Consider the following 288,358-nt stretch of genomic DNA (forward strand, 5'->3'; position numbering starts at 1 on the left):
CACATCAAATCATTAGATGGTGCATTGAGTTTGAGTAAGGTAAAATAATAGAGAAATTAGATTTAAAAGAGTAGAACAATTATAACGGAAGAAATGAATGGATCCACAGGGAGCAGCCTGCAGTGAATCGCCATGATCTGGCATCACCTTGGAGCTGAAGCTCCTTCCACTAGCCTAAATACTCATTGTCTATCATCTACAAATGCACTGCCAGTGTAGGTCTACATATCCCGTATCCACAACACTTCCCACCAAGAAATAAGAGGGCAGCAGATGCATCAGAATACTTCAACCTGCAGATTCCCCTCCAAGTCTGCAATTAGATTTGAAAGGATATTACCACTGGACCTTAATCCCAGAACTCGCTGCCCAAGAGGGGGTATCTTCACCGGAATGACAACAGTGGTTAGTTCACCAGAACTTTCTAAAGAACTATTAGTCTTAGCCATTGCCACTGATGCCTAGTTACCAATAAGTGGATGGATAGATAGATAGATAATAGATTCTTTGACAAAGATTGGCCCTATGGCCTGCATTGGCTAGTGGCAAAGTGCTGAACTGAACTAAACTAAATACTACTAGTTTGATGTTGTTCACTTGCTTTTTGCTATTTGTGCAGTTTGCTCTTTTCTCATGCATTGGGTGTATGTTTCCTTGAATGAGTTTCATGGTGTTTCATTGTTTCGTGGCTGCCTGTGGGAGGGTGAATCTCAGATCTATATTCTGTATACATACTTTGATAATAAATGTAGTTTGATTCTCTGAATCTCTGACTTGAAAACATGACCGTTCCCTGGGCCTAAATTCTGGAGCTAACTCCCCTGCGGCATTCAGCAGCACAATGGCTTTACGTGAAGGTGGCTGAACCTTCCAGATGGGCAAAAGAGTTATGTGAGACTGCAGGTGCTGTAATCTAGAGGAAGAAACAAAGGAACTCAGTGAACTGAGCAGCCACTGAAGGCAGTAAGGAATTGTTGATGTTTCGGGCCGTAGTCCTGCTTCAGGACCGGGAGTAGAGAGAGAAAATTGCTGGCATGAAAAAGAGAGAGAGAGAGGAGTGAAATAGGGGATGGTAGGTAATGGCTGGACTAAGGAGAGATGAGGGATGTGGGCCAAAGGAACAGTTTGGATGAAGGGATGGGTGAAGGTGGAAACAAAGTCTAGCAATTAACAAAACAAATGTAATATATATTAATGATCTGGATGATGGGGTGATAAATTGGATTAGGTAGTATGCAGAAGATACTAAGGTAGGTGGTGTTGTGGATGATGAAGTAGGTTTTCAAAACTTGCAGAGATTTAGGCCAGTTAGAAGAGTGGGCTGAAAGATGGCAGATGGAGTTTAATGCTGAAAAATGTGAGGTGCTACATTTTGGTAGAACTAATCAAAATAGGACATACATGGTAAATGGTAGGGCATTAAAGAATGCTTTAGAACAGAGGGATCTAGGAATAATGAGGAATAATGGTGCATTATGGTGCCCTGAAGATGGAATCTCATGTGGATAGGGTGGTAAAGAAAGCTTTTGGTTTGCTGGCCTTTATTAATCAGAGCATTGGGTATAGGAGTTGGGATGTAATGTTTAATTTGTATAAGGCATTGATAAGGCCAAATCTGGAGTATTGTGTACAGTTCTGGTCACCAAATTATAGGAAAGATGTCAATAAAATTGAGAGAGTACAGAGGAGGTTTACTAAAATGTTGCCTGGGTTTCATCTCCTAAGTTACAGAGAAAGGTTAAACAAGTTAGGTCTTTATTCTTTGGAGCGTAGCAGGTTGAGGGGGGACTTGATAGAGGTGTTTAAAATTATGAGGGGGATTGATAGAGTTGACGTGGTTAGACTTTTTCCATTGAGAGTGGGGAAGATTCAAACAAGAGACATAGGTTGAGAATTAGAGGACAGAAGTTTAGGAGTAACATGAGGGGGAACTTCTTTACTCACAGAGTGGTAGTCATAGTCATAGTCATACTTTATTGATCCCAGGGGAAAGGACTAGGACTATGACTATGACTGTGACTATGACTACCACTCTCTGTGTGGAATGTGTGTAGCTGTGTGGAATGAGCTTCCAGTAGAAGTGGTTGAGGCAGGGTCTATGTTGTCGTTTAAAGTTAAATTGGATAGATATATGGATAGGAAAGGAATGGAGGGTTATGGGCTGAATGCAGGTCGGTGGGACTAGGATAGGGTAAGAGTTTGGCACGGACTAGAAGGGCTGAGATGGCCTGTTTCCATGCTGTAATTGTTATCTGGTTATAAAACATGCTATCTTTCAATAAAGAGCTGCTTCTTGAAATGTCAATGTAAAGCACTCTCCTTAATTACAGTTCATGTTAGGTAAAGAGTTTTACATAAAGAGTGTAAGAGAACTAACACAGTAACAGGACAATGACAACCCTTTCTGATTTTCAGATTTTTTTAAAGCAAGTTCTGGAATATTTCTCTGAAACCTTGTAAAAGAACCATTTGTTAAAACACTTGGCTCACCTCCCACCCACCATTCCATTGCTGATGCTCCTGCAAACCTCCAGTCACAAAGATAAGCTGAAATAGGCATCATTAGCTCTCAGCAAATATTCCTGCAGACCTCATTTATCATGGTGAATATCTGAGGGAATAACTTTTAATGAAGTATTGATACTGAGAATGGAAGAGGTCTCATTTGTTATGCTCAAGCTCCTTCCTCACTTCAGTGGAATCAAAGGCAATACACACTAAATGATGGAGGAACTCGGTGGGTCGGGCAGCATCTATGGAAAAGAGTTAACAGTCGTTGTTTCGGGCTGAAACCCTTCATCGGTGGAATCATTACATTTTTTCCTGTGTCAAGTACCAAAATGGTATCTGTTTTTGTTCAGTTGCATTAAAGACTTGCTGCAGCAGTCACGTTCCAAGTTGCAATTCCACAACTGTCTAAAAAAGGTATGTCAAATTTAAATTTAGTTATATGTAAGACACTCATGTATAAAACTAAAAGGTGGCTACAGTGCATAAAAAACACAATCAGCTCCTCACATCATTTCCACTTCGATCTTGGGACAATTCAACTAGTCTCACTCCCTCTTATCATGCCCACCAAGCACTGCAGTAGCAGAGTGGTAACTTTTAATTTAGACAGTGATTTTACTTTCAATTACAGGCCAGAAATTTAATAATCAAGCTATGCTTCTGAGAATCCTCTTTGAAAATACAGTAGGTCAACAGACTGTCAATTATAGAAGGTAAGAAAGCATGCAAAAAATAAGGAAACTGGTTAACATCATAATTTAGCAAGAATAACCTAGATTAAAATGTTCAGCACTCAAGGATTTCTGAATTTGCCAAAATGGCCAGATTATGATTTGATGACAGCAACCCATTTGAACCGAGTAACAATCTTTTAACATTGAATATGAAAGAACAAGCTGCAGTTTAAAGTTGTTGAAACTTTTAAAAAGAAGAGAAATATTATGTAATTCAAAGCCAAATGAAGATGAGCAGGGTGTGATTTGGTTTAAAAATGGAAGGAAATTCTTAAAACTACTCTCTAAATCCTGACAAGACCATTCTCTTTAGATAGATCCATTCTTTTGAGCCTGATTTGCCACAGTGAACGCTAGAAATTCAGAAATGCCAATCAGCAAGATACAGCTTTATGCTTTGTTTAACTTATCAAAATATTTAACTGCAGTAGCATAATAGGCTGCTACTGATTCCTTCTGAAACCTCGTTTAATGAAACATAGACACACATATCTCACTCTAGCATCTTGGGAAATCATTTAGTTAATTAACTACATGAGGAAGTCTGCAAATGCTGGAAATCCAAGCAACACACACAAAATGCTGGAGGAACTCAGCAGGCCAGGCAGCATCTATGGAAACCGGTAAACAGTCGACATTTTGGGCCAAGTCCCTTCATCTGGTTCCTGGACCTTGCTACTTTCTCACTGAAACCAATATCTCTAGAGTTTCACCTGTCCATTCTTGATGACATGACAAAGAAATTGCCATAGAAAACACAAACTCATTATATCACTAGCCATATATAAGAAACTTGATCTGAGGTAGCAATGCAAATGCAAAGAATGATCAATTTCTTATGACTCTGGCATTAACTCAATGTATTATCTACATAAGAATAGTCTTTATTGTAGCTTTAACTTAACTCTTGGTCTAAGCCACAAATAATTGCAGATCCTTCTCCCACGATTATATGTTGGAGCAGAAGAACTGAAACCGCATCACTAGCAAGATGGGATAGTAGAAAAAAGCAAGAATTTAGGCTCTGGGACAAATTGAAGGTATAGTCACGGTGCTGAATAGATTGGTCACAGGAGATTTATCATCAGATCCAAAACTGCCACACCTGACAGATTTGTCTTGGCCCTTGAGGGTTGAGAGAAAACAAATTTCTCACACTGAATTTTAATATGCATTAACTTAACAAGGAAATAACTGATAAAATGATTAATATTCATCTGGTAAACAAACAGTAATTATAACAAAAGAGTATGTCACTTTGGAAGTCAAATGTAATCTTTCAGTTTCTACACTGAAGATTTTATATTCATATGTCTGGATGATATTGGTTATGGGAAACCAGAGAATAGCAGAATCATCAAAGGGTGATTTATTGCCCTTTAAAGTCAGTGCATGACAATCACTTTCATGAACAATGCTGTGAGTCTGTCACTGCTTTCTGTCCCAGTGTTTCTTCTCATCTGTATGTCTTAGCCCACTAACCTTATATCATGGTTCAAGAGAGTCTGTGTGAAGGACATATCATTGACACATATTTGTGATTCCTAGCTTTCTGAATCATATTCTGAGTTTAACTTTATATGTAATAATTTGCTTGCTGCTTGTGCATGTATATACTGTATGCATATGTAAATACAAACACTGCAGATGGTGGAAATCTGGAGTGAATCTGAATACTCTGAAATACTCAGCAGGTCAGAAAACACTGGTGAAAGAGAAAGAGAACCATATCCTTTATCAGAATGGGGAAGGAGGGAAATCAAGTTGGATTAAGTAGTAGAGGAACTGGGGGGAGGGGGGTGGATCGAATAAAGGGACTATCTCTGTTAGGGTAAGACCAAAAATATTTAGTATAACAGTAGCAGTTATGATCAGATTATGCTTCTTTGTCCATGTAATGTGTTGCTAAAAGCAAGCCTGTGGGACAGGCACAGCAGTCCTGACAATAGAAACAGAAAAACGAGCTGGTGAGTCCTGATGAAGGGTCTCTGCCCAAAACATTAAGCCATTGCCTGACGGCTGAGTTCCACCAGCATTTTGCAAGTGTTACTCTGAACTTCCAGCATCTGCAGAATCTCTTGTGTTTGTGGAGGAACAACAGCACATCAAGTTCAAGTTCAGGTTTATTGTCTTTCGACTGTATACATGTATGCTGCAAGAAATGAAGCAACATTCCTCCAGACCAAGGTACAGAACACACTACATATGACTCACACACAACACATAAAGTAATATTACAGTGAATAAATTAACAGATTATAACATATATTTCAGAATATTGATATTTACCATAATGTGTATTTATAACACAAATTAAAAAGTAAAAGGCATAACGCTACTTAAGCTTTCATATGTAATGAGATCTGGGTGGTGGCAGGGTATTCAAGGGAGGTCAGGAACTGGTATGTCGGAATGGGAGTGGGAATTGGAATTAAGATGTTTGGCCTCCAGGAATTTCTGTTTATGGTGGATTGAGCAGAGGTTCTCGACAAAGCAGTCCCCCAATACAGAGGATGTCACGTTGGGAGCACTGGACACAATAGATCACCCCAGCAGATTTGCAGGGAAAGTGTTGCCTCATCTGGAAGGACAGTTGGGGGCCCTGAAAGGAGGTGAGGGAGGTGGCGTATGGGCAGGTGTGGCACTTTGGCCACTTGCAGGGAGAAGTGTCAGGAGGGAGACTAGTGGGAAGGGATGAATGGACAAGGAAATCAAGGAGGAAGCAATCCCTGCGGAAAGCAGAGTCTGAGGAGCTGGGGATGGAGATAAAGATATATTTGGTGGTAGGATCCCTTTGGAAATAGCGAAAGTTGCGGAGAAAGATGTGTTGGGTGCAGAGGCTCATGAAGTGGTAGGTAAGGACAAGAGGAACTCTATCACTGATAAGACAGTAAGAAGATGGGGTGAGTATGGATATTTGGGAAATTGAGGAGATGCAGGTGAGGGCAGCATCAATAGTGGAGGAAGGGAAACCCCATTCTTTGAGGAAGGAGGACATCCCTGATGTCCTGTAAAGGAAAGTCGTATCCTGGGAACAGGTACGACAGAGGCAAAGGAAATGAGAAAAGGGAATAGCATTTTTACAGGAGACAGGATGGGAAAAGGTAAAGTCAAGGTAACTGTGGGAATCGGTAGGATTATAAAAGATGTCAATCTCCAGAGATGGAGACAGAGAAACGGAGAAAGCGGAGGAAGGTATCAGAAATGGACTAAGTGAATTTAAGGATAGGGTGGAAGTTAGATGAAAAGTTAATGAAATTGATGAGCTCAGCATGGGTACATGAAGCAACACCAATGAAGTTGTCAATGTCGTGGAGGAAGAGTTGGGGAGCATTACCAGGGAAGGCCTGGACATGGACTGTTCTACAAACGTTTGTATGTAGCCAATGAAAAGGTGGGCATAGCTGGGCACCATGCAGGTGCCCATGGCTATCCCGTGAGTCTGAAGAAAGTGTGAGAAGCCGAAGGGGAAATTGTTGAGGGTGAGGACCAGTTCTGTTGGATGAAGGAGTGTGGTGGTGCAGGGGGAGCTAGTTTTTTTATTGAGAACATAAGCAGAGAGCTTTATGGTCTTCTTGATGGGTGACAGAAGTGTATAGGGATGATATCCATGGTGAAGATGAGACAATCAGGGCCAGGGAATGGAAAATACTGAAGAGATCAAGCACGTGAGAAATGTTGTGGATGTAGGGAAAGGAACTGAACCAAAGGAGATAGAATGGAGTCAAGGTATGAGGACTTGAGTTGTGGCACAGGAGTAGGCAGAGGTATAATGGGCCTACCTGAACAAGTCAGAGTTTGTGGATCTTGGGTTGGAGGTAGAAACGAGCAGTGTGGGATAATGGAACTATGAGTTTGGTGGCAATGGATGAGAGTTCTCCAGAGTAAGTGAGGTCAGTGATGATGTCAAAGACTATCTACTGATAATGTGGAGTGGAGTCCTCTTCAATGGGTGGGTGTGACGAGGTATCTGCCTGGCCTCAGCGAGGTAGAGGTCAATGTGCGACACTACAACAGCATTCCTTTTGTCTGTGGGCTTGATGGGGGAAGGTTGGGATTGGTGTGGAGAGAGTGGAGGGACGTGTGTTCAGAAGGGGTAAGGTTCGAGAAGTTGGGAGGAGTGCTGAAGTAGAGACGGCTGATGTCTCATCAGCAATTTGAGATGAAAAGGTCCAGAGCAGGCAGAGAACCAGAGCGGAGATGTCCGAGAAGAGCAGAGGGTTAGAGACGGGAGAAGGAGCCATTAGTGAAGGGTGTGGAATCCTTGTCAAAGAAGTGGGCTCAAAGACGGTGGAAATGGATGGAAATCTCAGCGCCAATGTGGGTGCAGAACTTACTGAGGTGCGGGCATAGAAGGACAAAGGTAAGGTCTTGGTTGAGGACAGAATGTTCTGCCTCAGAGAGAGGATGGTCAGAGTGAATGGTGAAGACACTGCAAGGATTAAAGGGGGAAGGGAGGTGGGTTGGGTGTACAGGGAAGGTGGGTTGGGGGTAAACTGGAGGTTCCAAGGACCCCAGAGGTGACAGTGGCGCCTGAGAGACATGGGGTTGTAAAATGATGGTGAGGAAACGGGAGCCCGCGGGCTCAGCAGCAGCAAGTAAAGCCTCAGCCTGGAGGTGCTTACTGCAGAGCACAGATTTCTTTATACCTTTATTAATAAGAAATCTGGGGAAAATATTTTAGGCTCAAGCAATCCAAATGTTTATTTTAACTGATTGGGGTTTTGCAAACAGAACAGTATCAAATCACATCACAAAATACAGTCAGGAATTCAAACATCAATCCAATTATCAAAATATGGCAAAATACCAACTCCTTTGCAATTAAAGAATATATCAAATATGTTTTCAATGCTACTACATTTGCAGATTTAAAATCTATACAGGGAATTACGATACAGTTAATTCTATAACCAAATAGAAGGCCAACTCAAGAGTAACAGCAGGAGAAGAGCAAACACATCCTTTATGTCAATAAAACCACACTTGATAACCTCTAGCTTCTTCCCACTTCTTCTCTCGTCCTGATGAACGGTCTCATCTGTTTATTCCTCTCCATCAATGCTGACCTGCTGAGTTTCTCCAGCACCTTATGTTTGTCGTGCTGGATTCCTAGCATCTGCAGATTCTCTTGTGTGTTTGGTTTCCTTTGTTTCAGTTGTAAATGTTGAAGCAGACCTCGGTGAAGTACGAGTCTACTATAGGGAGGTGAGTATTACCGGGTGTGGGACAAATAATGGTACCACCCTGCCATCAGTTCATTCAGAGTCGTCAGCTCATGGACTACACATGCTGTTACCCCGGTTAGGTGACTAACAGGATATATGTCTTTGTAGCCCCTATCTGGCTTGTTGCAGATTTGCTAGTTTCTAGTAAATCTTTCACATCTTTCAGTATTTTCTATATTACTGACAGGATCTCAGGCTATAGGTGCTTATATGTCCAAACCTTCCGTCTGACCTCCCAGCAACCCCTCTCCTATCCACCTTCCACTGAATCCCAAACTGAGCCAGAAGTCCTGTTCTTCCCAGATTTAACGCAATCAGTGGCCAATCAGGGGCCTGACGGAATATTCCGCAGGCTACTCTACAAGGCGAGGGAAGAGATTGCTGAGCCTCTGGCTAGGATCTTTATGTCCTTGTTGTCCACGGGAATGGTACCGGAGGATTGGAGGGAGGCAAATGTTGTCCCCTTGTTTAAAAAAGGTAGTAGGGATAGTCCGGGTAATTATAGAACAGTGAGCCGTACGTCTGTGGTAGGAAAGCTGTTGGAAAAGATTCTTAGAGATAAGATCTATGGGCATTTAGAGAATCATGGTCTGATCAGGGACAGGCAGCATGGCATTGTGAAGGGCAGATCGTGTCTAATGAGCCTGATAGAGTTCTTTGAGGAGGTGACCAGGCATATAGATGAGGGTAGTGTAGTGAATGTGATCTATATGGATTTTGGTAAGGCATTTGACAAGGTTCCACACGGTAGGCTTATTCAGAAAGTCAGAAGGCATGGGATCCAGGGCAGTTTGGCCAGGTGGATTCAGAATTGGCTTGCCTGCAGAAGGCAGAAGGTCGTGGTGGAGGGAGTACATTCATATTGGAGGATTGTGACTAGTGGTGTCCCACAAGGATCTGTTCTGGGACCTCTACTTTTTGTGATTTTTATTAACGACCTGGATGTGGGGTAGAAGGGTGGGTTGCAAGTTTGCAGATGACACAAAGGTTGGTGGTGTTTTAGATAGTGTAGAGGATTGTCAAAGATTGCAAAGAGACATTGATAGGATGCAGAAGTGGGCTGAGAAGTGGCAGATGGAGTTCAACCTGGAGAAGTGTGAGGTGGTACACTTTGGAAGGACAAACTCCAAGGCAGAGTACAAAATAAATGGCAGGTTACTTGGTAGTGTGGAGGAGCAGAGGGATCTGGGGGTACATGTCCACAGATCCCTGAAAGTTGCCTCACAGGTAGATAGGGTAGTTAAGAAAGCTTATGGGGTGTTAGCTTTCATAAGTCGAGGGATAGAGTTTAAGAGTCGCGATGTAATGATGCAGCTCTGTAAAACTCTGGTTAGGCCACACTTGGAGTTCTGTGTCCAGTTCTGGTTGCCTCACTATAGGAAGGATGTGGAAGCATTGGAAAGGGTACAGAGGAGATTTACCAGGATGCTGCCTGGTTTAGAGAGTATGGATTATGATCAGAGATTAAGGGAGCTAGGGCTTTACTCTTTGGAGAGAAGGAGGATGAGAGGAGACATGATAGAGGTGTACAAGATAATAAGAGGAATAGATAGAGTGGATAGCCAGCGCCTCTTCCCCAGGGCACCACTGCTCAATACAAGAGGACATGGCTTTAAAGTAAGGGGTGGAAAGTTCAAGGGGGATATTAGAGGAAGGTTTTTTACTCAGAGAGTGGTTGGTGCGTGGAATGCACTGCCTGAGTCAGTGGTGGAGGCAGATACACTAGTGAAGTTTAAGAGACTACTAGACAGGTATATGGAGGAATTTAAGGCGGGGTGTTATATGGGAAGCAGGGTTTGAGGGTCGGCACAATATTGTGGGCCGAAGGGCCTGTACTGTGCTGTACTACTCTATGTTCTATGTTCTAATTGATTTATCATCCAATCATTAGCCAGAACTGTCTGACTGCTCACTTATCATGTGCCCAACCACCTAATCCCTTCTGAAACCTTCTCCCCTCCAGAATCCTCTCTGTGATCTATTTCCCACCTTCTGCACCTGAACAACATACAAAGCATGTCTCCCATTGTAAGGTGTACGGTAATTAGGATAACATTCATGCTACATGGAGGCCATGCACTATATTCTATTATTCCTGCATATATCTGCTGGATTTCTGTGTGAATGAGTTTAATTATCCCATCCAACCTTAGCTCCACTCAAACATATTGGAACTGAAAGAAAGTACCTTAATATTATTTGGTTCTTCCTCTGTGCTTTCTATGTAGAGGCCATAGAGTGGGCCTCCCCTTCTTCTCCCTTTGGAGAGGTGCTATAATTAGTTCCATACTGAGGTCACATGGGTGTTTCGTTTAGGGAAAATTAATCTGCACTTTAGAGCCAACATGAAATGAATCCTTTCATCAGCTTGGGAAGTTATCAGTGTCAATAGGGAAAACAGTTCCTTTAATTTCTTAACATTTATTTTTTTAAGATATGCTATTTATTGTTAAGTTTCCTGTCTTGTAATGTAATTCCAGCCCTGCAATATATCTCTGCTACAACCTACCCACCACCCCACTTCCTCTCTCCATATACCCACCTCAAAGAGCCCATTCCTTCCTGAAGTCCCACTCATCTAGACTCTCTCACCACTCAGCGGTCCAGGTCTGGTAAGAAGTCTTGGAACATCCAGGAATGGAGCCATTGAAGGTCAACTGCCGTTGTAGAGCTAAGGAATGTCCCCACTGTCGATGACACAGCCCTGGAATGGCTCCATAGCAACAGACTGATAAAAGGTCATTGGCAAAGGAAATAGTTGACATGTTGATGATTTGTCAGGTCACTTCCAAATGGGAAGAATGTAACTGCCGACTGCTGTATCTGTAAATACCATTTAGGATGTTAGAAGTTCTGGCCCATTGAGGTTTATTGTCAGAATATTAATCTTTTCCTTTAAAAGATCCATAGAATCCGAACAATCATAACTTCCTTCTGAAAAATAAATAATGCACAAGATCTGCAATAGTTTTGCAAGGCATGGGAAGTTGAGAACTGGCTCTCGTCTTTATTGGTTTTACAAAGGACTGACAATAATCATCCCTCTGTATGTGATATCTTATACAGTAGTTGCTGGAAATGTTTTCATTAATACTGAACATCACTGAAGATTTGTCAAAAAATTCAGTGTCAATAATTCATTTATAACAAGTAAATATTTAAATAGCAGAGAAAGGAATTTCACACAATTAGGTTAAGACCTCACAGTGACATTTCAGATGCCAAAGCACAACTGACATTAAAGTATCCATTATTCATTTTGTTGACAGCATAAAGGAATCTCTAGAGTGTCTGTTTTCAGCTGTCTAGTTTGTAGAGGCTCAATGAATAACGGCAGGATGGTGTTTCCAATTGCAACTTATAATGTTTCGTAAATATTTTCATATATACACATATAGACTTAGTTTAGTAGGACAAAGTAGTTTGTAATTGGCTACTAAAAATAGACTCAATGATGAATGTTAGATTTATCTCATCAGCTATCATTAGGAAAGGCAAAGTACTAAATGTGTTTCTTTCCCAGACAACAGAAAGTTAGAAACTAATACTGCTACAGATGACGAAGTTCAAGCTGGCCATTTTACAGAAAAAGTATGGAATGAATGAAGTGCATCTTGGGCGTCAGTGTATGAAGTCCACGATTTCATGTTTTCATTGCAAAATATTTATATCACCTTTTAGAACTCAAGAATTAATGAACGTACAAGTCTCTATCCTTGAAATGCAATACATACTCACAGAATGAAAATGAAAGATGATGAATATTACATGACAACTGAACTTGTGCTGCTTGAACTCATTAGATGCAATCCTGGTGACTATACAATCCATAACCTTTGTTTTTAACAATGCTGCTATAGGACAATGCATACAATAGCCACTTTATTAGGAACCTCCTTTATCTAATGAAGTGGCTGTTGAGTGTATAGAACATAGAACATAGAATAGTACAGCACAGTACAGGCCGCCCTTCGGCCCACAATGTTGTGCCGACCCTCAAATCCTGCCTCCCATATAAGCCCCCACTTTAAATTTCTCCATATACCTGTCTAATACTCTCTTAAACTTCACTAGTGTATCTGCCTCCACCACTGACTCAGGCAGAGCATTCCACGCACCAACCACTCTCTTGAGTAAAAAACCTTCCTCTAATATCCCCCTTGAACTTCCCACCCCTTACCTTAAAGCCATGTCCTCTTGTATTGAGCAGTGGTGCCCTGGGGAAGAGGCGCTGGCTATCCACTCTATCTATTCCTCTTATTGTACACCCCTATCATGTCTCCTCTCATCCTCATTCTCTCCAAAGAGTAAAGCCCTAGCTCCCTTAAGCTCTGATCATAATGTCTACTCTCTAAACCAGGCAGCATCCTGGTAAATCTCCTCTGTACCCTTTCCAATGCTTATGCTCTTCTGCTGCTGGAGCCCATCAGCTTCAAGGTTCAAAGTGTTGTGTATTCAGAGATACTCCTGCACACCACTGTTGTAACATGTGGTTAGTTGGGTTACTGCTGCCTTCCTGTCAGCTTGAACATGCCTGGCCATTCTTCCCAGACCTCCCTCATTAGCACAGGATTTTTGCCCACAGAACTCTAGTGACTGTTGTGTGTGAAAATCCCAGGGGATCGGCAGTTTCTGAGATACTCAAACCAAGCTGTCTAGCACCAACAATCCTTCCATGGTCAAAGTCACTTATCATATTTCTTCCCTGTTCTGATGTTTGGCCTGAACAACAACTGAACCTCTTGACCAGATGCATGAGCAGGATTTTGTCAATGTAAGACGCAAGTTAATTCAGACCAGAGGAGTACAAAAGGAGAGCTTGGCATGCCTCCCTGAAATACACCCTGGAGCATATAGGAATTCTGGACATTGGAAATAACATGCTAATTAAATGATCCCAAATTAAAGAAAAATGATAAATACAAATAGTTTAACAATCTCCCCATGATCCTAAATGAGACAGCTGCAAAACAATGTGAAACCCAGAGCTGATGCAAAGACAAATAATTAGACATAAAAGGTAAACAATCCAAGGACAAAGAATACACATGAGGTGACACCGAGATAAAAAACAGTCCACATACCAACTGACAAGAAAAATCTCTTACTCTGACTGCTTAGTGGTTGCAAAATTGAAATTGATACAAATAAGTAAAATGGTCAATATAACTTAAAAAATACCTGTTAGCAAACATATATTAGTTGGTACTTTGGTCAACCTATTATATAGTATTGAAGATCTATTGGTTTTGAGTTTTAATCTACCATGGTGGTTTGTGCACTTGAATTCATTGAATAAAATAATTACAATTAATTTCATCAAAAGCCTGAACGATGCATCTTTCCCCATTTGTTCCCTCAGGTGACCCGTAGCACCAAGAAATATTAGAAACTTAGGGCTGAAAGGAAGCAGTTCAACTGATATTCACCAGGATAATTTCCAAGATGAGAGCTTTGTCCCATCAGGGGAAGCTAAAGAGTTTATGTCTACATTCTTTGGAGTTTATAAGGATGAAGTGTGACCCTGTTCAAACATATGAAGTCTTAAGAGGATAGATGTTGAAATGTTTTCATTATATGGAGAGTCAGAATCAAGAGGACATAGTTACAAGATAAGGGACTGATCACTTCAAACTGAGGTACATGGAAATATTTTTCTCTCAGAAGTTAATGACTCTCTGAAATTATCTAGATTGTAGGGTTTTGTACAGCAGTTGACTAGATGTATTTAAGGTGAAGATTGGTAAATATTTGAAAGATTGAGAAATTGAGGGCTTGAGAGAATTTGGATGAAAGGTCAATAGAAGACAGCTGACGTCAGCCTTTGTCACACTGAATGGCAGTGTAGGCTTGAAAGGCCAAGTGACCTGCTGCTGCTCCTACTTTCCAATGTTTTTCTGCATTTCTTTATCAACATCCTTTATTGGTTCAACTGCTTTTCAGAAATTCCTATGGGAGCAGAGGCAACTGTCTCTCAGGAAATTTATTCCCAATGTTAACAGAGCTTTGAAGATTTTTTTCCATCTTTCCCCTTCTGTTTCTTTACTAATTACTAAAATTATGTAACCAACTTGCCAAAAGAAACTCCTCACAAAATTGAATATCTAAACTGGGTCACTTTGTCTTCCCTAAGAAGAATAATTTCAATTTCTCTAATCTCTTCACTGACATCATCCTGACAAACCTCCTCTAGATTGCATGGAGCCCAAGTCATCCTTCCAGTGTGGAATGCTGGGATTGTACATGGTGCCCCTGCTGGCACACTGGCAATAATTTGTAAAGGGATGGCTTAACATAGTCTTGCTCTTCAACTTTCCTCTCAACTAAGCATTCTTCAATTTTTCTTGCTCCTTCTAAGGTTTTAAGATCTATACCCTCAGACTTACTGGTCTTGCCGTTAGCTATACTGCATATTCAAAATTCATACATTTTTAAGTGCTTCTCTCTCTGTTTTTTTCCACTGATAGTTCTATTCCATGCATCTACATTAAATTACATCTAAATATTTCATCAGTCCATGCTCTCTCCTAAAGTCAGTTATCGCCCTAAATACCTACTCCATTACAAATGTTTCAATGTCTCCAAACTTTGAAATTTAAGTATAACAAGAAAACTGTTACTATTAGTTTGATTTCAGGATGATCCATTGCATATTTCCATCCCAGAGAAAAAAAATCTTATCAACATCGAGTTCCCAACTCATCACAGTCCCTTTAATCCAATATGTATCCAAGTGCAGAGAGACAGAGGGGTGTAAAGTGAGGGTAGAAGCAAAAAGTACTAAGGAGAAAAGTAAAAGTGGCAGGCCGACAAATCCAGGGCAAGCATTAAAAAGGGCCACTTTTCAACATAATTGTATAAGGGCTAAGAGAGTTGTAAAGGAGCGCCTGAAGGTTTTGTGTGTCAATGCAAGGAGCATTCGTAATAAGGTGGATGAATTGAAAGTGCAGATTGTTATTAATGATTATGATATAGTTGGGATCACAGAGACATGGCTCCAGGGTGACCAGGGATGGGAGCTCAACGTTCAGGGATATTCAATATCCAGGAGGGATAGACATGAAGGAAGGGGAGGTGGGGTGGCGTTGCTGGTTAAAGAAGAGATTAGCGCAATAGAAAGGAAGGACATAAGCCGGGAAGATGTGGAATCGATATGGGTAGAGCTGCATAACACTAAGGGGCAGAAGACGCTGGTGGGAGTTGTGGACAGGCCACCTAACAGTAGTAGTGAGGTCAGAGATGGTATTAAACAGGAAATTAGAAATGTGTGCAATAAAAGAACAGCAGTTATAATGGGTGACTTCAATCTACATGTAGATTGGGTGAACCAAATTGGTAAAGGTGCTGAGGAAGAGGATTTCTTGGAATGTATGCGGGATGGTTTTTTAAACCAACATGTCGAGGAACCAACTAGAGAGCAGGCTATTCTGGACTGGGTTTTGAGCAATGAGGAAGGGTTAATTAGCGATCTTGTCGTGAGAGGACCCTTGGGTAAAAGTGACCATAATATGGTGGAATTCTTCATTAAGATGGAGAGTGACATAGTTAATTCAGAAACAAAGGTTCTGAACTTAAAGAGGGGTAACTTTGAAGGTATGAGACGTGAATTAGCTAAGATAGACTGGCAAATGACACTTAAAGGATTGACGGTGGATATGCAATGGCAAGCATTTAAAGGTTACATGGATGAACTACAACAATTGTTCATCCCAGTTTGGCAAAAGAATAAATCAAAGAAGCTAGTGCACCCGTGGCTGACAAGAGAAATTAGGGATAGTATCAATTCCAAAGAAGAAGCATACAAATTAGCCAGAGAAAGTGGCTCACCTGAGGACTGGGAGAAATTCAGAGTTCAGCAGAGGAGGACAAAGGGCTTAATTAGGAAGGGGAAAAAAGATTATGAGAGAAAACTGGCGGGGAACATAAAAACGGACTGTAAAAGCTTTTATAGATATGTAAAAAGGAAAAGACTGGTAAAGACAAATGTAGGTCCCCTGCAGACAGAAACAGGTGAATTGATTATAGGGAGCAAGGACATGGCAGACCAATTGAATAATTACTTTGGTTCTGTCTTCACTAAGGAGGACATAAATAATCTTCCAGAAATAGTAGGGGACAGAGGGTCCAGTGAGATGGAGGAACTGAGTGAAATACATGTTAGTAGGGAAGTGGTGTTAGGTAAATTGAAGGGATTGAAGGCAGATAAATCTCCAGGGCCAGATGGTCTGCATCCTAGAGTGCTTAAGGAAGTAGCCCAAGAAATAGTGGATGCATTAGTGATAATTTTTCAAAACTCGTTAGATTCTGGACTAGTTCCTGAGGATTGGAGGGTGGCTAATGTAACCCCACTTTTTAAAAAAGGAGGGAGAGAGAAACCGGGGAATTATAGACCGGTTAGCCTAACGTCGGTGGTGGGGAAACTGCTGGAGTCAGTTATCAAGGATGTGATAACAGCACATTTGGAAAGCGGTGAAATCATTGGACAAAGTCAGCATGGATTTGTGAAAGGAAAATCATGTCTGACGAATCTCATAGAATTTTTTGAGGATGTAACTAGTAGAGTGGATAGGGGAGAACCAGTGGATGTGGTATATTTGGATTTTCAAAAGGCTTTTGACAAGGTCCCACACAGGAGATTAGTGTGCAAACTTAAAGCACACGGTATTGGGGGTAAGGTATTGGTGTGGGTGGAGAATTGGTTGGCAGACAGGAAGCAAAGAGTGGGAATAAACGGGACCTTTTCAGAATGGCAGGCAGGGACTAGTGGGGTACCGCAAGGCTCAGTGCTGGGATCCCAGTTGTTTACAATATATATTAATGACTTGGATGAGGGAATTGAATGCAGCATCTCCAAGTTTGCGGATGACACGAAGCTGGGTGGCAGTGTTAGCTGTGAGGAGGATGCTAAGAGGATGCAGGGTGACTTGGATAGGTTGGGTGAGTGGGCAAATTCATGGCAGATGCAATTTAATGTGCATAAATGTGAAGTTATCCACTTTGGTGGCAAAAATAGGAAAACAGATTATTATCTGAATGGTGGCCGATTAGGAAAAGGGGAGGTGCAACGAGACCTGGGTGTCATTATACACCAGTCATTGAAAGTGGGCATGCAGGTACAGCAGGCGGTGAAAAAGGCGAATGGTATGCTGGCATTTATAGCGAGAGGATTCGAGTACAGGAGCAGGGAGGTACTACTGCAGTTGTACAGGGCCTTGGTGAGACCACACCTGGAGTATTGTGTGCAATTTTGGTCCCCTAATCTGAGGAAAGACATCCTTGCCATAGAGGGAGTACAAAGAAGGTTCACCAAATTGATTCCCGGGATGGCAGGACTTTCATATGAAGAAAGACTGGATGAACTGGGCTTGTACTCGTTGGAATTTAGAAGATTGAGGGGGGATCTGATTGAAACGTATAAAATCCTAAAGGGATTGGACAGGCTAGATGCAGGAAAATTGTTCCCGATGTTGGGGAAGTCCAGAACAAGGGGCCACAGTTTGAGGATAGAGGGGAAGCCTTTTAGGACCGAGATTAAGAAAAACTTCTTCACACAGAGAGGGGTGAATCTGTGGAATTCTCTGCCACAGGAAACAGTTGAGGCCAGTTCATTGGCTATATTTAAGAGGGAGTTAGATATGGCCCTTGTGGCTACGGGGGTCAGGGGGTATGGAGGGAAGGCTGGGGTGGGGTTCTGAGTTGGATAATCAGCCATGATCTTAATAAATGGCGGTGCAGGCTCGAAGGGCCGAATGGCCTACTCCTGCACCTATTTTCTATGTTTCTATGTTTCTAATTTAGTGATAAGATGTTTCACCAAGTACTTTTTAAAAGTTCATAAGCTTAACATTTATTACCGTAAATTCCGGTGTATAAACCGAGAATTTGGTGCTAAATGTTGGTCCTAAAATTAGGGGGTCGGCTTATACAGAGGGTGCCAACTTTGGAAAAACTAATACATGGAAGACAGGTCATATTTATTGGCTCTTTTTGAGTCAAATACAAAAGAAAATACAAATGCTTATGAAATCTACACAAAAGAAAAGATCTACAAAGCACATCTGTTTCTCAATTTACTTGTACACACTGTTGTCGACAAATGTTCAGAGCTTAAAACTCTCACACTTTTCATTATCTGACTCTCAAAAAAATCGCGTCCCATTCTTTGGCAGTCACCATATCATTGTAAGGATTGTCAATTTCTGCTTTGACATCGTCATTTGCAGCTTTACTGTCCGCCAAACCTCCATCGGCTTCTTCCCAAGGCAAATGATCTTCAGTGCCATCCAAAGCATTGCTGATGTTGCACTTCTTGAAGGCCTTCACAAAGCACTCGGCCTTCATTTCCTCCCACGATTGCACTACCCACTCGCAAACTGTAGCTAGAGATGCGGCCCTCATATTCCCCGCTGGAGTGAATGACTGACTTCCAGACATCATCCATTCGTTCCACTGTCAACGCATGAATTCTTTGAATGGTTTGTTTAAACTCACATCTAGTGGCTGGAGCACGGACGTCAAACCACCGGGGATGACTGTAATGTCTGTATTTTCAGCTTTCAATGCTGCTTTTGTCCCACCTGACAAGTGCGCTTTGAACACGTCCCAGACAAGTAGCAACTTTTCCTTCCTGAAACCTTCGGGACATCGACGCCACACCTCTTTAACCCACTTCAAGCAACCCGCTTCGCCCATTCAACTGCGTTCTTGAACGTAAACAACAACACCCCACGGGAATTTTTCTTTCTTTGGGAATGTTCTCTTCTTAAAAATCACCATCGGTGGTAGTTGGGTCCTATCAGCCATACACATTAACACGACAGTAAAATATTGCTTCTCGTGTCCAATTGTTTTGACAAGGACAGTTCTGATTGACAGTGCGGTTGCCAGCAAAATCAAAGAACATTGGTGTCTCGTCCATGTTACCAATCAGTGAGAGTGGGAATATGCCTTTCGATGCTTGATTACAAACGTTTGGAAGGCCGTAATCTTATTCTCAAGGTCGATCGGCAACTCCTGAGCAATCTTTGTTTTTTGTCTCAACACAAGATCATGTCTATTCATAAATCAGGTGCACCAACTTCACATAGCTTTGAAATTTTCGCGACCTCACGATGTTTTTCGGCCCCTTTCAACACTTGAACTCGAATCATTTCTCTGATAACAATGCATCCGGATGATCACTGGTGATTCACCCACTCTAAATCCTTTTCTCCCAGTTCTGGCCACTGGCATGTTTTCCTACGGTTTGCACATTTCGCCTTTGGCATTTCCCTCAGCGTGTCCTCTGCCTTTCTCCACTCTCTCACTTGTTTCTCGTTTACACGAAACTTCTTAGCAGCTGCAGAATTATTCGTTCCTTTAGCAAAATCAACAACATTCAGCTTGAAGCCAGCATCATATCACATTCGTCTTAACCTTCTGTACATGGTGGTCACAAACTCAATACTGAGTACGCGTACTGATCCCGCCACCCTGTGTTATGTTTTAATGAGATTATGATGGGCGCTAAATGGTTTCACAGGGGTTACATTTCAGAGGATTCTTTATCATTGGGAACCTAATCCAAAACTTCCCTCCCTGGTTTATTTATTAAGAATTCGCTTATAACACTCTATAATGTGTAGGCCTATTTTCTTAGCAGGTACTGGTTCACAAAATTTCCAGGTTCCAGATCTGGCAAAGCTGAGTACTGACATGTGAGACCTTGTAATCTTTTCTGGTTAAATCAAAAACCTCTACAAAAGAGGTCAGCTTATACAAAGGTAACACGAAAAAGTCCCTTTTTTAACCTTGAAAATGGGGGTGTCGGCATATGCTCCGGGTCAGCTTATACACCGGAATGTATGGTACCTTGTCTTCGTTATCTATCTTTGCCACTTCTTTAAAAACTTTCAGTCAGACTCAACAGCTATTTCTCTTTAATAAACCTGTTTCGAATAGCCTTTGTTAATCCACATTTGATAAAGAAGGAGTTTACTTTGGGCTCAAATGATATCCCAAATACTGATGTGAGAGTGGTCAACTTTTAGCAGGCTTTTTTGTTTCCTGTCAGTTATCTAATTTTCTTTCCATGATGCTCAAGTAGTCTATATAATTTACATAATAAGATATAATTGAATACAAGTTATTCTCCTCCAAGCCAGTAAAAGTCGTAGTGCTTCTGGGACTTGTGTCACTGTTTTGATACTTGGCAGATGCCTTTTTAATTTGCTTTCCTATAGAATGAAATGCATCCTCCATTTATTTCATGGACTTCAATTGTGATAGCAAGCTTATTATGTGGCATCTTAGCCAACACCGTTTGGAAGACCATAATTACAATAGTATTAACAATTCCCTCTTCATCTACCTCTGCTACTTCATCAAAAAGAAACTCTATTGAGTTAATTAGACACAACTTACCTTTAATGAATCAATCTAATCAATCCATACTTGTCCAAGTAACTGTTCATTCCATTCACGATCTTTGCTTCTCAACCCTCTCTACCCACTTTTGTCTCCCTATCAGGGATAACTTAATTGCTCTGTAGCTACTACGTTTATCCTCTTCACCTTTTTCTGAACAATAGTGTAAAATTTGCAATTTTCCACTGAACTTCATAAAATTCTTCAAACCGCCTGAAGTAACCATGCAAGTCATTCAGATGTAGAACGTCTGTCACCAAACACATAAAGGGAAATATCAAATAGACTGGTCAGCAATTCCCAAGATGTCAAATGAGGTCAAGGCTCAGGCAATCCCAGGTAGTATTCCCATTTCAGCCAAATCTAGGTGGATGTCAATCAAAGACATAGAAACATAGAAAATAGGTGCAGGCGTAGGCCATTCGGCCCTTCAAGCCTGCACCGCCATTTATTATGATCATGGCTGATCATCCAACTCAGAACCCCGCCCCAGCCTTCCCTCCATACCCCCTGACCCCCATAGCCACAAGGGCCATATCTAACTCCCTCTTAAATATAGCCAATGAACTGGCCTCAACAGTTTCCTGTGGCAGAGAATTCCACAGATTCATCACTCTCTGTGTGAAGAAGTTTTTCCTAATCTCGGTCCTAAAAGGCTTCCCCTCTATCCTCAAACTGTGACCCCTCGTTCTGGACTTCCCCAACATCGGGAACAATCTTCCTGCATCTAGCCTGTCCAATCCCTTTAGGATCTTATACGTTTCAATCAGATCCCCCCTCAATCTTCTAAATTCCAACGAGTACAAGCCCAATTCATCCAGTCTTTCTTCATATGAAAGTCCTGCCATCCCAGGAATCAATCTGGTGAACCTTCTTTGTACTCCCTCTATGGCAAAGATGTCTTTCCTCAGATTAGGGGACCAAAACTGCACACAATACTCCAGATGTGGTCTCACCAAGGCCCTGTACAACTGCAGTAGTACCTCCCTGCTCCTGTACTCGAATCCTCTCGCTATAAATGCCAGCATACCATTCGCCTTTTTCACCGCCTGCTGTACCTGCATGCCCACTTTCAATGACTGGTGTATAATGACACCCAGGTCTCGTTGCACCTCCCCTTTTCCTAATCGGCCACCATTCAGATTTTCAGATCTGTTTTCCTATTTTTGCCACCAAAGTGGATAACTTCACATTTATCCACATTAAATTGCATCTGCCATGAATTTGCCCACTCACCCAACCTATCCAAGTCACCCTGCATCCTCTTAGCATCCTCCTCACAGCTAACGCTGCCACCCAGCTTCGTGTCATCCGCAAACTTGGAGACGCTGCATTTAATTCCCTCATCCAAGTCATTAATATATATTGTAAACAACTGGGGTCCCAGCACCAAGCCTTGCGGTACCCCACTAGTCACCGCCTGCCATTCTGAAAAGGTCCCGTTTATTCCCACTCTTTGCTTCCTGTCTGCTAACCAATTCTCCACCCACACCAATACCTTACCCCCAATACAGTGTGTTTTAAGTTTGCACACTAATCTCCTGTGTGGGACCTTGTCAAAAGCCTTTTGAAAATCCAAATATACCACATCCACTGGTTCTCCCCTATCCACTCTACTAGTTACATCCTCAAAAAGTTCTATGAGATTCGTCAGACATGATTTTCCTTTCACAAATCCATGCTGACTTTGTCCGATCATTTCACCGCTTTCCAAATGTGCTGTTATCACATCCTTGATAACTGACTCCAGCAGTTTCCCCACCACCGACGTTAGGCTAACTGGTCTATAATTCCCCGGTTTCTCTCTCCCTCCTTTTTTAAAAAGTGGGGTTACATTAGCCACCCTCCAATCCTCAGGAACTAGTCCAGAATCTAACGAGTTTTGAAAAATTATCACTAATGCATCCACTATTTCTTGGGCTACTTCCTTAAGCACTCTAGGATGCAGACCATCTGGCCCTGGGGATTTATCTGCCTTCAATCCCTTCAATTTACCTAACACCACTTCCCTACTAACATGTATTTCGCTCAGTTCCTCCATCTCACTGGACCCTCTGTCCCTTACTATTTCTGGAAGATTATTTATGTCCTCCTTAATGAAGACAGAACCAAAGTAATTATTCAATTGGTCTGCCATGTCCTTGCTCCCCATAATCAATTCACCTGTTTCTGTCTCTTCTCAATCAGAAACTGTTCAACAGGTAGGATACACCAATCCTAGCTGGAAGTACATCAATTGGATTGTTTCGCCAATATTGATTCCATGAAGACATAGTTTAGGCTAAAACACACCAGAAACTTCCTGATCTATCTGGCATTGCTTCTTATAAATAATAGTTTATTTTCATTTATTCTTCACCCATCTCTACCATGGCCTACCAAATGTTGAATCTGTGCTCTTTCATGTTGAGCACCATTTGGGAAAAGAACTAAGAGAGGTAAAGATAAAAATGTGTTCCCATCAAGTTAGAAAAATGTGTATGTGCACATGACACCTCCAATTCCCGTTAACTGAGGAGCAAAGTTAACAAGCTGGTCCTGTGGATGAATGACTTGGTCAAAATTCACCTTAGATCGAACAGAAAACAGAAACATAAAGGTGAGTTTTCATCATTCGAGAATGTTATCCATCAAAAACATGGACACTTTGATTTTCTTAACGTTTTTTTTGTCTCCAAGTTACTTGCCTGAGGAAAAAAGTAGTTGTTGATATGTTGCCTAAGTAGACCCATATTAAGAGCTTATTTGAAACATCTCCAAACCTGGATATTTTTTGTCACTTCCACCATATTAAAGCTTTCACATTGTCAAACCATGGCTGTCTTCTACAGCACCATTGCTTTGGAAGTGAGAAAGTCCAGCAGGGTGTATTCCAATACTCACTTCATGTATTCTAACTTCTGACATGTCAGTAATGGAAGCCTTGCCCTTCAGTGTGGTTAAGTAGGGCTTCCCTGCAACAGTCAATACACAGAATATCTATGCCCCTGATTTTATCCAAGTAATTATGGTGGGAGTCAGTCAGAACAGCGAGAATGTTCACTCACACAGTTTATAACTATAAAGCAAAACAGCTTCAAAATAGTAATAGTTAAAGCAGAGCAGGATTTTCCATGAAAAAAGACTATATTTTAAGACCAATTTTATGAGTCTGATCTGGCAGTAGCTTCACCCATTCTGAGTACATTGAACATTTGGACTCTGTTCTGCACAATTTTCCAATAATTATTTCTGTATGAGCATTGACTTGTAAAATTGCCCTTGATCTTTGCAGAAAATGTTCTAATAAATAAAGGCTTCTATTTTATTTGAAACAGAATGATTTCAGGCTATAATGGAGATTGTGGCAATTATTATTAGGAGCATTTGGTAAACTGTGTTAATTGAATGTCAAGTCTTTGTGTGTGTCAAGTAAAGGAAAATCTGACATCTTATACTGTGCAGAATGCCAATACACATTGACTGTAATGTTTTATAAATCCACTCATTTAAATGTCATTAGTACTTTTTTGGCACAGATCAATTTGTGTAGAAAAATAGTTTTTGATTTTTTTTTTAATAATGGAAAGGAAGTGTGTAAAAGTTGCTTATTGGGAATTGCAGCATATACAATAATAGGATTTGTCATGGAATCCTCCCAGACATTACTTAGTGAAGCCTAAATTGTTGGTGGGAACTTTAAAAATTAACTTTATCAGTAAAGCCCTTAACAATGATGTTCCTACTGTCAGGATAAAGTGAGAAACTTTATAACTCCACAAGAAATTGATGGAACTGGATGAAGATGAAGACAATATGAGTGAGGTTGATGTTCTGGAGCATGTTGATATTCAGGGAGAGGAGGTGTTGGAGTTACTAAAATACATTAGGATGGATAAGCCCCCGGGGCCTGACAGAATACTCTCCAGGCTGCTCCACGAGGCGAGGGAAGAGATTGCCTTCTCAAGATATCCTTGTCTAAAACCCCCTGCAGTCTCTTGCAATCCCCTGCACTGGGGGCTCTATACCATCTTTGATGCAACCAGTCAGAATGCTCTCCAAAGTATATCTATAGAAATTTGTGAGAGCGTTTGGTGACATACCAAATTTCCTCAAATTCCTAACGGAGTAGAGTGGTTGGTGTGCCTTCTCTGTGGTTGCATTAATGTGTTGGGCCCAGGATGGCTCCTCTGAGACGTTGACACCCAGGAACTTGAAGCTCCTCATCCTTTCTCTGCTGACCCCTCAGTGAGCACTGGTGTGTGTTCTTTTGACCTTATCTTCCAAAGCACCAAGCATAAGATGCTAAATGAACTCAGCAGGTCTGACACCATCTATATAAAGGAATATCAGTCCACGTTTCGACCTAAGACCTTTCAGTATCGTTCCCCTTCCAGAAGTCTACAATCAGTTCCTTAGACTTGCTGACATTTAACACCATTTAACCAGCTGATCTATCTCAATTCTGTCAGCCTCCTCATTACCATCTGAGATACTTCTAACGACGGTAGTGTTATTGGCAAATTTATAGATGGGGTTTGATCTGTGCTTAGCCACACAGGATTATTCCTATCCTTTTAATTAACACATCCCAAAAAAGATCTTGCTTTCCCAATTTAGGTCCCGAACTGGAATGAGTGGCAGATTATCAGAAATTGTTTTCTTCCTGCAAACTGAAGCTGCAGGTGAAAATTTAGAAGGACAATGTTCTTTACAGGAGTTAAATAGACAATGACTTTATATTTCTGATTTAACTTAGCAAATTAACCCTCATCTAATTTCCTCTATCTCCAGAACTACTTATGCCTCTCCACCACATACTAACAAGTTTACCAACTAGCATCATGCAAATCGTCTCTTGACAACGTATGGTACTGTTTATATCTAAACCATGTTAGATTTCGACTCCCCTTTTGTGTAAGCAAAAATAGTGTTAGAATTAAATGGAAGCTGATGGTTAAGTGAGAGAGAATAGCTACTAGGGAATAGAAGAAGGGCCCTGCAATAACTGACACAGAAATATGAGCCAAATGGCCTCCTTCAATAGAGATGAAGTAACTATTGCTGGAGTGTTGTCAGTTCTTAAGACATTTTTGTAAGTTTGCCATTCAATTAAAACTCGATGCTCTGCCCAATTGGCATCATCTTTTTACTAGAATAAATAGGAAGAGTATCCTTGATAAATGTGGTGCCAATCACTTTGTTTATATGGATAGAAACTACAGACTGGCCTACACAATGGAATGTCTGTTGAGTGATCAAGTTGCCTAGATATTTGAATTCATCCCTCACAATTGGGATTAAAGTATTCTTTCTCTGTCAGCTTTGAGATTCTACATGTACCCAACTTTCAGACTCATTCCATTAGATATAAACGCACAACTTGTTTTTGTAGAAATTTACAGTTGTGTTGACCTAACATGGAGATTTCCCAATTGCAGCTATTAAAGGAAGTTGAAAGGCCATGGAAGAGAAGCTTTTTTTTTGTAATTTCGGCAATTTGTATTCAGGTGGCTCCTCTGTCTTTCAAAAGTAAATGGCTCATCTAATTTTATATGTCCCAAGACCCTCTCATATGAAATGGACCAATACCAATCCCAGCATGGTTGCCCACTACAAATATGCAAATAATCTACTGCCAACTCCAGTGAGGTAGTGTTAATGCATTAAACTATATTAGTTTGAAAGATTAATTGTGCATAAAATTAACCTATGTGCCACTTTGGATCAAGGATATATAACTTAGTAACTCTATTGTAGAAGACATTAAAACTCTTTGGTGAAGCTAGGGAGGGAGAACCATGGAGGCTTAGAGCTATACAGCAAGGAAGGAGGCACATGGCTTTATTACTCCATGCTGACCAAATTGCCTAACTAAGTCATCTCAAGGCACTTTACTACCACAGTGTAATTGTGCACAACATAACCTGTTTGGATAAAATGCAAGACAAACTTTTCTCTAATACTTAGTATGTGTGACCAGCATAAACTATTAATATAGCTGGTCCCATTTGAATGTATTCGACCCATAATACTAAGCCTTTCTTATCTATATAACAGTCTAAATGCCTTTTAGATATTATAATTGTATGCTAGAATAAGCAGCTTGATCCATATACTCACCACTCGCTGTTGTGAAAAAGTTGTTCCTCAAGTTCCTTTTAAATCTTTCTCCTCTCATGTTAAGCTAATGCTCTCTAAATTTCAATGTTCCTATTCTGGGGAAAAGACTTTGGCTGTTAACCTTATCTATGCTCCCCATGAATTTATAAACCTCTTTAATGTTACACCTCAGGTTCCTATGTTCCTGGGAAAGAAGTCCTTATCTAACCAGACTCTCCTTAGAAAGCAAGCTCTCCAGTTCCAGTAATATCGTAAATTTCTTTCTACCCTCACCAGCTTATGATAGCCTTCCTATAGTAGGGCAACCTGAACTATATGCAGTATTGCACGTGTAGCCTTACTAATGTCTTGTACAGTTGTAATATGATGTGCCAGTACCGGTACTTAATATTCTGGCTGATGAAAGCAAACTTACCAAATGCCTGCTTCACCACTCAGTCTACATCTATTGTCACTTTCAAGGGACTATGCACCTGCATCCCAGGTGTCTCCTAAACACCCCCCAGAGCCCCAACATTTAAGGTGAAAATCCTGCCCTAGTTTATCTTATTAAAATTAACACCTCATGTTTATCTGAATTAAACTCCAATTGCTATTTTTGGCCCAGTTCCGGTTGATTATGATCCCTTTGCAATCTTAGATAACCTTCTTCACTGTCCACTTCACCACCAGTTTTGATGTCATCCACAAACTCTTTCATCATGTCTTCTACATGATCATCCAAATAAGGACAACAATGGACACAGCACTAATTCCTGTGGCATACCACAGGTCACAGGCTTGCATTTTGGAAAAAAGTACACAGTACTCTGTCTCATATTGTCAAACAAATTTTGCATCCGGTTAGCCAGCTTGTCCTGGAAGCCACGTGATCTAACTTTCTGGAATAGCTACCATACAATACCTTGTCAAATGTCTTGTTACAATCCACGTAGACAAAATCTACTACACTTCTCTCATCTCCCTTCTTTAAAACTCAACCATATACACGAGACAAAATTTCTTACACACCAAAACCATGCTGATTATCCCTAGTTAGTCCTTTAGTCATAGAATCATACAACACAGAAATGGTACCTTATGGTCCAACTCATCCATGCTGATATTTTGACCGGGGGGTAGCTCCATTTGCCTACATTCGGCCCACATATGTCTCAATACTTCCTATCTATGTACCTGTCAAAATATCTTTAAAAAATATAACTCTATCTGCATCTACTCTGGCAGTTGATTCCAAATTACCACCATCATTTGCATGAAAAACTTACCCTTCAGATCTTTTCTAAGTTTTTCCACTCTCATTGCAAACCTGTGCCCTCTAGTTTTAGACTGCCCTGCTCTAGAATTAACATTCCAACTATTTATCTGTTCCATGCCTCCAATAACTTTATAAAGCTCTATAAGGTCACCCATCAGGTTCCCAGGTTCTAGTGAGGATAAACACAGTTCATCCTATCTCTCCTTATAACTGCAGCCCTCCATTCCAAGCAGTAACATCATGAATCTTTTCTGCATTCTCTCTGTTGCTACCATATCCTTCCTGTATTATAGTGACCAGAACAGCACACAACACACCAAATACAGTCTAACCAATATTTTATGCAGCAGCAACATGGCTTGCTCACTCTTATATTCAGTGACTCAGCCAATGAAGGCAAGAATATCAAATGTGTCTTCACTCCCCTATTCATGTCTTGCTCTTGCACCAGACTTGTACCAGAGTTTCTCATTGTACACCACTGCCAAACGTTCCTGCCATTTATTCTATCAGATTTGACTTCCTTAATTGCATTACATCATTCCTGGCTGGATTAAATTTCATCTGCTAACAATTTGCCCAACTTTCCAGATTACCTCTGGTGCTCAATGTCAGTGGTTCTCAACTTGGGCTCCATAGAACCCTCAGTAATGGTAGGGGTCCATGGCATAAAACAGGTTGTGAGCCCCTACTCTATATCCTGAAACAAACTTCTTCAGATTTCACTAGTTTTTGTATTGTCAGAAAACTGACTAATCCGACCATTTGTGTTCTCATCCAGGTCATCTAGAGATTACAAACAACAAAGGTCCCAGCACTGATCCCTGCGCTATGCTAGTGGTTGTAGATTTCCAATCAAGAAAAGACATCCACAACAACCCTCTGCCTATTATCACCAAGCCAATTTTGGATGCAATTTGCCAGCACACCTCATATCTCTTGTGCACTAACCTTCTAGATCACAATTATGCAGGATTTGTCAAAAGAGATGAAGTCCATTTAAGCTGTCTATGGGCCAACCGCCCAGGAACTTCTGTGGGAAGCTTTGCCACTATCAACAACATAGCCTTATATACACCCTTCTAGTTCTTCTTCACTTGAAAATAATTGCCTGCCTGGCAGCAAGTACATTAGACTAAATCAACAGAAGTCCGTAAGACATAGGAGCAGAATTAAGCCATTCAGCCCATTGATTCTGCTCCTCCATTCCATCATGGCCGATCCTGAATCCCACTCGACCCCACACACCTGCTTTCTTGCCACATCCTTTGATACTCCGACCGACCAGGCAACAATCAACTTCCGGCTTAAATATACCCACAGGCTTGGCCTCCACACAGTCTGTGGCAGAGAAATCCACAGATTTACTACTCTCTGGCTAAAAAAATTCCTCCTTACCTCCTTTCAAAAAGGTCGCCCCTCAATTCTAAGGCTGTGCTCTCAAGTTCTGGATACCCCCTCCATAGGAAGCTTCGTCTTCACATTCATCCTATCTAGTCCTTTCAACATTCAGTAGATTTCAATGAGATTCCCACACATTCTTCTAAAGTCCAGTGAGTACAGGCCCAAAGCTGCCAAATGCTCCTCATATATTAGCCTCTTCACTCTTGGAATCATCTTTGTGAACCGCCTCTAGACCCGCTCCAATGACAACATATCCTTTCAGAGATATGGGGCCCAAAACAGTTGACAATACCTTAAGTGTGGCTTGACTCGTGTCTTATAAAGGCTCAGCATTATCTCTTTGCTTTTATATTCTATTCCCCTTGAAATGAAAAGCAACATTCGATTTCCCTTCTTTACTACAGACTCAACGTGTAAATTAACCTTCTGGGAGTCCTGCACAAGGACTTCTAAGTCCCTCTGCACCTCTGATTTTTGGAGCCTTCTCCCTATTTAGATATTAGAATGCACTACTGTTCCTTTTACCAAAATGTATTATCATACGTTTCCCAACACTATATTCCATCTGCCACTTTTTTGCCCATTCTTCCAATTTGTCAAAGTCCTGCCTCCTCAGTACTACCCACCCCTCCACCTATCTTTGTATCATCCGCAAACTTTGCCACAATGCCATCAATTCCATTATCCAACTCCTTGACAACCAATGGGAAAAAGCAGCAGTCCCAATACTAACCCCTGAGGAACACCACTAGTTATTAGTAGCCAACCAGAAACTCTTTTATTCTCACTGGGGGGTATGGGGTGTCAGGGAGGGGTAGCACCTCTGGTGGGGGAACATGTCGCATCCTTTTCAGGGCAGTTAGTCCACCTTTGGTCCCCACCTGGCACTCAACTCTCACCTGTGGCTCCCCGTAGCTGCTTGCATGCGACAGCGGCCACACCCCGGGCAACGGCTTTGACAAGCCAGCTAAACCAGGTGAGGGTAGCCGATGGGTCTCAAACCCTCGGTGTGATAGGGAGTTGTCTATTCCAGCATGTGAAGACAGACTCCGGCGGATTGAACGGACGTGACCTATGGAAGGTCCAACGGTCAAGAAGGCGGTCTCTGCAATCGTCGTGGAATGTGTAGAGCAGGACAAGACACAGAAGACGTCCTGGTCATCCACTGCGCCTAGTCCCATCTCCAGCCATCTAGACTCTGTCCTGCCACTGGATCCAGATGGGAATTGGGAAGAGAGAGTGAGGCTGATGCTGCGCAACTCTCCCTCACTTAAATCCAAATCACGCGCTAGTCTTGACACCATCATAATGGTGTCGAGGTCCTCATCGACGTCAACGATGGACGAACAACCGACTATTCTCAGTCACTGCCTCCAGCCAGTTAGCCATTCCTCTCTCCATGCCAGTATCTTTCCTGTAACACCACAGGATTTTATCTTGTTGAGCAGCCTCATGTGTGGCATCTTATCAAATGCCTTCTGAAAATATAAGTAAATGACATCAATTGCATCTCCTCCCTGCTTGTTACTTCCTCGAAGATAACAGATTTGTCAGGCAAGATTTCCCTTTACAGAAACCATGCTGACCTTGACTTATTTTATCATTAGTCTCCAAGTACACTGAAACCTCATCCTTAATAATAGACTCCAACACTTTCCCAAGCATTGAGGTTAGGCTAACTGGCCTATAATTTCCTTTCTTTTGCCTTCCTTCCTTCTTAAAGAGTGGAGTGACATTTACAAACTTCCAGTCCTCTGGGACCATACCAGAATCAAGTGATTCTTGAAAGATCATGACCAATGCATCCATAACCTCTTCTGCAACCACTCTCAGGACTATGGAATGTAGTCCATCTGGTCCAGGTAACTTATCCACCTTTGAGGGTGCCGAGCACTTTTTCCTCTATAATAAGAATGGCACTCACTCTCACTCCCTGACACTCACTGATCTCTGGCACACTGCTTATAGGTAACATGGTTATCTACTCTCAAACATATAAGTTGCGAAGTATCTCTCATTTGGATACGCAGGGCAGCACTGTCAGGATCATGTTTTTTTGATTTTTTAAGTGCCTTCAATACCATACAGCCCTCACTGTTGGGAAAAAGCTCCATTCAGTACAGGTTGGCACTTCCATTGTATCCTGGATAATGAACTACCTGACAGTTGTGTGGCTTCAGAGCTGTGTGTCAGACATGGTTATAGGGAGCAACGGGCCCCACAGGGGATTGTGTTGGCTCTCTTCCTGTTGACATTATATACAGTACCTCGGACTTTAGATACAACACCGAGTCGTGTCATCTGCAGACATGTATAAAAGGAATATAAAGGGAGGATGGGAGGATGAATACTTTGTCAAATGGTGCAAGCTGAATCATCTGCAGCTCAGCTTCAGTAAGACAAAAGAGATGGTGATGGACTTTAGGAAGACTAAGCCTACACTGCTCCCTGTTACTATTGATGGTGAGGATGTGGGTGTGGTGAGGACCTACAAGTACCTGGGGGTGCACCTGGATGACAAACTTGAGTGAAGCACCAACACAGAAGCTGTGTACAAGAAGGGCCAGAGTTCTCCCTACTTCCTGAGGAGACTGAGGTCCTTTGGAATATATAGGCCTCTCCTTCACATATTCTACCAGTCTGTTGTCACCAGTACAATCTTCTATGTGGTGATGTGCTGGGGCAATGGCATCAATACGGGTGATGCCAACAGGCTCAATAAACTGATTAGAAAGGCTTGCTCTGTTACAGGAGCCAAACTGGACACGCTGGAGACTGCAGTAAAACAAAGGACCTTAAAGAGAATACTGGCAATTCTGGACAATGTTTCCCACCCTCTGCGTGCCACTTTGGCAGAACAGAGGAGCACTTTTAGTAATATTCTAAGAGATCTGCGCTGCTCCAAAGAGCACTCTATGAGGTATAAAAAAACAGTAAAATTACCAGCGGCCATTAGGCTCTATAATGAGTCAAACTTTAGCTGGAGAAGTGATGACCCCCTCCTGTTAGACTGTTTGAGGTAACTCATGTATAAGTTCAAACACTTCCTGCTCCTCACTCTGCATTCCACTCAAAATAGCCACATTAGCTGATATAATGACAGTATTTCCAACAACAAAGATATACCATGATGTCAAATGATTCAGCAAAGATTCTCTGATGTGTAGGCATAGAATCCCCCAGAGCAGGATCACAGATTTCCATTGTCTGTGATAACCAATTAATCTGCATCTACTTGATGACCTGACATTTCAGCTTCTAACATTGAATGATCCATTTCAAAATCCACTAAAATGCAAACGTAGCTTTCACCTGAATCAGGCAGGCACCTCAAATGCCTGGAATATGCATCTCAGATGTTGCCTTGCAACATGATAGGGCAGGAATAGAATGAAGATTAGAAGCAAATGATTTGAACTCTTTTCTGGTTTACACTGGACAGGATTTAGACTTTACCCTCATGTAATGTGTGCTTTTGTAGCAAAGCTAACTGTGGCATAATTGGGTATACGCTCTTCTCTGGGCCAGAGAGTTGTGCAATCATTCTAATTTAGAAATACCAGACAAAACCTAGCTTCACACTCCAGTATAAAGCCGAATATTAAATATGGTAAATACTTTCCTCTCAATGGTGTTCTCAAAATGGAAAACCTGTCACCATATCATTGTCTGTGGAGCTTTGCAGAGGGCAAATTGGCTACAGAATTTCTTACTTTACTGAATTGAAAAGCAGTAAAATACTTTGGAATGTCCCTATAAAAATTGATGTTTATGTATTTTTGTTTGCTTTCCTCCTCCTTGAGAGATCGTAAGGAACAGATGCATGTATTTGCACATTTTCACAACCTTGCATCTCCTCCTGGATGGAAGAGATGCCAAGACAACAAGTAGTATGAGTATACCAAGCATACCATTTTAAAGTTGTATCTGCTAAATATAGCATGTTGACTAATCTCATTGTGGTCCCCTCTGCAATTAGGCAATGAAAAGTAGATTGGGAGATTCTTTATAAAACACTTTCATACAGTACACAAGTTTGACCCTGTGCTTCCAAGTGATTTGTCAAAAAACTTTTCCATCCATCCCTTCACACCACTTTGATTTCAGTATCCTTCACTGTTGGACTATTGCCCTCATACGAGGGGCACAGCCTCAGAATAGAAGGACGTCCCTTTAGAATACAGATGAGGAGGAATTTCTTTAGTCAGAGGGTGAAACAGGCAGCTGTGGAGAACAAGTCATTCGGTATATCTAAAGTGGAAGTTGGGATTTTATTGATTAGTAAGGGTTACAGGGAGAAGGCAGGAGAATGGGGTTGAGAGGGATAGTATGGTGGAGCAGAGTCAAAGGACCGACTGGTCTAATTCTACTCCTATGTCTTATTGTCTGATGGTCTCTTATGGAATTCAATTCTATGTAATCTCACTGAGCAACAACAATTTCTGACTTGCACCATTGAGTCATACAACATTGAAACAGGCCCTATGGACAACTGGAACATACCGAACAAGATCAAAGCTAGCACACAAGCATGAGGAAATCTGCAGGTGCTGGAATTTCAAGCAACACACATAAAAGTTGCTGGTGAACGCAGCAGGCCAGGCAGCACCTCTAGGAAGAGGTTCAGTCGACCTTTCGGGCCGAGACCCTTTGTCAGGACTAACTGAAAGAAGAGCTAGTAAGAGATTTGAAAGTGGGAGGGGGAGCGGGAGATCCAAAATGATAGGAGAAGACAGGAGGGGGAGGGATGGAGCCAAGAGCTGGACAGTTGATTGGCAAAAGGGATATGAGAGGACATGTTCCAAGAAAGGATATATGGCTGTGATAGCGAGTCTGAGTCAAAATGTGATCGAAAAGTTGAAGAGCCGAAGAAATTACAGATGGGGAGCAGTAAGAGATGGTTCACTGAACTCCTGTCGAAGAGAAGATTTAAACTTCTTCAAAGTAGGCATCACCAGAAGAGGCTTCGCAGTAGTGAATTTAATTGCAGCATTTGACTCGTATCTATCCAAATCTTTCAAATCCACACTTAATATAATATTCAAATGTTTCAGGTAATCTGAATTACCAATATTTACAGGACCTACAGGATTTTTTTTCTGGGAACCGAATAATTACCGTGCTCTTTCATTATGAATTTTCATTCTATCAGTAATCACATTACTAGTTCTTTCAAACTTGCCTTTTCATTCCTTACATAATTTAATCATTCCTGTCTTCCACCCAATCACGGATCTCCTTTCCCACTCTCTCTCTTCTCCTTTCCTCTTCTCTCTGCATATCTATCTTTATCTCGTTCCGTAGGAAGGTCATTGATCTGAGAATTTCAACAATTACTCTTTCTCTGACTGAACTGCGGAACATTTCCAGTATTTTACATTTTTGTTTCAGATTTGCTGCATTTACAGTATTTTGCTTGTGTGTGAAGCTCTCAAATTTTTCTGTAGATTAGATTATGAGAACACACACTCCTCTTTTATTGTCATTTAGAAATGCATACATGCATTAAGAAATGATACAATGTTTCCCCGGTATGATATCACAGAAAACAAGACAGACCAAAGACTAATACTGACAAAATCACATAATTCTACCATATAGTTACAGCAGTGCAAAGCAATACCATAATTTGATGAAGAACAGTCCATAGGCACAGTAAAAAAATAGTCTCAACGTCCCCGAGTCGATCGACTCCCGAGTCCCCGATAGCGGCGGCAAAAAGGGAGAAACTCCCTGCCATAAACCTCCAGGCACCGTCAACTTGCCGATACCTTGGAAGCAGCCAACCACAGCCGACCCTGAGTCCATCCGTCCGAAAACTTTGAGCTTCCGAGCAGCCTCTCTGATACAGCCTCCCGAGCGCCATTCTCTGCCGAGCGCCTTCGACCTCTCCCTGGCTGCTGAAACAAGCAAAGCCAAGGATTTCAAGGCCTTCAGCTCCAGAGATTCTGGTTACCACACAGTTGCAGTGGTGGCAAAGCAGACATTTCAGAAGTTTTCCGGATGTTCTGCTATGCACTCACGTCTGTCTCCATCAAATGAGAATTGTGCACGGTCCCCTACTTGACAGATAACAGGTATTCATCACCGGAGAGGCTGCGTGCACTGTCGTCGTGCTGCCATCTTCTCCCGATCCAGTGGCTATTCAGCTGGCGACTTCCCCTAATACATTCTCTGTTTATCCCACAGATATTGATCTTATTCCAACTTCTGGAAGCCTATGGAACATGAACGGCTTCTTGACACCAAGGGACTGCATATAGCCTGAATGCTAACAAACTATTTATGTGCTCTGGCTTGCAACCTAATTGGAGGTCAAATTCTCACTTCTAAATTGCACTTGTAATTCAAATACACCTCAACTGCATTATTATGTGTTCCAATTCTTAAATCTACTTTGCCACTCTTCAATAATTTCTTTTTGTATTATGATTAATGTGCTTAGATCTAATATTGGGAATACTGAAGCAAATTCAACTGATTTCTGAAACTTATTTTAGTTAGACATAAGTAGTTACTTACCAAGCTATATGTAGTCAAATCTATTATCATTTTCTACATTCACAATTATTCTCATGTCTCCTTTTTTGATGGGAGCAAGACTGAGAATTCTGTTGGAAATTAACTATTTTTGTCAGTTCCCCTTACATTTGATCTTATTCAGGTTCACATTTATCTGCTCTTTACACCCAGAAGCTAAAATTACTTCTAAGTGTGGCATTTACCCATAATTTAATTGCGGCAATGAAACAGATACACAATTACCTTTGATAACCTGATACAATATATAAACATAAGCAGTTACAGAATGACATATTATCTCACTCAATCTGACAATCGATACTGACTGCACATTTTTGCTCAGGACTAAAGATGTACAATAAGTTCAAAACATTACAGTGATATGACTCTTATCTTTAATTATTAACATGTGTTAAACTTACTGGGCACCTTTAAGATTTTGTTAATTTCTAAGAAAATAAAGGTACAGTACCTTGGTAGGGATACACTTCTTCGACATTTTCACTCATAGAGCGATGCAGCACAGAAGCAGGCCATTCAACCCATCACATTCATGCTGACCATCTTCACTCATCCTGATCCTGTACTAATTCCATTTTATTGTGCCCACATTCCCATCAGCTTGCCCCAGGCTCCTACCACTCACCTACACATTAAAGGGGACTTTACAGTGGTCAGTTAACTCACCAACCTGCACTTGGAGGAAGAGGCAACACTGGAGGTTAGAACTGAACTCAAATCACCAGAGCTGTGAGACAGTATCTTTACAAGTAATACCACTATGCCACCTACTCCTTTTACAAAGCTGTTAAGTGGCTGAATAACTAATTAATAAGGCACCTTCTTATATCATACATATTCAACTTTCTTTAGCTCTGTACAAGTTCAAACAACAAACAGCACTTCTTTTTCCCCCCGTTACAAAAAGAAATGACTGGTGTTATTGTTGGTTGGGAAATACTGTAAAAGTTTCTAAGATTTGTGAAAGATTTGAAATAAATGTATGTCCTTTCATTCATTCTTTCTCTTAGTGTTAAACTTATTACATCAGCCACTTCCTTACTGGCTGTACCAGCTTATTGCAGCATTGAACCCTGACCACCAATGACAAATGTCTCAGGATATATTTTCACTAACACACCTACTTTTCATAATGTGATATCACCTCATTTCTAGAGGTATCCAACTCCTTTTTGTATGTTTGCAGCACCCATTACAGCAGCAAATGACTTACTTTTGTGAAAGGAAATCTATCCTGATGTGCAGCCTCACCCACCTTCAATTGTGTATTGGCCTCCTCTTCTTGGTAATTGATCTGAAAAAGAAGATATCTGAGCATAGCTAATCAAATCCCTCCACAATTTAAGCAAAAACTTCCTGAAGTCCACAATTTTCTAGAGTAAGGTGGCTTGGTTCTCCAAGCCAATCATAATTTAGGGGATTTTAATGGAAACTAAATGGACCTAATCTGTACTTTCCTGTACCTCCAACCATTGCTTACAGAAACTTGTAAGTAAAGAGCTCCTATGCTGGCGTTGGAGTGGGTCGAGAGGAAGGTTCACAAGAATGATCCTGGGAATGAAAGGGTTAACATACAAAGAGTGTTTAATTGCTCTGAGCCTGTTCTTGCTGGAGTGTAAAGAATGGGGGGTGGCGGGGAACATCTCATTGAAACCTATTGAATAATAGGTTGGATGTGGAGAGGATTTTTTCTATAATGAAGAAGTCTGGAACGAAAGGCCACAGGCTCAGTATGGAAGAACAGAGAAGAGGAGGAATTTCTGTAGCCAGAGGGTGACAAATCTGTGGAATTCGCTGCTACAGATGTTATATTTAAAGCGGAGGTTGATAGGTTCTTGATTAGTAAGGTCATCAAAGGTTATGGAGAGACTGGGAAATGGGGATGAGAGAGGTAATAAATAAGGGGAATGGGGATGAGAGACGTAATGAATCAGCCGTAATGGAACAGCAGAGTAAACTGATGGGCCAAATGGCCTAATTCTGTTCCTATGTCCCATGCTCTCATGGTCCTCTTTCCACTTTTCATTCAACTTACAGCTATCAAGAACTCAGCCCTGAAACATTACGATTTGCTGTCACGTAACTGGTTAAATAGCCTTGGATTTTATGAGTGAGGAAATAATTGGCACTCGTGGTAAGATAAGAAAAAATTACCGTGGATCTGTCCTTGGTAGATTTGACGTGGGAGCGGTTGCTGCTGATACAAATATGGAAAATGTGAAAACGTTTTTACATCCAGAATAGAATTTTTGGCTTTGGAAGTGTGAAGACAAAAATTGTCTTTTATATATTCTAAATACTTTCTCAAAAGTCATAAGATCAAGAGAATGCAGGGGCAACTTTCACCTTCTTCCTTTCATGGTAAGTGAGTGTCCCAATTCATTGTAAGTGGCAGGTCAGGTCAAATTGGGCAGACATTGGTCTTTGTAAGAAAGAGTGCGAAACAGCCTTCTATTTGGGACTGACTAAAAGTCTGGACAGGGCAACAGCACCATCAGGATAAAGATGCCTCTGAATGGTTCTTTCCATTTATGGTCTCCTCTTTGCCCCATTATAGCTCCTTGAATATTCTGATACATTCCAGTGATTGGCTTTCTTTGATCATCTGTAAGCCCTGATATCCTTCAATCCTTTTGAGTCTAAAGTATAAAATTAGTGCTTCACTCTAGGATAGTTTTAGAAGGGAATATCTGAAGTTGTGCTAATACTGTTTCCTGACAGTACCGTGGAATACTGTACACTACAACAACACTACTCCTGATGACAATACCTATGGTGATGTGCTGAGGGGAAAAAAATTGCCCCGATTTAACATTGTAAACTAGCTCTTGGCTTCATTGTGGTGCCTTTTGAAACCAAATCTTAAGGAAAGGATCAGTGGGCTGAAATTCTGAAGTTAGGGTAGTAAATGGTGCATTGTAATTTCAAACTATTGCCTCAGCAATGCCAGGTTAAGAAGACTAAAATCAATAGTCAAGACCATTTCATCATTGAATGCAAGATCAACTGTGTAACAAGGGTGCTGTGGTTTCTTGTAAACAAATGCCAACTCCAATCCAGAGTAAGTGATGTTTGATTTCACAGCCTTTTGGCAAATTCCAAAACTACTTATTCTCCCTCAAAACCCGTGCAATGGTACGGGACTTAGCTAATACATATGTGACAGTCCTATCATTATGAAACAACATTTTTATTATTATACAACCAAATGTAATTATATTTTTCAGTATGAAGTGCTCTAAGTGTTAAAAAGGGCAATTGTTCTGCTTCATTAGCTGATAAAAGATAGCTGAAGTAATTAGTAGTTGTAATTGTTTAAATATAAGTTTCTGGCAATGCAAAGCGAAGTAACAACTTTCAAGACAAGTTCTGATGAAGGGTCTCGGCCCGAAACTTCAACTCTTTAGTCCTCCCCATAGATCATGGATTCCCAACCTTTAATATGACGTGGACCCCTATAATTAACTGAGGGGTCCATGGGCCCCATATTGCCTGACCTGCCGCGTTCCCCCAGCATTTTGTCTGTGTTGCTCTGGATTTCCTGCATCTGCAGAATTTCTTGTGCTTACAATTTTGAGATGATTAGAGCAAAGTAAAGGAGGGATGCCAGAGGTCGATTTTCTTTTACACAGAGTGGTGGGTGTGTAGAATGCATTGCCGGGGCGGTGGTAAAGGCAGATACATTATGGACATTTAAGAAACTGAGTTGCTCCAGGACTTGTGTGTGTTATTCTGGATTTCCAGCATTTGCAGAATCTCTGGTGTTTAACATTCAAACAATACATTTTGATATTGTTACTTCAATCAGTGTTTTGGTATTATTAGAAAAAATAAAATCAGCTACTTCCAATTTTTTCCAGTTTTCGAGGGTATTCAAATTTGAAGTTGCTCTCAGCATACTTCCAGCCTCCTGTTCTGTAAACAGTTGTAAAATAAAGTAATCTGGAACAAGTGCTGTTGCAAAGGAATTTTGGCCTTTGCTCTGCTGCTCAGACATTGTCTCTGATAGATGAGTATTAGTTGAGAGTTTATTTAAAGCAGCAAACAATAAACTTACAAATTAAGACCCCACAGTGCATCCAGTCCCATGCCATTTTACAACACTGAGAACTTCTCTTTGAAAAGCTGACTTAATGCACCATTAGTTCTTTTACAGCTGGATATGTTTACTGCAGGTTGTATCAACTTCAAGAGTTAAGGAGAGTTTTGAGTAAGAATTTTAAAGATGACACAGCTGTGTTTAAACAATATTTTAGTTCTGGTTATGGTTGTTTCACTGTTAATTTGTTAACATTAAACATGTCAGACTGTCAGTTTGCATTTACCAGTTTATTCTGCCTCACAATGGCTTACAATGTTTTGCCTCATCTGAAATTTTGTTACTAATCCATTCTGCTGCAACACTTTTCTTTCTCCCTAATATTCAAAGCTAGACTATCCTAGGTGAGCCCTTCAAGCGACATTTTATCAACAATCACCTTCGTACTTGTTATATCAATGCTTATTAAATGGAAAGCTGGAGGTTTATGGCACACTCAAAATGTTTTTCTTATTATTACTTGGGGAAAATACATGCTTACTCCCAATAAAACATTGAATTTATAGCATTAACATTTTGAAGTATGTTTAAAATGTTCCATTTACTTGTAGCCTCCAGTGTGGGCCTGGAAACTCTTAGCCAAAATAGATGGTAAATTTCTGTAGACTTAAGTTACACACACAACATAAAGAGATATAAAGTTCAAAATTCAATTTAAATTTATTATCAAAGTTCATACTGTATATGTCACCATATGCAACACAGAGATTCAGTTTTTTGTGGGCAATCACAGTAAATCCAAGAAACATACGGAGGGAGGAGAAGATGGCAGCGCGACGCAGAGCGCGCAGCCGTTCTGAATGAATATCGTATGTGTAACTAGAGGGGCCGTGCACAATCTGGATTCGATGGAGACAGCTGTGAGAGTATGGAGGAACACCTGGAATAACTTCTGAAATGCCTGCTTCGCTGCCGCTGCTACTGTTCAATCGAGAATCTCCGGAAATGAAGGCCCCAAATCCTCGGCTTTGCCTATTGCTTGTTGCCGGGGCCGGGGTCGAAGTGCTCGGCAGAGATGGTGCTCGGTACTCGGTGTCAGAGAGGTGGTCGGAGGCTCGGAGTTATTCGGACAGACTCGGAGTCGGACTGTGGTCGGATGCTTCCAGGATGCTGCATCGGCAAGCTGGCGGCGCTGGAGGTTCACCGTCTGCGTGAGATGATGGGACTTTCAAGAGACTTTGAGACTTTACCGAGCCATGGTCTGTTCTTATCAAATTACGGTATTGCTTTGCACTGTTGTAACTATATGTTATAATTATGTGGTTTTTGCCCGTCTTTAAGTCGGTTTGTCATGTGTTTTCGTGATATCATTCTGGAAAAACATTGTATCATTTCTTAATGCATGCATTACTAAATGACAATAAAAGGGGACTACGTGTCCTCATAATCTAAATAATCTGAAAAAAACCACAATAGAATCAATGAAAGACCACACTCAACAGAGTGGACAACAACCAATGTGCAAAAAAAAGACTATGCAAGTACAAACTAAAGACAAAAAAAAATAATAAATAAGCCATAAATATCAAGAACTCGAGATGAAGAATCCTTGAAAGTGAGTCCAGTTCAGTGTTGGGGTGAGTGAAGTTGTGAAATTATCCCCTCTGGTTCAAGAGCCTGATGGTTGAGAGGTAATGACTGTGCCTGAACCTATTCTCAAGGCTCCTGTACCTTCTTCCCTGATGGCAGCAGTGAGAAGAGAGCATGGCCTGGATGGTGGGGGTCCTTGATGATAAATGCTGCTTTCCTGCAACAGTGCTCCATGTAGATGTGCTCACTGGTGGGGAGGGCTTTACATGTAATGCATTGGGGTATATCCAATACTTTCTGTATACCTTTCCATACAAGGGCATTGGTGTTTCCATAACTGCACTATGATACAACCAGTCAATATACTCTCCACCACATATATATGTAGAAGTTTGTCAATGTTTTAGATGGCGTGCTGAATCTACAGAAGCTTTTAAGAAAGTAGAGGCATTGCCGTGCTTTCTTTATAATAGCACTTACATGCTGGACCCAGGACAGATCCTTTGAAATGATAACACCGAGGAATTTAAAGTTGCTGATCCCCTCCACTTGTGATCTGCCGATGAGTGTTGGCTCATGTGCCCCTGGTTTTCTCCTTCTGAAGTCAGCAATCATCTCCTATATGTTCAGTCTCCCTCCTATATCATCACCACCTTTGATCTGGCCAGTGACAACAGTGTGATGGGCAAACTTAAATATGGTATTGAAGCAACACTTGACCTCACAGTCATGAGTATAAAATAAACAGAAAAGAGGGCTGAACACACAGCCCTGTGGTGCAATCCTGTGCTGATGGAGACCGTGGAGAGATGTTGTTGCCAATCCTAACTGACTGTGGTCTGCAAGTGAGGAAATTGAGGATCCAATTGCACAAGGAGGAATTGAGGCCTAGGACTTGATGTTTATTGATATGTTTTGAGGGGATGGTAGCATTGAATGCCGGGCTGTAGTCAGTGAAGAGCATCCTGATGTATGCACCTTTGCTGTCCAAATATTTCAGGATTGAGTGAAGAGCCTATGAAATGACATCTGCTGTTGATGTGTTGTGATGGTAGGCAAATTGGAACAGATCCAAGTTACTTCTCAGGCAGGAGTTGATATGTTACATCTCTGACCTCTCCAAGCACTTCAAAACAGTGCTATTGGATGATAGTCACTGAGGCAGATTGCCATGTTCTTCTTAGGCTCCAGAATAATTGAAGCAGGTGGGTACCTCAGAGTGCTAAAGCAAGAGGTTAAAGATATCGGTGAACACTCCAGCCAGTTGATCAGCACAGATCTATGGTACTCAGCCAGGAACCCTGTCTGCACCCGATGCTCTCCATGGGATAACCCTCCTGAGAATACTCACACATTGGCCTCAGAGACTGAAATCACAAGGTCATCAGGGGCTGTGGAAGTTCATGAAGGTGTCTCCATATTCTTACCCTTGGCTATTAAGATCTATAATGAGTCAACCTATAGCCAGGGAAGTGATGACCCCCTTGTGTTAGACTGTTATTCACCTCTGTTTAAGCTCTGTTTAGCTCTGGTTTTCACACCCTGTGCAATACTGTGCAATACTCCTCTCACTTCTTATCTGGACGGTGTGAATATGCACCTATTACTGTATAATATTATTGTAATTTATCCACTACCATCTTATCAATGTGAACTGGAAACTTATACATTTTGTAATCTTTGACTTGTAAATGTTGTACATTTTATTTTTAAGGTAACTTTTTAAAATTCTTTTTTACTTCTGTTCTAATATTTGTATATCTGTGTACATGTAGTGCTTCTATGACACTGTAATTTCCTTTGGGATCAAGAAAGTATCTATCTATCTAAAAATAGTTTTTATTATTATGACTGCAAAGTACTGCTGTGACAAAACAGCAAATGTCACGACATATGCCAGTGATATTAATCCTGATTTTGATTCTGGTTCTGATCTAGAGATCTGGCTAAATCAGAAGGACATGCTTTTTGTGTTACAGTTGGGATCTTAGAGTGATAATTCAGAATCAGTCAGCAGAGAAACAGGTCCTCCATGCTGATCGTTTTGCCAATCCCATTCATCCAAATTGCAAGAAAACACAAGAAAATATGCAAAGGAGTAGGTCACCAGGTCTCTCAAGCCTGTCGTGACATTCAATATAATCATAGCTGCTCCATTTTGTCCTCAACACCTCTTCTGTGCCAGTTCCCTTTAACACTCAGCTCCTCAATCTTTCAAATGTTTGTCTTCCTCCACCTTAAATATATCTAATAACCTCTCCTCTACAACACTTGCGGGTTGCAAATTTCAGAGCTTCACTACGCTCTGAGAGAAGAATTTCTATGCCTCTCAGTTTTAAAGGGCTAGCCTCTTACTTAGCAGCTCTTCATCCTTGTCTGTGATTCAGAATCAGAATCCAGTTTAATATCACAGGGATATATCGTGAAATTTATAGTTTTGCAGCAGCAGTACGTTACAATACATGAAAAAAACTAAGTTACAATAAGAAATATATATGTATAAATTTAATTAAATAATTAGTGCAAAAAAAGTGAGGTAGTGTTCATGGGTTGGTTTACTGTATTGTCCCTTCAGGAATCGTATCTTTCCTTCACTGGAGTGACCAAAACTACACTCAATATTCCAGCTGCAGTCTATTCAATGTTTTGTAATAATGCAACATGACATCCCAACTCTAATATTCTGTGCCTCATCCTACAAAGGGAAGGATACAATGTGCCTTCTTCACTACCCTGTCTATCTGTGTTGCCACTTTCAGGGAACTATGGACTTATACTCCAAAGTTTCTTTATTCATCAACATTCCTTAGCACTCTACCAATTACTAGTTTATCCTTATTTGACTTCTCAAGATGCATCACCTCACACTTGCTGGAATTAAATCTGCCGGTACTCAGCCCGAATTTCCATTTGATCCATTTCTTGCTGTAGCCTGAGACAACACCGCTAATTCTTGTGTCTTCGATAAAGTTACTGATCTTTCCTCCTATATTCACATCTACATTGTTAATATATATCACAAATGACAAAGTCCCCAGTAAATTACCACCGCTTTACAGCACTGGTCAGAGGCTTTCAATCAGAAAAGCATTCCTCCACCATTATCCGCTGCTTTCCATGGTCCAAAAATTTTAGGTCCAATTATCCCATTTGCCTTTGATCCTTTATGCCTGAATATTTTAGACTGACTAAGTGCAGGACCTGATCAAATGTTGTAATAAAGTCCATATACTGTAGATAACGTCTAATCTCATGACCTTTATAAATCTTCTTTGCAAGCTTCGTAAAAGTTGTAATCTAATTAGCGAAGTCTTGTCAGGAATCATTGCCTTTGCAGAAGTTTCGGCAACTTATTGATGTTAGACAAAATGAATAGATTTGCATGAACACCTTCTTCAGCAACGGGGGTGGGCTGTGGAAGTCAGGAAGTGAATGATCTTCAATGACCTGTGTCTCTTTGGAAACACAGGGAAAGTTGCTCAAAATACTTTGCTGAAGCTTTCAGTCTTCCCTAACCAGAAGCCCTGGATGAACTCTGAGACCAGCAATCTGCTGAGGGCCAGATCAGTGGCATTTAGATCTGGTGACCAAGTTAGATCCTGTGGGTCCAGGTACGATCTCCAGAAAGCCATCTCATGTACAAAGTTGCAATTCTGGACCAAATTTGAATCATGGAAGGATGCTCAACAGCTGCAGCAGGGCTTGAAAGCTATCACTTCCTACAAAGTGAAACAAGTGACATCAGAGACAACAAAGCTTCACTCCCTGATGAGCTTAATGCCTTTTATACTTGATGTATTTAATTTACTAAATTAACTCAATAGTGCAGAAAGAGAAGGGAAGAGTACTCATGTAGTGTTCATGGATTCATTGTCCATTCAGAAATCTGATGGCAGAGAGGAGGAAGTTGTTCTTGAAAGGTTGAGTGTGTGCTCCTGTACCTCCTCCTTGATGGCAAGAATGAGAAGAGGGGGTGTCTTGGCTAATGGAGATCCTTAATGACGGATGCTGCATTTTTGAATCATTGCCTTTTGAAGATGTCCAGGATGGTGGGGAGGCTAGTGGCCATGATGGAGCTGGATAAGTTTACAACTTGCTGCAACTTTTTCCAATTCTGTGTATATCTATAGAAATTTGCAAGTGTCTTTGGTGAGGTGCCATTCACCTCAAAATCCTAATGAAATATAGCCACTGTCATGCCTTGTTATTGCATTAAAAAGGAGCCTTTTTTTGGTTGTCAGTAGGTGACTAGTGGTGTTCCACAGAGGTCTATTTTGGGACCAATTTTTTTCATGTTATATGTCAATGATTTGGATGATGGAATTGATGGCTCTGTTGCAAAGTTTGCAGACAATACGAAGATTGTTGGAGGGAGAGATAGTTCTGACGAAGTAGAAAGAGACAGATTAGGAGAATGGGCAAAGAAGTGGCAGATGGAATACAGTGTTGGGAACTGTATGGTTGTGCACTTTGGTAAAATAAATGAAGGGCTGACTATTTTCTAAATGGACAAAAATTTAAAAAACTAAGGTGTAAAGGGATTTGGGAGTCCTTGTGCAGGATTCCTTAAAGATTAGTTTGCAGGTTGAGTCTGTGGTGAGGAAGGCAAATGTAATGTTAGCATTCATTTCAAGAGGAATAGAATTTAAATGCAAGGATGTAATGTTGAGACTTTATAAAGTGCTGGCGAGGCTTCACCTAGAGTATTGTGAGCAGTTTTGGGCCCCTTATCTTAGAAAGAATGCGCTGACACTGGAGATGGTTCAAAGGAGGCTCACAAAAATAATTCCAGGATTGAATGGTTTGTCATTTGAAAAGCGTTTGATGGCTCTGGGCCTGTATTCACTAGAATTCAGAAGAGTGAGGGGTGACCTCATTGAAACTTATCGAATGGTGAAAGGTATTGATGGAGTGGGTGAGGAGGGATGTTTTAGGAAAAACTTCTTCACACAGAGAGTGGTGAATCTGTGGAATTCTCTGCCACAGGAAACAGTTGAGGCCAGTTCATTGGCTATATTTAAGAGGGAGTTAGTTATGGCCCTTGTGGCTACGGGGATCAGGGGGTATGGAGGGAAGGCTGGGGCAGGGTTCTGAGTTGGATGATCAGCCATGATCATAATAAATGGTGGTGCAGGCTCGAAGGGCCAAATGGCCTACTCCTGCACCTATTTTCTATGTTTCTATGTTTCTATGGTGGGAGAGTCTAAGACCAGAGGACACAGCCTCAGAATAGAGGGGCATCTATTCTCTATTCCTCCTCCTCCCTCAACATACATTCTTTGTCCTCACCACTGAAACTGTGGTCTTTAGTCTCTGCCTATACAACCAAGGAAATCAGTCTTTCCCAAGTATGGGCATGGGACGGCATGGCAAGTTTTCTTGATGGTGGTATAACTATAGTTAAGTGTGTTTGCTCTTCCTGTGTCATAGGTGATATATTGCCAGTAGTTGTCCACAGACTTATGCAAGCTGGCCTGGTTTAAATCTCCTGCAATGGTAGGGAAGGCATCAGGCCTGTTAGTCATGGTGCTCAGCTCCTCCAGAACCTGCCTGACGTTGGCCTGAGGTGGAATGTACACCATTACCAGGATAATGGCAGGAAACTCCCTTGGCAAATAAAAATGGATGACATTAGACTGTTAGATGATTAAGGTTGGGTGAGCAGGACTGAGACAGGAGCTGTGATGAGAAATACAGCTACAACACTGACATACTCACAAGTGGACAATTGGCAACACATACAAAATGCTGGAGGAACTCCGCAGGCCAGGCAGCATCTATGGGAATGAGTACGTTTCAGGCCGAGACTCTTCATCAGGACTGGAAAAAAAGATGAGGAGTCAGAGTAAGAAAGTGGGGGGAAGGGGAGTAAGAAACACAAGGAGGGGGAGGGGTGAAGTAAAGATCTGGGAAGTTGATTGGAGAAAAGGTCAGAGAGGGAAATTGAATTGAATTGACTTTATTTCTTATATCCTTCACATACATGAGGAATAAAAAAAATTATGTTACGTCTCTGTCTAAGCGTGCAATATGCAATCATAGTAATTTACAATAACTTATAATAAATAGAACAGTCAATGTAGCATAGAAATACACTCAAATCAGCATGAGTTAATCAGTCTGATGGCCTGGTGGAAGAAGCTGTCTCAGAGCCTGTTGGTCCTGACTTTTATGCTGCGGTACCATTTCCCGGATGGTAGCAGCTGGAGTAGGTGGTGATTGGGGTGACTGGCGTCACCTATGATTCTACGGGCCCTTTTTACACACTTGTCTTTGTAAATGTCCTGAATCATGGGAAGTTCACAACTACAGATGCGCTGGGCTGTCCGCACCACTCTCTGCAGAATCCTGCGATTAAGGGAGGTACAGTTCCCATATCAGGCAGTGCTGCAGCCAGTCAGAATGCTTTCAATTGTGCCCCTGTAGAAAGTTCTTGGGATTTGGGGGCCCATACCAAACTTCCTCAACCGTCTGAGGTGAAGGAAGCACGGTTGTGTCTTTCTCACCATACAGCTGGTGTGTGCAGACCACGTGAGGTCCTTGATGATGTGGATGCTGAGGAACTTGAAGCTGTTTACCCGCTCAACACCCGATCCATTGATGTACTGATGTCAATAGGGGTTAGCCCGTCTCCATTCCTCCTGTAATCCACAACCAGCATGGGAATGGGGAAAGATGGAAGAAGTGGGGGGGGGGGGCGGGGGGGTTTCATTACTGGAAGCTCAAGAAAATGTCATATCATCAGATTGGAGGCTACCCTGACAGAATATGAGGTTTTGCTCCTCCAACCTAAGTATGCCCTCATCACAACAGTAGTGGAAGCCAAAGACTCACGTGTTGGAATGAGAATGGGAAGTGGAATTAAAATGGGTGGCCACTGGGAGATCCTGCTTTTTCTGGTGGATTTATTGTTTTGAATTTGTTGGTCTTTTATTACGTACTTTTAATCATTTTTTATGTTAACCATTTGATCCAATATTGCCGCAAAGAACTCCTGTTTCTGGGAAGAGGTCTAACTCTGGGCCAGGCATTAGATGCTTCCTTGTCGACATCTAGTCTGCTCAGATCATAGGGGTGTCTTCCATGGAGGGTCATGCTCTTCCATTGCTTAACTTTCTCTTCTATGATGATAATTTCTTCATTTTTCTGGGTTGTATTCTCATTTAAGTTTAGTGATATGTACTTAATCAGAATTGCATATGTTTGTGTGGAGTATTGAATCCTGTTTCATTGATTAAAATATATTGCTAGAAGTTTTATCTGTCTGCTGTGTAATTCTTTTATGTCTGTTATTCCTCTTCCTCCCTCTGTCCCAGGTAGTGTTAATCTAGGTGTCTTTAAGTGAACATAGTGTTTTCTAAAATTTGTCATTTGAGATCTTATTTTTCCTTGTAAAATTTCCAGATCAGTTTCAGACCAAGATAGTATCCCTAAAGAATATATTGATACTGGGATAACAAAAGTGTTTACAGCCCTTGTTATATTTTTACTATTAGCTCTGTTTGGCAGATTTTCTTAAGCTTTGAAGTAAATTCTGTCCAAAGTTTTCCCTTTATTGCACTATGATCTATTTTTTTTGTTTGTTTGTATCCCAGATACTTAACTGTTTCATATTTATCCATCAGCTGTTTTGTATCCTGCTCCTCTGTTTTATATTCTGCTAGCTCTATTACACCTTTCTTTATGTTTAATGTCCTGCACCAAGGATCTTGGTGATTGTAGTGCTGACTTGCAGCAGACTGAAAAGCTCGAGCATGTAGATATTAAGAAAGAGGATATGCTGGAGCTTTTGGAAAGCATCAAGTTGGATAAGTCACCGGGACTGGATGAGATATACCCCAGGCTACTGTGGGAGGTGAGGGAAGAGATTGCTGAGCCTCTGGCGATGAGCTTTGAATCATCAATGGGGTTGGGAAAGGTTCCGGAAGATTGGAGGGTTGCGGATGTTGTTCCTTTATTCAAGAAAGGGAGTAGAGATAGCCCAGGAAATTATAGACCAGTGAGTCTTACCTCAGTGGTTGGTAAGTTGATGGAGAAGATCCTGAGAGGCAGGATTTATGAACATTCAGAGAGGTATAATATGATTAGGAATAGGCAGCATGGCTTTGTTAAGGGCAGGTCGTGCCTTACGAGCCCGATTTAATTTTTTGAGGATGTGACTAAATGCATTGATGAAGGAAGAGCAGTAGATGTAGTGTATATGGATTTCAGCAAGGCATTTCATAAGGTACCCCCTATTGAGAAAGTAAGGAGGCATGAGATCCAAGGGGTCATTGCTTTGTGGATCCAGAACTGACTTGCCCACAGAAGGCAAAGAGTGGTTGTAGATATTCTACATGGAGGTCGGTGTCCAGTGGTGTGCCTCATGGATCTGATCTGAGACCCATACTCTTCGTGATTTTTATAAATGACCTGGATGAGGAAGTGGAGGGATGGGTTAGTAAGTTTGCTGATAACACAAAGGTGAGAGGTGTTGTGGATAGTGTGGAGGGCTGTCAGAGGTTACAGCAGGACATTGATAGGATGCAAACCTGGGCTGAGAAGTGGCAGATGGAGTTCAACCCAGATAAGTGTGAAGTGGTTCATTTTCGTAGGTCAAATATGATGGCAGAATATAGTATTAATGGTAAGACTCTTGGCAGTGTGGTGGATCCCTTTGTTCTTGGGGACGGAGTCCATAGGACACTCAAAGCAGCTGCGCAGGTTGACGCTGTGGTTAAGAAGGCATATGGTGTATTGGCCTTCATTAATCGTGGAATTGAATTTAGGAGCTGAGAGGTAATGTTGCAGCTATATAGGACCCTGGTCAGACCCCACTTGGAGTACTGTGCTCAGTTCTGGTCACCTCGCTACGGGAAGGACATGGAAGCCATGGAAAGGGTGCAGAGGAGATTTACAAGGTTGTCGCCTGGATTGGGGAGCGTGCTCTATGAGAATAAGTTGAGTGAACTTAGCCTTTTCTCCTTGGAACGACGGAGGATGAGAGGTGACCCGATACAGGTGTACAAGATGATGAGAGGCATTGATCATGTGGATAGTCAGAGGCTTTTTCCCAGGGCTGAGATGGTTGCCACAAGAGGACACAGGTTTAATGTGCTGGGGTGTAGGTACAGAGGAAATGTCAGGGGTAAGTTTTTTACTCAGAGAGCGGTGAGTGCGTGGAATGGGCTGCCGGCAACGGTGGTAGAGGCGGATACGATAGGGTCTTTTAAGAGACTTTTGGATAGGTACATGGAGCTCAGAAAAATAGAAGGCTATGGGAAAGTCTAGTAATTTCTAAGGTAGGGACATGTTTAGCACAACATTGTGGGCCGAAGGGCCTGTATTGTGCTGTAGGTTTTCTATGTTTCTTATCTAATCCATAGTTCATGTTAAATCTTTTGAAAATAGTTCTACCATTTGAATTAATTGTTTTAACTTTACTGATGAAGGAGCTTATAATTTCAAATCCAGCATGTATAGTAGGTGTGTTAAGGTATAATTCAATCGGTTGTCTCTAATTTGATACCCTATTTTCATCCAATTCAGTATTTAAGAGAGCAGGTTTAAAGCAAGACAAAACTATAGTGGACTTAGAGAATTGCCCTGGAAAATACCTGTTTATTTTGGTAATGATGGCTGTTCTATTTTGGTTGTTAATAGATAGGGTGATTATGGTATGCCAATGTTTCATCAGGAATTTCACAAGTATTTGGTATATATTGTATTAAGAGCTTCTATTAGCCATGAGTATAGAAACATAGAAACGTAGAAACATAGAAAACATACAGCACAATACAGGCCCTTCGGCCCACAAAGCTGTGCCGAACACGTCCCTACCTTAGAACTACCTAGTCTTTACCCACAGCCCTCTATTTTTCTAAGCTCCATGTAGCCATCCAGGAGCCTCTTAAAAGACCCCATCGTTTACACCTCCATCACCGCCACCGGCAGCCCATTCCACGCACTCACCACTCTTGAGTAAAAAACTTAGCCCTGACATCTCCTCTGTACCTACTTCCAAGCACCTTAAAACTGTGCTCTCTCGTGCTAGCCATTTCAGCCCTGTCCGGTCCTGATGACTTATCCAATTTGATGCTTTCCAAAAGCTCCAGCACACCCTTTACCTTAATATCTACATTCCCAAGCTTTTCAGTCTGTTGCAAGTCATTCCTACAATCGCCAAGGTCCTTTCTGTAGTGAATACTGAAGCAAAGTATTCATTAAGTACCTCTGCTACCTCCTCCAGTTCCATACACACTTTTCCACTGTCACACTTGATTGGTCCTATTCTCTCACATCTCATCCTCCCATAACAACTTAATATAACAACTTGAACAATTTCTGCAATTCCACTGAGCTTGATTTTAGAACCACAGAATCTATTAACAACCGTTCTTTACGTCCTTTCATACCCGTATGGTATCCTTTCTGCTGTTCTGTAAGTATGTTGTGGTTATCTAAATGAGTGGTTGTTAATTGTGAGATACATGATGCTACAATTTTATGTATATATAGTTTATACACAAGAAATAGGATGATATCTTGATGGGTCATTTGTGATTTCTCCTTTAGGTAAGAAATATGTTTGACCTTCTGTCGAAATATCAGGCATTTTTTTCAGAATTTTTCAGAAAATTGTTACAATGTAGCAATAGCTATGGATGAACACAAGTAAATTTTTTATACCAATAACTATGAGTATTATCAGAGCAGTACATTTCCAGTTGTGGATATTTTTATAACCACTTTGAGCATATCCATTTTAACTTCAGAATGCATTTTTTTCCTTCCGAATCCAGCTTGCTTCTTGATTGTCCATCACCTTGTTTAACCAGATATTAGTCCAAAAGTTCATGTTCTGTGTTTGTTGGTAATTCTGTACTAAGGCTGGTGACATTTTGATGCATCAAATTTAGTTTCAGCATCCTGAACTGATAATTTTGTTTTTATCTTCTGACGCATTTTATGTATCTATTTTCTCTGGCTTTGTATGCACTAAGCTTTTCATAGTCATAGAGTCATTGTCATACTTTATTGATCCCGGGGGAAATTGGTTTTCGTTACAGTTGCACCATAAATAATGAATAGTAATAGAACCATAAATAGTTAAATAGTAATCTGTGAATTATGCCAGTAAATTATGAAATAAGTCAGGACCAGCCTATCGGCTCAGGGTGCCTGACCCTCCAAGGGAGGAGTTGTAAAGTTTGATGGCCACAGGCAGGAATGACTTCCTATGATGCATCTCGGAGGAATGAGTCTCTGGCTGAATGTACTCCTGTGCCCACTCAGTACATTATGTAGTGGATGGGAGACATTGACCAAGATGGCATGCAACTTAGACAGCATCCTCTTTTCAGACACCACCATCAGAGAGTCCAGTTCCATCCCCACAACATCACTGGCCTTACGAATGAGTTTGTTGATTCTATTGGTGTCTGCTACTCTCAGCCTGCTGCCCCAGCACACAACAGCAAACATGAGCGCACTGGCCACCACAGACTCGTAGAACATCCTCAGCATCGTCCGGCAGATGTTAAAGGACCTCAGTCTCCTCAGGAAATAGAGACGGCTCTGATCCTTCTTGTAGACAACCTCAGTGTTCTTTGACCAGTCCAGTTTATTGTCAATTCGTATCTCCAGGTATTTATAATCCTTCACTATGTCCACACTGACCCCCTGGATGGAAACAGGAGTCACCGGTACCTTAGCTCTCCTCAGGTCTACCACCAGCTCCTTAGCCTTTTTCACATTAAACTGCAGATAATTCTGCTCACACCATGTGACAAAGTTTCCTACCGTAGTCCTGTACTCAGCCTCATCTCCCTTGCTGATGCATCCAATTATGGCAGAGTCATCCGAAAACTTTGTTTTAATATATCTTTAAATTCTACAATGCTTTTGTTAGGTTGATCATATCTTGTATGGACCTTATACTTCCCTAGTATTTCCTTAGCTTTTCTCTTAATTTTCTTGCTTGGCTTATCCATTTTATACTCTATTAGGTGGGCTATTTCCGCTCTTAAGGTTTCAAATTTGTTTCTTAATCTCATCTGCTATTTTGGCGTTCTCATTTCATTACTCAGTTTTGGGTTTCTATTAATGAGTGCCTCTATTTTGGAGTCATCGCACTGCATCACCGTTAATGTTGCGCAGTATGTTACTGTGTGTAACTCGTCAAATGTTTCAAATTTTAATATTAATAATAATTATTATTTTTATGCTTTTTGTATTTGTACAGTCAGTTGTCTTTTACACATTGGATGGGCGGTCATTCTTTGATTCAATGTGTATCTTGTATTTACTGTGAATGCTCACAAGAAAATTAATCTCAGGGATGTATATGGTGATACATTATGTATGTGTTTTGATAATAAATTTACCTTGAACTTTGAAAAGCACAAGATATGAAGAGAACGTGCAAAGCCAAGGCAGACAGCACCTGAGTGCAGGATCAAACCTGAAGTCGTGCCACTATTCCACCCTTGGTTTCACAGTCAGTGTTGTAGTACAGAAAAATTGGCTACACTTGTGCAGGCTGTAAAGTGTCATGAGCAACAATGTGATAATGCCTAGATAAATCTGCATTTTACTGAAATTGGTGATCTTTGGGCGAAGTCCCAGATCATTGAAATGGGTAAACAACACTTGGCTTTGTTTGAAGTTCAGTGCCATTGTCAATGCAGTACACCTTCAGCTCTTCAATGAAGAGTTGCCCAATGCATTTATCCAAGCCACTGAGTACCTTGCAGGGCACACAGACAGAGTATGAAATCAATTAGAATGCGCTGTGAATCAGGACTAATTGTGTAACCTATCCTCAAGGTTTCCTGAGTGCAATCTCTGGCTGCTAACGATCCCTCCTGCCTGTCAGCTCGCCTGTCCACATTGCTGGTGTCCAGATGAAAAGCAGAGCACCAAAGCACAAACAAGGACTTGTCATCACTGTGTCCCCTGTCTTGCCAGGTTCTTCAGTCGTTTTGATGCACTCCTCATAAATATCAGTCCCATCTTTCAGAATAAGGTGCTTTTACAACCAAAAGAAAAATAATTCTTTTATTCTTTCTCTCATAGATTCACTCACTTCTATGCCTAAACATTCACAACACCATTTCAACTAGTATTGTTAAATAATGCATTTTAAACTTCTTTATTTATAAACAATACCCTATTATTTGCGCCCGTCATATTCGTTTCCTGTTAGTGAATGGATTGTGCAAAAAATAAATTAATTTTGTCAAATATTATGACAAATGAATGAAGCCACACTGTTCTGAATTTTTATTTGCTTTGATCCAAAAGGTAATTGCACAAAAACCTTTCAGATCAAAGTAGATGTAAAATAATAGGGTATGGATAGGAAGATGACATTAAATTGGGTAATTTTATATTCTGGAATTGATGCTGATTATACTTAAAATAAATATCAAACAATATTTAGGTAATTATTCATTTTGATCTTTAAGTTTACATTATATGCTTGCTGAACACAGTGTTATCACCAACAACGATGAGGCAGCCTACAGAGAGGAAATGGAAGAGCCTACCTGCCATCGAGGACAGATATATGAAAAGTGACGGAAAAGGGCCAGTAACATCAGGAAGGACCCCACCAACCCTGCTAATGAAGAGTTTGTCCCACTACCATTAGGGAAGAGGTTATATAGCATCCACATCAAGACCACCACTCAGAAACAGTTACTTACCCCAAGCAGTAAGGCTGATCAACACCTCTACCCATTAACTCACCCCTCCACACCCCAAACCACCACTACTTTATCATTTCCTGTCAGTCACGTTATGTACAGACACTCCTGTGCCTAGTGTCACTTTATGGACATACTATCAATCTATGGAGGTAAGCTATCTGATGCATTTATATTTATTGTGTTTTTTATTATTGTGTTCTTTATCTTATGTGTTTGTGCTGTATCAGATCTGGAGTAGCAATTATTTTGTTCTTTACACTTGTGTACTGGAAATGACATTAAATAATAGTGAATTCTTGAATTCTAAAGTAGATTCATATTTATGCTCAAAACTAGGATGAATCCAGAAGTAGTTATTTGCATAGAATAGCGAAATGCGTTATTGGTTTCATCTTCGATCACCTAATTCAATGTACATCGATTTAAAATTAAACAAAGATCATCTGATATGAGTAATGAGGGTTATGTTTTAATAGGGGAGGCATTTTTGAAATACCAGGAAATTTGCTCATCAATCAAACCAGGAGCTTTAAAGAGTGAAGCATTCTCGTTAAACAGTATTTTCATCTGGGGCTCATTAGTCCAAGGATTGTTTCACTCTTCTGTTGCTCACTAATGCGCTGCTGGGAGTCAGAACCAGGTGTTCTTTACACTCTGCTTTACTGAAAGCAACTTTATCACTAATCTCCATCTACAGCCAGACCCATAAACTTTGACCTCCCACCTTGACATATACTGAGTTATAAAATAGTAAAATGAAGGGCAAAATAATATGACTTAACTCTAAATTTACTTATACAGGTAGCGTACAAAAACAATTCTTAATATTATTTTGACAACCTTCTATACATTATTCTATGATGTACATGAGCAAAAGCATGGTGATTATTGGAAATCTTAAAAAAATTATGGTTTGAATAGATTTATAACAAAACCGCTTATACAAAGGTTTCTTCTGTAACCTTAAGCAATGTTTGACCTCTTAGTTGTGACCACTTAATCTATGGTCCTGTATGGACCAAATCTCCAGGTACAAGAAGAAAGTATTAATAGATGCCTACTGCACTTTCCTTTTAGAATCTCCTAGGATATTTCAAAGAGACAAGTTAAGAACAAGCATGAGTAAGAAAGCTGAAAACAATGATATGTAACTGGAAATTGTCTCCAGACCTTAGCATTGAGAACAGCATTGAAAGAACAGTTGGCATTTGGAAACAATATAGAATGAAATGCCGCATTGTTTTTACCCATAAAGATTACTGTTGCTGTCATTTTAATTTATTAATGATGAACATAGAGTCACTATCAGCTGGAATGCATTAATACAGTGATCACTGTCAGAGGTCCATAATTTTATTTTCCCAAGATTTACATCTCTAGAACCTCACTGCATGTCAGCCTGCATATAACCTCAAAAAGATCAACTAATATGTTCAAGAATTATGCTTTTTGTTCTTTGCAGTTTGTTTTGAATACTTTTCCATGCTGCATTTTAATCAAGCACAGGTGTATATTCCCAAAGTGAGAGTATTTTCCAGCAGATTTTAGAACTAGTACAGTTTGACTGTCACAGCTTGGCTAGTAGCTGTGGCAAATCCAATTCTGAATTATTTGCCCATTACTACTGTTTACCCAAGGGTAAAATAAAGCTATGTTGTGAAGCATTGAGCACTGTAACATCCTGATGCACATGTCAACTCCTGACAGATGGTGGTCGCTGAGAAACTTATTGAATGCGTCATTTGTATAAGCAGCCAGTGTCGAAAACCAACCAGTTTGCAGGTGCATGCTCTGTGGAATTTTGTCTACACTTATTAATGAATGTAGGGAAATATTCCTGGGAAAAAACTAACATGAGATCAGATTTTCGTATTAGATGATGTTATGCTGCTTTTACATTTTCTGGTGTCAAAGTAGATTCCCATATTTCTTTAACAAGATGACATGTGTGCAGCTTCGTTTACAAAAGAATATGGTTTAATCTTTATAACGTAGAACTTGAGAATTTTAATGGTAGTATGATATCTAAAATTTTGTAAAGGTTAAAATCATGGTGTTTATTTTCTTTATATAGTCATTTTCTATGATCATCTTTCACTGAAAATAGCGAACCATAAAAAAGAACTCTTTTCAGTTTGTTTAAACGCAAACAACAGGAATTCTGCAGATGCTGGAAATTCAAGCAACATACATCAAAGTTGCTGGTGAACGCAGCAGGCCAAGCAGCATCTATAGGAAGAGGTGCAGTCGACGTTTCAGGCCGAGACCCTTCGTCAGGACTAACTGAAGGAAGAGTGAGTAAGGGATTACTCACTCTTCCTTCAGTTAGTCCTGACGAAGGGTCTCGGACTGAAATGTCGACTGCGCCTCTTCCTATAGATGCTGCTTGGCCTGCTGCGTTCACCAGCAACTTTGACGTATGTTGCTTTTCAGTTTGTATTTGTTTTGAAAAAGTGCTGGACGCTTAGCAATTGTATTCTCATTTGAAAACTATTAAGAACAATAAACAGCCAAGACAGAATTTCAGAGCTGGGATTGCATCAAAATTCACAAAAAAGGAGGATACAGTGACTTTTTCTCTCAGAGGCCAAGTTACAGGAATTGATTTCAGCAACGGGGCAAAAATTCTCAACGCAGGAACTTCACCGCATATGCAAATTCCACTTTTTTTTCCCCTTAGTAGAGAATACACATGTATCAGTGTAGGAGCTCCATGCAGATTGTAGAACTGTATATTGCTCACTTATGATATGCTTATTCATTCACAGAACCTGTTGCTGGGAAGGCAAACATTTTTAACCCATCCTTAAGTCACCCTTTGGAATTGAGTTGTCATCTTGAACTCTTACAACACATGAGATGAAAGTACCCCCCTAATACCCAAAAGAAGGAAATTCCAGTATTCAGTGGTAAATGGTAAATGAATCATGACAGATCTCCAAATCAGTCCAGTCTATAACTTGGAGGAGAATGGACTTGGTGATATTTTTCTGTCTCTGCTGTCCTAATCCTTGCAAGTGACAGAGATCAGATATTTGGAAGGTGCTGTCTGCAGCAACGCAAGGAGATGTGTTGCTTGTAAGTTTGTTGAAGGAACTTAACATATGATTCTGGTATTGCATCATATGGTAACTGGAGTCTAATAGGTCAAACACTTCAAGTAACTAGCATTTGCCTTCCGCTTTGGATAATGAGTGGAAAGGGTTAGCAACCAAAAAAAATCCTGGGGTTTATAGGTTTCATTAGTTTCTGAAACCTCCTTATTTTCAGATTAATGAAAAACTAAGTCACCAGGAGAAAGTTTATTGGAAGCTTATAAGAAAATTGATACTGGATTAAAAAACTACATGCACAAGTTGTATTAATTAAACATGCAACATTCCAGTTTTAAATTTCTATTTGTACCTTAGATATTCAAGCTCAGTTCTGTTTTCATTGCTCAGATGTATATTAAAAATAGATTTTAGAGACTCAGATGTAGGAAGCAGAGCTTGATGGTTAAAAATTGTTTCTCTGAATACAGGCTGGTGACTAATGATGTGCCTCAGGGTTGGTTCAGTGTTGGGACCACTGTATTTGCCATTTATAAAACACACGAGGCTTGAGCAGTGAGTTCGCAGATGACACGAAGTTAGGTGTTGTTGTTGATGTTGACAAATATTATTGAAAATTACAGAACAATTTTGATCACTTAGGGATATGGCCTGTGGAGCGACAAATTGATTTCAATAATGATAAGTATGAGGTGATGCATTTCAGAAAGTCAAAACAGAGTAGAGTACTAGGGAGTATAATGGAACAGATGGACCTACTTCATTGAATGTTGCATCACTGGGGACAGGTTAGTGAAAGAACAGGTTATAACATACTGGCCTTCACCTTTAAGGATAAAAGTTGGGACATTATATTGCAGCTGTACAAGCCATCAGTGAGACTGCACTAGATGTACTGTAAGACAGTTTAGTCACCCTGTGAGCAATAATTACAGGGCAATCATTCGGAGGTGTAGAAATGTCAAGAATAGAGTGAATAGTAACTACTACCTTATCTTGCTTTTAAAGTGACCCAGCATGCTAACAACTACATCCCTTTAGAAAAGAGATGAAGACAGATTTCTTTGTCCAGAGGGTGGTGAATCTGTGGAAATTATTGCAACAGATGGCTGTAGAGGCCAAGTCATTAGGTATGTTTAAAATAGAGGTTGACAGGTTCTTGATTAGTAAGGGTGTTAGAAGTTACAAGGAGAAGGCTTGAGAATGGGTTTGAGAAGGATAATAAATCAGCCATGATGGAATGACGGAATGGCTCGATGGGCCAAATGGCATAATTCTGCTTCTCTGTCTTACGGTCTTATGAATGAGACCAATAAATAAATAAATAAATGCATCTGTTAGTCTTGCGAGACCATGGATCTGCACCTGGAAAGTCTTCATTCTCCAGGGTGCAGGCCTGGGCAAGATTGTATGGAAGATCGGCAGTTGCCCATGCTGCAAGTCTCCCCTCTCCACGACACCGATGTTGTCCAAGGGAAGGGCAAGGGCCGATACAGCTTGGCACCAGTGTCGTCGCAGAGCACTGTGTGGTTAAGTGCCTTGCTCAAGGACACAACACGTTCCCTCGGCTGGGGCTCGAACTCACAACCTTCAGGTCGCTAGTCGAATGACTTAACCACTTGGCTACGTGCCCACAAATGAGACCAATGAGACCAATACAAATATGAGTCAATGAGTGTATTTTCAGAATTTATGTCATCTTTGAATCTAACATTAAATTACAGTAAAATCTCTAAACTTACTGACCAAGTTGTAAAGTGATACAAATTTGTTTTGTTCAAGTTGCACATGTGAATGAAGAAAGGCCTATTTTCAATACAGGTTTTGTGGAACTTACGGAGTAGTAATAACTATAAAAACAGCCCAGAAGGAAAATGAAGCAAAAAACATCCTCTGAACTAATTCTTAGAACAGGATCTTTTAAAACAGAAATTGCAGTACCAGAAATCCTGACCTGATAGAGCTTCAACAGTGTGTATGACATCATATGGTTCAGTTCATCTGATAGTAGAGTTGATGAGTACCTCTGGTATTGCATGAGTAAGCATCCAAAGTTCTCCATGCTTGTTGTTGGCCTTTATTTAAGCTAGTGCGCTTGGTGCCTGAACCATACTGAGTTAATGGACACCAGGGCCTGGGAATCTCTCAGTGCCCTTTTAACTTATTGTTAGTAATCTCCTACCATTACCTCAAGAAAGCTTTAAAAAATCTACACAAAATTCATTAGTACCTTTATCAAAACTGCACATAGGTTCCGTCACATAACTTTTTTTCAGAAACTTCATACATTACGAGTTGAATTACCTGTGTCAATAGCACAATTTTTCCTAGCACTGATGTCAGAGTCCCATCACATCATAACCCAGTGTTGATACGTAAAAGACATTCCCTCTTCCTACAAGGTGATTCCAATTCTGTACATTTGTTGAAAATGCAAGCGTTTTAACTGATTTTTATTGAACAAATACAAATTCATTCATGTTAGAGTTTCCTAACCTCAAAGGCAGATCAGTTATGCCATTGGCTTGGAGATAATGTGATTATTTCAGAACAATTCAATACATTGATGCAAAAAACATGAAATGGACTCACTTATGAAGGAAAACATGCAACAGGAAGACTGGACAGTTTTATTCCAATCTATGGCAATTTGTTCTGTTCCAAGCTATAATAATTTGAACAATAAATAGGTAAAGATTCTCTTTAAACACAAGAGAATCTGTAGATTCTGGAAATCTTGAGCAACACTCACGAAAACTATTTCCCTCCGTAGATGCTGCCTAACTTGCTGAGTTACTCCAGAATTACCTTCATATTTGCAATGTTCATAAACAAAGATCTTCTTAGTGAGGATGTGGTATATTGTGTGGTGTCATATAGTAATAATTCTGGTTGAGGAGATTAGACTTTAGAGTGTACAGGGCAGAGTTCTTCATATTCTTATAGTTCTGTGAACCTGTGTGCTGACAGACGATGTCTCATCTTAGAAGGTGGTACAGTAAGAAACAATTGGGGAAAAAAATGGGTAACAAGCAACATCCTGCAGCTGCTGGAGATCTAAAACAAAAACCAAAAGTTTTGGATGTTCAGACAACATCCGCGGACGGAGGAATGAAGTTAGCATTTTGGATTGATGATATTTAGATAAAAGCTGATCATTAGAAATCAGAAATTTTTGACTGCCTCTTGGTTGCCAACTTTGGAAATGAGAGCCCCTCTTCCCAACTCCAGAAGACAAATACAAATATACAGTATTGTGATCACATTGCCTTCATTATGTTTATGCTTGGGCCCTGACAAGCATCAACACCTGCCCTGTCAGAATGCATGGGTTAAAAATTTCCAATAGCGTATTTTGCATCTGCATGTGTAACGGAACCACCCGTGACCCAGATCTGGTGGACTGGGGCCTTTGTGTAGTTGAGCTAGCCCAACAGTGATTGGAAGAAGAATGTGCATTGACCAACATGATGAGTTTGGACAGAACAGTGACCTTCAAAATGAGAGGTCATGAAAGCATGATGCTGGTAAAATTGTTTTGTATCAGGGCAGCCCATGGAAATATTATGTTATTACTTTTGATGCAAGAAAACTACAGAATATCAGACTGTATTGCGAGACAACTGTGGGAAATTTCTCTATATTATTCCATTTGAAAACCCTCTATCAATCTCGTACCCATTGAGCTCTCCCAATGCCCCAAGACCTCAGTAGATCTGGTGAGAATTCATTACCTTCTCTAGAGGCAGAATGTTTCCTGTGGGAGCTGAAGACTTACCAAAAAGTAACTTACTTTAGCCTCAGAAGGGAGTTCAAGCAAAACTATCAGAAATTTCTTGGGAGCTATTCCCATGATTCTAACAAAATGGAGCTGAGCTGACTAGGAACTATTACAATAAATCCACCACTTAAGTATAATATTATCAGAATGCAAATAGGTAAGAGAAATCAACCTTATTCCCCACTCAGGAGAGCCAGACAGTAAGGTGGAAGCTGTATTATTTGCCTCTGTCCATTTTGTGTTGAGCCATTAAATTGCTTATGATGTAGACTTTGACAGGCCTCAGTGTAAGCTCCTCAGCTGTTGCTGCAGTTGATGCCTCTGCTATCCGGTTCTAGATCTTTATCTGAAAATTTCCAGTCACGGGTTATTGCCTGCATCATATATCCAAGAGCCTCACAGCTGTCTTCTGAAGATTGCCAGCAGCCTGATAACTATAAAACAAAAACCATCAAAAAGCATTTACAGCCCATTCTCAGCTGTGAGAAAGAAATGGCATTGTGATTGAGTAATGGAATAATGATACCCTGGATTTGATGCATCTTAGTGAGAAAATTGAAAGTGACATATTGGAAACTAGTCAATCTATGACCACTAAAAAAGCTTATTTTGAAGTTTTAAAATCATTTTTATTGCCTTGTTGCAATGAAAGCAAGAGTATTATGGGATACTTTAATAAACACTAAAACTTTAAATTTACTTTCATTTATTGCATTCATGTTATTGTGTCGGATTTAGCAGGACTAAGCAATAACTTGGCATCCTGGAGACGCTATAAAATTCCCACAGAAAATCATCATTGTCTGTGCTGAACAAAATGTCATCTGGACCAGTAGGTATGGAAGAGCACAAGATCAGTTGAGTAGGGCTAAGCCAAAATAATTAAGTGTGCATTGCCAATAAATGCTGTTGACAACAGCTGTGTATAATATGCAAAATAAAATGCATCAAATACAAGTAAAAAGTAACTAATTTATAATCTGTTCTCTTAGTATATTTGCGGAGATTCTCACAGATCACAGGATCACACAGCAAGGAAAAGTCCATGTTGATCTTTAAGTACCACCCATACTAATCCCATTTTCTAGCACTTGCCCTATAGTCTGCTATGCCTTGACAATGCAAGTGCTCATCGAGACACTTGCTGAAGATTGTGAGAGCCTCTGCCTCCACTACCCCTTAGGCAGTACATTCCAGATGGGCAAACACCCTTTTAGATGAAAATTTTCTTCAGATCCATTCCCCCCCCCCCACAAAGCTCTCACCCCTTCATTCCTTCTACTTTTAGACACACCTTGTTATGGTTTAGAAACATAGAACACATAGAGGCAATACAGGACCTTCGGCCCACAAAGCTGTGCCGAACATGTCCCTACCTTAGAACTACCTAGGCTTTACCCATAGCCCTCTATTCTTCTAAGCTCCATGCAGCCATCCAGGAGTCTCTTAAAAGACCCTATCATTTCTACTTCCACCACTGCCACCTGCGGCCTATTCCACACACTCACCACTCTTTGAGTAAGAAAACTTACCCCTGACATCTCCTCTGTACCTGCTTCCAAGCACCTTAAAATTAGGCCCTCTCATGATAGCCATTTCAGCCCTGGGGAAAAGCCTCTGACTATCTACACGATCAATGCCTCTCATTATCTTGTACACCTCTATCAGGTCACCTCTCATCCTCCGTCGCTCCAAGGAGAAAAGGCCAAGTTCACTCAACTTATTCTCATAAGGCACGCTCCCCAATCCAGGCAACATCCTTGTAAATCTCTTCTGCACCCTTTCTAAAGTTTCCACATCCTTCCTGTAGCGAGACGACCAGAATTGAGCACAGTACTCCAAGTGGGGTCTGACCAGGGTCCCATATAGCTGCAACATTTCCTTTCAGCTCTTAAACTCAATGTCCCACTGACAGCCCTCCACACTATCCACAACACCCCCAACCTTTGTGTCATCAGCAAATTTTGTAACTTCAAAACATTAAACTAACTCAAAGGAAGACACGGGAGTCTGAAATGCGAGTCTGACTTTGTGATAACTTGAAGTGGGGCGTGTACGTATCACGTGGTGACATGATGACATATGCAATTAACATATTTTTACATAATTAGTTGTTTAAACAAACAACTCTCTCTCCTCCCGCCGTAGACAATATATATATACAAAAATACTGAAATATTATTGAAGTAGCAAATACACATCTGCTAGGAGGAAAATATTCATATCATCTATGCTGTCTATGCCCCTCTTAGTTTTGTGAACAAGTCCATCCTAGGCGATAGCTGGGATCCATTCTGGTAAAGTGTTTGTAAACCAAACAGTTCACAAGTCAGAAATATGCCTCTGAGCTGAGTTTCTGCTTGGCTGAGGCACCTACTGTCTCACAGCAGCTGACAAATCCATCCTGGTGGTACTCCAAATGGTCATTTATACTATGTACACAGGCTGTATGTAAGTCAGGTGTCAATAACCTGGGGAAAACTCATATCTCCATCAGCTTCCAACTTAGTTTTCCTCCAGTCCAAGGAAAACAAATCCATCCTATCCAATCTTATTATTTGTTGATTTGTTTATGAAAATATTATTTTCTGTGCTGTGTGTGAGCGATATCTACTGTGTTGTGCACCTTGGTCCAGTGGAACAGTGTTTCGTTTGGTGGTATGCATGTTTACAGTTGAATGACAAGAACTTGAACTCTCTTCATAACTAAAGTGTTCCATCACAAGCAACATCATGGAGCATGCTCCTTCACTCTGTTCAGTGCATTCACATCCTTTCTGTTGTCTGGTCACCAGAACTGTAAATTGTTCTCCAGCTATAATCCAAACAAAGTTTTTTAAAGTTGCACTATAAAATGGCGGAGCAGACTTGATGGGCCGAATGACCTACTTCTGCTTCTTTGTCTTATGGTCTTATTCTGGGTAGCCAGGGCATCAAAGGTTATGGTGAGAAGGCGGGGGAGTGCGACTAAACAGGAGAATGGATCAGCTCATGATAAAATGGCGTAGCAGACTTGATGGGCCGAATGGCCTACTTCTGCTCCTTTGTCTTATGGTCTTATGGTCTTATAACCTCCCTGCTCTTATGTTTACTGTATGTCCTTGCTAATGAATGCAAGTATCCTTAACTATGAAGACAAGTATTGTTATCTACCAAGGCAATTCTGTTCCATTATGGTCCGTGTTGTTCTACCAAGCATTGTGAACATGCAATGTTGGTGCCAGAATGTGTGGCAACACTTGTGGGCTGCCCCCACACACCCTGGAGATTGTTGCTTGTTGGCATAAACGATGCATTTCACTTTATGTTTCGATGTATACGTGATCTATAAATTTGAATCTTGAATCTTAAATCTTGAATGATTAACACGTCTACCATTTCCTCCTTTTTAATGGTAACTTGCTCTCACATTTAATTATCATCTCCAATAATACCATCTTTCCTGGTGAATCTAGATGCGAAATTTTCATTTAAAACCTCTACTACATCTACTGACTCCAATGTAACGGACCATACACTTCCCCAGGTTACCCTCTTGTCTTTATATAATAATAAAATGTTCTGAAATTTTAGAACCCTCTCTTCTCTCCTCATTGAATTTATTATTGTAATAGCTCCCTCCCCAGTTTATCTGTGGAACCCCCCATACTCAATACCTGCCAATTGTTTACTTTTTTAAAAATCCAACCCTCAATGTCATTTGACTTCCAAGGTCTTTGGACTTATTACCCTTAATCTTCGCACTATTGGGTACATGCTGGTCATGGAACATCCTGAACTCTCATTATATCAGTCTTGCATGGCCCTCTTTTCAAACACAGACTTCCCTGCAAGTAGCTGCTCCCAGTCTATTTTCTCCAGGTCCTACTTTATGACATTAAAATCTGCTTACTCCTAATTTAGGATCTTAATTTTCTGTCTACTCTTAGCTATTTCCATCATTACCTTGAAGCTTACAGAGTTACTTTCACAATATCCAAAATGTGTTCCCACTGATATTCTACCCATTTTCCCTGCGGCATTTCCTAAAGTTACATCCAGTACCATTCCTTCTCTATTAGGATAATCAATGTACTATGTACTGACTCAGTTATGATGAAAGGTCTTCAGCCTTAAGTGGTAACTCTGTTCCTCCTCGCACAGATGTGGCCTTATCTGCTGAGTATTTTCTGCTCGAGCTCCAGCCTTGCGGCACATCGGGCGGCAACATTGCCATTTCTTAGCATTTATCTGTTTTTTATGAGGCTGAGTTGCTAGCTCGATGCTCAACCCAGCACAGATGGAAAGTGTGCAAAGAGCCGGCCGGATTTGAACCTGGAATCACTTGCTCTGAAGTCCAGTATGGATGCCACTATACCTCCAGCTGGACATTGCAATGAATAGTACTCTTTAAATTCATGGATTATATCTTGCATTCCATCTGTGATGTGAACTGACTCTGCTCACCATACTACAGTCAAAGGTCAATGCAGAACTAAATAGAAGGCAATAAGCTCATTTAAAATTTTACATAATTTTTCAAGACCAAGCAGAACAAAGCAGCTAGCACCTTCCTGCCACACTAAGATCACTATGCGTTTTATAGGATTGCATCTATATTTAGATTTATTCTGGGGTTTTTACGCGAAGTAAACTATGAGTAACAATCATTCTGTTCTCTTTTACACTCATGTACTGAAGGATAACAATAAAAAATCTTGAATCTTAAATTTTGAATTGACAACTTGCCTCTCCCACAAACCAAAACTGGCCTTGGACATAATCAACCTGAAGTGTCTTTTACCTTTATTCAGTTTGTCCAACATGAAAGTATAATGTTAGGCTAAGGTAGTTCATGTATGATGAATATTTAAAGTGTTGCCTTGCAGACAACACTGCAAAAATAAATCTATCCTTTTTTATTAAATTTTTTTGTGTTTTCCTTTGGAGCCGATCACAAAGGCACTAGAGTAATCAACAATTCATTATGCCTTGCCACAGATTTCAAGTAACATCATAGTTTCACACACAAAAATTGCTGGTGAACGCAGCAGGCCAGGCAGCATCTATAGGAAGAGGTACAGCCGACATTTCGGGCCGAGACCCTTCGTCAGGACTAACAGGACTAACGGTGGGAAGTGATGGGGTGGATGAATGGACAAAGGAGTCATGTAGGGAGCGATCCCTGCGGAAAGCAGAAAGTGGGGGGAGGGGAAGATGTGCTTGGTGGTGGGATCCCATTGGAGGTGGCGGCAGTTTCGAAGAATTATATGTTGGACCTGGAGGCTGGTGGAGTGGAGGTGAGGACAAGGGGAACCCTATTCCTAGTGGGATGGCGGGAGGATGGGGTGAGAGCAGATGTACGTGAATCATAGCGTTATCTGTTTTGGAAGGACTCCCACTGGGATGGAGCACAGATGATGAAGGGGGGTATGGTGTGCTTGACAGCCCAAATGCAATATTAGCATCTCTGCATGTATCCTGTAGCTGACCTGAATGAGTAGGAACCTATGGTGATAGCACTACACATTTTGCTGAAATTGTTGTCGGTTCCCGGGGTCATCTAATCCTGGGTGGAATAAAATACAAGGTCTGCCTCAGAGAGCTTCTCCAATATACAATATATAATATGCTTTTGAATGTCAAGTTTAATATATCTATTCTCTACAAATAATTTAGGATTTAGTTCCCAGTATAAGTAAAACTAAGCAGATTTAGCATATTACTTGTGAATAGATTCAATAAAAGCTCATTCAAAAACAATGTAATTTACTGTGTTAAATCTGGCTTAACTTTCCAAAACGTTATCATTTTGCACTTGTCTGAGTTAAATTCCATTACCCATTCCCTTGACCATTTCCCCAGCTGATCAATATTCTGTTGTAATCTTAGACAATCTGTCTCACTGTTCCCTATACCATGAACTTGGTGTCATCTGCAAACTTACATTACGCCTATATTCTCCTCTAAATTATCTATATATGGTCTATGATGAGCAATATCACTGGTTACAAATCTCCAATCTGAAAAACAACTTTTCACTACCACACTCTGCTTCCTACCACCACCAAGCCAATTTTGTATCCAATTTGCTGTCCTTGTGGATGAGTATACCATGCAGGGCAAAAGCTAAATTGCATACGGACTGTAATGTATGGATCTATTTCCATTAGAGCAATGATTCCTTTCAGCACCACACATTGACTAGTTGTCTATGCATGGGCATTGTTCTCTCTTTCTTGCTGCAATGTGAGTACACCAGCTGAAGCCATCTCCCAAGTGCATGCTTTTATTTCATTGATGGTGGTGGCATCCGTTAGTCTCCTGAGACCATGGATCTGTGCCTGGAAGGTCTCCAGGGCGCAGGCCTGGGCAAGGTTGTATGGAAGACCGTCAGTTGCCCATGCAGCAAGTCTCCCCTCTCCACAACACCTATATTGTCCAAGGGAAGGGCAAGGGCCGATACAGCTTGGCACTAGCGTCGTTTCAGGAGTTGCCAGAATGAGGTTGAAGGCAACATTGGACTGCCTTAGGGGCTCCAGCTCTGAAGTGGCCAGAGGTTATGCTAATGAAGTCAACCACCTCAGTGAAAACTGTCTCTGCTCTGAGGACTATCTTCGCTAGAAATGGCTTACCATATCAAATTGTGAGTGACAACAGACCACAGTAAACATCAGAAGAATTCTGACCGTTCTTGAAGAAAAATGGCACCAGACATTTCAAGTCAGCTTCTCACCACCAAGCAGTGAATGGGTTTGCTGAAAGGTTTATCCAAACCTTCATGAAGTCCATTAAAGCAATGGACAAGAAGGACATTTCTCTACAGCGCAGGGTAGATAACTTCCTTTCTGTGTATTGGAACTCTGTCCATGCGATGACAAACCAAACACCTGCAACACTGTTCATGAGCAGATCTCGCATAGACCTACTGAAACCAGATCTATGGGGGGAAATGCAGAATACACAGTTCAGCCAGTTGCCAGGTGAATCAGCAAGGAGCGTCGAGAGTGGGCAAGAAGTCCTAGCACATTATTACGAAGAGAACAAGTGGACAACCGGTAGGATAGCTACAAGAACTGGACCACTGATGTACACAGTGAATGTTGGAGATCAGACGTGGAGATGTCATGTGGACCAGATACTGGATGCTCAACCGAAGAGCACACTTGAGTCGACTGCATTCGACAAGGCGGACACTATACAGTCACTGGACTTACCTCTCTGCAATGATCATGTCACTGACAGCAACGTGACACCGGTAACCGAGAACATTGTTTTAGACAAGTCACCTCACACCACCTGATTCCACTTCACAGGTCCACAGGGGCTACAAGAGCATTATCATTAACAAGACACCTGCCAAACCTAATTTCACTTCACAGGTCCAGAGGCGCTACCCTGAGAGAAACAGAGCACCGCCCAAAAGAATGAATCTACAGTATAGTGAATTAGCTATGGACCATTATTGTGAAAGCATGTTTATTTGGAATATGGTTTATGAATGCAAAATTGAATGTTTTGTACATATACAGTTTTATGTTGCATTAATCTAAAGGCGGAGGAAGTGTAATGCACTGATCTATTTCTTTTAGTGTTATAACTCCTTTCAGCACTACGTATTGATCTGTTGTCTATTCGTGCATATTGTTCTCTCTCTCTCACTGCAATGTGATTCACCAATTAAAGCCACCTTCCGCGTGCATGCTTTTATTTAATTGATCTGTAGTTGCAAACATGGACATTATTCACTGTTCTGCCCTTTCAATCCTCCTGATCACCCCCTCAGAAAACTCAGTCAAAACAAGGCTGACTCTCGTGAATCAGTTGTTGTGAATAGATCCAATAACACCAATGCCCTCCCCTTCTCTTTCCTGAACTCATTATCTTCTATATCTTTCTCCATGGAACATACAAGATTCAAAGATTCAAAGTATATTTATTATTAAAGTATGAATACAGTAGACAACCCTGAAATTCGTCTTTCTCACAGACAGTCATAAAATGAAGAATAACCGTGGAACCAACCCATTCAAAGAAAAACAATAAACATCAAACATCCTGTTCCCCGAGGCGCAAAAAATGAATCACACAAACAGCAACAAAAAAAGCGCCAAAGCACAGAACATAGAAACACAAAATCAAAAAGCATATTTCAGTACAGATGAGGAGTACTCAAGTAAGACCTCATTCATTTCCCATGGTCCCACACATAGATTACCAAAATCTTGCAGTCTAAATCTTGAATTGCAATGTTTAGTAGACTCTTGTATAGTCTTAACTTGCTCAGGGACAAATCTGTGGGGATCTTCCGTGGTCAGTTAGATGTTGATAGCAGGAGATTGCTTGCAATACAAAATAACAAGGAATGGCTTACTTGATGTATGTTGTTGTGAATAATGTGTTGGAACTTGTGACACCTCATTTTATAGGAAACTTCAGTGACTTCTATTGCCATGGCAGTATTCTAGGAAAGATGATGATCTGTTCCCTGGCATTAGTACACTTTGGATTAACCCATGTTTCTGACATTCCGTTTTGTTTCTGAATAAGTCTGAAGCCTGAAAAATCAGAGCTGTAGCAGGCTTATTCACTACTAATTGATCAACAGCACCAGTTCTTCTGGATTCAAGCAAATGTCATCATTTGGGTTATTGACGCCCTGCAGAAACTAAGTCTGCAATGTCCAGAGCTTTCAGTTTTGATTTGTCTCATAGTTAGGCCTGGAAAAGCCAACAAAAGTACCTTCTCACTGTGAGGCTCCCTAATGAATTAACGTAATCATAATAAGGGTCTTGTTTTGTCTATTTCAGTAAAAGCAAAAAGTGAACCACTCACAGGAAGTTTCTCTATTGATCATGGCTACTACCTCCTTGAGTCAAGAATGTTTGTATGTTTAAATTTAATTTCTCAAGAGTGTTTAAAACAATCTTCCAATTCAATAGAGTTACAACATTCCCTCCTTCTGCTAGTTCTTTGGAATATTTTCTCCTTTAGTTCACTACAACTCTTCAATTGTCTCTAGTTCTTTTGATTAATTCATCCCATCTTTGCTTGTTCTTTCTCTATCTTTTACTTTTATTTATTGAGGAAGTAAAACAATAGTTGCGACATTCCTTAGGTCTGAGGTGCAATAAGACCATAAGACACAGGAGCAGAATTAGGCCATTCAGCCAATCAGTCTGTTCCGCCATTCCATCATGGCTTATTTATTATCCCTCTCAAACTCATTCTCCTGCCTTTTCCCATAACGGTTGATGCCATGACTAATCAGGAATCCGTCAACCTCTGCTTTAAATATGCCCAATGACTTGACCTTCACAGCTACATGAGACAATACATCCCACAGATTCACCACCGTCTGGCTAAAGAAGTTCTTCTTCAGTAATACACACAAAATGCTGAACTTGCTCAGCAGGCCAGGCAGCAGCTATGGAAAAGAGTAAATAGTTGACGTTTTGGGCCAAGATCTTTCCTCATCTCTATTTTAAATGGATGTCCTTTAGAACAGAGATGATGAGGAACTTGCAAACATTGGCAACTCCGCATGGAGAGGTTTGGGATATAGATACTGTGCAATGACACGTCAACGATCAGTGTTACAATCCAGTGATAATCATTTATTGCTGAGGTCAGCCCTGCAGTCTTTTCTATGTGTCCTAGAAATCTGAAAACACCAAAAATAAGCAAATTACTTTGATGGAACAAATATTATAGAGGATGATTTTCCTGTTTCAGTGTCAATGATACCCTAAATAATAAGAAATTGGATGGCAAAAATCACCAAATGGCCTGACACCTACAATTTCTTAATAACAAGATGCACTTTACAAGATAGTCACTGTCAGCCACAAGTTTAACCATTACAGAAATGTGAAATGTAATACCTGTTACAGAAAATGGAAGGGTATATATCATCTGTCCAAGAAGACCATAAGACCATAAGTTATTGGAGCAGAATTAGGCCATTTGGCCCATTGAGTTTACTCTGCCATTTCATCATGGCTGATCCAATTTTCCTCACAGCCCCAGTCTCCTGCCTTCTCCCACTATCCCTTCATGTCCTAACCAATCCAGAGTTTCCTCCTCATCTCCATTCTAAAAGGATGCCTCTCTATTCTGAGGCTATTCTCCAGTCTTAGACTCTCCCACCATAAGAAACACCCTCTCCACATCCACTCTTTCAAGGCCTTTCACAATTTGATAGGCTTCAAAGAGGTTACCCCTCATTCTTCTGAATTCTAATGAATACAGTCCCAGAGCCATCGGACACTCTTCATATGACAAGCCATTCAATCTTGGAATAATTTTCTGAACCTCCTTTCAACCCTCTACAGTTTCAGCACATCCTTTCTAAGATAAAGGTCCCAAAACTACTCACAATACTCCAAATGATGCTGTATTCCATCTTCCACATTTTTGCCCATTCTCCTAATCTGTGTAAGTCCTTCTGTAGCCTCTCTACTTCCTCAAAACTACCTGTCCCTCCACCAATATTTATATCATCTGCAAACTTAGCCACAAAGCCATCAATTCCATCATCCACATCATTGACATATAACGTAAAAAGTATTGGTCCCAACATAGACCGCTGTGGCACCCCACTAGTCACTGGCAGCCAGTCAGAAAAGGCTCCCTTTACCTCTTACTTGCATCCTGCCTATCAGCCACTGCTTTAACCACACAAGAATCTTTCCTGTAATAGCATAGGCTCATAGCTTGTTAAGCAGCCTCATGTATGGCACCTTATCAAAGACCTTTTGAAAATCCAAGTATGCAACATCCACCAATTCTTCTTTGTCTATCCTGCTTGTAATTTCTTCAAAGAATTCCATCAGATTTGTCAAGCAAGATTTCCTTTCAGGAAATCATGCTGACTACAGCCTATTTTGTCAGGTGCCTCCAAGTACCCTGAGACCTCATCCTTAATAATCGATTCCAATGTCTTCCTAACCACTGAGGCCTTACTAATTGGCTTATAGTTTGCTTTCTTCTGCCTCTCTCCCTTCTTGAAGAGTGGAGTGACATTTGCAATATTCCAGACCTCTGGATCATTCCCAAATCTAGTGATTCTTGAAAAATCAGTACTAATGCCTTCATGCAACACACATCAAAGTTGCTGGTGAACGCAGCAGGCCAGGCAGCATCTCTAGGAAGAGGTGCCTTCATGATCTTTTCAGCCACCTTTTTCGAAACTCTGGGGTGTGCACCATCTGGTCCAGGTGATTTATCTACCTTCAGGCCTTTCAGTGGCCTAAGAACCTTCTCTCTTTGCACACTTCATGCCTCCTGACACCTGGAACGTCCACCATACTGCTAGTGTCTTCCACAGTGAGGACTGATGCAAAATACTTATTCAGTTCATCCACTATCCTGTTGCCCCTACTCCATCACTACCTCTCCAGCATCGTTTTCCAGCTGTCTGATATCCACTCGCCCTTGCCCTTTATGTATCTGAAGAAACTTTTGGCATCCTCTTTAATATTATTAGCTATCTTATTTTCATATTCCATCTTTACCATCTTATTGACTTTTTATTGTTGCCTTCTGTTAGTTTTCAGAAGCATCCTAATCCTCCAACTTCCCACTAATCTTTGCTCTATTATATGCCCTCTCTTTGGCTCTAATGTTGGCTTTGACTTGTTAGTCATGGTTGTGTCATCTTTCTTTTAGAATACTTCTTCCTGTTTGGGATGTATTTATCCTATACCTTCCGAATGGCTTCCAGAAATTCCAGCCTTTGCTGTTCTACCACCATCCCTGCCAGTGTTCTTTTGCAATCATTTCTGGCCAACTCCTCTCTGATGCCTCTGTAATTCCCTTCACTCCACTGTAATACTGATGCATCTGACTATAGTTTCTCCTTCTCAAATTTCAGAGTGAATTTGATCATATAATATGACTTATCCCTCATATAACTTATCCCTCAGGGTTAGAAACATAGAAAACCTACAAGCACAATACAGGCCCTTCGGCCCACAATGCGTGCCAAACATCTACGTACTTATAAATTACCTAGGGTTACCCATAGCCCTTATTTTTCAAAGCTCAATGTACCTGTTCAGGATTCTCCTGAAAGATCCTATCATATCTGCCTCCACCACCGTCACCTGCAGCCCATTCCACGCACTCTGCATGAAAAACTTACCCCTGACATCTCCTCTGAGCCAGCTTCCAAACACCTTAAAACTGTGCCCTCTCCTGTTAGCCATTTCAGCCCTGGGAAAAATCCTCTGACTATCCACACAAACAATGCCTCTCATCATCTTATACACCTCTATCAGGTCATCTTTCATCCTCCGTCGCTCCAAGGAGAAAAGGCCGAGTTCACTCAACCTATTCTCATAAGGCCTGCTCCCCAATCCAGGCAACATCCTTGTAAATCTCCTCTGCACCTTTTTTATGGTTTCCACATCCTTTCTGTAGTGAGGTGATCAGAATGGAGCACAGTACTCCAAGTGAGGTCTGACCAGGGTCCGATATAGCTGTAATGTTACATCCCAGCTCTTAAACTCAATCCCACAATTAATGAAGGCCAATGCACCATATGCCTTCTTAACCACAGAGTCAACCTGCACAGCAGCTTTGAGTGTCCTAGGGACACGGACCCCAAGATCCCTCTCATCCTCCACACTGCCAAGAGTCTAACCATTAATACTATATTCTGCCATCATATTTGACCTACCAAAATGAACCACTTCACACTTAGCTGGGTTGAACTCCATCTGCCACTTCTCAGCCCAGTTTTGCATCCTATTGATATCCCACTGTAACCCAAATTGGTAAAGGTGCTGAGGAAGAGGATTTCTTGGAATGTATGCGGGATGGTTTTTTGAACCAACATGTCGAGGAACCAACTAGAGAGCAGGCTATTCTGGACTGGGTTTTGAGCAATGAGGAAGGGTTAATTAGCGATCTTGTCGTGAGAGGCCCCTTGGGTAAGAGTGACCATAATATGGTGGAATTCTTCATTAAGATGGAGAGTGACATAGTTAATTCAGAAACAAAGGTTCTGAACTTAAAGAGGGGTAACTTTGAAGGTATGAGACATATGACACTTAAAGGATTGACGGTGGATATGCAATGGCAAGCATTTAAAGGTTGCATGGATGAATTACAACAATTGTTCATCCCAGTTTGGCAAAAGAATAAATCAAGGAAGGTAGTGCACCCATGGCTGACAAGAGAAATTAGGGATAGTATCAATTCCAAAGAAGTAGCATACAAATTAGCCAGAGAAAGTGGCTCACCTGAGGACTGGGAGAAATTCAGAGTTCAGCAGAGGAGGACAAAGGGCTTAATTAGGAAGGGGAAAAAAGATTATGAGAGAAAACTGGCAGAGAACATAAAAACGGACTGTAAAAGCTTTTATAGATATGTAAAAAGGAAAAGACTGATAAAGACAAATGTAGGTCCCCTGCAGACAGAAACAGGTGAATTGATTATGGGGACCAAGGACATGGCAGACCAATTGAATAATTACTTTGGTTCTGTCTTCACTAAGGAGGACATAAATAATCTTCCAGAAATAGTAAGGGACAGAGGGTCCAGTGAGATGGAGGAACTGAGTGAAATACATGTTAGTAGGGAAGTGGTGTTAGGTAAATTGAAGGGATTGAAGGCAGATAAATCCCCAGGGCCAGATGGTCTGCATCCCAGAGTGCTTAAGGAAGTAGCCCAAGAAATAGTGGATGCATTAGTGATAATTTTTCAAAACTCGTTAGATTCTGGACTAGTTCCTGAGGATTGGAGGGTGGCTAATGTAACCCCACTTTTTAAAAAAGGAGGGAGAGAGAAACCGGGGAATTATAGACCGGTTAGCCTAACGTCGGTGGTGGGGAAACTGCTGGAGTCAGTTATCAAGGATGTGATAACAGCACATTTGGAAAGCGGTGAAATGATCGGACAAAGTCAGCATGGATTTGTGAAAGGAAAATCATGTCTGACGAATCTCATAGAATTTTTTGAGGATGTAACTAGTAGAGTGGATAGGGGAGAACCAGTGGATGTGGTATATTTGGATTTTCAAAAGGCTTTTGACAAGGTCCCACACAGGAGATTAGTGTGCAAACTTAAAGTACACGGTATTGGGGGTAAGGTATTGGTGTGGGTGGAGAATTGGTTAGCAGACAGGAAGCAAAGAGTGGGAATAAACGGGACCTTTTCAGAATGGCAGGCGGTGACTAGTGGAGTACCGCAAGGCTCAGTGCTGGGACCCCAGTTGTTTACAATATATATTAATGACTTGGATGAGGGAATTAAATGCAGCATCTCCAAGTTTGCGGATGACACAAAGCTGGGTGGCAGTGTTAGCAGTGAGGAGGATGCTAAGAGGATGCAGGGTGACTTGGATAGGTTGGGTGAGTGGGCAAACTCATGGCAGATGCAATTTAATGTGGATAAATGTGAAGTTATCCACTTTGGTGGCAAAAATAGGAAAACAGATTATTATCTGAATGGTGGCCGATTAGGAAAAGGGGAGGTGCAACGAGACCTGGGTGTCATTATACACCAGTCATTGAAAGTGGGCATGCAGGTACAGCAAGCGGTGAAAAAGGCGAACGGTATGCTGGCATTTATAGCGAGAGGATTCGAGTACAGGAGCAGGGAGGTACTACTGCAGTTGTACAAGGCCTTGGTGAGACCACACCTGGAGTATTGTGTGCAGTTTTGGTCTCCTAATCTGAGGAAAGACATCTTTGCCATAGAGGGAGTACAAAGAAGGTTCACCAGATTGATTCCTGGGATGGCAGGTCTTTCATATGAAGAAAGACTGGATGAACTGGGCTTGTACTCGTTGGAATTTAGAAGATTGAGGGGGGATCTGATTGAAACGTATAAGATCCTAAAGGGATTGGACAGGCTAGATGCGGGAAGATTGTTCCCGATGTTGGGGAGGTCCAGAACGAGGGGTCACAGTTTGAGGATAGAGGGGAAGCCTTTTAGGACCGAGATTAGGAAAAACTTCTTCACACAGAGAGTGGTGAATCTGTGGAATTTTCTGCCACAGCAAACTGTTGAGGCCAGTTCATTGGCTATGTTTAAGAGGGAGTTAGATATGGCCCTTGTGGCTACAGGGGTCAGGGGGTATGGAGGGAAGGCTGGGGCGGGGTTCTGAGTTGGATGATCAGCCATGATCATAATAAATGGCGGTGCAGGCTCGAAGGGCCGAATGGCCTACTCCTGCACCTATTTTCTATGTTTCTATGTTTCTATGTAACCTCTGACAGCCCTCCACACTGTCCACAACACCTCCAACTTTTATGTCATCAGCAAATTTACTAACCTATCCCTCTACTTCCTCATCCAGATCATTTATAAAAATCATGAAGAGAAGGGGTCCCAGAACAGATCACTGAGGCACACCACTGGTCACCGACCTCCATGAAGAATATGACCCTTTTACAACCACTCTTTGCCTTCTGTGAGCAAGCCAATTCTGGATCCACAAAGCAAGGTCCTCTTGGATCCCATGCGTCTTTACTTTCTCAATAAGTCTGGCATGGGGTACCTTATCAAAGGCCTTGCTGAAATCCATATACACTACATCTACTGCTCTACTTTCATTAACATGTTTTGTCACATCCTCAAAAAATTCAATCAGGCTCATAAGGCATGACCTACCTTTGACAAAGCCATGCTGACTATTCCAAATCATATTATACCTCTCCAAATGTTCTTAAATCCTGCCTCTCAGGATCTTTGCCATCAACTTACTAACCACTGAAGTAAGACTCACTGGCTATAATTTTCTGGGCTATCTCTACTCCCTTTCTTGAATAAGGGAACAACATCTGCAACCCTCCAATCCTCTGGAACCTCTCCCGTCCCCATTGATGATGCAAAGATCATCGCCAGAGGCTCAGCAATCTCCTCGCTCGGCTTCCACAGTAGCCTGGGGTATATCTCATCCGGTCCTGGAGACTTACCCAACTTGTTGCTTTTCAAAAGCTTCAGCACGTCCTCTTTCTTAATGTCTATAAGCTCAAGCTTTCAATCTGCTGTAAGTCATCCCTACAATCGCCAAGATCCTTTTCTGCAGTGAATATTGAAGCAAAGTATTCATTAAGTATCTCTGCTATCTCCTCCGGTTCCATACACACTTTTCCACTGTCATACTTTGTAGAGCCTTTGTGCACCACGGTTCCTGTACCCTACCATCCTTTCCCTTCTCATTGGAATGTACCTTTGCAGAATGCCACACAAATATTCCCTGAACATTTGCCGCATTTCTGCCGTGCATTTCCGTGAGAACATCTGTTCCCAATTTATGCTTCCAAGTTCCTGCCTGATAGCCTTATATTTCCCTTTACTCCAATTAAACACTTTCCTATCTTGTCTGTTCCTATCCCTCTCCAATGCTATGGTAAAGGAGATAGAATTGTGATCACTATCTCCAAAATACTCTCCCACTGAGAGTCCTGACACCAGATCAAGTACAGCCTCTCCTCTTGTAGGCTTATCTACATATTGTGTCAGGTAACCTTCCTGAACATACTTAACAAACTCCACCCCATCTAATCCCCTTGCTCCAGGGAGATGCCAATCAATATTTGGGAAATTAAAATCTCCCACCATGACAGCTTTGTTATTATTACACCTTTCTAGAATCTGTCTCTCTATCTGCTCCTCGATGTCCCTGTTACTATTAGGTGGTCTAAAAAACCAACCAGTAGAGTTTTTGGCCCCTTCCTGTTTCTAACTTCCACCCACAGTAGACAATCTCTCCATGATTTCCTCCTTTTCTGCAGCCATTACACTTTCTCTGATCAGCAGTGCCACGCCCTAGCTCTTTTGCCTCCATCCCTATCCTTTCTGAAATGTCTATAGCCTGACACTCTAAGGAAACATTCCTGCCTCTGAACCATCCAGGTTTCTGGAATGGCCATAACATCATAGCTCCAAGTACTGATCCACGCTCTAAGTCATCCGCTTTGTTCATGATGCTTCTTGCATTAAAATAGACACATCTCAAACCATCGGTCTGAGCATATCCCTTCTCTATCACCTGCCTATCCTCCCTCTCATACCGTCTACAAGCTTTCTGTATTTGTCAGCCAACAGCCCCTTCCTCCATCTCTTCAGTTCGTTTCCCCTCCCCCCCACAGCAATTTGAGTTTAAACTCTCCCCAACAGCCTTGGCAAACCTCCCTGCCAGGATATTAGTCCCCCTAGGATTCAAGTGCAATCCGTCTTTTTTGTACATGTCATGTCTGCCCCAAAAGAGGTCCAGAAATCTGAATCTTTGCCCCCTGCCCCAACCCTTAGCCACACATTTATCTTCCATCTCACTCTACTCCTATACTTACTGTCGCAGTAATCCCGAGATTACTAACTTTGAGGTCCTGCTTCTCAGCTTTCTTCCTAACTTTTCCTAAGGTTCTTTTGCTTTAAGCTCTCTAATCAATTCTGGTTCATTGCATGACATCTAATCTAGAATAGATGGATCAGGAGATAGCTCACTCAGAACATTGTACCAAGAAGAGGGGAAATAAAAGAGAGAAAAATGAGAAAGAAAGCAAATGGAAAATCAGGAAAGCAAACATAATGAATTTTTACATAGTTAAGATCTCTGAAAGTCCTTCAAAAATGAATACTTACTTTTGGAGTCTGGTTACTCTTATAATAGAAGGTTATCTAGCAGCTCAAGTAAGCTATCAGCAAAGTACCAACTTGGCCAAGTGGGTGTTTACAGATGAGAAGTAGCCATATCACTGCAATTATGCATTTTCTGCAAACAAGTCATTTTGTTGACAAGCACTTAGGGTAGATTTGGCAATATTTCCAGTATTTGAGGTAGAGTTGGCAACATTTCCATTAGAAATTTAAAGGCTTTAAACCAAATGACTCTAGTCATTAGAGTAAGATTTTACCTTTTTAACTATGTAATGTCCTGGTTCACAGTTTTGCTGTTATGCTGAGGGTATTCCATTTAGCAGTTCTGTAAGAGCAGTCTGTTCTGCTTTCAGCTTATTTGGGTTATTGGTGAAGATAAGGGATGATGAAGAATTAGGATGGTGGAACTGGGGGTTTCTGGTGTGGTTGGGCTTGGGGATTTTGTTCGGCAGGAAATGAAAAGAGAAGACCCGATGCAGGGCTGTGACTCAGTGAAGCCAGGTGCCGAGATTGAGTGAAAATCGGTGAATATGGTGAAACATAGAGCTCCAACTTGTGCACATTTGACTGTTTAATTAAATTGGGTCCTATTCTTTTTGTTTTTCTTTACTAAGTTAAGTTTCATAAATATAATTCCTTTAATTGTATGCAGTGTGCTGTCTGTTATTTTGTGGCACTAATTTGTAACAGGGTTAGCAAATTACACAGGGTCCACACAAACCAGGGTTTGGGACGGGAGAGGCGTCTCAATCTCATGAGCTTGGCGGGAGCGGAGTGTGTCTTCCCTAGACTTATGCAACCAAGGAAACCAGGGGTTTCAAATATATATTCCAAGATCTGCTATTGCGATAAGAGCAGATTATTGTCCATGCTTATCTATCTTTAGGAATGTGGTACTGAAATACCTTCAGGAGCTACTGTAGTCCATCTTTTGAAGTTCATTGCACTGAGCCATTGGTTGGTATGATGGTAGAGACAGTTTGCAAGATAGACAAAGTCTGCAGTTTTCATTCTGGGTCCCCTGCAACATTGATGCATTCAGGCATGTGGTCCCTCAGAATGTTCAGTGCCTTCTAACTGTGTACAGTGCATTTATGATGACCACCTCTACAATTTTCTGACAAAAATACATGGTGGCATCATCTGCTGAATGCTCTTATAGAAACCGACTTTGATAGCACCTGTGTCTTTGTGTTTCCTGAGGTGACTTCCCCCTGAATCTCGGCTCATGACCTTCAATCAGCCTGACCCAACTTACTGATCTGTTCAACTCCTGCTGTCCTGACCAACAACTCCAGTGTATCAATACTCTGTACCTGCAAACACTGAACTTCTACTCACCTCACTGCCCCTACCCACAAACACCAAATCCAAGCAGCAAGCCTCCGGCTGAACAATTAACCCACTGTCGACTCCAATCAGATGCAATTAATACATATTTCTCTTTCATGTTCAACAGACTTTCTGGAGCAATGTTTTGGAAATTGATTCACAATGACCTGGCAGAGCTCAGTACTGAGAATCCTTGGTACAGCCATTGTTTCATGTAGCAACTCCATACGTAGACCACATTAGTTCATTCCTAATGCTTACTTTACCTCCTGTGGTCACCCTGCCCACACCATACCCAACTCCCTACCAATGGTAACAACATGCTCTTCAATCCCACCCCCTAGAATCCAACAAATGAACCAGCTCTGAATCTCTCTTTTGGCCTGATTCCTGGAACACTCAGTCCTTGATACCATGATAGGTTCCCTACTCCTCCACCCACAATACACCCAGTCTTCAGCCTCACTCTCTAGGCCCATATTGAACTCTCACACTGCTGGCTTTCCTTGTGTTCCTGAACCTGTGGACCAGACCCAGTTTGTGTCCCAGATAGTGCATTTTACTCTGTGTGCTGCACATCTTGTGATGTAAAATAGTTAACAAGTCATTTTGGAACATACAACATCAAAGATGTTTTGTTAACACTTCTTATAATGATCTACGCCTTGTGTGGAACACATTAACTCCTAGACTCCTCCTCTTTGTGATCCAGCATATAATAGTTGAACCCCAGGTTCAGGTACTACAGTGAAATGATTATGGTCTGAGGAATATTAAACAAGAAGAACCCCATCAGTCTCTCAGACCAGTTGATCATCCAGTGCTGATGTATTTTCAACTTAGTTCAATTTTCTGCCCAAGTTTCATTGAACTGAGCCAACAAAAAGGAAGCAGAATCATTTTTATAGAAACATAGAATAGAAAATCTACAGCACAATACAGGCCCTTCGGCCCACAAAGCTCTGCCAAACATGTCCTTACCTTAGAACTACCTAGGCTTACCCATAGCCCTCTATTTTTCTAAGCTCCATGTACCTATCCAGGAGTCACTTAAAAGACCCAATCGTTTCCTCCGCCAGCAGCTTATTCCGCGCGCTCACAACTCTCTGCGTAAAAAGCTTACTCCTGACATCTCCTTTGTACCTACTTCCAAGCACCTTAAAACTATGCCCTCTCATGCTAGCCATTTCAGTCCCGGGAAAAAGACTCTGACTATCCACATGATCAATACCTTGCATTATCTTGTACACCTCTATCAGTTCACCTCTCATCCTCTGTCGCTCCAAGGAGAAAAGGTCGAGTTCACTCAACCTATTCTCATAAGGCATGCCCCCCAATCCAGGCAACATCCTTGTAAATCTCCTCTGCACCCTTTCTATGGTTTCCACATCCTTCCTGTAGTGAGGTGACCAGAACTGAGCACAGTACCCCAAGTGGGGTCTGACCAGGGTCCTATATAGCTGCATCATTACCTCTCAGTCCCACGATTGATGAAGGCCAATTCACCGTATGTCTTCTTAACCACAGAGTCAACCTACGCAGCAGCTTTGAGTGTGCTAACTGACAATCGCTGACATGTGTCATGAAATTTGTTGTTGTGTGGTATTAGTACAATGCAATACATAAAAAACTGCTGAGCTTGAATAAGAAATAAAATCAAAAAAGGGTGCAAAAGAGGGGAATGGTGAAATAGTGTTTAAGGGTTCATGGAACATTCAGAAATCTGAGGGCATAGGGAAAGAAACTATCCTAAACATTGCGTGTGCATCTTCAGGCTCCTGTACCTCCTCCCTGTTGGCAGTAATAAGAACAGGTCATGTTCCAGATGGCGAGGCTCCTTAAAAACTGTCTAAACAGGATTATCTCTGCAGATTCTCCAGTGCTTGCCAGTTTTACCGTGGCTCTATACAGCCACATGCAGAATTGGTCTGTCTCTAAATAATGTTAATGACACTCAACTCTCCCTGTAAACTAGACTGCAATTCCTGTGCCCTTGTGAAAGCCAATTTCACCCTATATGCATTGATACCTCTGTGCAAACATTCTTTTAATCAAGTCAGGAGGTGCGCCGAGACTGCACCAGATGTCAAAAGCATTTTGCATCAAAACCTGATTTTATAAACTGTTAAGAATGCCGTGGTTCTCAGTCGCTAGACCAAAGAGCATGGTGGGGGATACAAAGCCCCCATTGCTGGGGAACAGGACAAGACATCAGAGAGATACTGGATGAGAAAACTATGATGATCAATGAGAAAATTAAAGCCAGGATGCAGTGCCGTGAACTGTCCAGAAACCTCATATATGCGAACTGGATTGTGATTGCAAATGTCATATCGCACTAACTTCATGTCTAGCCTGTTTAACACACCGCTTGCCCATCACTCACCTATCAACGTTTGCTGTCAATCAGAGCTCACAACTAACATTCACTGTGTTCTCTCTCTCTCTCTCACCAATGTCACAAGGCTCTTATCACACAGTTTGTTCACACTGTTATATACACAGCCTACGATAGACACAAAAGCATTGTACAATACTAGTCTCAGCCCTTTGCAGGATTAGGAGAAATCAAAAATTAGAGGCAACATCTTGCCATGGAAAGGGATGTATTGCCAGAATTTGAGAACCTGTAAACAATTGAGAACTAAAATCATAGAAACCCCTCAAAATGGTATCTGATTCCTCAGACAGAAACATTAGCAAACCTATGATATACGCAAGCACTTAAACTGATCCTTCCATTTGTAGCCATGCTTACAGAAGTGTGGGTCAGAGAGTCAAGGCTTACCATTGGAACTGTATCACTAACCTCTGACCCATCTATATATGGTGTTCCCCATGGGACTGCAGGATATCTGAATAAACTGACACCTAGGAAGGTGAATCATCTGAAGGAACTTGAAACTTCTGCAGGTCTAAACAAAATCAAGTTAAATCTAGCACAGTTTCTGTTTGAAGGTGACAATGCATGTTTTTCACATCTTGGTAAGTGAAAAGTTCAGCTTTAGTATATTATTCAAACTTTTTCTATCTCCTAATCAGTTACTTTAAATCTTCGATTTTGTTGGCAATTAGATTTTTGGTTTTAACAAACATTTAAAACTCTTCCAGTAAAAAGGAATTTAAGGGAGAAATATGTTCTCGTTGAAGTGAGGCATACTAAGAGGAGGGACGTGGGAAAGATTGGTATATGAAGTGACATACAGGAACAATCCTTATTGAATGAGGAAATGAAGGGGATTTTTTTGGCTATGGTAAATGTAGAAGTTTATTCATGGAGGATGATAAGATAAATTTGCACCTTGCTGCAATTACATACACCTCAGTGGAGCCCATAATCCAAAATAATGGGTGCAAGTGTCTCCTAACCTAAGGAAGGATATACTTATCATCAAAGGAGTGCGATGAAGATTTGCTTAAAGATGTTGCATATGACGCGAGATTAAGCAGCCTTGGTCTATACTCATTAAGATGAATATGAGTCATCTTACCAAAGCTGACAAAATTCTTAATTTGACAGGGCAGGTACAGGAATGGTGTTTCTCATGCTGAATTGTACAGGACCAGGGACCTTAAAACAAAATATCAGCCATTCAGGAAGAAATTTCTTCAAAGTTCAAAGTAACTTTTATTTTCAAAGTACATATATGTCACCATATACAACCCTGAGATTATTTTTCCTGCGGGCATACTCTGCAAATCTATGGAACAGTATCTATAACTGGATCAATGAAAGATCAACTCGAGTGCAGCGACAACAAACTGGGCAAATTTAGATGTAAATAAATAGTAATAAATAACCAGAACATGAAATAACAAGATAATGAGTCCTTGAAGTGAGATCATTGGTTGTGGGAACATCTCAAAGGATGGGCAAGTATTTGCAGTTATCCCTTTCTGTTCAAGAGCCTGATGTAACTGTTCTGGAATCTGCGAGTCCTGAGGCTCTTGTACCTTCTAGCTGAAGGCAGCAGCAAGAAAAGAGCATGGCCTGGGCAGTGGTGAACTCTAACGATGGATGTTGCTTTCCTATGACAGTGTTTCATGTAGATGTGTTCAATGGTTGGGAGGATTTTACCCACAATATACTGAGCCAAATCCGGTACCTTTGTAGGATTTTCCATTAAAAGGCATTGATGTTTCCACACCGAGCTGTAATGCAGGCAGTCAAAACATGTTCTGCTGCACAACTATAGAAGATTGTTAAAGTTTTAGATGTCTTGCTGAATCTTTGCAGACTCCTAAGGAAGTAGAGGCGCTGCTGTGCATTCCTTGCAATTGCACTTAAATGCTGGGTGCAGGGCAGACCCTCTGAAATAGTAACACATCGGAATTTAAAGTTGCTAATCCTCTACACCTCTGACCCTCTGATGAGGACTGGCTCATAGGCCTCTGGTTTCACTCTCCTGAAGTCTGCAATCAGTTCTTGCTGACATTGAGTCAGAGGTTGTTGTTCTGGCCCCAGTCAGCAAGATTTTCAAGCTCCCTCCTATTCCTCACCACCTTTGATTCAGACCACAACTGTGGTTCCATCAGCAAACTTGAACATAGAACATAGAATAGTACAGCACAGTACAGGCCCTTCGGCCCACAATGTTGTGCTGACCCTCAAACCCTACCTCCCATATAACCCCCCCACCTTAAATTCCTCCATATACCTGTCTAGCGGTCTCTTAAATTTCACTAGTGTATCTGCCTCCACCACTGACTCAGGCAGTGCATTCCACGCACCAACCACCCTCTGAGTAAAAAACCTTCCTCTAATACCCCCTTGAACTTCCCACCGCTTACCTTAAAGCCATGTTCTCTTGTACTGAGCAGTGGTACCCTGGAGAAGAGATGCTGGCTGTCCACTCTATCTATTCCTCTTAATATCTTGTATACCTCTATCATGTCCCCTCTCATCCTCCTTCTCTCCAAAGAGTAAAGCCCTAGCTCCCTTAATCTCTGATCATAATGCATACTCTCTAAACCAGGCAGCATCCTGGTAAATCTCCTCTGTACCCTTTCCAATGCTTCCACATCCTTCCTATAGTGAGGTGACCAGAAATGGACACAGTACTCCAAGTGTGGCCTAACCAGAGTTTTATACAGCTACATCATTACCCCTTGATTCTTAAACTCTATCCCTCGACTAATGAAAGCTAACACCCCATAAGCTTTCTTAACTACCCTACCTACCTGCGAGGCAACTTTCAGGGATCTATGGACATGTATCCCCAGATCCCTCTGCTCCTCCACACTACCAAGTACCTTGCCATTTACTTTGTACTCTGCCTTGGAGTTTGTCCTTCCAAAGTGTACCACCTCACACTTCTCCGGGTTGAACTCCATCTGCCACTTCTCAGCCCACCTCTGCATCCTATCAATGTCTTTCTGCAATCTTCGACAATCCTCTACACTATCTACAACCCCACCAACCTTTGCATCGTCTGCAAACTTGCCAACTCACCCTTCTACCCCCACATCCAGGTCGTTAATAAAAATCACGAGAAGTAGAGGTCCCAGAACCGATCCTTATGGGACACCACTAGTCACAACCCTCCAATCCGAATGTACTCCCTCCACCACCACCCTCTGCTTTCTGCAGGCGAGCCAATTCTGAATCCACCCGGCCAAACCTCCCTGGATCCCATGCCGTCTGACTTTCTGAATAAGCCTTATTTCTGAATATGGTATTGGAGCTTTGCTAAAACAACATCAGAGGTGGAAAGCAAGTAGAGCAGAGGATTGATCACACAGTCCTGTGGTCCATCATCATCCAATGAGTGGTGAACCTTTGCAATTCTCAGCTGACAGGCAGTGCAAGTTCATAACGAATTCAAGAGACACAGGGCTACTGTAGGCAAGTGGAGTGGTGCTGGGGTTAAATATCAGCCATGACCTAAAAGAGTGGCAGAAATTCAAAGCCACCAGGGGGCTGAATGTTTTTTAAAGAGGCATGATTCTATTTCTTCTATTCTTATATTTTTATGTGAAGTAGCAACTTGTCTATGGTCCCTTCCTCAGCGCTGAAGAGCTTGAAATGTATATTTTGAAAAACTTTGACTGAGGGGCTATCTTGTTACTGCAGTCCTTGCTTCTCTCTTATGAAAACAACTGATGTCACATGGTGGTTAATTCGTCACTTTTGTGGATAAACATGTAATGGTGTTCTGGGGTGTGCGTCCAAGGGTGCACCTGCCTGAGATCAGGTAAGGATATTGCCGGAATATTCCCAGGGATTTTCTTGAACAAGATGCAGAAAAATTGAAAATGAATAGGACTAGAAGAGCATCCAGTTTGCTTCTGCAGTTTCCTCAGCTGCAGCCCCAGCTGGCATGCAATCATACTGGAGGTATGCATTTGGAAAATGTTTCTTGGATTTCACCATTTATTGGAATATAAACACTATCTTGGCCCGAAGGAATATGAATGGATATGATTCATCTTGCGCAGACCAGAAGATCTCTCACAGGGAAATGTTCACAGACAAAGAGCTTATCACCTTAGCTGCTCTTTCTGCTCATGGCCAGCAGACAGTATTTCTCTGCTTCCTTCTGCCAACCCCAAAACGAAGCACTTCATCAGGAATGACAACCTTTCTATCCCTCCCTTTTTCTATTAGTACTCCAATTTATAAATTTAACAGTTGGTGTAATGCATTTCGAAAGTACATAAGCACAGGCGCAGCTTTTAAAAGATACTTTAATAAAACTTAATTTTCACTTGACAGTTTATTTGTGTATTACTTGTGATATATTTCTGAAAGTATGTTATTTTGTCAAGTTATTGCTAGTAAGCTGCCTTTGTCTCTGCACACATATAGCTTGAAATATCCTCAAATCTATCATGTGTAGGGATTAAAGATGTGGGAATGTTATATGATGCCATCATTCCTGACAACATGCTTTTGTTTTAGTCTGAATTGATATATTGTAACATCCATGGATATTCTATGATAATTAACAATGTTCTGATGAAATTACATGTTCCGATGCAGAAGTTGTACAAAATAGAACACTTACGAGTTTATTATACTTTGCACCATATATTTATGTATACTGCCCTTGTTCAGGACCAAGCTCAATTCAATATAAAAGCTTAGAAATCGAGAAGAGGCTGGGGGAAAAATGACCCAGTTCATCTTGTTCATTCATTTTCTACCATCCATGCATACAGTAACAATAATACAGTTGTCAAGTGATCATAGTAACCAATTTCTGTCATTTATACACAAACCTAGATATGGCTATAATGCCATGTGTTCTCCAAAGCCTACAGTGCGCACAAAGAGGCTGCTTGAGGAACCCAGCGTGTCAGGCAGCATCTGTGGAGGGAAATGGACAATCTCAACCCAGAATGTCATCTGACCATTTCCCTCCACAGATGCTGCCTAATCCACTTTGTTCCTCCAGCAAACCTCTATTTTTGCTCCAGATTCCAGCATCTATTTGCCACGTTTCAAATATAATTTTAGGATTGAACATATGATTATTTATCTTCAAATAAAAAAACATCATTTTAGTAAAGCAATGCTACCTGCTTCCACCATTTTTCTACATGTAGAGTAGATAGCTGACTTGTCCCATAATGTTACATTGAGTTCATACCGCTTCTGCTGAATGCAGGCTTCATCAAAAAAGATTCAAGATGGCTTAATGTCAGTCCCAGTGCACAGCTGGAAAGGAGAATTAAATAATTGTTACCCCAGATTCGATGCAGCACGAAAAAGACTAAGACAGTTAGAAACACAATAAATATAAATGCATGAGTTCCTGTACATAAGGTGACTCTGACGAGAAATGACAAAGTAGTGGCACTGGGGGCGGTGGTTGTGGGGGGTGGGTTAGTAGGTGGAGGTGTTGATCAGCCTTACTGCTTAGGTAAATGAACCATTTTTGAGTCTGTTGGTCCTGGCATGGATGCTACATAGCTTCCTCCCTCATGGTCCATGAGCAGGGTGGGTGAGATCCTTTCTGATGTTACTGCCCCTTTTCTGGCACCTTTCTGTATATATGCCCTTGATGGTGGGTAAGCTGGTGCCAGTGATGCGTTGGGCTGTTTTGACTAACTTGTAAAGCCTTCCTACCACTAAACACATCAACTCTCTACTTTTCCCTGGGATCACTCCCTCTGTGAATCTCTTGTACATCTGTTCCTCACTACTAACCTTCCTCCTGGCCCATATCCCTATAACTGACAGAAATACTACACTTGCCCATTCACCTCTTCCTTCACCACCCATTCAGAGCCCCAAACAGTCCTTCTAGGTAAAGCAACATTCACCTGTGAATCCACTGAGGCCATCCATTGTATCTGGTGCTCCCAATGCAGCCTCTTCTACATTGGTGAGACCCGACATAAACTGGGGGATCACTTCAACGAGCACCTGCATGCCATCCGCCAAAAACGGAATTTCACGGTGGCCAACTATTTTAATTCTTATCCCCGTCCTGTTCTGACATGTTGGTCCTCTTCTGCAATGAAGAGGCCCCACTCAGGCTGGAGAAGCAATACTTCATATTCCATCTGGGTAGCCTCCAACCTGATGGCATGAACATCATTTTCTCCTTCTGGTAATTTTATTTTCCATTTTCTTTCTCCCTTACCTCTTCAATTCCCCAATTTGGCCTCTTACTTCTTCTTCTCACCTGCCTATCTCCTCCCACTGGTGTCCCTCCTTTTTCCTTTTCTCCCGTGGTGCATCCACCTCTCCTATCAGATTCCTTCTTTGCCAGCCCCTTACCATTCCCAACCACCTGGCTTCACCTTTCACCGTCTGGCATGTCTTCTCCCTCCCTATCCAGCCCTGATGAAGGGTCTCGGCATGAAGCGTTGGCTGTTTATTCATTTCCATAGATGCAGCGTGACCTGCTAAGTTCCTTCAGCATTTTGTGTGTGTTGTCCTGGGTTATTTAGTTTGGAGTGCCTTATGGATGAACATACTTCAACAAGATTTAAAAGTACCATTTGTTCTTCAGCAGAGGGCACAATTCCCCAAGCTCAGTGTCTGAGCTGCTGAAACAGAATGAATTGCTTAAAAATATAGGAAAATATGATTAAATTCCATTGGAAAATATAGCTTTGCTACAAGTCATCAGTTTTATATACTTGGAGGTATGAGCAGAAATTTTTAATATATTGGTTAAGTCAAGTTTATTGTCATTTATTGTACATGTATACCGCCAAACAAGACAACGTTTCTCCAGACCAGTGTGTAAAGCACAGTAGTACACATAACACGTATATAACATAAAATAACTTAGGAAAGTAGGAATTAAATCTACATATCTACAAATCACATAAAATCCTTTCAAAATGTAACCTATCTATATTTTTAAGGTGCGTTTTCAACAAGTCTTTGGAAGCCACATGTATGTATATACCCAAAATCACTGTGGAAGGTATTGTAGCTTAGTGTAAATATCACTGTGGGTGTGTTTACACAACTGAAATACATTTTCAGATTCACATCATTCATCAAACCTTTGAAAGTAGAGAGTCCTTTAATCGTTAGGATTTATGACAGCCCAGGATTAGCTAAGAAAAGTTAATGCCCTTTTGGAAACACGTATTTCTGTGATTTGACAGAAATGTAAGTTATGATGAAAATTTAGAAAGCTCTGCAGAGCCTGAGGTCAGATAAAGGTAAAGTTATTAGGAGGGAAACAATTCCTGGACTAAAGAATTCACTCATAGTACAGAATTAACTACCAGGATTACCATAATAAAAGCTGTGAGTTCAACAAACTTTTGTGGATCTAGGATGTAATGGGAACCATCCAAACTAACCAAGTGTCTTTGGTAGTTCTTGAAGATTTAATCCTTGTCAATGAGGCTATAAGTTCAGATGACTTAAACAAAACAGATTGTGTGTTAGTAGCGTAGCATCTGGTAATGTCTCTTAAAGACAGCTGTGTTAATAAAACATTTTGAAATGCAAGATAAGCAGTATTTTATTATATTTTTTGTTAATAACATGGAATAAAACACAATAAAATGGGAAGTTTTCTCCACAGCCTTTAATTTTGTAGCTTCTACAGAAGAGTCTTTGGAAAAGTCCTAATATCTCCCAGTATTAATGCACTAGACTAGTGTTTTGGTTAAAACTTAGCAAAATTTGTTTGTATAAAAAATAAGTTTAAAAGTGGCCTATGATTTCTCCCCAGTGTTGGTGCTTTTATGGAAGCCATTCTGAATGTTAGGTTTGCCTCAGCCAGCTGTTAAATATTTTCTCAGCTGCTTTGTAGATAGGGCTCATTCATATGATGATATTAGGTCAGGGCTTTGTTATTTTGAATTAGTACAGCTTCTGTAAGTGCCTTCACACCAGTGAATCATCCATAGGACAATCAGGAACACTGAAAAATGGTACAAAAGAATGAAAAACTACTGAAACTAAAACTACCTTAAATATTATTAAAGTTTAATAAAACTTAAATGTTCAAAATAATTGTGAACAATAAAAAGCAACAAAGAAAACTGAATGAGTTCAAATGCTTCTTGCTGTGTATGTTGGCAGCAAGCTCAAGCAGCTTACCAGTTCAGGCAACAAGTTCTGACTCAACAAAATAGCACATAGATTGTATATGGACATTGTTAGCAAGTTGCTTAGTGATTTCCTGAAACAGAAAAAAAACAATAAAATAACACACTACAATACTGGAGAAGCTCAGCACATCAGGCTGACTCTGTGGATGGGAATAAAGAGTGATAGTTTATTCCCCTCCATAGATGCTGCCTGACTTGATGAGTTTCTTCAGCATTTTATGCATGTTGCTCAGGATTTCCAGCATCTATAGAGTCTCCTCTGTCTATAGTCAACAGAATCAAGTAACTTACTGGAGAAGGGTCGCTGGAACAAGTTGTATGGTCCCAAAGACTTAGAGACAGGAGTGGAAACAGGTTCGGGTGTGAGGGTAGATAGTCAAAAATTTTCAGTTGTTCCTGAACCATATTCCGGTCTTGGGCCTGATCCTGGCCTTGTCTTAGGGGAAAACAGTCTCAAAGAGGAGACCTAAGCAGGCATTAGACATCTTATTTGTCCGTACAAAGTAAGGTTGACCTATTTCAGAATATGGACATTGTACAGTTCTTTGCAAAAGTCTTAGCCACATAAACAATATATAGCTAGGGTGCCTAAGACTTTTGCCTAGACTGTAGTAATTTTATGTATTGCACTGTACTGCTGCTGCAGCAGATGAACAAATTGCATGGCATATGTGAGCGATGATAAACCTGGTTCTGATATGGGTCTCTATTGTGGACTGACAGTGCGAAAGGGTCAGGGAGAGGGGAGTTATGCGTGGGAAAAGGGGAAGGGAGAGGAAAGGGAAGTACCAGAGAGGCATTCTGTAATCCTCAATAAACCACTTGTTTGAAATCAAACTACTTTGCCTGCTGTCTCAGGGCTGGGTGTGTCTACACCCGTACCAACACCCTTCCCCTGGCACTCCTTCTCTGCTACCTATCACACACCCCTCCCACCGAGCTCCACCCTCACCATTCCCAAAATCCTTTGCTCCCACCAAATTTACCAACTCACTCTCCACTTCACATTGACCAATGCAGTATTGTGCACTAATATTTTAGCCATCAGTATGATAGGCAATGCATTGCAGCTTATGATCTTCATGTATAGGCTACACATCTTACTAAAGAGTACAGGCCTAAAAGCAGTGCATAGATGTGTACGTGAAGTGAGGGAGGTTGTTCATCTGTTTTATTCACTGCTGTCAGAATTTATTTGATACATTCTATTCTGTTCTGAATATTTTTATATTGAGTGCGCGCAAGGTTCATAGATTAGCTGTTGTTAGAAATGTGGGAAGACAAAATAGACTGCAGATGCTACAATCTGGAACACAGAACAGAACACTATAAGAATCAGTGGATTAAATAGCATTTGTGGAGACACATGGTGTGAATCAAAGTTTTAAATCTTGACCCACTAAGTTCTTTGAGCATTCATTTTTTTTCTTGGGATAGCTGGTAATGGGTTTGTGACTGTGGAGTGTGACGTAGCTCCTCTACTGTCATGAGGAGACCATACTCAGGTTGGAAGTGCAACTCCTCATATTCTGTCTGGGTTCTCTCCAACGTGATGGCATGGACATCAATTTCTCTAACTTTCAGTAATTTATACTCACTTCCCTTTCTCTTTTTTTTAGGTGTACAAGATGATGATTGTGTGGATAGTCAGAGGCTTTTTCCCAGGGCTGAAATGGCTAGCACGAGAAGGCATAGTTTTAAGGTGCTTGGAAGCAGGTACAGAGGAGATGTCAGGGGTAAGTTTTTTGCGCAGAGAGTGGTGATTGTGTGGAATGAGCTGCCGGTGGCGGCGGTGGAGGCGGAAATGATAGGGCCTTTTAAGAGACTCCTGGATGGATAGATGGAGCTTAGAAAAATTGAGGGCTATGGGTAAGCCTAGGCAGTTCTAAGGTAGGGACATGCTCGGCACAGCTTTGTGGGCCAAAGGGCCTGTATTTTGCTGCAGGTTTTCTAGTTTCTATGTTTCCATTCCCCTCTCTGGTTCCTCTCTCACATTTTCTCTTCTCCTTAAATGCCCATCATCTCCCTCTGATTCCCCTCCTCCTCCTCTTTCTTCCATGGTCCACGGTTCTCTCCTATTAGATTCTTTCTCCTTCAGCCCCCTACCTCTTTCACCTATCTAGCGCCCCCCCCCCCACCAGCTTCTTACTTCATCACCCACCCAACCATCCACGTTCCCTGCAGCTTGCCTCACATATCACCTGCAGGCCAGTACTTCTTACCCTCTCCCCAGCTTCTCATCTGACTTCTTCCCACTTCTTTCCCAGTCCTGATGAAAGGTCTCGGGCCAAAACGTTGAATCTTTTTACCCATAGATGCTGCCTGACTTGCTGAGTTCCTTCAAGCATTTCAGTGACAACTTGGTGATAAAGCTAAGACACTCTATGTACAGTTTCTCAGTAAATCTGAAGCAAAGTTGGCAGTGGGGCCCTTCAGGCTCCTCAATGTATAAGATTTTCTCTGTCAGTATCATTTAAATGCATATTTCAAAATATATTTGCTCAATCTCATTATGTCTTGTCAGTAGAATAAATAAATATTTAAAAAATAGAACATTATAACATTCTATAAGACTTAACTATCATAATGGTCTTATGATCTTAAGCTCCACTGAACGTTTGAAAACAAAGCTCTTTTCAATAAATGCAAGAAAAATATGTTCTAGTTTGGAATCACTGAAATGTCAGCATTCTGAGCCATATATTGTCTCTTATAAACTGGGGCACATGCCAAATAAATTGCCTTTATTCTTAATTTTCCTCTGTGCTGTGTGTGGGTTCTGCAGTTCTGTAAGAATTAATGCGACATTTATACGAGTAAGTTGCCTTTGGAGAAAATTGGCTCTGTGTGAGGTCAGGATAGAGGTGAACATCGCTGACAAGATTATAAACTCCCTTGGACAGTCTGCCAGTAAAAACATCCAGGATCAACACAGACCTTGGGTGGATCTGCAACTCATCAATAGCAACTTCCAAGCTTTTGAAATTATTTAGGATCTTTATATACAATGTATATTTTGCACACTCAGAAACCAGAGTACAAAAACTATGAAATACTACATAAAATATAAACCAGCACAACTCAGAACTGGTTATATAAAACCAGGTCACACACAGAGTAAGTTTAACCATGTAACTCTGTTTCCTTAGTTTCAGATTATTTACTAGTGATCTGATCCACATCGAGAAAGTAGAGTGAAAGTTAAAAAATAAAACTGAACACAAACTAAGATGAAAGCAAATTAATTAAAATACCAAAAGTTCATTGTGGGTGGAGATTCACTAGATTATTCTCTAGATGCCAAGCCATTTTTGTAGTGACAACACCATGACATAAAGGCTCAACTAAAAAGATGTTTGGATACCCCTGGATAAAACAGAGACTCAGACAATAGTTCCTAGTTCAAACCTGGCCCACAACACTATTTTGAGTTATCTTGTTAACATGCCTACAGTATCTTAGTTCATGGAATGTAAGGCACTGTTCTTGATGGATAGGCTATGCTTTTTCAATCTCCCAGTGCTGCAGAGTGATAGGGTTCAAGTGAGGATTGCATGAGGTGGTGAGGGGAGGGGAGAGTGGAAAAGAGAATTGTGTGGAGAAAAGCATTGAAAGGAGATCAAGTCAATAATAGAGACTGGCTGAAGACCAAGGTGGGGTACCAATAGCAAAGAAGCAAATTTAGAGTAAACAGCTACTTGGAGGAAGGTGATTGCCTCTGAAAATTAACACCAAAGCACCCCTTAATCTTCTGGGTAGCAACTACCTTGATGTCTGAACCTCAAAATCTGTGCCTGAAAGATAGAGGGGAATTTTATGAAATTAGTGTCAAAAAACATTGCTTGTCATTTTCCCCGTATCTATCCCAGGCAATGTGTAATACACATAGAAATGACAGCACTAATTTAGGCCTTTATCTTCTGCTCCAACTTGAAAATGGCCAAAGTCTAAAGAAAGCTAAGTTCCTAGGGAATATTAAGAAGCAGAGGTAATCTGGTGTGAAAATCAAAAGATCTTTGAAGACAGCAGTGAACATTGATAATATTATTGAGAAAATGCATAGGATGCTGGACTTCATTAGTTGTGCCACTGAATACAACAGCAGGGAGATTACAGTCCAATTATTTAGAACATCAGTCAGACATCAGCTGTAGTACTGTGTGTAGTTCTGGCCAACACAGTGTAAGAAAAATGTGTTAGCAATGGAGAGAGTGCAGAGGAGATTCACCACAATGTAGCCTGGGATGGAGTATTTTGCAAGGAAAAACTGGAGAGATTAGGTCTGTTTTCCCTTGAGTCGAGTGGTTAAGAAGACATTATTATATACATTATTGTGCAAAAGTCTTGGACAGCCTAGATTTTTCATATAGTTTCAGATGGTATGGGCTTCATTAATCCCTGATCTCAACATCATCAAGGCTGTCTAGGATTATCTGGGGAAAGAGAAGCATGTAAGACAGCAAAGTCTGCAGAAGAACTATGACAAGTTCTCCAAAATGCTTGGAACAACCTACCAGCCAATTTTCTTATAAAAAACCAAAGCTTTTACTTCTCTTTATAGTAAACATTTTGATATTTGGAAACTTTCCAATTCATTATTTTTGAAAGCATCTTCTCTTTACAGAATTGTTTAACACATGCCTAAGACTTTTGCACAATTCTGTAAAATTATGTTACACACACAGAATGCTGGAGGAACTCAGAAGGCCAGGCAGCATCTATGGAAGAAGAGCACAGTCGACCTTTTGGACCTGCTGAAGGGCCTCGGCCCGAAATGTTGACTGTACTCTTTTCCATAGATGCTGCCTGGCCTGCTGTGTTCCTCCAGCATTTTGTGGGTGTTGCTTACATTTCCAGCATCTGCAGATTTTCTCTTATTTGTGATCTGTAAAATTGTGAGCAGTTTTAAATAAGGTTGGCTGTAGGAATCTTTTCCCCTTATCAGAGGTGAATAGAACCAGAAGACATAGATTAAAGGCAGTTGTAAGAGATCTCTTACTCGGTGAGTGTTGAAAACCTGGAATGAGCTGCCAGCGAAAATGGTGAAAGTAGTGTCCTCAACAACATTTAAAAGGTGTCTAAATGAGCACATAGATCACTCTACGCATAGAAGGCTATGTACCAAGTCTTGGAAGAGGAGATTAATGCAGACAGGTGCCCACTGGTCTGTATGAACAAGTTAGGCTGTAAGGCACGTTTCCATGATGCTTGACTCAGTGACTCTAATAGCATGCGTACTCATGATCTACAGATTGAAATGTCAAAATCTGGGTTTATCAAGGAATTTTAAGATGTAAATTTTAAAACTTTATTAATTATGACTTCGGAAGTTCAAGGCGCATATCAGAAAAAAATCATTTCTGTTGGTGAGCAAACCCAGATCAAAAAGTGACAATCTTAAAATCAGGAATAACATTTTCACATGTTTAGTGAGAACATGGAACTCTGGAGGCTGGATTAACTCAAATCAACAAGATGGAAATCAAGATATTTTTGAATTGTTAAGGTATCAAGGGACACAGAACAAAAGCAGACAAATGGAGCTTAGGTAAAAATCAGCTCGGATCTGATTGGCTAAATTTCAGAGCTTGTTCCCATGTTGAACCAAAAAAGCCACAGGAAACACATTCGAGATAAATATTTGGATATTTATTGAACAAACTTAAGTTAGTGAACATACGTCCACACTTAGATATAATTTTATTTTGATACCTCTCTTCATTTAACTCATCAAGATGTACAGTCAAATCATCTGAATTGCCTGATACTTCAAATGTTTCCTAGAATTAATTTTGCCTAATTAGTTAACAAACTGCTATAATCACAGTTACATTGTTCTTTTCCTTAATGGTTCTGATAATCAAGGAATGGATTCAGTTGATGCTGTTTTTCCAAGATTATAAACCTCTTGTTGTGAATCCACTATCAATTACCTTGACAGAAAGTCACCCCATTCCTCTATAATACTTCTATTTAAATATCTTCTAGACATAAGTTGCCACAATATCAAAAAAAACCAAATTCGATTGTATACAAGGTGCATATAATACATACAGTATTTCTAACGTAATAATGTTTAGCATATTGTTAAATCCTGATTGAATGCCTTGACCCAAGTTATTGACTATCCCTTTACTCCCACAGCTGCTGCTTAACCAATTGGGTTTCTAGAGATTTCTCTCTCTCCAGATCCCAGTATCTGCAATCTCTGTGTCTCTGTCACATCACACCATTCGATTCACTTTTAATATTAATTTTGGATAACCTTATTTACTTTGATAGATATAATCCCTGTAAGCAATACCACAAGGCTCCATGCAGATTCATAAAGTATTGTTAATACTTTGCAACAACCAAAACAAATGCAATAAGAATGCATACATTTAATGAACACTAAATGTATCAGAGCTTTCGACGTCAGTGTGGTTTAAAGCTTCCTGCTTTAATTTTTATCCAACAAAAGATGTACAGTTAAAAGTAATATTGCAGCACCAACATATTAAGTGCCTTTATACTTAGGTTTGTTACCAAGGGTAAATGAACAAGGGGATGATTGTTTCTGAGTGCATTGCACTGATTTCAATGCAAGATCCCACTTGCTTCCAGCCTTCTTAAAACGCTGTCTTTTAGCTTTGATGTAGCATGAATATTCATCTTGGTCCCTGTCTTCTACCTCGGAAGAAATTCCCATCTTCTGAACTATGAGCACAAGCAGTTCATATTGTTTCTGAACTGAGGCTTCAATGTCCTTCAACCTGCAGGTTTAACAAATTGAAAGGAATAAGTGCAGCATAATAATACAAAGGGACAACATCTGAATTATTTTAAAACAATTACACACCTGTATTTCTGCTTCTCCATCTGTAATTCAAGCTTTTTGAGATCAGTTGCCTGATTGTTCATTTCAGAGCGTGTTTCGTTGCTTTGTGATTCTGAAAACCTCTGTAGGAAAGACTGAAAGATAAACATGAATTTTACCAATTGATATTTTTTTAGCCCAGCCAAAGGTATATTACGATTTTGTGATCTATTTTTGGATAATTGTTTCATGTCCTTTGAACAATTATCTATTAAATATAATTTGCCTAGATCCCATTTCTTTAGATATTTACAGATTAGAAACTTTTTAAATACTGCTCTTCCTACCTTTCCGAATTTATATCCAACGAATATTTTGGAAAAAATTTTAAATTTAAATACTTTTCAGAAAGGTGTAATAGCATCCATTTATAATATAATTATGAAAATATGTCCAGATTTATCTAATAAAATTAAGAATGATTGGGAAAGGGAACTTGGAGGGAGGAGAAGATAGTGGCGTGACGCAGCGCGCGCGGCCATTCTGAATGATATCAATATGTGTAACTAGGGGTGTCGTGCACAATCCGGATTTGATGGAGACAGCCGTGAGAAGCGCAGAGGAATATCAGGAGTAACTTCTGAAATGCCCACTTCGCTGCCATTGCTACTGTGCGATCGAGAATCTCCGGAGACAAAGGCCCCAAATCCTTGGCTTTGCGTATTGTCTGTTGTTGGGGCCAGGGTCGGAACGCTTGGCAGAGATGGTGCGCGGTGCTCGGTGTCGGGAGATGGTCAGAGGCTCGGAGTTTTTCGGACCGACTCGGAGTCGGACTGTAGTCAGATGCTTCCAGGATGCTGCACCGGCAAGTTGGCGGCGCTGGATGTTTACCGTCTGCGTGAGATAGAAACCATAGAACCATAGAAACTAGCAGCACAGAAACAAGCCTTTTGGCCCTTCTTGGCTGTGCCGATCCATTTTCTGCCTAGTCCCACTGACCTGCACGCGGACCATATCCCTCCATACACCTCCCATCCATGTATCTGTCCAATTTATTCTTAAATGTTAAAAAAGAATCCACATTTACCACCTCGTCTGGCAGCTCATTCCATACTCCCACCACTCTCTGTGTGAAGAAGCCCCCCCTAATGTTCCCTTTAAACTTTTCCCCCCTCACCCTTAACCCATGTCCTCTGGTTTTTTTCTCCCCTTGCCTCAGTGGAAAAAGCCTGCTTGCATTCACTCTGTCTATACCCATCATAATTTTATATACCTCTATCAAATCTCCCCTCATTCTTCTACGCTTCAGGAAATAAAGTCCTAACCTATTCAACCTTTCTCTGTAACTGAGTTTCTCAAGTCCCGGCAACATCCTTGTAAACCTTCCCTGCATTCTTTCAACCTTATTTATATCCTTCCTGTAATTTGGTGACCAAAACGGAGCACAATACTCCAGATTCGGCCTCACCAGTGCCTTATACAACCTCATCATAACATTCCAGCTCTTATACTCAATACTTTGATTAATAAAGGCCAATGTACCAAAAGCTCTCTTTACGACCTATCTACCTGTGATGCCACTTTTAGGGAATTTTGTATCTGAATTCCCAGATCCCTCTGTTCTACTGCATTCCTCAGTGCCTTACCATTAACCCTGTTTGTTCTACCTTGGTTTGTCCTTCCAACGTGCAATACCTCACACTTGTCTGTATTAAACTTCATATGCCATTTTTCAGCCCATTTTTCCAGCTGGTCCAAGTCCCTCTGCAGGTTCTGAAAACCTTCCTCACTGTCTACTACTCCTCCAATCTTTGTATCATCAGCAAATTTGCTGATCCAGTTTACCACATTATCATCCAGATCATTGATAGAGATGACAAATAACAATGGACCCAGCACTGATCCCTGTGGCACACCACTAGTCACAGGCCTCCACTTGGAGAAACAATTCTCTACTACCACTCTTTGGCTTCTTCCATTGAGCCAAAGTCTAATCCAATTTACCACCTCTCCATATATATCTAGCGACTGAATTTTCCTAACTAACCTCCCTATCGGGACCTTGTCAAAGGCCTTACTGAAGTCCATGTAGACAATATCCACTGCCTTCCCTTCATCCACTTTCCTGGTAACCTCCTCGAAAAACTCCAATAGATTGGTCAAACATGACCTACCACGCACAAAGCCATGTTGACTCTCCCTAATAAGTCCCTGTCTATACAAATGCTTGTAGAGTCTGTCTCTTAGTACTCCCTCCAATAACTTACCTTCTACCGACGTTAAACTTACTGGCCTATAATTTCCCGGATTACCTTTCGATCCTTTTTTAAACAACGGAACAACATGAGCCACTCTCTAATCCTCCGGCACCTCACCTGTAGACAGCGACATTTTAAATATTTCTGCCAGGCCCCCTGCAATTTCAACACTAGTCTCCTTCAAGGTCTGAGGGAACACCCTGTCAGGTCCCGGGGATTTAACCACTTTAATTTTCCTCAAGACAGCAAGGACCTCCTCCTTTTCGATCTGTACAGTTTGCATGATCTCACTACTTGTTTCCCTTAATTCCATAGGCTTCATGCCTGTTTCCTTAGTAAATACAGACGCAAAAAACCTATTTAAGATCTCCCCCATTTCCTTTTGTTCCGCACATAGCCGACCACTCTGATCTTCAAGAGGACCAATTTTATCCCTTACAATCCTTTTGCTCTTAATATACCTGTAAAAGCTCTTGGATTATCCTTCACTTTGACTGCCAAGGCAACCTCATGTCTTCTTTTAGCCCTCCTGATTTCTTTCTTAAGTATTTTCTTGCACTTCTTATACTCCTCAAGCACCTTATTTACTCCCTGCTTCCTATACATGTCATACAACTCCTTCTTCTTCTTTATCAGAGTTGCAATATCCCTTGAGAACCAAGGTTCCTTATTCCTATTCACTTTACCTTTAATCCTGACAGGAACATACAAATTCTGCACTCTCAAAATTTCTCCTTTGAAGGCTTCCCACCTACCGATCACATCATTGCCAGAGAACAACCTGTCCCAATCCACGCTTTTTAGATCCTTTCTCATGATGGGACTTTCGAGAGACTTTGAGACTTTTACTGTGTCATGGTCTGTTCTTATCAAATTACGGTATTGCTTTGCACTGTTGTAACTATATGTTATAATTATGTGGTTTTTGTTAGTTTTTAAGTCAGTTTGTTATGTGTTTTCGTGATATCATTCTGGAAAAACATTTTATCATTTCTTAATGCATGCATTACTAGATGACAATAAAAGGGGACTGCGTGTCCTCATAATCATAATCATAAAGCTTACTTTACCTATTGAAAAATGGACCAAATTCTTCAATTAGTTAATTCATCCTCTATATGTGCTAAACATGCGCCGATACAGTTTAAAGTAGCCCATATGTCTAAGGATAAATTAGCTCGTTATTACTCTCATATAAATCCTGTATGTGATAGATGTCACTCTGAGATAGCTTCTTTAACTCATATGTTTTGGTTATGTCTTTTTTTGAAAAAATATTGGAAAGATATCTTTGATATTATTTCAACTGTTTTGAGTATTGATTTACAACCTCACCTTATTACGACAATTTTTTGTTTACCAGTGATAGAACCAATTCATCAAACCTCTTCAGCTCGTCGGTTGATTGCATTTGTGACATTAATGGCTAGAAGATCCATTTTGCTGAATTGGAAAGAGATTAATCCTCCCACTATATTTCATTGGTTCTCTCAAACTATGTTGTGTTTAAATTTAGAAAAAATTAGAAATGTCATTTATGATCCTTCTATTAAATTCGAAAAGACCTGGAGGCCATTTATTCAACACTTCCATATGATGTAATTTGACCTTTTCCAAACCTATCTATTACTTTTAAATATATGAAGAGTTAATGACACTAATGATCCTATTTGACGTTACACAACAGCCCATGTCTTTTTTTTCTTAGTTTAGTTGCTTAGTATTGTTTAGTTTAGTTTTTTGGGGGGGTATTTTCTTTTTTTTTTCTTTTCTTTTTCTATGCTAGTTCTACATTTTTTTCCTTATATTATATTTGTATTCATATTTTGTAAGATTTTGGGAGGTTTAATATCTGTGTGCTAACTGAATTTATATTTTTATATGCTAATTATTAATAACATAACCCCAATAGCTTTGTATTAATATTATGTTATGTTTAACATTTTGATATCAATAAAAAGATTGGAAAAGAAAGAAATGATATTTTTTAGCACTCCATATTTCAGTAAATGCATTGAAATCTCCCAGTTGATCTGTGAGCCATTAAGTCTTTCAGCTAGATGAACTGTACAATTTCATATTTTTAATATTATTATTATTATTACTTAGATTAACAATGGGCACACATCTTTAATAGCTGAATATTTATGTAAGGCGAGGATGATAGTACATAATTGGAAGAGTGAAGGGAACTCCTCTACAAACGTATTTCATTCATCCTGTGAAGCTGTTTCCGCTTCTCTGAAGTTGGAATTGCTGCTGTGTCTCTGCACAGTAACAGAGGAGAAACATATACAAAACACAAATCAGCTGAATTGATTTTGCTGAGGTTTTTTTTCCTAATTCAATCACCTTTCACTGGAACAAAGATATGCAACAAGTTGCATGTAAATAGCATATTTAATGTCACAAAATGTCTGAAGATGCATCATCAGACAGAATTTAACATGAGTCAGATATTAGAATATGCAACCAAAGTGTCAGACAAATATATGAGGATTTAATCATCTTAAAAGAAGAAAGAGCAGCTACTGTAGTAAATAAATCCTATACAATATGAATTAGCTTTGATCAAAAAACTTGCATTTCAAAACCAGAAGCAAATCCATCTAAGTATAATTACATTATACCCTCAGGCAGCTGTTGGGTAATAACCATTACTTGCTTACATTTATAATACCAGTCTTTCGCTTGTTAGGATATACTGTTGTTTTCACTTCATCGACTTTATTAAGAAACCAAAAGGGAAGCTTCTCCTCCAAACTGGTATGAAGGAAAATCTGTAGGAATAGAATGGAGACATTGAAAAAGTTTTCTTGATAGTATTGTATTTTCTTGCCTTTTCGTAAAGGAATTACAAAGGCTCACCTGCATCGCCATTCTCTTTAAGGATGCAGTTCTCTGGACTTCAGCAATGTCACCCACTGCTAAACCAATCTAAATTGGAAACAAACACTTGACAGAAAGTGTTTACACTGATAAAATCAGATGAGCACACTCTGCTAACAATGTTTTTCTGCTCCTCTAGGAACATACTTCATTTGCAGTTTTTGTCTCTTTCAGGTTGGAATTCCCGCTGTTCTCCACACAGTAACAGAAGAGGAATAACTCGGCTGACAAACTGAAATTATTTTGCTGAGGTTTTTTTGCTCTCATTCAATTGATCCTCATTGGAACAAAGATATGCACAACAGGTTGCATGTAAATAGTGTATTTAACATCACAAAATATCTGGAAGCACTTTAGATTCCGAATCAGGTTTATTATCACTGACATATAAGACCATAAGACGTAGGAGCCAAATTAGGCCATTTGGCCCATTGAGTCTGCTCTGCCATTTCATCGTGCCTGGTCATTTTTCCTCTCAGCCCCAATCTCCTGCCTTACCCCTATATCCCTTCATGCCCTGACCAATCAAGAATTTATCAACCTCTGCTTTAAATATACATAAAGACTTGGCCTCCACAGCTACCTGTGGCAATAAATTCCACAGATTCACCACTCCCTGGCTAAAAAAATTCCTCCTCAACTCTATTCTAAGAAGATGCCCCTTTATTCTGAGATTGTGTCCTTTGGTCTTAGACTCCCCCACCATAGGAAACATCCTCTTCACATCCACTCTATCGAGGTCTTTCACCATTTGATAGGTTTCAATTAGGTCACCCATCAACAACATTGTGGGCCGAAGGGCCTGTACTGTGCTGTACTGTTCTATGTTCTATGCTCTATACAGGCCGAAAGTCATCAGATGCTCTTCATATGACAAGCCATTCAATCCTGCAATCATTTTTTGTGGACCTCCTTCAAACTCTCTAAAGTTTCAGCACATTCTTTCTAAGATAAGGGGCTCAAAACTACTCACAATACTCCAAGTGAGGCCTCACCAGTGCTTTACAAAGTTTGAGCATTACGTCCTTGCTCTTATATTCTAGTCCTCTTGAAATTAATGCTAACATTGCATTTGTCTCAACCTGCAAATTAACCTTTAGGGAATCCTGCACAAGGACTGATAAGTCCCTTTGTACCTCAGTTTTTTGTATTTTCTCTCCATTTAGCAAATAGTCAACCCTTTCATTTCTTCTACCAAAGTGCATGACCATACACTTCCCAACACCATATTCCATCTGCCATTCCTTGCCCATTCTCTTAATCTGTCTGTCGGTCTGTAGCCTCTCTATACGTATCCTCAAAACTACCTGCCCCTCCACTTATCTTCATGTTGTCTGCAAACTTTTCAAAAAAGCCTTCAATTCCGTCATCTACACTATTTACATATTTAATGTAAAAGAAGCGGTCCCAACACCACTTGTTTTGTGGCAGCTGTATAGCACAATATGTAAATTACTATAAATTACAATAAGAAATATAGTTATACCATATATTTATTTGTTTACTTGTTATTGTAATTTGGACAAGTTGGACAAGATCCTCACCAAATGGGTGCGAACTTCCATCCGGTCTATCAGTGGATTCTTGCTATTACTTTTAAATTTTATTTTCTTTTGCCTCTAGGTCCCAACACATTCTAGAAACTTTAGTTTGACTTGACAATAGACCAGTGAGCCTTACGTCTGTGGTGAGAAAGCTGTTGGAAAAGAATCTTAGAGATAGAATCTATGGGCATTTAGAGAATCATGGTCTGATCAGGGACAGTCAGCATGGCTTTGTGAAGGGCAGATCATGTCTAACAAGCCTGATAGAGTTCTTTAAGGAGGTGACCAGGCATATAGATGAGGGTAGTGCAGTGGATGTGATCTACATGGATTTTAGTAAGGCATTTGACAAGGTTCCACATGGTAGGCTTATTCAGAAAGTCAGAAGGCATGGGATCCAGGCAAGTTTGGCCAGGTGGATTCAGAATTGGCTTGCCTGCAGAAAGCAGAGGGTCATGGTGGAGGGAGTCCATTCGGAGTGGAGGGTTGTGACTAGTGGTGTCCCATAAGGATTGGTTCTGGGACCTCTACTTTTCGTGATTTTTATTAATGACCTGAATGTGGAGGTAGAAGGGTGGGTTGGCAAGTTTGCAATCAACACAAAGGTTGGTGGTGTTGTTGATAGTGTAGAGGATTGTCGAAGATTACAGAAAGACATTGATAGGATGCAGAAGTGGGCTGAGAAGTGGCAGATGGAGTTCAACCCGGAGAATGTGTGAGGTGGCACACTTTGGAAGGACAAACTCCAAGGCAGAGTACAAAGTAAATGGCAGGATACTTGGTACTGTGGAGGAGCAGAGGGATCTGGGGGTACATGTCCACAGATCCCTGAAAGTTGCCTCACAGGTAGATAGGGTAGTTAAGAAAGCCTATGGAGTGTTAGCCTTCATAAGTCGAGGGATAGAGTTTAACAGTCGTGAGGTAATGATGCAGCTCTATAAAACTCTGGTTAGGCCACACTTGGAGTACTGTGTCCAGTTCTGGTCACCTCACTATAGGAAGGATGTGGAAGCATTGGAAAGGGTACAGAGGAGATTTACCAGGATGCTGCCTGGTTTAGAGAGTATGCATTATGATCAGAGATTAAGGGAGCTAGGGCTTTACTCTTTGGAGAGAAGGAGGATGAGAGGAGACATGATAGAGGTATACAAGATAATAAGAGGAATAGATAGAGTGGACAGCCAGTGCGTCTTCCTCAGGGCACCACTGCTCAATACAAGAGGATATGGCTTTAAGGTAAGGAGTGGGAAGTTCAAGGGGGATATTAGAGGAAGGTTTTTTACTCAGAGAGTGGTTGGTGCATGGAACGCACTGCCTGAGTCAGTGGTGGAGGCAGATACACTAGTGAAGTTTAAGAGACTACTAGACAGGTATATGGAGGAATTTAAGGTGGGGGTTTATATGGGAGGCAGGGTTTAAGGGTCGGCACAACTTTGTGGGCCGAAGGGCCTATACTGTGCTGTACTATTCTATGTTCTATGACATTGACAGCTGGCGAAAACACATCCCCGATTTCACAATCCAGCCTTTTACAATAAGTATGAATGCCCCAAACTAAAGAAAATAATGCTAAAATTATTTTTTAAAAACCCTATCACAGAATTCTATGCTCTAGTATACACTGTAGAATAGAAAAGTTCTTTGGTCATTTAGCCAAAATCCTGAATCTGCCCTTAGTTACTAATTTGACAGTTGGTAGTCTCCACATTCATTTTATCTCCTGAACAAAAAAGAGACACGACATTAGTAGCTTAATGAAGGGGAACTTATCTACAATGCTACACCTCTTGCTGATTTCCTGCCGAAAAGAAAGCACCAGCAGGGCTGAGAAACTAATAATACTAATTTATGTTATTGCTAAGGTTCTAAGGCAGTGGCAGAGACATAGTCAGGGGCTGAGAAAGCAGGAGAAATATAAGGTGAGACCCATTGTAAAATTTCAGTTTACCCCGGTCCAGGAGAAGCTTTAAAAATCAAGTGAAAACTTGAATTCTGCCCTGATCCCTATTTCCACCACATTTTCCACTGTACACATATCACTTGAACATAGCAAACAGGACAAGATGATACATTAGCATGATCTGTGTGTTTACAAAGGGCTGTGCTGTGACAGTGTTCTGATGGAAGTTTGTCAATTTGAAACACATATTCTCCTCTGTTTGCAGATTGTTGCTGACTTCCGAAGTATTTCAAACATCTGGTGTTTTTATTGCAGTATTTATCTACATTTTGCTTATGAGCCAGACAGACCCTGTTTTGCATCATGCATCTTTTGCTGTGTTTCTGTGTTACTACTTTCCTGCCAGTTGAGCTGCACCTTCTTCAGCACAATTTTTATGTCCCACTTCTCAAAAAAAAACATGTAATTAAGGTAGATTATCTTGGCATTAAAAACAATTGTTAAAACCAAAATGTCCTCCCTGCCATTTCCAGGGTAAAGAAATGAAAAGAAAACAAAATGAGCTTAATAACAATGATGCATGTAAAAATGAAAGTCAGAAAAACAGATTGATGCACTGGTTTCACTGACCTGGTCACCTTCACATTTGTCAAAAACGAATTAAAGTGAATTTTAATTTTAAAAAAATCACAAGATCTGCAGATGCCTGAATTCTGAAATAAAAACAAACACACAGAAAAACCCAGGAACACCCAGCAGGTCAGGCAACATTTATAGAACAAGAAGTTAAAATTTTAACTCTTACAAAGGCTCTTTGATCTGAAACATCTATGCTTCTCCACCATGAAACACTACTTGAACCTTTGATGTTTCCAGCATTTTCTGTTTTTTATTAAAATGAATTTGTTAAATTAATTATCAGGACATGCCCTCTACTCTTTACTACCACCAGGGAGGAAGCAGAAGAGCCTGAAGATGCACACTTAATATTTTAGGAACAGTTTCTTCTGCTCTGCTGTCAAATTTTGTAACAGTCCATGAACCCATGCTTTGTGTACTATTTAAAAAAATATATTTCTTGTAACTTAGAATTTTTTATGTATTGCACTGTACTGCTACTGCGTAATAACAAATTTCATAACCTACGTCAATAATAGACCTAATTCTAATTCTGATTAAAGCCTTGTCAAATCTGAAGACATTCTCAAATGAAAATCACATTTGAAATGCACTCAAGATGTAATAATTGTTCTAATGTTGACAAAGCTATCCTTTAGACTTACCAGCAAGTTCATGAGGAGGATTGGTATGAACAGCATAAAAGTTGTTAGCATTGTGAATGTCAGGGCAGGGAATGGCATTTTCTTTTCAAAATATACTCTAAGAAAGTTATCATCGTAGTTAATATCTCCCAGCATCATTGCAAGTATCCTCAAGAGAGAAAGAAAAGGATTTTTGTATGCCATCTGCAAACATAGAACAAAGCATCAGTTTTTTTTCTCTGTACCTTCCTTATGCAAGACCATAAGATATAGATGCAGAATTAGGCCGTTTGTCCCATCGAGTCTGCTCTGCCATTTCATCACGGTTGATCCATTTTCCCTTTCAGCCCCAGTTTCCTGCCTTATCCCCGTATCCTTTCATGCCCTGACTAATCAATTACTTGGTCTCCACAGCCATCTGTGGCAACAAATTCCACAGATTCAACACTCTCTGACTAAAGATCTTCCTCTTCATTAACCATTCTAAAAGGATGACCCTGTATTCTGAGGCTGTGTCCTCTGGTCTTAGATTCTCCCACCGTAGGAAACGTCCTTTCCACATTCAATCTATCGAGGCCTTTCAACATTCAATAGGTTTCAATGAGGTCCTTCCTCATTTTTCTGAATTCCACTGAGAAGAGGCTCGGAGCCATCAAAAGTTCCTCACCTGGCAAGGCTTTCAATCCCAGTATTATTTTTGTGAACCTCCTTAGAGCCCTCTGCAATGTCAGCACATCCTTTCATAGATAAGGGGCCCAAAAAGGCCTCAGCAGTGCTTTATAAAGCCCCAACATTACATCCCTGCTTTTACATTCTAGTCCTCCTGAAATGAATGCCAACATCACATTTGTCTTCCTCACCACTGTCAACCTGCATGAGGATTCCCTTTGTAACTCTGATTTCTGAATATTCTCTCCATTTAGAAAACAGTCTATGCTTTTATATCTTCTACCAAAGTACATGACTATACACTTCCCGACACTATATTCCATCTGTCAAATCTCTGAGAATTTTTGATATCATGAAACCACATAAATACTCAAGTTGTTTTGATGTCTAACAATGACAAATGACAATTTTAAAAAATCATACACATTTGCCTGTCATATCTAGAGACACATTCACACACCCACATTCCATAATGATCTGCAAATAAAAAGAGTTGTTTAGTAAATATTTAGACATTGTTCCTGAATTGAAGCTGCATACTCTTTCAACACTTGTATGTAAATTCATTCATGAATAGTTATGAATAGCTAACATACTGAGGAATGTAGTGAAAAGCATCAGCTTTGCTGCACAGATTATGATTACTTTTGGAACTAAAGTGAATCAATATACATGTACAGTATTTCACCAACATAACGTGAAGCCTTGATTCATCAGGAATTAACTCATTAGGACAGGGATAAGCATGAATTGCTTATCATTCAAACCAGTACTGCCGAAAGATCTCAGCATGAAATGTTGACTGTACTCTTTTCCATAGACACTGCCTGGCCTGCTGGGTTCCTCTATCAATTTGGGTGTGTTGCTTGGATTTCCAGCAGATCTGCAGATTTTCTCTTGTTCAAAAAATCTACCTATTTTCAAATAAACCTGGACACAAAAGATTCTGCATATGCTGGAAATCTTAAGTAATCCACACAAAATGCTGGAGAAACTCAGCAGGTCAGGTAGCGTCTGTTGAGGGCAATAAACAATCGATGTTTTGGGCCAAGACCCTTTACACAGAGCTGTTCACAGCATTGACAAATGAGCATTTCAGTGAGGAAAATTATTGCCATCAAAGGACAATACTTATTGTTATATCAAGAATAATTTAGAAAAAGTAAATCTTGCTGAAACAAGGCTTCTTAAATGATTCTGCTTCAGAGATTTTCAGTGTTGCAAAAACAAAAATACGTTGTTTGCACAGTGAATGTCAGTCCTCCGGGCATTACATGCAGCAACTTCTCATCAGTTGTACAATCGCACAAGTGCTATGAATTTTTCAGCAAGTTCATGTCAAAGATGGAGGTCTTAGAACATTCGTTCCCCACGAAGTACCAATAATCTCTGATAAGCATGCCATCAGAGGCAGGCACAAGAAAGTAGGCCTGGCCGTGGTCAGGGACACCATCAGGTAAGGGAGATGCTTTACTTTGGAGATGAAGACTATTGGGACCGGCAAAGAATTTCATGCAATACTGCACTGTGGCTCAGAACAGGTCCTTTAAAAGATGCTGGAGAAGGCCTTCAGCCTTTGGTAAAGGGCTGTTCCGACGCATAAGGATCATATCATTTCTAAACATTTTGCTAACACTAATAGAACAACAATGTCAATCAATGGTCCCACCAACAGTAAAACATCGTTGATGTGCATTGGTAGTCTCTGTGTATCATGGCATCATTCTCATGAAGGACCTCATTACAATTTCCAAAAAAATAGTTTATGTATAAATGTATGTCCTTGTTTTTAGTAATCAGTTTTCAGATTAAAAATTTTTATCGTATAAAATTGCCCTACACTATTTTAAGCCTGGGATCTTTTGATACCCAGCTAATGAACTGAGATGAAAGAAGTTTCAGACGTATAAAACAGAGAACTCTCTATTACAAAGATGTTAGAAAAATAAATAAAAGTATCTGCTGGGACTAATGAAAGTTTTTTTCCCCCAATCTCTTCTATAAATTTGTACAGTGTTTCCTGCTTTTTTAATTTACTATATATATTTGTACGATCCTGCTGCTTATAATGTAAAGATTGAACATGAGAAAAAAAGAGGTGTACTTGTGGTACACAAGAGATTCTGCAGATGCTAGAAATCCAGAACAACACACACAAAATGATAGAGGAGCTCAGCGTGTCAGGCAGTATCTGTGGAAATAAATAAACAGTTGACATTTCAGGCATCAGCTTCTGCTTCTGGTTGGTACTACGCATGCACTGCTGGATGGCTGTTATAACACACATTCAGTGTGAACGACATGGGAGTTAAATTGTAAAATAAGCTTTTTTGACTATATCCCCTAAATCAATTTGTCTGAGTCTATCTTTAAAAATATCAATGTCAGAAATACTGCGCAGGTCTGGTGGCAGAAGATTCCACTCTCTTGTTGATCTTGGGCAGAGGGAGTACTGGTAGCAAATCTTATTGAATGAAGGAGTTTCCAATATGTGAGGTCCAGTTTGCTGTCGAGTCGAACTGACCCTGTGACGGATTTGGATGTTTGATGGAGTGATGTTGTGAACTTCTTTGAAAATGCAAATTAACCGTAGTTTAATACGTCGGTTTTCAATTGGATCCCATTGAAGGGCAGACACCATGTTAGTCACACTGGATTTCCTGCTGTAATCGTTTAACACAAAGCGAGCAGCATGGTGTTGGATTTTTTCGAAGGACTTCTTGTTGTTAGCTTGATGGGGATCCCATATGGCCGCGCAATACTCAAGCTTTGCACGGACGAGTGTCTTGTATGCCAGGTCCTTGACGGATTTACTACATGAGCGGAGGTTTCTTCTCAGGATACCCAGCATTTTATTTGCTTTGGTGTAATCTGATTGATGTGGGATGCCCAGTTAAGATCCTGACTGTTTCAAGAATCTGTCCATTCATGTCATATGTCGTGTTGATTGGTTTAACTTTGTGACTGACATACATAGCATAACATTTAGATGAGTTGAAGGACATTTGCCATTGAGACTCCCACTGACATAATGAATCAATATCATTTTGCAGCAGCTGAGCATCTTGGTAATTTTTTATCTCACAGTAGATCATGCAGTCATCTTCAAAAAGTTTGACTTTGGACTTGACTATATTTGGCAAGTCGTTGATGTAAATGAGAAAAAGTAAGGGTCCCAACACAATCCCCTGGGGCCCCCTCAAGAAGCACACGTTGCTGTCTGCTGATAAGGAACATGTTTAACCAATGTAGAAGGCTGTTGTTAATGCCCACATGGTCAAGCTTACGTAGTAATCTCTGGTGAGGGGCCGTGTCAAATGCCTTACTGAAGTCGAGTATGATCAAGTCTGCTTGGCTTCTATTGTCAAGGATCTTTGCTAGGTCATTGATCAACCCTGCAAGTTGTGTGTCACAAGATCTGCCCTGACGGAATCCATGTTGGTGATGAGTAAGAGCATTGTGTCTGTCTAGATGGTCCATAATGTGACAATGAATAATATGCTCAAGAATTTTACAAGGGATGGAAGTGAGTGGAACCGGTCTGTAACTTCCCAGGTTTGTACACTTGCCCTTATAAATTGGAACAACATTCACTTTCAACTGATCGTCCAGTAATGTCCCAGTATCAATAGACTTCTGGAATATCTTTTGCAAAACGGGAGCTAGACTGGAAGCACAACTCTTTAGAATCATAGCTGGTATCTGATCAGGTCCTGGTGCTTTCTTAGGCTGTAATTCCTCAAGAAGCTTCTTAACACCTGTTACAGTTATAATGAGATCTGGCAAGTCTGGGGTATTGCAGGGGTCTAAAGTGGGGAGTTCATTCAAATTTTCCCTTGTAAACACAGAGCAAAACTGCTGGTTAAGTGCTTGTGCTTTGTCTGCAGCAAGAGATACCATGCGGCCCCGGGATCAGAGAGAAGAAATTCCAAAAACTTCTTGCCTTGTAGATTTAATAAAGCTCCAGAAGGGTTTGGTGTTGTCAGTCTTTAAGCTCTCACCTATTACCTTATTAACATACTGATGGTGAGCTTTCCTGATGTTTCTATCAATAAGTCAGCGCAAGGATTTAAACTTTTGCCAGTCTTCACTATGACCGGATTTCCTAGCTTTATTATAGACTCATTGCTTTCTACGTATCGCACGCCGGGTGGACTGGTTTACCCATGGTAAGTTAAACCTGGAAGAGCTCATTTTAGAGGGAACATACTTGTCAATTGCTGATTGAAGGACCTCTTGGAAGTTAGACCAAAGAGTGTTAATACTGACCGATGCTAAATATTCCTTAGTTAGTGACTGGTCAAAATCACTAACAAGTTCCACTAAAATCTGCTTTCCTATACAGAAATATTTTCCTTTTGGGGGGTTTAATTAATTTCACAGTAAGCTTTGCATTCACAACAACAACATCATAGTTGCTAATCCCTGCAGTGACATGGTAATTCACAACTAAAGCTGGATTTGACACAAAACATAAGTCCAGTATGTTACTTTCTCTAGTTGGATGTCTAACAATTTGTGTCAAATTAAAATCAGCTACAATATCAAGCATTAGTTTACTGACTGCTACATAACTGCCCCCTTAGCAGACAGTACTGCTGTCCCAATCCACGCTAGGCAAATTAAAATCTCCAAGAAGCCAAATAGAAGATGATTGAGGGATTTTTGAAAGAGACAAATCCAGTTCCTTTAAATAATCAACATCAGAAGATGGAGGACGATAGAATGCTCCAACGTACACCGGTTTTAGACCTTTAACATGAATACTAATCCACTTTATTTCACAATTTGAATCAAGGGTATTTTCTTCAGTAACTATGTGAGTATTTTTCACTGCAATAAACACTCCACCATGGGAACTAGATTTCCTAAAAACCTGGAAGTAGGGGGGAAAGATTTCTCCCGAAACAATGTCGTTGTTGAGCCATGACTCAATACCAACTATTATGTTGGGGTTTTCATTGTCAATCGAGGCTTGAAAATTAGCTTTCTTTGCTCTCACTCTCTGACAATTCATGTTAATAATTTTTTAATTTTTAAGCTGAGACCTTTCATCAGGATTGGAAAGTAATGGGGAAGATGCCAGAACTAGGAGGATGGCGGACGGGTAGGAGTACAAGCTGGAAGGTGACAGGTGGGGAGCGGGGGTTAAAGTGGGAAGCTGGGAGGTGATAGGTAGAAGAGGTAAAGGGCTGGTGAAGAAATAATCTGATAGACGAGGAGAGTGGACCATGGGAAGGAAGGGAAGAAAGATGGGCATCAGAGGGAGCTGATAGGCAGGTGAGGAGAAGAGGTAAGAGCATAGCCAGAGTGGGGAAATAAAGCAGAGAGAAAAGGAAGGAGGAAAAATTACTGGAAGCCGGAGAAATTAAATGCATGCCATCAGGTTGAAGGCTAATTAGATGGAAAATGAGGTCTCATCGTGCAAAGGAGGAGGCCACGGGCCAATGTGCCGGGATGAGAATGGGAACTGGAATTAAAATGGCTGCCACCAGGAAATCCTGTTTTTTTTAAGATAAGAGTGAAGGTGCTTGACAAAGTGGTCCTCCAACCTATGATGGGTCTCACCAATCTAGGAAAGTCCAGATACTGTAGATGACCCCAACGGATTCGCAGGTGACGTTGCCTCACATGGAAGGACTTTTTGGGGCCCTGAATGGTCTGTTGTCTAGAAAGATAGCTTTAAGGCCTAGTTGTTGTCAAGAAAGATAGCTTTAAGGCCTACTTGATGGGGGATAGAAGTGTATAGGGACTGGACATCCATGCTGAAAAAAAGGCGACTAGGACCAGGGAATTGAAGGTTGTTGAGGAGATCGAGAGCATGTGAACTGTCATGGATGAGGCGGGAAGGGATTGAACCAAGAGGAATAAAATGGAGTCAAGGTATGGAGACAGCAGGACAGCAGCAGGCAGAAACAATAGGCCTATCCGGAAAATTAGGTTTGGGATCTCATGTATGAGGCAGAAACAAGCAGAGTGGGGTCAGGGTCATGTTCCAAAGAATGGGGTTTCCTTTCCTCCACTATTGATGCAGCCCTCATTCACAGTTTTTCCATTTCCCGGACATCCGTGCTTACCCCATCTTCCTGTCATCTTAACAGGGATAAAGTTCCTCTTGTCCTCATCGCCCACCCCATGTACCACCACATCTAACACATCATTCTCTGTAACTTATGCCATCTTTGGGACCCTACCACCAAACTCATCTTTACCTCCCCACCCTCCCCTCAACTTTCTGTCTTTGCAGGCCTCGCTCCCTCTGTGATTCCTTTGTCCATTCTCACCCCTCACCCCAATAATCTTCCTCCTTTACCTTTTCCAACAATCACATCTCAGCTTTTTACCTCATCGCCCTCCCCGACACACCTGGCTTCACCTATCACCTTCTAGCTCGTTCTCCTTCCCTTCCCCCAGCCTTCTGATTCTGGCACCTTCCCTCTTCATTTCCCGTCCTGCTGAAAGATCCAAAACATCGACTGCGTATTCATGGTCCATAGATGCTGCCTCATTTGCTGAGTCCCTCCAGCTTTTTGTGCTCTATACTCGTGGTAAATTTTCTGTGCAGCGCTTATGGTATTCCACAACATAAGAAAAATAGAATTTCTGTAATGTTTAAAAACATGAAAAAAGTAAAATTATATCCAAAATGAGAGATTAAACTACTTCAAGCAATTCTTCGAATGACCCACTTCATATTACACCCAATTCTATAGGCTGAATTAGTTGATATCAAAATATCGTATCAGTAGGTTTACATGGATCCTGCTCACTGACCCATACTCAACATGATGTGTTTATGTATTGTTACCCTTGTCTACGAGTCTAACCAGTGGGCCACCTACCTGTTCATACAAAAGAATGTAGAAGGCCAATCCAAAAGCAAAGACGAGGAAGAAAAATATGGTCATGATATGAAGCAAGGTTTTCAGAATCTCTGCAAACATTACTACATAGATCCCACAAATATCGAATCTGAAAGAAACAGAGGCAATCACCGAATTTGCACCGAAGCAGAAAATTACCATGACATTTAACACTGTGCATATTCTTTGCATTTACTGAAATTAATGCTATCATTGGATGCCAGAATCAGTGCTGTTGTTGTGTAAAACTATGCTCTGCTAGCTGGAAAACTGAGTTTTACATTTCAAACGATCCAGTGCTCAGAGATCATCGAGCTGACAGAATACAATATTTCCAGTGAGAACTGTTCCTCTCTTTCTTTGGACCTCCTCTGGAAGTCGGATGTCAGTGTACCTGGAGATGTCGTAGGCTGGGATGTGGGGGCCATCCCATTTGGTCTCTCAACTTTCTCTCATACAGGTAATAGCTTCAATCACTAGATGTCTCCATACAACTATCTTACATTATTTCATTGCCTTTAACTTTTTTGCCAATTTAACAGTTTTAATTAACTTCATTTGATACTTATTATAAACATTTAATGATCTTTAGACCTTTTATATGTCTTTATCAGGAGTATTTAAGAACAGCTCAAAGGACTCTGGAACCACTAACCTGGGACAGACTGCCAATGCATGGTGGGATGGAACATCAATAGAAGGTTGTCGATGCCTAGTCACTGCTCTATCTCACTTAAAACTTCTGGAGTCTGGAGGTTTCCATCATCTGGCCACCCGCATCCAGTAATGTTTCGCATGAGTGGCCCAGGTGAGGACTGTGGTCAGTGCTTTCAGCAAGACCAGGTGTTGGGTTGGTTACAATGAGACCTGGCCCAGTGAGGAAGATGCAAATGTTGGCCTTGGCCTCCTGCCTCATCATGGAGACCCAGAGCCAGAGTGTGCTCCTGTTTCCTTCTGATCCTCAAGAAGCCATAAAGCATACAGTACACAACTATTCTCAAGGAAGTCTCAACCAACTTCAGGGCTTCAATTAATATGATAGTTGTGTTCTGATGACATCATGGTCTTGGTCTGCATATTTATGGAAGAACCAAGCATGTCACATAACCCCAGTCTCCTGCACAAAGGGGAAGGTTAGCATGAGGTCATGCTGGGATATCAGCAGGATCAGAGGAGAGAATGACATAGAACATAGACCAGTGCAGCCTACGATGCTGACATTATAACCCACTCGAAGATCAATTTCACACTCCATTCTATGTAGTCCTCAAATTTCAATCTTCAAATTTGACCTACCAAAATGAACCACTTCACACTTATCTGGGTTGAACCCAGCCCAGTTCTGCATCCTATTGATGTCCCACTGTAACTTCTGACAACCCTCCTCAACACCATCAACTTTGTGTCATCAGCAAACTTACTAACCCACCTTTCTACTTCCTCATCTAGGTCATTTATAAAAATCACAAAGAGGAGGGGTCCCAGAACGGATCCCTGCGGAACACCACTGGTCACTAACCACCACGCAGAATACAAACCATCTACAACCACCCTTTGCATTCTATGCTCAATCCAATTCTGGACCCTCAAAGGTACTAAGGTATAGAATGTAGCTTCTTCTGTTCACCAGCAACTTTTATGTGTGTTGCTTGAAATTCTAGCATCTGCAGATTTCCTTGTGTTTGCGTTCTTCTGTTACATTCTGGTTGGGCAATGACTTAACTATTAATAAGACACAGTATACTTTTGCTGAAATATAAAATATTATGATACCTTTGAAGATAGAGTAGGAAATTCACCCATGATGTATATGCAGAAATCATACCACAGTGCCACTGTAGTGAATGAGAGATGCGGAACACCCAGGGAATTACAAACAGAATGGATGTCACGTACATGACTCCGTCTAAAAGATTGGATGAATCGTGGAAGTACTGCCATCGCTGTTTATTAAGACAAGAAAAATTTAGCAGCAATTAATGAAGTTGAAGTAGCACATACGTTATTATTTTATTTCATGAATTAGTATAGAGATAGATCACTTTAATATGTTACATTCTACTATCTACCAGATGACAAATACTTCCATTACAGCACAGATATCCTAACTTTTCAAATTCTTTTATTTCTTTTACGTTTTACTGAGCTATTTTAAACTGCATCTTATCATGTCAATGAACATATAGTGCTACTTTAGAGTTCCTAAATCTATTTCACAATGGTATTTGATTCCTTTAGCAGATGCACAAGGCCTCCCTAATTATATCAGATACAGTTAGATCTACTTAAATAAAAAAAGCTATGTTATACATAGAGGTACAGATAGGAGGTTCTGTGGTCATGACAGAGAATCCAGGATGGTTTGTTGCCTCAAGGGTGCCAGGGTCAAGGATGTCTCTGATCGCTTGCATGACATTCTGAAGTGGGAGGGTGATCAGCCAGATGTCGTGGTGCACATCGGTACCAATGACATAGCAAGGAAGAGTGAGGAGGTCCTGGAGAGTGAGTATAGAGAGCTTGGTAGGAAGTTGAAAAGCAGCACCTCGAGGGTGGTAATCTCAGGATTGCTACCTGTGCTACATGCCAGTGAGGGTAGGAATAGGATGCTCTGGAGGATGAACAAGTGGCTGAGGAACTGGTGTAGGGAGCAGGGTTTCAGATTCCAGAATAATTGGGACCTCTCCTGGGGCAGGTGGGACCTGTACAAGAGACACACATCAAAGTTGCTGGTGAACGCAGCAGGCCAAGCAGCATCTATAGGAAGAGGCTCTTCCTATAGATGCTGCTTGGCCTGCTGCGTTCACCAGCAACTTTGATGTGTGTTGCTTGAATTTCCAGCATCTGCAGAATTCCTGTTGTTTGCCTGTACAAGAGAGACGGGTTACATTTGAACTACAGGGGGACCAATATCCTTTCAGGAAGGTTTGTTAGTGCTGTTGGGGGGGCTTTAAACTAGATTTACAGGGGGATGGGAACCACAGTACCAGAGCTGACAGTGGGGCTGGGGTGAAAATAAATGATGTTAAAAGTTCAAGCAAAGCCGCTAATAGAAAGGTGGTGAGTGGTGGTAAAAATCTTCTGAGGTGTATATATTTCAGTGCTAGGAGTATTGCGGGGAAGGCAGACGAGTTGAGGGCGTGGATTGGCACGTGGAATTATGACGTTATAGCAATTAGTGAAACTTGGCTACAGGAGGGGCAGGATTGGCAGCTTAATATTCCAGGGTTCTGATGTTTCAGATGTGACAGAGGCAGAGGAATGAAAGGTGGGGGTTAGCATTGCTTGTCAGGGAAAATATTACAGCAGTGCTCAGGCCGGACAGATTAGAGGGCTTGTCTACTGAGTCCTTATGGGTGGAGCTGAGAAACAGGAAAGGTATGGCCACATTAGTGGGCTTGTATTATAGACCACCCAATAGTCAGCGAGAATTGGAGGAGCAAATCTGCAGAGAGATAGCAGGCAACTGCAGGAAACATAAAGTTGTGGTGGTAGGGGATTTTAATTTTCCACATATTGATTGGGACTCCCATACTGTTAGGGGTCTAGATGGGTTAGAGTTTGTAAAATGTGTTCAGGAAAGTTTTCTAAATCAATATATAGAGGTACCAACTAGAGGGGATGCAATATTAGATCTCCTATTTGGAAACGAGTTAGGACAAGTGACAGAAGTGTGTGTAGGGGAACACTTTGGTTCCAGTGATCATAACACCATTAGTTTCAACTTGATCATGGATAAAGATAGAGCTGGTCCTAGGGTTGAGGTTCTAAACTGGAAGAAGGCCAAATTTGAAGAAATGAGAAAGGATCTAAAAAGCGTGGATTGGGACAGGTTGTTCTCTGGCAAGGATGTGATCGGTAAGTGGGAAGCCTTCAAAGAAGAAATTTTGAGAGTGCAGAGTCTGTATGTTCCTTTCGGGATTAAAGGCAAAGTGAATAGAAATAAGGAACCTTGGTTCTCAAGGGATATTGCAACTCTGATAAGGAAGAAGAGAGAGTTGCATGACATGTATAGGAAACAGGGAGTAAATAAGGTGCTTGAGGAGTATAAAAAGTGCAAGAAAATACTTAAGAAGGAAATCAGGAGGGCTAAAAGAAGACATGAGGTTGCCTTGGCAGTCAAAGTGAAGGATAATCCAAAGAGCTTTTACAGGTTTATTAAGAGTAAAAGGATTGCAAGGAATTAAATTGGTCCTCTTGAAGCTCAGAGTGGTCAGCTATGTGCCAAACCAAAAGAAATGGAAGAGATCTTAAATGGGTTTTTTGCGTCTGTATTTACTAAGGAAACTGGCATGAAGTCTATGGAATTAAGGGAAACAAGTAGTGAGATCATGGAAACTGTACAGATTGAAAAGGAGGAGGTGCTTGCTATCGTGAGTCAAATTAAAGTGGATAAATCCCCAGCACCTGACAGGATATTCCCTCGGACCTTGAAGGAGTCTAGTGTTGAAATTGCAGGGGCCCTGGCAGATATATTTAAAATGTCGGTGTCTACGGGTGAGGTGCCAGAAGATTGGAGAATGGTTGATGTTGTTCCGTTGTTTAAAAAAGGATCGAAAAGTAATCCAGGAAATTATAGGCCAGTAAGTTTGATGCCGGTAGTGGGTAAGTTATTGGTAGGAGTACTAAGAGACAGAATCTACAAGCATTTGGATAGACAAGGACTTATTAGGGAGAGTCAACATGGCTTTGTGCGTGGTAGATCATGTTTGACCAATCTATTGGAGTTTTTTGAGGAAGTTACCAGGAAACTGGATTAAGGGAAGACAGTGGATGTTGTCTACATGGACTTCAGTAAGGCTTTTGACAAGGTCCCACATGGGAGCAACACACATAAAAGTTGCTGGTGAACGCAGCAGGCCAGGCAGCATCTCTAGGAAGAGGTACAGTCGACGTTTTGGGCCGAGACCCTTCATCAGGATTAATGGTCTCGGCCAAAATGTCGACTGTAGCTCTTCCTAGAGATGTTGCCTGGCCTGCTGTGTTCACCAGCAATTTTTATGTGTGTTGCTTGAATTTCCAGCATCTGCAGATTTTCTCGCATGGGAGGTTAGTTAGGAAAATTCAATCGCTAGGTATACATGGAGAAGTGGTAAATTGGATTAGACATTGGCTCAAGAGTGGTAGTAGAGGATTGCTTCTCAGGGTGGAGGCCTGTGACTAGTGGTGTGCCACAGGGATCAGTGCTGGGTCCATTGTTATTTGTCATCTATATCAATGATCTGGATGATAATGTGGTAAATTGGATCAGCAAATTTGCTGATGATACAAAGATTGGAGGTATAGTGGACAGTGAGGAAGGTTTTCAAAGCTTGCAGCGGGATTTGGAAAAATGGGCTGAAAAATGGCAGATGGAGTTTAATACAGACAAGTGTGAAGTATTGCACTTTGGAAGGACAAACCAAGGTAGAACATACAGGGTAAATGGTAAGGCACTGAGGACTGCAGTAGATCAGAGGGATCTGGGAATACAGATACAAAATTCCCTAAAAGTGGCATCACAGGTAGATAGAGTCATAAAGAGAGCTTTTGGTACATTGGCCTTTATTAATCAAAGTATTGAGTATTAGAGCTGGAATGTTATGGTGAGGTTGTATAAGGCATTGTTGAGGCCGAATCTGGAGTATTGTGTTCAGTTTTGGTCACCAAATTACAGGAAGGATATTAATAAGGTTGAAAGAGTGCAGAGAAGGTTTACAAGGATGTTGCCGGGACTTGAGAAACTCAGTTACAGAGAAAGGTTGAATAGGTTAGGACTTTATTCCCTGGAGTGTAGAAGAACGAGGGGAGATTTGATAGAGGTATATAAAATTATGATGGGTATAGATAGAGTGAATGCAAGCAGGCTTTTTCCACTGAAGCAAGGGGAGAAAAAAACCAGAGGACATGGATTAAGGGTGAGGGGGGAAAAGTTTAAAGGGAACATTGGGGGGGGCTTCTTCACACAGAGAGTGGTGGGAGTATGGAATGAGCTGCCAGACGAGGTGGTAAATGCGGGGTTTTTTATAACATTTAAGAATAAATTGGACAGATACATGGATGGGAGGTGTATGGAGGGATATGGTCCGTGTGCAGGTCCGTGGGACTAGGCAGAAAATGGTTCGGCACAGCCAGGAAGGGCCAAAAGGCCTGTTTCTGTGCTGTAGTTTTTCTATGGTTTCTATGGTTTTCTACACATTTCCCACCCATTTGAAAGGCAAAATTAATATTCATTCCAGTCTTTAATTTTAAGACAATAAATATATAAAAACCAGTATGAAAAGAAGGAAATAAAAGAAGGGATATTTACATCAAGAAGGGTTTGGTGATCTTGTTATGAAGGTGCAGAGGTTTCCTGGCAGATTGCCTTGCATTGGAAGGAAGGGAACAGTCTGAGGGAATGTCCCACTTGTCTTCACACAAGCACACAAGTAAAAAGGAGTAGATGAAGCTCACCAGGACATTCAAGCTTGCCTCTCCATTAAATGTATTCATCACCATCTTAGCCCAGGCATCAGCTTCTCTTCTGTTCCAGTTCAACATGGCTCTCAACAAAAAAAAGATCTACTTTCTCTATAAATACCTTCAGTGAACCCGTTTCCACAATCCACTAAAGTTTCAGAGGCTCAGAACCATCAACAACTGAACTGTCGAGGAATCTTAGTTGTTCAATACTAAAGTGTAGAAGAAATTCCTCCACACTTCAGTTTTAAACGACTGTTACCCCTTCCTCTGGCCTTTCACTCCATTTTGTAACTATGGTCTCTTGCCTGAGACTCTACCACTAACATTTACTAACATTTTAACAGCGCCACTTAGGATTTTACGTATTTCAATAAGATCTAAGCTCCAAAGAATAGACTAACATTTTTAGCCTTTTAGTAATAAGACAATCAGCTCATCCAAACAATTATCCCAATAGATTTTTTCTAGATCACCTTTCTTATGTAGAGGTCCAAACCTGTACACAGTACTTGAGGTGCAACTTCACTAGCTTGCTGAACAATTGTAACTAGTTTTCTGTTTTTTATTTCCAGTTCCTGAGCAAAAAAGTCCATCATGTCATTTGACTTAATTATTTACTGCTTACTTTGTGTTTCAAGCTCAAGAGTACTACAGTCTCTCTGAACTCCACTCATTCTCAGTTTCCTTTTCATTTTATTTATTTATTGAGATACAGCATGGAGGAGGCCCTTCTGCCCTCTGAGCTGTGCTGTCCAGCAACCCCCAACTTAAAACTAGTCTTATCACAGGAAAATTCACAATGACCAATTAACCTATCAACTGGTGAGCCTTTGGACAGTGGGAGGAAGCTGAGCACCCGGAGGAAACCCACGTGGTCGTAGGGCGAACGTATACACTCCTTACAGGCAGCAGTGGGAATCGAACCCGGGTCACCTGTACTATAAAGTGTTGTGCTAACCACTATGCTATGATGCTGCCCCAGTTAACAGTCTGCTCTTTGATTCATCCTATCAATGAGCATGCCCTCAATTTCCCTAGTTAAACTCCATATGCCCAGCTTTGCACAGTACTTCAACCATGTTGCAAATTCTTAATATATTCATTGCAGCCCGCCCTTCCCCGCATACTTCTGTGCCATCAGTGAAGTTATATACTGTACGTTATACTTTTCTCCTTTCTCCATATTGTTAACATACTGGCCAATAATTGTGGGCCAAAGGACTGATATTTGTGGCAATAATTAAGGCCTGAAAAAGACCATTTTCTCTGACTTCCTTTCTTTCTTGTAATAACCTGTCTTTGAGCATTTTTATCCTTGGGTGATGTGAACTCATTTTTTTGCACTGGCATTTTATTAAGCTACTTATAAAAAGGTTTTTGAAAAAATACACCATATTCAGTAGTTTTTCGCTATCAGCTCCAGCACATTTGTCAAACCTATTTCATAAAACTGTCTCAATTTAATTAGCTTGCATTAAGCCTTTCTAAATGACAATCTAATTCTTCCTTAATTATAGACACCAGCATCTTCCCAGTAGCAGAGGTAATTTTCTGCTTTTTGCCTCCCTTCCTACTTGAGCAAAAATGGCACATTCATTGTTGTTCATACTGTAGGTTCCCTCCCATAATTTTGTGAATTTGGAAGAACTTCAATCATGGATCTACTGTCCCTGAAGATGCTTCCATTAAAGGACTTGGATACAGGCCATTGGTCCTGACAATTTGTCTGCTTTTAGTGCACTGGATTCCCTGTAATTTCATCTGCTGAGTTTGGGATCATTACCAATTATTAGCTCCTGCTTAAAAATACCCTCTGGGTATTTGTAGTGAAAACTGACGCAAAGTATTGTTTCAAATTATTTTGCTTTCTTTTTTCACATTATCCTCCACTGCAAACCTTTCAAAAGTGGCAATGCTATCACAGATGATGAAAAGGGGGCCTTTACCTTTCTGTATTATGGATCATCAATTCTTATAAAGGTCAACCTGTGATCTCAATCCTGGATTTTTTTTGAAAGTTTTTTGCACATGTGAACTTGTAGAGGAATTGTTAAAGGAACAGGACATAAAACAGACCTTTTACCAGAGGGAAGTCCCATCAAATCTAAAATAATGTTTAGGCCAAGCATGCTGTCCTGAAGATTGGGATTCTGTGTGTGTGTTTTTTTTTAAACGCACAACAACCTTTCTCAGTTTCAGGTATATACGTAACAGAATTTAAATTTCGTGCACAGGTTACCTGTAGCAAAATTTGGAAAATTTCCTTGCATATACCCAGGATGCACATGGCAAATACAGTTATTGTGCATATTCTATGGAATGGAAATTCCTGTGGAAGGAACAATAGATCAAAATGGACAACAAGTTAATGTTATATCAGTGTTCTATCTCACACAAGTAAAACATTAAAATCATTCCACTTTTGGCACAAGATTTGCATAACCTGGGAATAAGACCATAAGACAAGGCTATCCCGTATACATGATAAAGCCCAACCACATTTTCAGATTTAAACATTCTGGAGAATGTTTTAGAAAAGCTCCGTTTTCGGGGGAGGAAAACACCGTTCCAGTGTGCATGGAGAGTCAAAACGAAGAGAAAAAGCTTCGGTTACAGATTTATCTAATCTAGTGTGGCCGTAGCCTGAGGCATGAAAGCCTCCAAACCCTACGACAAGATTGCATTTATTTATGAACACCCACAGAGGTCATGATCGATGACCTTTCAAAAGTCGATAGATTCTGGCATGGTTCCGGAAGACTGGAAGTTTGCTAACTCCGCTATTTAAGAAGGGGGCAAGGAAGCAAAAAGGAAATTATAGACCTGTTAACTTGACATCGGTAGTTGGGAAGTTGTTGGAGTCGATTGTCAAGGATGAGGTTACAGAGTACCTGGAGGCATATGACAAGATAGGCAGAACTCAGCATGGATTCCTTAAAGGAAAATCCTGCCTGACAAACCTATTACAATTTTTTGAGGAAATTACCAGTAGGCTAGACAAGGGAGATGTAGTGGATGTTGTATATTTGGATTTTCAGAAGGCCTTTGACAAGGTGCCACACATGAGGCTACTTAACAAGATAAGAGCCCATGGAATTATGGGAAAGTTACATACGTGGATAGAGCGTTGGTTGATTGGCAGGAAACAGAGAGTGGGAATAAAGGGATCCTATTCTGGTTGGCTGCCGGTTACCACAGTTCCACAGGGGTCCGTGTTGGGGCCGCTTCTTTTTATATTGTACATCAACGATTTGGGTTATGGAATAGGTGGCTTTGTGGTTACATTTGCAGACGATATGAAGGTAGGTGGAGGGGCCAGTAGTGCTGAGGAAACGGAGAGTCTGCAGAGAGACTTGGATAGATTGGAAGAATGGGCAGAGAAGTGGCAAATGAAGTACAATGTTGGAAAGTGTATGGTTATGCACTTTGGCAGAAAAAATAAACGGGCAGACTATTATTTAAATGGGGAAAGAATTCAAAGTTCTGAGATGCAACGGGACTTGGGAGTCCTCGTACAGGATACCCCTAAAGTTAACCTCCAGGTTGAGTCAGTAGTGAAGAAGGCGAATGCAATGTTGGCATTCATTTCTAGAGGAATAGAGTATAGGAGCAGGGATGTGATGTTGAGGCTCTATAAGGCGCTGGTGAGACCTCACTTGGAGTACTGTGGGCAGTTTTGGTCTCCTTATTTAAGAAAGGATGTGCTAACGCTGGACAGGGTACAGAGAAGATTCACTAGAATGATTCCGGGAATGAGAGGGTTAACATATGAGGAACATTTCTCCGCTCTTGGACTGTATTCCTTGGAGTTTAGAAGAATGAGGGGAGACCTCATAGAAACATTTTGAATGTTGAAAGGCATGGACAGAGTGGATGTGGCAAAGTTGTTTCCCATGATGGGGGAGTCTAGTATGAGAGGGCATGACTTAAGGATTGAAGGGCGCCCATTCAGAACAGAAATGCGAAGAAATTTTTTTAGTCAGAGGGTGGTGAATCTATGGAATTTGTTGCCACAGGCAGCCGTGGAGGCCAAGTCATTGGGTGTATTTAAGGCAGAGATTGATAGGTATCTGAGTAGCCAGGGCATCAAAGGTTATGGTGAGAAGGCGGGGGAGTGGGACTAAATGGGAGAATGGATCAGCTCATGATAAAATGGCAGAGCAGACTCGATGGGCTGAATGGCCTACTTCTGCTCCTTTGTCTTATGGTCTTATGGACACAGAAGTAGAATTAGGCCACTTAACCCATTGAGTCTGCTGCAATGTTCCATCATGGTTGATTCATCATTCCTCTCAGCCCTACTCTCCTGCCTTCTCCTGTAACCTTTGACACCCTTACTAATCAAGAACGTATCAACCTCAGCTTTAAATATACTCAATGACTTGGCCTTCACAGCCATCCACGGCAATGAATTCCTTAGATTCACCACTCTCTGGCTAAAGAAAATCCTCTTCATCCTTGTCCTAAAGTGACATCCTTCTATTCTGAGGTTGTGCCCTCTGGTCCTAGACTCCTCCACTGGAGGAAATATCCATTCCACATTCACTCTATTGAGGTCTTTCAAATTTGATGGGTTTCACTGAGATTTTCCCTCATTCTTCTAAACACCAGCATGTACAGACTCAGAGCCATCAAAAGACCTAGTTTCAACCTGTTTATATTGGGATTATGATTAATTCTTCGTGCCTTTAGAAGAGATGCATAACAGGAATAGAAAGAGTTTTCTATGTAATTCAAGCAGATTGGCTTGAGACGTCCCGAATTATCCTCCATTCCAGGAATGCTACAAAAACATGTGCTTTCACAAAAACAAGCCCCATAATAGAATGAGGTGGAGGATAAATGAGTGGATGAGGGATTGGAGCACGGGGCAGGGATTCAGATTTCTGGATCATTGGGACCTCTTTTGGGACAGGTGTGACCTGTACAAAAAGGACGTGTTGCACTTCGATCCCAGGGGGACCAATATCCTGGTGGGGAGGTTTGCTAAGGTTACTGGGGAGAGTTGAAACTAGAATTGCTGGGAGGTGGGATCCAAACTGAAGAGACCGTGGAACGGGTGGTTGGCTCACAAATAGAGAAAGCTTGGAGACAGTGCGAGGGGGAGGATAGGCAGGTGATAGAGAAGGGATGTGCTCAGATGGACGGTTTGAGATGTGTCCATTTTAACACAAGGAGTATTGTGAACAAAGCGGATGAGCTTAGAGCGTGGATCAATACTTGGAGCTATGATCTGGTGGCCATTACAGAGACTTGGATGGCTCAGGGACAGGAATGGTTACTTCAAGTACCGAGTCTTAAATGTTTCAGAAAGGACAGGGATGGAGGCAAAAGGGGTGGGGGTGTGGCACTGTTGATCAGAGATAGTGTCACGGCTACAGAAAAGGTAGACGTCATGGAGGGATTGCCTATGGAGGCTCTGTGGGTGGAGGTTAGGAACAGGAAGGGGTCAATAACTTTACTGGGTGTTTTTTAGAGGCCACCCAATAGTAACAGGGATGTCAAGGAACAGACAGGGAAACAGATCCTAGAAAGGTATAATAATAACAGAGTTGTCGTGATGGGAAATTTTAATTTCCCAAATGTCGATTGGCATCTTCCTAGAGCAAGGCGTTTAGTTGGGGTAGAGTTTGTTAGGTGTGTTCAGGAAGGTTTCTTGACACAATATGTAGATAAGCCTACAAGAGGAGAGGCTGTACTTTATTTGGTATTGGGAAATGAACCTGGTCAGGTGTCAGATCTCTCAGTGGGAGAGCATTTTGGAGATAGTGATCATAATTCTATCTCCTTTACAATAACATTGGAGAAAGATAGGAACAGACAAGTTACAAAAGTGTTTAATTGGAGTAAGGGGAATTATGAGGCAATCAGGCAGGAAATTGGAAGCTTAAATTGGGAACAGATGTTCTCAGGGAAAAGTACAGAAGAAATGTGGCAAACGTTCAGGGGATATTTGTGCGGAGTTCTGCATAGGTATGTTCCAATGAGACAGGGATGTTATGGTAGGGTACAGGAACCGTGGTGTACAAAGGCTGTAATAAATCTAGCCAAGAAGAAAAGTTTACAAAAGGTTCAGAGAGTTAGGTAAGGTTAGGGATCTAGAAGATTATAAGGCTAACAGGAAAGAGCTTAAAAAGGAAATTAGGAGAGCCAGAAGGGGCCATGAGAAGGCCTTGGAGAGCAAGATTAAGGAAAACCCCAAGGCATTCTACAAGTATATGAAGAGCAAGAGGATAAGATGTGAAAGAATAGGACCTATCAAGTGTGACAGTGGGAAAGTGTGTATGGAACCGGAGGAAATAGCAGGGGTACTTAACAAGTACTTTACTTCAGTATTCACTATGGAAAAAGATCTTGATGATTGTAGTGCTGACTTGCAGCAGGCTTGAGCATGTAGATATTGAGAGAGAGGACGTGCTGGAGCTTTTGGAAAGCATCAAGTTGGATAAGTCACCGGGACCAGATGAGATGTACCCCAGGCTACTGTGGGAGGCGAGGGAGGAGATTGCTGAGCCTCTGGCGATGATCTTTGAATCATCAGTGGGGACAGGAGAGGTTCCAGAGGATTGGAAGGTTGTGGATGTTGTTCCTTTATTCAAGAAAGGGAGTAGAGGAAATTAGTAACTTATAGACCAGTGAGTCTTACTTCAGTGGTTGGTAAGTTGATGGAGAAGATCCTGAGAGGCAGGATTTATGAATATTTAGAGATGTATAATATGATTAGGAATAGTCAGCATGGCTTTGTCAAGGACAGGTCGTGCCTTATGAGCCTGATTGAGTTTTTTGAGGATGTGACTAAACACATTGATGAAGGAAGAGCAGTAGATGTAGTGTATATGGAATTCAGCAAGGCATTTGATAAGGTACCCCATGCAAGGCTTATTGAGAAAGTAATGAGGCATGGGATCCAAGGGGACATTGCTTTGTGGATCCAGAACTGGCTTGCCCACAGAAGGCAAAGAGTGGTTGTAGACGGGTCATATTCTGCACGGAGGTTTGTGACCAGTGGTGTGCCCAGGGATCTGTTCTGGGACCTTTATTCTTCGTGATTTTTATAAATGACCTGGATGAGGAAGTGGAGGGATGGGTTCATAAGCTTGCTGATGACACAAAGGTTGGAGGTGTTGAGGATAGTGTGGAGGGATGTCAGAGGTTACAGCGGGACATTGATAGGATGTAAAACTGGGCTGAGAAGTGGAAGATGAAGTTCAACCCAGACAAGGGTAAGGTGGTTCATTTTGGTAGGTCAAACAGATGGCAGAATATAGTATTAATGGTAAGACTCTTGGCAGTGTGGAGGATCAGAGGGATCTTGGGGTCCGAGTCCATAGGATGTTCAAAGCAGCTGTGCAGGTTGACCCTGTGATTAAGAAGGCATACAGCGTATTGGCCTTCATCAATCGTGGAATTGAATTTAGGATCTGAGAGGTAATGTTGCAGCTATATAGGACCCTGGTCAGATCGCACTTGGAGTATTGTGCTCAGTTTTAGTTGCCTCACTACAGGAAGGACATGGAAACCATAGAAAGGGTGCAGAGGAGATTTACAAGGATGTTGCCTGGATTGGGGAGCATACCTTTTAAAAACAGGTTGAGTGAACTCGGCCTTTTCTCCTTGAAGTGACTGAGGATGAGAGGTGACCTGATAGAGGTGTATAAGGTGATGAGATGCATTGATTGTGTGGATATTCAGAGGCTGTTTCCCAGGGCTGAAATGGTTGCCACAAGAGGACACAGGTTTAAGGTGCTGGGGAGTAGGTGCAGAGGAGATGTCAGGGGTAAGTTTTTTTACTCAGAGAGTAGTGAGTGCATGGAATAGGCTGCCGGCAACGGTGGTGGAGGTGGATACGATAGGGTCTTTTAAGAGACTTTTAGATAGGTACATGGAGCTTAGAAAAATAGAGGGCTATGGGGAAGTCTAGTAATTTCTAAGGTAGGGACGTATTCGGCACAACTTTGTGGGCCGAAGGGCCTGTATTTTGCTGTAGGTTTGCTATGTTTCTATGTTTTTAATAATGCTGCAAATGGCCCACTGGGAGATTGCCCTCTTTCATTTGTGGTTCTGTACCCAGGACTAACGCTGGGTCCAACCTAGGCAAGCAAGGAGAAAGGAATCCCAGAGTCTCATTTAATTAGTCTAGCAAGGTGTTCAGAAAACTTGGCTAACTTATTTATTTGTTGATTGAGGTCCTTCCAGCACTTCTGGCCCTTCAAGCTGTGCTGCCCAGCAAACCCAAATTTAACCCTAGCCTAATCATGGAGCAATTTACCATAACCAAATAACCTACCAATCTTTGGACCTTGGGAGAAAACTGGAGCACCCAGAGGAAACCCATGCAGTCACCAGGAGAACATACTTGTTTGATACCTTTATTCATTTTCTATGGACATTTTTCATAAATAGGGTTGTTTCCTAACTAAATGGATTTGGAGAGTTAATGCAAGGCGTCCAAAATTGCAGATGATACTAAACCCGGAGAAACAATTAAACCAAAGTGATAATGAAGTAATTACAAATAATATTCATGAAAGTGCAAATATTTCTGGCACATCAGAGCCCGAACAAAATGAAGCAAGGAACCAATTCCTGTCTTGAACCAAAGGATAGCCATATAGTGATCAGACCTGATTTTCCTTGTCGAACATTCCCGGTGTTTCCATAGAGCTGAGGGCATTCTGTGTTTCATTGGCGAAAGCAAAGGGCCGTGAAACAATGATGATGTATGTTATTGGTAGCAGTAGTAATGAAAAGAGAGCCATGTTAAAAACATGTGCCCTAAGTCCATACGCTCGCCTAGTAAAACAGAAATAGATTAGAATTCTGTAAATATCAAAATTAGCATAAAAGTAGAATCATATTTACCCTTCCATATACATATTTTCATGTTGTTATGTTAGGTAATATGTTCTTGTAAGAGAAAGTAAAGCTAAACTATGATGCTTGCAAATTGTTTTGTTATTAATTATAATTAATTTTTGTCACTTAGAATTAAGAAAAAATACATTCAGCTTTTCTGGATGCTGGTGCAATCTATAGACTCGTGCAATGGAACTTGAGAAAAAATGGTTTGTAAACAACATACAAGAGAAAATCTGCAGATGCTGGAAATTTGATCAACACACACAAAATGCTGGAGGAACTCAGCAGGCCAGGCAACATCCATGAAAATAAAGTACAGCCGAAGTTTCAGGCAAAGGACGAAGGGTCTCGGCCCGAAACGCCGACTGTACTCCTTTCCATAGATGCTGCCTGGTCTGCTGAGTTCCTCTAGCACTTTTTGTGTGTGTTGCTTGTTAACAAGTAAGGTTCTAACCTACCAGCAGATTTTGTAAGCGATGAAGATCTTTAAAACTTGCTGGGTTTTATCTACCTTTTTATAATTTGACATACACAAATTGCAGCTCATCTTTATCCTGACATTATTTTTAAGAATATGCAGGAGTTGCAAATAGATTTTCTATTAAACTTGCCCACAGTAATTAACAGTGTAAACATTTTATTTTAACAACGTGGTCATTCGCCGTCCAATGGCAATCTTTCAGCATTAGAATGGTTCAGACTGTGGAATCAGATTCCTTCAAATTTTTAAGAATATTAAAAGTGATCAATAGTATTTCATTTATATTCATTTGTTAATTTTCTCTTTCAAGTACATTTCTTTTTCTTTAAATCCCATCCTGTATTTCGACTTTATTCTGTATCTAATTTAACTGTGATGTAGTTTAATTCATTCTAAGCCATCCGTTAAATTATTTCACAGATCACTCACCAGAGAGAAAGCCAGTCTCTCCCGTGGCTTCACATATTTTACACCTTGCACCACTGCTGATTTACAGCTAAAAGATTTATGAAGTAAATTAGCTAACACAGCTTTCCTGTGATGCTGTACTTTAGATGTACTCCACACTGACTGTAGCTCAAGATAGTGTCAGAGTGAAATAAATTTGAGAATTAGACTTCCTGGAGTTCCTTAACACAGAAATACAAGGAATAGGAGCAGGAGTAGGCCATCTGACCCTTCAACCTGGTCCCAGCTTTTAGTAATATCATGGCTGTTCCTCCCCAGTCTCGAATCCTCTTTATTGCCAATTTCCATATCCCCATTACCCGATCCTTCAAAAAATTATCAACCTCCTCTTTATTTATCTTCAATGCTCAAAGCTTAATAATGTTCTGGAATTCCACAGATTCAGTACCCTCTGCAAGAGGAAATTCCTATGCCCCACAGTTTTAACTGACAGAACCCCCCCCCCAACCCCACCGGCAACTTAAAGTAACTATGTCCCTTTGAAATCTTCCTGATGGTGAAGATATCTTAATATTTCAATTTTGCAGTTAGGATTAGCTTGGATTGACTTTATGGCCAGCACAAACACTGTGGGCCAAATGGCCTGTTCCGGGTATTCTACAGTACTGGGCAAAAGTCTTAGGCACATACTGTATATATAGGTAGGGTGCCTAAGACATTTGCATAGTATTGTAGTAATTTTATGATGGCACTGTACCTCTGCCACAAAATAAACAAATTTGATGACATATGTGGGTGATGATAAACCTAATCTTGATATGGGTCTCTATTGTGGATTGAGAGTGGGAAGGGGGCAGGGAGAGGGGAATCATGACTGGGAAAAGGCGAAGTGAGAGGGGAGGGAGCGGGAAGCACCAGAGAGACATTCTGTAATGATCAATAAACTAATTGCTTGGAATCAAATGACCTTGCCTGATGTCTCATGGGTGGGTGTGTCTACACCTGTGCCAACCCCTGCCCCAGAATTCCTTCTCACACCTGTCCCACACTCTACCTGCAGTTCTCCACTCTCACCATTCCCAATGTCCTTTGTTCCAGACAGATTTACAAACTCATTCTCCACTTCACATTGACAAACTCAGTACCGTGCATAAAACTTAGGCATCCTAGCTACACGTATACTGTATATGTGACTAAGACGTTTGCACAGTACCGTATCTACTTTGCCTTTCTGTCATGTCCTCTTGTGATCTTACATGCTTTAAGAAAGATCACCCCTCATTCCTATAAGCTCCAAAGAATACAGATCCAACCTAATGGAAGTTTACAAGAGTATTTAAGGATCGATATTCGTTTCAGGATTCTCAACAGTTGGACTTGATGATGCTTATAAACTTCAGTTTAGCATGCACCATTCCAGATGGAAGATCACTGAGGCATGCCAGGCCAGGAGAAATATATTTCATCGTACCTTGGCAGAGAGGAGAAACAGCCTGTGTCTGTGGCCCTGTGGTGACTCCAGGATTCTGCATACGTTCAGGGTGCCGCTGTTTCTTTGCACAGCGTACACTGAATACACCTGCTACTTTCCAGATGGGCACGCCGACATATGTACAACAACTAAAATGTCTCACACTTCCTCAACGAGGAGCTGGTGTGTGATCAGAAGCAGCACAAAATGGAGATCAGTGCTCAATAACCTGGCAGCATTTGTACAAAAGTCCATTGCACCATCTGCATTTGAACTACATTAACCACCCAGTGAGGTAACATGCGCCGTCCACTGTTAATATGGTTCAGAATTATACAATGCAACTCAGAAGTGACGTGCAGGCAATGGAAACCATGCTGCTTTGTTAAATATGATAGAAGCAAACTGTGATGTTCTGAAACAATGATCCCACCCTGCAGGACCACTATAGTCTTCAGTTTGCAAGTGTTCGGATTTGTGGTGAACTGCTATTTGGTACACAACCTTGCCATAACAATAATACAAGTCCTGCCACCAGGTATAACCAAAGGAAAATAAAGAGAAGGAGCAAAGAAGGAAGTGGCCAGTTTCGACATTACCTTTATACCCAAGCCATCCGTAAACAACTCATTCAGCTGATGATATTGGTGAACAACTTCAGGAGGGACAGGATACCTCTCAACTTTCCTTTCCTACTGACAATAACATTGTAAATTTCTTTGAGCTCCTTATTCACTCCACTATTTCAGGAAGGTTTTCTGGATCTTCTTACATAAAAACGATAAAAAATACTTGTTAAATTTTTCTCTCATTTCCATTATTTACTGGTATAACATTTTTCCCAGTTTCTGTAAGGAACTTTAGCCATTCCTTTCCTTTATACAGATCTACAGAAATTTGTATCATCTGTTTTCTGCTTCTTGTCAGACCATTTACTGTTCTGCTTGCTCTTTGATTATCAACACCCTTTGCTGAATTTTGAAACTTCCTCAATCATCAGGCTTCCTGCTTTAATGGTAATCTTGAAAGCCTTTTCCTTCAAACTAATACTATCTCTATTTTTCTTGATAGCTACAGTTAAGATTACTTTTCTTGCTGATTGTATTATTCCTTTAATTGCTCACCACTGCTCATTTCTTTCATACCTCTTAAAATAGTCTCCCAATCTACCATAGGATATTCATCCTTATGCCTTCATCATTCATGTTGTGCTGATTTAACACTCTGTTTCAGATTGAACTGAATAACTTTCTCTTTTTTATATAAAATTCTATCATATTATGATCCAATTCTTCAAGGCTATTTAACTATTAAATCATCGATCAGCAGTCTCTCGTTAGATCATAAAAAGTCTAAAATAGTCTTTTCTTCACTGGCCCCTTAACCTATTGATCACACGCACTCCATGGATTTATGCTATGATTTGTAAACTAGGCAAATAAAATTAAGAGCAATATGCTGATTATTAAACAAGCATCGAGATTCTTAATGCCCCCACATTTCTACTTTAACTTGGGATTATGGACACCAATGTTTCCCATCACTTACTGTTTCACAACTCTACCCACACACGGCTTTTCTGTGATAAGTTTTTCTATCTCTACTGCCTTTGTCTTCTCCTTATTGTTAGGGCTACACCTCCACACCTTCCATTTATCTGTCTCTTTGAAAGTTATGTATCCTGGAATATTTACTCTTCTTGCTTGGCTACTTTGAAGCTATATTTCCATAATAGTTATTAGGTGGTCCCCATATATTTCTGTTTATAACATTCGTTCACCTACCTTTTTACAAACATTGTTTCTGTTTAGATTTTAAAAAAAGCTTTCAGTTGGTCTTTTAGCCATTCTTCTCAGCACTGACTTTAATTGCAGCTATCATGATTATGTTACCTTACATTATCACTCTTCCTTCATTTTGCCTCATCAGAACCTTACCCCTTGCCCACTCAATGATTCAATGTCTTACCTCGTATTTAGAGACCCTGTCATTCAATTTCCTAGAATTTTGATCCCAGCCTGAATCAAGTAAAGCCTTTCCCAACAGAATAGTTTTCCCTTTCCCCGGAAGTTAACACCACTTTCCCATTTCTCCCAAATCAGTGTCTGAGTTACTGATTCAGTTCTCTAATTTTGGTTACTCAGTTCCAATTTCCACGTGGATCAGTTCATAGTCCAGAGGTTACTACATCTGTAGTTCTGCTTTTATTTATACTTTCAGTATGATGTCCTTCTTTATCCTCACTATGTCTTTGGTTCCCATTTGGACCATGTTTCCCTCCAGAGGAGGTGATAGAGTTCTGGCTCCAAGCAAGCAATGCCTCTTTCAGGATACAACCTGACAGGTGTAGAAACCAGTATCGATCCCCCAAAATGTATAGTTTCCTTTCAACCACTGCGCTACTGTTCATTTCCCCAGCTTGAATGGTTCTCAGTCCACAGTGCTTCGATTGGTTTTCTCATCAGCTCTGCAGCTTCTGCTGTCCTCCATGCAGACTGAAAGAACCCCGTCCCTTTAGAACAAGTACAAGAATGTAGCTGCTGCCAGTATGACTGTCTCCACACAAGCCTCACACATGGCAAAGCATCCCCCCTCTCCTGAATGACCATGTTCACAGTATCTCATCTAAGGAGTGTAACTGCATCCTAATTTGGATTAGAAGACTATAAGGTCATAAAATACATGAGTAGAATTAAGACATTTGGCCCATCGAGTCTGTTCCACCATTTCACTCTGGCTGATCCACTTCCCTCTTAGCCTCAATCTCCTGCCTTCTTCCAATATCCCTTCATGCCCTGACTAACCAAGAACCTTTCTAACTTCTGCCTCAAATAAACCCAATGACTTAGCCTCCATATTTGCCTGTGGAGATTCACCACTCTGGCTAAAGAAATTCTTCCACATCTTTGGTCTAAATGGATGTCCCTGTGAGGCTGTGTCCCCTGGTCTTAGACTCCCCACCATAAGAAATATCCTCTCCCCATCCACCTTATCAAGGCCTTTCAACATTCGATAGGTTTCAATGACGTATTCTCTCATTCTACTGAATTCGAACGAGCACAGGCCAAGGTACATCAAATGCTCCTCATATGATTGGCCTTTCAAACCCGTGAACCCTCCTTTGAACTCCCTCCAATGTTAGTGCATCCTTTCTTAGATAAGGAGCCCAAAACTGCTCACAATACTCCAAGTGGCACCTCACCAATGCCTTATAAAGCCTCAACATTATATCTTTACTTTTATATTCTAGTCCTCTCCAAAGTAAATGCTAACATTGCATTTGCCTTCCTCACCACTGATTCAACCTGCAAATTAACCTTTAGGAGATCCTGCACGAGGACTCCCAAGTCGCTTTGCACTTCAGGTTTTTGACTTTTCTCTCCATTTAGAAAATAGTCTACCCTTTTATTTCTTCCACCTAAGTGCATGACCATAAATTTCCTGATATTGTATTCCATCTTCCACTTCTTTGCCCATTCTCCTAATCTGCTAAGTCGTTCTGTAGCCATAAAACCATAAGACGCTAAGACATAGGAGCAGAATTAGGCCATTCAGCCCATTGAGTTGGCTACGCCATTCTATCATGGCTGATCCTGGATCCCACTCAACCCCATTCACCTGCCTTCCCACCATATCCTTTGATGCCCTGACTGATCAGGAAACTATCAACTTCCACCTGAAATATACCGATGGACTTGGCCTCCACCGCAGTCTGTGGCAGAGTATTCCACAGATCTACCACTCTGGCTAAAAAAAATCCTCCTTACCTCCATTCTAAAGGGTTGCCCCTAGATCTGAGGCTGTGCCCTTGAGTTCTGGGTACCCCCACCATGGGAAACATCCTCTCCACATCCACCCTATATAATCAACATTCAGTGGGTTTCAGTGAGATCCCCCCACATTCTTTTTAGTTCCAGTGATTACAGGACCAAAGCTGCCAAACACTCCTCATATGTTAACCACTTCATTCCTGGAATCATCCTCATGAATCTCCTCTGGACTCTCTCCAATGACAATACATCCTTTCTGAGATATGGGGCCCAAAAGTGTTGACAATACTCCAAGTACAGCCTGATTAGTGTCCTGTAAGGGCTCAGCATATTCTCCTTGCTTTTATATTCTATTACCCTTGAAATAAATGCCAACATTACATTTGCCTTCTTTACCACAGACTCAATCTGTAGATTAACCCTCGGGGAGTCTTGAGCAAGGACTCCCAAAACCCTCTGCGCCCCTGATGTTTGAAAAGCCTCTCTACTTCCTCAAAATTATCTGTCCCTCCGCTTATCTTCATATCATCTGCAAACTTAGCCACAAAGCCATCAACTCCATCACCAAATCGTTGACATACAACTTAAAAAGAAGCAGTCCCAACACAAACCCCTGTGGAACACCACTACTCACCGGAAGCCAATACAAAATGGCTGCCTTTATTCCCACTCTTTGATTCCTGCCAATCAGCCACTGCTCTATGCATGCTGGTATCTTTCCTGTTATACAATGGGCTCTAACTTGTTAAGCAGTCTCAAGTGCGGCACCTTCTTCAGATTACTATCTGGACAGCTTTCCTACTCTCTGATGTACTCAGTGTGGAGTTGCAGATTCCAGCACATCAACTCCAAGTTAAAGTTTTCAGATCTACGGCGAATCTTGTTGTTGTGGATTCCATCAACTGCCATGGCTGCAAACCATCACCTGCCTCCTGATGTACTCCTCTCAAATTAATTTCTATATTTAATTGAATCACCTTTGTTTAGTTCTGTTGTTGTCACTGAATGCTGCACGCAGAGACAGCAAAGAGTCAACCACAGGGATGGGTCTGGAGTCACAAGGGAACAGAAATAGTATGGATGGCAAATTTTCTTCCCTGAAAAATGTGAACCTGGTGTATTTTAAAATAACTCAATAGCTATATGGTTGCAAATACTAATTAAGCTATCCCGATTATTTTTATTTGAATTTAAATTCCCCAATAGCCTTGGGGATATTCAGTTCCGTGTCTCCAGATCGGTACAGGCAGAATAACCACTCTCTGACTGTACTCTATAGTGGTCTCTACTAGCTGTCTCCAGAAAGTTTGTACAGAGTGGAAATATGGACGATACGTAAGACATCAGTGCAGAATTAGACCATTCAGCCTATTGTGTTTGCTCCACCATTCAACCGCGACTGATTTATTTTCCCTCCCAATCCCACTGTCATGCCTTCTCCCATAACTTTTGATACCCTTACTAATCAAGAACCTAAAGTCTCTCTAGCTCCTTGTCCCTTTCCACATTCTACACTTGAGACTCAGCTATATTACCCCACACATGTGCATTCCCATCTTCTGTGTAGTGACAAGGATTACCCCCCAACTTCACTCAGCAAGTCATGCTCCCCAAACTAAAAGAAATGAGCGAGTTTTAATAGTGCATTGTGAGGCCAACACCCATTTTCTGGAGATCCTTAAATATAGTTCTTGCTGTCCTTTGGATGTGAAATTACACTCAAAAGCTTCTATAGTTTTACTGCGGACAGCACTCTGACAGGCCGCATCATTATCTGATATGGAGGGGCTACTGCACAGGACCGAAAGAAGCTGCAGAAGTTTGTAAATCTAGTCAGCTCCATCTTGGGCACTAGCCTACAAAGTACCCAGGACATCTTTAGGGAGCAGTGTCTCAGAAAGGCAGTGTCCATTATTAAAGACCTCCAGCACCCAGGGCATGCCCTTTTCTCACTGTTACCATCAGGTAGGAGATACAGAAGCCTGAAGGCACACACTCAGTGATTCAGGAACAGCTTCCTCCCCTTTGCTATCCGATTCCTAAATGGACATTGAAGCTTTGGACACGACCTCACTTTTTAAAATATACATTATTTCTGTTTTTACATATTTTTAAACATCTATTCAATATATGTTATTGATTTATTTGTTTATTTATTATTATGTTTTATTTTATTTATTATTTTTTCTCTCTCTGCTAGATTATATATTGCATTAAACTGCTGCTTCTAAGTTAACAAATTTCACATTAGATTATTAGATTAAATCAGATTATGAGGACACTCAGTCCTCGATTATTGTCATTTAGTAATGAATGCATTAAAAAATGATACAATGTTCCTCCGGTATGATATCACAGAAACACAAGACAGACCAAGACTAAAACTGACAAAAAACACATAATTATAACATATAGTTACAACAATGCAAAGCAATACTGTAATTTGATAAGAGCAGACCATGGGCACGGTTAAAAAAAAGTCTCAAAGTCCCAATACCCCAATATCTCATGCAGTCAGTAGAAGGGAGAAACTCTCCCTTCCATGAGCTTCCAGCGCCGCAAACTTGCCGATGCAGCATCCTGGAAGCACCTGACCACAGTCCGACTCTGAGTCCGTCCGAAAATTTCGAGCCTCCGACCAGCCCTCCGACACTGAGCACCGAGCACCATCTCTGCCGAGCGCTTTGACCCCGGCCCCGGCCGCCAAGCAACAGGCAAAGCCGAGGATTCCGGGCCTTCCCCTCTGGAGATTTCGGATCACACAGTAGCAGCAGCAGCGAAACAGGCATTTCAGAAGTTTCACCAGATGTTCCTCCGTGCTCTCACGTCTGCCTCCATCAAATCAGAATTGTGCACGGCCTCCTACTTGACAGATTACAGATACTCATCACTGGAGAGGCCGCACGCGCTGCGTCGCGTCGCCATCTTCTCCTACTGCCAGTGCTGGTTTATTATCACTGGCTCATCACATGCCAGTGATAATAAACCTGATTCTGATTCTAAACTCTATCTGCCCAGAGAACAAGAAAGCTCTCCCTTTATTCTGACTCAACCATTTAACCCCTAAACAACACCATTAACACAAATCACTTGATGTTTCTTTGATTTTCTCATCATTGGACCTTGCTAATGAATTTCCAGCATTACTGAGGTGATAATATTTCAAATGTACTTAAATGGCTGTAACAGTCATTGCAATGCATTCATAATCTCTATTAAATTGTACTGTCAAATTTTATTACGAGCATCCTCAAAGTTTTAATATATTCTAATCATTTATCACCTTTCACAAAAATGATCCTTTCTTTTATTTGGCTTAAAGTTCTTTTAGTTCTTTTCTTCATTCTTTTTCTTACCTTTACATCAGGTTTTGAAGTAATAGTTTGTAACTTATTTTGAATAAAAGTATACATCTAGACTTAGTAAACTCAGACAAAATCTACCCATTAATATTTCTTTCAAGACTTTAGGACTTGAAGTTATTTAATGTCTTCTCAGAGGTTTAAATTTCAATTGATTTTTTTTTCTGTTCTTAACATGAACCTGGGGAAATTTGTTCTTCTCAAACACAAAACCTTACTTGCAAATGCAAGATTAATGAAAGATTTCAGCATGCCATTATATTTATGTCAATGTGGTAAACATTCATTAAGTGCATCAAAAATAGGTGTATAATTTTCTGTAGCATGATAGTATTAAGTTTCAATTATGATTTGAATATGCTGATTATACCAGGACATGTGGTCAGCCCGTGAGCTTAATCCAACCAAATGCATACCATTTCATTTTCAGAAACTCTTCACAGACAGGATGATTCAAAAGGTCAACTTGATTGTAATATATCATAGCCTAAAACAAAAAGCACAGAATCAAATTTTAAATTGCAATAAAGAGTAGCATGCAAAATGTGCATTTGTGTATAACGAAGAGGTGAAACAGTTATCCACTAAGATTTAAGAGCACTTTGCCTTTGAATATACAATGGACTTGTATAAGCTATTAAGTCCTTATTGGGGCGGCATAGTAGCATGGTGGTTAGCACAATGGTTTACAGTACAGGTGACCGGGGTTCAATTCCCACTGCTGCCCATAAAGAGTTTGTACGTTCTCCCTGTGACTGCATGGATTTCCTCCAAGTGCTCTGGTTTCCTCCCATAGTCCAAAGATGTACCTGTTGGTAGGTTAGTTGGTCATTGTAAATAGGATTAAATCAGGGGGTTGCTGGATGGCATGGTTTGAAGGGCCAGAAAGGCCTATTCCATGCCGTATCTCAATAAATAATAAGTTAAATGTATTAGTAATTTGGCAGATAAAATCTGTTCTGTTCACCACATCCTAGATGTTTCAGTTAGCTTGCTTGGTCCTGATGAAGTGTCTTGGACCAAAATGCTGACTCTTTATTCCTTTCCATAGATGCTGCTTGACCTGCTGAGTTCATCCAGCATTTTGTGTGTGCTACTTTGGAATTCCAGCATCTGCAAAATCTCTTGTGGTTATAGTTTTGTTACAGTTGATTCTCAATGATGACATGATTCATAAATAATTCAAAACTTTAAGAAAAGCTTCCAGGTTGTTTGTGAAATTCTTCAGTCAAGTGCCAAACCTTCATTCGACACAAACCTTGTGACCGCGCTGTCTTCTAGGGGCCATGCACCAGGACTGTGGAGGATTGGGTGCAACTCAGGAACTGGCTGCTATACAAGGTGTAGCTTTGCCATTGTCGTGGCTGAAAGTTAATGCTGTTCACCAGGACAATGAGATTAAAGTAAGTTTCCTTTGCTAGCTAAATTAAATGCAACACATGCAAAATGCCAGAGTAAGTCAGGCAGTATCTGTGGAGGGGAATAAATAGTCAATGTTTTGGGCTGATATCCTTCAACAGGATTGGATAAACAGTTGACCTTTCAGCCAAGAGCCTTTATCAGTTCTGCCCTCAGTAGATGCTGCCTGGCTTACTGAGTTTCTCCAGTGTTTTATTGCTCAGATTTCCAGCATCTGCAGAATCTCTTATGTTTATGATTAGCTAGATCAAATGTTTTCTTGCATCTCTGGTGTCACGCATTATGTAGACATTTTGTGTCTTCCCTACAGCTCACTCTCTCATTGAGCTTCACATCGTCCCTTTTTATACTAGTTAGAGATCTGAGATTGGGAACACTGGTGTTGCAACTCTTCCTCCATTATGAACATAAAGAGTGCAGCTTTGCCTTTGTGAGAAAACATTCCTTTAAATTATTTATTATTTATTGTGATACAGCATGGAATAGGCCCCTTTGCACTCCCCTGAGCCAGACCGCCCACAAATCACCTGATTTTTAATCCTAGCCTAATCACAGGACACCTCCAAGAGGACCATAGCATTGTTACGGTTTGGAGGCTTGCGTGCCTCGATGACCCAGAGAGCTATGCTGGCTAGACTCTTTGGCTCATGGCAAACAGGTCATAGGATAGGAGCCAGACTAAGAGTGGTCCACTGGTCCTCCGTGTCTGGGGGTTCAGCTCAGTGCCAACAATCCTGACTGGTCAAACAAAACTGTTACAGAAACAGCAATGAAGAATTCTACATCTGTGTGTGACAGTATTCTTGAGTCTCCACCCAGGACTTTCATGACTGACAGTAAACCGAGAGGAAGCTATTAACAAGATGAAGGAAGCTGTGAGCGTCGTCAGATGGAGGACGTTCATTGCTGTCCTAAACGGCACTGGCGTAACGGGACAAGGAGGAATCATGGGACAATTTACAAAGACCAATTAATCTAGCAACCTGAATACTTATTCAGTTTGTCCACTACTTTTTGTCTCCTAATACTGCCTCTCCACCATAATTTTCCAATGGTCCAATATCCACTCTCGCCTCTCTATTACTCTTTCTGTATCTGATAAAAAATTTTGGTATTCTCTTTTATATTATTGCCTAGCTTGCCTTCATATTTCATCTTGTCTCTCTTATGGTAGTTTCAGTTACCTTCTGTTGGCTTTTAAATACTTCCCAATCCTCCAACTTCCCACTAATTTTTGCTATATTATATGCCCTCCCTTTTGCTTTTATGCTGTGTTTGACTTCCCTTGTCAGCCACGGTTGCTTTATCCTCCCTTTAGAGTACTTCTTCATCTTTGGGATGTATCTTTCCTGCACCTTCCAAATTGCCCCAGGAAACTCCAGCCACTGCTGTTCTGCCGTCACCCCTGCTGATGTTCCCTTGCAATCAACTTTGGCCAGCTCCTCTCCCACGCCTCTGTAATTCCCTTTTTTTCACTGTAATACTGATACATCTAACTTTATCTTCTTCCTCTCAGACGGCAGGGTGAATTCTATCATATTATATACACTGTATTGAAAGGGTTCCTTAACCTTAAGCTCCCTAATCAAATCAAATTACACAACACCTTATCCAGAATAGCCTTTTCCCTGGTAGGCTCAACCGCAAACTGCACTAAAAAAACAATCGTGTAGGCATTCTACAAATTCCCACCAGGGATCCATCACCACCCTGATTTTCCCAATCTATCTACATATGAAGATCCCCTATGACTATTGCAACATTGCCCTTATTACATGCCTTTTCTATCTCACCATGTCCGAGCTACTGTTCGGAGGCATGTTTGTAACCTTGCAGGTTCTTAACTCTACCCACAAGGATTCTATATTTTCCTGTCCTGTGTCAGCTCTTTCTAAGGATTTGATTTCATTTTTTACCAATGGAGCCACCCCACCCCCTCTTTCTACCGGCCTGTCCTCTTAATACAATGTGTACCTTTGGATGTTAAGCTCCCAACTATGATCTTCTTTCAGCCACATCTCAGCGATCCCCAAACATAATAGTTGGCAATCCCTAACTATGCTGCAAGATCACCTACCTTATTCCATATACTACATGCATTCAAATATAATACCTTCAGTTGTGTATTCATCATCCTTTTCTATTTTGTCCCCATGTTACACTTCACCTTATCCCACTGACTGCAATTTTGCCCTATCATCTGCCTGTCTTTCCTCATAGTCTTGCTGCATACTGCATTGACTTGTATAACAACTACTCCATCTCAGCCCTATCATCAGTTCCCATCCCCCTGCCAAGTTACTTTACTTTACTCCCCCCCCCCAAATATTAATGCAAACCTTTCCACAAGGATATTGGACCCCCTAGAGTTCAGGTGTAACCCGTCGTTTGTGTACAAGTTAAACTTTTCTCTGAAGAAATCCCTACGATCCAGAAATCTAAAATCCTGTTCCCTGCACCATTTCCTCAGACACTCATTCATCTGTACTGTTATCCTATTCCTGCCCTGATGAACACGTGGCACTGGGAGCAACCTGGAGATCACTACCTTGGAGGTCCTGCTCTTCAGCCCCTTTCTACCTAGCTCCTGGCCTGTCCTCACAGTGCAGGACCTCTTCCCCCTTTCTACCTAGCTTCTGGCCTATCCTCACAGTGCAGGACCTCTTCCCCCTTTCTACCTAGCTCCTGGCCTATCCTCACAGTGCAGGACCTCTTCCCCCTTTCTACCTAGCTCCTGGCCTGTCCTCACAGTTCAGGACCTCTTCCCCCTTTCTACCTAGCTCCTGGCCTATCGTCACAGTGCAGGACCTCTTCCCCCTTTCTACCTAGCTCCTGGCCTATCCTCACAGTGCAGGACCTCTTTCCCCTTTCTACCTATGTCATTTGTGCAAATTTGTACCACAGCCTCTGGCTACTCATCCTCCCCTCTTGAGAATCTTCTGTAACAGCCCTAAGACATCGTGGACCCTAGCACCTGGGAGGCAACACACCATCCTGGCATCTTACTTTTGGCCATAGAATTCCTTATCTATCCTCCTAACTATCATGTCTACTATAACTATCACTCTGCCTGACTACTCTTCCCTGCTGAGTCTCAGAGATAGCCACAGTACAACTTTCCTGGCTGCTACTGCTGTGTCCTGATAGGTCATCCCCCAGCAGAATCCAAAGGGGTATATTTGTGCTGAGGGGAATGACCACAGGGTAAACCTGCACTGACTGTTTGCTCTCTTCACCTCTCCTGGTGGTCACCCATCTACTCTCTGAAGCTTGCACTCTGTGTCTGACCACCTCAGTAAGTGTCTCATCGATGAGCTTTTCAGCCTTTTGGATGGTCCCGAGTACATCCAGCTCCAGCTCCAGTTCCTTGACCTTGTCAGTCAGAAGCTGCAATTGGGTACGCATCCTGCAGAAATAGTCATCAAGGAGATTGCTAGGTACCCTGAAGTCCCATATCTGACAGGAGAAGATTCAATGTAAATTTATTATCAAAGTACATACTATATATGTCACCATGTACTGAGATTCATTTTCTTGTGGGCATACACAGTAAATCCAAGAAACACGATAGAATCAATGAAAGATCGTAACCAGCAGGACAGACAAACAGACAATGTGGAAAGGCAACAAGACTGTGTAGATACAAAGGAAATAATAAACACATAAATATTGAGAACATGAGATGAAGAGTCATTGAAAGTGAGTCCATAGGTTGTGGGAACAAGTGAGGTTGAGTGAAGTTATCCCCACTAGTTCAGAAGCCTGATGGTTGAGGGGCAGTAACTGTTCCTGAACCTGGTGGTGTGGGTCCTGATGACGATGGCAGCAGTGAGAAGAGAGCATGGTCTGGCTGGTGGGGGTCTTTGATGATGGATGATGCTTTCTTGTGACATCACTCGTTATAGGTGTGCTCAATGGTAGGGAGAGCTTTACCCATGATGGACTGCACTGTATCCATTACTTTTTATAGGCTTTTCCATTCAAGGGTATTGGTGTTTCCATACCAGGCCATGATACAACCCGTCAGTATACTCTGCACTGCACATCTACAGAAGCTTGCCAAAATTTTAGACGAGACACCAAATCTTCGCAAACTTGTAAGAAAGCGGAGGTGCTGCTGTGCTACCTTTGTAATTGCATTTACTTGCTGGACTCAGGACAGATGATAAAATCTGAAAGGATAATGCCAGGGAATTTCAAGTTGCTAACCCTCTCCACCTCTGATCGTCTGGTGAGGATTGTCACATGCACGGCTGTTTTCCTCCTGTTGACGTTGATAATCAGCTCTTTAGTTTTGCTGACATTGAGAGAGAGGTTGTTGTTATTGCACTGCTCAGCCAGATTTTCAATCACCCTCCTCTATGCTGATTCATCACCACCTTTAATTTGGCCAATGAAAGCGGTGTCATTAGCAAACTTAAAAATAACATCGGACCTGTGCTTTGCCTCACAGTCATTAAGGTAAAGCAAGTCTGGGCCTTGCGATGCACTTGTGCTGACGGTGATCGTGGACAAGATATTGCCAATCCTAACTGACAAGCATCTGCAAGTGAGGAAACTGAGGATCCAGTTGCACAAGGAGGTATTGAAGCCTGGGTCTTTAAGATTATTGATTAGCTTTGAGGGGAGAATAGTATTAAATGTGAAAGTGTAGTTAATGAAGAGCATTTTGTTGTAAACCTCTTCACTGTCCAGATGCTCCAGGGTTGAGTCCAATGAAATGGCATCTGCTGTTGACTTCTTGTGATAGTAGGCAAATGGGAGTGGAGCTGAGTTGCTCCTCAGGCAGGACTTGATATGTTTCTTCTCCGACCTCTCAAAGCACTTCATCGTGGTGGATGTAAGTGCTACTGAACAATAGTCATTGAGCCAGGTTACTACGTTCTTAGGAACCGGTATATCAGAAGCAACACACACACACAAAATGCTGGAGGAACTCAGCAGGCCAGGCGGTATCTATGGAAAAGAGTACAGCCAATGTTTCACCAGGACTGCCTGAGGGATAACCGAAGCCTGCTTGAAGCAGGAGGATACCACAGACTGCCAGAGCAAGATGTTAAAGTTATCACTGAACACGCCAGCCAGTTGATTAGCACGGGTCTTCAGTACTTGGCCAGGTATGCCACCTGAGCCATATGCTTTTCATGGGATTACTCTCCTGAAGGATGCTGAGACTGAAATCACAGTGTCGCTGCGGTGCGTGAGAGTTTGTGAAGTTGCCTCATTTTGTCGGTTAAAGTGAGCATAAAAGAAATTGAGCTAATTGGAATATAGAGTCAGGACGTGTATGGTCATGCCCTTTGATAGAAGAAATAAAAGAGTTGACTATTTTCTAAATGGGGAGAAAAATTCAGAAATCTGAGGTGAAAAGGGACTTGGGAGTCCTTGTGCAGGATTCCCTAAAGGATCATTTGCAGGTTGAGTCAGTGGTGAGGAAAGCAAATGCAATGTTAGCATTCATTTCCAGAGGACTAGAATATAAGAGCAAGGATGTAATGTTGAGAATTCATAAAGCACTGGTGCGGCTCACTTGGTGTATTGTGAGCAGTTTTGGGCCCCTCCTCTTAGAAAGGATGAGCTGATACTGGAGAGGGTTCTAATGAGTTTCACGAAAATGATTCCAGGATTGAATGGCTTGTCATATGAAGAGCGTTTGATAGCTCTGGACCCGTTTTCACTGGAATTCAGAAGAATGAGGGATGACCTAATTGAAACCTATTGAATGGTAAAAGATCTTGATAGACTGGATGTGGAGAGAATATTTCCTATGGTGGAGGGTCTAGGACCAGAGGACACAGCCTCAGAATAGAACAGACATGAGGAGGAATTTCTTTAGCAAGAGGGTGGTGAATCTGTGAAATTTGTTGCCCCTGACAGGTGTGGAGGCCAAGTCCACAGAAATTGATAGACTCTTGATTGGTCAGTGCATGAAGGGATACAGGGAGAAGACAGGAGGCTGGGGTTGAGAGGAAAAATGGATTAGCCATGATAAAATGGCAAAGAAGACTCGATGGCCCAAGTTCTACTACTATTTCTTATCATCTTATGATCTTAAACTGTAATGGGAAGGCCTTTTTCTTCCTCAAATAATTTCAGCTTTGATCTATGTCAACTTTAAGTATGCAAAATGTTTGTCCAGACCACAATGCTGCATATGTCTAAGCTAAGTACAATTTACTAGGGATTGAACCACTTTCTCAGCAATAATATTAACACAGATCCCTGTGGCAGCCCACTAGCAATTATAACAATCAGATCCCATAAATCCAGAACATTTTCTTGTCTGTGAGTTTGCAGCTCTCTTTTAACCCATCATAGCTATTTTCCTGTTAATTCCAAAGGATTTTGACCTGTAGAGTAATTTGGAAAGAGTTACTGGAATCCATTTAGACAATATAAAGGGAAACCCAATATTTCAATTAACTGCTAAATATTAAAAATGTACTTACATTTAAAGTTGCTAGGGGTGGATCTTCCACCCGCGCGTCCTCTTTCGCAAGTTTTCTATACTTAAGTGGACATTGTAGGTATTTGAAGTTATATTCAATCTGCATAGTAGAATTAAACCATTAGGGCTATGTTATTGTTAAAACATGGGCAATCCTAAATTCCAATAAAATGTTCACTTACTGAGTAGTCTATACTTTTCTTGTCTTCTGAGGATTCTGTCATGCATATGTCCAAAAGACCCTTAAAATGAATGGAATAGACCCTTACAGAAAGTTGTACATTTTACAAGGTAACACAATGTGATTATCACACTTTACTCAAGCAACAGGGAAAAATTAAAATTTGTAAATAAAAACAAAGAATATTAGATATGTGAAAGAGTAAATAGAATGGAATAATAAACTTAGAGTATTAAGGAAGCCAGATTTTGAGGAAGAAGCCTTGTGCGGTGCCCTTCACAAACATTTCAGAAGGTTATGAAGAACTTTACAGCTAATGATATATTTGTAAGATTATACTGTTTAACATAAGAAAGGATGGGAATAAGTAGACAGTGAAAGTAAGGAATTAATTATGCAATGTTATAAAATCCCAAAAATGTTTCAATTTGCATTCAATTCAATTTCAGATGTTTTGTCAATTTAAAACCCACAGAAGCACTAAAAGGCCAAAGTTAATAAAAGCTTGCGGCAGATTAGACTTATTTTGGAGCAGCCTTTTCTATGGACGCGTACAAACAGAAAGAGTGCTTAAGTCACATTACAAGAATATTTCAAGTGATTTGATAAAATCATTGAGCAGTCTAAAGAATAATGCAATGTCTCAAGATTATTCCAAAAGCTGACTTACAGCAAAGGCTTCTGGGAGATGTTCAATCATTTCCAGTATCGGGCATTGCATAGAGGAACCATGTACAAAGGCTTGTACAGCTTCATCAAATCTAAAATGAGAAAAGATAACAAAACTCAAAAAGTGAATCCCACGGCAAACCATTCTGTCTGTTATATGTGCCTTTGAATTAATTATTCTGAGCTTGGTATTGTTCCATTCCCTGCAGTGAATTATCTAACTGCATTCTGAGTCTCATCTACTCATTCTTGCAAGATCTTTGTTTAAACCGAAATTGTCAAGTCTCCTCTGCATCTTCACTTGTGTTTGTAATCCCAGGGGTTTTTACGTTAAATATTGTCTACCCAGAGTCACATACATTGCTGAAGTGCCTTAAAATCTCTTCACATTTCCCACTCCCACTTCACTCCCGTAATATTTTGGCACAGAATAGGGAGTCAATAGTGTGGATTTGGTAGCAAAATGATTGAGTCATAGTCTGTTCATGACTCTTTGACTATGAGAATCTGAGTGATCCCTCTAACAGGAGAGGATAGTGTCGCCACCTCACAAACTCCGACAACAAAAGCACGCACGAGCAATATCATTGGCAGAGAGATGGCAAACAGCACTGAGTATGCTCGATCTGGAGGCCATACACAGCGGAACTCGCCTTTTCTTTTTCCACCTAACCCTCACGTTTGAACATTGTTTTGTTCACACTCTGCAAAACAATCATAGAGCAACAGCTGACAGTGGCACATCAACGGTCCAGCAGAACTTTGAAGTAACTAATCTTTGTGTGGCACGTCACCTGCTCTCCTTTTGCTGCACACAGTAGGCCTTATTGCCTGCATTCTCTCACCTCCTTATTGCTACAAAGGCCTATTGTGGAAGAACTCTCTGGATGTATATTTAACAACTGATGGATGTATATTTAATAACTGATAATTTGGCAAGCACTGACACACTTAATTTTGCCTTTTTTGTAGGGATGATACTTAAACTAAATATTTTGATAATAAATTGTTTCAAAAGCTTGCACAAGCACAGCAATAAGTGAAATATCACATTCGTACCTTTCACTTTGGATAATAACTAAACTGGTGTCCTTTCTTTTATTGCGAATTGCTTCATGAAAAAAGGAAGCTTCATTCTTGTTCAGGGTAATTGCAGCTCCCCTGGCTAGCAAGAGGCGCACTGCACCATTATGACCTCCTTTTGCCGCCAAGTGGAGAGCCGTATTCTTTGGAATGAATAATAAAGAAGGTTTTTGAGAATTACTTTAATAGTACAAGAAAAAATACAATGCCATCTGTACCAGTGTAATGATTAACTATCTTTATAAAATACTGATGACTTCTATCTGACCAAGTACAATGTGAAAACTGCAATCTTTTCTATACCTTTTGGAATGGCTGAATGACAATGAAAGATGATTGAAGATTAACCAACAAAAAGCTCTCTCACTTGCACACAAAATTACAGACGTTTTCCTCACTATCAGTATTAGTGGCATTGTGAGTTCTTTTACATTTTTAATCAGCTAAAAATCACACCATCAGTCAATGGCTAATCAGCATGGTTAAAGTTTTAATTACAATGAACTAAGTTGAACTGATGACCATATTCAACTCTCCTCCCACCCCATTCATATCTGAAAGGATGAGTTAAAATTTCTCCCTGTATTTCAACATGTAGCACTATAGATCGCATTATAGCTATCTGATGTATCTTAACACAATATATTTGTTAAATACCATATTCCTTAAGGTTGTTATAGCCGGGGTTGGTAGTGGGGACAAGCTCCCAATGGTGTGCACCTCAAGTAGCCTTTGACAACCAGGTCCTGGCCTTCACGTGTGGCTTAGCTACTAAGCCCGGTGGAACCATTTCTACTGACAGGAGAAGGGGCAAAGGCGGGTTACTGGCATCTTAAAATAAGTTGCTTTGGGTGGATGGGGCTCATCAGCAGCTCGTCTAGGAGAAGGAAATCTCTAGCCTCGAACCTCCGCTGCCTTGCAGCTGTTCCCACACATGGGGAAGGCTTCGGGAGTAAACCCAGAGGGAAAAACCCGGAGCTGGAGTCCCTAAGGCAGACCTATATTGAGTTCAACGCTGACTAGCAACTCCTGCGACACTGCTGGTACCAAACTGTGTTGGTCTCTGCCATTCCTTTGGATTCATCAGAAGTGTGGAGAGGGGGAGCTTGCTACATGGGCAACAGCTTGCTCTCCATATCGTACTGCCCTGGCTTGCGTATCTAGACAGCTAAGGCGCAATATCCATGTTCAACTCTGGCCGACGGAGGCCTCAGATTCAGACTTTACCTAATTTCAACCTCCTGTCCCATCCTGCCACAGATACATATTACAAAACTGCATTTTCCTTTAAACTAGAAATACAGATGGAGTTTTTTCATAAGCGCTTGGTTATTAGTGCCCACAGTGAATCAGTGTTATCCAATCAAAAGAAGTCTGTGTGGAGACTTTGCTGATTTTACTTTATGTTTACTTGGTCAATTAATGGCCTCTCTCTCTAATAAAGGTGTTATCTTTTTATTGGCTTAATCTGCTCTGAGGGTAGCTGGCAACATGAAATTAATGAAGATGGTGAAGTTTAAGGCAGTAGAGAGGGTTGAGTAGGACCAGGAATGGTGTGGCAAGGGAAAAATGAGAGCTTCATTTGTTAAACAGAAGGTTAGGTCAATAGGGCCTTGGATATGTGAACAGAAAATTCTATTAAAAAAGTACTTTGGTTTACTAAGCACCAAAGTTGCACAAGTAACATATTGTGGTTTTACCCAACAACAAAAACTAAGTAGCATGGTCTAAATGAAAATAAATAAAACATATTCACTCACTCCTTTTTCATCCACCTGGTCAAGAAGTGATATATTACACTGTAATAATACTTCCATTGTTCGCGAATATCCTCCAAAGGCAGCATAATGTAAAGCTGTCCAACACTTGTAGTCACTTCAATGGATCGAAAAATAAAGTAAAAGCTTATTTATCTGTCCAACTAGATTTTGGGTAGTATAGAAAAATTAAGCAATGCCATATTCTATTAGAGTAAAGTGAGCTGATCTGGTGTGTCAGAAACCTTTGCCATGAGTTATAGAACTTGTATTGTCCATTCTGTACACATATGGGATCTGATAATTGTAATCCCTTTGAGTGGTTATCAACCAGCATGAGGAAATGCTCCAGACCCAGCTGAAAGAGGACAATATGCCTCAATATTTACAAAAGAACAGTGGTCGCTCTGGTCTGCAGTCCTGCTTACACAGCAGGAGCTCAGAAATTTTCTATATCTGAAGCAGTAACTGTTTCCCTCCTTACGGATGCTGCCTGGCCTGCTGATCATGAGCGCCCCATGTCACTTCCCTTTCTGACCATCACTAATGAGGTCAACCAATCAGTATGTTGAATCTTCAGCAGCACCATTGTGTTCCACCTTGTGCTATTCTTCCATCAGATGTTGTTTAAGATCACGAGGAAGTGGACTCGAATGATATTAATTGTGCTTGACTCCAGAGAAAAACAAATGTGAGTGTAGCATCCAACAATGTTGGACATGGGAACAAAGCATTTTGCAAAGTGCTTCTGTAGGTCCTCAAGAGTTCCAGTATTACAGTCAATGTGCAGTGCCTTGAGCCAATCCGCTTCCATCAGTATAAGCTGCTGCATGTACAAGCAGATGTCCATCTACAGTCGCTCACTGCTTCCTCACTATGTCCTTACATAATACATGCAGGATCTATGGCACACCATTTGCTGAATGGCACTGCTCACAAAAATGCCGTCACAGTGAACAGTATTAGAAGAAAGGCCGTGCTGACATTGGAGAGGGTTCAAAGCAGCTTCTGGGATTGAAAGGCTTATTATATGAGGAGTGTTTGATGGCTCTGGGCCGGTACTCGCTGGAATTTAGAAGAATGGGGGGGGGGGTGCAAATCTCATTGAAACCTACTGACTGTTGAAAGGCCTCAATAGAGTGTGATGTGGAGAGGATGTTACCTATGGTGGGGGAGCCTAGGATCAGAGGACACAGCCTCAGAACAGAGGGACGTCTATTTCCAGCAGAGATGAGGAAAAATTTCTTGAGCCAGAGAATGGTGAATCAGTAGAATTCGTCACCACATGTGACTGTGGAGGTCAAGTACATTCAAGGCAGAGTTTGATAGATTCCTGATTAATGAAGGGATCCCGTGAAGGGATACAGGGAGAAGGCAGCAGATTCCGGCTGAGAGGATAATTGATCAGCCATGATGAAATGGTGAAACAGACTTGATGGGCCAAATGGCCTAATTCTGCTCCTACATGGTATGGTCTAATCATTATCTATGTTGCCACATGATCACATGTGCCACAAAAGGCACAAATGATCTACATCCCCTTAGTCTTCATCTTCATCTTCATCTTCATACAGTTGCTTCACTGCTGGAATGGTTTGAAACTACTGCATGTTCTTGAGTACTACTTCTAAGGCAGAGCTCATTATGCTGTCCTTAGCCTGACCATGTATTAACCTATCAGTTCCTGTGATTGCATGAGCCAGATCTCTGACCGGGCACTACATGAAACCATGAGAGCAGGTGATGGATGGTCATATGAGCAGCTGGTATGTATCACAAGTCCTGGTTGTGCGACCACTGACATCAGCCAGACAGTCTGGGAAGTGTTGATAATGGCTGGGGTCACCCATCTCATAAAGATACCGCCCAGGAGAAGGCAATTGCAAACTACTTCAGTAGAAAAGTTTGTCAAGAGCATTCATAGTCATACGGTGCAGCACATAATAATGATGTCTACGTTAGTGTTTCCCTTTAATGAATTTACTATATCCTGCAATAGAAACATGTCGGTAGATTATGGCACAAGTAGACAGGCCAACATTTTGCATGTTTCAGACCGTACTGCCAGTGATAACATCACCCTCCTTTCTTCACTCATATTATTTCCCTAAATTTTAGAGACCCATGGAAATTTTGGATCCTTACTCCCATTCTCTCCTCTGTAATCTTACAATGGCAGTATGACTGTCGGCAGGTGGAATCGAGAATTGTGCCTGTTGCTTCCAGCTGGAAGGAAAATAGTGTGGGACCTTTCTCTCCAGGTTGCCTTAAAGGTGCTTGGGCCAGTGTCTAGTCCATTGTGGAAGGTGAGTGGTAGCATTGCTGATCCTCTTGGTTGACTTATTTCAGTGACCTTGTGTACCCACGTGAGGTTTGCAGTTCCTTTTGATGCATTTTATTTCACACTGTGATGGACAGATGAGACTTCAGTCTTGTATGAGCCATAAGCTAAAGATAGTACTATTGCATTTTATTTGACCTGATGGTAACTCCGACGCTGTATTTTATTTGAAATCAGACTTGCCTCTCTCTGTTTGTTGATAAAATTTGTTATAACTTTGTACTATGTTGTCTGATCGCCTGCCTTAAAGAGATCCAGAACCTGCCTGTTCTACTAGCTCAGTAGTTACATGAGGTTCCAGCTATAGCTAGGTCAAGTGGGAACTGCCAGTCCAGTGTCTAAAAAAATTATCATTAAAAGACAGATCTCTTAATGCATACAGGTCATATCAGAAGCAATAAACTAGAGCAGAATCTATAACACATTTCAAAAGGGAATCTGACAAATAGTTAACTAAAAAAAAAACAGGGAACTTAGAAGTTAGAGGAATGAAAACAAACCAGAACTATCTCAGGGAGGTGGTGGAGAGCAGTAGGCGAAAGATAATCCGCAGTGCTGTAGAAATCTGATTCTGAAACAAAATGGCAGCTATTGAATAAGACTCTCCAGCAATAGGGCAGGCATCAAATTATAAAACCTTAAGACGTAGTAGCAGAATTAGCTCATTTGGCCCACATAGCCAGCTCTATCATTCCATCATGTCTGATTTATTATCCAGGTATTAGAAAAAATCCTCCTCCAAGAATTTTGGAGTAACACTGCCTCGAAACATGAACTGTTCTGCATGGGCATTAACGTTTACCAAGAGAAATCTGAGTGAAAGCTGGCGCAGGTAAAGAAATATGTGAACATTGGGAAGAACTGCAGATGATATAGATCTGATGTAAAACAGGAAATACTAAGATAAGGGGGTCGGGAAGCATCTGTAAAAAGGGAAACAGTTGGAATTTTAAATAAGGGACCCTTCAGCAGGCCTGATAAAGAGAAAGACATTTTACTGTGTGACAGGAAGAGCAAAGGGAATTTCTGATAGAGGGAAATCACATGGCAGATGAGATCAGATTAAACTGGTTAAGTCTGTGTAATTTTGCTGAAGTGGGTCAGGGACAGTAAGGAAAAAGAATGGCAGGAGGAAACATAGACAGGTAGTAAGAGTAAGAAGAAAATAAAGGTTTACATTAGAATAGCGAGCTGCATTTGTTTGAAGTGAGGATTGTTTCACTGTATGTTACATGGAGAGAATAGAGAAAACCCATTCTGAGTACAAATAATGAGAAAGTGATCTAATCCAATCAATGGCAAATTTTATGAAGTTTAGCAAGAAAGTGAAAGAAGTGAGAAGTCTTTCCTTTCTCATTTTCGTCAATAGTCAGTGTGGTAGAGAATGAAAACATGACGTCGCCTCACCACTCACCACATGAGGAGAGCTCCTTTCCTGAGGAGCAGCTGCACCACGTCGGTGTGCCCATTCTGTGCCGCCAACAGCAGTGGCGTCATTCCTTTCTCATCCCCTTCGTTCAGTAGTTTGGAGTCATTTATAGCCTGCAGCAGCAATTTGCATGTATTGAGCCGGCCACAACTGGAATTACATGTATATTGGTGTCAGTGGGTTTGACTTTTACTTTGATTTATATTTTGAGATAAGGGGCAGAATTGGCCCTTCTGTTCCTTCAAACCACGCCATCCAGCAACCCCTGATTTAACCCCAGCCTTGTCACCGGATGATTTACAGTGACTAATTAACCTACCAACTGGTATGTCTTTGGACTGTGGGAGAAAGCGGGCGCACACCAAGGAAACTCTCACTGTCACGAGGAGAACGTACAAAGTCCAGTGGCGTGAATTGAATCCAGGTCACTGGTACTGTAAAGCATAGTTCTAATCACTGCTCTATTGTGCCACCCCGCACTATATTGAAGAATGTCATATGAGGAACTATAATACTTACTTTTCATAAGTGGAATGACATAGGTCTCCTTGACTCTTCTGACCCCATCATCTCTCCCAATGTCATTGCCAACCAATCTGAAACTCACACCACTCGAAATCCCCACATTAAAAATAACTCCCCCTACTCTCACCCATATTAAAGTCATTCCCTCTCTCTCTCTCTCTACCCACTTCCAATCTTCTAATTCCCCACTCATTGGACCCCTTAAATCCCCCAACCCTCTGATGTTGATATCCCCGTAGTGAAACGCTCTAATGACCAAGATCTCAGGTCCTGACATATGATTCACTGAAATCATGACCACTTCACCATCTCAAGCTCTTGATCCCCATCTCATGTTCTCCACAACTCCATTCTACTCCCAGCTATCTTCTTTAGCAGCAAAGCAAGAAAACAATTTTCCAGCTGGACAACTATAATGCATTCCCCCAGAAAATCGTAAACACAGTAACAGGAGACATTTTCAAAAATGACTTTTTCCTTACAGATCACCCCAAAGCAAGTTTAGCTCCTCCTGAATACAAACTCTAAACCCAGTTTAAGATCTCTTCCTGCCCCATTTCCAGAACCAATTCTTCATTGAAGAACTTCACCCAATCCCTCCTGGCCCAGATCCTTCTTCCAGACAGCACCTGCATCCCCCTCATGTGCTGACCCACCCCCCGGTTCATTGCCTTTGTCTCTTTGCATACTTTTGTCTGAACCCAGAGACTTTAATCTCAGAAGTCATTTTTTCCATGATGGAAAAGTTCATATGTCTTGGAATAATACCAAAGCTCTTAAGCAGAAATTTTCAACGAAAGCTGAAAAGGTGCTGCAAGTATAGAATCTAGAATATAAGTGGCTTGTATTATGAGGAAACGTTAGACAGACCAGGTTTGTATCTAACTTACCTGAAAAATGTGACAGCCACTATGACTGACGCATAAAGATCCTGGGAAATCCTGACAGGGTGAACACTGAGAGCATTACAGTTACAGAGAAAGTGCAGTGCATGTAGGAAATAAGGTCAAGAGTCTATTTTATCTAAGCTAAGAAGAAACTAAACTTCGAGGTTGCTGATTGGGAAGGAGGAGTTGCCATTTAAAACGGGGTTGATGTTATCTTTCTTTCTCTCAGAGGGTTGTGGCTCTTTGCAACTATTTTCCTTGAAATGCAGTGGAAACTTTGAATGTTTTTAAGGTGGAGTTTGATTCTTGTTGTGCAAGCGGACAAAAAAAATTATGGAGTTAGGTGGGATTGTGGAATACAAGTCTCAGTTCCCTGGTCATTGGTTCCGTGAATGCTCGTGCTCCTGGTTACATCAACAGTATTGAATGGGTCAAGAGTTTCAAATTCCTGGGGGTGAACATCACCAAAGCCAGTCCTGGTCCAACTATGTTGAAGACATGGCTAAGAAAGCTCGCCAGTGCCCCCACTTCCTCAGGAATCCAAAGAAATTTTGCATGTCCCCTTTGACCCTCATCAATTTTTATCAAAGCACCATAAAAAGTATCCTATCCAAATGTGCCATGGCTTATTATGACAACTGCACTCTTCGTGACTGCAATAATGTGCAGAGAGCTGTGGACACTGCCTGTAATTCTTATTACCTCAATAAAACAGTTATTGTAAGCAGACACCACCCATCTAAGACCGTCTTTCTTCTCCTCCTCCCATTGAGCAGAAGGTACAATGGCCTGAAACATGTACCACCAGCCAAAGGAAAACTTCTGTCCCATGGAATGTTTTCCTCAGTACAATAAAAGGGAATCTTGACCTCAATCTACCTTGTTATAACCTTGTACCTTATCAGCTGCCTGCACTACACTTTCTGTGTAACTGCAACACGTTACTCTGCGCTCTGTCATTGCTTTCCCTTGTACTACCTCAAAGCACTGTTGTAATGAATCCATCTGTTTGAAAGGTATGCAAGGCAAGTTTTGCACGGTACCTTGATACATGTGACAAAAAATGAAATAATTGACTAAATAATCAAGCAGACAAGATGGGCTGAGTGGCTTACTCCTGTTCCTAATTTGTTTGCTAACTGAGGGATACAGGAACTAAAGGACACTTCGAAAAAACACCATGGAATCTTTAATGCTCACCAAAGAGAAGCATTTATTTCCAAAGTATTTAAATTTATTGCAGCCTACATATACACAACCTTAAGGTTGTTATAGTCAGAGGTGGTAATGGGGATAAGCTCCCACTACCTACTAAATGCTCCCAATGGCATGCAATCTCAAATAGCCTCAGACAACCAAGTCCAGCTCCTGGTTTTCATGTGTAGCCTAGCTACTAAGCCCAGTGGAACCATTTCTACTGACAGGAGAAGGGGGCAAAGTTGGGCTACTAGCGCCTTAAAGCCAGTCACTTCATGCAGATGGGCTCGTCAGCCCTGTTTGGCAGCTCATCTAGAAGAAGGAAAACTCTGATCTCAAACCTGCACTGCCTTGTGGCTACACCCAACAATGGGGGATACTTCAGGAGTAAATCCCAAGGGAAAAATCCAGATCTGAAGTCCCTAGGGCAGTCCTATGTTGAGTTCAATACTAACTGGCAACTTCCGTGGTGCTGGTAGTTCCAAACTGCACTGTTCTCTATCATTATTTTTGGTTCATCAGATGCATAGAGAGGGTGAGCTTGTTACATGGGCAACAGCTTGCTCTCCATTGCAAGGTTTGGCTTGTGTATCTAGACCGATAGGATGCAATATCCTTGGTAGATCCTGACCAATGGAGGCTCAGACATATAAAGAAGCTAAATCTTACAATCAAAGCAATACATTTGAGATTTGCGAGCTAACCTACCTTGCTGCAAAATGCAGTGATGATCTTTTGTCTGTTGCTTTCAAGTGAAGAGATACATTTAGTGCCAACATTTTAACTACAGAGTCTGTTAAACCCTGTTTACACACATAGTGCAACGGAGTACAGCCATTAATATCTTTGTCATTCAAGAGCTCACGCACTTCTACGGACTGCAAAAGAATACACAAAAGATAAAATGGTAAATAGATTAGAAATGAATAGACCCACAAAATGTTTGTTTAAGTGTGTCAAAATTGCTGATAAACCTTTCTCCCCAAACTTGTTACCTTAGAACAAACTGGGTTTGAATTTTCAGTTTCTAGCTCAATTTTTAATAATTATGGAAAAATAGTGAGAATTCCAAAAGCTGTCCATGTAGAAGCACAAATAATCATTTACCTGAAGTATTTCTTCACTGAGGTTTTGTAACCCTTTTGGTTGCAGGACAGTTAAATGAAGGAAGTTGCATTGCATATTATTCTTAATTTTTACATTAGCACCTAAGAAAAGAGATTGTTATACAAGTTATAAATATTATTAGTTATATTAAAAAGTTATGGAATGATTCTTACAATAGCAAAAATCCATAATATACAATTCCAAATCAATTACCTCAATGGTGGCACAATTACTAACAGAAGTCTGCTCCCTTACTAAGTGCAGAAGATCTGTAAGGAACATTTGACGTATCTCTGGCCCTAGAAAGCTTGGCTTGTGAGTGCACTTCTTTAGCATGAGTGAAGCTGGTTGTCAGGTGACTTTAAGAGCTGGAGCATCTGATGCTAATAGAAAACTGCACCAGACACACAGCAATGTCTCAGTAACAAATGTTTACCATGCAGTGATGGCAAATGCAGGTTACCACATGCATGACACACAAATATGCATTTGTCCTAGTTTTGGAAATGCAATAAAAAGTCACAAGTCTCCCATGTAGTTCCATATTAGCACATCTTTTTAATGTGTGAGAACTTCCAGTTCTTTAGCTTCACATTAACCTGACTTCTACTGATGAGACAGATTATCCACAGTAAACCAGAGAAATGATTCTCTGGTGAAACAATTGAAGCTCATGTGGAAGTATTCAGAACAGAATTTACCATGATACAGAACCAAACATTCTGCAAGCTTAATCGTAGTCTTGGAAATCCAAAGGCAAGAAAGCATGCAAAGGCAAAGGGAAAAGCATGTAATTTGCAAAGAATAGAATAGATCCTGTTTCTGAAGGACAATGATTGTGACAAGACTATGCCACCCATTATTTGGATATAGATTATTCTCACCCATTATTTGGATATAGATTATTCTCACCCATTATTTGGATGAGAAATAGCCCAACAACACTTGACTGAAAAAAGATCTGCCATTAACAGCTCAAGTTATGAGAGGAATTTTTTTTGTGGAAGGCTACTGCCTCTCCCTGGTTATAGAAATCCAGCATTAAGATTCCTGTTAATTCATAAAGTTTTGATAAACTGCTATCCAGCCACATGAAAACATAACAAAACAGCAGAAATCAGTCTAATGCTGTAAGAAATGGACAATAGAGGCAGCTGACCTCTCTTCACCAGAGTTTTCACTGTATTCCAGGCTCCATGTGAAGTTGCCCACAAAAGTGGGGTGCGAGATTCACTGTCAGTCATATTCATATCCGCTCCCTGGAATTAAAAGAGCCCCAAAATTACTTGCACATGAATTAATTAGTATTCTTTTACTTGCACATAAACCAATGACTTTACAAATATGTTCTGCTTGAGTATCTTGCTGGAAATATGCTTCCCTTGCTCAAAATAGCCTAGTTAATGGCTTTAGAATTTGTAAGAAATGAAAGAAGTACTTCTAAAGTTTAAAATAAAATCACTAAATGTCTGAAACACTCAACAGGTTAGGTATCATCTGTGGGAAGGAGAAACAATCTACATTTCAATTCTGCAACCCTTCATCTTAGTGTTTCACTTTCTATAGCAGTTGCTTTACATAATGAACATTTTCATCATTTTCTATTCTCATTTCAGATTTCTGGTATCTATGGTCAATTTTCAAATTTATTTTTAAAGTTTAGCCATTATTGCATTTAGGAGAAGCAGCACTGACTTGTACAGATCAAGGACACTTAAGAGAACAAAGTGATGATGATCAGTAATTCTGTTTTAGTGGTGTAGCTGAAGGGGTAACATTTGCTTCTTTGACAACTGCCTTGCATCTTCCACATCGATCTCACATGAATATATCATCCAAAAGGTAGCACTGCACCACTCTCTGAGGTTTTACTCAAGAACACTGTGCAGTGGTGTGGGGAATGAGCTAAAATGATCCTTTTCTCACATGATTATCATAAACATTAATATCCAGGCATGGACGTGAACATAGGACATTACAGCACAGTGCAGGATCTTCGACACACGATATTGTGCCGATCTTCTAACCTATTCCAAGATCAATCTAACCCATCCCTCCAATATAGGCCTCCATTTTCCTATCATCCGTGTGCCAATCTAAGACTTTCCTATATGTCCATAATGCCCTGCCTCTACCACTAACGCTGGCAGGATGTTCCATGCCACTCATGTATCTCTGTGTACCTCTGACATCCCGCTGATACTTTGCTCCAAACGACTTAAAATTATGCCTCCTCTATTTGCCACTGGGGAAAAAAGTCTCTGATTATCCATTTGATCTATGCTTCTCATCTTGTACATCCAGTCCTAACTGGATCATGAAATCCACCAAATTCTGGCCACCAAATCTATGGCCATAGAAGTTAATTGTTAAACTTACATCATATGAGCAGCTAAGATCATGATATTCATCGTAGACAGGAAATCACTTTGTTTATCTTGATAGTTGATTCATTTAGACTCAGACACTGGGGCACATTTTTGAAAGGTTACCTTGCTCTTAGAATATTTTTCATCTAATTCTCTATCCAGAATAGAGCTCATTAAAGTTATCGTTTGTAATTGTTTAGACGAATGATGATAGAATACCTGTTCAATTAAGTACTCCACTAGCTCTGAGGAATCATATGTGGCAGCCCTTCAGGTTAAAAAAAAATACACATTATTCATTAAAAATCTGTAATGACACTCATAAGTTATTGAACAGATTGAATTCTTTAACTAGGCACAGTCACTTTTAAGTTAGTCTTATCTTACTTGTGTAGTGGTGTTTGTTTAATACCATCCAAAATATGAAGTATGTTTTTCTCTCCTTTGTACTTAGAAAGCATGAACTTGACAGCCTCAAAAGCCCCCTGCAAGCAGGCAAAGTGAAGGGGAGTTGATTTATCCTTCTGCTAATAAGAAAGAGAAATAATGTTGATTCTGTTACGAAGTTTAATAACTTTAAACTTTAAGCAATTATGGAAAATCATTTATGAGGAAAAACTTCATCGGTATTACTGATATACTCACAGTGCTGGATCACTTTCCAATGGAAATATGCTTGGAAGTAATTTCCATTACTTGTATGATTTCAGATTGCTACTAGCTGACTGACCACTTAACCCTTCAACTGCTGCTCTTCCTCTGCATAGTAAAGGTTCGGAGCCCCAGTTTAAAGCTATCCACCATTCACCTGCCAAGCTCCGCAAAATGCTCACGTATGTACTGACTTCTACCACCCAGTGGCACTGTGTGACAAACTTCCTGCTTCTCTGTCTTTCCTGCACTTCAGGAAAAGCAGCAGATTAGATTTCACATCATCTAATCCAAATGCAAGAGAATAGTGTAAGGCTGAAGAAATTACGTTTAATTATTTCCAGAGTTTTAAAATATGTTTTCTTCTTATTTTACAGTTACTGAGGCAATTCCTTTGCTTTATTCAGATACCACAGACTCACCCTAATCAAACTGTGTGCAACTGAAAGATTAGTTCACTAAACAAATTTTTAAATCTCAGACATTTAAAAAATATCTTTGCAACATTAAACAAGGAACAGAAAACTGACTACTGAAAATGCATAATAGCACATGAGACGTTCAGTTCATCATGGGGTTGCTGACTTCCATATGTAGAAATGTCCTATCAATGACATCCATAATGCATTGATCATCCTAATCTATGTAAACTAGAAAGGATTCAATTCTTGAGCATGCTCAATTTTGTGACGCCATTCAGCAGCCTGTTTACGTCAGTGCCTAGTTTACAGGAAGCTACAACTATGCATCCTTCCTCCAACACTATGCTCTTCCCCATCCCTTCATAGAAGAAAATAACTACAGGCTGATAAGGCAGTCTCCGTGGTGAAAGATTATAACTGAGTCAAATTTCAACCTAAAGTTAATGTTGCCAAAAAAATTACTTATTTTGTGACCTTCTTGTCATCTTACTTCAAAAGCTATTAATGAATTTTGAAATGTTTCAAGGAACTGTGATTATATAATTTGCACAGCACACCTTCAAATTCCATATTCTTTGAAATATCTCCTTCATATTTCTTCATATTTATTTCGAGCCCTAATCAATCTTCATCTAATAATATTTTTATACAAGCTTTTCCACTCCAGTGGAATTTTCACATTCCTTCATTAAAGCAATTTTTCTATCACATGGTGTTTTCTGACCAGTAATAGGAACACCATTCAGGAAAGGAATATTACTCACTTTTCTGGGAAACTTTCTCTTGCACAATTGCCACACTTTTGTATAGGTTCCCATGAGAAACATGTTGAATAATAAGATTAATCAGTTTCTCTCTCCATCTTCCAGGTTTTTCACAAGCAATTAATGTGTTATCATGTAAGAAGACTAGCAGTTATGTATGTATCTGGGGTCTTTCTGGAGAAGTGTTTCATTGAAATTTCCTCTTGCACTTCTATTACACTAATTGATGCACTCTTCCCCACAGTTACATTACAATCTACACTGAACAGATAACTCAGGATATTCCTTATAACTGTTCTCCTTCAGCTGGCTTAACGTTGACACCTTATCCATAAAAACAGGATTATGCCACCATTTTACAATTGTGGCAAATTTGGAGTAATACATGTACTGTATGAAATTAAATTTCATAATCTTGCATTTTCTCTCATTCATAAATCTTTGTTGATTACACTGGACAACAATTTTTTCTGGAAGTGTTGCTTCCTCAGAAATGTTTTGTTTATGATAGACCACTTGAAGCTGAACACAAATGTAATTTTAGAATACTTGCATCACATAGGAATTTGGATAAAAAAGAAATTAACTTTTATTGAATTTAATGCATTCAGGGATATTCAATATTCAGGAGGGATAGACATGAAGGAAGGGGAGGTGGGGTGGCGTTGCTGGTTAAAGGAGAGATTAACGCAATAGAAAGGAAGGACATAAGCCGGGAAGATGTGGAATCGATATGGGTAGAGCTGCGTAACACTAAGGGGCAGAAGACGCTGGTGGGAGTTGTGTACAGGCCACCTAACAGTAGTAGTGAGGTCGGAGATGGTATTAAACAGGAAATTAGAAATGTGTGCAATAAAGGAACAGCAGTTATAATGGGTGACTTCAATCTACATGTAGATTGGGTGAACCAAATTGGTAAAGGTGCTGAGGAAGAGGATTTCTTGGAATGTATGCGGGATGGTTTTTTGAACCAACATGTCAAGGAATCAACTAGAGAGCAGGCTATTCTGGACTGGGTTTTGAGCAATGAGGAAGGGTTAATTAGCGATCTTGTCGTGAGAGGCCCCTTGGGTAAGAGTGACCATAATATGGTGGAATTCTTCATTAAGATGGAAAGTGACATAGTTAATTCAGAAACAAAGGTTCTGAACTCAAAGAGGGGTAACTTTGAAGGTATGAGACGTGAATTAGCTAAGATAGACTGGCAAATGACACTTAAAGGATTGACGGTGGATATGCAATGGCAAGCATTTAAAGGTTGCATGGATGAACTACAACAATTGTTCATCCCAGTTTGGCAAAAGAATAAATCAAGCAAGGTAGTGCACCCGTGGCTGACAAGAGAAATTAGGGATAGTATCAATTCCAAAGAAGCATACAAATTAGCCAGAGAAAGTGGCTCACCTGAGGACTGGGAGAAATTCAGAGTTCAGCAGAGGAGGACAAAGGGCTTAATTAGGAAGGGGAAAAAGGATTATGAGAGAAAACTGGCAGGGAACTTAAAAACGGACTGTACAAGCTTTTATAGATATGTAAAAAGGAAAAGACTGGTAAAGACAAATGTAGGTCCCCTGCAGACAGAAACAGGTGAATTGATTATGGGGAGCAAGGACATGGCAGACCAATTGAATAATTACTTTGGTTCTGTCTTCACTAAGGAGGACATAAATAATCTTCCAGAAATAGTAGGGGACAGAGGGTCCAGTGGGATGGAGGAACTGAGCGAAATACATGTTAGTAGGGAAGTGGTGTTAGGTAAATTGAAGGGATTGAAGGCAGATAAATCCCCAGGGCCAGATGGTCTGCATTCTAGAGTGCTTAAAGAAGTAGCCCAAGAAATAGTGGATGCATTAGTGATAATTTTTCAAAACTCGTTAGATTCTGGACTAGTTCCTGAGGATTGGAGGGTGGCTAATGTAACTCCACTTTTTAAAAAAGGAGGGAGAGAGAAACCGGGGAATTATAGACCGGTTAGCCTAACGTCGGTGGTGGGGAAACTGCTGGAGTCAGTTATCAAGGATGTGATAACAGCACATTTGGAAAGCGGTGAAATGATTGGACAAAGTCAGCATGGATTTGTGAAAGGAAAATCATGTCTGACGAATCTCGTAGAATTTTTTGAGGATGTAACTAGTAGAGTGGATAGCGGAGAACCAGTGGATGTGGTATATTTGGATTTTCAAAAGGCTTTTGACAAGGTTCCACACAGGAGATTAGTGTGCAAACTTAAAGCACATGGTATTGGGGGTAAGGTATTGATGTGCGTGGAGAATTGGTTGGCAGACAGGAAGCAAAGAGTGGGAATAAACGGGACCTTTTCAGAATGGCAGGCGGTGACTAGTGGGGTACCGCAAGGCTCAGTGCTGGGACCCCAGTTGTTTACAATATATATTAATGACTTGGATGAGGGAATTAAATGCAGCATCTCCAAGTTTGCGGATGACACGAAGCTGGATGGCAGTGTTAGCTGTGAGGAGGATGCAAAGAGGATGCAGGGTGACTTGGATAGGTTAGGTGAGTGGGCAAATTCATGGCAGATGCAATTTAATGTGGATAAATGTGAAGTTATCCACTTTGGTGGCAAAAGCAGGAAAACAGATTATTATCTGAATGGTGGCCGATTAGGAAAAGGGGAGGTGCAACGAGACCTGGGTGTCATTATACACCAGTCATTGAAAGTGGGCATGCAGGTACAGCAGGCGATGAAAAAGGCGAATGGTATGCTGGCATTTATAGCGAGAGGATTCGAGTTCAGGAGCAGGGAGGTACTACTGCAGTTGTACAAGGCCTTGGTGAGACCACACCTGGAGTATTGTGTGCAGTTTTGGTCCCCTAATCTGAGGAAAGACATCCTTGCCATAGAGGGAGTACAAAGAAGGTTCACCAGATTGATTCCTGGGATGGCAGGACTTTCATATGAAGAAAGACTGGATGAACTGGGCTTGTACTCGTTGGAATTTAGAAGATTGAGGGGGGATCTGATTGAAACGTATAAGATCCTAAAGGGGTTGGACAGGCTAGATGCAGGAAGATTGTTCCCGATGTTGGGGAAGTCCAGAACGAGGGGCCACAGTTTGAGGATAGAGGGGAAGCCTTTTAGGACCGAGATGAGGAAAAACTTCTTCACACAGAGAGTGGTGAATCTGTGGAATTCTCTGCCACAGGAAACAGTTGAGGCCAGTTCATTGGCTATATTTAAGAGGGAGTTAGATATGGCCCTTGTGGCTACGGGGGTCGGGGGTATGGAGGGAAGGCTGGGGCGGGGTTCTGAGTTGGAGGATCAGCCATGATCATAATAAATGGCGGTGCAGGCTCGAAGGGCCGAATGGCCTACTCCTGCACCTATTTTCTATGTTTCTATAACGGTGCTGACGCTTTGTAATTGTACAGCTAAGCTAAATATGTTTTTCATTTGTGCTCAGAACCTGAGACTTCTCGCTTAAGTGTCCAACAATAATCAGCCAGCACTGATGGATTCCAGTTGCCCTGATACCATTTCTCCATGACCACAATCTTCTGGTGAAACCTTACACTATTCTCATCACTGATAGTGCGGCGACTTGCAGGGAAGAAGTCCAAATGGGAATGCAGAAAATGAATCGATGGCCACATCTGCACCAGGTGCATCGAGCTGCAGCTCCTTAGAGATGTGTTAAGGAACTGGAGCTGCAGCTCGATGACCTTCGGCTTGTTAGGGAAAGTGAAGAGATAGTAGACGGGAGATACAGGGAGGTGATCACTCAAGACTACAGGAGACAGATAAATGGGCGATTGTCAGGGGAGAGAGGGGAGGAAGTCAGATAGTGAAGAGCACCCCTTTGGCTGCCCCCCTCAACATTGAGCACTTCATTTTGAGTACTGTTGGGGGAGATGACCTAGCTGGATGAAGCAACTGCAGCTGTGCCTCTGACATTGAGTCTGGCCCCATGGCTCGGCAGTGTAGGGAACTAAAGAGGATGGAGGCAGTAACAGAGGACTCTATAGTTAAGGAGATAGATAGACGATTAAGTGGATGCGAAAAAGAAACGTGGATGGTAGTTTGCTTCCCAGCTGCCAGTGTCTACAATGTTTCTGAACGTATCCACAATATCCTGAAGAGGGAGAATGAGCAGCAATAAGTTGTGGTACATATTCGTACCAGCAACATGGGTAGAAAAGGGAAGGAGGTCCTGAAAACAGAATACAGGGAGCTAGGAAGGAAGCTGAGAAGCAGGACGTCAAGAGTAGTGATCTCGGGATTTCTGCCTGTGCCACGCGACAGTGAGGATAGGAGTAGAATGAGGTGGCAAAATTCAAAAGGGCAAAGAAGACAGGACTGAAGGTGTTGTATTCAAATGCGCATAGCACTGGGAATAAGGTGGACGAACTTGCGGCGCAATTTGAGATTGGTCGGTATGATGTTGTGGACATCACTCAGTCATGGCTGAAAGAAGGCTATAGTTGAGAGCTCAACATCAAAGGATATACTTTGTATCGAAAGGACAGGCAGGAAGGCATAGGGGGTGCTGTGGCTCTGTTGGTAGAAGGAGGTGACATAGGGTCAAAGAATATTGAATCTTTGTGGGTGGAATTAAGAAACTGCAAGGGTTAAAAAACATTATAGGAATCATATATACACTCCAAATAATGGCCAAGATGTGGGGTTGAAGTTGCAAAGGGAGCTGGAAAGGATGTGTCACAGTTGTAACAGGGGAGTTCAATATGCAAAGGGATTGGGAAAATCAGGTTGGTGTCGGATCACAAGAGAAGGAATTTGCTGAATACCTATGAGATGGCTTTTTAGAGCAGCTTGTGCTTGAGCCTATTCACGGAAAAGTTATCTTAAGATTGGATGCTGTGTAATGACCCAGATCTTATTAGGGAGCATGATATAAAGGAACTCTTATGAGGCAGTGATCATAATTGATACTGCAAGTTGAGAGGAAGGAGCACAAGTCACATGTATCAGTATCGCAATGGAATGAATGGAATTGGAGAGGCATGAGAGAGCAGCTTGCCCAGCTGGATTGGAGGAGGATACTGGCAAGGATGACGACAGAGCAGAGGTGGTTGAAGTTTGTGGGAGTAGGTCACAAGCCACAGGATAGATCTGTCCCACAGAGGAAGTTGTTCACAAATGGCAGGGGTAGGTAACCGTGGCTGACAATGGAAGTTAAGGAATGCATAAATGCCAAGGAAAGGGAATATAAGGTAGCAAAAGCAAGTGGGAAATTGGATGATTGGGAAGCTTTTAAAATCCAACAAAAGGCAACTAAAAAAGCTATAAGAAGGGAAAATATGAAATATGAGGGCAAAGTAGCGGATATTATAAAGCAGGATGTTAAAAGTTTTTCAGTTATAAAGAATAAACGGGAGGTGAGAATTGATATTAGACCACTGGAAAGTGATGTTGGTGAGGTAGTAATAGTGGACAAAGAAATGGCAGATGAATTAATGGGTACTTTGCATCTGTCTTCACTGTGGAAGGCACTAGCTGAGTTTCAGAGGTCTGTGAGTGTCAGGGAGTGGAAGTGAATGTCATTGCTATTACAAAGGAAAAAGTGCTGGGCCACTTAAGGTCTTAAGGTGGATAAGTCACCTGGACCAGATGGACTATATCCCAGAGTCCTGAAAGTGGTCGCTGAAGAGATAACGGATGCATTGGTGGTGATCTTTCAAGAATCTCTTGATTCTCATATGGTCCCAGAGGCCTGGAAGATTGCAAATGACACTACACTCTTTAGGAAGGGAGTAAGGCAAAAGAAAGGAAATTATAGGCCAGTTAACTTGGGAAAGTCTATTATTAAGGATGAGGTTTGGGTGTACTTGGAGACTAATGATAAAATAAGTCAAAGTCAACATGGTTTCTGCCTAGGGAAATCTTGCCTGACAAATCTGTTTGAGTTCTTCGAGGAAGTTACAAGCAGGGTGGCCAAAGGAGAGGCAGTGGATATCATTTACTTGATTTTCAGGAGGCATTTGATAAGGTGCCACACATGAGGCTGCTTAACAAGGAAAACTCCTGTGGTGTGACAGGAAAGATAATAGAATGGCTAGAAGAATGACTGACAGACAAGAGGCAGTGAGTGGGAATAAAGTGGGCCTTTTCTGGTTGGCTGTCGTGACTAGTGGTGTTCCTCAGGGATCTGTGTTAGGACCGTTGCATTTCACATTATTTGTCAATGATTTAGATAATGGAATTGATAGCTTTGTGGCAACACAACAGGACTTAGACAAATTGGAAGAATAGGCAAATAAGTGGCAGATGGAAATCAGTGTTGGGAAGTGTATGATAATGCATTTTGGTAAAAGGAACAATAGTACAGACTATTATCTAAAAGGGGAGAAGATTCAAACATCAGAGGTGCAGAGGACCTTAGGAGTCCTCATGCAAGACTCTCAGAAGGTTAATTTGCAGGTTGAGTCTGTGGTAAAGAAGGCAAATGCAATGTTGGCATTTATTTCAAGGGGAATAGAAGATAAAAGCAAGGAAAAACTGCTGAGGCCTTATAAGACACTAGTCAGGCCGTACTTGGAGTATTGTCAGCAATTTTGGGCCCCATATCTCAGAAAGGAGGTGTTGTCTTTGGAGAGCATCCACAGGAGGTTCACAGGGATGATTGTGGGAAAGAAGGAGTTAACATATGAGGAGCATTTGGCAGTTTTGGGCCTGTAGTTACAGAAATTTAGAAGAATGGATGGGGCGGGGGGGGGGTATCTCTTGAATCCTACCGAATGTTGAAAGGACCACTTAGGGTGCATGTGGAGAGGATGTTTCCTATGGTGGGGGTATCCAGAACTAGAGGGCTCAGCCTCAAAATTGCTGGGCAACCTTTTAGAACTGAGGTAAGGAGGAATTTTTTTAGCCAGGGAGTGGTGAATCTGTGGAATGCTCTGCCACAGACTGCACTGGAGACCAAGTCCGTGGGTATACTTAAGGTGGAAATTGATAGCTTCCTGATTGGTCAGGCATAAAAGGATCTGGCAAGAAGGCAGGTGTGTGGGGTTGAATGGGTTCCAGGATCAGCCATGATGGAATGGCAGAGAGGACTTGAAGGGCTGAATGGCTTAATTCTGCTGCTATATCTTAAGGACTTAATCTTTACTGACATGTTGCACTTCATGGTTTTGTATGCTTGAAGCATGTTGTCAACCAGCTGCATGTAGTTTGGTGCTCTCTAGTTGCCAAGAGCATTTTCATCAACATCCTTGAATGCCTTAAATGTGATTTTCTCCAGCCTCACTAGATGTTCTTTGAACTGCCTGTCATTGATGACCTGTTTGATTTGTGGACCAACAAAAATGTTTTCCTTAATTTTGGCATCAGTTATTTTGACTTGAATTATGAACTGAAATAATAATTATAGGTGATTTTTAAAAAAGGATGCATGATAGGGAAATTTCCTGGTGATTTTCATAACTAGCAACCCAAAATCCATAAGACCATAAGATCATAAGACAGAAGAGCAGAATTAGGCCATCTGGCCCATCAAGTCTGCTCCACCATTCAATCATGGCCGATCCTTTTTTTCTATCTCCTCCTTAACCCTAGTTCCTGGCCTTCTCCCCGTGACCTTTGATGCCATGTCCAATCAAGAATTTATCCACCTTTGCCTTAAATACACCCAATGACCTGGCCTCCACAGCTGCATGTGGCAACAAATTCCACAAATTCACCACCCCTTGGCTGAAGAAATTTCTCTGCATCTTTGTTTTGAAAGGGCGTCCCTCTATTCTGCGGCTGTGCCCTCTTGTCCTAGACTCACCCACTATGGGGAACATCCTTTCCACATCTACTCTGTCTAGGCTTTCAACATTCGAAAGGTTTCAATGAGATAAATCCAAAAAAAGCACCCAAAAGTATTCAGGAAGCAAATTGAGGACTGTTGTCCAATGTTATTTATCTCCATTTGTCTTATTTCCTGCAGCTGTCAATTAAATTTATTGTTTTTGCTGGATTAACTTCTAATCCTTAATGCTTCCTCTTGTTCTTCCAAACATTGATTCTTTATATCTGATTCTTAATATTCAGAAAAAAAATCAGCAAGAGCAATACAAATCATAAAAGATGAGTTTCAGCTTGTGCAATACGTATTGTCGAGCGTCCTGGTTCTAATGAAGAGTTATCCTTCAAACATTGCATGCTAGTTCAAATATTGACGGTTCATCTGCTCAATTAGGATTTCTTTTTCCTACTCATAACATACATTTATTTTTAGATTTTGTTCACGTTAGTCCTCATTTGGTTCACACATACCTCTTGTAAATCAATTTTTGCTCCATTTTCAATGCAGGTTTTAATTGTCTCAATTTTTCCACCAAGTAAAGCCAAATGAAGAGGAGTATGCAGTCCTTTATCAAGACAATTAGTATGTTTTTCACGAGAGTAACCATGTTCCTCACCTTGAAAAACAAATAGCATGTGAGTCGCTGCTTACATTCAGTAGCTAAAGCAGTAAAGGCAAATGCTTCTATAATAACATTTTTACCAACCTTTCTGAATTATTATTTCCAATGTCTTGGTTGCTCCTGAAAATGCAGCTTCATGAATAGGTAAACGACCCAGTCTATTCTCTTTGCATAACAATGCTCCGTGCTTAAGCTTGTAAGAGGTAATCAAGCGGTTAATTTACTATGGTTCCAGAAAACATGATTTAGATACATAAATCTGAGCACTGCTCCTAACAACCAGTTTCATAGCAATAAGAATTGAGTTAAACATCACATAGAGTTTTGTGGCACTGATTTAGAACATTAGTCTTAAATACAGGTTAGTCCAAATTAGTTGCTAATAATATTTCTTCTGATATGAATGCTAGATTTTATAGGACACAGATCAGCAAGATCAGCTTTAGTATATTTTGGCTATATTTTGCAAGTCCAGTTTCTCTAACTTTTAGCAAGCTTTGCAAAAAATAAGAAAACTGTTTACACTAAGGTTCTGAAAAAAAGCCTCTGACATGAAATGTTAACTCTTTCCACAGATGATGCCAGACTTGCTGCGTATTTCCAGCGTTTTCTGGTTTTATTTCACATTTGAAGTTCCACTACCTTTCAGTTATATCATGGCCAGCCTGCAATTAACCTCCAATTACCATGTTGGCTCCAGCAACCTTGGTGAACATACCTAACAAAACATGTTAATCCTAGACTGGAAGCTAAAATCTAAAGGTGGGCAGAGAGTTCCAAATTACCAGACCTTCCTTTCAAGTTGGACTCAATTTAAATATGAAATATTTATCTAAGAAATTTGTGTTGTAGCTAGAGGGTGTAAGTCTGCTGGCCTTTTCAATGTGTACATTCATTGTTTTAACAGTTGCATTCATTTATTCACTTTTATTAACCTAAAAGTCCTTTTTCACATGAAGGAAGTCAGTATGGTGAACTTGTCATTTGGATTATGTGCACCTTTAAAACAATATTATTCCTTCCTTGTCAATCATTCAGATAAACCATGATGTAAAAAGAGAATTAAATGAAGTATAGCAGCAAAACCAAAACAAAACAGTTGTCATTAGCCTACAACTGCTACAAAGTTGTTATACTCGCATGACGCACCGCTAGCTCCAGTGAAATGATTGGTCCAAAGAGTTGAATCCTTTATTCGATCCTTTATTAGTAACTAGCAAACATACAATCTTGAAGCGATGAACTTAATCATAGCCATGTAAGCTAAGCATTACTCAGCAATGTTAAGGGGTCAGCAAAAAATACGACCTCTGCCAGTCCCAAACCACAAACCGCTTTGAAATAAGCAAGGATACGTAACTTCCTCCCTTTGCCTTTACCACGCCCCACTCATGTGGCCAGTTACCATAATAAACATGTGAAACCCACAACACAGAATACAAAGCAGATAGAGAACAGGTACATGGCTCCCACATAAAGTGCGAATGAGATCAGAGAATTGACCTTTCAAATCTCTCAGCAATAATGTGATCTTCTTAAAAAATAAGTATTTCCCTTAAACCTTGTCCAAAGAACAAATCAGCAGGGTGTAAGATAATTCCAGTTTTGGTAACTGCTAGGTCGGATCCAGAGGCAAAACTCGCTGTTGATGATTTCCCTGATTATTAATCTGATTAATGATGTGACAGAAGGTAATTTTCAGGAACTCATCTGGATTTTATAACACCTATCAGGACCACAGGATTTAGCATGGCACCTTAAACCTAATGAATCATTGTTGCAATGTAAGAGACACCAGAGTCAATTTCACATAACAAAGCTCCACACACAATAACAAAAAAAATATTGAAACATACACAGCAGATCAGGCAGCATCTGTGAATAGTGAAAATTCAGATTTCAGATTTCAGCATTTCAGATTGAAGCTCCCAACAATTGACAATCACCTTCATATAATTACATTAGTGATGTCAATTTAGAGGCTAATTTTGGCTAGTGTGCCAAGTTTAACACTGAGCTCCTCTCCAAAATTTCCACATGGGAGAGTACATTGGGACACAGTTAGTCACCTCATCTGCATACTTAAAAACAACACACAAAATGCTGGAGGAAGTCTGCAGGTCAGGCATCTATGGAAATGAATAAACAGTCAATATTTCCAGCATCTACAGAACCCCTTGTGTTTATCATCTGCACATCTGTTAAAGCAGTTCTTCATCAGTAATGAATCATGTTGTACTTCAGTCTCAAGAGCAGAACTGGAACATGCCATAGAGTTTCTGCCTCAGTGATCAGAGTGCTACCAAATCAGCTGGGGTCTGTAAGTGCCTGCAACTTGTTAATTCAGTATAGAGTGCTCACAAACATAGGAAACAGATTTTTTTATGGCTTGATGAAAATAAGACCTGCTGTATATGCATTCATATCACAAGTTATATCTGTCATGTGGGTATTAAACTGAAGCAAATGGTTCTTGGAAGCAACTATTTGTAATACAGTTCTTGCCACCAAAGTATATGCTACATAGGTGACAAACTTTCTCTATGATGTTACAGCAGGAAATGTCAGGAAGATATATATTAAGAACATAACATAAGAAATAGCTGGAATAGGTCATCTGGCCCATTGAGCCTGCTCCGCCATTCAATAAGATCATGGCTGATCTGACCATGGCTCATCTCCACCTACTTACCTTTACCCTAGAACCCTTAATTCCCTTAAGACTAACTAACAGAAATATAGAAAACATAGAAAACCTACAGCACAATACAGGCCCTTCAGCCCACAAAGTTGTGCCGAACATGTCCCTACCTTAGAAATTACTAGGGTTACCCATAGCCCTCTATTTTTCTAAGCTCCATGTACCTATCCAAAAGTCTCTTAAAAGACCCTATCGTATCCGCCTCCACCACTGTTGCCGGCAGCCCATTCCACACACTCACCACTCTCTGCATAAAAAACTTACCCCTAACATCTCCTCTGTACCTACTCCCCAGCACCTTAAACCTGTGTCCTCTTGTGGCAGCCATTTCATCCCTGGGAAAAAGTCTCTGACTATCCACACAATCAATGCTTCTCATCATCTTATACACCTCTATCAGGTCACCTCTCATCCTCCGTTGCTCCAAGGAGAAAAGGCCGAGTTCATTCAACCTGTTTTCATAAGGCATGCTCCCCAATCCAGGTAACATCCTTGTAAATCTCCTCTGCACCCTTTCTATGGTTTCCACATCCTTCCTGTAGTGAGGTGACCAGAACTGAGCACAGTACTCCAAGTGGGGTCTGACCAGGGTCCTATATAGCTGCAACATTACCTCTCGGCTCCTAAACTCAATTCCACGATTGATGAAGGCCAATACGCTGTATGCCTTCTTAACCACAGAGTCAACCTGCGCAGCTGCTTTGAGCGTCCTGTGGACTCGGACCCCAGGATCCCTCTGATCCTCCACACTGCCAAGAGTCTTACCATTAATACTATATTCTGCCATCATATTTGACCTACCAAAATGAACCACCTCACACTTATCTGGGTTGAACTCCATCTGCCACTTCTCAGCCCAGTTTTGCACCCTATCGATGTCCCGCTGCAACCTCTGACAGCCCTCCACACTATCCACAACACCTCCAACCTTTGTGTCATCTGCAGACTTACTAACCCATCCCTCCACTTCCTCATCCAGGTCATTTATAAATATCACGAAGAGTAAGGGTCCCAGAACAGATCCCTGAGGCACACCTCTGGTCACTGACCTCCATGCAAAATATGACCCTTCTACAACCATGTAATGAAAATAAGGCAAATAATAGACTTATTTAATGGATTTAGTGGATAGTAGGGATATGGAGGGCTATGGTCCCGGTGTAGGTCGATTGGAGTTTGTAGTTTAAATGCATTCAACGTGGACTGGATGAGCTGAAGGACCTGTTTCTGTGCTGTACTTCTCTGTGACTCTATTTGAACATTAAATGAGAAAAGACCTATAGGGGACAGGAAAGAGTGGACAAATAGAAGGAAGCAGTTTCAAGAAAAGAAGCCCAAGTCTATCTTGGATGTGTCAGCATGTAGAACATTAGAAAGTTTTTGACAAGAACTGACCATTCGGCCCAACAGAACTTGCCAAATTCCTATTCACCTAGTCTGTTGAAATAACTATCAAATTTAGATTTAAAAATCTCTATGGTACTACTCTCAACTACACAACTAGATAGTTTGTTCCATGTGTCCACAACTCACTGTGTAAAGAAATGCATCCTGATGTTAGTCTGAAATCTCCACTGAGCCAGTTTCCACCTATGGCTGCGTGTCTTTGGTGAAGGGTTAATTTTGAAGTAGCAGCTAGCAGCCACCTTAATTTTACCCTTAATGATTTTGAACACTTCTATTCTGTCTCCTCTCATTCTACATCTACTTAGGCTAAAAAGATTTAATTCTTTCAATCTTTCTTCAGAGCTCATACCCTGCAGACCTGGAATGAGTCTCGTCACCCTTCTCTGAACTCTTTCCAGTGCCTTCACATCCTCACAAAATACGTACACTGCTGTACACAGTACTCAAAGTGTGGCCTCACGAGTGCATTATACAGCTTAATGAGAACATCTCTAGACTTGAACTCCACTGAGCCCAACACTGATGATAGCTCTCAGATTTTCATATGCCCTACAGTTAACATGATTACTCTTTTTTGCATGCTTTATATAGCTGATATTTCTTCAATAATGTTTATGTATATCTTTATTCATCTATGTAGTTGACCTATTGTTTTTCTTGCTTCTGCCAGCCTTGGGTGTGAACATTTCCTGCACTGCATATATAACCTGTTGAAGTCGACCCCGTTGTTCCTCAACCAATTCAACATCAAGCCATTGCTTCCAGATTACCTTCTGAAGTCTTTGCCGCATCTGCAGAAACTTTCCCTTTCTGAAATTCAATTTAATGGCTTTGATTTTCACTGATAAACTCCCAAAACACTTCAAGACTAACAATGTTATGATCACTTGTTCCTAAAGAATCAACAATCTGTACTCAAAATTCTATCCTGATTGTGACAGGATATCAAATGTAGATGGGCCTCCCATCTTGTTGGTGCATTAACATACTGGGTTAAATAACAATCATTCAATAACTCAATGAATTCACTTTCGCTTAATTCAGTAGTCACTGGGCTCTCCCACTTTAATATGGGAAATTAAAGTCATTCATAACTAATACATTACTTCAGAACTTGCTTTTTTAATATTTTGATAGTTGCTTATTAAAATCACCATTAGCATTAGGAGGTCTATAACATACACCCAATGATATTTCTTTATCCTTATAAGGAGTGTTTCTGTAAACACAAGTTCTAAGGAGCTTCCAACCTGAATAGCGGATTTTATATACAGCATACTCGGTGGCCACCGTTTAGGTACAGGAATGGAGCCCAGTGTGGTCTTCTGCTGCTCTAGCCATTTCAAAGTTTAACATGTTTAGAGATGCTCTTCTGTACCCTACTGCTGCGTGCGCGGCCTCTCCGGTGATGAGTATCTGTAATCTGTCAAGTAGGAGGTCGTGCACAATTCTGATCTGATGGGGGCAGACGTGAGAGAACGGAGGAACATCTGGTGAAACTTCTGAAATGCCTGCTTTGCTGCCGCTGCTACTGTGTGATCCGAAATCTCCGGAGGGGAAGGCCCCAAATCCTCGGCTTTGCCTGTTGCTCGGCAGCTGGGGCCGAGGTCGAAGCGCTTGGCAGAGATGGTGCTTGGTGCTCGGTGTTGGAGGGCTGGTCGGAGGCTCGAAGTTTTCGAACGGACTCAGAGTCAGACTGTGGTCAGGTGCTTCCAGGATGCTGCATTGGCAAGTTTGCGGCGCTGGAGGTTCAAGGCAGGGAGAGTTTCTTCCTTCTACCGTCTGCGTGAGATGTTGGGGCTATCGGGACTTTGAGACATTTTTTTACCGTGCCCATGTCCTGCTCTTATCAAATTACAGTATTGCTTTGCACTGTTGTAACTATATGTTATAATTATGTGTTTTTTGCCAGTTTTAGTCTTGGTCTGTCTTGTGTTTCTGTAATATCATACCGTAGGAACATTGTATCATTTTTTAATGCAGGCAGTTCTAAATGTCAATAAACGAGGACTGAGTGTCCTCATAATCTAATCTAATCTAATGTGTGGTTATTTGAGTTAATGTTGCCTTCCTGTCATCTTGAACCAGTCTGGCCAACCTCCTCTGACCTCTCTCATTAATAAGGCATTTTCGCCCACAGAATTGCTGCTCACTGGATGTTTTTTGTTGTTCGCACCATTCTCTGTGAACTCTAGAGACTGTTGTGTGTGAAAATCCCAGCAGATCAGCAGTTTCTGAGCTACTCAAGCCAACCCTTATGGCACCTATGCATATTCTATGGTCAAATCAATTAGATCACTTTTAGACCCCAGATCTGATGAAGGATCTCTGCCCGAGACGTCATCTGTTTACTCTTTTCCATGGATGCTGCCTGGCCTGCTGAGTTCCTCCAGCATTTTTGTGTGTTGCTTGGATTTCCAGCATCTGCAGATTTTCTCATGTTTTAGACCACTTTTTTTCCCCATTTAGATTTTTGGTCTGAACAACAACTGAACCTCTTGGCAACACTCACAACATGCTGGAGGAACTCAGCAGGTCGGGCAGCATCCGTGGGAACGATGAGTTGATGTTTCGGGCCAGAACAGAGGCCCTATAAAGAAGGTGGGGGAGGGTGGGAAGGAGAAGGCTGGTAGGTTCCAGGTGAAAAACCAGTAAGGGGAAAGATAAAGGGGTGGGGGAGGGGAGGCAGGGAGGGGATAGGCAGGAAAGGTGAAGAAGGAATAGGGGAAAACACAATGGATAGTAGAAGGGGGCGGAACCATGAGGGAGGTGATAGGCAGCTGGGGGAGGGGGCAGAGTGAAGTAGGGATAGAGGAAGGGAGGGGGAGGGAATTACCGGAAGTTGGAGAATTCTATGTTCATACCAAGGGGCTGGAGACTACCTAGACAGTATATGAGGTGTTGAACTGAACCTCTTGACCACGTCTGCATGCTCTTATGCATTGAGTTGCTGCAACATGATTGGCTGATTAGGTATTTGCGTTACCAAGCAGGGGTATCGCTGTACCTAATAAATTGGCTACTGGAGTGTATATGAACTATATATATGATACTCATATATATAGTGGTTCCAGCAAGAACTGTCTAGGGTTAAATTGCAGGCTGAATTTTCACTAGTCTTTCTTTTTGGATATTCAAATCTGTTCTTTGGCAAGAGGTTTTGTGATCATGAGAAAGTGACTATTTTTAGATTGGGCAATTGTCAGTGCAGTAAGAATTTAAAGGGCTGCAAGGATTTTCAGAAAACATTGATCTCTTCCAAGGAAGTATTGAAAATAATTCTATAACTGCATTATAATCCTTCCGTGATATTTTACGAATCCAACATACATGCTAGTGCTCTTCTGTTTTTAATAAATGCATCATAATGAAGGATATGCAGAACACTACATCAAAATTTGCTGTCAAAATGAAGCCAAGGGTTCATCAGTTTAAGAGGCAGACCATAACAGTCACAGAGAAGTAAATTAATAGAACTGACATCATAGCCCAGAGCAAGGTTACACAGTGTCTTAAAATTCATGACTTTGCCATTTAAAGAATACGTATATAATTCTAATGTATATTAAAGTGATCCGAAAGAATAAGAGCAAAGAGAAGTAATGTAAAGAACAGAGATGATCATAGCTTTCTATTGAACATCTGTTGATCAATGGTTTGATTTAGTCATGTGAAAAGCAGTATGCACAGGAAGAGCATGTACTTAAAGTCGGAGAGGGTGATAGGGAGGTAAATTAATAGTCATTTGGCCCCATTAAGTCCATGCTGGCTCTCTCCCAGGACAACTGTCTAATTCCTGTTACATCCTTAGCTTCCACCATATGTGAAGGTAGCTCATTTCAGATTCTAGCCATATGCTGCGTAAGAATTGCTTTTTCTCAAGCCACATAATTCCCCATCCTTTTATCGTGACCGCTCACGGCTTGATCCTACCAACAACAAGACTGGCCTTTCATCATGTCCTTTGTATGGACTCCTCATGACTTCCCTGTAATTGTGCTCTATGACTATTATTAAGGCCCAGAGTTCTTTACCACTTTCTCAACCACCCCTGTCATTTTTCATGACTTGCGTATCCATAGATCCCAGGTCCCTCTATTCATGTACCTCTTTTAGAATATTTTATCCTGTTTTGCCTCTACACAATCTTTCTTCCAACATGCATCACCTTACATCTTCTGCATTAAACTTCATCTACCAAACATCTGCCCATTTCACCAGCCTTGTTATACCCTGCAAAATTCCCTTCACAGTTCATAATACTGAAATGTTCCATGCTTACAATATGTCCATGGAATTAAACATGGCTGAAAATAATGAACAAAGCCTTATTTGAATCTTGAAACTATTTTCTGTTATCAATGCCACATATTCATCAATTTCTAATATTCACTGAACAGCAGGAGTATGTTTAGGAAAACATATTGTAAAAAGAGTTAGTGTGTATAGGTGCAGGAAATAGTTTCGGTGGAAAGTATTGTTCATTTTAAAAGAAAAGTGGATCAATATTTCAATCATGAGGATATGATTGTCCAAAGGAAAGAGAAGAATTTTAATTATAAACTCAGAAGTCATATTCAATTTAAAGTATTGCCTTACAGTAAAGATATAAAAGCAAAAGGAATAGTAAAGCTGGATTTATTGAGTTTAGTAAATGTGCTCCTGACAAATGCCCTCGGGATTGCAAAGTATAATGATTAATTGAGTAATAATAGATCATTTACACTTGTCAAAAATATCTACAAATTTAAGGTGATCATAAAATTAATTAAGATATACAAAGAGAATGGCTAGAAGGCAGTGTTTGAAGATAAATTATTAATGAAGCTAAGACATTAAACATTTAAAAAGTCGTCAGTCACTGGAAGTTAAGGAATAGAAAAGAGCACAGGAAGTTTCTGAGCTGCAACAAATCTTAACTCCTTGAGGGACGCTAGTAAAAGTGGGGAGCATTCCAATGAAGGAGACATCAGCGGGCTGATAGCTTTGAACTGCCTTATGTAAATAGCATTAATCAGTGGCTCTCAACTCTACCTAAGACTGAGTTACAAATGCAGTCAGGCCCATCACACAAAACAACCTTCCCCCCCACTAACTCAGTCTATTTTACCCGCTGCCTTAGGAAAGCAGCAAATATAATCACGGACCCCTCCCACACAATCATTCTCTCTTCTCCCCACTCCTGTCAGACAAGAGATTCCACCAGTGTCAAGGACAGCTTCTATCCTACTGTTATCAGACTCCTGAAGAGATCTCTCACTTGCTTCAAGTTGAACTCTTGATCTCTGAATCTATTTCACTGGGACCCTTGCACTTTCTTTGTCACTGCAACACTATGTTGCATTTTGTTTTCATTTTACTACCTCAACGTACTTATGTATGGCATGAATCTATCTGGATGGCACACAAATAAAAGCTTTTCACTGTGACAATGAGATACTAATACCACCCTCAAGAAGCAGGATACACCATGAGTTAAATCAGACTTTAGAGTTTGGCACTGAAGCTTCTTTACGTTCAAATTTAGGCAGCTGGGTTTCTCACTGCAGAGATTGGGACTTTTGCTACAAAGTTGTCTGTCAGAACAAGAAGGAGTACACAAACAGTGCTCTCTCAGGAAGATCCATTGATATTCAAGAATGACTTTTCTGGAAGATTTTGTAGATTCAATGTTCTAATACAACCTTGATTTGATTGGGCATCTGAGGATCTGTTTCGGGTCACCAGTACTATGTTCTGTGACCACACTGTTGATTTGGATTCACTCTTTGACCACAGGGCATGATACGGTGTGATAGGTTTGGAAGTTTTAAGCTGTGCTTTTTCACTGAGACCAGCTGAAGAAAGTTGCGTTCAAAAGAATTGTAAATGTTTAATGCAACCTACATAATCCTGTATCACAAATGGATTCTGACATACAAAGCATTATGCTTCACAAAGGCTATTAACAAAGGAGCTCAAGAGTAAATCAAGAAGAAGTCAAGGGAAGGGATACAGGGAGATCGGGGCTGAGAGGGAATGATAAATGGCAGAGGAGACTCGATGGGCCAAATGGCCTAATTTTGCCCCTCTGTCTTATGGTGCTATGGTCGAATATTGTCTTCAAAATAAAAGAACATAGAAAACAGAGATAATTTGACCAAGTCACAAAAGCGATAGAACCTCCATTTTGTAATTATACGTTTTGCTTTCTAATAAATTATATCACTTTTACTGAAATTATATACAGGGAATCAGAACAGAGGGGAGAGTTGGAACAGGTGGAAAGGCTAGGAATTGTGGTATTACCTCACAACCAATGGTGGGAATTTATCAGCACAGCAATCTAGATGACAAAATAAGCTACAATTCCACATCCCATACCTAAGAATTGATACAGGTGCTAGCAGTGGATGTAGTATTTCTAATATTGTAAAATATGCTGAAAGAAAGCACTTCATGAATACCATAAGTTCAAAGTTAAGAAACAGAACTTACACTCAGTCACCAGTTTATTAGGTACCTTCTGTACCTAGTAAAGTAGTCACTGAGTGTACGTTCAGGGTCTTCTCTGCTGTAGCCCATCCACTTCAAGGCTTGATGTGTTGAGCATTCAGAGATACCCTTCTACACATCACTGTTTAACGTATGGTTACTTGAGTTCCTATTGTTTTCCTGTCAGCTTGAACCAGTCCGGCCATTCTCCTCTGACCTCTCTCATTAACAAAGGTGTTTTCTCCCATAGAACTGCCTCACTGGATATTTTCCTGTTTCTTGCACCATTCTCTATAAATTCTAGAAATCTGACAACGGATAGTCGGCATGGCTTTGTCAAGGGCAGGTCGTGCCTTATGAGACTGATTGAATTCTTTGAGGATGTAACAAAACACATTGATGAAGGTAGACCAGTGGATGTAGTTTATATGCATTTGATAAGGTTCCCCATGCAAGGCTCATTCAGAAACATGGGATCCAAGGAGACCTTGCTTTGTAGATCCAGAAATAGCTTGCCTACAGAAGGCAAACGGTGGTTGTAGATGGTTCGTATTCTGTGTGGAGGAAGGTAACCAGTGGTGTTCCACAAGGATCTGTTCTGGGACCCCTCCTCTTTGTGATTTTTATAAATTCCTCGATGAGGAAGTAGAAGGGTGGATTAGTAAGTTTGCTGATGACACAAAAGTTGGGGGTGTTGTGGATAGTCTGGAGGATTGTCAGAGGTTACAGTGCAACATCAATAGGATGCAAAACTGGGCTGAGAAGTGGCAGGTGGAGTTCAACCCAGATAAGTGTGAAGTGGTTCGTTTTGGAAGGTCAAATTTGAAGACAGAATATAACATTAATGGTAAGACTCTTGGCAGTCTGGAGGATCAGCGAGATCTTGGAGTCCATGTCCATAGGACACTCAAAGCTGCCTCGCAGGTTGACTGTGTTAAGAAGGCTTATGGTGTGATGGCTTCATCAACCGTGGAACTGAGTTCAAGAGCCGTGAGGTAATGTTAAAGTTATGCAAGAGCTTAGTTTGTCATATGGGGGCGCTGAGAAGCGGACCCAAATGCAAAACACAGACACTGAAGTACAAACGTTTGTACTAGGAACAGGACAAGGAACTTGGAACAAGGAGCCTGGGCTAGGACTCCGAGCCAGAGACTGGGCAGGGACCCAGAACCTGGGTCTTGACTCCGGCTTGGACCCTGGATCGAGGGGAGGACAAGACATGGCTACAGGACTGGATGTGGCTAGGCTACAGGACGAGGCACATGGACAGGACGAGAACACAAAGCCTTGACTTGGACAGGACGAGATTCTAGGATGTGGCTTGGACTGGACGAGATTCTCCTGGACAGGATGAGGTTCTTAGACGTGGCTTGGAGAGGACGAGGTTCTTGGATGTGGCTTGGACAGGATGAGAGACTCCTGGACAGGACGACAGAACTCCAGCACCGTCGAATTTCCAGGGATAGGCGAGGAATCTTCAGTGCAGGACGTGGCTCTTGAACTAGATTTGGCTCAGCTCTTGGATTCGGCTTGGTTAGGCTCTTGGGTATGGAGCCAGGACTCCTCCTTGGAGCGCAGGGCTGGGACCCTTCCTAGGACACAGGGCTGGGATGACTGCCGAGGACACTTGCCAAGGGAACTGCCAAGGTAAACTGCCAAGGGCCTCCTGGACTGGACGAGATCACAAAGCCTTGACTTAGACAGGACTGGAACATGGCGCCTGGAACTTGGAACACAGGAACACAGAACACAGAGTCAGGACTCTTCCTTGGGAACAGGACCTAGGGCCGGGACTCTTCTTTGACACAGACACTAAACACGGGGACACAAAGATATAGTTCCAAACTCAACGATAAATAGTTCCTTATCTTGGCATGGCAAGGCTCCAGTCTCACTCCGGCGTTTGAACTTGATGGGGATGCAGGCAAGGCTTCAGAAGGAGGGGAAAGGGAACAGTCCAGCAAACAATCCCTGGTTTGCAGAGGTCTTTATGTGCCAGAGCTAAATGAGAATCAGGTGCCTCAATTAAGGCACCCAACAGAACAAGGGAGAAAACAGGAACACCCGGAACAAGGATCAATGGACCAGACCGTGAACCAGAATGCGGACTTACGGACCAGACCATAACATAGATAGACCTCACTTAGTGTACTGTGTTCAGATCTGGTCACCTCACTACAGGAAGGTTGTGGATACTATAAAGAGAGTGCAGAGGATATTTACAAGGATATTGCCTGGATTGGAGAGCATGCCTTATGAGAACAGGTTGAATGAACTTGGTCTTTTCTCCTTGGAGCAAAGGAGGATGAGAGGTGACCTGACCTAATAGAGGTGTGTAAGATGATGACAGGCATTGGTCATGTGGACAGCCAGAGGCTTTTTCCTAGGATTGAAATGCCTAACATGAGCGGGTATAGTTTTAAGGTGCTTGGGAGTAGGTACAAGGGAGATGTTAAAGATAAGTTTTTCGTACAGAGAATGGTGGGTGGGTGCGTGGAATGCACTGCTAGTGACGGTGGTAGAGGTGGATACAATGGGGTCTTTTAAGAGACCTAGAGTAGGCTACATAGTCAGCACAACATTGCGGGCTGAAGGGCCTGTAATGTGCTGTAGATTTCTATGTTTCTGTATTCTATGTTGTATGTAAAAATCCCTTGAGATTTGTATTTTCTGAGATTTCTGGCACCAAAGATGGTTAAAATCACTTCGATCACATTTCTTCCCTATTCTGGTGTTTGGTCTGAAACAACTGAACCATGATTTCATTCATTAAGTAGCTGCCACATGATAATTTGATTAGATATTTGCATTAACAGGCAGGTGTACCTAATAGAGTGGCCACTGAGTGTATCTTGAGTACATTAAAGGTCAACAATTCATTGTGCTTATAGACTTGGGAGCACATATGCTATTTTAAGACTCCAGTGCTTTTAAAACCACTGCTAAAAATAATTCCACTACAAGAAAAAATGTCATAACTTATGGAAATTTCTTAGTGATTTACCATCTTGTCAGGAAATAACTGACCTTAATTCAGCACTTTTACTGACACTTTTTTTTCTGTCTGTGGGAAATCTACAGACTGTTACCAAAATAAACCTCTTGCCTTCCCAGGGCATATAATACCACATTGTTTTTATTTTCTCATCTTCAATTAGATTAGTGCAAGCTTGTGCAGAACGTTTTCTAACTTTATTAACTTTGAATGACTGTTCAATATTTCCAGATCATATCTGGCACAGAATGGGCACAAAGCAACTCTCCTATTACTGACCCCAGGATCTTAATTAACTCAAACTGAGCCCAGGAAAGAGCATGTCCATAACACTTTACAAATCACACTGCCACCATCGTGAGGTGAGGTGCAGAGCTGAAAGTATCAAATGATAGGTGGAGGGGTAGGAAGTGCTGAGGAAGCAATGCAATTGCTGCACGATTTGGACGAGTTAGAAGAATGGGCAAAAACTGGCAGATAGAATACAGTGTTGGGAAATGTACGATAATGCATTTTAGTAAACGGAACAATATTGCAGACTATTAGCTAAGTGGGGAGAAGGTTCAAACATCAGAGGTGGTGAGGAACTTAGGAGTCCTCGTGCAAGACTCCCAGAAGGTTAATTAACAGGTTGAGTCTGTGGTAAAGAAGGCAAATGCAATGTTGGCATTTATTTCATGGAGAATAGAATATAAAAGCAAGGAGAAAATACTGAGGCTTTAAGACACTAGTCAGGCCGCACTTGGAGTATCACAAACAGTTTTGGGCCCCATATCTCAGAAAGGATGTGTTGTCATTGGAGAGAGTCCACAGGAGGTTCACGTGGATGATTCCAGGAAAGAAGGGGTTAACATATGAGGAGCGTTTGGCAGCTTTGGGCCTGTACTCACTGGAATTTAAAAGAATGCATGGGGATCTCATGAAACCTACCAAATGTCGAAAGGGTGGGTGTGGAGAGGATGCATCCTATGGTGGGGGCATCCAGAACTAGAGGGCACAGCCTCAAAATTGAGGGGCGACCTTTTAGAACAGAGGTAAGGAGGAAATTTTTTTAGTCAGAGAGTAGTGGATCTGTGGAATGCTGTGCCACAGACTGCAGTGGAGACCAAGCCCATAGGTATATTTAAGGTGGAAGTTGATAATTTTCGGATCAGTCAGGACGCCAAAGGATCTGGCAAGAAGGCAGGTGTATGGGGTTGAGTGGGATCTGGGATCAGCCATGATGGAATGGCGGAGCACACTCAATGGACTGAATGGTGTAATTCTGCTCCTATGTCTTATGGTTTTATGGTACCTCGTTCTGGTAACTCCTGCAACGACACTGATGCCAAGCTGTATCGGCCCTTGCCCTTCCCTTGGACAACATCAGTGTCGTGGAGAGGGGAGACTTGCAGCATGGGCAACTGCTGGTCTTCCATACAACCTTGCCCAGGCCTGCGCCCTGGAGAACCTTTCCAGGCACAGATCCATGGTCTTGCGATACTATGCCACCACCACCATAGATAACATTGTGGTTTAAATCCTTGAAAACTTCATTAAGATCACAGAAATTCAATTTACATGGGAACCTTTCAGGAAATAGTTTGGGAGACATTCAGAGGCAGAGAGCAATAGAGAACTGAACAAGGCCCTTCAGCCTAATTTATCCATTCTGATAAGATGCCCATTAAACTAGTTCAATTTGCCTGTGCTTGGCATTCTTGGAAACATTCTTATTCATATAATCGTACTTATCTAAATGCCTCCTATATATTGTTATTGTACCTGCCTCAAATGCCTTCTCCAGCAGCTCAGTCCTTCTTAGTGAAGAAGCCTGCATCTTCTGGTTTAGCTTTAAATCCACCTCTCAAAGCTAAGCATTACTTCTTTTAAAAAAAAAATCGCTTATATTATCACAGACTGAAAAACAGTGAAATTCATTTACTTTTGTTACATTTTGATGGTCATGTCTATAAAGACACAGATAGCGTAGGTAACAATAAGGATACATACCAATATGGACAATCCTTCAGAATTATCTCTCGAACATGCTAACATCACTGGTGTATTATTAAGATCGCCTTCCAGGTCCAGATCTGTAGCTTTTTGTGAGGCTAGTGTCTGAGGGGAAATTAATAAGATCATTTAATTGGACTTCAATATACAAAATACTTAAGGGTAGACCCCAACAGTACAATAATGTAAATAGTTGGTAATGTGGCCCATTAAACATCTTACCCACTGCTGTGTACATACATCTATTGATGCTTCTGGACACATCTTCAGTGATGTTCCTGGAATCATCGGGTGTTTCGGGTCTTTCAACATCATACACCCTCCTCCAGGTGACCCAGCCAGGGCTGATCAGACCCCAGCTTGTGTCCAGATGGCTAGCTACTTATGACTCCATGGCTCCCCTCTTTTGAGCCACAGCCATCTTGAGGCCCTCTCTGCCGCATTGGTGGTACTGCGGATGGCTCTCCTCTTCCTCTCTCCCTCGATGCCCAAATTGATGAAGGCTCTAGATAAGGAACGGGCTGCAAATCCCCTACAACCAACCTCCACCGGGAGACACCTCACTCTCCATCCAGCCTGCTGACAGTTGCTGACCAGTCCTGAGTACTTGGAGAGCTTCCTTTCAAAGGCCTCCTCCAAGCTATCTTCCCGTGGGACTGTCAGCTCCAGCTGTACTATAAGCAGTTGTAAAATAGATTTCCAGATTGTTATCATCCATAATACACAGTAATCCAAATTTAAGGTCTATCCTATGTAGTGAAACAGAAATTTAAATTCAACTGGACCCAAATAATTCTTATTAGAATTACTGTTTTGCAAGGAATATTTCAGTTTTCTACTGATTGTTCCACCAATAGTGGGGTGGGGAAAGGAAGAATTCAAAATTGCAAGTTACGTACAACAGAGGTGCACAAATTGGACTGTTTTTTTATTCTTCTTTGGAATGCGGGGTTTGAGGGAAAACTAACATTTATTTTCCACCTCTAATTGCCATTGAGAAGATAGTATTGATCCGTTAGTCTGGAACTATTGTGGCAGAGAATGGATCAATACTCCTTCGAGGTTGTAAAAGCCATATGATTGAGATGTGATAGGTAATGGCTGGGCAAATAGATATTGTGTTTATTGTGGATGTGTACAATGTGCTGGTGGTGAATAACATTAATGTTTGAAGAATGTAGCCATATAGATTGCATTGTATTGTATCAGACTTCTTAAGTGATACTGGAGACAGACATACCCAGAAAAGAAAACAATACTCTATTACACTATTAACATACCTTTTTAGATGGTGGAAAGACTTGGGGGAGTCAAGAGATGAGTTATTCGGCCCAGGAAATCCAACCTCAGATTTCCTCTCCTAACCACAGCTTTTCTGTAGTTGGTCTTGTTAAGATTTTGACCAGTTATAACCCTCAGAATATTAATAGCAGTGAACTGGATAATGTTAATGTTGCTCAAAATCAAACCAAGGTGATCGCCTCTATCTTGTTGGGCCACATAACAATCATCTCCAAGTTTAGTCACCTTCTAACTCAAGCATAGATGTTGTCTAAAATGTGCTGCTTGTGTCACAAAATTCTTCACAAGCAGAAAAATTTCAAAGATACTGAATACAATGTAAGTAGTTAACATCCTCATTTCTAAACTTATATGGAAGTGGGAGGGAACGTCGACTCAGACCATGAGAGGCCTGCGTCAGGTATTTTTATGCCTTACAAGGCGCAGATTGGAAGTCTGTGTGGAGCGCCACTCCTCGCACAGATGGAAAGAAAAGGACATTGATGAAGTGACTGATAGCTGTTTTCAGGATAGTACCATGAGTGACTCCTCCAGCAATAATTGGCTTCCAAAGCCACAATCAGCTTACTTTACGAATATGAAATCCAACTCCAACCAGCGGAGGGTCTTTCCTCTGATAGCAAATGCCTTTAACTTTACATGAATTCCTTGATTTGAGATGTCAACAGCAGTTTCCAGCTCAACCCTAGAACTTCACTCTTTTAATCATGCATGGATCAAGTCAAATTCAAAACATGAGAGATCTAATTTATAGTGACCAGTTGGCATTTGATAATATTGTCAATGTGACACATCATCACTTTGCTAGTGCTGCAGAGTAGGTTCCATTCATCCAAGTTGAACAGGTTGTCAAGAATGGGTATTTTCTATATTACCAATTAGAAATCGGTGACAGCACAGTGCATGGCTAGAAGTCTTAATAGAGCTGGAGAAGAAGTCTGCAGTACTACAGTGAAGGATATTCTATGGAGCCTTGACCTTACTGTGTACAAAGCACTCAGCCACTTCTTGATATTAACAGAAGTAAATTGAATTGCTTAATCATTCCTTCTATCAAGGTAGGGAGGGGAAGGAGGCTAAGTGGAAGGTGATATGTGAAGTCAGGTAGGTAGGAATTGTCAAAGGCTGGAAAAGAAGGAATCTGATCTGAGAGAAAAGTGGACCATAGAGAAAGGGACCAAGGAGGAAGTGATAGACAGGTGAGAAGAAGTAAAAGGCCAGAGTGGGGAACAGAGGAAGAGGGGAGGGGGAGGAATTTTTTTTTGTCAGAAGGAGAAATTGAGAGGGAGAGAAACACCTTCAAATTCCATTTATTACATATAGCAACATTACTGATATTTGGGGAAGTTTTACAGTTGGAAAGATAAACTCTTAGGAGCACAAAAATCCCTCTGAAAAATGAGGATATGTCTTTCTTCAATGGTGCTAGATTACCTAGAAGAGTGAGCAAAATTGCTCCACTTCAGAATGTTGGTTTTCAGTAACATAACTCAGTTTTGCAGAATCATGCCAGCAGATTGTTTGATTTTAGTCTACATTGGCAAACTCAGTTTGAATAGGAAGCAGTAATATGATTAGAGCATCTGGGCATCATTATATTTCCTTTGTCAGAGCTTAAGAGGGAGAAAGAAATATAACAATTGTTTCAGATCGATAACCACTCAGCAGAATTATCACTGACCCGAAATGTTAATTGATGTTGCCTCAGAAGCTAAGTATTTCCAGTCCTTCTTGTTTTTATTTCATTTGTAGTTCTTTTTCTGATTTTCAAGTAAAGTGTATGGATGTGTTTAAATCATGTCAGTTGTAATCAGGTTCATAAAATTAGTGTTTGGGGCAGATAAAAACATGAATTCAAATCCAGTTTACTGCAATTTAGCCATCAACTTTATGACACTGAGAAATGGAACTGCTTATTATGAACCTATATGAGACAATTGTAAATAGAACAATTTTTTTTTGGTTTCTTTCTAACTCAATAAGTCCAGACTCAATTTGATCGGTAAAACTATCAACATCTAATAGTCATATTTGCCCTGTTGCTGTCCTAATCTCTTTCCTCATCTGAGTTTTTCAAATGCATTTGAATAGAATATATTTGAATTGAATAGAATAAATTTAATTTCATCCCTTTAATGAGATTTCTTATGAGACCATACTGAGTGAAGTTGTTTTTGAAGGGAAGTTGTAATCATGGGCTACTTTATTGAATCTTTCATCAGTCACATTCCCTTTCCAACTCTACTTACTCTTGCATTCACCACTGGGACAACCTTCCTCTCAGTCACTTCTACTAATAATGCAAGACTCTAATAATCTCCTATCCATCAGCTTGAGACTGTAGTTTGTCAGGTAATATTTGCAGGGTTCCTTTTCAACTCATCAGGGTCTGTAGCATATTAGATTTTGTAAGACACTGAATGAATGTCTGTCCAGTCAAATGACACTTAACTCTTTCTGATCTTGTATCGTGTGAGGTCTGTTATTAACTGATGTCTGTTGGTGAGTTAACACTGAGAATGTCTGTCAAGCAGTTCGATAGCTGGTTTCATGGATCCTTTTTGGATTCAGACTTACCGTTTATATGTGTAAACTTTAATGTGCTTTATAAGCCCAAGGAATGTTGTGTGCTACATTAAAATGTGTTATTGATTTAAGAAGGTGTGCTGAAATACTCTGTTAATGGACGCAAGTGTTGTTTGAATGAAAGAAACCAGACTGTGTTAATGGACGAGAACAAAGAGTTTTTCTACCTCATGGTCGCTCTGCACGTGTGAATACTGTATATTGGACTGCTTTTTGAATTTTCTTTGGACTTCACCCAGACTGGGATCACGATTGGTGCCCAGGGCTCAGGGGTGGTTTCACGAGCAAGTCAGAAATGAGAGTATTTCTGAGATTATGAGAAATGAGCCGACAGGATCCACTGAGTGGTGAAGGAATGGTGAGGCCAGAAGTGTTTGTGATTTGCTGTGTAGTAACTTGGGTGGTTTATTTGTGCTACCTATTTTATGATAATAAATTGGGCGTAAGTTACTTTGTAACGCTTGTACGCTTATTACTACATTTCCAGACACTCACACAGTTGGTCCTGATTAATCCAGCCTGTTACAGGGCCCAAATCCTGCACTTCCATCACATCAGCACTCATGTACACCCTGTCTGAATGCCCCCGCCCCCCAACTCACAGACACACTCGTCACTTGTCAACTTTTATTACATAATTGCTTCACATATTTGTACTACTGCTTGCTTCATTATAATATTACCAGTAACGTTATACTGTCTTACATAAACACTTTACCTCACACTCCATGTCAACCTCCCAATATTCAGGCCATGCCAGTGCTGGATCATAACTCTACAGTATGTACTGTGTGTGCCTTCATGTACTGCTTTTTGCACCTTGGCTTCAGAGGAACAAGGTTTTGTTTGGCTCTATACATGTGTATTGTTGAATGACAATAAACTTGAACTGTCAGGAAACTAGTTCCCATGGGTTCCCACATTTGCTTCCTAGTCACCCCAACCCCAGATTCTGTATTCCTTTGCATTCACCAAGACCTCAGTCCCCCTGCCTTATTTCACCTTATCTGGTTCACTAGAGAATTTAGTAGTAGTGTAACATCCAAGTAAATTTCTTCAACTTCCTATTGTTGTCACATTTTCTAACAATTAAAGATGTTAAATAAGTGAGGATTTTTGTTGATAATTTATAGCATTGTGTCCAGTTCTGGACTGGCAGTACAGAAGAAAAGGCTGGAGCAGAACAAATGAGGCTTTGATCACACTGCACTGCTGTGGAGAAGGTTACCATCTGTGGTAAACCATGTATATATGTTGTAACTCGGTTACCTGTCTGGACACACCCCTCTGCTGACTGCCCCTGTGGCTCCTCCCACAGAGTCCTGTATAAAGGTGTTCGCCTTGCCCCTCCCCCTCAGTCCGGGGGCAGACACTCACTGTGGAGGTCGTATTGTACAGCGAATAAAAGCCTTTCAGTATTTTTACCAAACCTCAGTCTTTTGGAGTAATTGAAAGTGCTTCACCATCCCTTTTATCAACCATTTTCTCTGGGCTCTACAGCTGTCAAGTGGTTTTAAACTGAAATTATGCATATGAGCCACACAAAAATAGTGAAGTAACATAGGTAGGTTTCCAAAGACACCACCTGCCTGACCCCGCTTTCCTATAAAACTCTAAAGCAAAAGAGGTAAGTACTGTTATGGGTAAATTGAAGGAAAATCACTATGTTCACTACCAACATGCACAAGAATTGCAGTCATAAGATGACAGAATTTAATTATCTTACCTTCACCACCGCATTATGATTTAAAGACACAGCCACGTGAAGAGGTGATAGATACATATTGTTCAGAATGTTAGGGTTTGCACCTCTGTCAAGTAGAGTTTGTACAATATGTGCTTGATTTGTTTCTGCAGCCCAGTGCAAAGGCGTGTTTCCATTGGAATCAATGATATTTAGTACTGGGAAAGAAAACAAACCTCAATGTATTGTAGGATCACCACAAGGTGTCTTTAGACCAGACATCATGACACCAAATTTGTGTTCATTCAAGATTCATTTATTATCAAAGAATGTATAAATTATGCAACCTTGAGATTTGCTTGCTCACAGGTAGCCACAAAGCAAGAAACCCAGAAGAACCCAACTTAAAGAAACAAAATAAAGTAAATTAAAAAAACAAAAGACCAACATTGAATACGCAAGAGAAAACAAAAGTACAAATCTTGCAAACAATTGAAATAGCATTCTGAACCAAAATTGAGTCCTCAGATCCAAACCCCAGAGTAGGCCCAAAGCCAGTTTATCATATTAGTGGGCATGGAGTACAGCAGCTGGGGCAGTCTTCATAGCCTCGGTGTCATGCAGGTGTGCCACAGGGATCAGTGCTGGGTCCATTGTTATTTGTCATCTATATCAATGATCTGGATGATAATGTGGTAAATTGGATCAGCAAGTTTGCTGATGATACAAAGATTGGAGGTGTAGTAGACAGTGAAGAAGGTTTTCAGAGCCTGCAGAGGGACTTGGACCAGCTGGAAAAATGGGCTGAAAAATGGCAGATGGAGTTTAATACTGACAAGTGTGAGGTATTGCACGTTGGAAGGACAAACCAACGTAGAACATACAGGGTTAATGGTAAGGCAGTAAGGCACTGAGGAGTGCAGTGGAACAGAGGGATCTGGGAATACAGATACAAAATTCCCTAAAAGTGGCGTCACAGGTAGATAGGGTCGTAAAGAGAGCTTTTGGTACATTAGCCTTTATTAATCGAAGTATTGAGTATAAGAGCTGGAATGTTATGATGAGCTTGTATAAGGCATTGGTGAGGCCGAATCTGGAGTATTGTGTTCAGTTTTGGTCACCAAATTACAGGAAGGATATAAATAAGGTTGAAAGAGTGCAGAGAAGGTTTACAAGGATGTTGCCGGGACTTGAGAAACTCAGTTACAGAGAAAGGTTGAATAGGTTAGGACTTTATTCCCTGGAGCGTAGAAGAATGAGGGGAGATTTGATAGAGGTATATAAAATTATGATGGGTATAGATAGAGTGAATGCAAGCAGGCTTTTTCCACTGAGGCAAGGGGAGGAAAAAACCAGAGGACATGGGTTAAGGGTGAGGGGGGAAAAGTTTAAAGGGAACATTAGTGGGGGCTTCTTCACACAGAGAGTGGTGGGAGTATGGAATGAGCTGCCAGACAAGGTGGTAAATGCGGGTTCTTTTTTAACATTTAAGAATAAATTGGACAGATACATGGATGGGAGGTGTATGGAGGGATATGGTCCGTGTGCAGGTCAGTGGGACTAGGCATAAAATGGTTCGGCACAGCCAATAAGGGCCAAAGGGCCTGTTTCTGTGCTGTAGTTTCTATGGTTCTATGGTTCTATGACCATCGTAGAGAATGAGTTAAATCAGTTCTTGTCCTGACTGACACCCCGTGTTTTCAGTCTATCTGTGTCTATCTATGAGTTCATGACATTGACCTCATGCTGAGTACAGATTAAGCTTCATTTTGAAGCCCCATTCAAATTTTACATAAAAGCCATTTCTTTAGCATGGCATGGCAGGAGGATGGTGTGGACAACCTGTACATACACATCAAGGACAGGAACTTCCATGGGTTTACAATCATGTCCCTAATCCAATTCAGCTAACATTAGCCACAGGACAAAAGATAAACAATTTTTAAGATCAAAAATCCATTCAGCACATATCACTTTATTATAATTTTTGATGCATGTTTGAAAGTCATTGCCAGAAGCAGACCAGAAGACCCATCCCAGATAAAAATTAGTCTCCTCTGTTGTGTTCATTTGAGTGGGTCTTAGAGGATGCTTTTAAAGCAAAACATTTTTGTTAGTGGCTAACCACAAATTTTCTTTGCCCTTTTAAAAGCTATTAAAAATTATTGTTTAATCTACTCAGAAAATGAGCACTGTACACCAATGAAACTAATACCTGCATACATTTTTAAAGTCATTTTCAGTTTTCTAAAATTGAATCAATTGACTAAAAGCTTTGACTAATAGTATTTTTTGCGCTAAACCCTTTTCAGCAGACCGAATCAACTTATTAATCTGATATCAAGGAATACCTTTTAAACTAAAATTTAAGATATAAATTCAGTCCAATGTACATGTTTATGGAAGCTTTTATGTAGCACAACAAGCAAATGATTCAAGGAAAAGTCCTTAGGTTGGAGACTACCCAGATGCAACATGAAGTGTGCTTCTCCAACCAGAGAGCGGCCTCATCATGGTAGTACAGAGGAGGCCACCGACCAACATCTCAGAATGGAAATGGGTGGTGGAATTAAAATGGTTTGCCACTGGGACATCCTACTTATTGCAGATGGAGCAAATATGCTCGACAAGGCAGTACACCAATCTCCATCGGGTCTTACTGATATAAAAGAGGCCACACAAGGAGCACCAGATACAGTAGAAGACCCCCCCAGCTGACTCGCAGGTGAATTGTTGCCTCACCTGGAAGGATTGCTTGGGATCCTGAATGGAGCAGAGGCAGGGTAGATTAGGGTGGATGTTTTCAAAATAAGATCATTTTTTCTCTTTTGGTGCTTCTTTACAATAAAATGAATGTCTAAGTCAGAATAAATTAGATAAATGATCTAGAAATATTTCCTATTCACAGTCGCCCATCCAGCAATTCCCTCTCTTCTCAAACTAGCCACTTTCCTAACTACTCTAGCTCCTGACCTTAAATTTTCTAATCTTCCACTTACCCACTCCCACTCCGAAACCCAGAAGCTACACCAGCACTTCTCTCAATCTTTCAATGCGCCACTCTCCTGAGCCTTGAGCCCAGTCCTCCCAAACAACCACCAAAGAATCCCCAAGCAAGGGCTCCTGTTGCCCTCTCCACTACTAGTCACTAAACTCTGCCCATCACAAGGAATTTTGCAAAGGTGCAACACCACCCTGGGCATCCATCTGAGCACAACTAAGCCTGAGATATTCCTGTGGTATACAACATTTTTACAAGTATAATTTGCGTCTATTGCACTCATGAATCAAAGTCAGAATGAATCTCAGAAGAATTGCCTTCTTTGTGCTCAGTGTTATTCTGTTAATATATATAATGACTTTAACGGGTAAAGTCACATCCATAAGAACTCAATTTAATCTAGAGTGCACTGGATGTCAGAGGTAATAAATTTTATAAATTGCAAACATGAGTGCACACATACAACATGGTGATAAGCTTATGACCCTAGTGACTTGACAGAAACCAATACTCCATCAGCATAAAGTTAATGTAAAATCATTAAATGAAATATGAGGACCTGAGTTACAGTCAAAGGTTGAACAGATTAGGAATTTACCCCCTGGAGTGCAGAGAGTGAATGCAGTTCCTATAGAGATATGCAAAATTATGTGGGGTATAGATAAGGTAAATACATGCGGACTCTTCTCCCCCGAGGTTAGGCAAGCGCAGATCTACAAATCATAGGTTCAGAGTGAAATGTGAAATAGTTAAGAGGAATCCAAGGGGAAGCTTCTTCACTGAAAGGGTGACGCACGGGTGAAATGAGCTGCCTTCAGAAGTGGACGTGGGTTCGATTGCAACATACCAGGGCAGCTTCGATAGGTACATGAGAGAAAAAGATATTGAAGTCTATGGACCAGGAGCAGGTAGAACTAGACAGAGAAATAGGTCAGTATGGGCCAGATGGGCCAAAAGGTCTGTTTCTGTGCTGTAGCTCTCTATGACTCAATGAATCTATATGGCATCACTTTACAATGTATCTGAGAATAGGTCTTTCTCCAATATTCACTGGCTTCAAGTGGACTAGAATGCAACAGCGCTGATTACCTGCTGGAGATAAGGCCACTGACAGTGGCTCACCAGGGTCCTCTATCCTGGGCCCGGCTTTAATGTTGTCTCCAGGTGTAACCCATCTTCTTGATGCATCCTTCCTTGCCCAGGAATGAGGTCTTTAGAACTTCTGCTGGTGTTTCTGTAGCACTGGGTTTTTCCCGGGATGCAGTTGCTAGCCCCATGCCCAACCCCCTTCCTTTCGCATCCGGGCTTGGGACCATTCATGCCGGAGTTTGATTATCTTTTTTCCCTTTTTTTTTACCTTTTCCCTTCTCTTAAAATCATTTTTTTTGTCCCCCCAGCAGCTGAATGACTGGGCTGATGAAGCTTTTGGGAAACAGAAGCAGAAAAGGGATGCGGCTGGTCTCAGTGTGCCAGCTTCATTTTAAGACTGGATGAACATAGAACATAGATGTCCCACTCTGTGAAGGTGGAAATTAAATTCTGGCCAGTAATGGAATTGGACTCTTTCGATTACGGTATGAGGAATGCTTGGTTCCCAGGAAAAGTCAAAAAAAAACTTTGCATTTCCATGGAATACCCAAGTTTCCTGCAGTGATAATACTGTCTACTGCCAGCTTTTGCTGTAAAGTTTGAAATTGTGATTCAGCCTATATTAAGGTGCCATCTAAGAAAGGATTTTGTCACCATGGTTCACACAGTCTTTTCAAACCTGTCTTTGTGTAATGTAAGACGTCAAGTGGCTATAAATGCATAACCTGCAGGGTAGAAATGTGAAATCATCCCCTTATAACTGCATATAATGTAAAAAAAAGTCCTTTTATTTTTAACATATTTTACCTAGTGACCACTTACCTTCAGGGTTCGTATACCCAATGATTAATGTCAAGATGTTATGGTGGCCCGCTCCAGCAGCGTGATGCAATGGGGTTGACTTATCCTCATCCATTTGGCTCAGGCAGTCACTATCTACTTCCATTAACTTTTCAATCCGTGTTATGTCACCATGGTCAACCAGCTAAGAATACAATTAAGCATCTTAATTACCTACTCACACATAAAGAGTTCAATCTTTTCTCATTTTTGAAAGATTTAAGGAATAAATCTGGATCATTTCAGGAACACACAGGATTTATATTAGCAAAGTACAGATTCCACATTTCATTCAGTCAGTAATTTGGTTTTATTCAGAATACTTCATACGTTTACCTTGAATATGTTAATGTTCTTCTGTGAAGAACATTCATCCATATTTTGTATCGAAGAATAAGAACGAGTATTTTGTTGCCCATTTGTTATAACACATTGCATTGTTCCTCAGCAAATAACCAAACTTGTTTCCCCCGAGTATAATCTAATTTCTTTTCAGGCACTCATTGACACATTCTTAATCCTAGAAAGACACAAAAAGAACACTCTAAATATTATTAACAAACCGTTTAAAATCTTGACATTTTGACGGCAGTTAGTGTAAGTTCTCTCATTATTTTGGTGAGACCATATGAGGAAAGTCTGGCAGCTTATTCCCTGGAGTTCAGGAGAATGAGGGGGATTTCATAGAAACATTCCAAATGTTAGAAGTCCTGACCAGATTAGATATGGCAAAGTTATTTCCCATGGTAGGGGAGTCTAGGACAAGAAGGATGACTTCAGGATTGAAGGACATCCATTTAGAACAGAGATGCAGAGAAATTACTTTAGTCAGAGGGTGGTAAATCTGTGGAATTTGTTGCCACAAGCGGCTGTGGAGGCCAGGTCATTGGATACATTTAAGGCAGAGATAGATAGGTTCTTGATTAGCCAGGGCATCAAAGGATATGGGGAGAAGGCAGGGGAGTTGGGATGACTGGAAGAATTGGATCAGCCATGACTATATGGCAGAGCAGGCTCGATGGGCTGAATGGCTCCTATATCTTCTTGTCTTATGGTCTTATATCTAGCTAAATTATGTTCACAAAATCACAGAATGAAAGAATGAAAGAAGGCCATTCTGTCCAGTGATTCCGCATTTGCTTTGAGTAAAATAAATTCAGTTAATTCTACTCCCCAGCCTCTCTCCATAAACCTGCAAACCCTTCCATTCAAATTGTCACCCATATCTTTTTTGAATACTGCAGCCCAAATGTACCTCTGCTGATACTCCAGGCTGCATATCCCTGAGTCCAACCACTCACTGAATAAACATATTATCCCTCATGCTACTTCTGGCCCTTTTGGCAAATACCAACATTTTATGGTTCTCGACATCTCTGCCAATGGAAATAATTTCTCTCTATCTACTTCCCTGTGCACCCTTCATGTCTCTTGGTACTTCTATGAGATCTCCTCTTAATCTCCTCTGGTCTAAGAGCAACCTCAATTTCTCCAATTCATCTGAATAAGCGAAGTCCCTCTTCTCTAGGATCATTTTCTGAAATTGTTTCTGCACACACTAAAGCTACTAATCTTATCTAAAATGTGGCATCCAGAACTCCAATTATAGACAAAATACTTTTAATATGAAGTTTAAAAATGTAATCTTATTCTCTGTGCCTCTACTTATAAAACCCATGATTCTGTATGGTGCTTTAACTGCTTTTTCAACTTTGCCTGTAACTTACAATGAGTACCCCCAAATGTCCTGGTTAGACCATACGGGCATAAGACATAGGAGCACAATTACGCCATTCGGCTCATCAAGTCTGCTCTGCCATTTCATCATGGCTGATCCATTTCCCTCTTAATCCCGTTCTCCTGCCTTCTCCCCAGAACATTTCATGCACCAACCAATCAAGAACCTTTCAACCTCTGCTTTAAATTCACCCAATAACCTTGGCCTCCACAGCTGCCCATGGCACAAATTCCACGGATTCACCACCTTCTGGCTAAAGAAATTCCTCCTCATCTCTGTTCGCAAGTGACATTCTTCTATTCTGATGCTGTGCCCTCTGGTCCTATCACTGCCCCACTATAGGAAACGACTTCACCACATCCACTCTAAGCCTTTCAATATTCAGTAGGTTGCAATGAGTTCAACCGTTCTTGTATTCATTTATGCAGTTATTTTTTCTTTTCTTTTTCTTGCTAGCAAAATGTCACATTTGTTACGTATACTACCATTCCACCATTGGGGTGTATGGGGTGTCAGGGAGGGGTAGCACCTCTGGTGGAGGAACATGTCGCGTCCTTTTCAGGCGGTTAGTCCACCTTTGGTCCCCACCTGGCACTCAACTCTCACCTGTGGCTCCCTGTAGCTGTTTGCATGCGACAGCGGCCATACCCCGGGCAACGGCTTCGACAAGCCGGCTAAACCAGGTGAGGGTAGCCAATGGGTCTCAAACCCTCGGTGTGATAGGGAGTTGTCTATCCCAGCATGTGAAGACAGACTCCGGCGGATTGAGCGGACGAGACCTATGGAAGGTCCAACGGTCAAGAAGGCGGTCTCTGCAAGCGTCGTAGAACGTGTCGAGCAGGACAAGACACAGAAGATGTCCTGGTCATCCACTGCACCTAGTCTCATCTCCAGCCGTCTAGACGCTGTCTTGCCACTGGATCCAGATGGGAATTGGGAAGAGAGAGTGAGGCTGACGCTGCGCAACTCTCCCTCACTTAAATCCAAATCACGCGCTAGTCTCGACACCATCATAATGGTGTCGAGGTCCTCATCGACGTCAATGATGGACGAACAACCAACCAACCAACCATTCCACCGAACTATCTACATTTCCCTCAAATCCACAACCATGCTGCTGAAAATTCACTGTACTCTCAAATTCTGTTTCATCTGCAAATGGGTAAATTGTTCTCTGAGTCATTAAAATGTTCAAAGAAAAATACTGGCCCAGCTATCCAGGCATCTTGTCCACATTTCCCTCCAGCCCAAACGTCTTTTTAATGAATATCTGCAGGCTTTCAGTGAGAAATGTACACCTTTATGCTAATTCTATCCTCCTTCAAATTTCTCGAACACTCTGATGTTAAACTGATTCCTTGAAGTTACTGGATGTTTCCCCACACTCTGTTTCTTTTTGAATAATGGTGTAACATTTGACATTTTCCAGTCCTCAGGTACCACCTATAGATGCCTGGAAGATTATGGCCAGGGTCTCTGTAATTTCATCCCTTGCTTTCCACAGCAACCTAGAATACATCCCATCTTGATCAGATAATTTGCTCAACTTAAGTGCAACTAACCCTTCTAATACCTCCTCTTTATCAATGTTTAGCATTCCAGAATCCCAACATCTTTTGATGAGATTTCAGCTGCAAATTCTTCCTCAAAAAAAAAGGTAAAATATCCATATACCCCTGCTTCCAATTTTGGTCTCTGTTATTTAGTCCATCTCTCTTAAAAACCTCTTTTTACACATTCATAGATTGGATTCAGATATACTTTCAAATCTACTGCCAGTCTTTTCTCACGCTCTCTCTTTGCCTCTTTTACTTGGATTTTTCCTTCTTCTGCTGATTTCTGGTTTCCAGTTTGTTACAGAAAACACTTCACTGATCTCTCAAAATCTCAGTTCTCCCAAATCAATTTACTCATCCTTCCCTCCAAATTGTAACTCCCAGTTCACCAAAACATATGTGTTGTTCTCTGGCTCCCATTTTCTCAAAAATAACCTTTGACAACATTGGGTCACAATTTTCCAAAAACTCATTTGAAGTCATCTCTCACTGCAAATTCCCCGAGAATATATAATCAGTATCCGGTTGCCAATTATCCAAAATAATAGTGAGTCATTAGGATATGAACTATTATAAAGTAATTTGTTATGTCTTCTGCACTCTATATTGTGTGTCTTGAAAGGCTTGAAAAAAAAGCGTGTAAGCTCTTGACACCTTAATAGATATCATTACCGAGGTCTGCAAAATCAATAATCTGGAAAATTCGTAATGACCTGAAATGCTGAGGTTAATGTTGCAGCAATTAGAGCAGAGTGCTTGACATGTGACTCAGCTCTTGCATCACCTGCAAAGCAAAACATCAGATGGGGTTGCTGGAACACCTTCTATAGGTGTACGGTGGAAAGCATTCTGACAGGCTGCATCACCATCTGGTATGGGGAGGGGTGGAGAACTACTGCACAGGACCGAAAGAAGCTGCAGAGGGTTGTAAATTTAGTCGGCTCCATCTCGGGTACTAGCCTACAAGGAATCCAGGACATCTGCAAGGAGCGATGTCTCAGAAAGGCAGCGTCCATGATTAAGTACCCTCAACACCCAGGGTGTGCCCTTTTCTCACTGTTGCCATCAGGTAGGAGGTACAGAAGCTGGAAGGCACACACTCAGCGATTCAGGAACAGCTTCTTCCCCTCTGCCATCCGATTCCTAAATGGACATTGAATCCTTGAACACTACCTCACTTTTTAAAAATATGTATTATTTCTGTTTTTGCACGATTTTTAATCTATTCAATATATGTTTACCGTAATTTATATATTTATTTATTTATTATTATTATTTTATTTTTTTCTTCTTCTAGATTATGTATTGCATTGAACTGCTGCTGCTAAGTTAACAAATTTCACGACACATGCCGGTGATAATAAACCTGATTCTGATTCTGAGCTGTAACAATATTCACATGACATTCAAGTTAAAGTAACCTGCTGGAACAGTATCCAAAACACCACATTCAACAATCACTCCCTTTCTTCCATCGTCAGCACACCTAAAGGATCCAGAGCGAATGTTTAGCTGGACATTTAAAAATCATCTTCATCAGCTTCCAGAACAGTCCTGGCAAAGCAGATGCATGGAACCAGTATGTTAGTACAATTACACTAATCCAGCACACATGGGACTTCATCGTGCCAAAGTAGCATTATCGGATGTTAATTTAATTACACTCCAATATACATTTAAATTAGTTTTGTAAAAGATGTGACCGAGTAACATTTAATTGAACGTATGAAGTTTCAATACAGCATGTGCAACAGAACCAGGGGAGTTTAAAGGAAGCATAGAACATTACAGCATATTAGCTCACGGTGTTGTGCCGAACTTTTACCCTATTCTAAAATTATTCTAGCCCTTCCATTCCACTCCAGCTTCTTTCACTCATGTCCTTATCTATGAGCTTCTTAAATGTCACTAATGTATCTCCCTCTACCATAACCCCTGGCTGTGCATTCCACACATCTACCATTCTCTGTATAAAAAATCTGCCTCTAACATCCTATACTTCCCTCTAATCACCTTAAAATAATGCCCACTGGTATTAACCATTTCCACCCTGGAAGAATGTCTTTGCTGTGTACTCTATCTATGCCTCCTATCATCTTATACACCTCTATCGAGTCACCTCTCATCCTCTTTAACTCTAAAGAGAACAGACTTAGCTTCCTCAACCTATCCTTACAAGCCAAGTTCTCTAACGCAGTCAGCATCCTGGTAAATCTCCTCTGCACCCTCTCTAAAGTTTCTACATCCTCCCTAAAATGAGGCAACCAGAACTGAATAAAATACTCCAAGTGTGGCTAACCAGGGTCTGCAATGAACTAAACCAGGGCCTTGCAGCTCTTGAACTAAATCCCCGAGTTAATGAAGGCCAATACTCCATTTGCCTTCTTAACTACCCAGAGTGCGTGTGGATCCAGATGTCCAGTAAGAGGAAGGGAGCATAGGAAATGAGCACTGAGCAGGAAGAGAGGATAAGAACAGGGTACTGGTGAAGGGAGAATAGAAACTAGAACTGCAGTAAATATTCAGAGAACGCAGGAACTGTTGTTCTGGTGATCACTCAGGGAGTGCAGGAACTCTGGGTAGGTGGAAGACAGCACAGAAGAAAGCCTTGGAAAGTGCAAACACCACCCAGAGAGCATTCTGCCAAAACCACTGGAATTTCTGAATAATTCGATCACAGATGATTGGAGTTTTAAAAACAGATCACTCTGTCTTGTAAATACACCATTTTGGATACTGGGTCATGATCCCAGAACTTACCATGAAGAAGCTCCGTGGCAAACTTTCAACACACAGACTATACCAGTCTAGGAAGTGGAGTGGATCTCTGTAACCATTTCAGGGCCAATCAAGGATGGACAATAAAGAACATTTACAAAAATAAATATAATGAGATAACGAGAGGCATTGATCATGTGGATTGTCAGAGGCATTTTCCCAGGGCTGAAATGTCTAGCATGAGAGGGCATAGTTTTAAGGTGCTTGGAAGTAGGTACAGAGGAGATGTCAGGGGTAAGTTTTTTTACGCAGAGAGTGGCGAGAGCGTGAAATGGGCTGCCGGTGGCGGTGCTGGAGGCAGAAACAATAGGGTCTTTTAAGAGACTCCTGGATGGATACATGGAGCTTAGAAAAATAGAGAGCTATGGGTAACCCTAGGTAATTTCTAAGGTAGTGACATGTTCGGCACAGCTTTGTGGGCAGAAGGGCCTGTATTGTGCTGTAGGTTTTCTATGTTTCTATGTTTCGATTTTTTTTTGCTGATTTTAGGGTTGCTGTCATGACAGTGTCATTACAGGGTTGATTAACTTTTTTTTCTGGAGGTTGACAACACCATATTTTATTACAAAACATTCAGACTGGGCTATTAATAGCTGGTAGACTGTTCAGAACTAGAAGCAATAAAGAACAAAGGATGAATAAGAGTCTTAATTAGTGACAACAGGTCATCAGAACAAGGTTATCTTCTAAGCAAAGTCTTTGGAGTTCCTGTTGTGGGCATTAGTCCTGCATTGCTCCAGCAGCTTTGATATTTATCAAACATCTTACTAAAATTGATACGCACCACATCCACAGCTCTAGATTCTTCAATGTGCTTAGTCACATCCTCAAGGAATTCAATCAGGCTCACAAGGAATGGCCTGACCATCACAAAACTCTGATGTCTGTTCCAAATCCGTCTGTGTTTCTCTAAATGCTCGTAAATCCTTTCTTTAAGAATCTTCTCCAATAATTTTCCCAATGCGCTTCTTATGGACCTTCTAGTCTATAAGTCCCAGGTTATCCCTATTCTACTTTCTTGAACAAAGGAATAATATGTGCCACCCTCCAAATATCTGGTTAAGGTTAGGAGAAATAAGAAAAAATAAAAATAAAACTTTAAATGATGATAATGAAATTGGTAATGATAGCTAGTCTGAGGTGAGTGAGAGAGCATATATTTATAAGATTATACCATCATGTAATGTTAAAAATGGAATAAATGGTAAAAAGATAAAATTAAAGGTGTTTTATGTGAACACACTCAGTATTCACAAGATAAACAATTAGTGTCAGGAAGAAGGTTTGAGTAACCTAACATTTTTGCAGTCAATTAGAAGATAATATACCATTTTGATGAAGGTTGTTTTAGCATAATGGACTAATTACACCAAAAAGCTAATTACAAATTCTCCCAAAGGGATATTCAGAAGAGATAATTCTGGGAAGTAACAAAGAGAATCTTCAAAAGGCAAGAATGATTAGATATTAAAAATAGCAAAGGAAGTCAAAGGATTGTTCAAAATTCAAAATTATGTAAATTCTCATTCAAGAGAACTCCCAAAGTGAATGAGCTCAGAACAATCTGATATGCTATTGTTTTTGGCAAAATTCACTGAGTATTTTCCAGTGATACTCATTAAATTCAGCCAGGAAAATTATGTGTTGTAACTTCAAATCATGAAACTAATTCAAAGGAAAACACAGGAGTCAGATAATGCAGGTCTAGCTTCACGTTTACTTTAAGCGAGGCATGTACATATCACATGGTAGTGTGATGATGATCTATGCAATTCACGTATTTATACATATAACTCATAAAGAATCATTTAAACAAAGGAAGAATGCTTAATCAACAGCATATTTACAAAATTACTCAAATATTACTGAAATATTAAATACACAACACTCCTCTGTGCTTAACTATAAACTCCAATTAAATAGAGAATGCATCTCAGTTATATATACGGTATATTATACTAAGTACAGACATCCACAGCATGGTAAATTGTTAAATTATCCCATTCAGGCCTAAAGATTTAATCGCTATGGAGGCTTTCTTACTATTGTGGGATAATGTATTTTCTGACAAGAGCAGTCACTTTGCTTGGCAGTTGAGACTTGTGGCTATAAAAACAATCTCAAGTTCTGGGGCTTCCTCTGTGGTGGTTGAAGGAGTTGACTCTGAGACTGCAGGAAGTGGTTCTTTCAGCTCTGGACACCTTTCTTCTCGTTTTGTCTCCCTGGATCTACGATCCCTTTCTTTTTCTTTCTCATGTTCCTTCTCTCTTTCACACCATTCTCTTTCTTGTTTATATTCTTTCTTTCTATCTCTTCTTTCCTTTTTCTTCTTCTAGTTTGTGCATCTTGATCTTGGGAAGCTCCATTTAGTTCACTGGAGTATTCTCTTATTAATCCTTCTTTTGCTCCTTTTATGCTCTGATCTCTCCTTTTGGATTCCTCATCCACAATATCACCTGAAAAACCCCCTGTTTTCGTATCTCCATCATCTCCTTTCTTTTTGGCCTTCCATTCATCCAGCTGGGCTGTGGTCTTTGCCTCTAATTTTACAAGCACTCTTTTATCTCCCACCTGAAGTAGTATCTGATTGTTTATACTCACAAAAAGCCAAATACTTGCAACTTTCCTGAAGCTCCTTGAACTCACTTTCACAGAGTCATTGAGAAGCAAAGCACAAAAAAGCAGTTTAAAACCAAGCCACATTTTTCAAGTAACTGCCTGATTAACATATGAGAAGCTTTCTCAGAAATGCTGCCTACAAAATCTATTGCTGTCAGACCACTATTTTCGTCACTTCCACAATTTCTCGTGAAGGTGACAATGCAGCATGGCCTTTCTTGGTCAATATGCTTTCCAACCAGAGTTATGGAGGTTGGCACCAACACCTATTTATCCACTGTTGGGCAATGGTTCATGGTGTTCAGCATGGAGACAGTTGTGGCATCATCCAGTGCCGTTCTTAATTAGTTGGCTTCATTGCAGAGATGTGGCATGCAAGTGGTGGATGGATCTCCAATCAAGTTGTAGTTGTGTCAGTCAATCATGTCCCCACAATGCTGGTCCTCCTGTTTTTACCACATACACGCTCAATGTGGTTTGTTGGTTGTTGTATTTCACTGTTGCAAAAGTCATTCCCACAGGAGTTATCTTTTCTCCAGTATAAGTTCTTAGTTGGATACCTGCAGGCTTCTGTTTGGTATCTTTGAAATGCTGTTCAAACTCATTTTGTGGAATGACTGAAACAGCTGAACATGTGTCCAATTCCATTTTAATTAATTTACCATTCATATTGCTTGGCTATGGTTAATTTTCACATTGTAAATCTTAAGGCTAGTCGGTTCTGTGTCACTCTCATCTTTATCAGATTTTTCATCAACAGCTTGCAGATCAGTGCTCTTTTTGAAACTGCAACTTGATTTTTTAGCTTTTCTCTTCCCTATGCAGTCCAGTTATTTTTGTCTGCCCGGCATACTCTTTGTATGTGCGCTACCTTGTTGTAATTTTTGCTTTTAACCCACATTGATCTGTCGAATGTGAGTCCCTGCCCCGATGGTAACACAATTTGTTCAGCCTGGCCAGTTTCAGTATAGACTTTGCAACTTTATTCACACTGTCATATCTGACTCAGTTGTGTCTCACTCTGCAGTTTTCATTGAACAGCGATTTCAACTCCTTTTAAATGTAAGTTGTACTTCAGTTAGGAGCCATTTTTGAATGCTTTCTTGTAAGATTCCACGAACTAAATGATCTCTTCGTGCATGATTAAGCCCATACCGAACTGACCGTGCTCAGACAATCTCTTCAATTCAGCAACATACACTGAACTGGAATCCCCTTCTTTTTAATTCTGCTTAAGAAACCTAAAGCATTCTGCAATTAACGATGATGTTGATTCTAAATTTTCCTGCATTACTTTGACAACATCAACTCTTTTCTATGATTATTATCTGCCAGTACTTCCTCTTTATGAACCTGTGAATTGTTCTGTTTTCCATGGTTACAGTTACAGATTGCACAAGCTACCTGGGTCATAAGGACGCTGTACAGATGAACGTTGCACAAGTTGCCTCCGTCTCTCACGGTTGTGGGTGAGCGCCTGGGTTGTGGCAAAGCTCTCTCCAGTCCACTCTGCAATGTTGTCTGTCCATTTCTTCCTCTGTCTGCCACTTTTTCTTTCCCCCTGCACCGTTCCTTGAACAATGGTCTATGAGAATCCACTTGGTCTTGTTATGTGGCCGTACCATCTCAGATTCCTCTTCTTTACCGTGGAGAGTAGGTCTTCATTGTGAAGCTTTTTGTACTTCATCGTTTGAGACATGGTCTGTATAGGAGATGCCGAGGAGCTTTCTGAAGCTGCCTGGATCTTCTTTTGCAGTTCTGCTGTCAAAGTCCACAATTTGCATGTATACAAGAAGATGGAGAGCACAAGTGCATGCAAGAATTTCAACTTGGATCTGAGAGCAATGCTATTATCTCTCCAGACTGGTTTTAGTTCAGCCAGCATTGCTGTTGTTTGGGCTGTCCTTGCAAGGACTTCAGGCCTTGATCCTTCTTAGTCGATAGTGAGCCAAAACTTTTGAACTGTTTGACAGTCTCTAGTTCGTGTCCAGTCCCTGTGATTTTTGTTGTGATTGGCTCCCCAATGTTTCTCGTCAGCTTGGTTTTCTCTGTGCTGGTTTCCATACCATATCTGGTAGATGTATCAGCCAGACAGTTAACAAGGCATCCTCACTTCCTGCCAGCCCATCAATGTCATCAGCAAACCTGAGGTTGGTTATGATTTATCTTCCGATGCCAACTGTGCTGATATGGTCTTCCAGGGCATCTGTCATTATTTGCTCCTGGAAAATGTTGGAACAGCATGGGTGAAAGGAGGCAGCCTTGTTGGACTCCAACTGATGTGCGGAACCACTCTCCAACTGTGCTCTGAAAATTACCACAGCACTAGATTTGGTGTAGAGCTGCTTAATGGTTTGCATCAGCTTCTGGCTCATGTTGTATCTCTTCATGGTGGTCCAGAGTACATTATGCCACACCCTATTGCATGTCTTCTTGAAGTCTATGAACCCATGGAGGATGTCCTGTTGATGTTGATATTTCTGTTGTCCAACATTTTTCAAAAACTCGTGTCTTCCCTTCCAAAGAACATGTGCTGTTTTGTTTCACTGTTCCTTGCTGCAATTTTTTAAAAACTTGAACGCCCCGTTGTGCTTCAACAGGTCGGAAGCCTTCCAGGGTTCATTTTAAAAACACCTCATCACCAAAGTTATGTTTAGTAATTTCAAAACATTAAACTGATTGAAAGGAAGACACAGGAGTCCAGGAATGCAGGTCTAACTTGGAGTTTACTTTAAGCAAGGTGTGCACGTATCACATGTAAGTGATGACATGTAATTCACATGTTTATACATATAACTTGAAATGAATTATTTAAACAATGAAAGAATGCTTAATCAACAACATATTTACAAAATTACTCAAATATTACTGAAATATTAAATACACAACAGCTACTTAGTGTTGAGGAAGCAGAAAATCTGCAGCAAGGCATGGACAGATTAGAAGAATGGGCAAAGAGGTGCTAGATGGAATTCCGTGAGGGGAGGTTATGGCCATGCAGTTTGGTAGAAAGAATAAAAATGCTGACTATTCTCTAATCAGGAAACAAATACAGAACGTAGAGGTGCAAATGGACTTGGAAGTCCTCAAGTAGGATTCCCTAAATGTTAACTTGTAGGTTGAGTTAGTAGTAAGGAAAGTAAATGCATTAATTTCAAGAGGACTGGACTAGGATGAAATACTAAGGCTCTATAAGGCATAGGTCAGACTGCACTGGAGTATTGTGAGCAGTTTTGGGCTGTTGGCCAGAAGAACTACAATCAGCGAACAGGAAATGAAATGGCCATTTTGTGAGACTGTCCTTGCAACTGCCATTCTGCGCATTGTTCAATGAATTGAATCTTGCTCTGAGCAATTGAACACGGACACAAGAGGTTTCTGCTACTGATCCGTTAAACCTGAGGCCATTCTCAGATAAGCTGACTATTGTGCATAATGGTAGGTTTGCAGAAGTAATCTCATCATCTTGGGGCCAGTGTCATCCTGACCTGGTTTAACTGGTTTGAACCAGTCAGAGTTGAATAGAACAGATGTAAAAGGATCTAGTTGTTCCCCAACATATATGATGAAGAAACTCTTCTCATGCTTCCAACCAAAAGAAGTTACCGAAGGCACAAAGTTGAAGATGGGACATAACATAATAATACTTATAGCCCCTGGGCTACATCCAATGGAATCTGACACAGTTAAGTCAAATGACCTTGACCCAACGAAATTGAAAAGACCATAAGACCATAAGATATAGGAGCAGAATTAGGCCAGGCTATTTGCCCTATTACCTCCCTATGTGCTGTTCCTTATCGTGGTGAGGAGGTTTGTGTACCCTAATGATCCTGGGAGCTCTACCAGCTGGGACTTCAGTCCCTGGTAGGTTCAACCTTGCTGGGCAGGTTCCAGGTGAAGGGCCAGACGAATACAGTACCAGGTCCTCCAGGTTGGGGGTTGGGCGTAGGGCCAGCAACCCTACCCTGTAAAATCTTTACCGCTACAGAAACTGCAGGCCCCATCTGCCACCTAGGCACTAAGGGTTCAGATGACGATTTGCTCTATCGCATCTGCTCCGCCATTTTACCTTGGCTGATCCAATTTTACTCTCAGCCTCAATCTCCTGCCTTTACAAGAAGGGGATGAGCAGGCTCTATTTTTTAAGGAAGTTGAGATCCTTTGATGTGTGCAGCAGGATGTTGGAGATCTTTTACCAGTCTGTTGCAGCGAGTGCAGTCTTCTTTGTTGTTTTATGTTCAGGGAGTCGCATTGGTTCTGGTGATGCAAAAAGACTAAATAAACTCATCAAAAAGGCTGGCTTTGGCTACAATCCAGACACCTTGGAGTTAGTGGTGGAGAGGAGGTCACTAAACAGTTATCCATTATGGACAATCCAGCACATCCTCTCCATGTCCTATTGTATTAGCAGCAGAGAACCCTTTCGAACAGACTCATTCAGCTCCCCTATCATAAGGATCGTTACAGAAAATCTTTCCTACCAAATGCAAAAGCATATACAACAGCTCATCTCTTCGTGACAGGAGAACACACATCATAGAAAATATTATTTCATACATTATTATTGCACATTGTGTATTAAACACATTATTGTGTATATTATTATTCTGTACTATTATTAGCTACGTCTGCACACTTGTTTGTTCTTAAATATTGCTGCTGTAACAAAAGAAATTCCCACTCAGGATCAATAAAATACTTCATTATTATTATTGTATTCTAGTCTTCTTGAAATGAATGCTAACATTGCATTTGCCTTCCTCATCACAGACTCAACCTGCAATTAGTGAATCCTGCACAAGGACTCCCAAGTCCCTTTGCACCTCAGTTTTTTTTTGTATTTTCTCCATTTTGAAAATAGTCAACTCTTTCACTTCTTCTACCAAAGTGCATGACCATACACTTCCCAACACTGTATTCCCTCTGCCATTTCTTTGCCCATTCTCCTAAACTGTTTAAGTCCTCCTGTAGCCTCTCAGCTTCCTCAAAACTACCTGTCATCTGCAAACTTTGCAACAAAGCCATCAATTTCAACATCCAAATCACTGACATATAATATAAAAAGAATCAGATCTAACACAGACCCCCTGTGGAACACCACTAGTCACCAGTAGCCAGCCAAAAAAGGCTCCCTTCAGTTCCACCATTTGCCTCCTGCCCAATCGTCTTCGGGCAAGACGAGGGGAGGTGGTGTCTGCCTCCTGATCAACACTGCGTGGTGCTCGGACACAGTGACACTGACAAGTTCCTGCAGCCCGGACCTGGAACACCTGTCGGTGAAGTGTCGTCCCTACTATCTGCCACGGGAATTCATCTCGGTCATACAGATAGCGGTCTACATTCCCTCCCAGGCGGACGTGGAGTGTGCTTTGAACATGCTATATGCCAACATCAGTGAACTTGAGACCAGATGTCTGGAGGCTTTGCTCATTACAGCCGGGGAATTTAACCAGGCCAACCTCAGAAAGGTGCTGCAAAGTTATACCAACATGTCTCCTGCCCCCCTAGAGGCCTGAATATACTTGACCACTGCTACACAGCAGTCAAGGATGCCTACAGTTCCGTCCCACGACCTCACTTCGGAAAATCAGACCATCAGGCCGTACTCCTCCTCCCAGCTTACAAACAGGAACTGAAGCGGGAGGTCACAGTGTCAAAAGTAGTGTCGCGTTGGACGGAGGAAACGGATGAGGCCCTCCATGACTGCTTTGAATTGATGGACTGGTTAGTATTCAAGGACTCAGCAGCTAACCTCGATGAGTATGCCTCAGCTGTCACAGACTTTATTTGGAAATGCATGGAGGACTGTATGTCTCGCAAGACGATCTGGGTATCCCCGAACCGGAAACCTTGGATGATTTATGAGGTCAAGTCCCTTTTGAAGGCTAGAGCTGTGGCTTTTAGGTCTGGGGATACCAGTCACTACATGGAATCCAGGCGTGAACTCCGGAAAGCCATTAAGGGCGCCAAGAGGCAATATTGAGCCAAGTTGGAAGCCCAGGCTAACCAGAGGGATGGCAGTAGTCTTTGGCAGGATCTAAATGAGATCACTGGGCACAAAGAAAAGGCTGGGAATATCAATAACTGCAGCGCTTCTTTTCCTGATGAACTTAATGTATTCTACACAAGCTTCAAACAGAAGAGGAGCGTCCCGCTCCCTCCGGATGAACCAGACCTGGTGGCATTGAGATTCATTGTCACCGAGGAGGACGTTAGAAGGGCCTTCCTGAAGATAAATCCAAGGAAGGCGACGGGCCCAGATGTCGAGCCGGGACGGGTTCTCCGGGCCTGTGCAAGTGAGCTAGCTGGAGTGTTTGCTGACAGCTTCAACTGCTCCTTGCTTCAGCCTAAGATCCCTTCATGTTTTAAGAAGGCAACGATAACCCCAGTGCCGAAGAAGAGCAAAGTGGCATGCCTGAATGACTATCGACCTGCGGCTCTGACATCAATTGCTATGAAGTGCTTCGAGTGATTGGTTATGGCACACATCAACCACAGCCTACCGGTCAACCTCGACACGTTGCAATTCGCTTACCAGAGCAACAGGTCAACGGCAGATGCCATCTATCTGGCCCTACATTCCTCCTTAGAACACGTGGAGAATAAAGACGCATAAGTAAGGCTCCTTTTCATTGACTGCAGCTCTGCCTTTAATATCATCATTCCAAATAAACTGATTCCTAAGCTCCAGAACCTGGGCCTTAGCACTCAGATCTGCAGCTGGATCTTCAACTTCCTCACAGACAGAACCCAGGTTGAAAAAATAGGGAACAAGCTCTTCTCTACAATCACTCTGAGCACCGGTGCCCCACAAGGCTGTGTACTCAGCCCCCCTGCTGTACTCACTCTATACCCATGATTGTGTAGCCAAGTTTCCATCAAACTCAATATACAGGTTTCCCCCGCCATCCGAAGGTAGAGCGTTCCTATGAAATGGTTCGTAAGCTGAAATGTCGTAAAGCAAAGAAGCAATTACCATTTATTTATATGGGAAAATTTTGTGAGCGTTCACAGACCCAAAAATAACCTACCAAATCATGCCAAATAACACATTAAACCTAAAATAACAGTAACATATAGTAAAAGCAGAAATGATATGATAAATACGCAGCCTATATAAAGTAGAAATACTTTTCCACAATCATTACTGAACTGTTCTCCGTAGTGAAGATCTCACGCAAGCGCCGTCGGCAGAAAATCTCACGCAAGCGCTCTTGGCAAAAACACTCTCCCCAGTAACCTTTAAGCTATGAAGGTGCCAAATCATACCAAATAACACGTAAAAATACACAGCCTATATAAAGTAGAAATAATGTATGTACAGTGTAGTATCACTTACCGGAATCGGGAAGACAGCGCTGAGCACACTGATGATGGTGTGTTAGGCTGAGTCGTCGCAGGTTGGGTGGTGCAGTGGCCCCCACCCTCCGGGCCGCCGAGCGATACATTGCCGTGAAGCATACAGGGGTCCAACGGTAGCCGGGAGGCACACAGCACATCTTTAAGAAAAACGCTGAAACAAACATGCTAATTAATTAGGTGCCACCTGACACATAATTGTTGGCCCAGATCAGTGCCGATTTCCGATTGCATCGTCTCTGATCTGGGCCGACAATTACATGTCGGGCGACACCTAATCAATTAGCATGTTTATTTAAGCTCTTTTCTTAAAGATGTGCTGTGTGCCTCCCGGCTACCATTGCATTCCCTGCAAATCGGTATCTGTCCGTGGCCTGGGGGTTGGGGTGGTGGGACACTGGGGTGTCATCTCATTGTCGTCTGTTTCCATGAGGGCAGGCAGCTCATCTTCTCCTATGATTGCCCGCTTCAATGTCGAAGGTCGAGGTTCGTCGTCTGCTGTGGCTGATGTGGAAGGCTTGCTTGACTGCTGAGCTTCGCGCATTTTTCTATCACACAGTTCTTTGTAAGGACTCAAACCATCCTGCAAATATCCCCTAAACCGACGTACCCTTTCAAAATTAAAGTTGTACTTTATCATTACTCATTCAGTTTTGATTGTTATCCTTTTTTCTTCCAATTGCATCAGCTCTGAATCTGTCAGTTCTTGGTCATGGGATGCCAAAACCTCTTCAACATCATCTTCGTCAACTTCCACAGGCCAAACTCACTTTGTCCTTACTTCGTTCACCATGATCGAAATGCTTAATTATGTCTAGTTTTACACTAAGTGTAACACCCTTACGAGCTCTTTCAGGCTTTTCCGATACCTTAGAACTCATCCTGCAAACGGCTACTCACAGGCTCATGTTAAAGCAATGCCGTTCCGAATCCGGGGGGAGAGCCGCTGCTCACGTGCCTTTTTTCCCACGCTGATTTTTTTTTCGTAACAGTGAAAACACCTTCTGAAAGCGAAAACAGGGTACTAATGTAGGTCTTTTGTAACAGTGAGGTTTCGTAAAGCGAATGTTCGAAAAGCAGGTGACACCTGTGTAAGTTTGCTGATGACACAACAATTGTAGGCTGTATCTCGGGTAATGATAAGCTTGAGTACAGAGAGGAAATTAAGAACTTGATGGCATGGTGCGAAGACAATAACCTATCCCTTAATGTCAGCAAGATGAAGGAATTGGTTGTTGACTTCAGAAGGAGTAGTGGACCACATGACCCCATTTACATCGGTGGTGCGCAAGTGGAACAGGTCAAAAGCTTTAAGTTCCTCAGGGTCAATATCACAAATGACCTGACTTGGCCCAACCAAGCAGAGTCCACTGCCAAGAAGGCCCACCAGTGCCTTTACTTGCTGAGAAAACTAAAGAAATTTGGCCTGTCCCTTAAAACCCTCACTAATTTTTATAGATGCACTGTAGAAAGCATTCTTTTAGGGTGCATCACAACCTGGTATGGAAGTTGTCCTGTCCAAGACTGGAAGAAGCTGCAGAAATTCGTGAACACGGCGCAGCACATCACACAAACCAATCTTCCGTCCTTGGACTCACTTTACACCACACGCTGTCGGAGCAGTGCTGCCAGGATAATCAAGGACATGACCCACCCAACCAACACACTTTTCGTCCCTCTTCCCTCCGGGAGAAGGCTCAGGAGCTTGAAGACTCATACAGCCAGATTTGGGAACAGCTTCTTTCCAACTGCGATAAGACTGCTGAACGGATCCAGACCCGGATCTGGGCCGTAACCTCCAAATATCCGGACCTGCCCCTCGGTTTTTTTTGCACTACCTTACTTTACATTTCTCTATTTTCTATTTATGATTTATAATTTAAATTATTAATATTTACTATCGATTTGTAATCCAGGGAGCAGGAGCGCAGAATCAAGTATCGCTATGATAATTGTACATTCTAGTATCAATTGCTTTGCAACAATAAAGTATAAAGTATAAAGTATCAGCCACTGCTTTATGCATGTTGGAATCTTTCCTGTAATACCATGGGCTCATTATTTGTTAAGCAGCCTCATGTGTGGCACCTTGTCAAAGGCCTTCTGAAAATCAAAGTACACAACATCAACTGATCTTCCTTTGTCTACTCTGCTTGTTATTTCTTCAAAGAATTCCAACAGATTTGTCAGGCAAGATTTGCTACACTGTATCCTTGTCTGTGATCCAGTTTCCACACTGAGGATAATTTTCAGATAGAAGATGGATCACTGGGGGTCTGTTCAGTGGTGAGAGACACAGAGGATTGTTGGAACACTTTAATCAATGACAGTAAGACAATATTACTTTATTTTTAAATTTAAGCTTGTTAATTAATTGCCTTAGTCATAGTAATCACCCTGTTTATAGAGGCCTTGATATAAACTGTACATCTCTGAACAATGCAGGAATAGTAGATTTCCAACCTTACTGAAGGGTATGATTTGCAGGAAGTAGTTCAATGATAATTTTAAAATTTCAACATTTTATTCACTGTATTTGCAGGGGTTTTTTTTTTGGAATTTACCTCGTGTTTCCATGCAATAAATAATTTTGGAATGACAGCAAATGCTCCTCATATTAACATGAGTATTTTATAAGAAGGAAAACAAATTTGCCCTGGATCAAATGTGTAAACAAATCATTTTAGCTTATGGACTGAAAGATTTTTGAACAAGTGTATGAATTAATCCAAAACAAAGCACTGCATTCACAAAACCAATCTGGTTTACCAATGATCAAAAACACAGGGATTCTGCAGATGCTGGAGATCCAGAGTAACACACAAGATGCTGAAGGATCTCAGCAGATCAGGCAGTATCTATGGAGAGGAAGAAAGAGTCAACATTTCAGGGCCAGACCTGGAAAGGAAGGGAGAAGAAGAAGGTAGGAGGAAGGGAAAGAGCATCAGCCAGAAGGTGATAGCTGAAGCCAGTTGAGCAGTTAGGTAGGGCCATGGAGGGAGGGAGCATGGAGGTAATAGATGGAAAATGTGAAGGGTTGAAGAAGAAGGAACCTGATAAGAATGAGTGGACAAAAGGAGAAAGGGAAGGGTGAGGGGCACCAGAGGGGGCTGATAGGTATGCAAGGAGAAGAGAAGGGGTAAGTTGGAAGCCAGAATGGAAAATAGAAAACAGGGGGGGAAGAGAAATTGCCGTAAGTTGGAGAAATCGATGCTCATGCCGTCAGTTCAGACTACCGAAACAGAATATGAAGCATTGTTCTTCCATCCTGAGGATGGTCTCATCATGGCAGTAGAGCAGGCCATGGTCGACATGCCAGAATGAGTTTGTGGAGTGGAATTAAAATGGCTGGCCACCGAGATATCCTCCCTGTTGCAAATGGAGCTAAGGTGCTTGACAGCCCCCCAATCTACATTGGGTTTCATTGGAGCTTATTACTGCTCCAACACCAGCCACAGTAGAGATCAGTTGAAACTAAAGAATGCAAATTATTTCTAAGTAGCTTCTAGAGGGATTGAGTAAATCAATTACATCAAAACCAAAAGTTTGAGTTCTGAATTCTTCATAATAAGACTGGCATAGTGGAATAGGAAGTTGCATACTAACTAGACAAACTTTAGTTTTATTACTGTAAGTTTATTGTTGATATGTTTTCAGAAAATGCTGGCGGTTGACCATGACTATTAGATAAAACATACTCAATCTGAGTGAAAAACACAAAAATGGAGATGTTTTTCAGCATTGTATATGCACATTAAGGCAAATTACAGGTCAGGTTTGAATTTGTTTGGTCTTAACCAATAAAACATGAAACGGTAAGAATACAACTATGATATACAAGTACCCTTTGCAACAACCATTTGCCAGATGCTTTGGAAAATTATTTGCAGAGCATTGTTAAAAAAAGGCCTTTAAGCTATTATCCTCAAACTTTAAATACCCTGCTTACTTCAATAATGACAAGACCAATAATAGGGAAAAGCTGATATGGAAATGGTAAAAGTTTGTTCCTACCTTCTCATCACATTGCATCAAGGGACCAAATGGCAATAAAAATTGTTTTATAATGATTGAAGCTTTTAAAAATCTGTAATCAACCAATTGTGTTAAATACTGATAAAAGATAAAATGCTATCCCTGAAATGAACCAGAAATAAAAATTTAAAAAATAGTGGATTGTTAGTACACTTAATGAATAATAAATATACCTATAGTTAACTTGTTAATTTATGTTTTTTTTGTCTGATTGGTCTAATTAGTCACATACTTTTGAGCCAATTCTTTTGAAGATTAGTATAGCTGATTAGTTTTTGTTTTTTCAGTAATTCTTGGTAATTTATTTAGTTGTACGATTTGTGTTTTAGTGTTAACTGTGTAACTAAAACAGTACTAAAACTAAATAAACCTGTACAAAAATGTTATTTTGCAAATAATGTGTATGTAGTCATGTGGTACAGGTGCCTGGATAAAGTGTATGGAAATTTGGGAACACAGTGCATCTCAAGCTAAAATCTTTACTAATAAAACCCTTGCCTCTGAACTTTCTGGCGGATTTATTAAACTGAAACAAACTGGAGACCCTCTGATGCATAAATGAAGTAGATGCATATCTGGACAACTTACTCCAATCCTTGGTCACTCTCTACAGAGCCGGGCAGATGGCTAATATAGTAAAAGGTAAGGGAAACTTTGGTGAACTAGATGAGGATCATTAAATATTGATACTATTTGGGAGGGAAAATATACTTCCTACTTTTGAGAATTGGAATACAGTCCATTGGAATGATAGGTGGAATGCTAGACACAGCATTTTGAAGCAAGAGGTCATCCAGAAAAAGAGGAATGGAATAATAATATAGCAGTTTTCAAGGATTCAATAGAGAGAAGAACAATCAATCCTTCTCATAGTTATCAATCATTCTCTGTGTAAATCACACCCCCCCACTCCCAAACCCCCTTCAAAACTCCTTTTTGCCATCTTCTACCTATGCTCCCTCTTGTTTTTGTGGAAAAAGAAACCAAATTGGTAATGAGGAGGCATACAGGAGTCAGATCGATTGGCTGGTTGAGTGGTGTTGCAACAGCTTCAGCAACCCAAGGATTGTGGACCTCAGGAAGAGCCGTTAACAGTGGAACGTTTCAGTAGCTTCAGGTTCCTGGGTGTCAAGATATTAGATGATGTATCCCAAGACCAACACACTAAAGATAAAGAGATTAGCTTCATTTGTCACACGTATGTCGGAACCTCAAAACATACAGTGAAATGTGTTGTTTGTGTCCTATGTATCCAGAGAGCTGCCTTGTGGGGATTAGAGACAGGGGACCAAAACAGACTGAAACACAAGCTGACTTGAGACAAAGCACGGGGTCATGAAGGACTCCATCTCAAAGCAGCAAGGAAGATTGAAGCATCGAGGTGATTGCAGAAGGGATCAGTGATGGCACTCAATGGAGATGGCCAGCAGCTGGATCGGCTCCAGGTTTACAGAAGGACTAATTTCGTGCGGCTGCTCTCCTCGTATGCAGATGAAAAGATGTTTCTGATCTTCTGATATTTATGTGATTTTTGGGCTGTGCTTTAAATTGGTTTCCTTCAGTTTTTCATTGTTTTCTTCCTTGTGGACGATTGGCGGGAGGGTGATCCGTTAAATGTTTGTGTGTAAGAGAAGGGGTTGGGGATTTTGATGCTACAGTTGCTGTTCTTTTCTGCGAGTGAGGGAGTGAGAGAGGATGAAGGGGGATTGTTATTGTTGCTGTTTTTTTCTGTGAGTGAGGAGATCAGGCACCGTTTTTGTCACAGTGTTTTTCTGCAGGGGAGACCGTCAGGCACTGTTACTATCACTGTCGTTTTCTGTGGGGGATGGGGGCATTCTTGGGTCTGCTAGTTCTGTTTCTCTTCTTTTTCATGCCATGAAGGGGGGATCTGGTGTTTTCTTTCATCTGCTCCCATGGTCTTTCTGTATTTCATGTCTATCTGGAGAAGACAAATATCAGAGGTGTATTGTACGTGCATACTTTGACAATAAAATGAACCTTCGAAATCAATCAGCGAGGATTGTGCTGGGTAGTCTGCAAATGTCACTTCATGCTTCCAGCATCAAAATACCATGCCTACAACTCACTAATCCTAACCGTACATCTTTTGAATGCAGGAGGAAACCCACGTGGAACATCCAATCTCCTTATGGGCAGAGGCGGGAACTGAACCCTGATTGGTGGTTATTGGCAGTGTAAAGTGATGTGCCAACCACCACACTACCATGCTGTCTCAATGTAACCATGAAGAAGGCACAGCAATGGCTTTACTTTGTTAGGTGTTTGAGGAGATTTGGTATGTCACCAAAGACGCTACAAATTTCTAGGAAGATTACAGTGGAAAGCATTCTGATTGGTTTCATCACGGTCAGGAGTGGAGTCTTCAACACACAGGAGCACAAGAGGCTGCAAAGGGCTGTAGGCTCATGCAACTCCATCATGGGCAAAACCCTCCCCACAATGAAGGAGATCTTCAAGAGGTGGGTGCCTCAAAAACATGGTATCAATCTCTAAGGATCATCACCATCCAGGACATACTCTCTGACCCACACTCAATCATTCAGAAACAGTTTCTTCCCCTCTACCATTGGATTTGTGAACACATGAAAGATACCACATTGTTTCTTACTTTTATTGATTTATTTTTGTACTTTATAGTACAGTCATATCTCTGCACTATACTGCTGATGAGAAAAACTGATATGTCAGTGATAATAGTTGTGATTCTGATTCAAACATTCCTCACGCTATAACAGGATACAAGCTCCAGTTTCCTATCGGAGGATGCATAATCACTCTAAAAACATCCTTTCCTTCTCAGGGAATTCCTTTAAGTTGAATAAATCTACAGTATGTCAGTTCTGATGTAATTGTGGAACCCTGTGGAAAGCAGAAATGGACGGGGAGGGGAAGATATGACTGGTAGTGGGATCATTTTGTAGCAGTTGTGTATTGAAATATAGGAAATGGAGAGCATGTGTAAAAACTCTTGTTTTTAATAACAGATTTATTGACTGCAAATTAAAACTCTTCCTCATGGCCTCCCATGTTGATGCATTTTCTGAGTCAAACCACCTGACACATTTAGGAGTATACTTACATAGAATAGACAGGAGTTAAGTTACTGAGCAGTACTTTGTTCCAAAATTTGGCACAGAGTGCTACTCAGAGATGTTGACCACTGAAGATGGAACTTTTAAGACAAAGAAATTTTGTTTGCAATATTTATTCATTAACACACTTATTCCAGAACATTTTTTAACAATTGATGGTTCTAAAGCTGTAAATGTTGAATAGATAATGCCAACTGACCCTATTTATGATATCTTTCCAGTGAACATCCAGTTCTTTTCACCTTTTACATCAATATTTATAAAAGAATTATCCATTACTTAAAAAATAATTCTTGCACTAATATGCAGATGGGGTAGTTTCTTGCATATTCTGTGATTCAGAAACATGTGTAATTGGAATTGGAAGTCTTACAAAAGATCCTAAGTTCCCTTACTATTCACAAGGAGGCTGCCTCATGCTATCACCAAGTCTATTTACAACACCACAGTGTTTCCTTGAAGCAACATGGGTGAGAGGAAACATGATGCACCCTCCAGGCATTGAATTAGCATATTCATTATGATTTTTAATTTATATTTATTTGGAATACTGATTAAAAATGCTGGTGAAAGATATCCTGGGGAACTTGAAAAAATTATTGTTAGCCGGAGAACAATTAGCCATTGCCTGTAAGAATTGTGGAAAAAAAGTCAGTAATTGCCTGCAAAAGGGAATGAACATGTTGGAAAGCAAAAGAAAAAAATAATTTACGGGACTATGAGACATAAGTTCAATAAGTTGAATTAACTCCTTCTATGCTGTAATATTTCTATAATTCTAAGTTGTCATACTTAAGTTCATCTGGTCAACAGAAACATCAAACTTGTATCATAGAACAACTATCAAAATATTATTCAAACATAATCAATTTCTTGTCTGGAACAAGAAGTGCTTAAGATCCCTCTTCAATTGTGTAACAGATTAAGAAATATTGGAAAGCATAAGGAAAAATCAGATTTTTCCAAGTTTACTCTGCAATCTATTCAGAGTGGGGCAGCAAACAATCTTCCATTCAACTAATGTATTATTTTACAGCTGTGATTGCTTTTTCTCTTACTGACACTAAAAGCACTAAAGAGCACTTTCCAATCATTTATCCATTCTCAAGTCTATTTTACTCTGACTTCAATTAAATTGTATTGATCTCTTTTCAGAAAAATAACCCTTTTCACAAAACAAAATTAAAAACTAAGTGGCTGATGTTTATTTTGCTTAAAATGATGTTAAAATTGACAGGTGGCTCACAGGAAGAGATAGTTTGCAAAACAATATTTGAAATAAGTCATTATTTTTTAAAATAATATTATCTTAAAATAAACAATTGTATTAGAAGTGCTCCTTAAACATTACGATCTAGTAGCACACACTATTTTTAAAAAAATACTCACATAATATTCATCTTCCATGCATCTTGAGTTTATGCTGCAAATTAAAGTTCTAAAGAAGACGAGTCTATTTATGCACAGCAGTGGCACAAAGGCTTGCTAGATTTCCTGTTATTCTTTGTTCAGAAGGTAGATCTACTATCTAAATGATGGGAGGTTCCAGGACATTTATAATGCTGCTCTGCCTACTTGCTGTCCCAATGACATCACGTGATATTAACAAATGAAATCATTAATTAGAATTCTAACATTCCATTAAAAACTGAACAAATGACAAAATAAAAACATGCACTTGAAGAATGGAAATTAAAATAACATATTATAACCATTGTCTTATTTCAAATATTTGTTAATCAAAATAAAGTTAAATCATGGGAAAGATAGAAGTGTTATTTTACAGTGTAAATTTAAAACGAAACTGTAAACGTTTGTAATCCAAAAAAAAACCAATAATTGCTTAATTCATTCAGCAAGTCAGGCACCAGTTCTGAAGAAGCTTTTCAAGCTGAGGTGTTAACGACTTCTCTTTCCACAGATGCTACCTGATATGCTGATTTTTTCCAATATCCCAATAGCCCAATATCTTTCCGTGCACTTGTACCTTCTAATAAATTGCACCCACTTAAGACTAGAACTAATATTCATAAAACAAAATTGCTGGAGCAGTTTCTGCCCACAAAGTTTCAAAATGTGTTATAATGTTCATATTTCTGATCACTGAAGTTGGCCATGACACAGCACATAACAATAAATCAGACGAGTGCGGTTAGGTAGTTTGTGAGCTATGGCGAATGCCTTTCGAGATGTTTGCTTGGTGAAGACTCTAGAGGCTAAAAGATCTCAATATGCCTGTGCTCTGCTGCTCTTTGTGGCCGTCTCGTCATGGTGTCGTAAGAACAACATACTGGAAAAACCTAGCAGGTCTGGCAGCAGATGTGGAAAGTGGAAGAATTCATCTTTGAGGTTGATGCCCTGACCTGCTGAGTGTTTCCAAAATTCTCTGCTTTTATTTCAGATTTCAGCAAATTTTCAATAAGGGAAATCATATTGCTTGAGAACCAACATTGTTCAAATGAGATAGGTCAAATAATTTTGACACATGGCTAGTGATGTTGGACCTGGAGAAAGCAAAGCCCGCCTTCATTCGTCATTTTGTCACCTTTGAAAATGCTCCAGAGCACTATGGAGTTGAGGGATTACTAGGCAAATCTAGACACATCCACAGCATTGGGTATGATAAACACTCATCAAGTGTTCTTTGGTAATGATAATTTTGGATGACACCTAAATTAACTCCTGTGTTTCCTTCTCACACTACATTAGGATAATTTATTTGAACACAGCATCTATCTAGTCTTTCTCAATGGTTTTGAAATGTTAATCTGTTTAGACAATAAGATCAAGATCATAAGACTAAGGAGCAGAATCAGTCCATTCAGCCCATCATGTCCCCTCTGCTATCTCATGTCCCTAATTTATTATCACTTTCAATCCCATTCTCCTGCTTTCGTTCCACAATCTTTGATGCCTAATCAAGAACCTAGCAAGTTTCACTTTAAATATACTCAATTACTTGTCATTTGCGACAATGCCATACATAGATTTACCACTCCAGCCAAAGAAATTCCTTCTAATCTCTGTTCTAAAGGGACAACCTTTTCTTCTGAGGCTATGTCTTCTGGTACAAGACTGCCCCATCCCATAACTATAGGAAACATTCTCTCAACATCCATTCTATCTGGGCCTTTCAATATTCGATAGGTTTCAATGACACTCCCCCCACCCCCATTCTTCTAAACTCCAGCGAGTGCAGACACAGAATAATTAAACACTCCTGATATAGTCAACCTTTCATTCTTAGGATCATTTTCATGAGCTCCTCTGGACCTTCTACAATTTATCTTCAGGATCTATTTATACTGTGCTTTCAATACTTCCCGCAGAAACACCAGCTGTTCTGCCATCATCCCTGCTAGGGTCCTCTTCAAATCAACTTTGACTGGCTCCTCTCTCATGTCTCTGTACTCCACCATAATACTGATACTTCTGACTTTATCTCCTCCCTCTCAAAATGCAGAATGAATTCTATCATATTATGATCAATGCCTCCTAAGGGTTCCTTTATCTTAAGCTCCCTAATCAAACCTATTCATTACACAATGCCCAGTCCAGAATTGCCCTTCCCCTAGTGGCTCAATTACAAGATTATATAAAAAGCCATCTCATAGGCCTTCTACCTCTCTTGGGATCCAGCATCAATCTAATTTCCCCAATCTACCTGCATATTGAAATCCCCATGACTATTGCAACATTTCCCTTTTTACACACGTTTTCTATCTCCTGTTGGAGTTTGTATCCCACATCCTGGCTACTACTTGAAGGCCTGTATATAACTCCCATTGGGGACATTTTACCCTTGCAGTTTCTTAACTCTCCCCAAAGGATTCTACAATTTCTGATCCTACGCCACCCCTTTCTAAGGATTTGATTTCATGTTTTACCAGCAGAGCCCATCCCATCCCCTTTGCCTACTGGCCAAGACATGTCCTGTGTGGTGGGGGTCCTTAATGATGGACAGTGTCTTTCTGAGGCACCACTTCTTGGATGTCTTGGATACTATGGAGGCTAGTACCTATGATGGAACTGACTGATTTTACAACTCTCTGCAGCTTACTTCAATGCTTTACAGTAGCTCATATGATGCAGCCAGTCATTATGCTCTCTACGATACACCTGTAGAACTTTTGGGAGACAAACCAAATCTCCTCAAGCTCCTAATGAAATATAACTGCTGTCTTGCCTTCTTTATAGCTGCATCGATACTTTGAGTTCCCTCATCCTACCTTTTCTGAAGTCCACAAACAGTTCTTTGATCTTACTGACATTGAGTGCAAGGATGTTGCTGCGACACCGCTCAACTTGCTGGTACATTCTGTTCTGGGCCCTTTATCTGAGAAAAGATGTCACTGGAGAGGATCCAGAGGAGGTTCATGAGAATGATCCTGGGAATGAAAGGGTTAACGTATGACAAGTGTTTGATGGCTTTGGGCCTGTGCTCACTGGTGTTCAGAAGAATCAGGGGAGATCACATTGAAACCTATCGAATATTGAAAGGTCTGGACAGAGTGGATGGAGGGAGGATGCTTCTTATATTGGGTGAGTTTAGGACCATAGGGCACAGCCTCAGAATGGAGCGACATCAATTTAGAACAGAGATGAGGAGTTATTTCTTTAGCCAGACATGACTAAATCAATGGCCTAATGCCTGATAGTCCTACGGTCTTAAAATCTGTGGCACTCATCAAGATATGACTGCAGGAAACTTGAGATAAGCAGCTAATACAGCATGTCAGTCTTTACAGGAAATGACTGAGTAGCTTTTGTGCATAAATCAGCATGGTCAAGGCCTCTTTGGATACATCTGACCTCTTGGATCACCTCTCAATCTACAAAGGCCAGCAGCTGGATGCATTTTGTATCTGACCTCTCAGACGTACACTGGCTATAGCTGGTGCACTCACTTAAAACACCATCTTTGTTGGAAAGCTATGCTTAGCTAAAGTCTCTTTTTTTCCTTTGTTCACAATATATTTATGTTTCAATTAATTAATAATAGTTTAAGATGATATTAATTAAATGTATTTTTCTCATTTTAAATTACTTAAATCAATGTTAGCTGCTTCAAAATATTTCTGATTATTAGTGTAAAAGAATATTGAGAGCATGAGCTGCCAAGGCTCTTAGGGTATGGCTGGGAGTGGGTTTGCACTATGTGATGTGTTTGATATTGAGGGAGAGTGCAGAGAGCCATCAGCACACCAGCCTTGCAGGCTCTTCAACTGAACTTTATTGACAATGCTGCTTGTACAATATGTGAACTCCTCCCATGTGGGAGCGGCATGGGATAAACAGAAAACAGAATTGCCAGAATTTTTTTTCCACCAATTCCCTTTTTTTGAAAGAACAGTCTCATTTTGTGAAATGTTTTCAAAATTAGAACTCTTTTTAAAAAAACACTAAATCTAATGGTAGCCAGGGTAGACTGCCTGAAGAGACCAGCAAAGTGAGAGGATTATTCTGCCTCTTTAGTCACTTGCCCTAAGCTATTAGACTATGGGGTACTTCTCTGTGGTGGGACAGATAAATGACCTTATCTGCTATAGGCTCCTGAAAGTGTTGGAATGGATGGAGATACTTGAACAGGTGTGTCCACCTCAGGTAAGTGGTCTCATTGTAAGGATCAGGACACGTTATTCATTTTTCTACCTTTCATGGACTTCGAAGGTGCACGAGTCTATGCCTAGTTTGCCTGATTTCACCTAGTGATGTTCTGATCACGAACAATCGTGAGGCATGCTGTTGCTCCTCATGCGAATTGGTCTGAAACGCAAATAGTTTCACCACTCCAGGGTGCTGAGAAAGATCTTGCTCCGGGTCTGAGATCATCCATGCCCTTCATTTTCTCATGCTATGCTGTCTCAAAATTTCTCACTTTGTCTAAATCCAGAGAGGTTGGAGAAGGGAGAGAGGAACGGGGAAGCACACCAATAGCTCAGATGGACTGTAGCCATTCACAAGAGGTGTGGAGCAATAAGCTAGCAGTGCTTTGTACAGGTCTTTTGCCTTTTGTTGAAGGCTCTTAACAGTTTGAACTGCTCTTTCTGCATCTCCATTTGCCAAGGGTTCCATGGACTACTTGTCTGGTGTTTGAACTCATAGTTGCTAGCACAGACTTTGTATTCTGAGCAGCTGAATCATGGTCTGTTGTCTGACACAAGTGTCTCTTGAGTTCCATGGTGAGTGAATACGGCTTTCAGGTGCCGTATAACGGCTGTTGAGGATTAGAGAACAGCTTGAACACCTCAACCTTCTGTGAGCAGTAATCCACAGTGAGAAGATATTTGTCTCTTTTCAGCTCGAAAGTGGCTGAACCTGCAAGTTGCCAGGAAAGTCTTGGAGTTCAGTGGGACAGAAAGTTTCAGCATGATTTGTGTATAGTTTTCTGCATGCTTCACATTGCTTTATATAATCTCCCAGCTGTGTGCTCAAGCCAGGCCACCACACAGATTGCCTTGCTCTTATGCAACATTCTTCAATGCCTTGATGTCCTTGGTGAATTTGACTGATGATTTTCATGTGCACGGAAGCAGGAAAGACGTCTGGAACTCTTTAGCAGCAAACAATCAGGAATGGTGAGTTTGTCTCTTTCAAACCAGTAAGTTCTGAGTTCATAAACTCCTTTTGGAACAGCTGGCCATTCATGCTCAGAGTATTGCATGTGGGATATAAATTACAGTGGGAGAGGGAAAAGGCATGTAAAAGGGGCGATGTTACGATAGTCAAAGGGGATTTTAATATGCAGGTAGATTGGGAAAATCAGGTTGGAGCTGAGATCCCAAGAGAGGGAATTTGTAGAAGGCCTATGAGACGGCCTTTTAGAGCATCGGTAGATTAGATTAGATTAGATTATGAGGACACTCAGTCCTCGATTATTGTCATTTAGAAATGCATGCATTAAAAAATGATACAACGTTCCTCCAGAATGATATCACAAGAAGCACAGGACAAACCAAGACTACAACTGACAAAAACACATAATTATAACATATAGTTACAACAGTGCAAAGCAATACCGTAATTTGATAAAGAGCAGACCATGGGCACGGTAAAAAAAAAGTCTCAAAAAAAGACTCACCATCTCAGGCAGGCAATAGAAGGGAGAAACTCTCCCTGCCATGAACCTCCAAGCACCGCAAACTTGCCAATGCAGCACCATTGGAAGCACCTGACCGCAGTGGACTCTGAGTCCGTCCGAAAACTTCGAGCCTCCGACCAGCCCTCCGTTACCGAGCACCATCCTCTGCCAAGCCTTCGACCACACAGTAGCAGCAGCAGCGAAGCAGGCATTTCAGAAGTTTCACCAGATGTTCCTCCGTGCTCTCACGTCCATCTCCATCAAATCAGAATTGTGCAAGGCACCCTACTTGACAAATAACAGACATCACCACCAGAGTGACCGCTGTGAGCTGCGTCGCATCGCCATCTTCTCCTCCATCAAGGAGAAGAGCAAGGAGAGTTACAGAAGCATGAGAGAGGAGTTGGTCAAAGTTGATTGGAAGGGGACACTAGCAGTGACAATGACAGAATAGCAACGGATGGAGTTTCCGGGAGCAATTCGAAAAGTGCAGGAAGAAGACATTCCAAAGATGAAGTATTCTAAAGGTAGGATGAGGCAACTGTGGCTGACAAGGGAATTCAAAGACAGCATAAAAGCAAAAGAGAAGGCATATAATATAGCAAAAATTAGTGGAAAGTTAGATGATTGGTAAGCTTTTAAAAAACCACAGAAGGCAATTTAAAAAAAACATAAGGGGAGAAAAGATGAAATATGAAGGTAAGCTACCCAAAAATATCAAAGAGGGTAACAAAATATTTTTTCAGATATAAAAATAGAGACACGAGTGCATACTGGACTGCTGGAAAATGATGCAGGAGAGGTAGTAATGGAGGACAAAAATGGCGGATGAACTTAATAAGTATTTTCTATCAGTATTCCTTGTGGTAGACACTAACAGAATGCCAGAAATATGAGGGGGTCAAGGGGGAAAGGTGAGTGTCATTGCTATTACCAAGGAGAAACTTGGGAAGCTGAAAAGTCTGAAGTTAGGTAAGTCACCTGGACCAGAAGGATTACACTCCAGCATTCTGGCAGAGGAAGGTGAAGAAATTGTGGAGGCATTAGCAATGATCTTTTAGGAATCACTAGATTCTGGAATAGTTCCGGAAGACTGGGAAATGGCAACTATCTTTAAGAATGGAGGGAGGCAAAAGAAAGGAAATTATAGGCCAGTTAGTCTGCCTTCAATTGTTGGAAAGATGTTGGAGTTTATTATTAAGAATGAGGTTTCGGGGCACATGACAAAGTAGGCCAATGTCAGCATGGATTCCTTAAGATGAATTCCTGCTTGACAAATCCCCTAATATTGATTGGCACCTGATTAGTTTCAATGGTTTAGATGGGGCAGAGTTTGTTAAGTGTGTCCAGGATGGATTCCTGTCACAGTATATTGACAGGCCATTTAGGGGGAATGCCATACTAGGTCTAGTACTGGGTAATGAACGGGGTCAGGTCACAGATCTCTCAGTGGGTGAGCATCTGGGGGACAGTGACCACCGCTCCCTGGCCTTTAGCATTTTCATGGAAAAGGAGAGAATCAGAGAGGACAGGAAAATTTTTAATTGGGGAAGGGCAAATTATGAGGCTATAAGGCTAGAATTTGCGGGTGTGAGTTGGGATGATGTTTTTGCAGGGAAATGTGCTATGGACATGTGGTCGATGTTTAGAGATTTCTTGCAGGATGTTAGGGATAAATTTGTCCCAGTGAGGAAGATAAAGGATGGTAGGGTGAAGGAACCGTGGGTGACAAGTGAGGTGGAAAATCTAGTCAGGAGGAAGAAGGCAGCATACATGAGGTTTACAAAGCAAGGATCAGATGGGTCTATTGAGGAATATAGGGTAGCAAGAAAGGAGCTTAATAAGGGGCTGAGGAGAGCAAGAAGGGGGCATGAGAAGGCCTTGGCAATAGGGTAAAGGAAAACCCCAAGGCATTTTTCAATTATGTGAAGAACAAAAGGATGACGGGAGTGAAAGTAGGACCGATTAGAGATAAAAGTGGGAAGATGTGCCTGGAGGCTGTGGAAGTGAGCGAGGTCCTCAGTGAATACTTCTCTTCGGTATTCACCAATGAGAGGGAACTTGATGACGGTGAGGACAATATGAGTGAGGTTGATGTTCTGGAGCATGTTGATATTAAGGGAGAGGAGGTGTTGGAGTTGTTAAAATACATTAGGACGGATAAGTCCCCAGGGCCGGACGGAATATTCCCCAGGCTGCTCCACGAGGCGAGGGAAGAAATTACTGAGACTCTGGCTCAGATCTTTATGTCCTCGTTGTCCACGGGAATGGTACCAGAGGATTGGAGGGAGGCAAATGTTGTCCTATTGTTCAAAAAAGGTAGTGGGGATAGTCTGGGTAATTATAGACCAGTGAGCCTTACGTCTGTGGTGGGAAAGCTGTTGGAAAAGATTCTTAGAGATAGGATCTCTGGGCATTTAGAGAATCATGGTCTGATCAGGGACAGTCAGCATGGCTTTGTGAAGGGCAGATCGTGTCTAACAAGCCTGATAGAGTTCCTTGAGGAGGTGATCAGGCATATAGATGATGGTAGTGCAGTGGATGTGATCTATATAGATTTTAGTAAGGCATTTGACAAGGTTCCACACGATAGGCTAATTCAGAAAGTCAGAAGGCATAGATCCAGGGAAGCTTGGCCAGGTGGATTCAGAATTGGCTTGCCTGCAGAAAGCAGAGGGTCATGGTGGAGGGAGTACGTTCAGAATGGAGGGTTGTGACTAGTAGTGTCCCAGAAGGATCGGTTCTGGGGCCTCTACTTCTCGTGATTTTTTATTAATAACCTGGATGTGGGGTAGAAGGGTGGGTTGGCAAGTTTGCAGACAACATAAAGGTTGGTGGTGTTGTGGATAGTGTAGGGGATTGTCAAAGATTGCAGAGAGACATTGGTAGGATGCAGAAGTGGGCTGAGAAGTGGCAGATGGAGTTCAACCCGGAGAAGTGTGAGGTGGTATTGTTTGGAAGGACAAACTCCAAGGCAGAGTACAAAGTAAATGGCAGGATACTTCATAGTGTGGAGGAGCAGAGGGATCTGGGGGTACCTGTCCACAGATCCCTGAAAGTTGCCTTACAGGTAGATAGGGTAGTTAAGAAAGCTTATGGGGTATTGGCTTTCATAAGCTGAGGGATAGAGTTTAGGAGTCCTGAGGTAACGATGCACTTCTCTAAAACTCTGGTTGGGCCACACTTGGAGTGCTGTGTCCAGTTCTGGTCACCTCACTATAGGAAGGATGTGGCAGCATTGGAGAGGGTACAGAGGAGATTTTCCAGGATTCTGCCTGGTTTGGAGAGTATGCATGATGATCAGAGATTAAGGGAGCTAGGGCTTTATCTTTGGAGAGAAGGAGGATGAGAGGAGACATGATAGAGATGTACAAGATAATAAGAGGAATAGATAGAGTGGATAGCCAGCGCCTCTTCCCCAGGGCACCACTGCTCAATACAAGAGGACATGGCTTTAAGGTAAGGGGTGGGAAGTTCAAGGGGAATATTAGAGGAAGGTTTTTTACTCAGAGAGTGGTTCGTGTGTGGAATGCACTGCCTGAGTTAGTGATGGAGACAGATACACTAGTGAAGTTTAAGAGACTACTAGACAGGTATATGGAGGAATTTAAGGTGGGGGTTTATATGGGAGGCAGGGTTTAAGTTTCGGCACAACATTGTGGGCCAAAGGGCCTGTACTGTGCTGTACTATTCTACGTCTATGTCTAAATCTGTTGAAATTCTTTGAGGTAATAACAGACGGGATAGAAAAAGAAGATAGCCTGGAACTGTGTCAGTAGATATTGTTTACTTGAATTTTTAAGACCTTTGACAAGGTGCCGCACAGGAGGCACTTAACAAGATAAAAACCCATGGTATTAGATTTTGAGAACACTAAGTCCTTGTTTATTGTCATTTAGAAATGCATACATGCATTAAGAAATGATACAATTTTCCTCCAGAGTGATATCATAGAAAAACAGGACAAACCAAAGACTAACACTGACAGAACCATATAATTATAACATATAGTTACAGCAGTGCAAAGCAATACCATAATTTGATAAAGAACAGACCATGGGCACGGTAAAAGAAGTCTCAAAGTCCCGAGTCAATCGACTCCTGAGTCCCCAATAGCAGGCAACAAAGGGAGAAACTCCCTGCCATAAACCTCCAGGCACCGTCAACTGCCAATGAATTGGAAGCACCCGACCGCAGCCGACACTGAGTCCGTCCATCCGAAAACTTCGAGCCTCCGACCAGCCCCTCCGATACAGCCTCCCGAGCGCCTTCGACCTCGCCCGGCTGCCGAAACAAGCAAAGCCAAGGATTTGGGGCCTTCTCCTCCGGAGATTCCGGACCACACGGTAACAGCAGCAGCAAAGCGGGCATTTCAGAAGTTTCTCCAGATGTTCCTCCGTACTCTCACGTCTGTCTCCATCAAATCAGAATTGTGCACAGTCCCCTACTTGACAAATAACAGACATCACCACCGAAGTGGCCGTGAGCGCTGCGTCGCGCCACCATCTTCTCCTCCTCCTAAAGAGGAAATTACAGGAAAGTAACGAGCATGGATAGAAGATCAGCTGGCCAGCAGGAGAGGCAAAGTGTTGGAATAAAGGGGGCTTTTTCTAGCTGGCTGCCGATGACTAGTGGTTTGCCACAGGTGTTGGTGTTGGGACTGCTTATTTTCATGTTATATGTCAATGATTTGGATGAAGGAATTGATTTCTTTGTGGCCAAGTTTGCGGATGATACAAATATAAGTGGGGAACGGCAGGTAGTTTTCAGGAAGCAGGAAGTCTACAGAATGACATGGGAGTATGGGAAGAAGTGGCTAATGGAATATAGTGTAGGGAAGTGCATGGTCATGCATTTTAGTAGTAGGAATAAAGATGTGGACTATTTTCTAAATGGGGAAAAATTTAAAACTCAGACTTGGGAGTTCTAGTACAGGATTCCCTAATGGTTAACTTGCAGGTTGAGTCGGTAGTGAGGATGTCAAATGCGATGTTCGCATTCATTTTGAAAGGACTAGAATACCAAAACGAGGATGTAATCTGAGGCTTTATAAGGCATTAGTCAGAACGCACTTGGAGTATTGTGACTAAATTTTGGGCTCCTTTATGTGCTGGCATTGGAGAAGATCTAAAGGAGCTTCATGAGAATAATTCCTGGAATAAAAGGGTTCACATCTGAGGTTTGGGGCACGCACTCACTGGAGTTTAGAAGAATGAGTGAGGAAACCTACCGAATATGGATAGAATTGATGTGGAGAGGACGTTTCCTCGAGTGGGGGATTCAAGGACCAGAGGGCACAGTAGGAGAATAGAGGGACACCCATTTAACACAGAGACGAAGAAAAATTCTTCAGCCAGAGGGTGGTAAATCTATGGAATTCATTGCCACTGATTGCTGTGCAGGCCAAATCATTGGCTATATCTAAGGTGGATATTGATAGGTTTTTGATTAAACAGGACATCAAAGGTTATGGGGAGAAGTCAGGAGAATGGGCTTGAGAGGAATAATAAATCAGCTCTGATGGAACGGCGGAGCAGACTCAATGGTCTGAATGGTTTAATTCTGCTCCTTATGGCCTTATCAATGCAGTTCCAGGATACTCCATTTTCAAAACTGTCAGAGAGGTTGAACACAAAACACTCTGCAGATGCTGGAAATCCAGAGTAACACATTCAATATGCTGGAGGAACTCAGCAGGTCAGACAGTATCTATGGAAAGGAATAAACAGTCAACATTTCATGTTGAGAACCCTGATAAAAAGAGATTTAATATTGATGAATGCATTTGATAATCAAATATTCAAAGTAATACTTTAAAATCATTTTAACAACAAAAATTATAACACTATGTAATGCCCTGGTTAAGATTTTACTACTAATGTTGTAGGAAATTTCACTTAATGCTTTTCTGTAGAAGCAAGGTGTTCTGCTGGTAGTGCTTGGGTTACCGTTAACAATAAGGGGCTGCGATGCTCATGCTTTGGAATGTAGTGTCATCCAATCAGGATGGTGGAAGTGGGAGAAGGTTCTAGAGAACACTGAGCAGAGAGGTTTTTATGATGGACACTGGAGTAGGTCAAAGTCTTTTTGGTGGGAGATGGACAGAGAAGAAGCTCGAGAGAACTGGCCATAGGATTTGATCCAAGAAGAATGAGCTATTCAATGGTCCAAGAGGGGAACTCCTACCAGTGACTAGTGAATAGGAGCTGGCGCCATTAGTACATTGGACACGTCAGCTTTCGGAAGATTTGAAATCCAACCTTGTGCACATTTGACTGTTTTAATTATGATTTTTTTTTTTTGTTTTTTTCCCTTTCTTCTTTCTTCTTTAATAATAGTTTGGTTAAGTTAACATTCATTAATATACTTTCTTTATAATTGTATGCAGCGTGTGATCTGTTATTTCTTGCCAACGGGAAATTGCATGGGGGCAGTAGTTACACAGTATTCACACAGATCGGGGTTCAGGTGAAAGAAACATCCCTACTTCCAGGGTTTAGTGGGAGCCAAGTCACATCGCCCCCTAGACGTACGGAGTCTGAAAAGTCCAGTGGCTATTAGTGAGGGGCTAATGAGCTGCTTCACTGGAGGCACCCAGTAAAAAAGGGTTTCACCTAATACACTTAAAACAATTAGTCACATTAAAGTTAACATGATTAGACCAAATAAGTCTTCCTTCTCCATTTATTTCTGTTGGTGCCTTGTAAATATGCCAATTTTAACCTTAAAAGCAGACAGCTCTGCCAAGTTTTAACTGGAAGATCAACCCCAATGTTGTAAACACCCATTTGGGCTTATTACATCCTGTGGTTTTGGTTATTAACTGCCTTTTACTCTTTCTTACCAAGCACTCACCCTGACATAATCCTCTTCCATCACTCAACTCACCAGACACTCAACCTTCAGAGGCACCAGGACTTTTAAGCAACTTCAGCAGATCTTCCCACTCCTTATGCAACGTGATGCATGATTCATAACTTTTCAGAAAACACTCTGTCCATCAGATCTGGAGCTGAATTTCCCTGAACTCAGACCCGCACAGATCATTTATATTAGATGCCTGGTGAGAGAATCTGTTATTAGTGCATCTTCGGTGCCACAGGCTGCAGTGTAAGTGGCTTACTTGATGAAGGATGCCTCATCATCTTCCTCTACTTCCTCATTTATTTTCTTCTTTTCCACAGATGATTAGGATGCATTTTCAGCTTTCTCTGGCTGTAATTCTCTCTGGTGCATGAGGTTATACTGGATGAAGTACAACAGATCTGTCCCTGAGATTCTCATTGGTTGGGGGGAAAGAGCACCTGTAAAATTAGCTCTGAAATGTAGCTCCAACATGTTTCACTCTACAACATGGCCACTTTGCTCTTGTTATAATGGACCTGTCAATGGGCATTTTACAGAGGAGCCACTTTTGAAGGCAGTATTTTTATCTCATATGAGCCACCATTATGTGTTACTCTTTAAATAGATACATCTGGAATAATAGCTGCCTGAGGAGAAAGATGCCGTGACATTTTACTGGAAATCATGTCTGCCAACAAAAGTGTCTTCTCGTGATTGCACACTACCTGCATTTTGTCGGAAGAATACCTGCTGTCTGACACAAAGTTCGAAGTTCAAAGTATACAACCTTGAGATTTGTCTTCTTGCAGGCAGCCACAAAAGCAAAGCAACACAATAGAACTCATTGAAAGAAAAACCCTCTACAGCAAGACCACCAAACACCCAATGTTCTAAAAAAAAAATGAACGAATCGTGCAAACAGTACAAAGTCAACAAATAACACTACCGCAGAGTTCCTGAAAGTGAGTCCTCAGCCACAAAGCCAGTGGTTGCAGATCACAGCAGCGGAGACAGCTCAGCATTGAAGCATCCCAATCAAATCACGCAAATAGAAAAAAAGAAGTAAACAAAAACACAAGGGCCGTGAACTACAGAGTCCTGGAAAGTGAGTGCACAGCTGAGGAGTGCATTCAGTGCTGAGGCAAGTGGAGCCTGTCCAGAAGCCTGAAGGTTGCAATAGCCGCACCTCAATCCTACCGCATGCAACCCTACACTCCTTCACCTTCCACCCGGCGGCAGCAGCAAGAAGAGACAGGTCAAACACAGGGAGATGGTGCTGGTCATCTGTTTGTTTTCCTCTCTTGCCCGACACTTTAATGGAGCTGACCATAGGTTCACGTTCCAACGTTAGGAATCGGCGCAGAATCTCATGCACACTGAATCCCCAAAGAGACCATTCAGTCAGCCCAAAAGTACATTCTTAAAAGGGAAATTACAGCTGGAAATTAATTGCAGATCAGAAGAAATATATCTAGGAGAAGAAGAGTATCCAATGGCTTTGTAAGATGTCTGCAAAGATGTCGCCGTTGGTCACTGGCATCATCTTGGCATCCCACATTGCTCTGGCGTTCACATTGCTACAAAATGCAGTTGATGGCACCCACTACCTGTGGGAATCCAGCCTGAGAGGAAAGTATAAGCGCCCAATCATTCCAACTGTTGTCTTCAACAAGAGTCCTCTCAGTCTCAGACAATAAGCTACCTGTTATTTTCTATATTCACTAATGTGTAGTAGAATCAAAGTGTTTACTCCAGCAAAGGGATTGAAGATGGTAACATAGAAACATAGAAATCTACAGCACATTTCATGCCCTTCAGCCCAGAATGTCGTGCCAACCATGTAACCTACTCTAGAAACTGCCTAGAATTTCCCTACCATATAGTTCTCTATTTTTCTAAGCTCCATGTACCTATCAAAGAGTCTCTTAAAAGACCCTATTGTATCTGCCTCTACCTTCATCGCTGGCAGTGCATTCCACACACCCACTGCTCTCCGTGTGAAAAACTTACCTCTGACATCCCCCTTGTACCTACTTCCAAGCACCTTAAAACTATGCTCCCTCACATTAGCCATTTCAGTCCTGGGAAAAGGACTCTGGCTATCCACATGGTCAATGCCTCTCATCATCTTATACACCTCCATCAGGTCACCTCTCATCCTCCGTACTCCAAGGAGAAAAGGCCAAGTTCACTCAACCTATTCTCATAAGGCATGCTCTCCAATCCAGGTAAGATCTTTGTAAATCTGCACTGCACTCTTTCTATAGTATCCATATTCTTCCTGTAGTGAGGTGACCAGAACTGAACACAGTACTCCAAGGGGAGTCAAACTAAGGTCTTATATAGCTGCAACATTACCTCACATTCATCACCCTGCTTGTACACCTCCACACAGTGGGCTGTCACTTGTCAATTATTAGTCTCCTTTCTTTAGCATTATCAGGCAAAAGAGCTTTTGAATGGTCCATGAACCCATAAACACTACCTCATTACTCGGCTTCATAACACCCCAGGGTTCTGAAAGAGGTGGCCGAAGAGATTGTGGAGGCATTAGTAATGATTTTTCAAGGATAACTAGATTCTGGAATGGTTCATGAAGACTGGAAAATGCAAATGTCATTCCTCTCTTCAAGAAGGGAGAGAGGCAGAAGAAAAGAAACTATACGCCAATTACTCTGACCTCAATGATCAGGAAGATGTTGATGTCGATTATTAAGGATGATGTCTCAGGGTACTTGGAGGCATATGATAAAATAGGCTGAAGTCAGCATAGTTTTCTCAAAGGAAAATTTTGCCTGACAAATCTGTTGAAATTCTTGGAAGAAATAACAAACAAGATAGATAAAGCAGAATCAGTTGATGTTGTGTACTTTGATTTCCAGAAGGCCTTTGACAAGGTCAGACATGAGGCTGCTTAACAAGTTAAGAGCCAAGAAAGGTACCAGAATGGATAAAGCAGTGGCTGATTGGAAGGAGGCAAAGAGTGGGAATAAAGGGAGTCTTTTTTGGCTGGCTGCCACTGACTAGTGCTATTCCACAGGGGTCTGTGCTGGGATCAATTCTATTTATGTTATATGTCAATGACTTGGATAACTGATGATTTTGTCGTAAATTTTGTGGATGAAACAAAGATAAGTGGCGGGCAGGTAGTTGTGAGGGTGTAGAGTGGCTACAGAAGTACATAGACAGATTAGGAGAACGGGCAAAGAAGAGGCAGATGGAATACAATGTAAGGAAGTGTATGGTCATGAACTTTGGTAGAAGAATTAAAAATGTAGATTATTTTCAACATGGAGAAAAAGAATTCAGAAATCTGAGGTGCAAAGTGATTTGGGAGTCCCTGTGCAGTATTCTCTAATGGTTAATTTGCAGGTTGAGTCAGTGGTGAGGATGTCAAATGCGATGTTCGCACTCATTTCAAGAGGACTGGAATATAAAAACAAGGATGTAATGTTGAGGCATTATAAAGTATTGGTAAGACCTCACTTGTGTTGTGAACAGCTTTGGACCTATTATCTTAGAAAGAATGTGCTGACATTCTTTCTAAGGTTCAAAGGAGGGTTCAAAGGAGATTCACAAAAATGATTCCAGGAATGAACGGTGTGTCATATGAAGAGCATTTGATGGCTCTGGGCCTGTATTGACTAGAATTCAGAAGAATGAGGAATGACCTTATTGAAAGTCCTAATTGAGTGGATGTGGAGAGGGTATTTTATATGGTAAGAGAGTCTAGGACCAAAGGACACAATCTCAGAATAGAGGGGAGTCCTTTTAGAGTGGAGATGAATAAGTATTTCTTTAGCTAGAATCTGTAGAATTTGTTGCCATAGGTGGCTGTGGAACCCATGTTTTTAAAATATTTAAGGCAGAGGTTGAAAGATTTTTGATTGATCAGGACATGAACGGATACAGGAGATGGCAGGAGACTGGGACTGAGAGGAAAAATGGATCAGCCATGATGGAGTGGTAGAGCAGACTCAATTGGCCAAATCCCCTAATTCTGCTCCTATATCTTATGGTCTTATCATTTATGGCCTAAATGATCCTGAGATGACTACCTACCTGCTGAAGTGGAGCAACACGTTCGAGGTAAAAAAAATCACAGCATGTGCTTCTTTGGGAAGGGACAGAGTCACTCTAGTAATAAAAGAAAAGAAAAAATTCAATTTCATGGATTCATAACAATGCATATTGGGTGATAATAATAGAACAAAAAATTTAAAAAGAAGATACGTCTAGCTACATCGGAAAGATAGATGCATTCACTTGCCCAATAGATAACTGGCTGATGTTTATTGAGCGAATTGAGTAATATTTTAATACAAATGAAATAGTCAATGAAAAGGGAGTGCCAGTTATACTGAGTGTAATTGGTGGAAGTGTATACAGTTTGTTTAGAAGTCTGACTGCACTAGCCAAACCTGCACAAGTTAGCTTTGCTGATATTGTGAAAGTAATGTTAGAACATTTAGAACAGAAACCATTGTTGATTGCAGAACACTTTAGGTTTCATAAGGAAGGGAAGTCCATTTCAGCATAGGTGGCTAAGTTGAAGAATGGAATTGAAGCAAAAATCTGAGTATTGTCAGTTCAGTTATGAGTTTAATGATGCACTGAGAGATCATTCTGTTTGTGGAATCTTACAAGAACACATTCGAAAATGGCCCCTAACTAAAGCATTAATCACATTTAAATGAGTGGTTGAAATCACTGTAGCAATGGAAACAGCATCTAAAGAGTTATAGTCAGGAATGAAAGTGAGCGTGCACAAAATTGCAACATCTGAACAGAAACCTGCTTGGCCAAACAAATTGTGTTACCATTGTGGCAGGGGCTCACATACACCAGTCTAATGTAGGTTTAAAGATGAAACTTGCAGAAAATGCAACAAAGTAGGACAGATACAAAGAGCACGTCAGGCAGACAAAAAATAAACGGACTGCACAGGAAGAGATAAAGATAAAAATCAAGTTGCAGTTTCAAATAGAGCTCTAATCTGCATGTTGTGAAGAAAAACCTGATAATATTGAGAGCGACACAGGACTGAGCAGCCTTGAAATTTACATAGAGAAACCTAGCAATAGAAAAAGCAATATGATCTACACTAAATGAATTAATTAAGGTGGAATTGGACACTGGCTCAGTTGTTTCCACAAAATGAGTTTGAATGGCATTTCAAAGATACTGAACAGAAGCCTGCAGATGTCCACCTAAGAACTAGAGAAAAGATCTTTCCTGTAGGAATGACATTCATAGCAGTGAAATACAACAACGAACAAGCCTCTTTGGGCTTGTATGTTGTTAAAAAACAGGACGGCCGGGATTACGGGGTCATGATTGGCTCAAACAACTATAACTTGGTTTGAGATCCATCCACAATTCATACGCAACATCCCCTGCAACAGAATCAACTGAAAGCAAATTAAGAAAGTTACTCTATCATGCAACAGCAGTGTTTGGATATGACATTGGCAAACTCAAACATATCAAGGGTAATATAGTGTTCAATAAAAATGCCACGTCCAAGTTTTACAGGGCCCATCTGGTTCCTTATACTGTCCATAATAACACAGTCAGTGAGCTACATTGCATGGAAGCTGAAGAGATTCCTGGCTAAGTAGAGCCTATGGGCAATACAGCTGGTCCCAGTAGCCAAGAAGGATGAGTCTGTCTGGATCCATGGTGATTTTAAGTTCACCATCAACCCAGTACTGGAAGTAGATCATCCCAACATAAAGGATATCTTTTCAAACCATTCTTGAGGAAAACACTTCAGCAATGAGGGCTTAGCTGAGGCCTACCTACAGACAGAGTCAATAGACAATAGACAATAGGTGCAGAAGTAGACCATTCGGCCCTTCGAGCCTGCACCGCCATTCTGAGATCATGGCTGATCATCTACTATCAATACCCGGTTCCTGCCTTGTCCCCATAACCCTTGATCCCCTATCCATAAGATACCTATCTAGCTCCTTCTTGAAAGCATCCAGAGAATTGGCCTCCACTGCTTTCTGAGGCAGCGCGTACCACACATCCACAACTCTCTGGGAGAAGAAGTTCCTCCTCAACTCTGTCCTAAATGACCTACCCCTTATTCTTAAACCATGTCCTCTGGTACTGGATTCTCCCAGCATCTGGAATATATATCCTGCCTCTATCTTGTCCAATCCCTTAATAATCTTATATGTCTCAATCAGATCCCCCCCTCAATCTCCTTAATTCCAGCGTGTACAAGCCCAGTCTCTCTAACCTCTCTGCGTTAGACAGTCCGGACATCCCAGGAATTAACCTAGTGAACCTACGCTGCACCTCCTCCACAGCCAGGATGTCCTTCCTTAACCCTGGAAACCAAAACTGCACACAATACTCCAGGTGTGGTCTCACCAGGGCCCTGTACAAATGCAAAAGGATTTCCTTGCTCTTGTACTCAATTCCCTTTGTAATAAAGGCCAACATTTCAGTAGGCTTCTTCACTGCCTGCTGCACTTGCTCATTCACCTTCAGAGACTGATGAACAAGTACTCCTAGATCTCTTTGTATTTCACCCTTACCTAACTCCACACTGTTCAGATAATAATCTGCCTTCCTGTTCTTGCTCCCAAAATGAATAACCTCACACTTATTCACATTAAACGCCATCTGCCAAGTTTCTGCCACTCACCCAGCCTATCCAAGTCACCTTGAATTCTCCTAACATCCTCATCACACCATCACATGTCACACTGCCACCCAGCTTAGTATCATCAGCAAACTTGCTGATGTTATTCACAATGCCTTCCTCTAAATCATTGATGTAAATCGTAAACAGCTGCGGTCCCAATACCGAGCCCTGTGGCACCCCACTAGTCACCACCTGCCATTCCGAGAAACACCCATTCACTGCCACCCTTTGCTTTCTATCTGCCAACCAGTTTTCTATCCATGTCAATATCCTCCCCCCAATGCCATGAGCTCTGATTTTACCCACCGATCTCCTATGTGGTACCTTATCAAATGCCTTCTGAAAGTCAAGGTACACCATATCCACTGGATCTCCCGCGTCTATCCTCCTGGTTACATCCTCGAAAAACTCCAGTAGATTAGTCAAGCATGATTTGCCCTTGGTAAATCCATGCTGGATCGGCCCAATCCTATCACTGCTATCAAGATATGCCGCTATTTCATCTTTAATAATGGACTCTAGCATCTTCCCCACTACTGATGTTAGGCTAACAGGGCAATAGTTCTCTGTTTTCTCCCTCCCTCCTTTCTTAAAAAGTGGGATAACATTAGCCATTCACCAATCCTCAGGAACTGATCCTGAATCTAAGGAACATTGGAAAATGATCACCAATGCATCCGCAATTTCCAGAGCCACCTCCTTTAGTACGCTAGGATGCAGACCATCTGGACCTGGGGATTTGTTAGCCTTCAGTCCCATCAGTCTGCTCATCACCGTTTCCTTCCTAATGTCAATCTGTTTCAGTTCCTCTGTTACCCTATGTCCTTGGCCCATCCATACATCTGGGAGATTGCTTGTGTCTTCCCTAGTGAAGGCAGATCCAAAGTACTTAATAAATTTGTCTGCCATTTCTCTGTTTCCCATAACAATTTCTCCCAATTCATTCTTCAAGGGCCCAACATTGTTCTTAACTATCTTCCTTCTCTTCACATACCTAAAAAAACTTTTGCTATCCTCCTTTATATTCCTAGCTAGCTTGCGTTCATACCTCATTTTTTCTCCCCGTATTGCCTTTTCAGTTAAGTTCTGTCGCTCCTTAAAAATTTCCCAATCATCCATCTTCCCACTCACCTTAGCTCTGTTATACTTCTTTTTTAATGCTATGCTATCTCTGACTTCCTTTGTCAACCACTGTGGCCACTTTCCCCCCTTTGAATCCTTCCTTCTCCGGGGGATGAACTGATTTTGCACCTTGTGCATTATTCCCAAAAATACCTGCCATTGCTGTTCCACTGTCTTTTCTGCTAGGATATCCGACCAGTCAACTTTGGCCAGCTCTTCCCTCATGGCTCCATCGTCTCCTTTGTTCAACTGCAATACTGACACTTCTGATCTGCCCTTATCCCTCTCAACTTGCAGATAAAAACTTATCATATTATGGTCACTACCTCCTAAGGGCTCCTTTACCTCAAGATCACTTATCAAATCCTGTTCATTGCACAACAACTTATCAAATCCTGTTCATTGCACGAGATGGGAGTCCAGACCGTTTCTCAACATAAACACTCACAAAAGGCTTTATCACTATAATAAGCTTATTCTGGGAGTAGCATCTGCACCTGCACTCTGACAGAAAGCTATGGACAAGGTGCTGCAAGGATGCCCAGGAACTCAGTGTTACCTAGATGACCTCATTGTTACCAGTAAGGATGATAAGTATTTCTCCAAAATCTCAAAACAGTATTAAAAAGATTAGTAGGTTTGGGCTCAATGCACAACACAAGTGTGAATTCTTTAAACCAAGCATCACTTTCTGTGGTCACACCATCGACGCACAAGGATTGCACAGGTGTGTTGTGAAAATTCAAGCAGTATTGGAAGCCCCAAGGCCAGAGGATGTGTCACAGTTGTGGTCCTTTTTAGGATTTATCAATTACTATAACAGGTTCCTGCCAAACCTGACTACTGTCGTCACCCTTTGAGCTCATATTGCAGATCAGGGTGAAATTGCAGGCAAGGCAGTGTGAGGTGGTTTTCAAAAAGGTGAAGGAAATGGTGACGTCAGACACTGTACTCACACATTATATATAACCATATAACAATTACAGCACGGAAACAGGCCATCTTGGCCCTTCTAGTCCATGCCAAACTCTTACTCTCACCTAGTCCCACCGACCTGCACTCAGCTCATAACCCTCCATTCCTTTTCTGTCCATATAGTTGTCCAATTTAACTTTAAACGACAACATCGAACCTGCCTCAACCACTTCTGCTGGAAGCACATTCCACACAGCCACCACTCTCTGAGTAAAGAAGTTCCCCCTCATGTTATCCCTAAACTTTTGCCCTTTAACTCTCAACTCATGTCCTCTTGTTTGAATCTTCCCCACTCTCAATGGAAAAAGCCTATCCACGTCAACTCTATCTATCCCCCTCATAATTTTAAATACCTCTATCAAGTCCCCCCTCAACTTTCTACGTTCCAAAGAATAAAGACCCAACTTGTTCAACCTTTCTCTGTAACTTAGGTGATGAAGCCCAGGTAACATTTTGATCCACATCATCCAGTGAAGCTTGCCTGTGATGCCCTGCCTTATGGTATAGTCATGTCACATGTTATGAGTAACGGAAGTGAATGCCATCATTACATTACCTTATGCAAAGGTGGGCAAACAGACTTTGAGTCTGGTTTGGGGTGTAAAACGTTTAACCAGTACTTATATGGGAGAATGTTTACTCCCATTTTTGATCATCAACCACTCGTGTCCATTTACAACCTACAAAAAGATGTTCCACTAACAGCAGCAACATGAAATCACAGATGGGCTCTGTTTGTTGGAGGACATAACTACAAGATTGAATTCAACAGGGTGACTAATTGTGGAAATGATGATGCATTGTCCTGTTTACACTGGCAAAAGTAAATACCTGAAAAATTTACAAAAGACAATGCTCCTCTTGATAGATTTTCCCTAATGCAAATGGAAAGTCTCCCTATTATGGTAGATATTATCCAAAGGGAAACCAAAAAAGACACCACACTGTCTCAGGTCTACATTACCCCACAAAATGGCTGGAATGTGCAGCAGAATTTCCAGTTCGCCCATTTTTACTAGAGCCCGGGTGAACTTGCCCTAATTGGAGATTGCATTATGTGGGGATAGAGAGTTGTTGTACCATCCAAGCTGAGAGCTAAAGTGTTGGAGGAGCTAAATGGAAGTCATCCAGATGTTTCAAAATGAAAGCATTGGCTCAAAGCTTTGTCTGCTGGCCAGGGATAGATCAGCAGATCAAGCAGCCTGCCATGCACTGTTCAGATTGCTAACACATTCAGAAGGAAGATGTCCAGGGCTGTCCGAGCTCCTTCCTGCAGTCCCACTGTCAACTCATACAACAATCACTGAAGAGGCCCCAGAATCTGAGAAGTCTCAGCTGCCTAGCAGAGTGATCTCCCTGGACAGAAAAGAAGTTATCCCAAAAGCATAAGAAATCCACTCCTGCAATTAAATCTTTAGGCCTGAATGGGACAATTTAAAATTTACCATGCTGTGGATGTCTATGATGATGAGACCTCCATCGGTCAGAGTTGACTATAGATATTGCATCCTAGCTGCCTAGTTACACCAGCCAGAGCCTACAATATGGAGAGCAAGCTGTTGCCCATGTAGCAAGCTCCCCCTCCCCATGCTTCTGATGAACCCAAAGGAACGGCAGAGACTGGTACAGTTTGGCACCAGCAGCATCGCAGGAGTTGCCTGTCTGCGTTGAACTCAATGTAGGACTGCCTTAAGGACTCCAGCTATGGATTTTTCCTTTTGGGTTTACTCTCGAAGCCTTGAATGAGCAAGGCAGAGGAGGTTTAAGATCAGGGTTTTCCTTCTCCTAGATGAGCTGCCAACTACAACTGCCGAGTCCCATCTGTCTGAAACGACTGGTATTAAGGTCCCAGTATCCCGCCATGGCCTCTTCCCTTGTCAGTAGAAACAGTTCCGCCGGGCTTAGTAGCTAAGCCACATGTAAAGGCCAGGAGCTGGACTTGGATGTCAGAAGCTATTTGAGGTGCACAATATTGGGAGCATTTAATAGGTAGTGGGAGCTTAACCCCACTTCCCCACCCAGCTATAACTATCTTAAGTATATCTATATAGTAATTGTATAATATAAGGTAGTATATTGTGTATAGTTGAAATGCATTCTATATTAAACTGCAGTTTATAGCTAAACTGAGGAGTGTTGTGTATTTAATATATCAGTATTATTTGAGTAATGTTGTAAGTGATCTTGACTGATTGATTATTCTAGGTTTGTTTAAAATATTCAGTACAGGTTATATGTAAAAGTTTGTGACTGGCAAGTGTCATTATGACACCATGTCACAAGTGTGCAGCTCACTAGAAATAAAACAAAAGTAAGACACATACTTCAAAGTTGCTGGTGAATGCAGCAGGCCAGGCAGCATCTCTAGGAAGAGGTACAGTCGACGTTTCAGGCCGAGACCCTTCGTTGCGTTCACCAGCAACCTTGATGTGTGTTGCTTGAATTTCCAGCATCTGCAGAATTCCTGTTGTTTAAGACACCTATCTCCTGGCTCCATGTTTTTCTTTCAATTAGTATTATGTTTTGGAGTTATAAGACATAACAAATCACCATTCATAATATCCAAGTTAACATTAATCCCCTAAAAGCCCAATGTGTGAAAATGGTTTAGACCTGAGACAGTTAAACCACTAATTTTAATCCTGTATCTCCAGGTCCAGAATATGAATGTCTATCTAAATTGACAGTAATCCTGCTACCAACTACAATATCAGATAGACTCAGTGACCAAAGATTACCACTGCATCTCAAAGTGGAATGATGTTAGGAATGGAAGATTGAGGAGGATCGATATTAGGTTTCTACTTGATGAATATCAGCAACACTAACAGCACTCAGAGGATTGAGTGCTTCAGCATATTGCATTCTTCAGTCTTTTAACAACTCTCCTCATGCCATAAGATGTCAGACTTCAATTGTCATTTGGCTACTGCAGTTAGCCACAACCATCCTCCAGCCAGGGTGGTATTCATCTTCAGTGTCATCTTAATTGACCACAGTTCTTCCGGCATAGACACAGCTGGACAGACATCAAAGCCAGCTTGCCAAAGGCTGGAGATGGGAACTTTAGGGAATGGATCCCAATCCTCACTATAACATTGGGAAGGGGAGCTGGTCAGCTACAGGGGAAGAACCAGAAAGTAAACAAACAAAAAATGTAAAATTATTAATTAAAATGCTAAAAAATCAGATTTATTCACAAACATATCCTGATGTTCTGTGGTAAAAGGTGTATCCCCTCTGATTTTTATTCTGTTTCACCGGCTGTATGGTTCACAATTCTGTTGCCTTTCATGAATGCATTTCCATTGCAAATTATTCCATGTCATGTTGTGAAACACATTTCGAGCATGGTAAGTGCCGTTCTACTACAGGAGAATGAATCAGGCTCAGCAGGATTGGTGTCAGCAACATATGTTTGAAGGTCACAGCAACTTGTTAAAGTTGTGAAAATGATTTCAAGCTCAAGTTCCACACTCAAGTAATAAGACCATAAGACATCGGAGCAGAATTAGGCTATTTGGCCCGTTGAGTCTGTTCCAAAATTTGATCATGTCTGATCCATTTTCCTCTCAAACCCATTCTCCTACCTTCTGCCTGTAACCTTTCACACCCTAACATATCAAGAAAATATCAACCTAATCTTTAAATACACTTAATAACCTGGCCTCCACAGCCAACTGTGGCAACGAATTCCACAGAATCTCCACCACCTGGCTGAAGAAATTCCTCCTCATCTCTGTTCTAAGTGAATGTCGCTTAGTTCTGAAGTTGTGCCAGGAATGCCAGTCTTTCCGTGATATCTTCTTATTACACGTGCAAGATGGGAACCTATGAAGGCACTCCCCCACTATAGGAAACACCCTATTCACATCAACTATATCCAGGCCTTTCAATGTTCGATAGGTCTCAATGAGATTCCCCCTCATTCTTCTAAATTCCAGCGAGTATAGGCCCAGAGGCATCGAATACTCCTCATATGATAAGTCCTTCAACCTCCTTTGAACCCTCTCCAATATCAGCACATCCTTTCTTAGATAAGGGGCCCAAAATGGCTCACCTTACTCTAAGAGAGGCTTCACTAGTGCTTTATAAAGTCTCAACATTACATCCTTGCTTTTATGTCCATACTACTTCCTCTGCCTACCTGTCTGCCCTTTCAAAACAACGTGTATCCTTGGATGTTAAGCTCCCAAGTAGAATCTTCTTTCAGCCACAACTCAGTGATGCCCTCAAAGTCATAACTGCCAATCTCTAACTGCACTACAAGATCATCTACCTTATTCCATATACTGTGAGCATTCAAATATAACACCTTCAGGCCTGTATTTGTCCCCCTTTTTGATTTTGCCCCTGTGTTACACTGTAACTCACTAACTGCAATTTTACCCTATCATCTCCCTGTCCTCCTGGCTCTGCTGGTACACCAACTACCCCATCCTCAGCCCTGTCACTCCAGTTCCCATCGCCCTGCCATATTAGTTTAAACCCTCCCCAACAGTTCCAGCAAACCTGCCCACAAGGATATTGGTCCCCTTCCAGGTTCCGGTATAACCCATCACTTCTGTGCACGTCATACCTTCCCCAGAACAGATCCCAATGATCCAGAAATATGAACCCTTGCCCTGCACCAGTTCCTCAGCTATGTAATCATCTGCCAAATCTTCCTGATCTTACCCTCACTGGAACATAGCACTGCCAGCAATCCAGAGATTACTCTCCTGCAGGTCTTGTTTTTCAGCTTTCTTATTTAGCTCCCTAAATTCTCTCTTCAGGACCTCTTCCTTTTTCACATCTATGTTATTGGTGCCAATATGTCCCAAGTCTTCTGGCTGCTCATCCTCTCCCTTTAGAATGCTGTGGTCCCAATCCGAGATGTCCCTGAACCTGGCACCTGGGATGCAACATGCCATCTAGGCGTCTCTGTTGTGTCCACAGATCTCATACCTACTCCTCTTACAATGGAATTTCCTATCACTACAGCAGTCCTCTTCTCCACCCCTCCCTTCTGAGCCACAGTGCCTGAACTTGGTGCCAGAGATCCGATCGCTGAGGCTTCCCTCTAGTAGCACCCCCCCGCCAAACATAATGCAAAGATGTATACTTATTATTGAGGGGAACTCTGTACCCACTGCCATTTAAGGAGAGAAGATAAAAGGAGTTATGGTTGATTCTGATTTGATGACGCTGGTGAAGGACAGTGGCAACTTGCTGGCAACAAACAAAACTACTGATTATTTTATGAATCACTCTTTTTCTCGAAATGATCACTCGAAATGAAACAATAGCCTTTAACTTCTCCTTTGGAGCTGAATATCTGAACCACCAGCATGACCTGTCATTTTTGCAGTGTGAATTAATGTCTTGGAAGCCCAGGACAGCTGTGACAAGGTGTGTACAGGTCAAATCGAGGTGGTGGGGCCCAAACCTGAGAGCAGGGAACGAGCCAATGTTTGGACATTGCTGGAGCAACCTTAGAGCCAATTTGAAGTGGTAGATCGAAGTGAGGCAGGGATGAGGTGGCAGGGCCCAGGCCTGAACCTGGAGAACAAGCTGATATCTGATTGATTTAGACATCAGGCCTGATTGGAAAGGTTAGGTATGGGCCAAATTGACATGGCGGGTCCCAGCTGACAGCTTATCAAAGTGGCACGACCCAGGTTGAAAAATGAGGAACGACATGCTTTTTAGCCGATTTTAAGCACCAAACCAGATCAAAAAGTCAGGATTTTGGGGCCAGAGGTTTAAATGTCTTTGAACTGAACTGAGCCTGTGGCCTGTAACTAACGAGTTCCTGGGTTAGCTGTGACTGGCTTCACAGCTGTGGACTCAATTTTGAGAACTTCAGTTCTGAATGTTATTTGCTTACTTTTATTGTTTTTTATTTAAAAAAATCTGTCATACAACCAATCTCGCAAATCTCGAAAAAAACAAATCTCGTAAATAGCTTCTACCAGGTTTCTTTGTTTTGCATCTGCCTGTAAGGAGATGAAACTCAAGGTTGTATACAGTATGCATACATTGATACTACATGTACTTTGAACTTTGAACTTTGAAAAGCCAAACATGATGAAAATTAACACAAATTATTTCAAATGAAAAGAATTATGAATGTATGGCATTGAAATGGTTCTAGCTAAAATTGTTTGGGACCTTAAAATATTGTGTTTATTGGTTCAATGAAGATTAGAATTCATTATACAATGTTATATTTTATATCATAGTCCCTAAAGAATAATACATAAATCAAAGGATGTTATAATAAAAACAGATCTCGTCAAATCATCTTAAGAACATCCTGTTGACTACATTGTAAAACAAAAATGCCAAGTACTGCATATAGGGCACAGAAGAGCTTAGAATTTGATCTTTGATGTCAGGATTGAAGAAAGTTTGAAAAATATTCACCTAATCATTTATACATCTAAATTCCAAGTAATGCAGCCTTATTTTCTGTAATATTTCATTGTGTTTTCAACCTTTTAAGAAAATCCTCCATAAAAGTAAAGAACTTTGTCTCAAAATTGTTGGAGAAGATCCTGAGAGGCAGAATTTATGAGCATTTGAAGAGACATAATCTGATTAGGAATTGCCAGCATGGCTTTGTCAAGGGCAGGTCGTGCCTTCCAAGCCTGATTGAATTCTTTGAGGATGTAACAAAACACATTGATGAAGGTAGAGCAATGGATGTAGTGTATATGGATTTCAGTAAAGCATTTGATAAGGTTCCCCATGCAAGGCTCTTTCAGAAAGTAAGGAGGCATGGGGTCCAAGAAGATCTTGCTTTGTGGATCCAGAGTTGGCTTGCCCTCAGGAGGCAAAGGGTGGTTGTAGTTGGTTCATATTCTGCATGGAGATCAGTGACCAGTGGTGTTCTGCAGGGATCTGTTCTGGGACCCCTCCTCTTTGTGATTTTTATAAATGACCTGGATGAGGAAGTAGAAGGGTGGATTAGTAAGTTTACTGATGACACAAAGGTTGGGAGTGTTGTGGATAGTCTGAAGAGTTGTCAAAGGTTACAGCAAGACATTGATAGGATGCAGAACTGGGCTGAGAAGTGGCAGATGGACTTCAACCCAGAGAAGTGTGAAGCGGTTCATTTTGGTAGGTCAAATATGAAGACAGAATATAATATAAATGGTAAGACTCATGGCAGTGTGGAGGATCAAAGAGATCTTGGGGTCTGTATTGATAAGACACTTAAAGCTGCTGTGCGGGTTGACAGTGTTGTTAAGGTGTATGGTGTGTTGGCATTCATCAGTCATGGGATTGAGTTCAAGCGCTATGAGGTATTGTTCCGGCTATATAAGACCTTGGTCAGACCCCACTTGGAGTACTGTGTTCAGATCTGGTCACCTCACTACAGGAAGGTTGTGGATACTATAGAGAGAGTGCAGAGGAGATTTACAAGGATGTTGCTGGATTAGAGGGCGTGCCTTGTGAGAATAGCTTGAGTGTACTTGGCTTTTTCTCCTTGGAGTGACAGAGGATGAGAGGTGACCTGATAGAGGTGTATAAGATGATGAGGGGCATTGACAGAGGCTTTTTCCCAGGGCTGAAATGGCTAACTTGAGGGGGCATAGTTTTAAGTTGCTTGGAAGTAGGTAGGGAGGGGATGTCAGGGGTAAGTTTTTCATACAGAGAGTGGTGGGTGTGTGGAATGCACGGCTGGCAGTGGCGGTGGTGGAAGCGGATACAATAGGGTCTTTTAAGAGCCTCTTAGATAGGTACATGGAGCTTAGAAAAATAGAGGACTATGCGCTAGGGAAATTCTAGGCAGTCTCTAGAGTAGGTTACATGGTCAACACAACATTGTGGGCCAAAGGGCCTGTAATGTGCTGTAGATTTCAATGTTTTATGTTTCTATGTTCAAATGCTTTCTCTTTTAATTACTTATATTCACTTCTTTAAGCACAGCTGTTTAGTTTTGCAGTACAAGATTCATAGCTAGCCAAAAATAACTGAGCAGGCATCCACTTTTCCACAGAATCTTCCGGAAGGGCTCATCTCCTCTGAGGAAGTATCACCACTGATTTCCATCAACTTCTGCAAAGCACTCGAAGGCCCCAGAAACAAGAGAAAATCTGCAGATGCTGGAAATTCGAGCAACACTCAAAAAGTGATGGAGGAACTCAGCAGGCCAGGCAGCATCTATGGTAAAGAGTACACCTTCGACCTTTCGGGCCGTGTCCTGATGAAGGGCCTCGTTCCGAAATGTCAACTGTTTACTCTTTTCCATAGATGCTGTATGGCCTGCTGAGATCCTCCAGCATTTTGTGTGTGTTGCAAGGCCCCAGAAATATTCATTTAGTACTGTGTAGTTAGAGCCAGGCAACTTGTCATTTTGCAGTTGATTATATTTCACTTAAATAATTCAACGTGATGGTGGGCTGCTGACGCTAATTATATCAATTGACAACTGGGAGCTCACTGCCTCCCCAAACCCAAATGCCAGGAATGCCAGTCTTTCGGTGATATCTTTTTATTAGACATGAAAGATGGGAACCTATGAAGGCACATCCCCAGAGTTCTCTATACCTCTGGTGCTCTTTGATCTCTTCTTACAACAAGGGAAAGAGCAAAGCGAAGAATATGTATTTTGTAACATACACTATGTTTCACTGATGATTTGAATATAACACATATCAAGATAGGTTGTGCGAGTTAGGGTTTTTCTGTTTGGAATGAAGGAAAACGTGAGGTGTAAGAGACATAAGAGGCATAGATAGGGAGGACATCATTTTAAGGTGTTTAGAGGAAAGCATGGGGGGATGAAGAGGTAAGTTCTTTACACAAAGAGTGGTGGGTGCATGGAACAGTCTTGCCAGGGGAATGTGGTAGAGGCAGACTCAATAGTGGCCTTTAAGAAATTCTTGAATCAGGAAATGGATGATAGAAAAATGAAGGGTTATATAGAAGGGAAGGGCTAGATTCATTTTAGAGCAAGTTAAAAGATCAGCACAACATTTTGGGCCAAAGGCCTGTACTGTGCTGCGATGTTCTATGTTCTGTGATATATAACACAGTTCAAATTTCAAACTGCAGAATCAGAAAATCAGAATTAGCATATATCATGAAATGTGTTGTCTATGCAGCAGCAGTGCAATGCAATACATAAAAATAGAAAAAAAAATGAAATACAGCAAAAGAATATATATACTTTATATTAAATAGTTGAATTAAATAAGCAGTACAAAAATAAATAAAAATAAAAATGTAGCGAGGCAGTATTCATTCTGAAATCAGATGAAGCTGTTCCTGAAATCCAAAGTAAATTTATTACTGAGGAATATATATGCCACCGTATACAACCTCGAGGTTCATTTTCTTGTGGACATACTTAATAAATAGAATAATAGAATAGTAACCATAACAGAATCAATGAAAGACCACTTGGACGTTCAACCAGTGTACAAAAGACAACGAACACTGCAAATACAAAAAGAAAGAAATAATAGTAATAAATATCAAAGCAATAAATATTGAGAGCATGAAATGAAGAGTCCTTGAAAGTGAATCCATAGATTGTGGAACATTTCAATGATGGGGCAAGTGAAGTTGAGTGAATTAATCCCTTTGATCCTAGAGCCTGTTGGTTGAGGAGTAATAACTGTTCTTGAACCTGGCGGTATGAGTCTTGAGGTTCCTGTACTCTCTTCCTAATGGCAGCAGCAAGAAGACAGCATGAACTGGATGGTGGGGGCCCCAATAATGGATGCTGCTCTCCTGTGGCAATGCTCCACGTAGAGGTGCTCAATGATGGGGGAAGGCTTTACCCATGATGGACTGAGCCGTGTCCACTACTTTTGTAGGGTTTTCTATTCAAGGGTACTCTATTCAAGTACATCAAAGTTTTAGATGTCATGCTAAGTCTCCCTCATTCCGAATGCCATTCCGAATCAGCACCTCCATTTCCTCCTATTGCTAGAAGTGCATTTCTCTGTAGTTCCCCTCAACCCCCAGTACTGCAATAAAAAAAAGTGGCACAATCTCTGCTCACCTCTAAACCATCAATTAACTTTCTTTTGCTTTGCTGAATTCAAACTCCTCTAAGTTGCAGCTTAAAAGTATCACAGCCGAGTTCACATGAGTCTTCAGTCCGCTACTGACCGACATACAGAATCTTTAGGTCCTACAAGTGATTTTGGATCCTTCCGCTCCCAATGCATTTCCTAGTAACTATCTAGTAATTTTATCTTTGTGAGTGTTGGTAGTAAAAGAGTTAATTTTCTTTAATTCTGTGTGTGTGTGTCAGATTGCTCAGTGATCCTTAGGATTCCTTTATGTTTGCAGCAGGAAAAGCTCAGTTGCTAATAGGTTTTTATTATAAAATAAATATAGCAGAACAGAAAGTGTTAACAAAGCTCTAGTTAATTTCCTGTATTAACCTCAGCAATATTGTGAATGATTAACTCTTGGGTGACTTTTAATTAACGTGTATTCATCCATGACATGAGCTGGCAGATGTTACCAGATGCCTATTGATCTTGGTTTTAAATTCTAAATCCAGGTTAAACAGAATTTTTTAAAAAGTTAGCGTACAATGATCCATTAATGCTTTATTTATGAGTACAATTAATTTTCAGCAATGACCGGAAAGAACAAATGGATGACATTATATCAAAAGTAGCAGCTTTATGGAGAGCTTTTACCATGCACTATTGCTTGTAACGCACAAGTGATCATTTGAGAATTTATCATCATCACCCTCACCTGCTTGACAGCAGTTCTGCGCAAATGAAACTCCTTACTTGTTTACCTCCCCACAGCAGGAAGTGCTATGATTTCAGAATGCTTTAGTGTGAATGTGATGCTCATTTAAAATACACATGTTCATCTTTAGCCTGTGTGCTCTAAAATAATGAAGAGTGTGTTTCAGTGGGGAACAGGTGGACATTATTTACTTGGATTTCCAGAAGGCGTTCAATAAGTTGCCACATAAAAAACCTATCCATAAGATAAGGATGCATAGAGTTGGGGATAATGTATTAGCATGGATGGTGGATTGGTTAAATAATAGAAAGCAGAGAGATGGGATACATAGGTACTACTCTGGTTGGCAATCAGTGGTGAGTGGTGTACCGCAGGGGTCGGTGCAGGGCCCGCAACTGTTCACGATATACATTAACGATCTGGAAGAGGGGACTGAGTGCAGTGTATCTAAGTTTGCTGATGATACTAAATTGAGCCGAAAAGCAAATTGTGCAGAGGATGTGGAGAGTCTGCAGAGAAATATAGATAGGTTAACTGAGTGGGCAATGGTCTGGCAGATGGGTTACAATGTTGGTAAATGCTAGGTCATCCACTTCAGAGGGGAAAATGAAAGAGAAGATTATTATTTAAATGGTAAACAATTGTAGCATGCTGCTGTGCAGAGAGACTTGGGAGTGCTTGTGCATGAATCACAAAAGGTTGGTTTGCAGGTGCAGCAGGCTGTCAAGAAGGCAAACAGAATGCTGGCCTGCATTGCTAGAGGGATTGATTTTAAGAGCAGGGAGGTTATGCTGCAACTGTACAGGGTACTGGTGAGGCTGCACCTGGAGTACTGAATGCAGTTCTGGTCTCCTTACTTGAGGAAGGATATTGTGGCTTTGGAGGAAGAGGAAATTCACCAGGTTGATTCCAGAGATGAGGGGGTTAAACTATGAGGAGAGATTGAGTCACCTGGGACGGTACTTGCTGGAATTCAGAAGAATGAGAGGAGATCTTATAGTAACATATAAAATTATGAAAGGGATAGATAAGATAGCGGCAGAAAGTTGTTTCCACTGGTAGGTGAGACTAGAACCAAGAGACATAGCCTTAAGATTCGGGGGAGTAGATTTAGGATGGAGATGAGGAGGAACTGCTTTTCCCAGAGAATGATGAATCTCTGGAATTCTCTGCCCAATGAAGCAGTGGAGACACCTCGGTAAGTATATTTAAGACAAGGTTGGATAGATTTTTGCTTAGAATGGGAATTAAGGGTTATGGGGGAAAGGCAGGTAGGTGGAGATGAGTCCATGGTAGATCAGGCAGGATCCTATAGAATGGCAGAGCAGGCTCGACGGGCCAGATGGCCTACTCCCACTCCTATTTCTTATGTCCTAAAGTTCAGGTGAAACAGAATCTAATTACCTAGCATAATTGGATGACAGTGTACATTTTTAAATATTCAGTCTGTGTTCATTTCTACACTTGTTTTATAAGTTCTCTTTTTACAGTTCACACCAGAAAGTACATACACAGTGAAAGCCTTCAAAATTCATCAGTGTAGTAGCCAGCAATGTAAATTAGTCATCAGGCAATTGCATTTTCCTGCTGCCAAAAAGCACTCTAATGGATTCAGAAATAGCGTGACAGGATTACATAGGGCACCTTCCATTACAATTGTTGACATACTGTAAGTATTTACAACAGTAATTTGCCCAAATTCTTTTATCATTATTATATGGTAATGAGTCATAGATAGGGCAGGAGTGCAGCTTGTAAAGTGGTGCACTCCTTCAACCCTTCACCGATAGTCTCTATTGCATAAACTTAAAACTATCAATACATGTTGAAAGCTCCTTATCCACTACGAGAGGTCATAAACAAGAGATCCGAAGAATCAATGAGAAGGCTTCAATTTTTTCCACTGTAGCTTTGAGTACATCTTGAAATATTTTTTCTCTCTTCCCCTGACAAAGCTAGGAACGGAGTGTTTGTTAAAATCAGACATATCACCAGCATAGCCTGGCCAAAAGGGCTAGCTAGATGTAGCAAGTGATGAGAATGTTGGGATAAGAGAGAAAATTGGGATTAGTTTATTTAGAATTTCAATTAATTTAAAGGATTTTGCTGAGGTAGTTTTGTTGGCATCTTTCCATTGCTTTGTGGTGCCTGCTATAGGCAGCCCAGGTCTCAGAAGCATACAGGAAGACAGGAATTCTTCTGATAATAGACTATGTGCATCCACAAAGCCCGAAGCCTTGATTGTTAAATATTCTGTACTGATTTGGACAGTGATGTTGTATACCAGAAGACCTTTATCTTACGGATGTTGAGTGTCAGACCCATCATCTCAATGCATCTGTGAAAAAGTTAGTAATGAACTGGAGTTCAACTTTGCAGCTCACACATCATCTGTATAATTGATGTTCAGTTAGCTATGTTTCTGGAATTGCCACAGGCTGAGCAGTTTCCCCTTCTGTTCCCCTTCTGTTCTGTTCAGAACAGTTCTGAAGGAGGCCACTGAAAATGATTTCCATTTTGGTGGACCACTATAGTTACCACAGTTGGAATTATCCCTTTTCTTGAAGATAGGCAGGACTGTGGCATCTCTAAAATATCCTGGAATATCATTATCTTCACAGATTGAACAATGATTAGTTTAGATTAGATTATGAGGACACTCAGTCCTCGTTTATTGTCATTTAGAAATGCATGCATTAAAAAATGATACAATGTTCCTCTGGTATGATATCACAGAAACACAGACCATGGGCACGGTAAAAAAAAAGTCTCAAGTCTCGATAGCCCCAACATCTCACGCAGACAGTGAAAGGAAGAAACTCTCCCTGCCATGAGCTTCGAGCGCCGCAAACTTGCCGATGCAGCATCCCGGAATCTCCCGACCACAGTCCGACTCTGAGTCCGTCCAAAAACTTCAAGCCTCTGACTAGCCCTCCGACACTGAGCACCGAGCACCATCTCTGCCGACCGCTTCGATCCCGGCCCCGGCCGCCAAGCAACTGGCAAAGCCCAGGATTCGGGGCCTTCTCTCCGGAGATTTCGGATCACACAGTAGCAGCGGCAACGAAGCAGGCATTTCAGAAGTTTCACCAGATGTTCCTCCGTGCTCTCACGTCTGTCTCCATCAAATCAGAATTGTGCACGGCATTCTACTTGACAGATTACAGATATTCATCACTGGAGAGGCCGCGCGCACTGCGTCGTGCCGCCATCTTCTCCTCCTCCCGATATTGTAGATTTGTGATTGAAGCTCTTCATTCTCAACTTTTAATGCTTCATCAGGGATACCATCATCTCCCAAAACCTTAATAGTGTTTTATTTAGGATACAAACTTTTCAACTTATTGTTAGTCCAGAGTGACAGCATGGTTGGACCAAATAGGCTTCTGTGGGATGTGGTGAAAGATAGAGTTGTACCTGAGGAGGCCTTCAAAGTAATTTCTCTTAGTATACATAGCCTTTTATTCATGAAATGCTGACCTCAGTACTTGGCTGTCAGCAGGGTGGGAACTTGAAGCTTGTATCATAAGTGGCCTTGGCAGTGCTAAAGAGCTGCTCACATCAGAGCTGCCAGTGAGATGCAGAGCCTCCCACACTCTTTCTTTGGGTCGCAGCTTGTCTGTTGGCAATTTACATTCAATTGCCTGTGAGGATGTTTCTTTTCTCTTGAGGAATGGAAGAACTCAAAATCTAGGAGCATCTTATGCTGTGGTTAATTAAGTCCTCAGTCTTCTGATCGTTCTAATCAGATCAGTCCTTGTTCTCCTGGATAGAGAAACTAAGTGGTTTTTCAGAGGGCTCAGTACGGGTCATATACAGTGTATGCATTGTGGCTTTTGTGGGCGGGGAGTTGTTAAGCTGATTGTGAGGCTTTGTCTGAAAAGAGTCAACTTTATGGTATCTTATGGAGCAACGTGAATGATCTTGTGACAACATTTCTGCTGCTGGTGTTTTTGAGCCGGGTCAATGGAGGTAATAGCACATATTAGGTGGTGGACGTTCCTGCAGTCATTAACACATATCAGAGTTATTTTGGACATCCTTGTGGAATCTCACCCACACAATAACATAATCTAACATTCCAGTGCATGGACTGGCAGTGTTGCCATAAGTGTTCAATAGACAATGGACAATAGACACAGGTGTAGGAGTAGGCCATTCGGCCCTTCGAGCCAGCACCGCCATTCACTGTGATCATGGCTGATCATCCACAATCAGTACCTCGTTCCTGCCTTCTCCCCATATCTCTTGATTCCGCTATCATTAAGAGCTCTATCTAACTCTTTCTTGAAAGCATCCAGAGAATTGGCCTCCACTGCATTCTGAGGCAGAGCATTCCACAGATCCACAACTGCTTGTTCATCTGCTTGTCCCTTTAGGTATGATTTATGGCAAAAAAAAATGCTCCAAGTATTTTGTTGAGAGAAGAACCCAAACTTGCTGTTCATTAAGCAACCTAATTTTCGAGAGAACTAATGTGAAATTTCTTAGGTTAACTACAGCAAATAGTTATGTTTGCACCTCAGAAGGAGCAAAACCCTATAGCTAGATACAAAGACATATTATAGTGTAAAGTTGCATTTAAAAATTATAAACTCATGAGATTTGGCAGATACTAGAAATCCTGAGTAACACATAAAAATGCTGGAGGAACTCAGCAGGTCAGGCAGCATTTATGGAAAAGGTAAACAGTTGGCGTTTTGGGCCAAGACACTTCGTCGGGACCTGATGAATAATTAAAAAATTATTACGATCTATTCTAATAAGGAAGGGTTCTACTTGTTTGGCAACTGTGAGATGGTATAAATGACAATGGTTTGCATTTCCCAAAATGAATAGTAATGACTCATTAAAAAAGAAATTTGATAGTATGACATCAATTGTTCAGAATGTCAATATATGGACTTTGTTTTATCTCAGGTGGTTGAGGAACTGAGTGAATTCATAAATCTAGTTGAAGTGATATTGCATTATAGTGTTGCCAGACTAATTTACTCTTTATTACTTCAGAAATAGGATATAAAAATCATTATATTAAGGTAATTTTAATTTAAGTGTTATGATCATTGATTACATTTACATGATTTCACAAAGAGCTGAATAATTCAAATTTATTCAATGACGGAAACATAATTGAATAAATGTATTGTTTTACAAACGTGAGGTCAGCTAGATTTAGGTATATCTTATGGACTGGTGAACCTGAATTTGTTTTTGCTTGGGACAGAGGAGTTTAAGCAAAATGTGAAAAAAGAACATTAAATTGTGAAGGGTCTAAATAGACCAGATGGATAGAAACAGTTCCCAGCAGCAGAACACTTGACAACCAGAGGACAGAAAGTGAAGATGGTTGACCAAGGCAAAACGTGGTTATACATTTGGAATGCTGAGAATGCACTGACTTCATGGATTGTGGGTGGGTGAGGATGCTTCTGGAGGCAGAGTTATTCCAGTTGGTCAAAAAGGTTTGTAGGAAAAGTTCACATTCAGATGCATTTATTTATCACATGTACAATCAAAACATACAGTAAAATGTATTGGGAGAAGCCCGCAAGTGTCATCTCACATTCCAGTGCCAACATAGCATGCCCACAATGTTCCACAGAACAACACAAGCAGCAACAAACAGCAACAAAACAGAACAAGACAACAGGAAAAGAAGCCCATTTCACATCCTCCCCACACCCGCCCTCTCGCCTACCAAATTGGAGAGTGGAAACAGCTGGACTGCTTCTGCACAGAGACAGCAATAGACCAAACGGCATTCTGCTCAAGTCTCCGTATGCACAGGGCTGTGTGGCTAAGTACAGCTCTAATGCCATCCTCAAATTGACCAACAGCACTGCTATCATTGGACAAATCACAGGTGGTGATGGGAAGCAAGACAGATTTCTTGGTTTATGGTGGCACAAAAACCACTTCTTGCTCAACTTCAACAAAACTAAAGAGCTGATGGTTGACTTCAGGCAGGGGAGGAGGGCAAACATATGCCGGATTACATTGGGAGATTGGTGGTGGAGAGAGTCAACAGCTTTAACTTGCCAGGTATTAACATATTGGGTGACCTGTCCTAGACCCAGCACATTAATGCAATCATAAGGAACACGCACCAGTGTCTGTCCTTTCTTTGGAGATTAATGAGGTTGGAAGTATCCTGACTGGTTGCATCATGGTTTGGTACAGCAAGTTGAGTGCAGAGGAATGTAAGAAGCTGCAGAGGAGAGTAGGCTCTGCCTGGTATATCATAGGTATATCCCTCCCCACGGCTGGCAGCACCTTCAAGAAGGCAGCATCCGTATCAAAGATCTCCGCCATCTTGTCTCATCAGGCAGGAGGTAGACAAGCCTGAAATCCCACAACACCAGGCTCAAAGACAACTACTTCCCTTCAACTAATCAGTTCCTGAACCAACTGGCAAAAACGCTAATCACTACAGTTTAGCAAAACTATGACCACTTTTGCACTAAAAAAAAATTGTTGTTTTTGTTCTAAATGTGTTTTCTTGTAAAAATTCTATATTGTTTATGTGCACTTGCTTTTCTTCTGAATGCTGCTTAGATGATACTGGCGGTCTCTGCAAGCGTCGTGGGACGTGTTGGGCAGGACAAGACACAGAAGGCGTGCTGGTCATCCACTGAGCCTAGTCCCATCTCCAGTCGTCTCGACTCTGTCTTGCCACTGGATCCAGATGGGAATTGGGAAGAGAGAGTGAGGTACACGCTGCGCAACTCTCCCTCACTTAAATCCAAATTACGCGCTAGTCTCAACACCATCATAATGGTGTCGAGGTCCTCATCGGCGACGATGGACGAACACAAAAGATCATACTGTAAGTAGGTTTTTCATTGCACCTATGCATACCTGTGCATGTGACAATAAACTCAGCTTTGACTTTGAACTATGATAAGCTTGTCTGTTTGTGAGATGTGAGAAAAGACATGAACATCCAAAGAGGATCCACAGTTACTGGGAAAATATTCAAAATCCAATCTATTGCAATTTTTTACTCGACTTCTGTTTTGTGCGGAAACGATGATTAATATACTGTCAACATTAAATATAGTAGCAGTTAAATTATTCATACAGCTATCCAAAATAAGTGCACAAATACCTATAATGACACAAATAATATAACTGCAAATAACTTCAAATTAAATAATCCACATTAGCAGGAGAGTTGGAGAACAGAAAGCATGTTTTCAGACCACATTACTGCATTGAAAACTGACTGACAGTAAATACTCTGATGAGGTTTCCCATGGGGAAAAGGTGAATAGTTGGAGATGAGTCTATGGTCAGATCAGCCATGATCTTATTGAATAGTGGAGCAGGCTTAACAGGCCAGATGGCCTACTCCTGGTCCTGTTCTCATGAGGTTTCCCAGAAACAGTTTAAGAGGTTATCAATTTACAAATCATGCAGAATAAAAAGAAAATTAGTTTAAGTTATGTAATCTGAAGAAACTAGATGAACAATTATTTTAAATTTGTTCTGCTTAATCCTTGATGGCAATGGTTTTATGTGATGTTATATATTTTGAACCCTATTTTCTGATCAAAAGTAATATTGTGAAGCACTTGCTGTTCCAGATTCATTGCTCTTTGCTCATTGACCTAACTATAAGTTTTTTTGATAAATTGATTTGAAAGTTGTAATGTAGAAATACTGTTAGCAGACTTACCACATGAATGTTTAATATCTATTTTAGGAGAACACCATTAAAATAATGGAGAGAGGAATTTGATAGGAATGCATTAAGAATTCATATTCAATACTGGCAAGATATTTCCACCCTTAACTCTATTAATTTTAGATCAGCTGAAAACAAGAGGACTCCTTGACTATGTAGGGCTGGAAATTCTATCATGTATTACAATATTTTTATACAATTCATGATAGAAGCTTATATAAAAATTGCAACATAACGCAGAAAACTGAGATGTATTGCAGTGACATCACCTGCCATGTGATGAACGTATTGCAATCATGAAAATGAAATGAAAATGAGTGTTCTTTTACTAGTGTAAGGCCTGAAAACAAGATCAAGCTTTAACAAAGGGGACATGAGTTAAGAAAAATGTAAATTAAAGGATTTACCCCATTCCCTGGTCTGAGGCTGTGACTTAATTTCTGCCAGATGGTCCTGAAGCCATCTATATGTTGGAGGTTGTCCATTCACAAGAATTGCTTTCTAAGGTGAACCCTTTTTGGGGTACAATATCTATTGAATATTGGAAGCAACTTCCACCTGTCGCTCGAGGGCAAACTGGACATAGACTTTTTAAAGAGGAACCCTATTTGGAATTCATCATTTAAAGAATTTCTGTTATGGTGGAAGAACACCAATACATATTTTATGTACGATTATACACAGGAGAATCAGATTTTGTGATTTAATATTCACTCCACTCAATGGATATGAAGAAACAAATGCCACTTCCATGTGTGCTTTTACATCCTGAAGGATTTCTAGACTGGTTTTCCTGTATGCACGTTTACTGCTCTTCTACCAGAGTTGTGAATTTTGACTGAATTAATAACGCTGGTTTATTGGCCTGATGGCTATGAGAAGACCACAGTGATTGTCAGCTTAGCTGAAGCATACCACCAAATATAGCTGCAGGGCCTCTGGAAATTTTTGTATTTGGATTGTGGACCAGCTGAGTTGTGGTGATGCATGGAAGGAGAGGCTGTGGGGAATGAGATGTCACAGGGGCAGGAGTGGTGCCATGGAATTATTGATCAGAAGTGGGAAGAGGTCAATTTTTTTTTGTAAGATGAGTGGAGAGAGGAAGAATATTACAGTTCCCTCAAGGATGTATGTTTAGCCCATTGCTCTAGTTTCTATACACCCACAACTGTATGGCTAGGCACAGCTCAAAAAGCATTTACAAATTTATCAATGACACAACTATTATTGCAAAACTTCAGATGGTGTTGAAGAGGGAGGAGGAGATAGCTGCGTGCCACGCGTGCGCAGCCCTCCAGTGAAAATGATATCGTATCCATTAAATAGGGGCCGTGGACAATTCTGATTTGATGGAGACGGACGTGAAAGTACAGAGGAACATCTGGGGAAATTTCTGAAAAGCAGGTTCGCTGCTGTGGTCACTGCGCGATCGAGAATCTTCTGGAGGGACGGCCTCAAAATCCCCGGCTTTGCCTGCTGTTGGCGACCGAGATTGAAGTCGAATCGTTCGGATAGAGATGGTGCTTGGAACTCGGTGTCGGAGGGCTGATCGGAGCTCGAAGTTTTCGGACGACTCAGAGTCGGACTGTGGTCGGGCATGGCAGGGAGAGTTTTTCTTCCTTCTCCCATCTGAGTGAGATGTGGGACATTTGAGAGACTTTGACCTTTTTACTGTGCCATGGACTTCTTCATCAAGTTATGGTATTGTTGCACTGTTGTAACTATATGTTATAATTATGTGGTTTTGTTAGTTTTTTCAGTCTTGGTCTGTCCTGTGTTTTGTGATATCACACCGGATATCATTTCTTAATGCATGCATTACTAAATGACAATAAAAGAGGACTGCGTGTCTTCATAATCTAATCTAAGAGGTGTACAGGAGTGAGATACCTTGTATATCAGCTGGTTGAATGGTCTCACTACAACAACCTTGCACTCAACATCAAAAAGGCCAAGGAACTGAATGTGGACTTCAGGAAGGAGAAGTCAAGGGAACACACACCAGTACTCATCAAGGGATCAGCAGTGGAAAGGGCAAGCAGTTTCTAGTTCATGGCTTTTGTCAGTGATATCCCTGATTCTGATTCTGATGCTGGTATTGATATTGGTTGGTTATTGTTCATGCAAAGGTACAATAAAAAGAGTTTGCTTGTATGCCATCTAGAAGTACAGTAAGGTAGTGAAAAGGAAAATAAATCTCAGGATTGTATATGGTGACATATACGTACATTGATAATAAATTTACTTAACTTTGAACTTTTGAACGTAAGTTGGGAAATCATCTTTGGCATATGAGAAGTTTACTCGAGAGTCTGATAACAGTGGGATAGAAGTTGTCCTTGATTCTGGTGCTTTATCCTTATAAGCCTTCTGTCTGTCACGAGAGAGGAAAAGAGAGGATGATCATCATGAGAGAGGTCTTTAGGCTGTCTACTTTCCTAAGGCCACAGGAAATATAGACGGAGTTATTGGTGTGGAGTTTGGTTTGCATTATATAGCAGGCTGGGTTCACAGTTCTCTGCAATTTCCTGTCGTCTTGGGAAGAGCAGTTGCCATACCAAGCTGTGATGGATCTGGATAGGAAGGTTTCTATAGTGCATCTGTAAAAATTAGTAGGTTTCATCAAGGACATGCCAAATTTCCTTAGACATCTGAAGAAGTAGAGGTGCTGGTATGATTTCTTGGCAAGGGTGTCCTTGTGGTTGAACCAACACAAATTGTTGGTGATATTTACACATAGGAATTTGAAACTCTCAGCCATCTCCTTCTCAGTGCCATTGACACAGGCAGTGGCACAGATTCTGTCCTGCTTCCTGAAGTCAACAGCCATTTTCTTTACCTTGCTGATGTTGAGGAAAAGGTTGATGTCTTGACATCCTGCCATTAAGTTCTTTATCTTCTTCCTGTACACTGTATCATTGTTGTTTGAGATACAGCCTACTGCAGTGGTAGCAAACTTGCAAATAGAGTCAGAACAGAATAATTTCACAACACAATCATGAGGATATAGGAAGCAAAGTAAAGAGTCGGGCAGTGAAACACAAGCTGCCCTCACACTCATACTTCCCCCTTTCCTCAAATTACAGGGAAAATTGAAAACCAATTTTTTTTTCAATTTTCCCTATTATTTGAGGAAAGGGGGAAGTATGAGTGTGAGGGCAGCTTGCTGTTCTCAGTGTCAGATGTGGGAGGTCCTGGAGTCTCCTAGCCTCCCGGACATCCATGTCTGTGCCAGGAGCGCTGAGCTGCAGCTCCTAAAGGACTGTGTTAGGGAACTGGAGCTGCAGCTCGATGACCTTTGTCTGGTCAGGGAGAGTGAGGAGTTGATAGAGAGGAGTTACAGGCAGGTGGTCGCACCGAGGCCACGGGAGGAAGACAAGTGGGTCACGGTTAGGAAGAGTAAGGGGAAGGGTCAGGTACTAGAGAGTACCCCAGTGGCTGTGCCCCTTGACAATAAGTACTCCTGTTTGAGTACTGTCGGGGGGGACAGCTTACCTGGGGGAAGCAACAGTGGCCGTTCCTCCAGCACAGAGTCTGGCCCTGTAGCTCAGGAGGGTAGGGAAAGGAAGAGGAGGACAGTAGTAATAGGGGACTCAATAGTTAGGGGGTCAGATAGGCGATTCTGTGGACGCAGTCAGGAGACCCAGATGGCAGTTTGCCTCCCTGGTGCCAGGGTCCAGGATATTTCTGATCGCGTCCAAGATATCCTGAAGAGGGAGGGTGAGGAACCAAAGGTCGTGGTACATATAGGTACCAATGACATAGGTAGGAGAAGGGAAAAGGTTCTGAAAGGAGAATATAGGGAGTTAGGAAGGGCGTTGAGAAGAAGGACCGCAAAGGTAGTAATCTCGGGATTACTGCCTGTGCCACGCAACAGTGAGAGTAGGAATGGAATGAGGTGGAGGATAAATGCGTGGCTGAGGGATTGGAGCAGGGGGCAGGGATTCAAGTTTCTGCATCATTGGGACCTCTTTTGGCGCAGATGTGACCTGTACAAAAAGGACGGCTTGCACTTGAATCCTAGGGGGACCAATAACCTGGCTGGGAGATTTGAGAAGGCTCCTGGGGAGACTTTAAACTAGAATGGTTGGGGGGTGGGAATCAAATTGAAGAGACTAGGAGAGTGGAGGTTACTTCACAAATAGAGAAAGCTAGTAGACAGTGTGTGAGGGAGGAAAGGCGGGGACAGAGAATGGGAGCACTCAGACTGAAGATGTAGGGGAGAAGGAAGAAAAAGATAAAGTTGTTTGCACCATTAGGGATAAACAGAGAGTAAGAGGTGGAGAATTTCTTAAATGCATCTATTTTAATGCTAGGAGCATTGTAAGAAAGGTGGATGAGCTTAGAGCATGAATTGATACCTGGAAATATGATGTTGTAGCTATTAGTGAAACATGGTTGCAGGAGGGGTATGGTTGGCAACTAAATATTCCTGGATTTCGTTGCTTCAGGTGTGATAGAATCGGAGGGGCAAGAGGGGGAGGTGTTGCATTGCTTGTCAGAGAAAATATTACAACAGTGCTTTGGCAGGATAGATTAGTGGACTCATCTAGGGAGGCTATTTGGGTGGAAATGAGGAATGGGAAAGGTGTAGTAACACTTACAGGGGTGTATTATAGACCACCTAATGGGGAGCGAGAATTGGAGGAGCAAATTTGTAAGGGAATAGAAGAATTAACCAAGAAGGCTGATGAAGGCAGCGTAGTAAGGCCTTTGATGGGATCATGTGGTAGGGTTATAGTGTTATAAGGTCAGATGATATGTTGCTGTAGAAATTTAGATCACATGAGATCCAGGGAGAGCCAGCTGATTGGATATGCACAATTAGCTGATGGCAGGGAGCAGAGGCTGATGATGGAGTGGAGTTTTCTGACTGGAGGCCCATGACTAGTGATATTTCCTAAGGGTTGGTGTACATCCCATTGCTGTTTGTCATCCATATCAGTGATTTGGATAAAAATGTGGAAGGCATGGTTAGTAAAGTTGCAGATGACACTAAAATCAGAGGTGCCATTGACAGTAAAGGAGGTTATTGAGATTTACAGAGAGATCTTGATCAGCTGTGTAAGTGGGCAGTTGAAGAACAGAAGGATCTAGCAGTACAGGTACATGGTTCTCTGAAAGTGGTATCACAAGTAGACAGGATGATGAAGAAGGATTTTGGCACACTTGTTTTCATCAGTCAGGATACTGAATACAGAAGATGAGATATTATGTCACACTAGTAAAAGACATGGTGAGTTGGCATTTGGAATATTGTGTTCAGTTTTGGTCACTCTGCTAGAGGAAAGATGTCATTAATTTGGAAAGAATACAGAGGAATCTGAAGAGGATATTACCAGGATTCAAGTTACTGAGATATGGAGAGAGCTCGAGCAAGTTTGGACTGTTTTCAATGGAACCTGCTGGAGGAGAATGAGAGGTAATCATAAAGGGGTGTATAATATACACAGTCTTTTCCCAGGGTTGTGGAATTAAGAACTAAAGGGCTCTGGTATATGTTGAGAGAGGAGATTTATAACAGGAAACTAAGGGGAAACTTTTTCACCCAGAAGGTGGTAAGTTTGTGGAATAGTTGCCAAAAAAAAAAGGTTGTGATAAGGTTGGCTACTGAGTCCTTGAACATGGAACAATCCACCAATTCAAAGCAATTGCATAGGAGCTGACCTGTTTCCTCAGATTAACACTGAATGGCTTTTTGTACCTGATCCTCACACTTCAGTTTCTGTTTGCAAGCAGGGAGAAGGAGCACAGCCTCATGGTCTGATTTCCAAAACACAGGAGAGAGATGGAGCGGTAGGTGTCTTTGATGACTGAGTAGCAGTAGTTCTGCATATTTGAGCCTCTCGTAGGACAGGAGATAAGTTGATAGTATTTTAGCAGCACTCCCCAGAAGATAACATCATTGAAATCCCAAGCTATATGGAACAATACATTATGATACTCTGTTACAAGGATGCAGAATATAATTGATCAAGTACAAGCATTATTTCAGCCTGTGGTGGGAATAGACTGCTTTTGTCTAGCAGAAGTGAATTCATATGGCAGGGAGCAGGGACAGGAATTCAAAGGTCCAGGTCTAATGAGCAAGAATTCACCGGGGTCATCATGTTCAAACACCACAAGGATTTGAGTAAGAAGCAGACTACTCCATCTGTTACTTTACCCGAGGATGCAGTGGCATCCATGTGGTGAATTGAAAAGCCATCATATGTAGTCAGGTGAAGGAGGAATAAACCGTCTCTGTGATACCTGGAAATGCAATACACATAATGAAGTTGGCAGTCTCACATTATTTTCACTGTTAGGCTTCCATTTTCCAAACCAGGTACCAGCAGTGAATTTAAATTGTGGGCAGCAAATTTAATCATGGCAGATCTTCCAAGAAGAACTGCTTGGAGTCTGGAAAGTCCAGAGATTGCAGAGCACCTGCCGTGGGACTTCTACATTGCCCGGCTGTTTCCCTCATGGGCAATCCATCTCCTAAGCCCACTTTAGATTAATATGGCACAAGTACAGCAAGCTCATCAAAATCAATGGGAGAAATAGTCTGTGGGAAGAAAAGTGAAGAAAGCATTTTATTTGACATTAAGATGACTTGGGTCTTAAATGTGTATTTGTGCTTTTAGTTTTTCAACTGCACATTTTTAAAAATAATTTTAACCCTTTTTAGTCCTATTTTTAGTGTTTGAATAGTCTTCAGTATTTCGTGGATATTAAGGTCATTTATAGACATTATATTTAATGATTGGGTTTAACAGCCAGCTTGTCAGAGGCGGGGGAGGAGAACCAAGTGAGCATAGACTATGCCCAAGACCAACCTGAAGGACACAGTAATGTCCAGAACTCAGCCCACTGAACAGATGGAGTACAGACATTTGCCTCATGATGCTAACATTGTCTTGTTTCTTCATGACAACCCACTTAGATGCAATTAAACTCTGCCAACCTATAAACAGGAACATACACAAACATGCCTGATCGTAATTCATGCATTATATTGTTTTACACAAACTAACCTTTTCCATCTGTTTAAGGGCTTCAGTTTCACAGTCATAAGGTTCAAGCAATATTCTAAGTTATCTGAACAAACAGCATATGTTTCTGAACTTTACTTCTTTCTTGTCTTTTCACTTGAAGCTTTAGATTTCAGCTTGTTGATAATAAATTCATCTTGACGCATAAAACTCACAAACCAGAACACCCACTGAAAGCAATTCCCACTGAAAGCTGTACGATCACAAAACATGTTTTGTAGAAAATCTCACTCAGTTTAATGGAAAACAAAATATAATTTAAAATTGGACATCAGCCAGAGGGAACACAAGGTCAGTCATTTTCCTTCTGCGTCCTCTATGTATCTGTAGTGCTCAAACATGAAACAGTCCAGACCGGGATTTGGGCACAGAACGGTGTGCATACAGGGCATCCAAGCATATCTCACTGTAAGCAGGTTGTCAGAGATAAGGTCAGGTATTTAGAACTAGCTAATAGGTAAGTATTATAGGACAGAATTGTACTGGGTTAGGTATGGGGAGACATGCCAAAATCTATTTGGATTTCATAAAGCCAAAGCTTGATGCCTGTGTTTGCCAAACAAGTGAGGCAGAAGGAATAACACAAAGCTCGAGCTTGTGATCAAAGTTCAAAGTAAATTTATTATCAAAGTACATATATGTCATCATATACAAGCTTGAAATTAATTTTCTTGCAGTCATTCACAGTAAGTACAAGAAGCACAATAGAATCAGTAGAAGTCCCCTCCCCCCCCCAACAGGACGACAAACAATCAATCTGCAAAAGACAACAAACTGTACCTGCAAAAAAGGAATAAAAGAAAATATAATAATATAACAATAATTACTAAATAAGCAATACATATCGAGAACATGAGATGAATTGTCCTTGAAAGTGAGTCCCTAGATTGTGGAAACAGTTTAGTGATAGGGTCTGTGAAATTGTGTGAAGTTATCCCCTCTGGTTTAAGAACCTGATGATTGAGGGGTAATAACTGTTCCTGAACCTGGTAGTGTGGGACCTGAGGATCTTATACCATCTTTCTGATGGCAGCAGCAAAATAAATCACCATCTTGTTGTGGCTGATCCTTCATGATTGAATTGAATCGACTTTATTTCTTACACCTTTCACAAACGTGAGGAGCAAAAATCTTTACGTTACATCTCCGTCTGAATCAGCAATGTGCAAATTATAGCAATATGTAATAAATAGTATGTGCAGTAAGATATACAACAGAACAGTCAATATAGCTTAGAAATACAATTGTGTCAGTGTGAATTAATCAGTCTGATGACCTGGTGGAAGGAGCTGTCCCGGAGCCTGTTGGTCTTGGCTTTAACGCTGTGGTACCATTTCCCTGATGGTAGCAGCTGGAACAGTTTGTGGTTGGGGTGACTCAGGTTCCCATGATCCTTTGGGCCCTTTTTACACACCTGTTGCTGCAAACGTCCTGAATAGTGGGAAGTTCACATCCACAGATGCGATGGGCTGTCCGCACCACTCTCTGCAGAGCCCTGTGATTAAGGGAGGTACAGTTCACATACCAGGCAGTGATACAGCCAGTCAAGCTGCTCTCAATTGTGCCCCTGTAGAAAGTCCTTAGGATTTGGGGACTCATGCTAAACTTTTTCAACTGCCTGAGGTGAAAGAGGCACTGTTGTGCTTTTTTCACCACACGGCTGGTATGTACACATGAAGTGAGGTCCTCGGTGATGTGTATACCAAGGAACTTGAATCTGTTCACCCTCTCAACCCCAGATCCATTGATGTCAATAGGGGTGAGCCTGTCTCCATTCCTCCTGTAGTCCACAACCAGCTCCTTTGTTTTTGCAATATTGAGGGAGAGGTTGTTTTCTTGACACCACTGTGTCAGAGAGATGACTTCTTCCCTGTAGGCCACCTCGTTATTATTTGAGGTAAGTCCAATCAAGGTAGCATCATCTGCAAATTGAATTAGTAGATTGGAGCTGTGGGTGGCGATACAGTCCTGGGCGTACATAGAGTAAAGGAAGGGGCTTAGGACACAGCCCTGGGGTGCTCCTATATTGAGGGTCAGAGGGGCAGAGGTGAGGGAGCCCACTCTTATGATCTGAAGTATTACATGAGTAAGTTGGTTATCAGCACACCATGTCTAATTTGGATAACAGAGACATTATGAAACTTCTTAAGACATTGTACACTGTGGTCAATAAATGAAGCTATGTTGACACTTCATAATTGTTTTATGACTTTTAAATTTCCTTCTACCCCAAAAATTGAAGTCCAGCCTGTGCTTCTATCTTACTCCTTTCTTGAATACTCAAGTAATGTTTGTGAATTTTCATTCTTCTGGAACCTCTTCAGAATCCAAGGAGATTCAGAAGATTTTAACCAAAGCATCCATTATCTTTACAGTCTTTACTTTTAAGACACTGGAAAGTAAATTCAAAGAATTTATCAGTATTTAGCTCTATTAGCTGGAGAATTTTTCCTCCAGAATTTCTTCTCCTCAAAACCTTGAAATTGTGAGGAAAAAACACACCTCAAAATGAGTTTTTACTATCAATTGGTAGTTCATCTACTGAGCTGCCACTAAACCATTTAATAGATTGAATTTATAAATAATAATCATTCTGTTTTTGTAGCATTGTACCTTTTAAATTTTAGCATTTTTTAATGTTATGTATTGTATTCTGTTCCATATTAAGGTGGAAGATGTGTTAATCCCTGTTGAGAACATTTTCTTTCACAGATATTGTGATTCTATTATTGATTTTCTTTGTTGTTAAATGATGACAGAAAATTAAAATAGTTTCACATATTGAGAATCCAGGCTGCTACTTTCACACACAGAACTGTACCACTTTGATCACAACCACTGTGGATAACCCTGAGCTTCTGGTTCCCTATCTCTTTAAATTTTTCCCCTGTCTCACTTCAACTTTCCGTTCTTGGTCTCCTGAAAGACCAATTAAACTAAGCTGATCTCTGTTACGGCTAACACAGTAGTAATGGACTAGTGCAATGCAACATGGGGACTATCATAGACTTGATAGGATGAATGACCCCTTTCTGTTGTAGTTTTGACTGCAACACATACCTTCAAAGTTATCTACAACAGATTAGATTTTGTAGTGATTCCTCTGTAAAAGGGCTTAAAATTATAGTCTTCTTGTCCATAGGTGAAAGTAGGTGCACTGTAGCAAATATCTTGACAATTATTCCATGATTGTCACTTTGCCATTTTGTTTTGCGCTCCTTCAGTTTGCACTACTATCTTTGCATCATTCTGTTGCCTTGCATTTGTCACTGTATTCACAGCTGTATTCATTGTTAGCGTGCATACTGTTAACTCCCTGAGCTTCACGCGAGCAAGATATTACACTGCACCCTGGTGTATATGACAAAGAACAAATATGAATATGAATAAGCATCTAAGTCTTTGCTAAAACACGGAATTGAAAGATGGTAGAGAATGACTCTTCTGTTCCATTTACTCCATTCATCAATCCCAGTCTCCATTTTGTCCCTTTATATTTATTACCATCCATTTTGCATCTGCCATTCAAATTATCACAGACCTTCCGTTTTATACTATTTTTATTATCGCCACTTTCTCTAAATTTTAGAGCTGGTTTTAAATCAGTAATTTTAATTAATTTCCAATAAAAAGCCAATGAATGGAAGAAAAAGAATCTGTAAGCCTTAGCTCCTTGCATCTTTGGGCCAGAAGGTTGAAATTTCAAGCCCCTTTACAGAGGCATCACTACAAAGTCTAGGCTGTTGTTCTAGATAGCACTTTGATTTGGATGAGAACATAAACTGATGTTTCACCTAGCTTTTTATTACAGGTGAATATGAAAATAATCAAAGGTGAGGTATATAAATCAGTCTCCATAGCTACAATCAGGTGCTTGTGACAGGTGGTTGCCAAGGAGGTCATGACTGCAGTTTATGAATAGTAAAGGCCAGATCCCTAAAAACAGATAAATGAACATGTGCATCACATCTCTGCCTCTTCTACAGGTGCTTCACTCTTCGTCTGCTATCCCATTCCAACTTTAGACTGGAGTTTAAATTTGATTCCTCTCCGCAGAACAATAAAGATATAAAAGAATAAAATTATAATAATTATTTGACACACTGACTGATAGCTGGATTAAAAGAGTAGGAAGATTTCACAATCCAGCAGTATTGAAATCCACACTCCATTGCCTGGCTATGAAATTTTTAGAATAATTCCTTGATATTATAGTGTTTTCATTATGGTGAAATGTGTTGTTTTTGCTCGTTACCTACTCTGTATTCAGTGAAACCCAATTGCTGATCATGATTCTTTCCAATTAACCTGGCCTGGTCATTTTACTGATCTCCAAAGAACTGTTCTTTTGGTCTAACACCTTTGTTTTTAAGTTTTTCTTATTCATGTTCGATTAACATACACTATTATCACTACTTCTAGCGACTGGCATTTCATTCCCCAGTGCTATGTTATATATAATTGAAACAATCCCCTTTCACTTCCATTCTAGGACAAACTCAAACTCATACAGTATATTGAGTCTGAATTGTACCAGGTAAGTGCTTTATTGGCAATGTGTTAAGTCTGTCAAACAACCTCACTAGTACTAAAAATGAATGAGTGCAGAGTTTCTTTTTTCAGCTCTATGTTTTGTTATTGAGGATGTTAAAATACTGTACATTTTATGTAATTTCTGCTTTTCATTTTCATCTCACCTTTAATCCAATCTTTGTTCGCTTCTCCTTATTTCTCTTCCTGTACCTGAAATGGCTTTGATGTAATTCACTATACTTTCTCAGCTTTTAATATGTCCCATTTCACATTCCACCATTTTAAATGGTTGAGGAAATATATATATAGAAACATAGAAACATAGAAAATAGGTGCAGGAGTAGGCCATTCGGCCCTTCGAGCCTGCACCGCCATTTATTATGATCATGGCTGATCATCCAACTCAGAACCCCACCCCAGCCTTCCCTCCATACCCCCTGATCCCCGTAGCCACAAGGGCCATATCTAACTCCCTCTTAAATATAGCCAATGAACTGGCCTCAACTGCTTCCTGTGGCAGAGAATTCCACAGATTCACCACTCTCTGTGTGAAGAAGTTTTTCCTCATCTCGGTCCTAAAAGGCTTCCCCTTTATCCTCAAACTGTGACCCCTTGTTCTGGACTTCCCCAACATCGGGAACAATCTTCCTGTATCTAGCCTGTCCAATCCCTTTAGGATCTTATACGTTTCAATCAGATCCCCCCTCAATCTTCTAAATTCCAACGAGTACAAGCCCAGTTCATCCAGTCTTTCTTCATATGAAAGTCCTGCCATCCCAGGAATCAATCTGGTGAACCTTCTTTGTACTCCCTCTATGGCAAGGATGTCTTTCCTCAGATTAGGGGACCAAAACTGCACACAATACTCCGGGTGTGGTCTCACCAAGGCCTTGTACAACTGCAGTAGTACCTCCCTGCTCCTGTACTCGAATCCTCTCGCTATAAATGCCAGCATACCATTCGCCTTTTTCACCGCCTGCTGTACCTGCATGCCCACTTTCAATGACTGGTGTATAATGACACCCAGGTCTCGTTACACCTCCCCTTTTCCTAATCGGCCACCATTCAGATAATAATCTGTTTTCCTATTTTTGCCACCAAAGTGGATAACTTCACATTTATCCACATTAAATTGCATCTGCCATGAATTTGCCCACTCACCCAACCTATCCAAGTCATTCTGCATCCTCTTAGCATCCTCCTCACAGCTAACACTGCCACCCAGCTTCGTGTCATCCGCAAACTTGGAGATGCTGCATTTAATTCCCTCATCCAAGTCATTAATATATATTGTAAACAACTGGGGTCCCAGCACTGAGCCTTGCGGTACCCCACTAGTCACCGCCTGCCATTCTGAAAAGGTCCCGTTTATTCCCACTCTTTGCTTCCTGTCTGCTAACCAATTCTCCATCCACATCAATACCTTACCCCCAATACCGTGTGCTTTAAGTTTGCACACTAATCTCCTGTGTGGGACCTTGTCAAAAGCCTTTTGAAAATCCAAATATACCACATCCACTGGTTCTCCCCTATCCACTCTTCTAGTTACATCCTCAAAAAATTCTATGAGATTCGTCAGACATGATTTTCCTTTCACAAATCCATGCTGACTTAGTCCGATGATTTCACCGCTTTCCAAATGTGCTGTTATCACATCCTTGATAACTGACTCCAGCAGTTTCCCCACCACTGACGTTAGGCTAACCGGTCTATAATTCCCCGGTTTCTCTCTCCCTCCTTTTTTAAAAAGTGGGGTTACATTAGCCACCCTCCAATCCTCAGGAACTAGTCCAGAATCTAACGAGTTTGGTGTCTTTTTTTTCACTTTATTACAGCTGCTTCTCGTGTTTCTATGTTATCTGCTCATACTCATCGTCCTCAATGCATTCAGTATTAAGAAATAAATCTATCTTCTCCTTGAATATATTTAATAACAAGCTATATTGCCATGAATATATTAAATGATAACTTCTGTGGTAAGAATTCCATTGGTTTATAAATACCCAAGTGAAGAAATCTTTTCTGATTTCAATTCTAAATGGCATGTCTCATATCCCTAGGCTGTACCCTTGGTCTAGACTTGCAAGTCACTGAGAACACATTTCCTGTATCTAGTCTGTCTATTCCTGCTAAAACTTCATATGCTTCTATGACGTCCCCTCACATTCTTCATATCCAATGATCAGGTCTAATTGATCTAATCTCTTCTCCTATATTAGCCCTGCCGTTCCAGGAGAAAGTCCAGTAAATCTTTGTTGTATTCCCACCAGGACAAAAACATCTGTGCTATGAAAAGAAAATGAAAACTGTGAATAGCACACTGAACAGGATCTCAACAATGCCCTGCAGAATTGTAGTGATGGATTCTTGCTCCTGAACTAAAATTATCTTGCAGCTAAGGTAATTTCCCTTCTTAACCAGTTGCAGCAGGGAGCCAGACAAAACCCATAGTTGCTTGGATTGATGCAGGCCAATTAACACAACCCCATGGTCTTAACGTTTGCTGGTGCATATGCAAACATTTCATGGATACTGTTTTGCAAACCATATCTCTTACTGACAGTAATGTTTTGATTGCAAATGTGCTTTTTTAACAAAAACAATTTTACTGCTTGCAATTTACAGTTTACATTAAGAACTGAAGGCCAGTTCTTGTTTGAATTAATATCTGCTATATTCACTCTAGAATACTCCTGAACAATCTCCAGTTTTTAAGTTCTTGCAACAAACAATATCATAAATTAACAGGCAGGCCTGGTGAAATCAATATCCAATTCACAATAGTTCTGCTAATAAAAAGTGTTAGATAATAATTTCAATATTTAACTAAATTAACATTACTTTAGAAGAACTATGTATCACATATGTAGCTGTTTTTAATAAGCAATATGTCTCAAGCTTAATTCGTATAAGCTTCAATTGTACTAGAGATACTATTATCCCTTCCTTTACAAATGCATTTTGAAAATAATATGCTTATTTTGACTTTAGCCAAAAGTATAGGAAGTACAATATTTAATGAAATACAAATGAACGGATATGTCTAATAGCTGGTTGATCTTGTAATCACCCTTGTAATACTATTCCCTAAAGTTAAAATTATCATACTACTGCAGAGATTAATCATTTTCAATGCTTGTTTGTTAAATATCTTATAACATCAAAAAATAAATAACTGATGATATTCTAAGATTGAAAGGGATCTGTGATATTGTGAACCAGCAGGATCTTTTCCTTGCATTTGAACTTGCATTTTGTGGAATTTGACAGACAAGATTTCCCAATTTCCTATTGATCACCAAGGTACTGGGTAAATTTCGTTTCAAAATTATACTACAGTTTAGCTCCAACTGAAATTAGAGTGAGAGGTCATTATTGGTGACATAGCGCATGGTTTAAAAAGAAATCTGGTGCTTTAGGCTCTTTTTGGTAAGCTGTAATCAGCGATGAACCAATAAAAAGAATGGAGGTGTAAATGGAGCAGCCACTGTGTGAGTGGGCAGTGTTAGATTGGCCAGGCTTCTGCCCAGCAGGCTTACGTGAGAATAGGTTTGGGCAAACACAGGCAGAAGTTCTAAGTAGGTAAGTACCTTTCTAGTAAGCTATTCTTTTCTGCTATTACATACTGTTGCTAGTGTGCTGAGAATGGTACAGGTTTGCGGTTTGTTCCTTGTGTGAGATGTGTAAACTCTGAAAGACCTCCAGTCACCCTGATAACTACATTTGAATGAAGGAGTTGCAGCTCCTTAGAGGCTAAGTTAAGGAACTGGAACTCCAGCTCAATGACCTTTGGCTCAGACAGGAAAATGAGGAAGTGATAGATAGGAGCTACAGGGAAGTAGTCGCCCCTAAGTTGCAGGAGGGAAAAACCTAGGTGACTGTCAAGAGAGTGAAGGGAATAATCACTGAGTGCAGAATATCCCCTATGGCCATTCCTCTCAATAATAAGAATACTGCTTTGAATACTAGTGTGAGGGATGACTTACTGGGGGAAGCCACAGCGACCAGGTCTCTGGCACTGTGGCTCGGATGGGGGGGGGGGGCTGGGGGAGAAGAGAATTACAGTAATGATAGGGGATTGCATAATTGGAGGAGCAGACAGCAATTTCTGTGGACATAAAAGATACACCCAGATGATATGTTGCCTCCCAAGTGCCAGGGTCAAGGATGTCTCGGTCCATGGCATTCTAGAGGAGTGAACAGCTGAAAGTTGCGGTACATATTGGTACCAATGACATTAGTAGGAAAGGAGAGCAGTTCCTGAAGAGAGAATATAGGGAGTTAGGCAGAAAACTGAAAAGCTGGACCTCCAGGGTAATAATATCTGGATGACTGCCTGTGTCACATGTCGATGAGGGTAAGAATGGGTTGATTTGACAGATATTTGACAGACTGTGTGTCTGAGGAATTGGTCCATGGGTGGGGTTTCAGATTACTGGATTATTGGGGTCTCTTCTGAAGAAGGTATGATCTGTACAAAAAGGACGGTTTACGCCTGAACCCAAGAGGAACCAATATCCTTTTGGGCAGATTTGCTAGAGCTGTGGGAGAAGGTTTAAACTAAGTTGGCAGGGGGATGGAAACTGGAGAGATAGGGCTGAGGTTGGGGCAGTTGGTATAAACCTGGATGCAGTGTGCGGTGAGACTGTGAGGAAGGACAGGCAGGTGTAGGGCAAAATTACAGTCAGTGGGATGAGTTGAAGTGAAAGGGGGTCTGAATCAAAATGGATGATGAATATAGGGCTGACGGTGTCATATTTGAATGCATGTAGTACATATAATAAGGAAGATAGATGATCTTGTCGTTCATTTAGATATGCTGCTATGACGATGTGGGCTTCTCAAGTCGTGTCTGAAAGAAGATCGTAATAGAGAGCTTAATATCCAAGTATAAACACTGTATCGAAAGGACAGGCAGGTAGACAGAGGGGGTGGAGTGGTAAAAATCAAAACAAATCCTTAGAAAGAGATGACATAGAATTGGAAGATGCTGAATCCTTGCAGGTAGGGTTGAGAAACTGCAACGGTACAAAGACACTGATGGGAGTTATATACAGGCCGCTGAATAATAGCTAGGGTGTGGGATGTAAGTCATCATGTCAAATAGAAAAGGCATGTAATGGGAGTATGGTAATAGGCCCATTGTATTACAGGAAAGATACTAGTCTGGATAGATAACTGGTTAAGTGGCAGGAGGCAAAGTGTGGGAATAAAGGGAGCCTCTCTGGTTGACCGGTGGTGTTCCACAGCGGTCGGGGTTAGGACTCATTCTTTTCACGTTATATGTCAATGATTTGGATGATGGAATTGATGGCTGTGTGACCAGAGAATGCTGTGTAAATATAGAATGAGCTGCCATAAGAGATGGCAGAAACAGATACAATTACAATGTTTAAGAACCTTTCGGACAGTTGCACGCATAGGGAAGATTTGGAGGGCCATAGACCAAACACAGGTAAATAGAATCATCTTAGGCAAGAAGATTGGTTGGCATGTTTCTGTACCTTATAAGTCTTTAAATGAATCTATGAATGGAATCTGTGAAGATCAAAATTAAGTATCATTGGGAATCCATAAATTCAGATATACTGTAGGTTTCAACGATGCACATTGCTTTACAGTAAGTGCGAAAAGTTATAGATCTCAAACTTTTAACCCATTTCCTGCTGGGATTTCAGAAATAAAAGCCATTACCTTTGATGATGTCATTGCATGCATGACATGCAATAGAAAAATACAAGAACGTAGCCAGACCACAGTGTGACTTACACCAGAAATAGGCAGAATCATTAAAACAAAAGCATTTTGTACAACTTCTGCTGTACAATTTTTGCATTACAAAGACACTGGTATGTTTTAAGTAATCCAGTTACTATTGCCAGCAGAGTGTTAATTTAACATTAAACCATTTGATTTGGAGAAAAAATGTTGAAGCAACCGCAAAAAAAATTAAAGGATCACCTTATTATGAACACATTGCATCACATGCCTCCTTCAATAATTGTGCTTTTGCTTTCCAAGGCAGAAAGTACAATTACAAGAAATGAACAGTGATTCAATGAAAGATGGGTACACCATAGTGTAGCGGTTAGAATGATACTATTACAGCTCGATGTGGCGGAGTTCAAAGTTCGATCCTGGCATCCTCTGTAATGAGTCACTATATGTCCTTCCTGTGGAATGCGTGAGTTTTCTCCAGATCCTTCAGTTTCCACCCACTGTCCAAAGACATACTGGGTAAGTTAATTTGTTATTGTAAATTGTCCTGTGATTAGATTCGGGTTAAATCAGGTTTTGCAGGGGTTGCTGGCCAGTGCGTCTCAAGGGGCAGAAGAGCCTATTCTGCTCTGTATCTCTAAATAAAATGAAATAAAATATTCTTTAATCGCTTACTACCAGTGAAACATTGCATTTGCATCATAAGCAGATCTGAGAACCATGGTTGAATATTGCTCTCCTAATTCTGTTTCCCTGCTGTGAGTGCAGGAACACATCCTGATCCTCATGGTGCATTCTGAAGTTGTAATTTACTACAGTAACATCACGTGAAGTAAATTAGTATTGTCTGTCACATTCTAATTATCGAAGAAAGTGAAGGATTTTCCAAATGGATTATTTATTGATGGAAACCTAGATCTGTGTATTGTCTGTGTAGCACCCCCCCCCCCCCCCCCCCGGCAAGCCTCAGGGTCACACAACTCGCTGTCATCTAGGGAAACAGCCCTTGGCCCTACTAAACTGGGTAATTAAGTTTGTGTGCATGCTGTGTGATGTACCCCACCTCGCCAAATAACAGACGATACACCATATATGATTTAAATGAATTACAGTTTATAGATATTACTGGAACTATATAATTAATAGAGATAAAATATAAAAGGACAATAAAAGGCGCCGCACTTATCAAAGTTCAATCTCTTCATACACAAACAGTTGGAGTTCTAGTAACGATGCTCGCTTCACCATTTGATCCCCTCTAACTATCTCTCAACCTGCCGCCTGGGACCAACTACGGTGGTCGACCAGCCGTTCCACACGAGTCTGTCTCCGTCTCCTCTCCTCGCCGAAAACCCTGGACCTCGGACTCCTGCTCGGGGTCCGACCCCGTTAGCCGGCTCACAGCACCTTGTCCGTTCACTTTCTCTCTCTCTCGTGCCTTCTGCCCAAAAACCCGCCCATCACAATAACTTACAGACACACTAGAAAGAATAACATCTATCCCAATTGATTTGTTTGTTCTATTATCAATAACATAACCCAAACAAGCTGCTAGTGAGAGAACTTTCTCAGAATTTAACATAAAAAAGAAGCCGTTTTAATTATAACATAACAAAGAAGCCATTTTAATTAGCCTATGCAGTAACATAAAAGAAGAAATCTCTTACATCTGATTATCACAATGAATTACAGGATTAAAGTTAGACACTTTAGCAGAACCTGAAATCTGATGATTAATTAAAATATGTTAAGAATTTATAAACATCAATATAACCAGCAAATATTTGACAGAAAGAGGGTGTTAATTAAAATGATGTTGGGAGTCAATATGACACCCATTTAGCAGCCCCATGCTCTTCCATTTTCACTGCTCTAACACCGACAGCATGATGGCAACACACTCTTTTCAAAATTCAAGACATCATTATTTTAATTGCCTAAAATACGAGGCGTGCACAATGCGAAACTTGCCAGTTGAACCTAGTGACTCACTTAATCACTACCTCAGTATAGCAACATGATGACCACTGAACTGCAATCGACATTTTTTTGGGTTCTAAATCTGTTCTTTCTTGCAGAAAATTGTGCAAAATTTATGAATAATTCATGTTTTTCTTGCGAGGTTGTGTACTTGATTTGACATGCCTGTGATGCTGCTGCTCCAAGGAAGTTTTTTGTATAATTGTACATATGACAACACTACACATTGACTGTGATGAAGTGCTTTGAGAGGTTGGTGATGAAACATACAACTCCTACCTGAGAAGTATCCTGGATCTGCTCCAAATTGTCTACCATCACAACAGGTCAACAGCAGGTGCCATTTCATTGGTTCTTCACTCAATCTTAGAACATCTGGACAAAACGATACATACATCATTCATTGACTACAGCTTGGAATTCAATAATATCATCCTCTAAAAATTAATCAATAAGCTTCAAGACCCAGGACTTGAAGACCTAGGCCTCATGACACCACTGTCGTTGGCCGAATCAAAGGCAAGGAATCAGCATATAGGAGGGAGATTGAAAATCTGAGTGAGTGGTGCCACATTAACAACCTCTCAGTCAATGTCAGTCAGACCAAGGAGCAGAAAATTGACTTCAGGAGGAGGAAACCAGGTGTCCATGAGTCAGTCCTCATTGGGGGAATCAGAGGTGGAGAGAGTTTTTATTAGTTCAGCGGTCTTGTGCTGGGTGCATGGCAGTGTCTCTTCTTTCTTAGAAGTTTACAAAGATCTAGCATGTAATCTAAACACTTGACAAACTTCTCTAGAAGTGTGGTGAAGAGTATATTGATTGGTTGCACCACGGCCTCGTATGGAAACATCCAGGCCATGCTTTCTTCTCATTGCTGCCATCAGAAAGAAGGTACAGGAGCCTCAGGACCCAAACCATGAGGTTCAGGCACAGTTGTTACCTCTTAACCATCAGGCTCTTGAACCAAAGAGGATAACTTCACTCAACTTCACTTGTCCATCACTGAACTGTTTCTGCAATCTATGGATTCACTTTCAAGGACTCTTTAACTCATGTTCTCGATATGTATTGCCTATTTATTTATTAATATTATTACTTCAGTTTTCTTTCTTTCTTTATTTTTGAATTTGCAGTTTGTTGTCTTTTGCGCATTGATTGTTTGTCCATCTTGTTGGGAGTGGTCTTTCATTGATTCTATTGTGTTTCTTGTACTTATTGTTAATGCTCACAAGGAAATGAATCTCGGGGTTATATTTGATGACATATACAGTATGAACTTTGAGAATAAATTTACTTTGAAATTTTGGCTTTCATTTTTGACTTTAGAGTAACCATGACCAGGAAAGAGCCAGCAAGATACAATGCTTTTCTATTATACGTCTGTAATTGTTCTTCAGATAATTTTACCCATGGCTTTGAGGCAACAGGATCCATTCTTCCTGTCCCATTAAAGAAATCTCCAAACCCTCCTCTTAACTTTCTCTCTTCTTTAGCTGTGAGTGGACTGAATCCCTAAACTGCAGGAAAAGTGCAAGAAAGTGACAGGTCACATATACAGGTGGCCCCTGTTTTCTGAACGTTCGCTTTACCACACCTCGCTATTATGAAAGACCGACATTAGTTACCTGTTTTCGCTAACAGAACACTGTTACGAAAAAAAGCAGCGCATGCCCAAACGGCCAAGCTCCTCCCCCGGAACTGCATTCTAACCGGCATTGCTTAACCATGTGCTTTATTTTGTGCATCCGTTAGCAAGATGAGTTCTAAGGTATCAGAAAACCCTAAAAGAGCTCGTAAGGGTGTTACGCTTAGCGTAAAACTAGACATAATTAAGCGTTTCGATCATGGTGAACGAAGTAAGGACATTGTCTGCACATTGAACTTGCCTGCAACCACCATTTGCACTGTTTATACGCAGAGAGTAAGAATTTTGAAAGCTGCTGATGTTACTGTTGGTTTTGCTTGTAGCTCTTAGTCGGCATCCAATCATGGGTAAAATGGAAAGTCTATTGTTTGAGTGGATTGATGGTTGTACAAAGCATGGTGTTCCATTAAGTTTTCTTATAGTTAAGGAGAAATCAGTCCGACTTTTTAATAAGCTGAAACAGAAAGCACTGGACGATGGTAATGAAAGTGTTGCGAAAGTGGAATTTAAAGGTAGTCATGGGTGGTTTGATCGGTTTCTGAGGCAAGGGCAGCTTCATAGTTTAAACAGTGGTCCCCAACCTCCAGGCCGCGAACCGATACATTGCCGCGAAGAATGCAGTGGTGCAGCGGTAGTCGGAACGCACCCGGCACATATTTCAGAAAAAAGCTGAAATAAACGAGCTAATTAATTAGGTGCCGCCCGGCACATAAATGTCGGCCCAGATCAGAGGCGATTGCCGATTGCGTCAGGTGGTTATTCATATAAGAAAGTGTTTAACTGTGATGAAACCACAATTTATTGGAGTCTTCCTGATTCCGGTAAGTGAAACTACACTGTACATACATTATTTCTACTTTATATAGGCTGCGTATTTTTATGTGTTATTTGGTGTGATTTGGCAGCTTCGTAGCTTAAAGGTTACTGGAGGGTGTTTCTGCCAAGAGCACTTGCGCAAGATTTTCGCTGCACTAGACAGTGCTGCAGAAAAGTATTTCTGCTTTATATAGGCTGTGTATTTATCATATCATTCCTGCTTTTACTATATCTTACTGTTATTTTAGGTTTTATGTGTTATTTGGCATGATTCTGTAGGTTATTTTTTGGGTCTGGGAATGCTCAAGAATTTTTCCCATATTAATAAATGGTAATTGCTTATTCACTTTATGACGTTCCGGTTTACGAACCGTTTCATAGGAACGCTCTACCTTCGGATAGCGGGGGAAACCTGTATAAGTGACCGGAAGAGGAAGGCTGGAAGAACACGAAGCAGACAATAAATAATAAGAAAGTGTGTGGCTAAGTATGTACATTGGAGAGTGTGGTGTGTAAATGGGAAGGAAGCGAAAGGCAATTTGATGAGGGAGTAAGAGGCAGAGTAAAAACAAAGCAAGAGAATATTTTTCAGACTTCCAAAATGGTAGGAAAAAATCACAATAGTGAGCTAATTGGCTGGTGAGTGTCAGATGGTTTGTGTTTATCGAAATTAGAGCAGAATTCTACAACTAGGTACTCAAGTTGTGCAACAGCATTCATAGATTCATAGTGGCAAATAATTAGTAGACTCGAGAGGGAGTATAGCTGCTTTAATCAAATGTTCCAGTTCAAGAGTGTTTACCTACAAGATTAGGCTGCACAACCTGTCGTTATATTTCATGCAACTAAAATGGTTGAGAGAAAATTTGGGAGATGTGTACAGTATGATGTCATCTTTATACAGCGCAAACAGAGCTATTTACACTAGCAGACATATGAATATGAATATGAATCAAAATCAGATTTAATATCAGTGACCTATGTTATGACATTTGTTCTTTTGTGTCAGCAGTACAGTGCAAAACATAACAATGTTTAAAATAAATAGCGCAAAAGAGGAATAGTAGGGCTCCTGGACTGTTCAGAAATCTGATGGCACCGAGGAAGAAGCTGTTCCTACAATGCTGAGTTTGGGTCTTCAGGCTCTTTTACCTCCTCCCTAATGGTAGTCATGAGAAGAGGGTATGTCCCAGGTGGTGAAAGTTCTTAGTGATGGATGCCGCCATCCTGAGGCACTCACTTTTGAAAATGTCCTCGATAGTGGACAGGCTTGTGCCCTACCATCAAAGATATCTCTGCTGCGGAAAACTTTCATATTCTCTGTCTTTCTCCATTCAGGTCTTGGATCTGAAATGTTAGTTATTGCTCTTTCCATGGGTGCTGCCTAACCATCCCACCTGAAATTAGCTGAATGAATAGGATTTAATAGATCTCTGTTGTGAATTCTAACCTATATAAAAGCCTCTTTTGCAAGCTGTGAGAGACAGAGTAGAAAAGTGAGTGAGAGGGAGAAGGAGAGTCAATGACGTCCATTCAAGAAGGAAGAGAGATTTGAAATGAACACTCACTGAAGAGAAATGTAATAGCAATGAGAGAGCTAAACGTGTGGTAGGAAGTTGAATGGATAGTGAGAAAATTGGGATTCAATGAATGTGAGGGGCTATAGAAGATACGAAGAGGGGTGGGGATGAGGGGATGTGAGTTGAGAATGAAAACAGGGTCATCGAAGATGTCCTACACACGTAGGCTGCCATACCCACCTCCAGTAAAAAAACATTGTCCTATGCACCGTAACAGAATGGCAAGATGCCTATTTAAAGAAAGGTGTGAAAACAGGATGAATTCAACTTTCCCAATATAGGCTGGGACCTCCTCAGTGCAAGAGGATTGGATGGGGCAGAGATTGTTAGGTGTGTCTGGAAGGTATTCTGTATATACACCAGTATCTACCAAGGAGTAGGACGTGGAGTAGGGAGATCGGTGTGCAGCATACGAATATACTAGGGCATTTCGAGATAAAGAAAGAGGTAGTGTTGGGCTCTTAAAGAACATTAGTGTGATGTCCTCAGGGCCTAATTGGATATACACCAGGTAATTGAGAGAGGCAGGAGATGAGATTGCTGGGGCCTTGACCAATATCTTTGTGTCCTCTTCAACCTCAGATTTTGTCGCAGAGAACTGGTGGCTGTGTTGCAGGCACAGCTCAAACACAGTCTATAAATTTGCCAGCAACACAGCTACTGTTGCAGAATTTCAGATGATGATGAGGAGGCGTACAGGGCTGAGATAGGCCAGCTGTTGTCACAGCAACAACATCGGTAAGACCAAAGAATTGATTGTAGACTTCAGGAAGGGGAATTCGAGGGAACACACACCAGTCCTCATCAACGGATCAGCAGCAGAAAGAGTGAGCAGTTTCAAGTTCTTGCAATTCTACATCACTAAGGATCTATACTGGGCCCAACATACTGATGAATTACAAAGAAGGCATGACAGCAGCTATATCTCACTTGGAGTTTGAGGAGATTCGGTACGTTACAAATTTCTACAGAACATTCTAACTGTCTGGTATGGAGCGGCCATTGCACAGGATCAGAATAAGCTGCCAGCAAGTTGTAAACTCAGCCAGCTCCATCATGGGCACTAGGCAGTATCGTTCATTAAGGACCTCCATCACCCAGGACATGCCCTCTTCTCGTTACTGCCATCACAGAGGAGGCTCAGAGCCTGAAGACTCAGACTCAGTATTTCAGGAACAGCTTCTTCCCCTCTGCCATCGGATTTCTGAATGGACAATGAACCCGTGCACACTTCCTTTCCCTCTCTTTTTACACCATTTATTTGTTCTTTTTAATATATACTTATTGTAATTTATAGCTTTTATTATTATGAGTGCAAAGCACTGCTGCCACAAAACAACAAATTTCATGACATTTGCTGGTGATATTAAACCTGATTCTAATTTTGATTCTATATTGTTCCATAGTTCAAGAAGGGAAATAAGGACTATCCTGGGAATTATAGACTAGAGAGTCTCACATCAGTGGTAGGGGAAATTACTGGAGTGGATTCTGAAGGATATAATTTATGAGCATTTGGATAACTATGGCCTAATTAAGGAGAGCCAGCTTGGCTTTGTGAGGGGCAAGTTGTGTCTGACTAACATGACGGAGATTTTCAGGGAGGTGATAGAGGTGACTGATGAAGGTCAATTTGTGCATGTTATCTACATCGATTTTAATAAGGTTTTACAAGCCTCCTCTTGGTGGGCTCATCCAGAATATTAAAAAGCACAGGATTTGAAGGCTGCTTGGATTCTGAATTAGTTTGCCCACAGAAGCCAAAGAGAAATAGTGGATGGCCAGAGGTCCGTGACTGTTGGTGTTTCACAGGGATCTATGCTGAGACACCTGCCGCTTGGCAGTGGGCAAGCAGCACTTCCACATTTCAGCTGCACTTCGCCACAAGGCTCCTGAATTCCATGGCGAATTCAGCACCAAGCATGAGCCTCGATGCGGGCAAAGTACCTGACCCACTGCCCCCTTTCCACTTCCCGGACAGAACCTGATGCATCTCAACGGTGAATTCTTCATAATTATTGCATATGGTGGTTGTATTTTCCCTGTTAGCAAAGGCCCAGGTCAGAGCTCACCCAGTCGGGAGAGAGGTGAACCTCGGCTCACTCTGCAGAATACAGAGATGGCCAGAGCTCGAAGTGTAAGGTGCACTGAGACAAGAAGTTGGGGCATCAAGGTGGGGATCCATTGAAGCATTCAGGCAGCAGAATCCGGGGTTCTGAGGGAGGAGGCTGTCTGTTATGGGGTTGCTGTGTCGAGAAGGAGAGTCGGTTGAGAATG

General features: G+C 41.1%; 1 protein-coding gene across 2 annotated transcripts; it reads right to left on the reverse strand.

Annotated features, from left to right (window-relative positions):
- Window positions 1-97,513: 97,513 nt before the first annotated feature.
- LOC134343350 (transient receptor potential cation channel subfamily A member 1-like) lies at window positions 97,514-223,187 on the reverse strand. Of its 2 annotated transcripts, none has more exons than XM_063042054.1 (28): window positions 223,074-223,187; window positions 198,820-199,003; window positions 198,466-198,628; window positions 193,596-193,771; window positions 187,979-188,086; window positions 172,494-172,602; window positions 172,258-172,403; window positions 162,572-162,708; window positions 162,404-162,452; window positions 160,975-161,074; window positions 159,816-159,916; window positions 159,417-159,586; window positions 156,085-156,249; window positions 152,333-152,447; window positions 150,549-150,715; window positions 149,491-149,581; window positions 148,822-148,881; window positions 148,641-148,739; window positions 141,189-141,259; window positions 131,046-131,214; window positions 124,661-124,750; window positions 117,754-117,923; window positions 115,960-116,089; window positions 108,470-108,652; window positions 103,722-103,790; window positions 103,523-103,633; window positions 98,638-98,750; window positions 97,514-98,551 (listed from the first exon to the last, which is right to left on the reverse strand). In XM_063042054.1, the coding sequence occupies exons 2-28, from the start codon at window positions 198,919-198,921 to the stop codon at window positions 98,296-98,298; spliced, it is 3,420 nt and encodes a 1,139-aa protein (XP_062898124.1). In that variant the 5' UTR covers window positions 198,922-199,003; window positions 223,074-223,187; the 3' UTR covers window positions 97,514-98,295. The 2 variants fall into 2 exon arrangements, with proteins under 2 accessions (XP_062898124.1, XP_062898117.1); XM_063042047.1 differs by having other exon boundaries at window positions 162,572-162,711.
- Between the last annotated feature and the right edge of the window lie 65,171 nt (window positions 223,188-288,358).

This window comes from Mobula hypostoma, chromosome 1, assembly GCF_963921235.1.
Source record: "Mobula hypostoma chromosome 1, sMobHyp1.1, whole genome shotgun sequence".
Classification (NCBI taxonomy): domain Eukaryota; kingdom Metazoa; phylum Chordata; class Chondrichthyes; order Myliobatiformes; family Myliobatidae; genus Mobula; species Mobula hypostoma.

Bases quoted from the DNA above. Each gene is read 5' to 3' on its own strand.
- LOC134343350 (XM_063042047.1), bottom strand. From the start codon at position 198,921: ATGCAATGTGTTATAACAAATGGGCAACAAAATACTCGTTCTTATTCT. The intron at 117,924-124,660 runs GTAACCTGTGCA...CTTAATAAACAG, and splicing joins TTTTCCAAATTTTGCTACAG to CGATGGCAGTACTTCCACGA. The intron at 98,751-103,522 runs GTAAGCAAGTAA...TTTATCTTTCAG, and splicing joins GAAAGACTGGTATTATAAAT to TCTTTCCTACAGAGGTTTTC.